We start from the raw sequence: 258,810 nt of genomic DNA, 5'->3' as shown, positions 1-258,810 counted from the left end.
TGGATGAATTTGTGCTTGTGGAGAAATGTTGGTAGGGGGCAGGGTCAGCTGGAAAAAAATGGAACGAGCAAGCAGAAAACTGAGAGAAGCAGAAGCTTAGGAAGATGGGTAATTTCCAAAAGTTTCACAAAAGATCAAATCAAAGAAGCAAGCCCCACCTTAGAAAAAAGTGGAATGTCATGCTAAGTAAGCTAGCCAGCAGAAAAAAAAAAAAAAGAAAGCAGAATTTTCAAGTATTTGGGCTTCTAAGCTAAGTTTGGGGATAGGGTTATTTTAATAGTACAAACTCCTTCAGAAAATAATATCCCCGAAGAAAGCAACAGATCATCTTCGGGAAATTGTTTATCTAAGATGACTGATACACTAGTTCATACAGATAACTAAAGACAAAATAATATTCCTGATTTAACCATTACTTCGGGACACCATTGGCCTGGGAGCTTGAGAGACGCTACTGAGGGTAATGCATATAAGCTAAAACGCGCTCAGTGGGCATGAATAGTGAAGGAAAAATAGACTTTAAGATAAAAGAAATATCATGAGACAATGCTTAAGGCAGAACAAGAATTAAAAAATTAAACACACACACACAACAAGCTAGGAAAGATCAACCAAAGGTTATAGAGAAGCCTGGTATGAGATGAGATGGGGTATATTGAAGATGTCTTTGTACCTCTGTAGTTAAACATTTAAGCCTGTAGTCCACAGCTATTGAATGGCTTCCTTAGTTCAATGAGATAATCTGATTATGCTCAGAAGGACTACCCCAGCTCTAATTTGGGGGAGAAGTTAGAAAAGACAAGAGGAAAGCAGGTAAAAAAAAACAAAAACAAAAAAACAAACAAACAAACAAACAAAAACTAGTCAGAGAATTAACGCAATAACCCCAGCAAACAGACGACAAGACCTTGAATTCTATCAATGGTTTAGAATCGGACAGCCATGGAGATATGGGGGGAGGGGGAGTATGAATAGTTTTGGCCTTTGACCTAACAAGAAAATCCCTTTCTCTACAACATGTTAGAAAATCTCCTTTGTCCTTCAACTATATTGTTCCCCTGATGTCAATAAAACCAATAACATGTGCCCACCCAGTCTGTCTTCCTTCTCTGCTAGACCACAGCTCAGGGACTCTGACTATGGAATTCCCTATCCAAACGACCTTGAGAATCTTCTGGGGCCTGAAAGATCTTCTTAACATCAGTATATCCTATCGCTCAGTGGTTGAAAAGCGTTGGCCAAAGACCAGAGTGATGTAACAAGGTGGGATCTGCACATGCTCAGGTTCAGGCATACTTGAGTCTTCTAAAAGCAGATATATTTTAGATGATTATATATTAAATAGAGGTCTCAGGCAAGGCCTAACCTAGGAGCACCATGCACAATGAAGAAGGTAGAAATTGCCAAGTATGGTGGCATACATCTGTAATTACAGCATCCAGGGTCTAAAGCTGAAGGGTCACAAGTTCTAAGACAACCTAGGCTATACAGTAAGACTATTTTTTTCAAAAATAAAAATTAAATTATCTTGGGGGGGGGGAGAAAGTAAAAGTATCCATGAAGAAGAAAGCCACAATGGAATCTTAAGAAAAATTCAAGATTCAAGAGCAGGTGACCAGAGGCATGGGAGAAAATCAAGACCGTGTTATCACAAGCAACAAACAGGAAGAGACCAGGTAAAGAATGAAGAAAGCTGCTCTGTGCTGCTCCCCTCCCTCCCTAGCCTCTCACTGGACTCATCATAACCCTTGGGTTCCCCTCTGCCAGCTACACCCTCAAACAGCTGTCTCTGACTCCCCACCGGATGTGTTCCAATCCTCCCCTAGGAACCAGCCTCTAATTCCCATGTTCCTTAGCTCTTATATATATGACCATATCAATTTCTGTTTCTTCACTTTCTGGCAAATGCAGTGGTCTGATGACTGCAAACTATACCTAACCTTCCCTAAAATACAGATATATAGAAGGGCAGTTACTCTCTCTCTCTGACCACATAATGAGTGAACTCTGACTCATGATGGAACGTGCCTGAAGCAGTGGTTCCATGGGTCCCCAAATGTCACCACATAGGTCCTGTCCACTAGGACAGAAGGTTAGCTATCCTGTGCAAACACTGGCTAAGGCATGAACTTTGGCCAGTAAACTTTGGAGTCTCTCGTGGGCTGTTCAAAAACTGCTTGTTCTGTCTTTCCTTAAAAACAAAACAAAACAAAACAAAAAAACCACTGAGGTTGTTACATTAATGCTTTTGTGCAATTGTGTGTCCTCCATCTTGCCTATAAGGGGTTTCCCGAAAGAACAAGCCAAGTCTTGAGCTCACTGGACCCCAAAGTCACTCTTACACATGCCTAGGGACATGGAACCATTCAAGGTGCTCATCGATTGCCTGTTTAACTTGACCAATGAAGAAAGAGTTGCAGAGGTGGCAAGCAGCCATGAGCAATTTCACATATGTTCCCTACACACACACACTTTTCTCATTAGAATATAATGAGCACTTGCATGGTTAGAGGGTAGGATAAAGGTAAACAGATTGGCAGAGCTATCTTTCTTCAACACTGACCAACCAAAATGGCTAAAAACATTCTTGTCATTAGGCAAGCTGAGGTCTCTTTAAATAGGCCAGCGACGTGTCCCATTCATCACCCAAATGCTGGTACCTACAATGTGCCTTCTTTGCCTACCCACCCAAATATAAGTCTCAAAGCAATATATTTTACACACACAGTCTCTAGTATTCTTCTTAGGTTCATATGGAAAGGGGACCCTCTAGAAGTTCAAGTAGCAGTATAGTCCCAGTGGTCTTGGCCACCTGCAAATAAAACCATTTGTGGTAGAGAAATACATTTGTGGCCCCTCACCAGATAGGTGCATGCAGTAGCTCCTTCATCAGTCAAATTAAAGGACAGTTATGGTACTCCACACCAGCACAGAGATGACTCTGGCTGGCACTCCACACCAGCACAGAGATGACTCTTTGGTTCACACTCAGTGTCACTTAAAACTGTAATCATGGGAAGCTCACACGTGATACGTGCCTACAAGAAGGGGACTGCCAACAGTTCTTTATTAAACAGGAAAACTCTCTAAGTCATATCTTCACGTGTTTACACATTTTTAAATCACAGTTAACAGATTTCAGAATAGATATTTCTAATGTCCTTTGTTATCCATAAATAAGAAACAGCTATCGAACTTACTCATGTACTGGAGGATGCTCTGCTAATAGCGTTTTGGTTTTTTGAGACAGGGTTTCTCTGTGTAGCCCTGGCTGTCCTGAAACTCACTTTGTAGACCAGGCTGGCCTCGAACTCAGAAATCCTCCTGCCTCTGCCTCCTGAGTTCTGGGATTAAAGGCGTGCGCCACCATGCCTAGCAAACATATTTCTTAATCATGATTCTAAAGTCTCTATCCACCTTGACTTTTTTTCTACAAGATTCTTACCACTGGAAATACTTACAATAGTATAATAACTCTTTCCTCCCTCGCCCTCTCTCTCTTAAATGCCCACTGAGTCCACTTAGTATTTCCTGTATGTTCACGGGTACCTCTTCTGGAGCATCCTAGCCTTTCAGCACCTGCATGTCCAAGTCTCCCTCCCTCAGAAGCTATCAACTGTCACTAGCTCTTCAGGTCAGGGTGGGACTTCCTGGTCCCTCCTGACACATGTTGCTTTGATGCTGCACAAGTCTTTCCATGCAGTCCCAGCTGCTTTGAGGTCATGTGTGCAACTTTATTCAAGTCTAGAAAACACTGTTTTAATGCAGAAGTCTACTCCCTCTGGCTCTTAGCATCTTTCTGGCCCATCTTTCAAAATTATCTATTTGGTTTATGATACCAAAATTCTCCATGTTACCCATCTTTGTAGCTTTGGAGTAACTTAACATAAATATTTTGATCTATCAGATAGTTTTACTTATTAAATGGTTTTGACCCAACCTTGTATTTATCCTTACACTCAGAATATTGGCCCTGCTCTGGTTGAAGATCTCACTTCTACATTCTTCCAATCTGGTCAGAAACAATGCCCACACCTCTAGTCCCTATCTACTATGATAAACCCTAAAATTATATATATATATATATGCTTTGATGACTTCCCATTAGCCTTTAAGCCATCTGGGCTCTTTCCTTGGTGTTCATAATGTCTACAATTTGATTCCACTAGTTTATAAAGTCCCAGAAATCAATCCTCTGACTTTGGTCATTGCTGCAGCAACCCTGGTGGCTAAGCACACAGCTGACACATCAGGCATACTCAAAATGCTTTTGAATTGATGAGCATATGGACAACAAAAGAAATGAAGAAATTATCTCCATGGCATAATCCTCTATTTCTCTTTCACATATAAATTCTGTCATTAACCACGTTGTAACCATTATATTTTTGTAAATCAACAAAATATAAAATACCGTAGTAGGTAAGCAATATATAAAATGCTTGGAGGTCATCTCCACTTTCCCCAGTCGGCATGTTCGTTTCCAGACCACAAGCTATGCTTATAGGACCACCTCCCCCAGCCTATGTAAACCCTCCCATCTCTGAAGCATCATTATTTCTCTCCCCCAGCCCGTGTTGTCACAATTATATAATTACATCTATTACTCTGTTTTCATTTTCAGTTGCAGCTTTTCAATATAAGTGGCTGATTAAATTGTGAGTATTTTATACTTGTAGGTTTTGTACTACTTGTTATTTTAGTTTTGCATTTGGAAGAATGCAAATGTGAACACCTCAAGCACCTTCACATTCCTTTGGATGCTCAATAACCCCACTGAGCATTGGCTATGTATGGAGGGAAGAGATGCCTGGGACTGTGGCAGCATGATAAACAAAAATTAGTAAAATGCCTGAATGTGTCAACTCTTAACAGTACTTATGCACATTAGTGCATTTGTCCCCCTGAAAACCTTATTTCAGAATATCACTACTGTCTTGTTTCATAAAACCAAAGTTGATATAGAATGGTATAGATTAAGGCACGTGTCTAAGTCCAAAACCAAGGAACATATACGATTATAAATTAGGGATCAGGGATGTAGATCAGTGGTAGAACACTTGCCTGGCATGCTTGATGCCCTGCATTCGCTTCCTAAAAATCAACAGTATGGCTGTTTTCCAATAGTCTCTCAAAACTATAGTGTTGGCAAGTTAAGTTCCTGGTAATTGATGGTGAAAATTTCAGAGTGCAGGTGATGTATTTTTTGTTCCCAAGTGGTATGAAGATGAACCTTCTGTCTGGTGGTGTTTATTCTTCGTTCTTAGAGCCTCTGAATGTCATAGATGCTTTGTGGCTTCTCTGTAAAATCCCCAGCAATAAGTCAGGCAGTTGGTAGAAGACACAACACAATCAACAAAAAGAAGAGGAAGAGGAGGAAAAAGAGGAGGAAGAGGGGAGGGGGAAGAGGAAGAGGGGGAAGAGGAAGAGGAGGAGGAGGAAGGGGAAGAGGAAGAGGAGGAAGAAGAGGAGGAAGAGGAGGAAGAAGAGGAGGAAGAGGAAGGGGAGGAGGGAGGAAAGGAAGGAGAGAAAGAGGAGGGAGAAGAGAAGGAGGAGGAGGAGGAGGAGGAAAAGGAGGAGGGAAAACACTGGCTGCAGCCCGGGAAGTGAAGCGCTAGTGTATATATGACTCAGTGGAACATTATTCAACCAAAGAATGAAACCTGTCTTTTGAGACACCTTGGGAGGAACTAGGGGTTATAGTGTTAAGAGAAATAAACCAGGTACAGACAGATACACGTTCCATGACCTGCTTGTGTGTGGATTCTGGAAAAGTTGATCTCATAGAGTAGAATGGTGTTTACAGGAGACAGGAAGAGTTGCAGAAAGGCAAGAATCAGGCGCAATAGGTCAATGGCTGTACGTTAAAATTCCATAGCGGCAAGACATCTGCCGTGCTATCACACAGCACATTGACATTAAAGAACTACACAGATAGACATTTATTGTCAATTAAAATATGATTATAGCATTTTTTTTACTCTCTCTCCTACCCTTCCATGCCCTCCCGACCACTCCAAAGTCACAGTCTCCTCTTCTTTAACTATTGTTATTTATACATATAAAGAAAAATGTATGACTACATCATGCTTTGGAAAAACTTTTAAAAGATAATAGGAAGTGTTTTTTTTAAGTTTTCGCCATAATGAGATGAAAAATGTTTGAAGAGATAGATATATTTTTAACTCAACATAAACATTATGTGTTTATGTACAGTGTGTTGGACTGGAGAGACAGCTCAGCAGTTAAGAGCACAAACAGCTCTTGCTGAGGGACCAATTTTGGTCCCCAGCACCCATATGAGGCAGCTTACATAACTCCATCTCTAACTCGATTCAAACTTTTGGCCTTCATGAGCACCTGTCCTCACAGCACAAACCCATGCATAAAAAATTCAAATAAATAAATGTGATTTTAAAATTATGCAATGTATACTCATATCAAGATATCAGATGTTATCCAATTGTGTTCTACAACTGTACTTTTATTATAATTTTTATGTTTTTGTGTATCAGTCAATGGTGAATTATTTGTTGCCAAAGCTATTTCAAATAGTATGCAGTCTCATTGTAGATCTGAAATGGAATCTACTACTCTATTTTATGCTAGTATTTCCAGAACAGCCATAGAGAAAGTGGGATGGCTCTGTGGGTAAAGGCACTTGCTGCCAAGCCTAAAACCCCAGTTCAATCCTTGAGATCACATAATGGAAGGGGAGAACTGATACCTCAGGTTGTCCTCTGACAGCCCACCATACAAATAAATACATATGTGCACATGAAGTGCTGTTTTGTAGTTTTCAAAAAGAACAGTCGTCAGATACTTTGCTATAAATGTTTAATATATCCCTTTCATTTGTCACATTGCCATTGCTAATAGATACAGAAAGGACATGCTTTCAAAACTCTGACCCCGGATGTCTAGCCCACACAGATTTGCGCCTGTAAGGAGGTTCCATATGAGCTTGTTTTCGCTCTGGTTGTGTTGATGATAACCTTTCAAAGCAAGCAAGTTAAGGGAAACATCTGTGGAATGTTTGAAGATGGGTGGTTGCTCGGATAAAAAACTGCTGTCTAAAGCAAGAGCAGAGGAGTGTCTGGCTGTGAACACAACCTGAGCCCAGGGAGAGGGGAGCCAGGAGCTGGTTTTGGAGAGCTTCCTGTCAGCAGTGATGGACAGACTTCTTGGAGAGGGAGCAGGGCACCCCACAGAGCTGCTGTGCTCTTTCTGTTTTCATTCACCTGGTGATGAGGTACCCACTATAACTCTCAAATATTTCCACTTTCTGTGGTCAACTCTGCCTGAGAACTCTCACTCATTTGTCACACACAGACCTGGGAAAGGACCTCACACTTCAAATGGCAACTCCACCACTCCTTGCTATGTGGAAACCAGTAAAGGTCCCTTATCACCACGCCTTATCTCTCTCCTGATTATTAGGGACAGTATTCGTAGAAGGCCTACAAAGATTCAACGAGTTAATAATGCACATTGAGTGAGAACAACATCAGAGAATATTGACATGAAATGAATTTTAAAAACAAAAAAGAAATCTTGTATATACATGTGTATATGTGTAGTTTAGGTGTGTGGTATATGCACACAGGTGTGTGTAGGTATGTGTATGCGCTGCAGAGACCCAGGAGGATATCAGATGTCCTGCTCTACCATTGTCGGCTTTGTTCCCTTGAGACAGGGACTCTCATTGAAACTGGCTCTTTGTCAGCGCTTGTAAGCCCCAGTGATCACTCTTTCTACCCCATCTCCGGGGCCGGGATTTGAACTCAGGTTTTCCTACATACACAGCAAGTACTGTTACCTATTATGCCATCTCACCAGATCAAACACTTGAACATTTTAACTAACAGCATCATTACTGCCATTTTTAAAAGCAGGCTAGGGCTAGCATAGGATCTTATTTCAAATGTTCCAAGGAAATATCAATTGTATACCTGTGACAAAGCAAAGTGCTATCCAGCTGGGCACGCGGCCACAAGATAAGAGGAAATTCTGTATAGCTAAGTTAAGTGACATGCTTTATTGAGGTCTGAGAAACTGAGCGCCATTCTGACATTGTTATGTTTCTCATTATTCAGAGCAATCCACATTTAAGTGAACAGAATTTTCCATTAGAAAAGTCATTAGAGATGATTGGTTCGAGTCCTATGTTCTTACAAATAAGTTACAAAAAGTCAGCCAAAGTTTCAACAAATATTTGTTGAAGATGAAGACAATAAAAATCAGCTTTTGTGACGTGAAGGACTGCTATTTTGGTTTCAAAGGCTTGTCCGAGAAAGGGACACTTTAGCTGAGATCTGAATGGTGACAAGGCAGGAATAGACAGAGAGTGAGGTGAACGGTTGGGTCGCTCCTCAGAGACACGGTGAGGTTAACAGGAAGTCAAGGCCGGACCCTTACAGGGTAAGAGGAAGTCAGGGCAGCCATAGTGGAGTGGAGTGCACAATGGGAGAACAGGGAGCTGAGGTCCAAAAAGAGGCAGAAGATGAGCTATAAAGGCTGCAGCAAGGAGGCCTAACCTTATCCTGGTGTTTCCGGGACTGAGCTCTAGGAAAGCCACTGTCTGAATGTGGAGGACTGCAGTGGGCTACGTGGAAGCTGGGAAGCTGTGGCCCAGTCCTAGGCAGAAGACAATAATGCATTAGGCTGGGATGCCAGCAAGGGAAAAGGTTTCTCGTGGTCAGGTTCTGACTATACTTAGGGAATAGAGCTGTCATCTATTACTAACAAACTAGATATGAGACATAAGCAAAACTGGACTCAATAGTGATGGCGAGGTACTGACCCATAGAACTAAGTGGGGGGAAGGGTGGATAGGGTGGGGTAGGCGGAAGGATATGACCTATTGAGGGGAGGTAATTAATAATTTGCTTGGCCTTGTTATAAGAATATAACAATCTAGGATTCAGAAATGTTCTCGCTGTGGGTGAATTAGTGTTTAAAGTCATGAACTTAAGTGAGATCACGTGATCACGATGGAACTCAATACTACAAGTTAGAGGAACTGGGGTGGAGGAAAGGTCAGAGGAAGCCAGAGAAAAGAAGCAGCAGTGAGGTGATGAACAGGAAGAGTATGGACTGAAGAGGGCAGGCAGGGAAGATTGGATGCATGTATCATGTGCTTACTGTGCAAAACAGACTAGGGTTCCTCTCATTCTCTTGAGTGAACCTTGAGGACAGTAGAGGTCCTAAAGTCTTAGTTATTTAATTTGTCTATCACAGATAGTACCCACTAGAGGCAACTGTATTGAAACATTGTGAGAACTCACTAAGGTATAGTTGATTGATTAATACCTACTGGCCAAACAATGAAAGCCAAATTAATCCAGACAGGAAAGCTAATGAGCTTCTGTCTTTCTTGTAGGTCTTATAAGCTGCTAGAAGATAAATCTGCATATTATCACTAAATTAACCTAGTTGACAATTACTGGCTAGTCATTTCACACTAACCAATAGCATGATGACGCATAGTATTTTTCATGACATGAAATCTATCTTGGTGACTGTGCCTATATAACTTGATCCTAAAAAGTAAATATCCTGTGCAAAGAATAAGATCAATAGATATAGTTGTTGGAGCTAGGCACAGAGTTAGCCCAAAAAAAAAACTGTTCTCAAGCTTATGTTATATAGAAATAGTTTTAAGCCTTTATGAGACTATGTATATTGGCATTAACCTCTTCAAGGATTTTATAAATTAAAAGAGAAAGGAACACACACACAAACCTTTAATGCAAGACAGGAATACTTAAGTGCCAATTACAAGTAATATGTACCTCCATTTCTTCAAAGTACTTTTTTTTTTGGTATTTTTGAGACAGGGTTTCTCTGTGCAGCCCTGGCTGTCCTGGAACTCACTCTGTAGACCAGGCTGGCCTCAAACTCAGAAATCCACCTGCCTCTACCTCCCTAGTGGTAATAATCTTGATATTATACACAAATAGTCAATACTTTACACATTAGAGTCATCTCTAACAGTTGCAAATGCCTTTTCTTGTACAAGAAGTGTCCAGTAGAAATCACTGGATGAATTAAAGAATGGATTCATTCAGACGTTTTCAACAACAGCTTATCTACCTCCAAAGGCCACTGACCTGTTATTTGCACTGTAATCCTTTACCACAGAAAATTTGCAAAGTCCAAGCAGACAGCAAATACTACCCCCCAACAGTCACGGACAAAGAGCAAACTATGTCCGTTGAAAAGTATACTCTGGGCAAATGAGTTACAGAAAGTCCACACATACAAATGCCTTCCAAGGACTAGCCTGGATTTGGGAGAAAGAGACCTGCTGAGTCCAGCAGTTGTGTATCAGCTAGGAGACTGCACCTCGAGAGGGTCAATAATGACTCCTGTCATTCTATAATGTGGGTGACAGCTTGTAGGTCCAGAGAGCTGCAGTGGCAATTGCAATAAAAGTCACTCACTAAAATGTGACAGTATCTGGAGAATTAAGTCTCACACTTCTGTATTCAGATAGAGAAATGGCCGAGGCTTGGGGTGCTCGGGGGACAGGGGGAGCCTTCCTCAACAATGGATGAGGTTTTGCCATTGAACAAGGTCACTTCTTTGTGCCCAGTCTCCTCAGCTATAAATTGAAGATGTAACTTTGTTTCATTACATTTAAGAGCATTGAAAACATACCAGGCATGTTATAAGATGAAATGTCCCTACTCCAACAGGTTCAGAATAGAAATGAAATTTACATATTAAAAAAAAGAATATTTTCAGAAACTAAGCTGTCCCTTTCATTATTGTACTGGAATTCCAGTTCAATACAATAAGAAAAAGGAAAGTGGCACGCAAATTGCAAAATAAATTATAATATTTATAATTATAGTTTTCTTAGGAAATCCAAAAGAATCAAAAAAAATCTCCCCAGATTATAAGCAATTGCAGAACAGTTTCAGGATGTAAGGTTAATATATAAGAATGCATTACTTTCCTATATACTGACAGTTGGCAATAGAATTTAAAATTAAAAGGATAGACCATTTACATTAGTGTCCACTCCAAAAAAAGATATTTGTAAATACAAATCTGTAATAAGAATTTTTTGTCACTGATCATGGTGGCAAGTCTCTTCAGAGGTAGAGGCAGGCAGCTTTCAGTAACCACTGGCCACCCGTAGCTCTTCATTGAGGTGTGGGACCTTGCAGAATTTCTCGGGCTCATATTGTCAGGTCTACTGGTGTTGTCATCTCATTCAGCAACTGTATTTTTGAGATGCTCTACATGCACACTCCATGTCACCTTATAAGATACTGTCTAGCAACAGGCATCCTGGTCCTCCGGCTCTTACAGTCTTTCCTCTCCCTCTTCTGTGAATTTTTCCTGGGCCTGAAATAAGGATATATTTTAGTTGTGTCAATATAAGAATTTACCAAGAAATTTCCTACAAGACTTGCATAAGGAAAGCTATAAAACTTTTTAAAGGAATCAAAAATCTAAGCAGACATACAGATATTCCATGTCCATCACAGAACTTGGCATTGTCTTGTTTAGATCCCTTCAAGATGGTTCATAGTGTCATAATAGCAATCCTATATATTTTACCAAGACATTTTGCAACAATTGGCAAGCTGACTCTAAAGTTTATATATGAAGAGGCAAGAGATTCACAATAGCCAAACAATGTTGAACAAAGTCAGAGAACTGACAGCACTCAGCTCTAAGGTTGACCAAAAGCTACAGTGACTGGTGCTATAAAGCACTAGCAGAAGAAAAGGCAAGTAGGCAAAAGAAAGAGAACCGAGAGCCAAAAACAGACCCTTAGAAATTCAGTCAATGGGGGGCTGGAGAGATGGCTCAGTGGATAAGAGTACTGACTGCTCTTCCGAAAGTCCTGAGTTCAAATCCCAGCAACCACATGGTGGCTCACAACCATCCATAAAGAGATCTGACACGGAGAGGGATTTAAAAAAAAAAAGAGGGGGGAGAGATTAAAAAACAGAGAGAGAGAGAGAGAGAGAGAGAGAGAGAGAGAGAGAGAGAGAGAGAGAGAGATTTGACACCCTCCTGATGTGTCTGAAGACAGTACAGTGTACTTACATATAACAATAAATAAATCTTATTTAAAAAAAAAGAAATTCAGCCAATGACCTTTGAACAAAAGACTAAAGGCAGCACAATGGAGAAAAGGTAGTATTTTCAACACATTAACAACAGAATAACCACATAAAGAAGAAGAAGAAGAAGAAGAAGAAGAAGAAGAAGAAGAAGAAGAAGAAGAAGAAGAAGAAGAAGAAGAAGAAGAAGAAGAAGATTGAGCCTAGACAAAAGTTACAAATTTGATAAAAAATTAACTTTAAGTGTATCCTAAGCATGAATTGAAACACAAAACCACAAGACTCTTGAGGACAATATAAGAAAAATCATAGAGGTGGCTTGGTTTTGGCAATGACATTTTAGACGTGACACAAATGGCACAATCTATAAATTAAAGAAATTATAATAAAATAAATAATTTCAATAAGATTAACTTATATGACCTTAAACACTTTCAAGGAAATAAACGGCCACACCACAGACTTGAAGAAAAAAAAAAACATAAAGAATTGCTACCAAAACCATGTAATCAGCCAGACATGGTGATGCATGCTTTTCATTTCAGCAGGTATTTCCTGGCTTTAATTTCAGCACTCTGGAAATTAAAGGCAGGTAGATCCCCTTCAGTTTAAGGCCAGCCTGATCTACATACGTCCCTAGATAACCGGGACTACATGGTATAAAATAAGCAAAACAAAAACTATGTAGCTGAATCTTAAGATTTAACAATTAGGAAATACCACCCTTATAAAATACTGGACGCAGATCTTAAGACACCTCGTCAAAAATGCAGTGATGATAACTAAGCAACCAGGAAGGAAGCTCCACATCACAGGTGACCCAGAGCTAAAAGACATTGTCATATGTTCTACCCTTGCTGATTATCCAAAAGAGATGGAAGTTTAGCTGATGCAAAAGCCTTGTACAAATATTATAAAACATTTGGTTCTAAATTTCAAGCCTGGAGACAACTAAAGTTCTGTTTGTTTGTTTGTTTGTTTGTTTGTTTGTTTGTTTGTTTTTATTTATTTATTTATACAGAGTCTTACTTCATAGAGTAAGAGGTTCAAACACATGACAATCTTCCTGGCACTGACTCTCGAGTGCGGAGATTCTATGTGGGAGCCATCATGCCAGCTCCAAGATACCTTTTAATAAGTAGATGGAAAAAGAACCTACAATATATTCATGTCATGAATATATTATTCAGCACTAGAAACAGATGAATTGTCATTCTTTGAAAAGACACAGAGGAAAAATAAATGCATATATTTATTTTTCCTAAGAAAAATATACATCCTAAGAAGCCAATATGAAAAGGTTACATACAGCATAATGTTCAGGAAAGGGCAAATGTTAAAGAGGCAAAAAAGCATCAACATTTACCAAGGCTGAGGGAGAAAAAAGAGAGATAAACAGATAAAACTGAAGATTCTCAGCACAGCATAGTTACTTCATACCTCACTATCATGGGTGCACGTCACAAATCTGCCAAGAGCATAGAATGCACAGTACTGAAGATGAACTCCGCTGGGTGTGGTGTGCAGCCTGTAATTGCAACTACTTGGGAGACTAAGGCAGGAAGATCATGAGGTTCAGGCCTGCCAAGGCTACAGATTTAAAACCCCAACGTAGGAAACTTAGTAAGACCCTTAGTAAGATTCGAACGGTTTTGTGTTTAAATGCAGGTCTTGGTGGGGGGTGCATTTCAGGGAAATTATAATGAATAAAAATGTAAAGGGTGAGACTATCACTAAAGTCCTGAACTGATCCCCAGTACTAAATAAAGGGTAATACATGAGGACAGGCTCGGGAAACAGATGGAATATTGGAATCACTATATCTTTGCCCAATTGTGTGGTGAACTTAAAATTCTCTTGAAAAAAAAAATGTCCATGGCTGGAAAGGTAGCTAAGTAATAAAATTCTCATCCTTCATGCACAAGACCTTAGGATCAATCTGTGATGCTGCCAAATTTATACCACACAAATAGCCAGAAAATAAGACAAAGTCAAGATACTGTATCATATATAATTGGCTAGGACTAATCAAAACGATCTTATTAGATATGGCCTTAAAGATTAATATACACAAAGTGATACACAATGAACCTTTTGAAAGTGGCCTTTGTAACTCTCACAATTTAACTCTATTACAGTATTGAGTTAGTAGTTTAGGCTATGAAAAAAACAGAAGCTCAAAAATCAAAGCTGAGGTATATCAGTGGCTGAAGATAGCTGCTAAATGGCAAGCTCCCGGAGAGCAAAGGCACAGCAAATATTTGATCAGTGAATGAAAGAATGGGGCATAACTCAAATCACATCCCAATATCCTCAAAATGCCTCACAACCCTTATAAATCTGCCTATGCAAAAGATCTTTAGAGCTGCCTGCTATTACTTTGCCTTTACGTGTCTTCGTTTCTAAGGCAGATCTTCATCTGCCACCACAAATATGTCACTAAATAGGACAGTGACTTAAAGTACAATTGTTGTCATAAAATGAATAAGGAACTCAACCACAAGACAACAAAAGCCTAAAAGATAACAAGATCTTTATAGAAGAAAAATTTTGAATATATTTAATAATATTTTCCTTAAAGTAACAATTCTCTTTACAATAGATATGTATATGTATATATACATATACATATACATATACATATACATATTATATATATGTATACATATATATAATATTACTATGTGTCTCCTCTTGAACAGTAAACATGAGGTCAATTTCATCATGGCAAATTCAAATCCAGAGGCTTGAGCTTTGCTTAGGTTTTCTTTGTCATCCCCTTTTGTAGATTGGCTAAGTCAAAATTATTGGATCCCAGCTCATCTCCATAAACCTTGTAGTGAATCCAATGTGGCATTAACAATCAAGAAAGCCCACCACGCAGCCAACAACATTAAGCTAGATTGGACTTACCTGCCTGATACAGGGTTGCTTAAAGTGATATTGGATGAGCATCTCAATTTTTTTTAACAAGCCACCGAGTGATTTGGTTTCTGTACAAAGCATGATAGAGGACTGCTTAGAGGAACACAGAGTGCCCACAAAGGATCTGCATAGCACCCTGTCATTACTGACATCGTGGAAGCTGCATCTTAGAGTCTCGGTTTCAGTTAAGTTTCTACTTACTATGCTTTTGTTAGCACATTAATTAGACATAACAATGGGTTCCATTATGACAATTCCATATGTGATCAAAAACACACACACTAATATATATAATATTAATAATAAGTAATAATATATATAATATATTAGTGTGTGTATGTGTATATATATACACACATATACACACATACATGTATACATATATGTATATGTACACACACATATATATACATATATGTCTACACACACACACACACAGAGATATGGATATATCCATATCTCTGTGTGTGTGTGTGTGTGTGTGTGTGTGTGTGTGTGTGTGTGTGTGTGTGTAACTTTCTGAGGTCTTAATTTTCCCTTGATCAAAGGAGGATCCAGGGTATGATGATTCATCCAGCCTTTTCTCTTCTTTCTATTTCTATAAACTATTCTGAGTATTTTCCCTAGCATCTAAACACTATTCAGTTCCTTAGAAGTGGAACTGAGTCGGATATAGTGAGTAAAAAGACCCATCACTCTCAAAAGAAAAAAAGAGATACCTATATGGAAAATACTGTGACCTTTTCTAAGCACTATATACATAGGCACGCTTGATCCTTACAATCAAAGTAAGCACTATTATTTTGTTATGTACATTTAACCTAGAGGAGCCTCAAGTGCAGGATGAAGTGCTGTAGTTAATTTGAGGGTCATGACTAGCAAGTAGTGGGGTTGGGTATAAACCTTGGCAATGGGGCTTCAAAGTCAGCACTCCACATCATTCCACACTGCTGTGTCACACTCTCCACCCTTATGGCAAACACTGATTGTTTCAGCTTCCCTGCATATTAACCAAGAACTAGGGGTCAGGCTGAACATGGTGTCAGAGGTGCATCAGGAAAGGAGACAAACACTTCACATTCAGTTTCATGTGATTAAAAGTAAACTGTTGTTGGAAAATAGGATAACCAAAAAGGCAGCTGAATGCTAAGATTGTATTGTGTTTAAAAAAAATGAAAATCTCAAAAATACTTAAGATTCTTGGACATTATTATTCCAGTCTAAATGTCTGTCCTGCTTGTCAAAGGTCTTCAATGTGCCTAGTTTCTCACTCTTAATACTCAGGTAGTCCTTGTGCTAGACTGCAGGGTCTTTACTGTAGGGTTAATACTTTCCTCATAGAGATTCTCACTCTGCCCCAGTGAATAGAGCAGCAGGTATTTAATGAGTATTTGTTAAATGAGTGAGAGTATTTGCTAAGTTAATATAATTTTTTAAAAGTACCCCCTAGAAAAACAATAAAATTGCTCCCTTTTCCTCTCCTTGTAACAAAATAAATACATTTAACAGACAACCAGGTTACCTAGAATTTTATGGGTCAGTTTACTCAGTTCAAAGCAAAATGGTGTGTGCTCACCACTTGAATTTTCTGACACACATTGGGTTTTATTTAGTTTTACTCTTCAATACTATTTTTAGTTAAAAGTATGTTTAAGGACGAGATATAACTCAGGGGTAGAGCGCACGCCTAGTATATAGAAGACTTTGAGTTTCATCCCAAACACATGGGGTGGGGGGAGGCTTAGTTAGACATGACCTAATAGGGGCTAGATGGATGGCTTTGTGGTTAAGAGCACTGGCTGGTCTTCTAGAGGTCATGGGTTCGATTCCCAGCACTTATTTGTTGGCTCATAACTGTCATAATTTCAGTCCCAGGGATCTAACACTTACTTCTGGCCCACTGGACAAGCATATGGTGCACAGAGACACATGCAGACAAAACACCACACAGTTAGCTATGACTTAAGGTTATAACTTTAAAGCTTCCCCTTGAAGTTCACAAAGGAAAAAGCAATCATGTTTTAATATGAGAGTTAATTTTTTGTTCAAAATGTGATATTCATAATTGAATTAAATAGGTATTAGCTAATCTTTACTTCAAGATCTTGTTAGGATTATAATGATATCCTATGACAATATCACAAAATGACCTGCTGAACAAAATTCTTTTAACAGCACTGGATGGGAAAAGTTCAAAAGGAAGAAATGTCTCCCAAATTAAAATATTCTTGAGTGGTAGAAGCAGAATGAACGCAAGCTTGCTTATAATTTAGGTCTCATGGCCTCCCACTGACCCGGTGTGCATTTAAAATACAGTAGGAGGGAGAGGAGGCAGCAGAGGCTAGTGGGAGAGAATATGACTAGTGTTCATGATATTGTGAAAATTTTTTTTAAAAACCACTTAGACAGTTCATGGACATTGGTCACATGAAGATCTGTCAACTACTGCCCATATATCCAAAAATGCATAGGCTGAGCAGAGATGCCAAATCAAATTTTATTTTTATGGTATGTAAAAGTGTGAAATCAGAGATGACAATGACTGGGAGTTGGTCGAACGTTATAAAGTGGAGACGCCGCAAATCAGCCTTTCAGAATCCGTAGAAGAAAGGTACAGGCTCATCGCTGGGGGCTGAAGAGGCTTCCTGGGTGTGTTCTTGCCCAGCAGACAGCTGTTGAATGAGCTGCGATAGGGTCAGCCTCAGCTCACTGTCTTCGGAGCTTTCTTAGAAACTAAATCTTCGACAGCTAATTAATAATGAAGCATCTACTTTACACGACAGCACTAAGGTCTTTTTCTAGCCCAGCAACTAAGAAATTAGCCTAGAGGAGGCCTAAGCTCACGTTAAGCAATCAAGGCACAAACCTACACCTGCCGTTCAAAGGACCACTGAGTTCCTAGGCAAATGGATGGACCTGGAGGGCATCATCCTGAGTGAGGTAACACAATCACAAAGGAACTCACAAAATATGTACTCACTGATAAGTGGATATTAGCCCAGAAACTTAGGATACCCAAGATATATAATACAATCTGCTAAGCACATGAAACTCAAGAAGAATGAAGACCAAAGTGGGGTCACTGTACCCCTTCTTAGAATTGGGAGCAAAACATCCATGGAAGGAGTTACAGAAACAAAGATTGGAACTGTGACGAAAGGATGGACCATCTAGAGACTGCCATACCCAGGGATCCATCCCATAATCAGCTTCCAAACGCTGACACCATTGCATACACTAGCAATATTTTGCTGAAAGGACCCTGATATAGCTGTCTCTTGTGAGACTATGCCGGGGCCTAGCAAACACAGAAGTGGATGCTCACAGTCAGCTAGTGGATGGATCACAGGGCTCCTAATGGAGGAGTTGGAGAAAGTACCCAAGGAGCTAAAGGGACCTGCAACCCTATAGGTGGTACAACATTATGAACTAACCAGTACCCCGGAGCTCTTGACTCTAGCTGCATATGTATCAAAAGATGGCCTAGTCAGCCATCACTGGAAAGAGAGGCCCATTGGACTTGCAAACTTTATATGCCCCAGTACAGGGGGAATGCCAGAGCCAAAAAAAAAAAAAATGGGAATGGGTGGGTAGGGAAATGGGGGAGAGGGGGGAGGGTATGGCGGACTTTTGGGATAGCATTGGAAATGTAATTGAGGAAAATACGTAATAAAATATATTAAAAAAAAAAACCACTGAGGATCCCGACCAACTGTTTTAAGCTATGTTACATTGAGTCGAATACATGGAATAAAAGTAGGCTCTAAGAAGAAAAGCATTTTAGTGGAGCATCAAGGAAAGCAGACACAAGACAACACACCCAGCGCCGGGCGGCAGAGGCAGGTGGATTTCTGAGGTCGAGGCCAGCTTGGTCTACAAAGTGAGTTCCAGGACAGCCAGGGCTACACAGAGAAACCCTGTCTCAAAAAAACCAAACAACAAAAACAAAACAAACAAACAAACAAAAAGACAACGCACCCAGCTTTACGAACCAGAGTAACCTGAGGTGGAATTTCATTACCTAAACTTCCAAGTAAGCACTGCTGAGTAAACGTGGAATGTGGGTCTGGGACGGATACATCTGTGCTCCTGCTAAAGGTTATCGGTGCTGCCCTAAGCAAACCCTGAAGCCCACGCATAGTGACACTTTAACAGAGCACCACCGGACCTGGGCTGATTGCTTCAGTTTACATGCCATTGGTCACAGAACTTTGAACCAGCCATTTTTGTTTAGAAACCTTGTAAGATGTTGTTATCTCTTTAAGTTAAACAAACCCTTGGACATACACACCTGCTGTTTAATGGATGGTGTGTTCCGAAATGGAAGATTTCACAAGCGAGGGACTGAGTGGAAGAACCCAGACAGGTGGTAAAAATCTGCTGTCTCCACTCTTCACTGTCACTCCATTTCATACAAAAGACACCTCAACCTTTCTGTTTTAGTCTCCAGGAGAGTGATCCTATATGATCCTGAGTTAGAACTTTTTAAAATTAATGTTAAGACATGAAATTAAATAGCACACATTTCTGTTTCTTTGTTTGACGAGACCCTTATTGAAATCCAGAAATTTTCCTAAACAGTTTTCTCGTGCCATAATTTTGTTCTCTATTGAATTATATTAACATACCAAGGTTTATTTTTATTTTTTAAGATATTACAGGTTTTTTTGTTTCATTGTTTGAGACAGGTCTTCACAGCCAGGAAGCCCAGGCTGGCCTCTAACTCTCTAGGCAGACCAGGTTGACCTCAAACCCTCAGGGGTCTTCCTTCCTTTGCCTTCTATTAAGAAGGATTAAAGGCATGTACTATCCTGTTCAGCAAAAATCAATTTCTTCTTCTTTTTAAATTTTTTTGATTGTTTTTTTTTTTTGTCTTTTGATACATGGTTTCTCTGTGTGGCCTAACTTGCTTGTGTTAGAACTCACTTCATAGACCAGGCTAGCCTTGAACTCACAGCGATCCACTTGCCTCTGCTTCTTGAGTGCTTCAGTTAAAGGCATGTGCCACCACCACCCAGCAAAAATCAACTTATAAGTTAAAGTGACATGATTTTGTAGTAGGGAAAGTTTAACTCACTTAGTTGAATGAATTAAATTTAAAAAAATGTTGGTCTTCAAAATAATAAAACATCACCAGGCTGTGATCACTATTATCTTGGAATAAAGATACTGGACATATCACAGAGGAAACCAGCAGCCATATTAAATTCTAACTGTGTTTAGTGGGTTCTTCCTTTATTGAACATTGAAATGCACCGATTTACTTGTTGTTCTGGGTTATTTTCCTGCTTCAGACTAGGCTACAATTCTCACAAGAGACTTACAATAAAGCAATAGTAACCACGTGAAAATTGCCTTTTTCAAAATACAGGGGGAGCAGTGTAGCCAGTAATAGTGACAATTCCGGTAGATTAATATTGTCATATTTCAGTTTCCTAATCTAACTCAATCACAAACAGATGTGCCATAAAAGATCAGATCTACCCCACCAGAAATAAGAGCTGCTATAAGCCAAACGATCTGATGTAAGACAAGGGGGGAAGGAATTCAGAAGACCCTTCCTGTAACGTCAATACTAAAACACTGCCCAATAGCACATGTAGCCGTGTAAATGTTTTTGAAGAATTTAAATCTGGGGCTGTGCTATGTGACATAAACCCTTAATCCCAGCACCTGAGAAGCAGGGCCAGAGGAGGAGAAATAATGGGAGGGGTAGAGGAGGACGAGGAGGAGGATGAGGATCAAGAGGAAACAGAAGAGTGAGGAATGTTAATCTACCTGCCGGTCAGTGGACCACGCATGCACTGTCCAGGTCACCACAGACCCTCACTTTCTTTCTTTTTTTTTTTTTTTTTTTTGGTTTTTCGAGACAGGGTTTTTCTGTGTAGCCCTGGCTGTCCTGGCACTCACTTTGTAGACCAGGCTGGCCTCGAACTCAGAAATTCGCCTGCCTCTGCCTCCTGAGTGCTGGTATTAAAGGCGTGCGCCACCACGCCCGGCTCCAGACCCTCACTTTCATCCGTCCTGTTGAGTTTCTAACTTCTATATGTTCAACGGCCCTAGAACCTAACAGAGCAATGACAGCCTTAAGGAAATCTTTTTTGTCACATCAACTAAGGGAAAGGTGGAAAATAGGCAGAGCCTTTCAGCAGTGTCATGAATCCCTGCTGTTCTGGTGAGAGATGAGGCGCTGAGGCCTTCATTTCCCTGCAAGACACCAGAGGATCAACTTAGAGCTTGGTTCTGAACAAGACCTTCCAGTTCATCTGTACTGAGTCCCTTCCTAAGCAAACGTCTGTTAGACTCACACGTCGGTGGGCACGGCTTCATTAACGACCCTCAGCTGAGGGGGAGCCCAACCATTGCAGAGGAGCCCCATCACAAGACACGGTGCTCAGGCCCAGCAGGGAAGAATTTGCTGCGTTCTACATGCCTATGAATGGACATGGTCAATGACATGTGGTTAGCGTCTCCTATGTTGATCTCAGTGAAATGACATGATTCGTGTGACTCATGTTGCCCATCTTCTTCATGAATCAGTTGTTCATTTTCTTACTCGCTGGCAACCCATTTAATTGAAAAATAAACCATCATACAATATATTTTGATCATGATTTTTTCCCTATCCCAAGTCCTCCCAGATCGTTTCCTATCTCATTTCCTACCCACCCAACTTTATGGCTTTCTCTATCTCTCTTTAAAACAAAATAACAAAACAAAACCAAGAAACAAACACATGTGCGTGCACACAAACACACACATAAAACCACAAAAAGAGAAATCAAAATAAACAAGCAGAAGAATAAAAACACAAAACTTGCTTAAGGAAAAATAAGACAAAAAGTCTACAGAAATTGAGTTTGCTTTATGTTAACCAACTATTCTCGTCATCAGGCCTGCCCGGAAGTGTGGTTAATTTAGCCAGTGAGATGCCATTGGAGGAATCTGATCCTAATTTTTTCTTTTTTCTTTTCTTTTCTTTTCTTTTCTTTTCTTTTCTTTTCTTTTCTTTTCTTTTCTTTTCTTTTCTTTTCTTTTCTTTCCTTTCCTTTCCTTTTCCTTTCCTTTCCTTTCCTTTTCTTTTTCTTTTTCTTTTTCTTCTTCTTCTCTTCTCTTCTCTTCTCTCCTCTCCTCTCCTCCCTTCTTTTCTTTTCTTTTCTTTTCTTTTCTTTTCTTTTCTTTTATTTTATTTTCTTTTTCCCCCCATGAGTATCAGTTGCGTGCACTTCTTGGTGAGCGGTGTGTCCTCTCTGCTCTAGCTTCTCAGTGCTGGGAACCCATCTGGCCTCAATCCGCGCGAGCTCTCTGTGTGCTGCCACATCATTCTGTTGCTTCCTTGGGCCCCTTCTCCCGCTCTGGCTCTGACAATCTTCCTGCCTTCCTCTTCACGTAGTTCTCTGAGCCTTTAGGAGACAGCGTAGACAACGCATGTAGGATTAAGTGTTCCAAACTCTCTGCACAATCTTTTTTATCTCCTGACCAAGGATTTCCTTGCTCCTTTAAGTCAGCCATTTTAGTTTCAATTATTTCAATCCTTTTGTACATTTTCCCCTCACCCTCTTTTTCTCTCTTTCATTTTGTTATAGTAACATATTAAATACACACACATAGTAACATATTAAATACATCAAATGACAAATACTCTGAATAGTACCCCCAAATTTCTTTCCAGAATACCACATATATTTGTTACTATATATATATTTTTTTATACTCACTAGGTATATTAACCACACTTCAGGAAAGGCCCCATGCCTGGGAGCAGTTGGCCAACACAAAGTAAACTCGGTAGTATTTTTGCTTTTTGTCTCATTTTGCTTTGTTATACTTCTTCCACTCAAAAATATATAATGTCAGAGAAATTGCAAGAAGGCCAAGACCAGGGTCTACAGTATGGTCTACACTGCAGGTTTCGGGCCAATCAGGGTTGCATCTGAAATCCTTTCTCAAATAAATAAATAAATAAATAAAGCACCATTTCCTGTCAAATAAATTTCAAACTCTTATAATATACTAGGCTCTGTATTAAATTCTTAAAAGAAAGTAGGCAAAAAAAAAAGTCCCTAAATCAGATAAGGGACTAATATCCAATATATATAAAGAACTCAAGAAGGTGGACTCCAGAAAGTCAAATAACCCCATTAAAAAATGGGGCTCAGAACTGAACAAAGAATTCTCACCTGAGGAATACCGAATGGCAGAGAAGCACCTGAAAAAATGTTCAACATCCTTAATCATCAGGGAAATGCAAATCAAAACAACCCTGAGATTCCACCTCACACCAGTCAGAATGGCTAAGATCAAAAATTCAGGTGACAGCAGATGCTGGCGAGGATGTGGAGAAAGAGGAACACTCCTCCATTGTTGGTGGGATTGCAAGCTTGTACAACCACTCTGGAAATCAGTCTGGCGGTTCCTCAGAAAATTGGACATAGTACTACCGGAGGATCCAGCAATACCTCTCCTGGGCATATATCCAGAAGATGTCCCAACCGGTAAAAAGGACACATGCTCCACTATGTTCATAGCAGCCCTATTTATAATAGCCAGAAGCTGGAAAGAACCCAGATGTCCCTCAACAGAGGAATGGATACAGAAATTATGGTACATTTACACAATGGAGTACTACTCAGCTATTAAAAAGAATGAATTTATGAAATTCCTAGCCAAATGGATGGAGCTGGAGGGCATCATCTTGAGTGAAGTAACACAATCACAAAAGAACTCACACAATATGTATTCATTGATAAGTGGATATTAGCCCAAAACTTAGGATACCCAAGATATAAGATACAATTTGATAAACGCATGAAACTCAAGAAGAATGAAGACCAAAGTGTGGACACTGTGCACCTTCTTAGAATTGGGAACAAAACACCCAGGGAAGGAGTTACAGAGACAAAGTTCGTAGCTGTGATGAAAGGATGGACCATTTAGAGACTGCTGTATCCAGGGATCCGTCCCATAATCAGCTTCTAAACGCTGACACCATTGCATACACTAGCAAGATTTTGCTGAAAGGACCCAAATATAGCTGTCTCTTGTGAGACGATGCCGGGGCCTAGCAAACACAGGAGTGGATGTTCACAGTCAGCTATTGGATGTATCACAGGGCTCCCAATGGAGAAGCTAGAGAAAGTACCCAAGGAGCTAAAGGGATCTGCAACCCTATTGTTGGAACAACATGATGTACTAACCAGAACCCTGGAGCTCTTGTCTCTAGCTGCATATGTATCGAAAGATGGCCTAGTCGGCCATCAATGGAAAGAGAGGCCCATTGGACTTGCAAACTTTATATGCCCCAATATAGGGGAATGCCAGGGCCAAAAGAATGGGAATGGGTGGGTAGGGAAGTGGGGGGCGCTATGGGGGACTTTTGGGATAGTATTGGAAATGTAATTGAGGAAAATATGTAATAAAAATATATATAAAAAAAAAGTCCTCAAAATGTGAATCATTCACCCAATGTAGGATGACAAATGAGACCTTTTCTAAATCAGTGAAAAGCCAACAAAGTAGGAACACAAAATGTCAAAAGAAGGAAGTTTACATAATTGGTGTTTAATAAGCAGTCATCATGGCCAAGAGAGCCAAGCTTTTGTTAGGGCAAGAACATATACAAAGAAGCAGGAAGAGGAGGGGGGGAAAGAAGGGGAGGAAAAGAAGAAAGAAAGAGAGAGAGAAAGTATGAAAAAGAGAGAAGAAAGAAGAAAGAAAGGAAGAGGAGGGATAAGAAGGAGGAAGAGGAGAAGAAGAAGAATCAGCAGAAAGGGGATTAGGCATGATATGGCATAGAAAGACCATCCATGCATTGGCAAACAAGAGGAATGATTGATTTAGACTGTTCTCGAGCTAAATGAAGGTAAAGATCTAGACAGCAGGAGACCAGTGAGGACAATAGAATGATCTGCAAAGATCGAGCCCTAAAGGCAGGGACAGAGACCAAGGATGTGTGTTTCAGCAGCAGATGTCCCAGGATCCAGCCAATTTACTGAAGACAGGAAGGGGAAGGAAGAGGCAAAATAAAAAGACATAGGCATGAAAATAGACACACATTTATCATCTCTTTATTCAATGCATTAAGGAAATTTTTAATTTTTATAGAAGAAATGCAAAAAGATAGAAATGTTAATATCTACCCATCATCATAGAGTGTCCAAGTGGCACTATCATCTTGGCAGTTTGGGCACAGGAAGACTCTACTGTTTCATTTCATTCACATGCTTACCAAAAGCAGAAGGAAAATGGTCTCACTCTGGACTGGCCTTTTGTTTGTCTTCTTTTCCAAACCTTAGATGTGAGATTCTGACTATAAATAAGGGACATGACATTCTTTTTGAAAATAAAATGGAAAGCATTTTGAGGAGAAGGAGAGGAAGTCATGAGGAATGAGGATAGGATGAGTGCACTCAGACCTAGCAGTCACTAAAGGGAAATCAAGAGGTAGGGATTCAGATAGACTGATGGGAAAGCCAAAAGCAGTTGTCACTGCCTCTCACTAGAAACTCTTGAAAATGGTCCCAAAAAATGGACCCATCTGGGCCAAAATGGCGAGACCCTCTGTAGAGCAGAAAGGACCACAATTACATGGTATTTAGAAAGCTCTTAAACTAGCAATGTCTCACCATCTTAGTCCTTTACCTTCATCTAGCCCATGTACCCTCTAAATCTATCATTCCCTCATGTCCATCCACACTATAGCATTGAATCTTCTGTCTCTCTGTGTAGGGGGGAGGCGTGTTATATGCATGTTTGCTTGTATGTACAGGTACATGTGAGAGAAAAAGAAATAGAGGAAGACAATGCAACATAGAGACAGAGAGAGCTCATGTGGAAGCCAGAAGACAACCTTGAGTCCCATCCCTCTGGTAGCATACACCTCTTCATCTTTACTTTTGAGAGAGTCTCTCACTAGCCTGGAGCTCACCAAGTAGGTAGGCTAGCCGGCAGCTCTGTCTCCCCAATTCTGGGAAAACAACTGTGAGCCACCACACCGTTTTTTTTTGTTGTTGTTGTTGTTGTTGTTGTTGTTGTTGTTGTTTGTTTGTTTGTTTGTTTGTTGACATGAGTTCTAGGGAGTCAAAGTCAGATCCTTGTGTTTGCGAAAAGCAAGTATTTGCTGACCATCTCCCCAGCCCCGAAACTGAATCTTAACAGTTCAATCACATCCTAAACAAACAAATAAGAGGTGTGTACAGTAAGCTCATGGGCCAGCAGATGGGACGGAAGGAAGAGTTTTACAACTTTGGTGGATTTGACTCACTTGCTATGAAATGTGACAACATCCAAATGTGGTCCCTGCAAAGCTTCACCCTGGGCTTAAGTGCAGAAGGCACTACGGCATGGGCAGCTACACAGGAATTCAAGTGTCCTCAAAGGATCATTCACACTCCTAGATCAGATAGCCTGTGATAGGATAGGATCCTGAGGAATACGGAATCACAATAAAATAAAGACTGAAAATAGTCTTGAGCAAAAGAATAGGCCCTTCTGTATTTGGCAGGTTTGGTAAGTTAAATCCTAACCATACTTTGTGTTAGCCCCGAATCAGAAGTGAAGTCCTGGCCACTGCCATCACTCTGCAAAGCATTAAGTCATCATGATAATACTGCCTTGAGATAAGAACATGGTGTTCTGAGCAGATCTCAGGCACAATGGCCCAAACCATGTTAGAAGGTAACAGTCCCTTTGGCAAGAGTTTATCAGAAAGTCCAATGTCACATGGAAAATTCATCTAGAACATTCACAACATGTCTTATCCTGGAGAACCCACCCACGCATGTTTATCTATTCTGTGTTCTTCTACGAACCTCACCAGTTCTCGAAAATTTGTTGACTCTGGCCACAAAAATACTAACCACTTAGAGGTTAGAGGTCACTTAACACCAAATTAAAACTTGCCAACACCACCCCAGGAGAGCAGCAAGGAAGGCACCCTTCTTTCTGCTTTTTGTCCATTCTTGTCAACCTTGTCCATATCGTTTCCCATACAGTTTCGATGTTTCTCTCATTTCAAAAAGACCTCTGGCATTTATCACCAGCACAAGAGTTACTGACCGCTCATCTCTGGTATGACTCTCCTTTCATGGAGAGAATTTCTTAGATCGTTCCTTTCTTCTAGCTTTCCTCTCCAATGGGATTTGGAAATCTCTCGCTTCTCAGGCAGGGAATGTAAGGGGGAAAATAATCAGAAGTATTTGCCATTCCAAAGTTACTCTGACGAATATGCTCCAAACACATGACATCATTACCTGGAGGAAACCGTCCTAGCCTCCCATGTTCCTCAGGATGTCGGCAGAATAGCAGAACACGCTTAGTAAAGCACATTCTTCAACAGAATACCACACTGTGAATGATCCAATCAATTTAAAAATGAGCTTCCACCTGCCTAAATGCTCTCCAGAGTGTGCCAACTCAAGAAAATATTTCTCTCTATATGGAGAAAAATGCCTTGTATGGAGAGGAATGCCTTATGTGTCATATGACCTCAATATACATGAGAGGAGACCACTCTGCCACCATTTTACTAAATTAATGTACTTTCTAATTGTATTCTAAACACTTATCCTTATACCCACAGATAAGTGTAGCTCTTGCCATTATTAACGAAGCTTCGATGTACAGCAGATGAAGGCTGCTCCATCTATGGACTGAGGCTTTTCTATAATGTGTGTAAGAGATGCACATCTAGTCAAAATGCAGAGAGTGCAGACTATGGAGTGCCCAGCCCAACTTCAGCGTGACTCTCACATCTACAGCTCAGGAAACATCCTAGAGAATGGGGACAGAAAGAATATAAGAGCCAGAGGACCAGGATGCCTGCCGTGAGACAGTGACTTCTAGGAATGGTAGGGATGCGTCATTCATAAAATCTTTTTTTAAAAATTATTGCATAAGACTTTGCAACCAGGTCTTCTGAAACATTCTGCCCTGGATTTGGTCCACTCTCTAACCAATCTTGAGTAACACTAGTTATATGGAATGACTGCAATGAGAAGCCTCTTCACCACCCCAAGGAATTGTTCCTATCTTTGAACCTTTGAAATCCAGCATTAAGCTTCAATCTTTCTGCATGACATTTCTCTTTATTACAGGGACTGAAGGATGGTCAACAAAACATTAGCAGAACAAGAGAAACAAAATGGAAATATATTGTTTGCAGAAATAATCATTTTACCAAAGTTATCTACTACCCAGTGAGCTTTATGCTTATGCATTCCATTGAACAATTCCTCTAAGATGCTGTGGCTCTCTAGGGCCTACTTCATCTCCCTAAATCACTGGATCTGGAACAGCATTTCTCAAGTTATATCAATGGAACCCCAGGGTACCCACAAACATTAGCAAATATTTTATTTAATTCTTTTAAATATTCACAGCCTGAGCTCTATGGGTGCTTTATATATGTACATACACACACACACACATATACATATACACACATGCATATATACATATATACACACATACATATACACACATCCACACACACACATACATATACACACATCCACACACACACATACATATACACACATACACACACATACATATACACACATACATATACACACATATATATACATATTCCATTTACACGTATCAGTAACTCTAAAATGTGTACATAGTTAATATAATGTGATGTGCCCAAATAGAAAATTAGAGATATACTAAATAAATTAATTTCTATGGTCAGAATAGTTTATTTTTATACAGAACTAGGAAATTCTTCTTTGTGTAGACATTTGAAGTTCCTAGAAATACCAATACTTAGGAAAATTAACCTTTTTGTATTTGCATCTTTCTAAAATTCAGAACACAGCAACTCTGACTTTGTATAATTCTGTTTAAAAGGCTAGTTCTAATATTCTGTTGTCCCAATTGGGTATGAAACTTCAAAGTAATTGTATCAGCACTGGACATGGTGGCATGTAGCTGTAGTCTAAGCACCTAGGAAGCAAAAGCAAGCAGATTTTGGTTTTGAAGCTGGCCTGATCTTCATAGTGAGTTTTAGGATAGCTTGGGCTACCAGTACTATCGGTCTCAAATAATAAATAAATACATACATACATAAATACATAAATAATAAACTTAAATACTTTTACTTACTTTCCTAATTTCTAATATGCTATGTCATCCTTGCTTCCTCTTGGATCCAGAGTTCCTGATTCAATAGCTACTAAATAAATCTGCAGTCTCCTGCAGAAGTAAGGGAAGGGGAGTTAACTTTGGAGTGTAGAGAGGAAGGAGTATGTGAAGAACTAACGGTGTCTTAACTTCCCTTAATCCTCCAGTTATTCATCTGGTTTTCATCTCTGTCTTCATAGGTACAGATTCCTCTCCTTGATGATGATATCTTAAGTGATAAATGCTATAAAATGCATTTACTGATTGCATTTTTGTTTCTATGCACTGTATTAGTTTGCTAGGTGTGAAACAGAAGAACACTGATAACTGGATCATATAAAATTGACATCTATTCTTTCCGTTTGGAAAAGTCGGACTCTAAAGTCAATGTAGCAGTATGGCCATTCTGTCTCTGGAGGTGTTCAGGAAAGATACGTTCCATTGGCTTCTAGCCACTGGTGACACTGAATGTTTCTGTACCTGTAGATAGATTACTCAGCCTTTCTTCTCACTTCTCATGTGGTATCCTCCCTGTCCCCCAACCAGACATTGGAGCATGTCTATCTCCTATGAAGGTAACAGTAAAAATGGGCTAAGGTCCACCCTAATGACCTTATCCAAATTGGGTTAAACCTGAGAGTACCCTGTTACTAAATTAGGTTATCTTCTGGGATGCTGGGAACTAGACTCTCGGCATATCTTAATGTCTTCTTTGGGAGATTATTTTTATTGTTTGTTTGTTTTTCTTTCCTTTAAAAACAAAGACAAACAAACAAATAAGTGCTCACAAGGTTCCCCAGATTGGCCTCCTCGTGCCTTAGCTTCCCAAGTAGTTGAATTATAGGAGTGTGTGTGTGTGTGTGTGTGTGTGATCTTTTCTTAAGTCTATCCAGTCATGAGCTAAGTAACATTGACATTCTGTCAAAGCTGGGTCCCATCCAGCATCTATAAGTGTGAACAGGGCCAAGTGGATAGTTTCGTGGGGAAAGGAGCTTGCCACCCAGCAATGTGAACCTGATTATCTGAATTCAACTCCTATAACCTATGTAATATCAAGAGAAGAGAAATAAAGGAACAAAGTTGTCCCCTGACCTCCACACAGGTGTCATGTACAACCACACACACACACACATGTGCACGCTTGCTAATAACATAATTTTTAAACTATAGCATATACCTTTGGATCCCAGACACAAAACTGGACAGAGACACTAAACAGCCATGCTTCTTTGTGCATTTGCTGTACTACAGGTTGATCATTAAAAGTCAGGGGGAGTGGCCTTTTTCGTTTTATTAATGAATGCAGAGAAGGAGCTCGTCATCAATCTTACCCAGACCATGATCCAGAAAGTCATTACATGAGGACGTCTAATCCCAGAAAGACTGAAAATGCAATCACTGAGAAGAATAGTAGTCTCTGCGTTGTTACAATGTAACTGAAAAGATGCTGGTTACACAACGGCTTACTGATTTTGGAAACTAATCTGTATTGTTTGTACTAACTGCAGGATACATGCATGGCTGGGGTAACATTAAAAATGTATTCTCACTACACTCAGATACATGGTTAACAAAAAGGTCCTTTCCCACCCAGTTAGTCATGTATCTTCTCCCCAATGAATGGTAAAGAGAGGGATACAAATTAACTTTTGGAATATAACATTTATTTCTCCTACTGTGGAGTGTCTGTTTGAGAACTCCTGTATTTCTGTTTTGTTTTATTTCCTTTGGCGAGCTCCACTCAGTGCTACGGCTGGAACTGCCCACGACGTAGCATGCAGCAGTGTGAGAGGACAGGGTTCATGTGCTCTTGGGGTCTAGGGAAAGTGGGAGGAGGACACAGGTGCCTAGTTTTCAGTGTGCACTGATCCTGAGCTTCAACTGGTAAAGAGCCATGGTCATCAGTTACCAGTTATCCTGAAGGATAAGAGGAAGTACAAATGGCTCAGCCCATTCACATTATGTACCTATTCTGCTACATGCCAGAGCAAGAGCTCTCCATTGAGTGGTTAGTGGAGTTGGATAATACCCTCCACACTGAGGGATGTGCCAACCCACATCTCCCCCGTTCTTCCATTTCTTTCTTCCCAAATGTGTTTACCAGATAGGACCCAAGAGTTCTAGGTCAGAAGATGACTAACTTATTTGGTAAACCATCTTGTTTGATTGGAATGATTACCATATATGCATATTACTTATTGACATAGCATTAAAATATTCATTCTCATGTAGCCATGTCTGCTTACTTCTCCCCTCCAAGACTTTAGCTAGAGGGGGCAGTCATGACAGAGAATAAGTGCCTTCTAGCTCTCTTTTCTTCAGTTTCCTGGAGATACAAGATGTGGATTCAAGCTTTCTTTTTTCTTCAAGTCCAACATATCCTTGAGAAGAGCTGGTAGTGCACTTTAACCACAAAGCTGTAACATTTCAAAGTTAGAAGGAAACTCACTAATCTAAATTTGATACATTTAGGGAAGTTAAATAATTCAGAAAATGTTGTGTGTTGTTGTTGTTTGTTTGTTTGTTTAATTTATCTTTGAAGCTTAGATTTCAAGGTTTTGATAACAAACTTTCATCTGGTGGTACCAGTCTCTTCTTTATTGAAGAATTTCAAGTTTATGCATCGGGGCCGGGCATGGTGGTGCATGCCTTTAATCCCAGCACTCAGGAGGCAGAGGCAGGTGGATTTCTGAGTTCAAGGCTAGCCTGGTCTACAAAGTGAGTTTCAGGACAGCCAGGGCTATGCAGAGAAACCCTGTCTCGGAAAAAAAAAAAAAGTTTACACATCAGTAGAGCAAGAAATAAAATATATGTATCAAATTCAGAATTGTCAACATTTTTGCTATATTGCTTCTTCTATAAACTTCCTCCTGCTTGACCCTCAAAATAAGATTCAGCAATGTGGGATTGTAGCTCTCAGTTAGTAAGCTTATCAAGCACAGAGCCCTAAGAGGAAATCCCAGCACTATAGAAACAGCCTTGTGATACTCCTCCATCCCCCCAGCACACAAGAAGTAGAGTCAAGAGGATCAGCACTTTAGGGTCATCTAAAGCTACATAGGGAGATTGAAGCCAGTCTAGAAGATATGTGATCATGTCTCAAAAATAAATGAATAGAGAAATTTCAAATATTCTATTCTCTCTCTTTATATTTCTGCCTGAGTTCTACATAGAAACTCCTCCAAAAGCAATAGCAGTTGGAAGCCTTAAGCTAAATAGGAAAAAAAAGCCTGAACACAGACCTGCATAAGAAAAAACAACTACATAAGAACTACATAAGAACACCAACGGCTTGTGTTACAAGATCAAGAATCGACAAATGGGACCTCATAAAGTTGCAAAGTTTCTGCAAGGCAAAAGACAAAATGGCAACCAGCAGATTCGGAAAAGATCTTTACCAATCCTAAATCCAATAGGAGGCTAATGTTCAATATAGACAAAGAGCTCAAGAAGTTGGGCTCCAGAAAGTCAAATAACCCCATTAAAAAATGGGGTACAGAGCTAAACAAAGAATTCTCAACTGAGGAATACCGAATGGCTGAGAAGCACCTAAAAAAATGTTCAACATCCTTAATCATCAGGGAAATGCAAATCAAAACAACCCTGAGATTCCACCTCACACCAGTTAGAATGGCTAAGATCAAAAACTCAGGTGACAGCAGATGCTGGCGAGGATGTTGAGAAAGAAGAACACTCCTCCATTGTTGGTGGGATTGCAAGCTTGTACAAACACTCTGGAAATCAGTCTGGTAGTTCCTCAGAAAATTGGACATAGTACTAGTGGAAGATCCAGCAATACCTCTCCTGGGCATATATCCAGAAGATGTTCCAATTTGTAATAATGAAACATGCTCCACAATTCAGATGTCCTTCAACAGAGGAATGGATACAGAAAATGTGGTGCATTTACACAATGGAGTACTACTCAGCGATTGCAAACAATGAATTCATGAAATTATTAGACAAATGGATGGATCTGGAGGATATCATCCTAAGTGAGGTAACCCAAAAAAAAAGAACACACAGGATATGCACTCACTATAAGTAGCCCAGAAGCTCAGAATACCCAAGATACAATTTGCAAAATACATAAAATTCAAGATGAAAGACCAACGTGTGGATACTTCGATCCATCTTTGAAGGGAGAACAAAATACCCATGGAAGGAGTTACAGAGACAAAGTGTGGAGCAGAGACTGAAGGAATGACCATCCAGAGACTGCCCCACCTGGGAATCCATCCCATAAACAACCACTAAACCCAGACACTACTGCAGATGCCAACAAGAGCTTACTGACAGGAGCCTAATATAGCTGTCTCCTGAGAGGCTCTGCCAGTGCCTGACTAATAGAGAAGTGGATGCTCACAGTCATCCATTGGACGGAGCACAGGGTCCCCAATGAAGGAGCTGAAGGGGTTTGCAGCCCCATAGGAGGAAACAACATGAACTAACCAGTACACCCAGAGCTCCCTGGGACTAAACCACCAATCAAAGAAACACATGGAGGGACTCATGGCTCTAGATGCATATATAGCAGAGGATGGCCTAGTTGGTCATCCATGGGAGGAGAGACCCTTGGTCCTGTGAAGGTTCTATGCCCCAGTATAGGGAATGCCAGGGCCAAGAAGCAGGAGTGCGTGGGCTGGTGAGCAGGGGGAGGGATGTGGGGATAGGGGATTTTTGGAGGGGAAACTAGGGAAGGGGATAACATTTGAAATGTAAATAAAGAAAATATTTTTTAAAAAAAGAAAAGAAAAGAAAAAGAAAATATTATCCTGAGTGAGGTATCTCAGACCCAAAAGGACATACAAAAAAGGAAAAAAGAAAAAGAAAGAAAAAAGAAAAAAAGAAAAAGCTTCTCTGTCAAACTGGTATAATGTAAAATTTTTAAAATCCATAATAAATTCTATTTTATGTTTTTTACTTTAATCTGACAATTTACACTTTAAAGTCTTCTGTACATAAAACATTGCCATGACTAAGATTTATTGTTGACTCAAATAAAACATTATTTGAGATATAACTGTTCCCTTTTAATTTTCTTACTTGAAAGTTTATTGCCCCTTTTCTTATTACATACAGTAAATAAAAGAAAGCCAGGATGGAAATTATATATTCACTGTGAATATAATTACATTTCTAAAACATGGATTTGGGAGAGGAAACATAAACCATAGGCCCACACTTGTAAAAAATTTGTAGAATTGGACAAGTTCCACCCCCCACTCCCATTAAGGTTTCTAGTTATTCTGTAACTACTTCACTTCTATGGGGGAGAAATTGCATTTTAAAAAGAGAGAAATTACAAATTCTCAAAATTTTCTTAATGTCATTTTCTGATCTCTTAGGGGGTTTTCTGATCTTTTTTTTTTTATTATTTTTGTTTTGTTTTTTGACCCAATGTTCTTGTGAAACTGCGAAATATTGCCACCATTTATCCAGTTACACAATATATACCAAGACTTCCAGATGGCTTCGTATAACAAGGTTAGAGCAATCTTGTTTCTATTACATCCGCTCCATGAGAAATTTCCAGAGATAAATGATGCAAATACATTATGGCAGGGAGACCAAACACTTGAGAATGCTGAAAGGTCCTCTTTCACTCTGGGGTACATGGAAAGCCACTGTGCTGCTATTTAAATGCTGAGGATTCTGCTGCATGTTCAGAAGACGATGAACACAGAAAAAAGTGAGCCTGAATTCTAATCCCTCTTATGCTCTATTATGCTCTGCTGTTTGGTACCTTCATTTGAGCCTATTATCATATGCAAAACATATCAAGAACAGCTCTCTCTCTCTCCTAGCGCTCTCTCTCTCTCTCTCTCTCTCTCTCTCTCTCTCTCTCTCTCTCTCTCTCTCTCTCTCTCTCTCTCCCTCTCTCTCCTCTCTCTCCTCTCTCTCCCCTTCCTCCCCCCCTCTTTCCCTCCTGCTCCATAGACAGCACAAGTAAGCATAGTCAAAAGAACACATTATGGTTTTGAATCTGTATCTAATGATCCAAAGAGAACTAGACAATGGTTATAGAAAGCATCTTACTCGTGGCAATATTAAAAAGCCTAACTGACTTCCACAAGCTTAATGGGAAAACCGGAGTTTGGAAGAAAAGCATTATGATCAGAAAGAAAGCAACAAAGAGAAGACTGCAGGGTGAAAAAAAAATACCAGAGACTGTGGAAAAGCAAGATTCTGTGTCTCCAAAACCTTAGCTTTAATAAATAAATAAATAAAAACTTGGTAAACTATGTCAATAAATTGTGTGATAAAATAAGCTTGCCTAGATAAACACCCAGTGATTTACAATCTAATTGCTAAAGTTCACGTGTTCAAGAAACTCATATTTTACAGAAATGGTAATAGTAATGCTTCAATTTTTCCTAGAACACCAGGGTGCTATGAAAATTAAAATGCGGTTAAAATTTAACTTGTTGCTTCTATAACCAGATTAGCAACAAGTTGTTTTTGGAGCCTAAACAGGCGTATTTATTATATCATAATTATTTTAATAATGTGGCAGTCCTAATGGTGATTGAAACGAATGTGCTGTGTTATATTTTGAAGTAATACATGAGCATACAATCTCTTTTGTTGATGGAAACCACCCTGTGTGATTGTGGATGCTCGGGTCGTATATAAGGAACTGAATTGAACTAGACAGATTTTTTTTTCTTCCACTGAGCCTTACAGGCTTCCTCAGAGAAAGCTACTCAAGTCTGATAGGGGCCAAGGGCCCCAGAGAAGTCCTGCTGCTTCCTGCAGACGATGGTTGTTTTAAATACCCAGTGCACTTCAGCTAGTCCATAAAGTGTAAGGTGAGAAACGTCCCAGTCAACATACGTATAGAAAGGAAAAATCAAACCACTCGACAAAGGTCCTTTCTCCTCTAGAAATCAACAGTATGTCAGAGTGAGTAGAATGTACATGTACTTTATAAATATCTAATTTTCTTGACCAGTAGATGCCTCGGGGGAACTTGGGGATGAAGACACTGCACATACAAAGAGAGACTTCCTCATTACCTTTGTGCACCATTAAGCAATCCAAATTATTCATGTCAAACTGCCAGTATTGCAGCCAACTCCGACTTTCCTGGTGTTCATCCAACCCTCTGTTTGTCATGTCATGCTCACTCCGTGGCCACATTCAAACATTAAGTTCTTCTTCTACCTTTGGACTTCAGACCAATAATAGATGATAGTCATTTCAATGATGTTTTACTTAAGTGGGGAAATATTCAGTGGGTACAGATAATTATAATCACGTAGCATTTGTCAGCCACTTAGTATGTGCCAAGCAGGGGATCTTACAAGGTTTTTTTTTCTTCCAGGTTAACTCACAGGAAATGAGAAAATTGATTTTCAGAGGTTGGGTAACTTACTCAAGGCCAGAGAGCAAGTTATAAAATAAGCCACAATTCTAACCCAAATTGGACTTAACCACTAGTATTGATTATGTTGTTAATAGAAAAGCAAATCGCTAAACTCTACAGCATCATTTGTTTACAGATGTCCAGTATCTTAGGAACACAAGCCAGGACACAGTGGCCATGCCTACAATCTCAGAACTATGGAGCCTGAGGCAGGAGAATTGCCATGAATTAGAGACCAGCCTTAGCTAAATACTGAGACCCTGTCTCAAAAATAGAGAGGATGAAACCTTATTAACGTTTCTATATATGAAACCACTAGCTTGTTAGCTGTTCTGGAAGCTACAAATTAAGAAGAAGAAAAAATGACAAAAATTTTCTTTTAAGATGTTAGTAAAATTGTTTACTGTCAGTGATGGTCTGCTACACTTGTAGATCAATGCATAATTCAGCCATCAGCAGAGAGGCTTCCTCCTAAAGCAGCTGGGAGCAAAGACAGAGACGCACAGTCAGGCAAAAGTGGGAGACCTGGGAACACTCAGCCCTAAGTGGGATGTTTCCATCAAATCCGTCCTCTGAGGTCTCAGGGAACCCCTCAGAAGAGGAGACAGAAAGCATACAGGAGCCAGAGGGGATGGAGGTCACCAAGAAAACAGGACTCTCTAAATCAGCATAGGCAAAGCTCACATGAACTCACAGAGACTGAGCCGCCTGCATGAGCTCTGCAGGGTCTGCCCCAGGACCTCTGTGTGTATATACTTAGCTGCCAGTTTAGTGTTTGTACGGAATTCCTGAGAGTGGAGAGTGGGCCTTGGATTCTCGTGCCTTCTAGTGGACAACTCTCCTTCTTGTGGTTGGTCTTGTCCAATTTCAGTGTGATCACTTTTGTTTTCTCTGATTTTTCTTTTGCTGTATTTTATTATCATCCCTTAGAAGCCTTTTCTAAGGTGAGACTAAGAGGGAATGGATCCAGACAGAAGGGGAAATGAGGAGGAACTGAGAGGGGCAGACGGAGGGGAAGCTGTAATGAGGAAGTATTGTATGAAAAGGGAATCTGTTTTCAATAAAAGGGAGAATAGATAAAAATAAATTTGAAAAGATTTTCAGCATTCTAAAGTAAATATGCTAAATAAAGCACATACACACAATAAATATTAGTAATTTTTTAAACTTTGGTATGATGGATCAAGAAAAGAGAAAGAAAACACAAAAACTCAAATGGAAAGCCTATGTCGTAGAATTACAACCGAGGGGAGGAAAAATAGCAGGTGTTTCTGCTTTCAAGAATGGGAATTGGTCTGACCTAGATGACCAACCACCACTTCTCGTGTCTGTGGAAAAAAGGACTAAAAACAAAGGAAAAGTGCGGGGGAGGAGGAGGTCAGAGTATATGACTTACAAACTTTTTAAACAAACAAAAAAAAAAATAGAATAAGGCTATGAACTGTGAAGGTAGCCAGGGCCTACATATTGTTTATTCAAAAGGAGGATTCGAAGACAAATCCCCAAATTTCTTTTCAGAAGGCCACAACGGGCTTACAGTCAACTGAGCACAACTGTGCTGTGTCCTGCACAGTGTCTGTTTCTTTCCACCCTCTGTGACACTTACCCAAGAGAGGGCCTGATTTATTCAACAGAGCTCTGATCTATCATCTGGTGTCTTGAATAAATGCTATTGACCGACACAATGATTATACCATCAGAAAGAATGGGGAAATGTCATCTTTATCTGTTCACAAAGGAGAAAATTGTGCTTTGGCCCTATTGACTCAGAAGAGCCAGATTCAGACCGGATCAGTCTATACCCACATGGTGATTCCAATGCTTTTCTTGTGCGAGGACGTTGTTCGCAGTGCCTTGCTGTTTTCAGTAAATGGTCTTAAGCCTAGCCACCACGTCGTGTGCACACATATATTGTTCTGAGTCAGGGTCATGAATGGGTAGCAAAGAAAAATGGGGCACATGGTAGTGCACGGTGGGAACTCGAAAGCACGAGATTAGTAACATTGTTTTTCTTAAAGTTCAGTTAATACTGGATAGATTAAGTACACAGTAGGTAAGCAGAATGGGCACATAGATGATCTCAAAGCACATGGTTATTAACTTGGTTGCAGGTTTGGGTGAAAGTTTCGTTAGTAAAGGTAAACTGTAAGTAGCATTTCTCATAAAATCCACTTCCTCACCACCCAGTCTTCTTGAGTACTTGAACAAGCAGCCACTTTAAAAAAAAAAAAAAAAAGATCGATTGATTGATTATATGTAAGTACACTGTAGCTGTCTTCAGATGCCCCAGAAGAGGGCATCAGATCCCATTACAGATGGTTGTGAGCCACCATGTGGTTGCTGGGATTTGAACTCAGGACCTCTAGAAGAGCAGTCAATGCTCTTAACCACTGAGCCTTCTCTCCAACCCCAAGCAGCCATTTTTATAAAGAATACCTTTAGCCCAGATCCTAGATAGTCCAATTCTAGCAACCCAAAAAAGGCATAATAAGAATTTAAACCATGAAGTTGAAAACACAGAAAAAGAAAATTCAGAGCCATAAAATCGACAACAGATATATGAAGGGTTAAGTTCAAGATGAATCCTTTTGAGAATAAGAAAGAATAGGACTCAACAGGATTGTGCCCCAGAAGGTCTTCCCAGAACATTTCTGAAGCAGGGCTGGTAAAGTAGCTTAGAGGTTATGAGCACTGGCTGATCTTTCAGAGGACCTGAGTTCGACTCCCAACACTCACCTGGCAGCTCACAACCATCCTGTAACTCCAATCCCAGTGGGTCTAATGCTCCCTGCTGGCCTCTATTGACACTGAAGTTAACGTGATAACATGAAATTTTTTATAAAAATTAAAATTTGTTTAAAAGAACCTCTGAAGAATGGAAACCAGTCCATTTCTGAGTCCCCTTGACCTCTGTTCTTCTCATAATTCATCATGATCACAGTACTCCATAATGTTGTAGAGGTTTTGTTCCTCTTACTTCCCATATTTCCATGTGTTGGTGCAGCCTTCAAACAGTGACTCTATGTCCCTAGCATGTACTTAAAGAAGGACTCTGAACTGCCGAGTGAATGAAAGGAGCAAGCAAATAAAAATCTTTTTTCCACATTAAAAAAAAAAAAAAAAGGAACACAGGGCATTGTCCTGTAGGTACCATAAAAATGCATGGGAATGTGTTCATATCCGCTTATCATACAGAAAGAAGAGCTGCTGGGGTTAAGCTGTGGACAAGTTAACGTCCATGCTAAGCTTTCACACATTCGGCAGAGCCACATCATTCATACTTGACCCTAATCTTTGCCACAGGAAGCTGACCTGCGATGCAGACAGGCTCCCAGGCTGAATCCTGTGCTCTCTATATCCTATGTGTTCTATATTCCTGGACTCCTGTGCAGATGGAGTTGTTGGGATAATGAAGTGAAGGTATTGATACTACCTGCTCCTTCCCTGATCAGGCATCTTTCTGTGGGATGTGCCAGATGTGAACAGAGTCATTAAGTATATGCAAAACTAACTCTGTCTTCTGTTTTCTACCCACTCTCCTTCCTTATTTCTTCAAGCCTGAGACTCTTACAGTTTCACCATTATTATGCCCCTTGGGGAGGCTGGTTTTCTATATTTGGCAATACATTTATGAACAATCTTTTTTTTAAAGATTAATTTATTTGTTTCATGTATGTGAGTACACTGTCGTTGTCTTCAGACACACCAGAAGAGGGCATCAGAAAACCCATTACAGATGGTTGTGAGCCACCATGTAGGTGCTGGGAATTGAACTCAGGACCTCTGGAAGAGCAGTCAATGCTCTTAACCTGCTGAGCCATCTCTCCAGCCCCTAGATAAATGATTCTTACAAGGCCATGACTATTTACAATTCTGCATAACAATCTTTAAAAAGGATAAACATTTCCTGGTTAAGATCAGGGTCCTGTACTGGTGTTGCTCTTTAACCCAAATAAATAATAATAAATATTTAAGAAAAAAAGCACTAAGTTTGTGTTAATTAGCAGAGAGGTGCTAAAAGTTTTATTGAGGGTAAGGATTTATAATTATGGAAATTGTTAGTGTAAACTATAGCTAGAGAAACAGCCAACAACACATACCTATTCCATAGCAGAAAACAAGCTATTATCCAGGCAAGTCATTGCTGTGGGTCTCTACAATGCCAATGATGCTTAATTAATTTGTAAATTAATATTGTAAAAGATAATAATGTTGCAAGGTATTTGATCACACAGTAAACACCAAAATTGTGTTGTTTACTGAAAAAAAAAAACTTGCATCTAGTTGTGAGGGTAAAGTTAGTTTGTGAAAGGAAGCACCCATGTTTGAAAGTGATGTCTAATTATGTGGCAGACAAAGTGACAATCAGAGAAAGATTTGACAGAATAGGATACACCAGATTCTCACGAGAAGAGAGAAAAGGAAAGACAGGGGCAGGGGGTAAAAGGCAGCTTTTACTTGGCCAGTGGAACACAGACAGGTTGCAGAGAGAGAACAAGCTAGATGAAAGACAGAATTAGTCATAGAATGGGAAGGAGCCAGAAGGTTAGAACACATTCCCAAAGTCAGTATGAGGCCAAGCAGAGCAATTCAGGAGAGGCTGAGAGAAGCCAGATTGAATCAGACCATGTGGAGAGGAGTTTTCAGCTAAGTTGAACCAGCCAGCTAGAGTTTAGAAAGAACAAGAAAGGATGAGGTTTTTTCAACCATAAGTCTCAGAAGCTGATAACATCCTAGGCCTAGATAAGATTATACTAGAAGCTTCAAGACTATGCCTAGGTTAGCAGATGGAGGCAGTAATGCCATGCAAGGTCAATTCCTGAGTGAGAAACTTCACTGAACTGGAGCTCAGCTGCGCTAATTCTAATCCCCCATTCAGACATCAATGCTGATTTTCCAAAGAGTGAGATCAAAGCCCTGTTACGATTCATCAATCTACCTGACAAGTTGGAGCAACAGGAAACAGAGGTTTACACACCCATTCAATAAAAAAGAAATAAGATTTCCAAGAAACCTACCAGTGTCCTAAGTCCAGATCCATAATGAATGCACAAGTATGGATAACCAAAACGACATGCCCCTGCCAAGAATTAATACTGCCATGTGATTGTTCACTAAGAGAAGTATGTTAGATGGTATACGGAGCAGTGATTTCAAAATTACAATGATAAATGTGCTCAAAGAACTCAGGGCATATGAGTAAATGCTGGAACGGAGTCTGTGGAAATACAAAGTAACCAGTTAAATGAAATAACGAAAATGATTCAAGCTATAAAATAGAATTTAATAAGGAGAATCCATGAAGAGAAATAAAATAAAACCTGAAGTAAAAAATTCAAACAGAAAATTTAGAAGAAAGAGCAGAGGAAAGAATAAAACCTCAACCAGGAGTTGGGTCAAGTGGAGAGAGATTATAAGGTCTTAAAGACAATTTAGAAGAATTGGATCACTCAAAAAATATATCAAATCAAAAAAATCAGTAATGAAACACACGGGAATTCTGGAACACTATTAAAAAAAGACCGTAACTACAAATAATAGGTATAGAACGAAAAGAGTCCTAGGTTAAAGGAACATTAAATGTTTTCAACAGCCCAGCCGGAGGACAGAGACCTGCCCTGCAGAGAGTGCCATCTTGGCTCCGGGACTCCGCCGAACTTAGTCTACAGGTTAGAGTGAGGACCACAGAGGCAGACAGCTTCTGGGACAGGCGGGAGCCACAGAGCCGCTGAGGCAGCACCCTTTTGGGGCCGCAGACATCCGGCACCCTCCCAGTCGGAGGACAGTGACCTGCCCTGCAGGGAGCGCCATCTTGGCTCCGGGACTCCGCCGAGCTTAGTCTCTACAGGTCAGAGTGGGGACCACGGGGGCAGACGGCTTCTGGGACAGGCGGGAGCCACAGAGCCGCTGAGGCAGCACCCTTTTGGGGCCGCAGACTTCCGGCACCCTCCCAGCCGGAGGACAGAGACCTGCCCTGCAGAGAGTGCCATCTTGGCTCCGGGACTCCGCCGAACTTAGTCTGTACAGGTCTGCTGACAGAGGATACTCAGAATCCCCAGAAGAACAACCTCTGAACAGAGACAACTATAACAACTCCAGAGATTACCAGATGGCGAGAGGTAAAGGTAAGAATCTTACTAACAGAAACCAAGACCACTCACCATCATCAGGACCCAGCACTCCCACTTCGCCCAGTCCAGGGCACCCCAACACACCTGAAAAACTAGACCTGGATTTAAAAGCATATCTCATGATGATGGTAGAGGACATCAAGAAGGACTTTAAAGAACTACAGGAGAACATGGCTAAAGAGTTACAAGTCCTTAAAGAAAAACAGGAAAACACAACCAAACTGGTAGAAGTCCTTAAAGAGAAACAGGAAAACACATCCAATCAGATGATGGAAATGAACAAAACCATACTAGACCTAAAAAGGGAAGTAGACACAATAAAGAAAACCCAAAATGAGGCAACACTGGAGATAGAAACCCTAGGAAAGAAATCTGGAACCATAGATGCAAGCATCAGCAACAGAATACAAGAGATGGAAGAGAGAATCTCAGGTGCAGAAGATTCCATAGAGAACATGGGCACAACAATCAAGGAAAATGGAAAATGCAAAAAGATCCTAACTCAAAACATCCAGGAAATACAGGACACAATGAGAAGACCAAACCTACGGATAATAGGAGTGGATGAGAATGAAGATTTTCAACTCAAAGGACCAGCAAACATCTTCAACAAAATTATAGAAGAAAACTTCCCAAATCTAAAGAAAGAGATGCCCATGAACATACAAGAAGCCTACAGAACTCCAAATAGGCTGGACCAGAAAAGAAATACCTCCCGACACATAATAATCAGAACAACAAATGCACTAAATAAAGATAGAATACTAAAAGCAGTAAGAGAAAAAGGCCAAGTAACATATAAAGGCAAGCCTATCAGAATTACACCAGATTTTTCACCAGAGACTATGAAAGCTAGAAGATCCTGGACAGATGTTATACAGACACTAAAAGAACACAAATTCCAGCCCAAGCTACTATACCCAGCCAAACTCTCAATTAACATAGATGGAGAAACCAAAGTATTCCACGACAAAGCCAAATTCACACATTATCTCTCCACGAATCCAGCCCTTCAAAGGATAATAACAGAAAAAAACCAATACAAGGACAGGAACCACGCCCTAGAAACAACAAGAAGGTAATCCCTCAACAAACCTAAAAGAAGACAGCCACAAGAACAGAATGCCAACTTTAACAACAAAAATAACAGGAAACAACAATTACTTTTCCTTAATATCTCTTAATATCAATGGACTCAACTCCCCGATAAAAAGACATAGACTAACAAACTGGCTACACAAACAAGACCCAACATTTTGCTGCTTACAAGAAACTCATCTCAGAGAAAAAGATAGACACTACCTCAGAATGAAAGGCTGGAAAACAATTTTCCAAGCAAATGGTCTGAAGAAACAAGCTGGAGTAGCCATTCTAATATCAGACAAGATTGACTTCCAACCCAAAGTCATCAAAAAAGACAGGGAGGGGCACTTCATACTCATCAAAGGTAAAATCCTCCAAGAGGAACTATCAATCCTGAATATCTATGCTCCAAATACAAAGGCAGCCTCATTCATTAAAGAAACTTTAGTAAATCTCAAAGCACACATTGCACCTCATACAATAATAGTGGGAGACTTCAACACACCACTTTCACCAATGGACAGATCATGGAAACAGAAACTAAACAGGGACACAGTGAAACTAACAGAAGTTATGGATCAAATGGATCTGGCAGATATCTACAGAACATTTTACCCTAAAACAAAAGGATACACCTTCTTCTCAGCACCTCATGGTACCTTCTCCAAAATTGACCACGTAATTGGGCACAAAATAGGACTCAACAGATACAAAAACATTGAAATTGTCCCATGCATCCTATCAGATCACCATGGACTAAGGCTGATCTTCAATAACAAAATAAATAATAGAAAGCCAACCTTCACGTGGAAACTGAACAACACTCTTCTCAATGATACCTTGGTCAAGGAAGGAATAAAGAAAGAAATTAAGGACTTTTTAGAGTTCAATGAAAATGAAGCCACAACATACCCAAACTTATGGGACGCAATGAAAGCATTTCTAAGAGGAAAACTCATAGCTCTGAGTGCCTCCAAAAGGAAACTAGAGAGAGCACACATTAGCAGCTTGACAACACACCTAAAAGCACTAGAACAAAAGGAAGCAAATTCACCCAAGAGGAGTAGACGGCAGGAAATAATCAAACTCAGGGGTGAAATCAACCAAGTGGAAACAAGAAAAACTATTCAAAGAATCAACCAATCAAGGAGCTGGTTCTTTGAGAAAATCAACAAGATAGATAAACCCTTAGCCAGACTCACTAGAGGGCACAGGGAAAGCATCCTAATTAACAAAATCAGAAATGAAAAAGGAGACATAACAACAGATCCTGAAGACATCCAAAACACCATCAGATCCTTCTACCAAAGGCTATACTCAACAAAACTGGAGAACCTGGATGAAATGGAGAAGTTCCTAGACAGATACCAGGTACCAAAGTTGAATCAAGATCAGGTTAATGATCTAAACAGCCCTATATCCCCCAAAGAAATAGAAGCAGTCATTAATAGTCTCCCAACCAAAAAAAGCCCAGGACCAGATGGGTTTAGTGCAGAGTTCTATCAGACCTTCAAAGAAGATCTAATCCCAGTTCTTCACAAACTATTCCACAAAATAGAAACAGAAGGTACTCTACCCAACTCATTCTATGAAGCCACAATTACTCTGATACCTAAACCACAAAAAGACCCAACAAAGATAGAAAACTTCAGACCAATATCCCTTATGAATATTGATGCAAAAATCCTCAATAAAATTCTTGCTAACCGAATCCAAGAACACATCAAAACAATCATCCATCCTGACCAAGTAGGTTTCATCCCAGGGATGCAGGGATGGTTCAATATACGGAAATCCATCAACGTAATCCAGTATATAAACAAACTCAAAGACAAAAACCACATGGTCATCTCGTTAGATGCGGAAAAAGTATTTGACAAGATCCAACACCCATTCATGATAAAAGTCTTGGAAAGATCAGGAATTCAAGGCCCATACCTAAACATGATAAAAGCAATCTACAGCAAACCAGTAGCCAACATCAAAGTAAATGGTGAGAAGCTTGAAGCAATCCCTCTAAAATCAGGGACTAGACAAGGCTGTCCACTTTCTCCATACCTATTCAACATTGTACTTGAAGTCCTAGCCAGAGCAATTCGACAACAAAAGGAGATCAAAGGGATACAAATTGGAAAAGATGAAGTCAAAATATCACTTTTTGCAGATGATATGATAGTATATATAAGTGACCCTAAAAATTCCACCAGAGAACTCCTAAGCCTGATAAACAGCTTCGGTGAAGTAGCTGGATATAAAATTAACTCAAACAAATCAATGGCCTTTCTCTACACAAAGAATAAACAGGCTGAGAAAGAAATTAGGGAAACAACACCCTTCTCAATAGTCACAAATAATATAAAATATCTTGGCGTGACTCTAACTAAGGAAGTGAAAGATCTGTATAATAAAAACTTCAAGTCTCTGAAGAAAGAAATTATAGAAGATCTCAGAAGATGGAAAGATCTCCCATGCTCATGGATTGGCAGGATCAACATTGTAAAAATGGCTATCTTGCCAAAAGCAATCTACAGATTCAATGCAATCCCCATCAAAATTCCAACTCAATTCTTCAACGAATTAGAAAGTGCAATCTGCAAATTCATTTGGAATAACAAAAAACCTAGGATAGCAAAAACTCTTCTCAAGGATAAAAGAACCTCTGGTGGAATCACCATGCCGGACCTAAAGCTCTACTACAGAGCAATTGTGATAAAAACTGCATGGTACTGGTATAGTGACAGACAAATAGACCAATGGAATAGAATTGAAGACCCAGAAATGAACCCACACACCTATGGTCACTTGATCTTCGACAAGGGAGCTAAAAACATCCAGTGGAAGAAAGACAGCATTTTCAACAAATGGTGCTGGCACAACTGGTTGTTAACATGTAGAAGAATGCGAATCGATCCATTCCTATCTCCTTGTACTAAGGTCAAGTCTAAGTGGATCAAGGAACTTCACATAAAACCAGAGACACTGAAACTTATAGAGGAGAAAGTGGGGAAAAGCCTTGAAGATATGGGCACAGGGGAAAAATTCCTGAATAGAACAGTAATGGCTTGTGCTGTAAGATCGAGAATTGACAAGTGGGACCTCATGAAACTACAAAGCTTCTGCAAGGCTAAAGACACCATCAATAAGACAAAAAAACCACCAACAGATTGGGAAAGGATCTTCACCTATCCTAAATCAGATAAGGGACTAATATCCAATATATATAAAGAACTCAAGAAGGTGGACTCCAGAAAGTCAAATAACCCCATTAAAAAATGGGGCTCAGAACTGAACAAAGAATTCTCGCCTGAGGAATACCGAATGGCAGAGAAACACCTGAAAAAATGTTCAACATCCTTAATCATCAGGGAAATGCAAATCAAAACAACCCTGAGATTCCACCTCACACCAGTCAGAATGGCTAAGATCAAAAATTCAGGTGACAGCAGATGCTGGCGAGGATGCGGAGAAAGAGGAACACTCCTCCATTGTTGGTGGGATTGCAAGCTTGTACAACCACTCTGGAAATCAGTCTGGCGGTTCCTCAGAAAATTGGACATAGTAGTACCGGAGGATCCAGCAATACCTCTCCTGGGCATATATCCAGAAGATGTCCCAACCGGTAAAAAGGACACATGTTCCACTATGTTCATAGCAGCCCTATTTATAATAGCCAGAATCTGGAAAGAACCCAGATGTCCCTCAACAGAGGAATGGATACAGAAATTATGGTACATTTACACAATGGAGTACTACTCAGCTATTAAAAAGAATGAATTTATGAAATTCCTAGCCAAATGGATGGACCTGGAGGGCATCATCTTGAGTGAAGTAACACAATCACAAAAGAACTCACACAATATGTATTCACTGATAAGTGGATATTAGCCCAAAACTTAGGATACCCAAGATTTAAGATACAATTTGCTAAACGCATGAAACTCAAGAAGAATGAAGACCAAAGTGTGGACACTGTGCACCTTCTCAGAATTGGGAACAAAACACCCAGGGAAGGAGTTACAGAGACAAAGTTCGTAGCGGTGATGAAAGGATGGACCATTTAGAGACTGCCGTACCCAGGGATCCATCCCATAATCAACTTCTAAACGCTGACACCATTGCATACACTAGCAAGATTTTGCGGAAAGGACCCAAATATAGCTGTCTCTTGTGAGACGATGCTGGGGCCTAGCAAACACAGGAGTGGATGTTCACAGTCAGCTATTGGATGTATCACAGGGTTCCCAATGGAGAAGCTAGAGTAAGTACCCAAGGAGCTAAAGGGATCTGCAACCCTATTGTTGGAACAACATGATGTACTAACTAGAACCCCGGAGCTCTTGTCTCTAGCTGCATATGTATCGAAAGATGGCCTAGTCAGCCATCAATGGAAAGAGAGGCCCATTGGACTTGCAAACTTTATATGCCCCAATATAGGGGAATGCCAGGGCCAAAAGAATGGGAATGGGTGGATAGGGAAGTGGGGGGGCGCTATGGGGGACTTTTGGGATAGCATTGGAAATGTAATTGAGGAAAATATGTAATAAAAATATTAAAAAAAAAATGTTTTCAACAAAGTAATAGAAGAAAACTTTCCTAGCCTAAGAAGAGAAATGCCTATTAAGGCCCAAGAGGCATACAGAACATAAAACACACAGGACCAGAAAAGAAACACCCTATATCCAGCCTATAATAGCAAAAAAAAAAAAAAAAGACAAAAAAAAAAAAAAACCAACCAAACAAAAAAACTTGATATACAAAACAAAGGATACTGGAAAGGGCAAGAGAGAAAGATCAAGTTAAATTCAAAGGCAGACCCATGACAAGAGCAGATTTTTCCATGGAGACTATGAAAGCCAGAAAATGTTGGACCAAGGTTCTGTAAGCCATGAAGGACCACAAAAGGCCAGCCCAGACTACCATAACTATAAAAACTATCAATTAAAATTGAAGGAGAACAAAAAATTCCATAAAAACAAATTTCAGAAATTTGTGACTACCAAATTCCCTGCAGAGGGTAATGGAAGGACTTTAGACTGAAGAGAAGGTAAAAATGCCTTTAAAACCAAAAGGAACAAACATTCCCAGAACACTGAATCAAGCACCATAAAAGCAGCAAAATGTCAGGAGTTGATATGATTTTTTCTTTTCAGTAACAACTCTTATTATCAATGGTCTTAACTCACCAATGAAGAGCCGCAGACTGGCAGATTGGATAATGAAATGGGATTCATTTTCTTCCTGCTTCCAAGAAAAATACCTCACCACCAATGGTAAATGACATCACCTTAGCATAAAGCGATGGAAAAGGTTATTCCAAGGAAATAGAACCAAGAGACAATCAAGGGGTAGCTATTCTAACATTCAACAAAGGAGACTTCAAATCAAAGCTAACCAAAAGAGATAAAGAAGGACTCTCCAAGCTTGTTAAAAGCATCATGCAATGATGGGATGTTACAACCCTAAGTGTATACTCATCAAACACAGGGAACCCAATTTCATAAAAGAGACACCATTTCCAGAGTTGCCTCCAGATGTGTTTTCTTTACTGTTTCTACTTCCACTTTTAGGTCTTGGACTGCTTTATTCAATTCCTTCACCTGTTCAATTGTGTTTTCCTGTATTTCTTTAAGGGATTTATTTGTTTCCTCTTTAAGGGCTTCTACCTGTTTACCTGTGTTTTCCTGTATTTTTTTTTTCAGTGAATTGATTTTAGATCAGCTTCCTGCTTTTCAGGAAGTGTTAGTGTATCCAGGACTTGCTCTGGTGGAAAAACTGGGTTCTGATGATGCCCATGTGTGCTGGCTTCTGTTGCTTATGGTCTTGCACTTGCCTCTCACCATCTGGTTATTCCTGGTGCTTGCTGGTCTGGGTGTCTCTATCTGGAGCCTGCCTTTTATGTTCCTGGGTTGCTTCAGGTCTCCTGGTAGGAGTATACAAAGTTGGGTAGGTAGGGAAGGGGAGTTGGATCTGGAAATATTTGGAGGAGTGAGTATAATCAAAACACATTCTTGAAAAACTAATAAAAATATCAATGGATCAAGTAAAGCAGATTGTTCTCCCTAATAAGAGAGGGCTTCATGTAGGAGAAAATCCCAGATAGGACTAAAGACTGCCCCTCTATTCTATAAGAAGAAATAATGGCTGTGACATCAATTTTATGTTACTTTTGGACTCAAACTGAATGAGCAAATCTCAAATCCGGAGCTCATGCCCTTCAGCCTAGAGTGACATACTTGGCTCTCCTGTGTCTCTAGTTAGCTAGCTACTTACTGATCATGAGTCTTGTCAGCCTCTATAATAACATGATCCAATTACTTATAATTAATCTCTTTTTGTAATTTGTGCATTCTGATGAGTCTGTTCTCTGGCTTCCATTGCCTCACATAGGCATCACCCAACATTTGGGGTGTGGTTTTGTAATGCTAGGTGTGGACTAAGGGTCTACGGTAATCTAGCAGCTCCCAGAAGGCCCTGCTGTTGCTTTCCATCAGCAGAGGAAGCAAAGCTCACAGACCCAAGGCTCTTGCCCAAGGCCTCACAAATGGGAAAAGTATCACTAAAATGTATAGGTTTTCAGTTGAATCAACAATCAGGGTCATACTGGAGAACAGAAACACTGGGGAAGCACTTTTTTTTTCTTTTCTTTTTTTAAACTGGAAACCAAAGACCACCTACCTTAGGGTAGCCCAATAGGTTTTCTTATTCATTTAAAAAGATGAGTAATTGACAAAGCCATTTCTTTGGCAAAGCCAGAGGATATATGCAGCATGTCTGCCTAAATATAGTCAAACAATTTTTAATTTCATGTGAAACTCTTCTTTTGTCCCCACAAGCTGCTCTCTCTCTCTCTCTCTCTCTCTCTCTCTCTCTCTCTCTCTCTCTCTCTCTCTCAGTCTTAACACACATACACACAACACTCATACACTTTATTCTTTCTGCTTATGAAAACATTTTTAATTCATGAAAGGAATTAAAGTTTATTTGTCCATGTCTCTTTAGTGGACTGATTGCAGATCTTGTAGATTGAATGGAACCAAACCAGGGTTAAAAAATTATCTAAGACTGTCTCACAGTTGTAGGGTTATGTGCATTTGAGAGGTGACATGGTGTTAGACTATCTAAGGTCTGGTGCCATGAGATTTAACAAGGGGAGTCAAGTACCTCTGGGCCTACAAGCTATACACAAATGCACTTGTATTTACAGAATTGGAATGCTTACAGACTAAAATTCCTGGACATGTATGGAAACAATAGATACCATTTGTTAGGTGCCCATATAGAGTATTTTAATGTGATACGATCAAACCTTACATATCTGCTTCTAGAAGTTGTCAACATAAGCTTCTAGAAGGTGACATCTTGTTGAGCCAGAGAAGAGGACCAGGAATCATGCATGACTATAAAAGATTATAACATGCCCATCTGCACAATTACAGAATCGAGAGAAAGGAGACAGTTCAGGAATTGTGGACTGAATGGAGGCTGAAAGTTTTCTGAAGAAAAAACAGAATCTTACTGGGGAGACCAAAAAATCACCATTTAGACATAAAATTACCACCATATAATATTGTTTTGAGTATACAAATGACTGAGTTACAAAGGCAAATATGAAGATGACTAATAGTATACAATAAATCATAATTCAGGCACTGGTTTTCGCTGTACCTCACTACTGTGCCACACTGCCTTCTAAGAAAAGCCACCTATGTCTCTGTGCCTTTCTATTGAGGGAGCCTCAGACATGTTCATAGACTACATCTTTGAAACTTCAGGTCCTGTTTTTAATGCTGCACCAGTCTCTACAGTGCTCTCTGGGACAAGACTGCCACCTCGTGTTATCTCCGGCTGTTCACAGTCCTAGCTTGCTCTTGTGCTACAAGCGAACATTTGTTGGAAATGCTTTGCCAGCTGTAACAGAAAAAAATCCCTGGACCTCCTGTCAATGCAGTGTGAGTATTAATTCCTGGGGTGAGCGGGTTTGCTGGGGTGTGCTGGAAGGTATTGGGTCTTCTGAATTCCTGCTACTGTTGTTATGGATAGATGAATGATAGATAGATAGATAGATAGATAGATAGATAGATAGATAGATAGATGATATATAGATAGATGCATACATACATACATACATACATACATACATTACATCAACTAGAATTGCAATCGAGGAGTTGATGTGGTTAAGCATAAACCTCCCCTAATCTTTACTGTATATGTTCGTGTTTAATAGCAAGTTCTTTAAAGGGCTCCCAGATTCTTTTGAAAGTACATTCCTTGATGTCTGCAAAAGAGGCTGCAAGCCTTTGCAGGCATACCAACTATTTAAACTATTTCTGAAGCATGGTGAAGAAAGCAATTTCTTTACATTCCTAGAGAGGGCTATGCTGGGATACTTCCTGCCTCCTGCTTCCCTGAGCCTCTGCAGGCCGTTTTTGTTTTTGTTTTTGTTTCTTTCCACCTTCTTCTGTCTTCATTTTCCCCCATCACATGTGTTAGGCGGAAAACAAAACAAAACAACAACAACAAAAGGCCTCCAAAGACATGACTATTTTCATCAAAATAGAAGACAGTCTGTCAGACTACACATCTAAAAATGCCCCTGGATACTCATAATGAGTTTATAATGCAAACCGACATGTCTGCCCGCCAGCTCCCCTACTCCCAAAGGATACACTTTTTAAACTTTGTGCTAGGTAAAACAGCCATTCACAAAGACCACATGCATGACTCCATTTATCATTTTTAAGAATGGGAAGAAGAGGGGAATCATTTAGCAGCTGAAGAAAATAAGGTGACTAAGAGTTAGACGTGGGGTTCCTGTGGGGATAATAAAATATTCCAAAATTGTAGTGATGAAAGCATATGAATATGTCAAAAAGCTCTTGAATTGGACATTTAAATGGTGAATTATGTGGTGTGTGATTCTAGCTCAGTAAGACCCAGGTTCTGGGCCCAGCACCAAAGTTGTGGCTCACAACCTCAGTGATCCCCATGCCAGGATGTCTGACAGCCACTTCTGGCTTCTATGGGCACCAAGTATGAGGCCCGTGTACGTACATACAGGTAAAACACTCATACATTCTGAGTATAATAAAATAAGTCTTTAAAAGATGTAAAGGGGAAAACTGCAAGTCATGTGTAGATGCCCTTTAGAAATGTACTTAAGGCATTTTTTGTTTCAAAAGAATAAAATAAGAAGGAAAGTCCTATAATGGTCACTTTGAAGATGTTAAAGATGCGGGTTCAGGGGAAAGAGCCACTGTGGCAGACAAGAAGACGTATTGGTACACTTTATCTGATATCCTTGTGCCATAAATAAACTATTGATTCACTTAGACACTGTTCAGCTTCTTTAACCAGCCTTAAAATAACAATGGCCAATAGACCAGAAACCACTTTAATTCTGTACAAACCCTATTCCTGAAGTAATCACTGTAAATCAGAAATTGACAAGAAGCATTGCCACGTAGGATTCACCTGTAATATCTTAACAGTGAAAACATGGGGGAGGGGAGGTCCCAGGTAAGAGGTCAGAGCAGAAGTGGTCTCTGTGAGAGGTGACCAAGAGTCAGAATAAGGAAAGAATAGACTTTATTCCCAAGAAAGAAACAGCAAAAGAGTTCCAGATTTCAGAAATCCGCAAAGGAAGTGAAAACACACACACACAGAGCTATCAAAAAAAGGCTACCCAGAGAGGCAAGCCTAAGGTGGCGTCAGCTGTGTAGCTCGCTGGCAGAAGAAGTAGAGAAAAGCTACTTCCAGTAGGCAAGGCAGACAGCGGCAGGCAGTCCCACCCTGAGGACAAGCCGCCACCCTGACATGGCTCAAATTCGGCTGAGGGTTTTGTTGAGTCTGTGAATCTTCCAGGAAACCGTTCCAAGAAAGGAATTCCAATTTTGGGAGGCTGTATGGTGTGGCTAGATGACAACGCCTGGACGCCATCCTGAAAGAGAAACTATTTTTAGAATTCGAGTACTCCTCCGGCAGTGGCGGGCAGAGAGGGTGGGCGCTGAAATCAGGAAACACATAGGTTGGGGAACTGCAAATTTGTTTTTCCGGTTACAGACAAGGGAACGCCACAGTGATGCAGCTATGGAGAGTAAGAAAGATGAGACTGATAAGCTAAAGCCACCACCTGTCATTTACTGCTTTTGAGTCCAAGGATGATTAAGTTCCAGGAGCATCCCTCTGACAGAGTGACTACAATTGGGAGACTGGGAAAGTATGAAGGCAGGCCTGATGCCTGTACTGATCTCAATGCTGTGGTTGCTTCTCACACAGCCAACACAGTGGGAGACACCCTAGCTAAAAGCATTAGCCACCGCGGGGGTATGTTCTTGGGAAAGCAAGACTTTCCCACAGAATGCAAAGGTAAGCGCGTTCACCAAAGGCTCCCTGTTACATAGAAAGGGAGACTCCGAAAGCCAAAGACTGCCCTGGCTCAGCAATAGCAAAGAGACTGAAAGAGAAGTGTCCGAGTTCACCTGACACCTACCCCATTCCCGTAACGGATAGTCTTCGATTTTTGATGATCCAGAAAGAAACTGTTACATTTCTTTTGCACCGTATAATTCCTTTTATTTTTTCCTTTTCTACAGATTTAGCAACATTTTTACTTCATTGAAATTTTATTATTTACTCTCCTTCACGGTCACCAGATTTTTTTTAAAGATTTATTTATTTTATTTATGAGTACACTGTCGTTGTCTTCAGATACACATACCAGAAGAGGGCACCAGATCTCATTACAGATGGTTGTGAGCCACCATGTGGTTGCTGGGAATTGAACTCAGGACCTCTGGAAGAGCAGTCAGTGCTCTTAACTGCTGAGCCATCTCTCCAGCCCTCTGCCTGATTTTTTTTTAATGCATTCTTTTCTATCTGGACCTGGAGTAACATGTGGTTGTGAGCTGCCGCCACGTGGGTGCTTGGTATCCACACAGGTGCTCTAGCTGCTGAGCCATCTTTCCAGGCCTGGAGCTGAAGTATTTTATTGTTTTGGTTGTTTAGTCAAAGGGTTAGGGAAAAAAACTCAATGAATCAAAACCAAAACAAACAAAAAACAGAAAACAACAACAACAACAAAACCCACACATGGCACTAGAAGGATCTCTAATACTTGACCAAGCAGAGGAAATAACAGTAAAGACTCCACCAAAAAAAAAAAAAAAGAAACCCCTCTTTTTTATTAATCATTTTATTTGTTTACACTTCAAATGATACCTCCCTTTCCAGGTTACCCCTCCACCAAGCACCCTGTCCTATCCCCCTACCCCATCCCCTTTGACTCTATGAGAGTGCTCCTCTACCCATTCACCCACTCCCGCCTCACCCCTCTAGCATCCCCCTATGCTGGGGCATCAAGCCTCCCTCCCTTCCCATTGATGTCAGATAAGGCCATCCTCTGTTATATGTGTATCTGGAGTTCTGGCTTCCTCTATATATACTCTTTGGTTGGTAGTTTAGGCCCTGGGAGCTCTGAGTGGTCCAGTTACTTGGTATTGTTCTTTTTATGGGGTTGCAATCCCCTTCAGCTCCTTCAATCCTTCTTCCCCTTGCTCTTCCATTGCAGTCCCTGGGCTCAGTCCAATGGTTGGCTATAAGTATTGGTCTATCTGTATTGGTCAGACACTGGCTGAGCCTCACAAGGAACAGCCATACCAGGCTTCCATCAGCAAGTGCTTCTTGGCTTCAGCAATAGTGTAGGAATTTGATGTCTACAGATGGAATGGATCCCTAGGTGGGGCGGTCTCTGGATGGCCTTTCCATCAGTCTCTGTTCCAATTTTTTTTTCCTTTGGACAGAAACATTTCTGGCTTTAAAGTTTTGAGATGAGTGGGTGGCCCCATCCCTAACTGGGGGCCGTGCCTATCTACTGGAAGTGGATAGGAATTACAAAGTAATATTTTAACATAAATTTTACAGCTATGTTTTACTTTTAAGGTTGCTTTGTATTCCTTTTTTTTTTTTTTTTTTTTTTTTTTTTGAGACACTATTTCTCTGTATAGCCCTGGCTGTCCTGGAACTCACTCTGTAGACCAGGCTGGCCTCGAACTCAGAAATCCGCCTGCCTCTGCCTCCTGAGTGCTGGGATTAAAGGCTTGTGCCACCACGTCCGGCTTGTATTCCTTTTTATATGTTTGTTATACGGTGTCTTAGAGTTTCTATTACTGCAAGGAAACATTAGGACCAAAGAGCAAGTTGGGGAGGAAAGGGTTTATTTGGTTTAAGCTTGCACATCACTGTTTATCACTGAAGGGAGACAGAACAGGAAGTTAAGCTAGGAATCTGGAGGCAAGAACTGATGCAGAGGCATGAACAGTACTGTTTACTGGCTTGCTCCCCATGGCTTGCTCTACCTGCTTTCAGCCCAGAGATGACACTACCCACAATGGGCTGGGCCTTCCCCCATCAATACTAATTAAGAAAGAGACTTACAGCTGGATCTTATGAAGGCATTTTCTCAACTGAGGCTCCCTCCTTGCAGATAACTCTAGTTTGTGTATCAAGTTAACATAAGATTAGCCAGCACATACAGATTACTTATACTTAATGTTTCATACCCCAAAAAAGTGTCTTTTTTTTTTTTCTGAGACAAGGTTTCTCTTTGTAGCAAGCTGGCTTCAAACTCATTACCCTCCTACACCCAGTTTACACTGACTTTGAATTAGAAGTTATTGTTTTAAATTTTGAAATATAAATTGATATTCAAATATTGATGTATATGTATATATACATATACGTATATATATATAAATTATTTTCCCTAGCTTATGATACAATAATAAAAAGCCTGTTTCCTGTTCTCGCTGGGGGCAGGGAGAAGGTTATAACAGCAAACATGTTACTTTGGGGTGGATACTATGTCTGTGTTTGCTTTTCCATGCAGAAAGAAGCAGTATCTTTGGGGAAACTCTGCTACTGTTGCAGAGTCATAAAGGTAATGGCGCCTGCCTGTCAGTGTTTCCAATAGGAATGAGTCAGCTTACTTCTGCTCACACTCCATTGTCCAAAGCAAATCACCTAGGGACATCACTGAACTTGGAAGCACAGCTGTCCCTGAAAGAAGGGCTTGATGGGTTGCATGGTTTCATGAGCCATATATTCATACTCCATAAGCACGGCATACACATTCTAATTACTTTTCCACTCATTTGTTGATAATTGTCTATTGGAGAGCATCTGGGTTAAAGAAATTTTTAAATTTTGTAGCAAGAAATTCTGGATTTTCCAACATATAATAATTAATAGTTAAAGAGTTAGTGCCTCGATTTGGTTATACACATTATAAATGAGTCTAATTGCTGTAATGCATCCATAATGATGTGCACATTCTGTTGCAATTTGCAAATAAAATCCAAATAAGCTTTAGATTAAATCTAATCGAATGACAAATAATTTAAAAGAATTGATTTTCAGATTTTGCAGGACAGTCAGAAAAGAAAGCATAAAGAGAAGAGAGAGGCCACAGAGAGAGAGGTCTAGGGAGAAGACAAATCTCAGAACCTCTGCATCTCTGACCTAGAAACAAAGTGTGGACTGAGATATTTTGTAAGGTAACTGCAGTGATCACTTAGGTTCATAAAGTCTTTGCTGTTATTTCTATTTTGTAGGGTTTTTCTTTTTCTTAAGCCAAGAATGTTTCCTAGAAATGCAATCATGATGCCAAAGTGAATAGATAGGTTTTAATTTTTTTTGTTGTTGTTTCCAAACGAGAATAAGGCACCTATTACTTTATTTCATAGTGTAGCACATGGAAATAAGATATCACAATATCTAGAGTTTATTGTTTTTAAAAAATTAACTTACAGGAATAATAGAAGTTTTAAACTTCTTAAAATGAGCAATGTGACCCTGAGAGTTTCAACAAGAAAAAAGTAAAGCATTGTATACTAAAGTCTGTGCATAGACTCAGAAGGAATCATCAGGGAAATTAAAAACTACCACTGCATTTAAGGGGCGTTTAAGGAACAAGGGAAAAGATAAGACATGTCAAGTATACCAGTTAAAAAGAGGACAGAGAGCCCAGCTAAGTTACCAGGAAATTGCATCCAGAAAAATAATAACAAGAAAATGATAGCAAATCTGAAAGCTGGTCACTAGAGAAGGTTGATAAGATGATCAAGAGGAGAAAAGAGAAAAAGAAGTCATAAAAACAAGCAATGTTGCTGTGGGCTCTAGCTCTAAATGTGTGTGTATATGCATGTATATATGAATGCTCGTGTGTGTGTGTGTGTGTGTGTGTGTGTGTGTACACATAAATGTGTGTAGGACATGGACACAGCAAGAAAATCTTAGAGGGAGGAAGAACTAGAGGGAGTAATACAGATCAAGAAAGGAGGCAGAAAGGGGTTGGGGGTGGGGTGGCAGAAAAACAAGCAAGAGAGGAATGAAGGAGGATAGTGTAGAGCGAATAATATCAAAATATAATGATGTATTTTGAAAATGTTACAATGAAACCAATTTCTTTATATGCTAACCAAAATTTAATTAAAAGAAAATAATACAGGCAAGCATACCAACACATGCCTTTAAGGCCAGCATTTGGGTAGCAGATGCAGGCAGATCTCTGTAAGTTCCAGGCCAGCCAAGGCTACAGGGTGAGATACTGTCTCAAAACAATGACAAAAACAATAGAAATAATAAATAGCTATGTTAGAACATTGAAAATGAAAAGGGGGAACCAGATATGAATAAAGTGAAAATTCTTTGTTGCTGTTGTTGGGCTTTGGGTTTTGAAAGATGAGGATTCTCTGTGTAGCCCTGGCTATCCTAGAACTTGCTCTGTAGACCAGGCTGCCTTAAAATGGGGATCTGCCTGCCTCCGCCTCCCAAGTGATGAGATTAAAGGTATATGCCACTGCATCTAGTAGAAAACTCTTAAAATAACAAAACAGTAGTTTACTTTCTCCCCACATGGCTACTTATTATTTTCTGGCAGGTTTACCTTTAGCAGATGTGGTAGCTTGAAAGAAAATGGCCCCCGTAGGCTTATAGGGAGGCACAGTGGAGAATTGTTAATGCACTTCGAGCTCCTGTCGTGTGCACCAGACCACACTCATGTTTTTACATATTATAATTTCAAAATTTTAATACGTAGAATATATTTGTGGTTCCAAACTCAAATGCTTCAAGTGTATACTGAAAAAAGTCTCTTCCCACTAAGTCTCAAAATTGCCCAATGTCTCTCCAGCCTTGGTATTTACCTGTGACTATTTCCACAAACATATATTTCCAAGCTAATAAAAACAGGGCTTATCTTACACCTTTTTTCATACATGGGGGAAATTAACTGGTACATTTAAAGAAACCCCCCCCCCAAATTGCAGACATGCTTCATAAAACCTCTGAGAAGCTGTGCTCAATCCAACCATAGAGTACACATGGAAGGACTCGTGGCTCTAGCTGCATATGTAGCTGAGGATGGCCTAGTCGGTCAGCAATGGGGAGGCCCTTGGTCCTGTGAAGGTCCCCAGTGTAGGGGAATGCCAGGGCCAGGAAGCAGGAGGGGCTGGGTTAGTGAGCAGGGGGAGGGAGAGGGAATAGGGGATTTTCAGAAGGGGAACCAGGAAAGGGGATGACATTCGAAATGTAAATACAGAAAATATCTAAAAAAAAAAAAAAAAAAAAAAAAAAAAAAAAAACTCCGAGAAGCATAATTCTCTTTTTTTGTTTGTTCGTTTTTGTTTTGTTTGTTTTTTTGAGACAGGGTTTCTCTCTGTAGCCCTGGCTGTCCTGGAACTCACTCTGTAGTCCAGGTTAGCCTCAAACTCAAAATCCACCTGCCTCTGCCTCCCAAGTGCTGGGATTAAAGGCATGTGTCACCACTGCCCAGCCATAATTCTCTTTTACAGATGCTTTGGTTATAGGAAATGAGGAAGGATTTTCCATAGCTCCCAAAGAAGATGGGCTCATTCAGCACTTGTCCCCCGCGCTGTACAGTGGACGGTCATTTAAAATACTGTACTTCCCAGAATCCTCCAGCTGTCACTTGGGATCTACTGTTTAATGTCACTCCTGAAACTCTGATTTGGAAGCGGACCACAGGAAAGAGGACAAGGGGATGAGCACCACCCTGTTGCAGTTAAGTGTAACAAACTCCTTCATTTCCTGAGCTGGGAGCTGAGGGAAAGTGAGCTGACTGCGGACAGCTTCCCTCCCGAACCTGTCCATCAGTGAAGGCTCCCTATCTGATTGGCTGAGATCATGTGCTGCTATGGCAACTTCCTGGTCATGAAGGAAACACAAGTACCATAATTTTCAAATGTTTCATTGTAGCACCCTCTGTCTCGTCTTTGGTGACCCAGTTCTGCAATACGGATTTGGTCATAGTTCCTGGAAACTTAAGGGGAAAAAAAAATGTCCTTTTTCAGCCCTTAGAATTCTAAGTAAGCCATTTACCAACTGTCGAGAGGAGTTTAGAATGTAACTTCTTCAGAGCCATGCTTAGCATGTGTGAGCCTGGGTTCTATCCCAACACCATGTGCACATAAAAGAATCCTACGGGAAGGGGCGGGGCATAATAAAGCATACTGTAGCCTCAGTACTTGGGATATGGGGGCAGAAAAGCAGGAAATCGGGATATCTATGCTACAGAGCATGTTCACAACCAACCAGGGATATATACACTGTCATGGGGCTTCCATTGCTCTGAAGAGACACAATGACCAAGGTAACTCTTACAAAGGAAAACCACTTAATTGGGGCTGGCTTACAGTTTCAGAGGTTTAGTCCATCATCATTACGGTGGGAAGCATTCAGGCATTCAGGCAGAAAAGATGCTTGAGAAGGAACTGAGAGTTCTCTATCTTGATCTACAGGCAGCAGAAGGTGACTGTGTGTCACACTAGGGCTAGCTTGAGCATAGGAGACCTCAAAGCCTGCCACCACGGTGTGTTACTCCTTATGGACCAAGCATTCAAACACATGAGTCTATGGAGACCAAAGTTATTCAAACAATCACACAGTGATTCCGTTAAAACAAACAAACAAACAAACAAACAAACAAACAAACAAACAAAAACATCAGTGGGTAAAAGACACTTGCTATGCAAAGCTAACCAGCTCAGTTCAATCCATGGAAATCATGTAAAGGTGAAAAGAGAGGATCAACTTCAGACAGTTGTTCTATGACTTCCTTATGTGAGCTCTGGCAAAACTTACAGAGACACAAAATAGTTTTTTTTTTTAAAAAATATGGCTGGCCAGATAGCTCAGAGGTAACTGCACTTGCTGCCATGCCTGAGATCCTGAGTTCAAGTCTCAGAACACTTGAAAGCCAACTCCCACAAGTTGTCCTCCAACCTCTGTAAGTGCCACACAGGCACCTTGCCAATGAGCCCCCACCCCACTTTAATTAATGAATTGAAAATAAATAAAAGAAAAAACAGAATAGAGACAAAGCCGGGAGATGGCCCAGGCAGTAAGAGCGCCTCCTTCTGGAGGATCTGGGTTTTACTCCCAGCACCTACACAGCCCTTTACAACTGTGTGTAACTCCAGTTCCAAGCAATCTAAAGCACGTTGCTGGCTTCCGTGGACACTCTGCATGTGATACACTTACATACATGCAGGCAAAACAACCATTCATATTGAATAATAAAATGTAATGATAATAAAGGCAGGGGCTAGACGGTGACTCACTGGGTAAGAACTTGCTATTCTACCATGCGGTCTGTCCTGCCAGGGTTTGGACCCCAGGAGGCACACGGAGACCAGGGACTGATGTCTGGTACTCACCTTATCTTTTGAGAAACAGTCACTGCCTAAGCTTGGCACTCAGTGATTTCTCATGTTCAAAATGTAAATGCTCAGCTCCCTCTTCCTGCCACCATTCCTGCCACCTGCTGCCATGTGTCCCCACTGTTACGGACTCTAGCTCTTTGGAACTGTAAGCCAACTTTTCTTCTATAAGTTACCTTGGGTGTGGTGTTTTATCACAGCGACAGAAATGTGACTGATACAGGTGTAAATGCAACCAGACCAACAACGTGATAACATGCGATAACAGCGTATGAAACTCTGAGCAAATGTGCAGGGGAAACATGCACAGGCTCCTGATGAATGGAAACTGTAGCCCTACTACACGCAACCTTCACCAAGCAGCAGCTCCTCTGCAAAGGAAGCTGAGAAGAACAAGTGTCTGATGTTTTCACTGTCTTTGGGGGTGGGGGTGGGGGTAGGGGTGGGGTTTGGGGGTCTCTTTTTATATCATCCCTAACCTTCATGGTCTCTAGACCAATAAGATGGGTCAAATCCTTGCTTTGTATGAGGAATGTGAAATGACAGTCTCAGACTCAGGCTGATAAACGCTCACCACATTTACAGTCGTGGGAAGCTCGGAGAACATAGAAAGTCAAACTACTTAATGAGCACCCAAACTTAATGGCGGGTGTCGTCCATGTTTAAAATGTTGTACACCTTGCAATTCACAACTACAATCTTTACATTTTCTAAAGAAACCCTCACACCAGCACGAGACAGAAACGAGGGCCTTTTAAAGCACTGAATGTAACAGCAGATTCATGAAAGGGTGTCAGATGCCTTTGTTAAAGGGTCAGCTAAGTAGGTAGATAATGTAGTTCTCTACAGCCGGGCATTGAGAAACTAGAGCATCAGTCGCCATGGAGAACTGTGAGTACAGAGGGTTATATAGATACCATTTTTTTTTTAAAGACTGCTTTTGAAGCGCCCCCTAAAGAGCAAACTCATATATGCACTTGTGTTACGAGGCACGTTATCATACAGGAAAGGCTCAGCAGGACTGTGTGTGTGGTGTTAAGATGGGGCAGTTCAAATTCTAACTGTCTACAGTAACTGGAGAAGTGCCCTAGAGAAAAAACAAGCCAGAGATAAGTTAGGAGTCATAGTCCACACTGGAGCATACACGGGAAAGGAGTGGAGCATTCCAGGCAGCACGAGATTTATTTGTAATTCCTGAAGCTTGTCATGACACAACATATTTCTGAAAGGAGCTGTTAAAGTGTTTGGCGTGCTTGATATTCACAAACAAGAAGTACTTTGTAGCAGAACTATGGCATGTGGGGAAAACCTCTAAGAAGAAGTTTCATAGAAACTCATCTTCAACCTCAAAGTGAAGTCAGACAGAGAGAAGCTGAGCATTCCAGGCATGGTCCCACTTAAAAGTCTCAGCAACGTGAAAATATTCCTACAAATAACACAGTGTTAATTTAGCCAATGTAAAAAAAAATCCAAATAAATAAATGGCTAATAGAAAACCAATCAATAGAAAAATTTTCGCCTTAGTTTTAAAAAAATGTTGCCATCTAGTGGCTTGCCAAAAAAAAAAAAAAAAAAAAGATAGTGACTCATTCCAACATGCCATAGAAGATGTTCCTTTGGCATTTCTCAGCTATATAAATCTACCCATGCATCTGTTCAAGAGAAAGCAGTGGACTATGGGGTTTTGAAGTTTTGCTTCATCATTGTTTTAGTCAGGGCTTCTATTCCTGCACAAACATCATGACCACAGGAAGCAAGTTGGGGAGGAAAGGGTTTATTCAGCTTATACTTCCCACATTGCTGATCATCACCAAAGGACGTCAGAACTGGAACTCAAGCAGGTCAGGAAGCAGGAGCTGATGTAGAGGCCATGGAGGGATGTTCCTTACTGGTTTGCTACCCCTGGCTTGCTCAGTTTGCTTTCTTATAGAACTCAAGACTACCAGCCCAGAGATGGTCCCACCCACAATAGGCTGGGTCCTCTCCCCTTGAACACTAATTGAGAAAATGCCTTACAGCTGCATCTCATGGAAGCATTTCCTCACCTGAAGCTCCTTTCTCTGTGATAACTCCAGCTTGTGTCAAGTTGACACACAAAACTGGCCAGTACAATCCTGAATGCCAGTAGGTTGATTGGCAGCAGGAAGGTACTACTCTCTTTAATTCACATAATAACCATGCTTACTTCCCAAAGTCGACAGGAAGTACTAAGAACATCCACATGAGGTTGTTTAGAAGAATCTAGCATCACAGTCGATACCTAAAGTGACCAGAATTATATTACTTAATAAGAGGGAGTTGGAAATAACAGGGTTCTCAGTGGCACTGAAGTCTGAGCGTGACATTCCTTGACATGGTGGCAAATGTATAGGCAGCTCCAGTTTGAACACTGTGTCTTTCAGGATTTGTAGTAATATCACAGAGGCACATGGGCACTATGTGGATGGTGGTTGGTAATGGCATTCATTCTCCAATATTGAAAGGACCCTTGACTCAAACTGACGGCGATATACCATAATGATGTGTTGAAAGTCCAGTTCATACCTGATTTTGTCTCTTATTTACTTTCTACAAGGAAATAGGAGACATTCTATGAGAACTTACTGCATTGAAACCATCTGTCATGAAGACATGGTGCACTCTCCTTTTAGAGCATCCTTTAAGATGAAATGTTGCTATTCACATTTTGGTCTCCAAGGTTAGCCTTGGGGCTTGATTTAAATTGATGTCACCCACCCAATGAAGCAAAATGAGATGATTTTTAAGAATCTGTTTGACAAGTGTCTCTCCTAAGATCTGTGAGGATGTGATGATAAGATGTTATACAGATTTATGATGGAGAATTTGCAGTGAGACGAGTAGCTGTGTTCTTAGGATTGGTCGCTAGACTAGAGTCATTTGGGAGAACAAAGAGCGTACTACAGGCAGTCATAACACACAATAGCCTATAACCAAATCCTGCCAAGTCCCACCTGAGAAGCATATCTCCACCAGGGCTTCTCTGTGTAGCCCTGGCTGACCTGGAACGTACTCTGTAGACCAGCTGGCCTCAAACTCAGAAATTCACCTGTCTCTGCCTCCCAAGTGCACCACCACTGCGTGGCATTTTTTTGTTTGTTTGTTTGTTTGTTTTTGAGACAGTATCTTATAGCATTCACTGGCCTGGAACTCACAATGAAAAGCACAGTGGCCTTGAACCTGAGATATTCCCCCTGCCTCAGCCTCCTGAGCTCTGGAACTACTGGTGTTCAACACCATGTTCAGCTTGCACTTTCATTTTGGAAGTGAGATTTCTTAGTTGCCATGTGTAGGTCAGATTGCTGAACCAATTAGAGATGAAATATTTTCAAACACTATCATTTAATATATTATAAAATCTAATCAATAGTAGCATTAGATATGCTTTTTATATTATTTTGTTTTTTTGTTTGTTTGGTTGGTTTGGTTTGGTTTTGGTTTTTCGAGACTGGATTTGTCTGTGTAGCCCTGGCTGCCCTGGAATTTACTCTGTAGACCAGGCTGGCTTCGAACTCAGAAATCTGCCTGCTTCTGCCTCCCGAGTGCTGGGATTAAAGGCGAAAGCCACCACTGCCCGGCTTTATATTATTTTATATTAGTAAATATATATTTAAGATAGTAATCTTCAATATGTTTTTAATGAAATAGTATATAATTCCTCCCTCCCTACCTTTCCTCCCTCAAACCCCTCCCAGGATCCCCACAACTCTCAGTGATAGCTTCATTTTCTTTATTATTATTACATATCCACACTTATATATGTGTATATGTGAATGTTTAATTATGTACAAATACAACCTGCTGAGTTCATTCTTACTGTCTGTGTTAGTTTCAGGGCTGGCTATTCTACATTGGACAAACAAAAGGATTCGTCTCTGTAAGAAGTTAATTCTCCTCCTATCAGAGGCATCACATGCCAATAGTTCTTTGTCTAGAAGTAGGATCCTGTGACATTTTCCCTTTCACATGTTAACATGCCTATTGATGTTGCCATTGTCCTGGTCGTGTGTGTGTGTGTAATTGGTGTGTGTGTGTGTATATATATGTATATATACATATATATGTATATATATAATTTTCCTTAATGTTAATTATGTGTCCGATGATTCTCATATATCCCTTACAAACAGCAGCACAGCAGGTTTTCCCTGAGTTCTTCCACCAAAGTTCATTTAATCATTTTTTTAATCACTAGACATTCATATTTTCCCCTTCACATCCTACAAAATCATAATCCACACCATATTACTTTTTTAGTGTTTTCACAAGAATAGATTCCTATAATTGTTAGATTATCAGAAGAGAGCCTAACAGTGGTGGCACACACCATTAGTCCCAGCACTAGGGAGGCAGAGGCAGGCAGATCTCAGAGTTCAAGGCTAGCCTGGTTCACAGAGTAAGTTCCAGGACAGCCAAGGCTACTCAAAAAAAATGTGTCTCAAAAATCCAAAAACAAAACAAACTAAAACAATACTAAAAGAAAACATAGTATATAACTTTTTATATGTGCTGCCTAATAACATCACAAATAGTTTGAACAATATATTTGTCAACAGCAAATACAATTCCAATGTCATTCCATCACTGGCCACTTTAATTTTAATGCATCTATAATATAATATATTAATATATTTATATAAGAGTAAAATTCTTATTCAATAATATATTTTAATTATTACTGAAACAATATTTTTAATTTTAATATTACATGATTAATTTTTATTAATTGATCATATTACATCATATGTTCAGTTTATTGGAGCAAATATATTAAAGTTATTATTTATATGAACTCTTTTATGACATAGATATTATTTCTGATAGTACTTAGGCTAACATTCCCCAATTCCTTTAATTCAAATATTCAGATGTGCCCTTATATTTTGTAAGCCACTTTAAGCTTGCTTCTTTGGATGTGAATGTTTCTGAAACTTGGTATGTCAAATGTTGAAATATTATGTTCAGCTGGCTTGCAAGTTGCAGCAGTCACTCCTGGCAACGACTTAGTCCTCCTGCCTCACATGTCACAGCCTTTATCCAGGTACTGAGCTGCTCTGAACCAAAGCTTAAAGCCAAATTCTTTCACTGTGAATCTCGGTTCAAGTTCAAGTGCAAAACCCCTGCCCGTTTCCCCTCATCTCAGTAGCTCTAGAAAGCTGTTGTTGTCTTTTTGAAATGTTCTTCACGGGGCTCACTAGAGTGGTTTGTTTTGATTGGAGTCTTCCTGTGCTTCTCTTTTGAAGATATTATATTTTATTTCCAGTCACTTGAGTTCCTTCACGTGTTTATTTGTCTCTTAGTATCTAAGGTTGTTCCCACACTAACACTTAGAGGTACTGAAATATGCTACAAATGATACTAAAAGAATAGGAAATTCTCTGGATTACCAGTATCAGCAGTCAAGCATTTGTCCAAGGAAAGTGGGAGGAGAGGGGGAGGAAGAGAGAGCGAGGCGAGAGAGGACATAACTTTTGTAATTTTTTTTACAACAGATACATGGAACATAAATTGTACGTCTTATGGGGTAATGGCTGTTTTCATTTCCAACGTTCTTGCTGCCATTCTTAATAATGAATTCTATAATGAGTTCAGATCGACCTTAAGCACTCTGTAATTAGAGGTATAAGTTTTGTATCATCGTCCCAATCTGTGTGTGCCTAGATTCTGTGAACAGAAACGTACACAGTCGGAGTTATGTTGCCCAGAGCTACAAAGAGAGCCTTTCAACTATGTGAGAGCAAGCCTTGGCCTGTTAGTTTTGACTTTTCTATGTCACTGAAACGCCTATGCTTGCTGTCTCTCTGTTGCCACAATAAGCAGCAGCAGCAGCAGAGTTCCTGCATACAGAAAATAGGATCCGGGGGATGAGGGGAACCCACGAGGAACAGGAAGATTCTGAAAGAAAACCCTGGCTGGGCACAACTCAAGCTGTAAGCAGGCGTTATTGTTTCAACTTTCTGTTGGCAGAAGGATGAGGAAGAACTGGAGTTGGGAGATAGGAGGGAGAGAAAGTACTGGAAGGTTTTGCATAGCTGCGCTTGGGTGTCATAATGGTCTTGTGACCCCTCTTGTTCACTCAGTATGGTCAAGTCACTCTGGAGGACAGTGAAATTTTTTTCATTTTAAACTTTACCACCTTCAACAAAAAAGCTTGTAGGTCATTTCTCACACTTTACTGACTAATGAGATAGTTTTCTTGTTATAGCAGTGGAACCAATAGGAATTATGCAAAATTATTACCACAATTGCCTTTGTGTTTAATATGAATTCTAAAGATTTTTCAAAGCAGAATCTGTCAAAATATATTGAGAGTTTCAATAACACACAATTTCCTCCTAAATAGTTCATAGACACTGAGAAGTTTTGAAAATACCTTATTTGCCAGTACTTGGGAGGTTAGAGCAAGAGAATCATGAGTTTGTACCCAAACTTGACTATTTAGCGAGATATTGTCTCAAAATCAAACCAAAACAAAAGATCTATTATAGATATAAACACATAAAATCTTAATACTCAGTTCTTTAATTCATCTGAAAATATATATTTTTTAATATATATGTTCTTCCATTTAAAAATCACAAAAAACCATTAAATTTTATGCATTAAGAGATCCTGTCTCAAAAATAAAATAAATGTTATGCATTAAACTATTGAATTTTTTCAAGTACTTAATGAATCATGGCCTTTATTTGGATATAGGGTTTTTTTGTGTGTCCCTCAAAACTTGAATCCAAATTTGATTCCTATTATGAGGGGGTTTGTTTTGGGGTTTTTTGGTTGGTTATTTGATACAGGGTTTCTCTGTATAGCCCTGGTTGTCCTAGAACTCACTCTGTAGACCAGGCTGGCCTTGAACTCACAGATCTGCCTGCCTTTGCCTCCTGAATGAAAAGGACCATGCCTGACCTATTCTCATGTATTAAGGAATAGAAACAAATGAGATAGGGCGAGTTCAGGATGCTATGGCCCTTGGAGTTCTCAGAGTCTGAACCACCAACCAAAGAACACATGCTGGGCAGGACCTAGGCCTCCCTGCTCATAAGTAGCAGATGGGCAGCTTATTCTTCATGTGGGTCCCAAATAACTGGAGCAGGGGCTAATCCCAAAGCTATTGCCTGTACATGGGATATGTTCTTCTAGCTGGGCTGCCTTGTCTGGCCTCCGTGGGAGAGGATGTGCCTAACCTCACAGAGATTTTAAGTGTCAGGATGGAAGGATGGGGGGGCGGGGTCCCAGCTTCTCAGAGAAGAAAGGAAAGGGGTTGGGAGGAGGATAGGGGAAGGGTTTGGCAGGAAGGAGAGCAGCGAGTGGAACACAAAGTGAATAAGTAAAAAATAAAATTAAGTTGAGACAGGGGGGTGAGGGTGGGGGAAGGAAACAATCCAACAATGGTTTCTGGAAGTGACAGGTTTACTTCCCCTATCTGTGTTCAAAGTACCTGAGAGAACAGCTCTTTGGAAAAAAGGTTCATTTTGGATCACTGCTTTAAAGGGTTCCATGCGTGCTCAGCTGGACAGAACCTTACTGTGGCAGAAGGGTATGGCGGAAGAGCTTCTTCACTTTGTGTTGGACACACAGAGAGCGTGAGGGAGATGGCAGAAACAGGAAACTCCCAATGTTGTGTTCTCCAGTGATCTACATCCTAAAGTGTGGGGAGGAGGGCATGTCTCATACAACCCACATCAGGTGGTAAGAACTATGTGAAGTCAGCGTCCTGTGAACCCAAGGTTGGATCCTGTCTATGCCTTGTCTATGCAGAATACCATCTATGCTTTGGTATTCTGTCAACAAGAGTGCCATCAAAATACAAACCCTAAGGCCTCCACTTGCAGACTCATGAGCCAAAATAGACCTGCTTCCTTCACAGTCCTCCCCCCATTCCATGTGGGTTACTGGCATCAGAGGGTGTAATTGCACCTCCATTATGTCATCCCCTTTCTACTGTTCTAACTTCTGATTGAAAGTTGATACTGAAAGCAATGTTTAGACATTCTGCAAACTGTTACGCAGCTAATATTGAACTGATGTTTTCTACATCACCATTTCTCATTGTTTCCAGTTTCTCAAGACCATAGACTCTTCTTCTGTAGAACTTTCCTACTTGATTCTCAACAATCTGCAGTGTTCTCCTAGTCGGCTTGCACTTCAGTCATCCACGTGTTATCTGTTGAATGAAGAGAGGGCACAAGCTCCAGAATCAGACAAACCAGCTTGAAATAGGCACCATTGACCGGGAGGTTCCTTAACTCTCTATTTGCCCTTGTTCCCTTGTCTGTCAAAGGGAGGAAATGTAGTGTCATATGTGTGTTGTAAAGGCTCAAAGAGGCAGCTCCGTGGCAAGAGGGAAGATTAGAGGCCCCATCTGTGAAATTGGAAGGATATGGCAAACTCACAAAAAAAATGTTGTATGTTGCCTCCTACATGCAGAAACTAGAATAAACATATATACACACACACAGTATACGTGTGTGTGTGTGTGTGTGTGTGTGTGTGTGTAACATGAAAGTTAGAAAGAAGAAAGGAATAGAAGAGAGACAGAGAACAGAACAGGATGGTGAGGGTAACTTGTCAAAGTACCTATTGTAGTTGAATGAAAATGTTAATAGGAAATCCATTTCTTCATACAAATGATATAAGCTAATGATATTTTAAGTACCATGGAAGCAAGATGAGCAAGATAACTCAGGTCTGTAATCCCAGCAATCCGAAAGGCTGAGGCCAGGCAATTGATATGAATTTTGGGCTATGCTGGGCTACATAGTAAGAACTTTTCTCAAAACAAAACAAAACAAACAAACAAACAAACAAAAATCACACAAACAAAAAGATCGCCAACATCAAAGTACCACCTAAAAGTGGAAGGAAGTGGTTGGAGAGATGTCTCAGTGATTAAGAGCACTGACTGCTCTTCCAGAGGTCCTGAGTTCAATTTCCAGCAACCACATGGTGGCTCACAACCATTTTTCTTTCTTTCTTTCTTTCTTTCTTTCTTTCTTTCTTTCTTTCTTTCTTTCTTTCTTTCTTTCTTTCTTTCTTTCTCTCTTTCTCTCTTTCTCTCTTTCTCCCTTTCTCCCTTTCTCCCTTTCTCCCTTTCTCCTTCTCCCTTTCTCTCTTTCTCCCTTCTTTCTCCCTTCTTTCTCCCTTCTTTCTCCCTTCTTTCTCCCTTCTTTCTCCCTTTCTCTCTTTCTTTCTTTCTTTCTTTGGTTTTTTTGTTTGTTTGTTTTTGAGACAGGTTTTCTCTACATAGCCCTGGCTGTCCTGGAACTCGCTTTGTAGACCAGGTTGGCCTCAAACTCAGAAATCCGCCTGCCTCTGTCTCCCGAGTGCTGGGATTAAAGGCGTGCGTCACCACGCTCAGCCTTTCTTTCTTTCTTTTATTAGATATTTTCTTTATTTACATTTCAAATGTTATTCCCTTTCCTAGTTTCCCCTCTGAAAATTCCCTATCCTCTCCCCTCTCCCCCTGCTCCCCGACCCACCCACTCCTGCTTCCTGGCCCTGGGGCATAGAACCTTCCCAAAGCCAAGGGCCTCTCCTCCCATTGATGGCCTACTAGGCCATCCTCTGCTACATATGCAACTAGAGACACAAGTTCTGGGGGGTACTGGTTAGTTCATATTGTTGTTCCTCCTATAGAGTTACAGACACCGTTAGCTCCTTGGGTACTTTCTCTAGCTCCTCCATTGGGGATCCTGTGCTCTGTCCAATGGATGATGGTGAGCACCCACTTCTGTATTTGCCAGGCACTGGCAGAGCCTCTCAGGAGACAGCTATATCAGGCTCCTGTCAAAAAAAATCTTGTTGGCATCTGCAATAGTGTCTGGGTTTGGTGGTTGTTTATGGGATGGATCCCCAGGTGGGGCAGTCTCTGGATGGTCATTCCTTCAGTCTCTGCTCCACATTTTATCTCTGTAACTCCTTCCATGGGTATCCTGTTCCCCCTTCTAAGAAGGATCGAGTATCCACACTTTGGTTTTCCTTCTTCTTGAGTTTTATATGTTTTGCAAATTGTATCTTGGGTATTCTGAGCTTCTGGGCTAATATCCACTTATCAGTGAGTGCATATCATGTGTGTTCTTTTGTGGTTTGGTTACCTCACTCAAGATGATATCCTCCAGATCCATCCATTTGCCTAATAATTTCATGAATTCATTGTTTTTAATAGCTGTGTATTACTCCATTGTATAAATGTACCACATTTTCTGTATCCATTCCTCTGTTGAGGAACATCTGTGTTCCTTCCAGCCTCTGGCTATTATAAATAAGGCTGCTATGGACATAGTGGAGCATGTGTCCTTCTTACCAGTTGGAACTTCTTCTGGGTATATGCCCAGGAGTGGTACTGCTGGATCTTCTGGTAGTACTATGTGCAGTTTTCTGAGGAACCACCAGACTGATTTCCAGAGTGGTTGTATAAGCTTGCAATCCCACCAGCAATGGAGGAATCTTCCTCTTTCTCCACATCCTCGCCAGCATCTGCTGTCACCTGAGTTTTTGATCTTAGCCATTCTGACTGGAGTGAGGTGGAATCTCAGGGTTGTCTTGATTTGAATTTCCCTGATGATTAAGGATGTTGAACATGCCGGGCGTGGTGGCACACGCCTTTAATCCCAGCACTCTGGAGGCAGAGGCAGGTGGATTTCTGAGTTCGAGGCCAGCCTGGTCTACAAAGTGAGTGCCAGGACAGCCAGGGCTACACAGAGAAACCCTGTCTCGAAAAACCAAAAAAAAAAAAAAAAAGGATGTTGAACATGTTTTTAGGTGCTTCTCAGCCATTCCTCAGTTGAGAATTCTTTGTTTAGCTCTGTACCCCATTTTTAATGAGGTTATTTGGTTTTCTGGAGGGGTTTATTTTATTGTATTTGGGTTTGTTGTTGTTGCTTGTTTGTTTGTTTGTAGAGACAGGATCTTACTGTGTATCTCTGGCTGTTCTGGAGCTCACTTACATAGACACTCCAACCACTCACTCTAGGCCCTATTCTATTTTTGGGAAAGGGGATTGGATCTTCTATTCTGATCTTTTGCTTGGTATGTTACCTTACGTGTCAGAATCATTCAGTTTTTGTCACTATGGCTCTGTAGAAAACTTTGAGATTGGGTATTGCGATCCAGTGTTGTTTTTTTCTTCTTAGGATTGTGTTAGCTATTTAGAGTTTCTGTGTTTCCACGTGAGTTTTGAAATTTGTTTCTAACTCTGTGAAAAAATAAATGGCATTAGGACTTTGATGGGATTTCACTGAATCTGTAGATGGCTTTTAGCTTATTTCATCATATTAATTCTGCCTATCCATGAACAAAGGAGAGCTTCTTACCTTCTAGTGTATTCATTAATTTTTCTTTCAACATCTTAAAGTTTTCTGTGTAAAGAACTTTCACCTTCTTGGTTAAGTTTATTTCTAGGTATTTTTTTTATAACAAATGTGAGAGAGATTTTCTTCCTTCATTTTCTTAGAAAGAAAATGGTCACAGTTATAGAGTTGATAAGTCATGTGTCTTAGTCATCAATCTTACAGGGAAATTAGCTGTATCGTAAAAGTTTTATGTACCCTTTTTTCAAATCAGAAAATATAGACACAATTCCCATTGGTTTTCTTCATGCATACTACACCACTATCTTTGATACAAGTCAAATCCTGGAGGAGATCCAAAATGACTCAAAGCAAATATGGACATCCCTGGATACAAAGTTTCTACCGTTTGTATAGCTGCCACCACCTGGCACCACACAAGTCTCCAATTTTGATACACAGTGCATAAGTAAGCCTTCTACTAGAAGAGCAGCTGATTTCAGTATCTAGCTACAAGTCCTTAAAATGTTTTTCCTGTACCTTTCACCCGTGTACTTGCCTTGTATGACAAAGTATTTCCCACTCACCACTTCTTATCATTCGCTTGCATTTCCTTTTTGCGGATCAATAGACATGTCCTCTGTCTTCCAGACTTAAGTAAGGAGCTAAGAATGGCAGCCAAGTCTTACAGAGATATCTCCAGTAGGGGGCCACCTTCCCAGGGCCACAGTGGGTAGAGAGTAAAACTACATGCAACAGTCTCCGGATCACCTTTAGAAACATGTCTGAGCTTGTCCTCTGTTCTCTTACTTTAACTGTAAGCACTCTCTCCCTTGAAGACACAACCTCCCCTCAGCCTCTTTTAAGGGCAGAACTGTGGACAGGTAAGAAGGAAGGTTCTCTCTGATGGCTTTCATTTTCTTAGCAAAGCTTGAGAGGTGGCCATTTTTATAAAGTGACTAGTTGAAGCATCCATAATTTGAGAAGTATTATAGTCTACCTATAACCAATCAGTAAGCCTTATTAACTCACTTCTACATTTTACTTGAATTCCACCACTGCTACTGACCTCCCTGCTTAGGTAATGGTCTAAGACAGCATAGTATCTTTCTTGGATCTACCAAATTAGCCTCCAGCTAGTAGACATGTGTCCTTTGTGCTACTTCCACAAAGGCAACTAACATCTTCAAAGCACAGATCATAGCATGCTCTGAAATACATCTCCTTCCCAGTGTACCTTTCTTTGAATAAAGATAGAAATCCTTACAATACCACTCTATGACTGTCCTTTTAATTCATTTTATGGTGTGTATGTGTGTGTGTGTGTATTCTGCATGCATACTTGTGCCCATGGAAATCAGAAGGATAGCAGATCCCTTGGAGTGGTAGTTATAGGGGGTTGTAAGCCACATGACATTAGCCCTGGGATCTGAACTGTGATCTTCTGGCAGCGCAGTAAACACTCCAACTGGTGAGCCATTCTTCTAGGCCCTCTGATTAGCCTTTGCTTGCTTCTTAGACCCACCTGGCAATATGATCTCCATAGTTCTCTGAAGTAGTAAGAATAAAAACCTCTTTTCATTCTTTGACACTGGCATGATTTAAGCTTTAGGCACATCAGGGCCCAGGCCTGATTTTGTTCACTGTTGTATCAAGTTCTAGTCCCATAATCGGTACATACATAGTAGGTTCTCAATAAATGTCTCTTGAATACATGCAAAATTTAGCTTGCTACTCTTGAAGATGAAGATGATGATTCAGACTCCGTGATTCCACTCACAGCAGCTACCCAGTACTCAGGACTGTTCCTTAATCTATACAATAATGAGTTTCTTGATTTGTCAAACAGAAACTCTTCACTTTGAGGATATATATATATATATATCCTAGATTTATTGTAATAGCTCTAGCTCTTCACTCAGAATCCAGTGCCTTTGCAACCTACTCTGAATACTATACTGAAGAGAAGCTAAAAACAAAACAAAACAACCCAAGAATCAATCAATCAAACAAACAAAAACAGTAAGCAGTGATTTGGACTTTGCCATTGCATCTATGAGAATGATATTAATAAAGTAAAACTATATGAATAACTACTGATGTGAATCTTCATGTACGGCCCACTGATTTTGAGAGAGCCGGTGGCTCCTGACCAGAGGTGGGTGCTGGTTCCTTGCAGAATGGTAAAAATGAAGTGCTTTGGAGTGAGAGTGACCATTGGTACATTTTTTTGAGCAAGCCAAGATTCAAAAACAGGAAACCAAATACAGTCAAGTCTAGTGCAAAGGACAAGAGCACAGCTATAGATCAGGAGTGGAGCCAGAGGCAGACTCCAGATGTCTGCAGGCTCAGTGAGTGCGAACATGGAAGGAGGAGGCCCATGAATAGTAATCCTTACGAGAAGACCATAGCAGTCAAGTGCCTGGGCGACGTGCCAGGTCTCGCTAACTTACAGCACACAATTGGAACACAAACTCCCCTTTCTGATTTCCTTTCTCATATATATTTTCTGGATATGAGAAAAATTATATTTGCATTTTTGTTTCCCCATTATACACCCCCAGTTCCTTTAGACCACTCCAACTCCTCTTACATTAATATACATTTCTGTCTAGACTCTGGATATTAGGAGAAAAGTGGGATTTGCCTTTCTGGGTTTGGCTTGTTTTGCCTAGCACAGTTATCTCTAGTTCTAGACATTTTCCTAGAAATGACATCATTCTATCTTTGCTTAGAGCTGAATAAACTTCCACTGTGTATCCATCCATCTCTTGAAAGACATCTAGGCTCATTTCCTACCTTAGCTATTGTGACTAGAGTAAAAATAAATATGTAAGAGTGTAAAAGGAGAGAGGGGGGAATGAGATGAGAGAGAGAATGTGTGTGTGTGTGAGAGAGAGAAAGAATGAGAAAGAGAGAATGAGAGAGAGAGAGAAATTGAGAGGGATTGAGAGAGAGAGTCTTTCCAAAGAGTGTAAGAATGTCCAGGGGAAACCCTGGGAAAATCTAATTATGCTCTCTAACCGGTTCCCTAGAATCAGACCTACATAGTCACTACTGACTTCTGTGTAATATGGAGAGCTTCAGGCTGTCTGGCCCCTCACTTGTAGAGCATTAAGTGCTCTAGATTGATCATGGTCTTTCCTTATTGTCTGCTTGCATGGACTCAGCTCATGACTTGCCATTGTCTCCTGGTCTTTTCTCCAACACTGACTTTTCACATCGACAACATTTCAACCTCTTGACCTCTGTACCTTTTCTTCAGTCAATCACTTGTCCCTAATTTCTGCTTCATTTTTCTTCTAAAAGTTTCAGATTAATCTACCTGATTAATTACATCTGGATCTGTTAAACTTCATTGCCTGGTATGCTGCCTAACTTGTCCCAAACCTCCCGATAGTAGCAAAAATGGGAACTATATTTATTTAAATACACAATAACTTATTTGTGTATTTAATATTTGTGTATTAAACATACAGATTATTTAAATACACTCATTATTATCTGCAAACTTAGCTAACATTTTCTATTTGTCAGCTTGGATTTCACTAAATTCATCTTAAGTTTCTAGGGGAGTGGATTGATTCTATATCCATTCTTTAGTCCTTATGACTATCTATTTTATATAAGTGAATTGTAAATGAAGTATGTATAAATATCAACATTTAATTTCAGATGAAGTCTTCATAGAACGTTACATGCAACTAGATCCCATTCAAATAAATTAACTAAATTCCTATATTGTCTTCACAAACATATTCTTTCAAAATGACATTTTAGGGGTTGTTTTGGTTTGGTTTGGTTTTGGGAATATGTGTTGGATTTTTTATGCACAGAAATTTTATAACTTGCAGGAGCCTCAGAAATTATTCAGTATATTATAGCATCTCAATGTCAGTGTTGATTTTAAAGGTTAAAGGCAAGCATAAAGTCATCATGCTACGCTCTGAATACTGTGTGCTTGTCTAGAGAAGTTTCATGTCTTGAGATGCTCCTTGGCCTTAGTGAAAGAATACTGGGAGGTATGATTTTAAAAGGTGAGACACGATGAGAGATTCGTGGGTTAACTCAAAGTCCTTGGAAACACTTGTGACAGCCCAGAGCTTCCATGGCTTCCAGTTCTGTGATGCGATTTCTTGTTACCATACATGTCCCTAGTACAACCCAATCAGCTGTGATGTGCTATCACCAAGAGGGCTGTCATTATAGGTTAAACTGCCTGGAGCGTGGGGTTGTCTGGTCTCAAAATCTGTGAGCCATAAACCTCTTTCCTTTCAAAAGTTAGCCTCTGCTAGGCTTTTCATTACAGTAAGGAAATCTAACTAATATACACAACTTACTGGGGGAAGCTGAGGATGGCTTCCCTGAAAAATGATACTCAGGCGAACTCTGGAGACCAGAGCTAAGTAACTGTGTGGAAGGGAGGTAGAGATGGAAGTGCCTGTTGAGTCTGGATAAATGGAAGATGGCTGGGTTGCCTGAGGTTAGGAAAAGGTATCTTGAGATAAACAAGAGGTGGCAAGTTTTGATAAATTCCCTAAGAAGTGTGGACTCTAGCCTAAGCACAATGAGAAACATTTTCTGAGAAGCATAATATGGGTTGGAGAGAGGGCTCAGCCATTAAAGGTTAGGCTTGCAACCAGAAATATAAGATGTGTCCACATTAAAAACTCAATTTGGACTTTGATTTCTCGTCAAAGCAAGTGAAGGAGAACTGGAATTGTTGATCCTCCTAAGACAACTAGGGAAAACAGATTCACAGAACAATGGCTTTCAGGACAAGGGGTATCAGACAATGAAGGACAGTGACGTCCACCCGAAGAAAGCCAAACAAATGAGTCACACTGCACCATAATGCTAACAAAGTGTCTAGAAAATTTTCTCTAGATTCTAGGGAATAGAAATTGGGAGTGAGAAGAGGCTGGGACTCTAGGCAAGTTAGGACGGCTAGAATTATTGGGAAAGCACCGTAGAGAAGAGTCTCCAAGATCCCAAGAGAATCTCTTGAATGTTCAGGTAAATACCAGTCATTTGTGTAAGGACAGTACCCGCATGCAGGAGGGAAGGCTCATGACCAGAGCAAACAGCTTTTGTAGGACACGTGAGGGCTGTCTGAATTCCTTCTCTCTGCAGTCAGAGGTGAACGCCTCTTCAGAAGATGACAAGGCAACAGAGACATCTTGCCTCAGTGTTATGCTTCATCCCAGAACAAATATTGGTTTGGTTCTTATAATATTGCTTAACAGCAAAATATCATTGAAAGAGTGATAAGAAGAAAATTGTATGTTAATCAAAGGAAAAAGGTGTTGATATAAAGAAAAAAAAAGATAAGAATCGGTTTCTTATCAGGAGCAATGTGAGCTACAGGACATAATAATTACATACTAAAAGTACTAAAATAATATAATAATAATAATAATAATATAATAATTATATATAATTAATATAATATATATTAATTATATATTATTATATATTAATATATATTAATTATATATTAATTAATATAATATATATAATATAATAATATAATAATAATAATAATATAATATAAAATAATATAATAATAATAACAATGCTAAATGGATTCAAAAATTTATATAAAGAAATGGAAACCAGAATGATATAAAGAAATGTGAGCAGAAATGGCCACCAGAAGGATAAACAAAAAGAGGTCTTTATTCAGCTGTCCTTAAAAAGCAATGATGATAACTAACTTTTTTGAGGCAGTATCTTGGGGGGGAGAAGAGAAGTTAATAAATGTGTGTCTCTCTCTTTGTCTCTGTGTGTGCAAGCGTGTACTTACCATATAGTTCAGTAGGTAAATAGGGTATTTGCACTAAGCCTGAAAACCTGAGTTCAATTCCAAGACTCACACAGTAGATAGAGAGAACTGAATTCTGCAAGTTGTCCTCTGACCTCTACACACAAGCCACAGCACGTACACACACACAAAATAAATAGATAAATAGGTAAATTCAATTTTAAAATATAATGAAATTGTTATTCCAAAAGACAGGACAGAAAGAGAAAGGGGAAAATACATGAAGCAAGCAAACAAGAATGTATCCTAGTATTAAGCCAAATTACTAATGATTGCATTAAATGGCAATAGTGTAATTGCTGTCATTTGAAATCCTAAAAATACAAAAAAAAAAAAAATCAATATCAAAGGCAAAGATTTGGGCTGCAGAGATAGCTCACTGGCTAAGTACATGTTCTAGTCTTCCAGAAGCTGTGAGTTCCCAGCACGTGCATCACGTAGCTCACAACTGCTCCGGGGGATCTGATGTCTCTGGCCTTTGAGCACACCCACGCTCTTGTACTCACACTCACACACTCACTCACACACACACATAGCCACCACTAAGTGTTTAATAAAAACCCATAGAGAGTTAAAAGATACAAATGTTAAAGAAAAAAAAGAGTAATAGTAACCAAAAGAAAGTTGGAATAGTACCTTACAATAAAATAATCCCTCTTTCAAGGCAAATGATAGTACCGGAGATGAGGGACTTCTGCTAGATAAACTCCTTGAAAGACAATAATTATACGATTAGACTACTATAAAAGAAAGAGTAATGGAATAGTTCTTTAGTTATTCAAGAATTTGAACTTATAAAAATTTCCCACAAAAACTATAGGTCCATAAGGATTCACTGATAAATTCAACACAACAATAAAGCAAGAGACAACACCAGTTTTATAGCAGCTTTCTAAAAATAGGTGAGACAGACAGAAGCTTTTTGTCTCCTGTTTTGAGGACAGAATTGATACCCAAATCAACCAATGATCTAAGAAAACTACAGGCCAATAAATCTCATAAACACATCTGCATGGTTTCCTAACAAAATTCTAAATTGTAATGATAATATACAAAATGATGATACACCATGATTAAAAGGTATCTCAGGAGTACACACCTAATATAATACCCAATAATCAATCAATGCAATTTATCAAACTTAGAAAGAAAAGAAAGAAAAATAAGATTATCTCGATAAATACAGAAAGGGTGTTTTAGGATACAAAAGTTGTGTCAGATAGAAGCTCTTGGGAAACCAGGAACAAGAGGTGACATCCTCATTTTTAGGAATATCACCTTCTGCAGCTCACTTTCAGATAGGATTATTCTGAATCTGAAGATGGGAGAGTTGCTTTTAGAATTATTTTAAAAGAAACTCCTTAAATCTCTCTCCATCTGAACAGATTCACAGATTCAATTTAAAATATGGAGTTTGTTGTGATCTTTATTTAAACACTTCCCTCCTTCTTGTTTCCTCCCTCCCTTCCTTCCCCTCCCCACTCTCCCTCCCCTTCTCCTTTCCCCTCTAGTACAGCTAAAAGCATGTAGTTCAGCCCAGAAATCTGCATGCTCCATCTTCACTGTGGCTATGTGTTTTGCCCAAACCCTATACTCAGTCGCCTTCTCTTATCTTGACAGCTACAGTGCTTGCTCTCTTTTATAAAGATTGGTGATCACCCACTGATGTCACAAGGATTTCCATTTCTGGGAATACACTGAGATCAGGTAACCAACCACAACTCCCAGTTTTACTTATATGTATTTGTTCATCACACACGTGTGTGTTTGTGCATTAGGGATAGGCCAGAGCACCACTTTTAGGAATCTGTTCTCTCTGCCCACCCTTTGAGTTGGAGAGTAGGACGATGCCAGGAAATGCAGGTCCTCTCCCAAGCATGTCCTTTAGATATTCTACTTCCATTGCTAGAGAAACAGTCAGAAAACTTCCAGTCAAACCTCATTCTAAGGTCCTCTGCCTTTTACATGCCACGTAATTTTGCTGAAAGGTGAGCACGCTATACTGAGTCAGAGGAACTGTAGACATGCAGAGGGAGGAGATACATTTCTACCGTCTTGTGACCGAGTCCTTGGCTGTTAGTAAGCCTGGAAACTAGACACTGTGAGCTCTCAATGCTTTATCCTAAATAACCCCTGGGCAGATAGTTCTTTCCCTCTGTTTTACTTTGAGGAAATCCCAACAAGTTAGGTCATTTCTCCCGAGGGCAGGTCCTGAAGCCAGAAGGCTCCGACAACATACATCTGTATGCTGCTCCCAATCCCCAACAGGAAGAAGGATTTTCTCGCTATTCAGCACGAGGATTTGCTAGTGTTTAGAGTGTGAAATTTGGACCCTCTCCCCAGACATTGTAAGATCTGAATCCCCCGACTTGCCCATGCTGTGTCTCCAGCAAGCTCACAGGTTGCCGCTGAGATTTTCCTAACTAAGCGCTGCGTCCCACAGATGTCTCCACTTTTAGAGTTCTCTAGGTCTACCAGTCTGTCTCACGGATCTTGGAGCTATAGTTCTCCCTGTGAACTCACACTATCTAAAAATTGTTTTGTTTGGCCAGGCCTTTTCCTTGTTACCAGTGTGGTGTGGCATCTTCTAAACTTCCTGCATGCTACAGAAACCCTGCCTGACTTCTTAAACTACCGTTATGTATGACGATGCAGATACTTGGTTGTATTTCATTTTCTTGGCTAAAATGTATACTGTGAATACTTGCATATGTGGGGTTCCAGGAGATATCGGCCAGTTTCTTGCGTGAATTTCAAAGGATGAACTCTTCCCTTAAGACTCCCTGGATTCTGGGGCCACAGAGATGGTTCATATTCTAATCTGTTCTGAGTCTGCACCCTGAAAACGTTTCTCTTGACAGTCAGTTCAAAAGTTACAAAATTCAGGAACAACACACACATCTCTGGACAGGAGTCTATGCAATACCCACTTTAAGTCTTGCAAAGGAAAGGCATTGCTAAACCAGCATAAAATGGAATATAAATAACTGAAGGTAGCTCGTTTGCACACTGAGCAAGATTTCAACACATATTAATTGGTTGCTCATTACTCTGGGGTATTTTTCTTTTCATTCTGGTTATCCACTAATCTCTAAGTTTTTCCATCCATTTATTCTTCCTTTATCTAACATACGACAGGTAGAAAAGCAATATTGATTATAATTTCGATCTAAATAGAATTTTGTGCAAAAAAAAAAATTGAGCCTAAAACTAATACAGATAATGGATCTGAGGATGGTGATGTGTCCCTAAAATTCCTGCGCTTGGGAAACAGAGGTCAGAGGGCTGAGAGTTTGAGGTCAGCCTGGGCTATGAAACCATACTTACTTGGATAGTTTATGTAGCAATTCTACTATTCAGAAGTGCTCACTAGGTAATGAGTATGGGTTCTTGGACTGTCAGCCCCCAGACCTCAGCTTAATGAGTTTAACTTGGCTGTAGTTCTAGAACTAAGAAAATTATTAATGTTACAAAAGAGACTAGAGGGTAAAGGGGACCATAAAACATGAGTGACAAGAGATTAAGGAAAAGAGGATTGACGTCGTTGATGAATAAATATGAGAGAGAGAGAGAGAGAGAGAGAGAGAGAGAGAGAGAGAGAGCATCTCAACGTCTAAGATCCTTAGCATCTCCCACAAGACTGGTCAAATTTGTCTTCTCCCATCTTTCCAGATTCATCCTTGTAAACACTTTTCACACATTTTCCATGTTTTTGCCTACATTTTTCCCCACGTTTGTAGCTTAGTATCATCTATTTATTTATTAGCTCTGATACTGGAGTTCAATTTCAGTCCTTCTTGAGTCTTGATAAAAACATTACCACGGAGCCATATCCCAGACCAATACCTCTTTTTCTTAGTATGGTTTAAAACTTTTATTTATTTATTTATTTATTGGCAGCTACATACCACAGCACATGGATAATGGCCAGGGACAGCTTGTAGGAGTCAGATCTCTCCTTCTACCTTGACGGTCCTCGAGATCAAACTCAGGTCTTCAGGATTGGTGGTAACCAACTTTACTTTCACTACTTGCCATGCCGCCCCCCTTCAAAGATATTTTTTGTAATGCTCCTTTGTCTAAACATATTCTTTGCCCTCTTCCTCTGCCCTAAGAACTCCCTATGACAGAGCTCTGATTAAAGAAGGGTCTATTGTTGACCTATCTTGCAACCTAGTCAACCATCCAAGTGGGATTGTTTGACCTCTGTCCTACCTCTGGGAAGTCCCATCCCCCAGCAAGCGTTCCCAGGTCAGATGTCCAGCAGTCTTGTACCTGCCTCTCAGTGCACCAGTACTTCTTTCAGAGTGTGAAGACTACATATGGTTTGCTCACCATTTTCACACCTAACACAGTGCCTGCTGCACTAGCGGTTTTCATCCTCATGTTGGAGAAAATGTTAATTTTTATCTTAAATGCCCAAATTTTAAAAGTCCACAAATTTTTTTAAAAATATTAAAAATAGCCAAAACAATTGAAATAAGTGAATAATTGAATATGACTAGATGAATTGTGAGAGCTTATATAAAGCATGCCTGTATAAAACATCTGGCCACCTCAAAAGAGCATTAGGACAGTGTAGCATGGTCATCTGCCAGACCTGGCTATAGAACAAGATTTGTCTGAAATAAATTGACATAACCATCACCTTTCATATATCATAGATGACAGTTCCGTAAAATGACAAAAAGTGAATTCATTGTTGTTTGAAAATACATCAGTGGATTTGTTGTTGTTGTTGTTAAATACTCAAAAAAAAAGATGCAAAGGTCTGTATAAAATGTCAACAGAGGTTACCTCTAGTTGATATTTTTGTGTGTATTTTGTACTTCTTAATATTCTATAATGAATATAGGTTGGTTTTTGTTGTTGTTCAAATTCGAATTACTTTTACAAGGATGAGAAGTCAGATGGCGGTATGGAGGATACAGTGGAGTAGCCTGAGTGATCAGGAACAGGACTGACTACTACAACAGTATAGGTGAAATACGAGGTAGTCAAATCAGCCAGTGACTCGGAGAACAAAAATGTGATTAAATATAGAGAGGAGGTGGGCGGGAGGTGTCTTAGTTAGGATTGCTATTGCCTTGGTAAAACACAGAAATGAGCAAAGAAACTTGGGGGAGGAGAGGGTTTTGGGCGTACACTTCCACAGTCCAGTTCATCACTGAAGGAAGTCAGGACTGGAACTCAGACAGGGCAGGAACCTGGAGGCAGGTACTGATGCAGAAGCCACGGAGGGCTGCTGTTTACTGGTGTGCTTCCACAGATTGTTTAACCTGTTTTCTTCTGGAACCCAGAGCCACCAGATCAGGGGTGGCCCCACAATGGGCCGGGCCCTTCGCCATCAATCTCTAGTTAAGAAAATGCCCTACAGGCCTGCCTATAGCCGGATCCTTTAAGGACATTTTCTCAATTGAGGTTCCCTGCTTTCAGCTGAGTCTAGTTTTTGGTAAGTTGACATAAAACTCGCCAGGGCAATTGACCCCTTGTCAACTTGGCACACAAATATATCATGGTTAGCCATAAACGTTCCTTTCTTGTCTTATCTCCAAGAGTACACATTGGCATTAACATCACAACATATAACATTTTACAAATTTTTAAAGTTCCACAGTTTTTACAAATTTGAACACTTTAAAATTCAGTTTCTTTAAAAACCCAAAGTCTCTTTTAAAACCTAAAAATCTCCTTAAAAATTCAGTCTTTCAAGCTGGGTGTGGTGGCGCACACCTTTAATTCCAGCACTCGGGAGGTAGAGGCAGAGGCAGGCAGATTTCTGAGTTTGAAGCCAACCTGGTCTACAAAGTGAGTTCCAGGACAGCCAGGGCTATACAGAGAAACCCTGTCTCGAAAAAAACCAAACAAACAAAAAATTCAGTCTTTCAACTGTGATGCAGGTAAAATAATAATAATAATACAAATTAAATACTTTCTTACTTCAAGAAGGAAGAACTAGCAAATAGTCACAATCTGAAGGAAGCAAAACCAAATGCCAAAACTCCAATAGTATAAATAACTCAACGACCGACTTCAAGAGACTCACTCAGGATCTTCTGGGCTCCTCCAAAGGCCTTGGGTCACTGCTCTGGCTCTGTCCTCTGCAGCATACACAGCTTATTTTCAAGGCTCCAGCTGGTTCCACACCACTGTTAATGCTGTCCTAGATGGTCATCCCATGGCACTGGCATCTCCAAAACTGCTGGGCTCTCTTGCTGCAACTGGTCTGCACTTTCACCAATAGCCTCTCATAGGCTCTCTTCAATTTCTCTGCATAACCTCTTCAGTCCTGGGCCTTCAACTGCTACCAAGGCAGCACCTTCACTAATGGCCTTTTCAAGCCTGTCACAGTGCCCAGCCTCATCTGCTTTCCATGACCTGTTCATGCCTTCAGAAGGAGTACCACTTGGTTGACTCTTACATTACTGAGTTCAGCTGCCAGCAAGGTACAATGTTGGCTGCCTCTGGAGCACAGCTTGCATGTGCTGACTCGGAGGAAACACCTCAATGATGTTGGTCTCTTCTTCTTAATCACTGCTAATTTCTTCTTTTCTTTTCTTTTCTTTTCTTTTCTTTTCTTTTCTTTTCTTTTCTTTTCTTTTCTTTTCTTTTCAGCTCCAGCTGACCAGGATCTAGTATCCCAGCAAAACAAAGGTTTCACTTTAGTAGTCCTGGTATCTTGTTAATCAGAGCAGATTCTTCAGTCCCAGTGAACCAACACTACAGATTTCTCTTTTCCAATAAAAAGCCTTGTTAGAGTCTTTGCTTCCCTCTGAAAATTGATAGCCAAGGCCTCCATTATCTACACTGTTCTCAATGTTCTTATCTTCCAATGACTTTTCTAGCCCAAAGTTCTAAAGTCCTTCCACAATGCTTCCCCAATATGGTCAAGTCTGTCACAGCAATACTCCATTACTCTGGTACCAACTTCTGTCTTAGTTAAAAGTTTCTAGAACCGTCAGGGATGGAGGGAGAAGGACAGTCCAGAGGGTGGGAGAGATGTTTGGCAACTGGGATGAAGAGATACCTTGCCGCTGCTGGGATTTCCCCCAGCCCCTCCAGTCTGGCAGGAAAGGGGCAGCCTGTAACACCCAAGAGCAGGTCTGGGTCTGCTAGATGCTCCAGGCAGGGGGCTGGAGGTGGCTCACAAAGGCTTGCACTCCAGGGAAATGATGGTTCTGCCACCTAGTTTCGCTGCCAGGGTGCATCGGTCCTTGACCTCCTCGTATCACTTAGATTGTAATTCATGCTTGATTCCTGTCAGCTTCTTCTTGATGGCATCCTTGGAGCTGGCATAGACCATTTTGCTTTTAAGGGGTGCATTCTTGACAGTTCTGGCCTTCCCAAACCGCTTTTGATCTTCTGATTCCTCTTAGGTTGAAGCAGACCAAGTCCCATCCTAGGAACCCAGTTTGGGGGGAGCCTGCATTTTTTCCTTAATGACACCCCTATTCCTCATCCCTCCCCATCCCATGCTGTCAACTTCTAACCACAATAGTGACTCTGTGCTTGTCTATGACCCTCCCTGCACCAGCTGGCTGCCCTCCCCTTCCCCCTTGATTTTGGCCATTCACAGGGGAAGCAGGACCAGTAAGGGACCTTCAGTTAAAACAAAGCAAAACCCCAACAACAAAAAGGCTAATTAACAATGAAAAAAAGGTTTCTATTGCTGTGATGAAGCACTATGGGCAAAGAAACCTGGGAAAGAGAGGATTTATTTAGCTTACACTTCTACAGCACAATTCATCACTGAGAGAAGTCAGGACAGGAACTTAAGCAGGGCAGGAACCTGGAGGAAGGAGCTGATGCAGACGCCATGGAAGGTTGCTGCTTACTGGCTTGCTTCCATGGCTTCCTCAGCCTGCTTTCTTATGGAACCCACAACCACCAGCCCAAGGGCGTCACCACCCACAATGGGCTCAGACCTCACCCATCCATCACTAGTTAAGAAAATGCCTAACAGTCAGATCTTATGCAGACATTTTCTCAGTTGCGGATCCCTCATCTCTGACTCTAGCTTGTGTCAAGCTGACAATAAAACTAGCTAGGACAGGGTGGGTATGACTTAGTAACCTTAAGTATGTTTAGATTGTACTGAAAGCTCAGAAAAATACTGGCTTACACATTCTAGTATCCATTGGTAGTTCTGGACCTTAATGAAGTTAGGAATAAAGGCTGTAGAATCGTTAGCCTTAAGCATGGTTGGTGGAACTGAAAATATAGAAGCAAAATAAAAGTTAGGGAAAAGGTGTGGACTAATGTGGAACTCCTGAAGTGTGAGCCCTGAACCATGCAGAAGAGAGATGTATGAAACACTTAGTAAGAGTGATTAGAGAGATAAATAGCCCAATGTTTATGATGGGAAATGAAAATGGTCAATGATACTGGTGGGAAACCTCGGTGAGATCTTGCTTTCTGTAAAAGAACCATGATTCATTCCTGGTCTTTTTCTACATTTGCAGAGGCAAGTGAGTAGAATTATTACTAAATCTGTGAAGAATGTGTGATTTAAGCTGTTTCAGATCACATAATAAGGCTGTCCAGAGATCAAATTCTTTCATTCCTCCATGCTGTCTTTGTCAAGCATTGCTGGGGACTGGAGATATAAATTTCCCTCATTTTTGGAGGCAACATATTTGAATATATATATGCACATATATATGTATGTATATACATATATACATATACACATATGTATATATACACATACACACATATATACACATACATATATATATTCAGTTTTCATATATATGTAATTATTTGAATGTTTTAAGACTTATTTTTAGTTGTTTCTGCCTTTTTCCAGAGGAGTTTGTAATTACAGGTGGTCATGAGCCACCTACCATGGGCACTGGGAATTGATCTTCAGTTTCTGTACAAGAGCAGGATGTGCTCTTAACTACTGAGCCACCTCTCAGCCCTGCTTTTATATCCTTATTGGTGATGAATATGCTACATCAGGCAATTTCCTCCTATCATTAATATGGTGATATTTTTGGCCTTCATTTGTACTCCCCCCCCCCCCCCCAGCCCAACTACTTGGAAATTAGGCAACAGAAGGGAATTCTTATACTGGGACTTTCTTGGAAATTTTAATAATAGATGTTTAATAACATCAGGTAAAGTTAGGGAGTCAAAATGTAATCTGAAGCTGTGTGTGGTGGTGCATGTCTGCAATCTGAGCACTTGGGACGTTGAGGCAGGATCAGCCTCTCAAACTCTCTCTTCAGATTCTGATACTAGCAACAAATGGTTTCAAGATCCCGTGGTATTTCACGGGTATCGAGAGGGTGGAACATGACTTCAGCAGGACTTCTAGTTGCAGTGTGCAGTTTGGCCTGAAACTGAGCATACTACAACACTCACACTTTATCTCTTAGAATTACTCAATCACATGAAAACACACGAGGTTTACTTTATCAGTGTGCCTACAGCATGTCCAGCCAGTCTTGGCTAAAAGGCTGACCAAGGGAGAAAATATGTAAAAATATACTAAGTAAAAAATATTCAAAAATAGATACAAATCATTCCAGGGGACTTGACTATCCTAATAGTTTGGATTTATCTGAAAACCCCCAAAGATTATCTTTCATTTCTATACAGCAAAGCAAGAACTAACTTTTTCCAAATAACGAAGTTGCATTTCATACATAAAGTACGACTATGAAGGAATGAACCTGAGTAAGTTACAAAAGGGAGCCAAACTTTGTGAAGGACTGAAATCAGAAAAACAAAAGCCAGGCCAAAGAGAAACCAGAATATAGTTGGAGAGTTGACTGACCTTGCATGAGGGCAAGGAGTTCTGTTATTCTCTCCATCCTGAGAAAAGATCAGCCCATCTCTAGCATTTGGAAAATTGAAGGAATTTGCAGTCAGTGGCCTCAGTCTTCTTGTGAAACTTAGTCAGTCGTATAATAAAACGGGGCTGGCATTCAAAGATTGCAAAAGGTATTGAGGTGGAAAGTGAGACAAAGGTGCTGAAGAATACAGAAAATGGACAAGATCCCGCTGAAACCATACAGTCAAAATCCATGGCTATCAGATACACAATAGTGTTCTGTATTATGTTGTATACTGGAACTCAGCTGTAGGCAGATGTTTAGCATGTTGTATATTTACTATTGCATACAGTACACAGAGAAGCCCCTGGAAACACAGACTCTGATTTCAGAGATAACACACAGAGTAGGCACATGAAGTTTTGCCTCAATGAATTGATTTAGTCATCACCAATTCGTCTGTGGTACTCCGTAGTGTACTGGCAACTGCCCACATTTCATATGGTATGCCAGTACTAAAAAGAAAATGCAAAAAAAAAAAAAAATTAAATAAATAAATAAATAAAATAAATCAGGCACTCAGCTAAACTTAGAAGTCTTAAAATGGTAACTCTGTCAGTTGAGGCACTTTTTTTTATCTTGTGCCAGTACATCTGTCTTTGATGTTTGCTTTATTTTCCTTATGTCGCTACTCGTACTAGCCCAGAAATGGCTAATTCTGAGTTCAATAAGCTACATAAACATGACGCGGTGGTGTATAGACCCATATAATCTCAGGAAGATCGCCAGTTCAAGGCTAGCCTGGACTACACTGGAGACGTCTGTTTCAAGAAGCTACATTTCAATCGGTCTGCAAGTTTTCTAAGTACTCAAAATGATCTCAGAATCCAGACCGAGAAATGCTTACGATGATGGCCCAGCTCCCACACCCACCTCTTCGGAAGTGTATAGTCTTTAAAAATCACTAGATTCCGTTCCTGCATATTACAAAGGTGTAAAAAAAAAGTCAGGTTTAGGAAGCCTACGACCCGAGACTCAAACTCGGACAAGAGTTTTCTAAGTGAGGACGTGATCGCTCCAAGGGATGGTGGAGGGGAAACAGTTTTCTTTTGGACCAGACTTGAGTCTCTCTCCTTTCACGAAGTTCTCTCTGAAGATCCAATGCTCTCTGGCTTAGGCAGTGAAGAAAATGGCCAGGCAGGAAAAGTCCATCCAGGAGGTCCGTGGCGAGGCCCCACCTCCCGGATCTGAGGGGCCAGGCCTCGCGCTCGCCCAGTTTCCCCCGCGCTTCTGCGCTCGCCCCCGACTTAGCCCGGGCCCCACTGCTCGCCATCCCACTGCCTCTGCTTCCCTGCGCCCACGCACGCACGCTCGATCGCTCGCTCGCTCGCCGGGGAGCCCACTCCCCGGCCCTGGAGTCTGCACTTGGGAGAGGCAGGCAGCGCTCCGCGCTCGCGCGGCCGCCGCGGCGCCGTCTGATGGCGTCACCTGCGCTTCCGCCTGCGGCTGCGTTCTAATACGAAGCCAGGAAGGAAGGAGGGAGGGCTGCAGGGCTGTGTGTGTGGGGGGAAGTAGCGCGGAGAAGACAAGCCATCCCGGCGCTCGTTCGCCTGCCCGCTTGCTCGCTCGCTCGTTCATTCGCTCGCCCGCCCGCCCGCCCGCCCGCGGTCCTCGCTCAGACTCGGTCCCCCCTGAGGAAGCCACTCCAGGCGCACTCCCCCGGGGGCTCCTTCCGGACGCCTGCTCGGCTTTCCCGGGCACGGCGTTCGCGCTCCGCCTCGCCCCCCCTCCGCCCTCCCGCTCTCCCTCCCTCTCTCCCTCCCTCCCTCCGCCAAGCTCCCCGCCCTTAGTATCGCGAGACGAGGTGAGAGCTGGCGGAGCGGCGGCGGCGGCGGCGGCAGTAGAGGTGACCGAGGCGGTGGCGGCGGCGGCGGCCCGGAGCGCTGTGTCGGCCCCGGCGCGACCGAAGTCGCGGTAGAGCGGAGCCCCCCCCCACGCCCCTCCCCCGTCCGTGTCCCCCACCCCCTCTTCCCGCGGGGATGGAGAAGGCGACGGTTCCGGCGGCGGCTGAGGGAGAAGGGAGCCCCCCGGCGGCGGCGGCAGTGGCGGCCCCCCCCGCGGCGGCGGCGGCGGCGGAGGTCGGCGGCGGGGCTCGCCCGGCCTCGTCTCCTCGTGGGATGGTGCGAGTCTGCGACCTGCTCCTGAAGAAGAAGCCACCGCAGCAGCAGCAGCAGCAGCCGCCGCCGCCGCACCACAAGGCCAAGCGGAACCGGACTTGCCGACCCCCCAGCAGCAGCGAAAGCAGCAGCGACAGCGACAACAGCGGCGGCGGCGGTGGCGGCGGCGGCGGCGGAGGAGGCGGCGGCGGCACCAGCAGCAACAACAGCGAGGAAGAGGAGGACGACGACGACGAGGAAGAGGAGGTTTCTGAGGCAAGGGCCTGGTTTCACCTCGAGGAGGGCGGAAGGGACCGTGGAGGGCCTCAGGTGGGAGGGGACTCGCGGTGGGACCGAGCCCTCGGGGCTTACGATCTGCCCTGGGGGACCGGGCTTTCGGCTGCCCCCTTTCTTTGCTCGGCCTGAGTCGTGAGGTGTGGGGACGTGGGGGAGGGCAGCTGACACGTGGGGGTGGGAGGACCAGAGAGTGCACGGAGTTGCCGAGGAGCTGGCTAGCCGAGGATGCTGCTTCGCAGGGTGAAGGGCGGAGGGATTGATTGGTCGGTTTCCCGGGTGGCACTTTGGGGCCGGAGGGTGGTCTCTCTGGGGCCAGTAAGGCCACCTCATTCCCGGGGCGGGGGCGGAGCTAAAGCGGGAGGGGTAAGATAATAGGTAGGAGAGTCTCGGGGGACCGACTGCGAGCTTGGTAGTTTTCTGTCAGTGGAAGGTGGCCGGGAGCAGTTGTGGAGGGGTGGTAAGATTGTAATGGACTCGGAGCTAAGTATTTGTATCTGGGAGAGACACGTGAGAAGCTGTACTTTTCCATACTGTTTTGCTGCAGGGCTTTTTCTTTTCTTTCTCTCTCTCTCTCTCTCTCTCTCTCTCTCTCTTTAAACTCGTGGCTGCTGAAGTACTTCCTCGATTTGTGAAAGATTTCTGGATGAGGCGATCTTCTATTCCTCCATATGCGTTTACAAGTGACTTAGTACGTAAAAATTTTGTTAGGTGCTCTGCGTGTATATGTAATACTCCATCGGGTTCTCCCTTAATAAGAAATAATCAAACCAGATCCCGCTTTTATTTAATTAACTTTATTTATTTATTGTAAAGTAAGCAGGGATGAAGTGTCTGTTTTGCACCCGGGCTTGGTTGTGATTGGGATAGGGAGGCCTTATGTTCTAGTGATCTGGTTTCATAACTCCTTATAGTTTTTCCTGGGTCTACAGACAGGCGGCGTTGTAGGACCTTATTCCTTTTAACCCAAAAGCTTATTGAACCATACCGATAGCAAACTACGACCTCCAGTTGTTAGTTCTTTTAGAACAAACCCTCTTGTCAATATTAGGAAATGGAAGCTTTAAACACCCAAATATGGAGGAAATAGTAACTCGAGGCAGCAGAGGGAAAGAAGCTGTAAAAGTTGATTCTAAAGAGAAGACTAATTGAATTATCCAGAAATACTGCGTGCCACACTAGAGCCTGGTAAAAGGCTGCTTTTGAGTTAATTTGATTTCTTCTTCTTTCCCATCCAGGTTCTGTTTATGTAGAGACCTTGGAAAGAGACTTGAGGCTCACCTGTTAGCAATAAGACAAACATTTTTTTCCCAACCTTAGATGAAGCTACATCGTAGAAAAAAGTTCTAAGAGTAGGAATATATATACCTCCAAACTTGTCCCTTCTGTTATTTCTATTGGGCCTATTGTGGTAAATGTGTATGGATAGTTTGTACTTGCTTATTGATTGATTCTGGACAGCATGTTGCTCAGGCTTCATTGTAAACAATGTAGACAAGGCTTAGTGTCTAGCAGGCCTAAGGCCCTAGACACCCTTAAATCAAATAAACACAAAAGAGAAAACAAAACTTTAATATTGAAACAATGATGAGAAGGATGTGATGGAATCCTTTTCTGTTTTAGTACTTAGAATTGGCCAGCTTTATGGTTCTCAGAAGTGGGAAAGACTTTTCCTCTGCAGCTCAGCCTCTTTATTTTAAAAATAAGGGCAGCAAGGTTTAAAGGAAACTGGAGGATAGTGTCTGATAGTTGCAAAAGTAGGAATCAAAGTTTTTAGAGACTCAGTGACATCTGTACATTTTGTCTCCCTTATGACCTATTTCAAAAACTGGTGCTGAATTTCAGGTTTAGCAACTGTGAGTAAACCACCAGTAGTAAGATTTTAAGTTTTCTAACATTAAGCTCTGGTTTGGAACAAGGCCATATACTTAATGTAATACTTAAAGAAGTATTCTGCTACAAACTGCACCTCCCTAGGTAGTTTTGTCCATGACCTGATATTTCCCTAAGTTGTAGATGGCTTGAAGCATGTGGGTATGTTACTTTTGTAGGTCTGAGTTTTTCATCTGAGAATAAGTACTGTATATATTGACTTTGACCAGGTAAGACAGTGTTGATCCTTAGTGTGTTTTGCACTGCCATCTGCACAAGTAAAGCAATAGGTTTGTCATTTGTTCGGTGAAATATATGTAATAAGAAAGCTGAGCCATTAAAGAAATGTCTGTAACACATGATGAGAAATGGGCAAGATAGAAAGGAGTAGTTCCCTCCGGACTGGCCCTGCATGCTGTGATTAGAGTGAAGGGATGAAGCTCTGAGCTGTGTGCTGCAACTTGAGTCAGGTGGGCGGGTTGGGTTGTGCAATGTTCTTTTCTCTTTCACTGTCTTTACATGTCTTCAGAAGTTTAATTTTCAGGGCTTGGGAAGTGTACTCCCCCCCCCCCCCCCCCAATTATTTTGGCCTACACAGTTTACAAATGCAGATAATCTGATCCTTGAACTAATTCTCCTGTAAAAATCATCAAAAGGTTAGGAGGGCGTCTGAAAGTGTATACTTCTGCTGTGTCTCACTTGAAGATGTGAAGGATGACAACATGACAAAAAGATAGAAATGTTAGCTGGACATCCTATGTCTGGTGAAAGAGGAAAAATGGGAGAGACATGGATTTAAGTAAGAGCTCTATTTGTAAGTTTTAGTACCTAGTTGCAAGTCCTATTTATCCATTAGAGTAGGTATCTCCAAAGTATCTCCGATTGGACGGAATGGTTTTGATGCTCGTATAGCCTCAGCTGTACCTGGAAAGCGTGCAGAAGATTGAAAACTTCTCCTCTTCCCTTCTTTTGGCACAAGACTTTACCTCTAAGTTGAAAGTCTAATTTGCTCAGCTTTCAATGGGCTACTGACTAGTAAGGAACAAAATATATTTCCCAACATAGAAACACGTTGTACATTGGATTGAATTAAATATTTACAAGAAAAAGGTAGAATTGGAAGAGTTTATACTTCATTTCAGAAATAATAATGCATTCTATTGAACACACTTTGAGATATGAGTGGAAGGCAGCTTTCTCTGAAGCACAATTCAAAGGGAGGAAATGTTAGTGATAGAACTTTTAAGTTCAAGAGCAGTGTTGTTGAAGAGAAAAGAATAAAATATAAGTATGGTGGGAGTCGATCAGAATTCCACCTATATTTGAGGAAAAAGATGTGCTTTTTATTTTAAATAAGAGAGAAACGTAGTGAAGAACTTTAGATAATGGGGGCCAGTGAATTAGTGCTGACGGTACTGAGGATCTGCAAGGCCAGGAGACTTGCATCTGTAAAAGGTTGAGGATGAGGGAGAGAGGGAAACTATCATTAAGACTCTGGACACTAATTTCTTGTTTCATTTCTTTTGTTTTTAATGGAAAGATGCTAGGTGCCACTGTTGTAAATGCATGAGATCAGAGTAGCCCAGAGAACCTTGCCTGTACTGTTTCCCCAGTTCTCTTTCTTCAACTAATGTAGCATTATTTTTTAAAATGGATAACCTTTGAAGAATTTCTCTCTTAATTATTTCCTTATCTTCTATTTGAAGAGGACTTGATCAAAAAGAAAAAGGGGGGGGGGGAGGCAGCATACAGATCTGTTCAGTCAACTAGTATCAGTTTTAGGGAGAATCCAGAATTCATTTAGAGACTCATGAATGGAGTTCCTTCTTCCTTTCTTGTCTTCCTTAGCCTGTAAATACCTGATGTTTGAACACCGTCAACCCCCCACCCCCAACACCACCAGTTTTGTTTTGTTTTGAAGACAAGGTCTCACTGTATAGCTCTTTCTGTCCTACAACTCACACTGTAGACCAGGCTGGCCTTGAACTCACCAAGATTAAAAGATAACACCACTATGCCTAGCAGTGTCTTTTAATTTCTTAATTACTGTGAGTTATGAAACTTGCCTAGAGGCAGAAAACAAGTTAAACTAATCATCATTGGCTATTGAATGTCTAATAGGTGCTTTATGCCTCTAATATTCTAACATACTTAAAAAAATAGTACTTGAGTGCCCGTTGTATATGAAGACTTAGCTAATGGTTCTGAGCATGGACTGTATGTGGAGTTTGTATTCAGTTTTTTGACCCATCACTTACTGGTGATGTGGTCTTGGATCAGTTACTTAACCTCTCTAGCTCATTTTCTTATATATGAATGGGGATAATAGCTCCTACTTTACAGCAGTTAAGAAAGTGAAAGGAGTTCATAGTTTTCATGTTTTCTCATTTTACATCTCCATAACCCTATGAAGTAGGTGTCACCATGTTTATTTCATTATTCAAAAATGAGTTCCCACTGGGTATGTTTTAGTCTGCATTGAGTAAGCAATGATAAACAAGGTTTTTAAAAGACATGTACATCAAAAATGTACCAGTGAGTAAAGAGAGGTTGGTAAAAGTGTAAGAATGAGGTTAAATGGTTATATATTCTGTTTAAGGAATGAGTTTCAGAAGTATAAAACTTTTGCGCCAGGACCAGTTTGCTGTGAAGCCTGATGACTTGAGTTTGATCCCCTTGAACTCACATGATAGAAAGGAGAGACTGAGAGAACTGACTCCCACAAGGAGTCCTCTGACCTCCTCACCCCCAGTCAGCCACTGAGTTTTGAGACATTGATTTTACAGGCAGAGATACTAGTTTAAAAGAGGGTTAAGTGACTTTGTGAAGGATGTATATCAAATGAGTGTCAGAGCAGGATTTAACCTCGGTTTGATTCCAAACATGCTCATTTGTTTATCACTCATTTATTTTTTATCATGCTTAAAGAAAGATATTTCCTTTAAAATAGAGGTTGTTGACCTGGATAAGGTTTATGTAATCATTTATTTTTGTTTGGATTTTTTTTTTTTTAACTTTTCCCACAGACTTGTAGCTTATATCTAGCTTTTTATTAGATACCCAGAATGATCTGTTAATCTGGCATCCCTTTATTTCGGTCTAACTTGTACAAACTGCCTCAGAGGAAGTCAGTGGTAACAGAAGGCCTATCAGGAGAAGTAGTGCCCTTTCTTTTCTTGTGAATCTTTACCTTTAAGTGACCTAGCAGTTTATATCTAGAGTATTAGGACTATTAGGTCTGAAGGCAGAACCTTGGCTTTGCTTTTTTATGTCTTCCACAGTACAGTAGTATGTGTCCTGTAAGTCTTAAGAGTCTTAACCATTTGATTTTCATGAAGCCAAATTTCAAGTATGAATATTACATAAATATTCCTTATTAGCTACTTTTGTTTTTCGATTTATTTATCTTATGTATGAGAACACTTTCGCTATCTTCAGACACACCAGTGGAGGACATCAGATTCCATTACAGATGGTTGTGAGCCACCACCATGTGGTTGCTGGGAATTGAACTCAAGACCTCTGGAAGAGCAGCCAGTGCTCTTAACTGCTGAGCCATCTCTCCAGCCCCATATTAGCTACTTAATCTGGAAAATGTTTGGAACATCATATCTTAAAGAATTTATTTGTACCTATTTATATTGTACCCATACAAACTTTTTTAAATTGGATTCTAATTCTTAGTTTAATTGCCCAAGCTTAATAGTCAGAAGTGCATGAGAAGGCCCCTAGATGGGATTTTCTTTTTTTTCTCTTTTTTTGTGGAGTTGGTGGGTGTCCTAGAACTTGCTCTGTAGGCTAGGCTGGCCTCCAACTCCAGAGATCCCCCTGCCTCTGCCTCCGCAGTGCTGGGATCAAAGGTGTGTGCCACCACTGCCTGGCTAAAAATAGTATTTTTTTTTTTTAAGATTTTTTTATTTATTATATGTAAGTACACTGTAGCTGTCTTCAGACACTCCAGAAGAGGGAGTCAGATCTCCTTATGGATGGTTGTGAGCCACCATGTGGTTGCTAGGATTTGAACTCAGGACCTTCGGAAATGCAGTTGGGTGCTCTTACCCTCTGAGCCATCTCACCAGCCCTGAAAATAGTATTTTTATCTTCATAACTGTCAACATGACTGGTTTTATGTTTTTGCTTAGATTGTTTTTGAGAATTTCATGTTTGATTTCTTATACTGGGCTTTTATCTTGGTGATTTGTTGGTGCTGTTTATAAGTATTCTTTATGTCATTCCATATATTCTCTTTGTTTTCACAGTATGAAAACAGTATTTTGCTTAGTAAAATGTATTATTATTTTATGACTCATAGGACACTCCACACAAGAGACCTTCCTTGACCCCATATGTAAAGATTTTCTAGAGTTTTTCTTTTGGTAGTAAGTATTCTGGTTCCCAGAGAAAACTTGGTACACTTTTTGGATACAGGGTTTGATTATTTTGTAAATTTCTCTCCTACTGTTTTTTTTTATATGAGTTGCCAAGTCTTCAGAGAACTTTGCCCTTTCCTTATTTCTTTCCCTCTGGTTTCTGTATTTACTAGCTAGTCTTTTGTTGGTCTTGCTTCCCCCTACACACCGCACTGCACATCCTTTGATGATTTACTGCTTCTTTTGGGTCTTGTTTTGAATTTGATCTTATGTGATTTTTGTCTCTTCTGTTTTGTTATATTGTCTATAAGCCAGTCAGTCACCTTAAAATTGGTATCTCCAGTCTAAACTTGTTGATTTCAAACTGTGGCCACCCAACATTTGCACACACCTTTCTTTGTACATCTAGTCTTCTGACCCTTCTCCCTTTTTTCCTGACTGCTTGAGGACATTGCAAATAATAGTTTTGAATGATTATCAGTCAGGAATTAATCAGAGAAGCAGATTTATACATGATTGGCAACTACCTGGTTAGCTAGATAGCATTCAGAGATTTATTAAAGGGAATTAATTGTCTTATAAGATGGTAAGGGCTGCCTAAGGAAGCCAGTCTGCAAGGCAGTTAGGAATCGAAGTACTCTCCAGTGACTCCTATATTTCAGACATGGTCAAGAAAAAGTCACCCAAGGACATAAACAACAGTCAAAAGAACACTGCTCCAAAGGGCAAAATGTGTAAGGAACTTGCACAGTGGCCAGCACGTAGCCTTCCACAGCTGCTGCCCCAGAGGGATCTCAGTGACTTCTGGGTACTACCTTTCTCTTCCTCTCTAAAGAAACTTTGAGCAGAGTTCTCCTGTCCTAGTCACCACTGTACAGTGGGTTAGGCGAAAGAGGATTTGCTTTCGTTTTAGCTTGCAGAGTACTGAACTGGTGACTTCTACTTTTGAGTTGTTTGTAGTAGCTGAGTGAGATTTTGAATTGATTTTCTTAAAGGAAGGAAAGATAATTGAGTCTGAGCTCACTTATCAAGGACAAGTTTAGACTGGAGGTACAAATTTTAACGTGACCGACTGGCCTATAGACAATATAACAAAACAGAAGATGAGACAAAAATCATGTAAGATCAGATTCAAAACAAGACCCAAAGGAAGCAGTAAAGTAAATAATCAAAGGTTGTGCAATTAGGTGGGTGGGGGAAACCAGACAAACAACAACCCTAGGACATCATTGCTTTGTAGCCCTGTGTATCATGTAGTTCAGGTTGGCGATTTATGGTGGTATACATGTTGGGGTCAAGGGGCCACTTCTCTCCTGCTCCATGGGTCCTGGGAATACAACTCAGTTTTTCAGGTGTGGCAGCAAGCATCATTACCAGTTGAGTTGTCTCCTGGGTCCCGATCACAACTTTTTGTGATCATTAATGCAGTTTGGTGATAAAACTTTTGTCAGAAATTTGAGAGATTTCAATTTTTATATGACATAAGCAATATAGTAAAAGATCTGTAAAATTTTTTTTAAGATTTACTTTTATTTGTATGAGTACACCTTAGCTGTCTCCAGACACACCAAAAGAGTGCATCAGATCCTATTACACATGGTTATGAGCCACCATGTCGGGCGTGGTTGGGAATTGAACTCAGGACCTCTGCAAGAGCAGTCAGTGTGCTTAACCACTGAGCCATCTCTCCAGCCCCTGTTTTTTGTTTGTTTGTTTTTTTTAAATAAGTAAGGACATTTTTTATTATTATTATTATTTCTGTGGTAAGTCTGACCCTTCTCCCTTATGTTTCCTGGCTACTTGAGGACATTGGAAATAATATTTGAATGATTTTTCAGTCAGGAATTAATCAGAGAAACAGAACAGGTAGGAGATGTATATATGATTGGTAACTACTTGGTTAGCTAGATAGCATTCAGAGATTTGTTAAAGGGAATTAATTGTCTTATAAGATGGTAAGAAGGAAGCCAGTCTGCAAGGCAGTTAGGAATCAAGTTCATGAGCAAGCTGAAACTGATGGCCAAAGGCTGGAGTTCTTCTCCCTAGACACTTAGAAGTGAATCGTGAAGAGAGAAAAATTATCGACTCTGCTTTTGATCAGAGTTTGATTTTTGGTAGCAAGAACAAGGTTTCTTTTAGGAGCTCATTTGAGTAGGTCATGCTCACTAAGAAAAAAATCACCCTTGCTTACACTTAGTTAATTGATTAGGGATTTACATCTTCAAAATCTCAAGGCAGGACTACATTAGTATGTGATTGAAGATACTGTTTGCAAAAGACTGGGTGCTGCCCTCCTTTCTTTTTTTTTTTCCGAGACAGGGTTTCTCTTTATAGTCCTGGCTGTCCTGGAACTCACTTTGTAGACCAGGCTGGCCTCCAACTCAGAAATCCACCTGCCTCTGCCTCCCGAGTGCTGGGATTAAAGGAGTGCACCACCTTGCCCGGCTTCCTCCTTTCTTAATCTAGTTAGAATAGCTAACTAGATTGTCTGTCTCATCAGAAGCCATCACCGGTAGGAAAGTAGCACATCTTAGTCCGATCTTTGCTACTGTTTGGCAGGAGAAAGATTGCTTTAAGTCACAGAACTACTACTGGGTATTAGTACCACAGCATCCTTGTTTAGGCTATATTAGTACCACAGCATCCTTGTTTAGGCTAAGAAGTAGCTGACCACGGGGCCTCATGGTGTTTGGGGCTGGCTCCTCTAGGCTCCCTTAGTCTCCATTTCACAGGCTGTCTTTGCTTGCTCTCTATAGTTAAACTATAGGAATTTGTTGTTGATACATAGCTAGCACCCTTCAATATGTTGTTTTTCTGCTTTCTTGAGAGCTGTGTACTTAATAGATATGTACTGGGCTCTCTTTACTATTGTAGGCAAGGGATTTCCCAGGGTTTCCTAAGTATAACCAGAGGCCATTGCTTTCCATCTTGGAACTTTCCAAGTTCTGTGACTTTGTAGTTTAAATTGATGCCTTTTGATTGCTGTATAGAGGAATTAGATGAGTGATTGATATGAAAACACTCAGACATGTGCTACACACAGGGTATAGTGGGGGTTTTTGTTCTTGTTGTGGAGTATTTTGTTTGTTTTTTGTTTCCTTTCTCTGACACTCCGGGCAGAGAGATCCACGGATCTAAGGTCTAGCTGTCTTAACTACTTACTGGATCACCCGTAAGTTGTGTTGCCTAGTACGGTAGACACTGGTTACTGAGCCCTTGAAATGTGGTTAGTGCTGTCTGAGAGCCTGAGTTTATAATTTTGCTTAAATTTTAAATTTACTTTAAGTAGTCATGTATGGCCACTGGCTACCATATCAAAGAGTGTAGATAGAGAACATTCCCATCAGCACAGAACATTCTGATAGCTCTACCTTGCAATGTTGATTTGATCTAAAAATCTAGTGTAGTATAGCTTACCAACCAAAATGTCTATGTTCCAGATGATCAGGACTGAATCTTGTATCAGGCAATGTCTGTGTTTAGTGATAAAGCCTTTAAAGAGTAATTAAGGTTAAATGAGATCATATGGATAGGTCCTACTCTAGTTTGACTGGTTTCCCTATAAAAGGAAGGTTAGCTACAGAATCAGATATGCACACAGAGAAGGATGTGTGAAGGTGAAGGAAGAACGTGAGCATGATCTGCAAGCAAGGCAAGGGGTCTCACCAGAAACCAAACTGCTGATAGAAAACTGTGAGAAAATCATCTCTGTGGGACCCACCCAGTTTATCTATATAGTATCTTATATGATAGCCTTAGTGAGTTAATATGTGGCCTGCAAAGAATAGGAAACAGAAGGGTGCTCATGGAAAGCCTCCTTTTAAGGATTGGCCACGGAGAGTAAATGTTCCTTCTTGTCTATATCCCCATTGGTCAGAACTAGTTTCATAATTTAGTATTTAGTTGTTGCTATTTGGCTCTGTGCCTAGATAAAACTTATGGGGACCTGGCTTTATACTAAAAGAAGGACTATGTGGACTTTGGGGAATAATTAGTATCTTACAAAGTTCTAGGATCACCTTGTCTTTTTAGCTAACAACACAAGAGGAAATGTCTTTACTGGTTTTCTCAAATAGTCTTGTTGGCCTAGCTGGGCTGTGGCTTCATTCAGGACTAGCTTCTATTCACTATGTAGAAGGTGAACTAGAGGAGTTTATTCCCACCTGAGTCTCATGGAATGGTTTCCATTACTAACATGACTAGATGGGAAATGGAAAGGGAAAGCATAGAACCTCAAAACTATACCTTGAGCCCTTCTATGTCATGCTTTTGTTACTTCCAGCTTGTTATCATACTTAGATTTCATAGAATCCTCCTAATTTTGTCTCTGCCTGAGTCATTAACTTACCCTCATCTTTCTTTTTCCCTTTACTATCTTTTCTCCCAATATCTCATTCAGTTCTCATTTAATAAATGGCTACTCTTTCTGAAATGTAGGTCATTACAGAATAAAACTGAAGCTCCTAACTTGGTCTGCAAGACTTCTAATGGCTGCTTCCATTATCATTTGTACCCTTTTAGCTGGTCCTTATCTTTTTGTCATTCTGAGCTAGAAGGTTCTTACCTTAGAACCTGTGACTTTGTGTGTCTGTATGGTATGTGCTGGGGTCTTTTACCTAGACTGTTCTTCCCTTGGCTTTTGGTTTTTCTGCATTTTTAAAAAAAATTTACTATTATTTTATGCATGAGTGTTTTACCTGTATCTGTGTCAGTGCACTACTTCCATGCCTGTTATTTATGAAAGTCAGAAAAAGGTGTTGGATGCACTGGAACTGAAGTTACAGGTGGTTGTGAGCTGCCATGTGGGTGCTGGGAATTGAATCCATGTCTTCTGGAAGAGAGGCCAGTGCTCTTAACTCCTGAGCCATCTTTCCAGCCCCTCTTGATTGTTCTTATCCTTTAGGTTTCGAAGTAGCTTCTTCAACTCTCTCTAGGTTATTGAGGAGACTGGCCCATCTACACCTTTACATTTTCACCACTAAGTTGACTAGGATGAGAAACAGAAGCCCCATATTGTTCCTTCACTAAACTTTAGCAATAAATATCTGAGTGGGTTTTAAAGCCTGTTGACACTTTTAAAAAAGGTGTGTGTATATTTTCTCATTTGTGTTTATGTTTGCCTATGTGCCTTGTTTGTCGGTACTGATGACATGGATATGTGTTTGTGGAGGTCCAGGATGTATTACTCCTCGATTGCTCTCCACTGGATGAAAGCAGTTCTTACTTGAACCCAGCAGTGTAGTTGGCTGTCTTGTTCCAGGTATCTACCCCGTCTGCCTTTTACACATTGGGATTACCAGATGAGCTGCCTGCCTGCTGGGCTTTAACATGGGTTATAGGGACATAGCTCTGTCTATCATGCTTGCACTGCAAGTCTTCTATCCACAGAGCCATCTCCTCATCCTCCAGAAATTGCTGCTTTTATAAAGTGACAAATCAGAAGTGTCTGTGGTTTCATATGATTAAGTGTAGTATTTTAGGCTGCTTTAATGACTTAGAAGATACTGTTTGTCTGAATTTTTTTCATTAATTTGTTTATTCACTTTACACCCTTATTTATTCACTTTGCATCCCACACCCCCTTTCTCCTCCCACAGCTCCTTTCTCCTTTCTCCCTCCCCTTCTCTGAGTGGGTGGGGCCCCCTGATATCAACCCTATCCTGGCATATCAGGTCTGTGTAGAATTAGGTGCATCCTCTCTCCCTGAGGCCAGACAGGCAGCAGATTCAGGGACAGCTCCTGCACCAGCATGAAGACCAGGCTGCACAGACCAGACTGCTGGGTAGGTCCAGCTCATGCTAGGCTCTTTGGTTGGTGATTCACTCTCTGGGAGCCACCCCCAAGGTTCAGGTTAATTGATGAAATTTGGATTGTAACTTGCCAGAAATCTTTTGCAATGGCAGAAATATTTTTATGTATTTGGTAGGATATGCATTCTGCCATTATGTGTTACACAAACACAACATGCTTTTTTTGTTTTGTTTTGTTTTTTTCTAGACAGGGTTTCTCTATATAGTCCTACCTGTCCTGGAACTCACTTTGTAGACCAGGCTGGCCTTGAACTCAGAAATCTGTCTGCGTCTGCCTCTGCCTCCCGAGTGCTGGGATTAAAGGCGTGAGCCACCACACCTGGTGCACAGAACATGCTTTTAGTTTTCAGGCTCTTCATCTTCTTTACTAAAGAAAGTTACACAGCTTCCTAGGATTGTGTGTGTGTGTGTGTGTTTAATAATTCAATTTTATGTGTATGGGTGTTTCGCCTGCATTGTATGTCTGTGAGGATGTCATATCCCCTGGAACTACTTACAGACAGTTATGGGCTGCCATGTGTGTGCCGGGAATTGAATCCAGGTCCTTTGAAAAAGCAGCCAGTGCTCTTTAACAGCTGAGCCAGTTCCAGTTCCAGGTCTCATTATGTTTCCTTGGCTATCCTGGGATTTCCCTGTGTATTAGACCAGGTTGGGCTTGAACTCAACAGAGTTCTCCTTGCCTCTGTCTCTCCAGTGCTGAGATTAAAGTTCTGCACCATTATGTCTGCCAAGTTAGGCAGTTTTCATATAGCTTTTAAACATTTGTTGTGAATTGTTGTATGGTTCTTATTGCCATCTTGAATTGTATTTTCCTTTATATCTTTTAATTAGTTATTGATGAAGTATGAACACTATTGTTTTTATCTTCTGCATGACAGCTGAACTTTTAGTTTATTCTATTGAGTTTTAAAACTGTCATGTTGAGTCTAGTATATTATTTTTGTCTTCTTAGATTTTTATGCCAAGTGTTTTTCCTGTTCTGTGCCAGTTTTAAAAGTCTAAGTGGCCACTGTCAGGGTTAACACTCTGTCAGACTCTCTCCTTGTCTCCCCTTATTGTATTAAAGCTGTGCCGCCATTAATTATGATACCAATATCTTTTAGCAGTATAGTGTATTGTTTTCTGTAAGCTCATTTCAAATTTTACCAGAAATGATAAGCTTATCAAAAAAGTTTTTATAAGAAAGTTGCATTTGTAGGGCTTGTTTGTTTGAGATAGGGTCTAGTCATACTGTCTGGACTAGCTTCAAACTCGGAATCCTTTTCCCTCGGGTTTCTTAGTGCTGGGAATAAAGGTGTGTGTGTTACCACAGCCAATTGAAATGCTTTTTAACACATTGGGCTTGATCTCAGAAGTATTCTAGCTTACATTTTGTGGAGATTATTTATTTCACTTTGGATTTAGAAGTCTTCTAGGAAAAACTATGTTCTTACATCAGTCTTAAAAAGATTTATCTGTACAGATTTCCTTTTTAAGTAGGTTGTGTTTTCTTCAGAAACATTTTTATATGTATGACAGTTTGCATACATTTATGAACATGTGCTTGCCTTGTGCCCATGGAGTCCAGAAGAGGCCTTGGCTCCCCTAGAATTGGAATTGTGGATGGTTGAGATACCATGTGGGTGCTGGGAACTTTCACGTAGTGTGCTAGAAATGAGTTTGATCAGTGCTTTATATGATGGCTAGTAAGTTTTGAAACCCAATTCATACCTTTATGATGGCTAATTTATTCTTAAGTTATAAGTAATGCTAAGTAAAATCTTGCTGGTTTTAAAGTGTCAATTAAGTAGTGTCAGGAAAATTTACATTGTTGTGCAACAGATCCAGAAGTTCATCTTGGAAAGTCAAAAGTATATCTATTGAAGAACTCTACATTGTGCTTGTTAACCTTTTGTTTCTTAGATATATTATATTTATGTAGCTCAAATAAGTGGAATCAAATAGTGATTATCTTATTTCAGTTGATCAGTTGTTGGGGTTTATCTGTGTTGAGTTGGGACAGTGTTTCCTTTCTTTTTTTTTTTTGGTTTTTTTATTTGGTTTTTTGAGACAGGGTTTCTCTATAGCCCCGGCTGTCCTGGAACTCACTTTGTAGACCAGGCTGGCCTGGAACTCAGAAATCCACCTGCCTCTGCCTCCCGAGTGCAGGGATTAAAGGCGTGCACCACCACACCCCGCCCAGTGTTTCCTTTCTAAGGTTGAGGGCTCTCCATTGTATATGTATGAACCTCATTTTGTCACTATGTTCATCAGTTGCTGGGCATTTGTATTGCTTTTACCTCTTGGCTGTTCTTTGTTTTGTTTTGTTTTAATATTTCACATGTAGGCTCGTGGAGGAAGAGAGGGGCTTAATTTGCTATTTCCGAATAGTTAACATGTTGATTAGATATTTTATACTCTATCCTTTCTCATTGTTTGAAGTGTTGTCTTTCCTTCATGTTTGTACAGTATGATAGATAACACATCAGAATATATCTCCTCTGTGGAGTCATCTTGTTTGTTTTGTTTTTGTTTTTGTTTTTACGGGACAGGGTTTCTCTGTATATCCCTGACTATCCTGGAACTCACTCTGTAGACCAGGCTGGCCTCAAACTCAGAAATTCACCTGCTTCTGCCTCCCACGTGCTGAGGCTAAAGGCGTGTGCCACCAATGCATGGCTTGGATTCATCTTTATATATACCCATTTGTATATGTTAAAGACCCACACACAAAATATTTAGGGGCTAGTAAAAACTGAGTGTGGCATGCCTGTGATCCCAGTGCTGAGGGTACGGAGACTGGAGGATCTCACTCTAGCTGAGCTCCAGGCTAAATGAGAGAGCTGCCTTCAAAGACAAGGAGATGCTTCAAGTTTACCTATGGTCTGCATATTCATTACATCCATAAAAATGTGCGCATATACACAGATACATTCTGTGTATCTTTCTACACAGAAAACTTATGTACACAAATGAGTTTCATATGTTCTTTGATAAATTGATAAACTAATTCTGTCTGGTTTTCATGTATGTCTTGTCTTGTCTGTCTGTCTGTCTGTCTGTGTGTGGTTTGCTGTCCTGGGGATTAAATGCATATTAAGGACCTGAGTTAAATGCCTGGTTTTGTTTGTCTGTTTGTTTTTTGTTTTTTGTCTTGTTTGTTTAGTTTTTTTTTGGGATGGGAAAGGTCTTAATACTAGCCCAGACTGTCAGTTCTGCCTCAGGTTCCAGGATTGATTACAAGTGTGTAAGTAGCATGCCTTTCTCATGGAGTCCCCTTTTGTTATAATATTTTTTTTCTTCCTGTGTAGGCCTGATTTCTTTCCTTCTTCCTCCTTTTTATAGATTTCTAGCAAAACAAACAAAACTTTTATTAAGAAGAGTTGCAGCCACTTGTAGTGTCCTTTTACGTGGTCGTTGGTTTCATCTAGATCAGTGTGGTTTTCAACCTTTCTAACGCCGTGACTACCTTTAAGACAGTTCTTGATGTTGTTTTTAGCCCCGGCTGTCATATTTTTTTAGTCGCTAATTAATAACTGTAATTTTACTACTGTTTTAAATCTTATATAAATACCTGTTATGTGCGATATCTGATATACAACCCCATTGGGCTCACAACCCACAGGATGAGAACAGGATGTAGATTGGCTGTGGACCTACTTAGTGCAGGATAGACAGTAGTTCTATCTATTTTGTAGTTCTCTTGACTGTTGTTGCTCTGTTCTCTTTTAAATTTTTTTTCATCTTTATTTTAAAGTATTCTATTTTTCCCACTGTTAAAATATTGAATTTAAAGCCAATATTCAATTAAATATTGAATTTAAATGCCAGGCAAGCACTCTTAACACTGAAGTCTGCAGCTCTCCTGTATATATTTCAGATAAACTGTAAATGGTTTAAAACTCACACAGTTACTCTTCATGGAATAATGAGACGAGAACTTCTCTAAGATATAAGGTGGATATGCTTCCTTCGGTGGAGGGAATAGGACAACATCCTTCAAAGAAAACCTTTTAAAAGTTTCTAACAGAAATATGAAATTGTTGGTAGCATTCAATTTTATGTGGTTGCAATCGTAAAGATATATTAACTTTCTTTGTTAGGTTGCATAGTAAATGTTGACTGAAAGCTCAAAACAGTAGCGTAAAATAGAGAATAATAATTGAAATTTTTTCATATATATCAGGTATGTTTTAAAGCTTTATTTTCTGCCTTTTCCTCTATATTTTCTTACAGGTGTATAAATAACATTTATAGAATCAAAAGTTTTGTTTTGCATAAATGGAGATGTTTAAAAATAGTTCCTGGTGCTTCTTATTTAGTATCAGATTCTACGTGTGTAAGTGTGTAAAGAGGTCAGGACGTTTTGTGGGGTCTGCTTTCTCAGCCTTTATGTGGGCTCAGCCTTTAGATCATGCTTACATGGCCATCCAGCACCTTCATCTGCTACTGAGCATCTTGTTAGCCTCATGGCTCTGTTTTTAACTCTTACTTTATTATTCTTGGCAACAAATTTTCGAAACTGTAATTTGTTTGGAGAGAATTCCACTGACTGATCACTTCTCTGCATATTTAGTAGTAAGTCAAAAACATAGTTAGTGCTTATTACTAAGTCCTAAGCAGAGTTTTGATTGCTTTATGTATATTCATAATGGTAGGGCTCATCACTCCATTTTATAGTTGAAAAACAAGTTAAGACATGGAAATGATTTTCTTGAGGTTAGAGTAAATGGTAGAATTGGTACAGTATCCACTAAAATTGACTTTCTTAATGCTTTTGCTCTACTGCCTCCTTCCTGTGAATTGCTTAAAAAATGGGTTTTGTATAAATTACAGAATCCAGCAAATGAATCTCTCATCTGGGTCTTTAAGATCCCTAATGATGGCTTTAGCCTACTGTAGGTGTAAGAACTACTCCCTACCAGACTTTTGAGTGTCTTGTTCATTGTGTTCTGTTCTTTCATCCTGTTGATTTCCTAACCTCCATCTTGAGAATATTCATGTAACTGATCTTGATGCTTGAATGTATAGATTGTGAAGGTGATCAGTAAATCAGATTCTTCTCTTTACACTTTTGTTAAACATCGTATAAAAATACAACTGTGTAGATAACTTGGTATTGTACGTTCTCAAAATGTAAATTGGGAAGAATGGCCATTCTGCCAGGTATATATGACATGGTGGCTGAAACTTTCAGACCCTCTAACAAAAGCTTTGTTAAACGTTTTTAAAAGTAATAACTGATTGTAAATGAAACCTTGTGAACTTAGTGTTTCTATAAATTGTTAAAGTTGAAAGGTAAAGAATTTTAGAGAGCCTTGTGAAAAATAGTTATTTAAGGTATTTGACTATTTAAAATGTTTTTATTATGTTTATTTGTGTATGTTTGCCATGGCATGCATATGGAATTTAGGGACAACTTGCAGGACTTGTGGGTCCAGGGAATTGAACTTGGGCCACCAGGCTTAAGTGGCAAGCACTTTTATCCTCTGAGCCATATTATGTGCCTTTGACTAAAATTTTAAAACATTTATTTAGAACTCTCTTTATTTCTCTTTTCCAATTTTATATAATGCCGTTACTTTACTGAATTTATACACTCCCAGTAAAATGTATGTGTACTATTTTAAGTGACTATGATATTACAGGGTAAGGGTATGCATGGGTTCTATAATTAAGAGTCTGCAAAGATATAAACATGGTACTTCCTTTAAAGTTGTTTAAAACTACATTTATGTATGTATTTATTTTTTATGTGCATGGTTGTCTGTGGCCCATGACACTTGTGGGGTTCAATTCTTTCCTCCCACTATGGAGTTCTTGGGAACTAACTCAAGTTGTTAGACCTAGTAATAACTTGTTAGGCTTGGCAGTAAGTGAGGCATATTGCTGACTGTTTTCTCACCCTCAGACCCTTTAACATGGAGTCCTCACTCACTTTGTGGACTCATCTCACTTTCGCTTTTATCTTAGTCAGCCTCCACACAATTACTCTACAGTTTAAGATCTCCTTTACCACTCACTCTGCCTGTCTGTCTCCAGGAGTTCCTGGATTTTCTTAGTAAGATGCTTTAAGTTGTTAATGTGCCTTGGGTATCAGGAAGTTCTTACATACCTTCGCCTTATCCAGGCTCTCTTGTCTTTTATAACAAGACCTACATACAGACTTCGTTTTGTAGTGCTTTTGTATTTGCATGAGAATGTTAGTGTTTTTTATTCCATAGGGCCCAGAATAACAGCCTTGCTTAAGTAAATGGGCAATGTTAAGGTTTGTGTGCCTTAATGAAATACTAGGGTCCTCCAGTCCTCCTGTCCTGTAACAGTTTAGTTGTTAGGCATGAGTTATGTCTGTCTGTCTATCTGTCTGCCTCCCTGCCTATCTATCCTGCTTTGCTTACATGTGTATCTGTGCACCATTAGTGTGCTGGTGTCCATGGAGGCGGGAAGAGGACAGCAGATCCCTTGGAACTGGACCTAGAAAAGCTGTGAGCTGCCATGTGGTTTTAGGGAAGGGATTGGACCTAGATCCTCTGGAAGAAACCAGAGCTCTTAACCACTGAGGCTCCCACAGAAGAAGAGTAGTCCTATTCTAATACCTGTAAAAGCTGAGTGCTTTACAGATACTGTACTTAATGTTGCATCTAATTTTGAAGTAATCTTTGTACTTTGTTTCCTAGCATTATGTCTCCTGGATTTATAATTTGAAATTGAGCTAGCATCTTATTTTAGAGTCCTTCTTTGGTACTTCCTGATTTGAGGCAGATTATTATTTAATCTTGTTTTCTTCATGTTCAATCTAATGAATTTTTTTTTTATTTTTAACAGGGTCTCTTTAAATTGGAGTTTTTTAACTATTCAGCTTAGGATCCTTTTTCTGTTGAAGATTTCCATATCCATCTGCATGCATAGGTATATAAAATAGGTGTACATACAGATAAAACATGTATTGTTCCTTTGCTGAATATGTGCGTGTGTCTATATATATACATATATGTGTATATATACAATTTATCATATTTGTAAATATGAGGCTAATTTAAATACTAGTAGGTGGATCTGCTTATTTATTTTTACAAAAGGGATTGAATCTTGACTGAATATTTGATATTGCAGGACATGGTATTTTCAATATTTTAAAGATTTCACTGATGCATTGATTTTTATAGTCATCAGTGCTGGAAAGCTGCTTTGTATAAATGAAGAACACAGAATAGCAAAAAATGTGTCTAGGGCCACCTCAGAAATCTTTGAAAATTCTGTTCTAATCCAGAGTCAAAATCATTAATGTTTTTATATGATGCCTATAGGCAACTCAGACAGCAATTTAAAAAATCAAATATTGCAGTACTATCTGAAAGATATTAATTCAATATATGATGAAGAGTGATAGTAGGAAAACATTGCAAGTCTTTATTTTCCATATTTAAGTATATTTTTATAAATTCAGAAAACTGTATGTACAGTAAAAACACTTTAATCCAAAATGTATACGATAGTTTTGAATCATTGTTGCTTTAAGTTTTATGTTATATTCAGAATCAAGGGCTGTAGTGAAGTTATATAGGCAACATGGTTGAAAGCTGTCAGAAACACATTAGATTCATTCTGAATTTGCTTTAGAATTTTTGTTGTGCATTTAGAAGCTTGTTCTTTTGAGACAGCATCTTTACCATATAACTGGCTGACTTGGATTTGGCTCTGTAGACCAAATTTAACAAAGCTGTACTGGATTGCCACCTAAGTGGTAGTATTAGCAGTACCACCTTGCCTATTTTTTTCCTTGTTGTTTTCTTTTTCCAGACTTTTGATTATTTCAGAAACTACTTAGTATTGCCTTTCTTCCTTTCTTCCTTTCTTCCTTTCTTTCTTTCTTTCTTTCTTTCTTTCTTTCTTTCTTTCTTTCTTTCTTTCTTTCTTTCTTTCTTCTTTCTTTTTTCTTTCTTTCTTTCTTTCTTTCTTTCTTTCTTTCTTTCTTTCTTTCTTTCTTTCTTTCTTTCTTCTCTTTTTCCTCTCAATTTGGACATTGATTTACATGACCTGGGAGGTTGTGATTCACAGATTCAGAAGGTGGGGCTCTAAAGAATGAAGATACTTTACATAGATGACTTAATATATGGTTTTGTTTTGTTTTGTTTTGTTCTTTTGGTTTTTCGAAACAGGGTTTTTCTGTGTAACCCTGGCTGTCCTGGAACTCACTGTAGATCAGGCTGGCCTTAAACTCAGAAATCCCTGCCTCTGCCTTCTGAGTACTGGGATTAAAGGCGTGCGCCATCACTGTCCAGCCTTAATATATAGTTTTACGTGTTACTTGCTAACTCATTTTCAACTTAATCTGAAGTTTGGGGGGGCTGGCGAGATGGCTCAGTGGGTAAGAGCACCTGACTGCTCTTCCGAAGGTCCAGAGTTCAAATCCCAGCAACCACATGGTGGCTCACAACCATCCGCAACGAGATCTGGCGCCCTCTTATGGAGTGTCTGAAGACAGCTACAGTGTACTTATATATAATAAATAAATAAATCTTTAAAAAAAAAAAAAGAAGTTTGGATTATTCTTTTTTTAGTCAGGAACAATTCGTTTTACCTTTTTAAGGTTGCGGTCAACTATTTCCTTACCTCAGCCCTCAGTAATTATGTCAAGCAATTACAGAAATTTCCATTTGAGAGAAGTTGCCATATAACATTTGAGGTACTATAGTTGATTCAAATGTTTTATTTATTTATGTGTATATGATGTGTGAGTGCATTCCTGCCATGGTATGGGTGTAGATGTTTGAAGATAAGTTTTGAGAAGTTGGTTCTCCCGGTCTGTGAATTACAGGGATAAAGTGCAAGTCTGATGTCTTGCCCAGCAAATCATCTTACCAGAGCCAATGAGTAAATTTTATTTTTACTCTATTTTTTTTAAGTCATATTTTATCTAGGTGTCTGCGTGTTCATGAATACATGCAGCTGTCCACAGAGGAGGCTTGGAGAAGGGTGTCAGGTTCCCTGGAGCTGGAGTTCCAGGGGTTTGCCAAGGACCCAGTGTGGGCCCATGATTAAGCAGTAAACACTTGTAGCCACTAGCCATCTTTCTAGCTCCTAATTAAAAACAAAAACAAAAAAGTCACTATCTACCATTCTTTATTTTTCTTTGATCAGCCAGGAAAGAAAAAGTCCTATGTGAGAATTAGCTTTTCTAACTGCTGTCCTCTCCTTGGATAGATGAAGAGTTACATGGAAAGCTGAGTTATGATTAATAAAGTGCACAGCTATTGCGTCATATTCTTAGCCACCTATGAAGTTATAACTATTTTATGGATAATTGATGAAAATTTTCTTTGAAATTAGTAGACTTACATAAATGATGTAACATTTTTTAAACTTCCTTTCTCACAGTGTTGGTTAATGATATTAGTCTTGGTTATTCTTCTGTTCCTGTGAAGAGATCCCATGATCAAGGCAGCTGTTATAAAAGAACACATTTAATTGTGGGCTTGCTTACAGTTTCAAAGGTTTGGTCCATCATCAGAGCAGGGAGCGTGGCAGCATGCATGCATGGCGTGGAACAATAGTTGAAAGCTCCATCCTCCTAATGGAGACTCTGGCTGCTTCTCCAATAGATCTGGGCTTGTTTCTTAGCATTTACATGGTCTGGTATTCTTGAGCGTGTGTATAGACATACACATGCAGGCAAAAACATCACACACTTAAGAATCATTTTCTTAAAAATATAGACCAGTGGTTTAGAAGACTGATCATTGAGAAGTTGCATACTGATGGGAAACACTAAAGCTGAGTTTTCTCCCTGTGACAGCTCTGTAGTGATCCCTCAAAGCGGTAATGCCTCTTTGTAGTTTCTAGTCTAGTCCTAGAGACAATTTAATGTAATATGTTTCTTAACACATTGTAGTGTGAGTTTGAAAAGAAGAGTATCAAGTCTCGTTATTGAAGTAATTGCTTGCAGGTCAGCCATTCAAAGTTTGTTAAGATAGATTAGGGTAGAATTAGCATAATGATAATGTATCTTGACATCATACTATTGAACAATATCAGGGAACCTAGACCAGCAAAGAATCAGGGGAAGAGAGCTAGTGACAGCTAAAGGAGTCTCTGAGCATCTGGGATTCTTTTATATCTCACTTCTTCATGCCTCTGGCTTTTAAGATTTTTTTCCCTTAGAATTTAAGTGTATATTCCCAGGTCACTTCCAACTTATGTATGTGGGTAAGGAAGTGTGTGTGTATTTGATTTTTCTTTGTTTGTTAGTGGTTGCTTTAGAGAAGGGAGTAGTTAAGTACATTGCTAGCTAGAATAAAAGTACTATACCATCAATTGATTTAGACTTTTAAAAACCCAAAACAGGGGCTGGAAAGATGGTTCAGTGGTTAAGAGCACTGATTTTCCAGAGGTCCTGAGTTCAATTCCTGGCAACCACATGGTGGCTTATAACCATCTGTAATGGGATGCCCTCTTCTGGTGTGTCTGAAGACAGCTACAGAATACTCACAAAGATAAAAAAATAAAAATAAAATAAAATGAAAGATTGAAATAATTTCTCTTGTGCCTGTAATTTTTTATTTGAAAATCTTGCACAGTGCTAATAAATTTGAAAAGTGGATGGAACTTTAAAAAATATTTCTTTTTAGTTTTAAATATATATAGATCCTATTATGTGACTACTAGAAAAATAATGAATTCATGGGAGAGGTAACAAATAGCAAGTGTCACACAGACACAGCTATTACTTCAGATATGCTGGGGGCACCAGCTGAATTACTTGCTTTGCTTACTATGTCGCTTAAGTTTATATAAGACTGCTTGAATCGTGTTCTGTATACAGGATACATCAAGTTTGGAATATATGATGTTTAAATATAATAGTTCTCTTCTGTGTTGTTCTAAGTTGAATTTTATGTTTTATTTATTCGTTAGATTTGGGAAGAATAGAAAAGGACTGTAATGAGAAAAAAATGACTATTTTAGACAGATGGTAAACTTGGCCAGGAATCATGTAGATGGAGTTCATGTAGATTATGAATTTATAAAGTACACTTTTTTTTAAAAAAAATCATTCTTTATCTAGTATGTAGTCTAGACCTTAAAACCTGGTAAGTACTCAATAAGAGTATAAATGAATGCTCAAACTGTTAATGATGATCTTTAAAAAGAAAGTTACTGGCTTTAGGCCAGTAAGGCTTAGATAGTAAAGCCCAGCTTCTAACAAACAAACAAAACAAAAATTACTTTGGTTTTGGGGTTTTTATATAAGCCTGAGAAAAATTTTATGTAGACAATAAAATTAAGTCTTTTAAGATATTTAATATAGAGATACCATAGTGTCGTATTTAGAACATACTGTCAAATATAGGATATATGTTAGAAAACGGGTGGAAGCTACATAGTGCTCCGTGGTCAAGCTCTTTCAGTACTAGGACTAGTAGTGATACCATGCACTCTTGGGGGCTGGGTGTGTGTGTGTGTGTGTGTGTGATAAAAACAGGAGTATCAACAATTTCCCAGCCATTTAACATTTTGTATAACAGCCTGTATGCCAGTGCTGTACAAGACTGTCTCAAAAATACTAAAACAGAAACAGAAGACTCTTTAATGTTGCCCATTCTTCCTCTTAGTATACATGGGAAGATTACATTAAAATTTCTCCTTTGCAAATAGATGATTTGGCAGTGTATGGTGGTAGATGCCAGTAAGCCCAGCAATAATAAGATGAATTCTAGATTGGGCTACTGTTCTCTGTTATCCTGGACTACATAGTGAGGCTCTCTAAAAACAAACAAAAATCTCCACAGTGAATAGAAAGTAAATCACAAGACATAAGTTAATGCATTTAATCATATTTTACTTAATACGAATATACTCAAATGTTCATGAAGGTTCTGGAATTTTAGTATTGAATTCTTTCAAAGATATATCTATTTATTCACAGTCGGTTTCAAGTAAAGAAAGCCCCAGCACCAAACCTTGGATGCAATTTGCATTTTAACAGTAGATTACATTTTTCAGACCAGATTATTTTATCCCATTCTTCTGTTCTCCAAATGCGTACATTTTGATACACTTCGCATTGTAGCACTTTAAACTAATTAATTGGAATTAATATAGCAAGAACAATTTTTTTATGTAAAGGGAAGAAGTTAAACATAAGGTGTAACTTCTGAGCCTTTAGTATAAGCAAAATACTTTCGTGAATAATGCTGATTTCAGATCTAAGATTTGTAATAGATTTGTGTTAGTAATATTTTGTACTTGTAGAGAAACAATATCACTAGTTATAATACAGAAACATTTTTATACATATGTCTCTTTAGAAAGTTACTATATGGTTTATTCTGGCATATACAGAGAATATATACTGAAGGCTGTTAAATATAGTGTTTGAGATGTTATGGATAATATAAATACCTTTTAGTAGTGGACTGAAATATGTTGCAGTGCTGTTTTTATTGGAAATTAGAACAGTTGTCAAAAATAGATTTTACATGTGCAAGTTGGAACATATGTTGTAGACTATTTCTTTTAACCAGGTTGTTCCACATACAGTTTGCATACACAGTCTCCGGTATGGTTTGGAGAACTGGGGCCAAAATACCCTAGTCCCTTATATAAAATGTATATAGGTGTATAACTTTTGTGCAGCTTCCTATACAAGTTTTAAAAGGTTAAGAGCAGTTTCAGTAGGAAAATGAATGTGACTGATTGCTAACTTGAACAATTTAGCTGTAGAAGAAAGATATGAAGGTTCTGTTGATGTCTTTCAAGATTTCAACGCCATTATCTCCATCTTTCTCCAGACCTAGAAATCAGCAAGTGTTGATTCTTCTCCTCTTGATGGTCCCTCAGAGAATTCCTTCCAATCAGATTTAACTCTTTGCCCCTGCCCCACCCCCTCCTGCTTACTTAAGTCATCTTTAGATTACTTAGATACATATAGTATGCATGGTCAGTGTCCTACCATTGAGCTGCATCTTCAGTCTTGTGATATATTCTGTTGTATGTTTGTTAGTGTTTTCCATGCTTATATATGACTTTATATGGAAAGACTATAGCTAGTAGAAGATAAAATAACTTAATGGTAATTAAAAGTATCACTGTGATAAATTAGACATATATCTAGACTCTTGTCATTTTATGACATAACCAGATTAGGACAGATATGGAGTAAAACATGTTTTCTTTCACAAAAATCTGTATTTTGTAAGCATTTTCACTAAATTATTTTTTAAGTCTTTATGGTCTTTCACTTATGCTTGACTAGGCTATTCTCTAGCTGGTATTTTTGTATATGTCTCTAAACTGACATATATAATGTAGTTGATGATGTACAACATTATCTGATAATATAGGGGTAAAATTCAAATACATTTTGAGAAATGAATTTTTTTCTTAGTATGTTTTTCTGTGGATTGTATCTTTACAGAGTACCTGTGTGGATTTTGAAATCTCACCAGGTTTGCTTGCCACCACCAAAAATAAATAAAATTTAGGGAAACACATCAATATTCAAAATGGTGTTCTGGCTAATTAACACATTTGTGTATACTCTCTGCCTTAGCTGCTCTTTTTTATTTTTCTTGTTAAGGAAACCAATTCTGAGCCTAGATGCTAGTAAACTTTTGGCTGTATACTCCTTTTTAATGTGAAACTTTACAGAACATTTGAATTTTATTTTAGTAAATATTTTAAAGATAATAAATAATAAATAATTCTATAAATTATTTTTATGTATTAAAATATAGTTGTTTGTGTTGTCATGTTAATTACTTTAATATCTTTTCCATTAGGGGGGAATGGTCTTTTTTCACTGAAATCTTTCTGAACAAGTGACATAAGATATTTTTCCCCTAAAAACTAAAGTTGAACTGAAGGTAAATGTACTATTAAAAATGATGAATCTTAAGGCTGATGTGTATATGCATATCCTTTCATAGTATTTTGCTTGCTTTAACATTTGAGTTTATATTCGCAAGATGGCTTAGAAAGGAAAGTTAATGGGAAATAAATATTTTGATGTATAACAAAATATTACAGAACACTTGGAATGTGTTCTGTTCATTGTGAATTTTGTACTGTTGGTTTTCTCCCTCTGTCTTTATGTGGTTTCAGACTTAGGTTTGTATAGCTTTTACCCACTGAGTTATCTTGCTAGCCTCAGAGTGAGTATTTGGTTTGAGTTTTGGAGGAACCTATTTGTTTTCAAATAAAACATTTGAGAAGCCTTTAAGAAATGAGAATGAATGTTCTAACCAGTGAGTCCTTGAATTCAAACATATCTGATATTGAAGTTCTGAGGGTGAGAAAGTTTACTCTTTAGTTTGAAGATGAAATTTATTTGAAGCTTAAAGAAAGCTTAAAGTTGACCTTGAAGGTAGGAGGTAATGAAATTCAGATTGCTGGTCTTACTTTGTGCTGTGTTCCAACAGGGAGATGTTTTGGAGAAGCTGCCAAGTAACTTTGCCATACATAAATGCGGACACCATATGTGGGCCAAGGGCAGCAGCATTTATGATACTACTTGTTTGCCACTAGCTTCACTTAGTCCCACAGTTCTAGATTAAATGTGGTTTTGTTTCTTATGTAACTCTGTGCCCAGCCTGGGGCATTGTTTCCTTATTGATAAAATGTAAATAATATTATCTGCAGAAAGGCTTCAGTAGCTGGTTCTGAGAGTAATATCCAGAACCAGCTGCCCTGATTCACCAGTTTTAGTTCCTCAGCCAAGTCAGTTTAGCTAGGAATAATTGGTCAAGCAGCTTGTATTCTATGCCCTGCTTTCCACATCTTTAAAGTGGTATGATAAGAGCACTTTAAGACAGTGGAAATTGTGTGAGTTAATAGACACAAAGACATTTCAGTGGCATATAGTAAACCCACTGTACTTACTAGTATAAGTTACTGTCACATAGTTGGCTTATTATGAGGACAAAATAACATGTTTCTGTTGTTTTTTAAATCACAAGACGAAACTCATGTGTGACCTGCCACAGTAAAGGTGTCTCTTATACAATAGATACTTTACCTCACTTCATCTCTTATAGACTTGTTAGGAAGAAACCCGATATTGGCTACCCCTAACATACTTTCTGATATGCAGTGATTACCCCAGATGCTTTACAATATTTATATTAATAGGGAAACTACATTGTTGTGATTAATGAAGTTAAAGGCATTACCAGAAAAAAGAATATATACTGCAGTATATAGTAGATGTTAATTTTGTACTAACAGGATTTTGCAAACAGATAAGTTTATAGGAAAGCAGTTTACTATTTAAAAAGTCTGCATTAAGATAATTCTTACACTCTTTAAGTCAGGTACGATAATTAGGTATATGGTATATTATATAATCTATTTGCTTGGTGCCCCAAATTCCTAACTTAGCGTTATCATGCCTCCTTTGCATCTTTAATACAGCATTAATCTCAGTGTAAGACTTTACAAAGGATAATTGCTGTGTAACCCACTTGGACCTCTTTTGTTCAATCAGGAAACCAACGTGTTAAGTAGCTTAAAAATAAAAACACATACATATTCTTTTAGGAAAATTGGGATTTTATAATTTGTAATGGTAAAATGTGAGGTTTTTACCTATGAAAATTATTTGACAGAAGTTTGCTTCGGAATAGAGCTTCTGTGTCTTTAAAGACTACGGCCTGAGTCACCCCCTGCTCTTTTGGTAGATGCCTGGCTGGTGAACAGCTATGCTGCTTTAGGCATGGAATAGAACATTCCATTTCCTGTTCCCTTGCTGACACAGAGGAGTGTTCCTGCTGGCAATGATCTAATCATAGTGCAGTAAGAAACATGGCAGTTTGATAAAACATGGTGGAGACAGCGGCTGAAATGGAAGCATATGTGCTAGAAGACATTCTTGAGGTAGGGTTAGGTCTGTAAATGAAATGAAAGTTGAAATTTGAACAAAGAAATCTTATCTGCTAGAATTGTTTCACAGATGAATAGATTAGAGAGCAGAGAGGCAGAGCAGAAAAAGCAAGATCCGGACAGACCTTATTTCCTGTGAGGATGTGTCAATCTGCTTCACATGATTATTAAACTGTCTAAACATCAGGTTTTATAAATTGTAAATGTGTTTGGTAGAAAAAAAGAGAGAGAGGGTTTGGACTTAATTAAAAGCCTTGTGCTGGTGGTGACCTTTAGATTAACTCATTAGAAGGTGGGGTCTGCAAAGCAGCTTGAAGTAGGTTTAGTATCGTAAGTCTTAGGATTCATTTACATATCTAAGCCGAAAGCTGTGCTTGTAGTTCTTATAAAAACTGTTGGTCATTTTAGCCTGGTGATATAATTGCTTAATTTAAGTGGTACACTCTGATCCTACATTTTTCATGTGACTTTATTGTAAAATAAATTAGGAATTTAATTTAAAAACCCTAAAATTTGAGTTCTGATGCTAGAATGCATATTAAAATCTCCTCTGACTTAAGTCCATGAGTATTTCAAATTATACATTTTTTTCTTGTTACATTAGTTTTAAATGACACTATTTGAATAAAAAGCAGTCCAAGGAAATGGGTGCCAAAATGTAACTGTAATTGATTATGGTCTTGGTTGTAGCATGCTAACAAAAACTGTATTTACGTAAACCCCATATCCTTATCTGTGGAGGATGCAGGGTTGTTATTGTGGTGGGCACTGTTTCTTCTTTCTCCTCTTTAAGAAAGGGAATAAAAAGCCTGGCTATTCAGATATTGCGGCTTTATGGTGGTGTAAGAATAATTGTTACCATTTCACTGTCTTCAAAAGAGAGATTTCATTGTGGGGAAAGAGCTTGGGAGCTGCTGCAAAGGGAAACTAGGCGGGGCCAAGAGGAGAAAAAAGCCTATGCGCATTATAAAGTGCTGCATGATCAATGAGCATTTTCTGGAGTCTTTCAGTGCGTGCCTGGAGCTGACATTGCAGCAAGTCTCAGGGTTCTGCAGAGTGAAAACTGATTCCATTGTATTACTACCTCCTTGCAGACACCTGCCAACCCCTCCCCCCCCAACCTTATTGTGTAAGTTGAATTGTGTGGTTAATTTCCATTCTCTCCCCTACTTGGCCCCTAGCTTTGACCCTATTAGTTAGTTTCCTTTAAAATGCTGTGAAATTATTTACTGTGAAACAGTGGTATACAGGTTCAGTAATTACAGGCAGTCACGTGACTTCTTTGGCAATCCAGTTTAAACAGACCTAATTCGATTTTAAAGGGCTGGTGGCGCTTTTTAATTTGTTCTTTAAAAGATTTGCTTGTATTTTATAGAAATGTGATTCATGGAGTTTTGATAAACCTATTTAACAGTTTTCTTAGAACATTTAAATTTAAGGTTATAAAATATTTTAGAAGTCTTCATTTTCTTAAGGAAAAAATATTTGGTAAGACTTTTATACTTTACAGATCCTTTCCTACTGGCATAGCAGTTGCTTATAATAATTTCCATTAAATGCCAGGCTTAGATGCTGCATCATATATTTATTCATTATTACCTGTTATTAAAGTCACTGTAATTTTGTTTATCTTAATTTCCCACCTATTTTAATTTGGTTTCTTTATACCTGTTGCATTAAACTCTACAGAGTAGGTTTCTGCTTAAAATACTACAATTTAATTTAGTTGGAAGAATAGATGTGAAAATTTGAAAGTAACGAGGATTACCTTTTCAAAAGTGAAAGTATTTAGAACGGTACAAGGCCATAATAAATAGGCAAAGAATATATTTTCTAACTCTGAATTGCACCGTTTTCAAAAGTGTCTTAATAGTGTAAGTAAGTATACAGATCTTATATAATGAGCTTTCCAGAGAACTAACCTTTGGCTTCCCTTTTTTTTTTAAGAGCTTACTTACTATAAATGTTCATGATGGATGATGAAACGTATCTGTCTAGCAGTGCCATTCTTATTGTAAATAACATTAAGCCAGTAACTTTAAGTGTGCTATTGTATTTTTTCCTTTATCACTTTAAATTTATTAAAAATATAGATATTTAAATATTTAGATATTTAAATTTATATTAAATATCAACTTTTTCCCTGGTTTGTAACTTGACTCTTTAAATCATATAACTTTTAAAGGTTCTCTTATTAAATCTTAGAAAAAAGAGAACTCAAAACCAGAAATACAGATGTATCCATAGTACTGTGGCTCTGTTTTTAAATTTAATTTTTAAACTTTTTTGTGATTTACTTTTAAACCACACTTTTAACATCTTAAACATTTTAAATACAATCACAAGTATATGTATATATACACATACGTAAACATGAAGAATAGTTGATATTTTAAATCTTTAAGATCTTGAATGAAATAAATTTCTGAAATTTAAAATAAAACTAAAAGGGATTTGTTATAGATTATATGATTGCTTTTTCAACTGTCCAGTTTGGTGAACAAGGATAATCTGGTTAACTAATCGGTATTTATCTTTCCAAACTAAAGTTGTCAAAATGCTTCTGTTCTGCTAAACTTCAGTAAAAGGAACTAATAATGCTCAAGGTAATAGAAAATTATTAGAAATAGAATAGGCTTTCATCCAGTGTATAAATACTTTGGTTAATCTAATGTTTGTTGTTTTGTATAGACGTGGTTCTAATTTCAGAATGCCATGGTTTTCCTGTCAGTTATACGCAGTAGCCTGTCTCAGCATCCTCAGAAGATCTATGGGTAGAAAATACCTCAATGTTATGAGAGGCAGAGTAGCCTGAATTGGAGTGACTGAGAGCTGTGTGTTTGTAGAAACTCGAGGACTATGTATAGGTTTTTGTAAATGACTTGAAATACAGAAAATTATTCATCTTTTAATTAAATTCCAAATCCAAATTAAACTATATTCTTTGGTTTTATTTATAAATAATATTCTTTGTTTTATTTATAAATAAATTTCTGAAAACAAGAATATTGAGTATAATTCTCATGCTCAGTCTTGTATCTCTTTGTCAGTTAAAGCTAGGATTATTGATTCATGTTTGATGTTATAGGTCACAGTATTTACAAGGTAAAAGGCCCGTCTCCATGTTCATAGCTTGAGCAGTTGACTGCACTCCTTTAAGTTGAAGCTGAAATAATAAGTATAATATTGAAATTAAGTAAACACATTTATCATATAACCCCATTGTATTATATAATCTTACTTGATATGCATGGGGTTTTGTTGGTTTGTTTGGTTTTTTTTAAGTAAGATTGAAAAAGCCATAAAGCAGTTAATTATTTTTCCTTTGTCAAGAGGTGGGCAAATGATAAATCATTCTATGTGTAGTTCAAGTAGGGAATCTCTGTGTAAATGACTGTTTTTGGAAGTGTTCTAAGTCTCCCGTGTAAGTAGTCTCTTCTCAGTTACTGGCTATATTTCTTTTTATATTATAAAACATACCAACATATTTAACACATATTCTACTAGGAAGAACTGGATGGAGTAACCCTTAGGTCACAAATATAAGTGCTGTAAATAAGCTTAAGTATGTAAATTGTTTCAGTTGATACGTAATTTTAATTCAGAAAGGTTTCATAATTAAAATGAAACAAGTTGGGTGAGTAAATATCATGCTGATTCATTTCTGATTTTGTAAAGTACATGTAGTGTGAGCAGATGAATACTAGAAATTCGGTAGTTAACCCAGATTATTTTGTTTCACAAGGTTAAAATTTAAGAGTACAGAGGAAGACATTTTTGCCATTAAAGTCTAAAATTGAGAACCTATGTCGATCCATGTTTGTTTACTAACATTTACTAACAATGAAACATTGTTCATTGTTTTCTGTCTAAATAACTTGAGGTCAGTTTTTAGAAGTATCTTTAGAAAGCTGACATTTTTCATTAATTTGATTACTCTCTACCTGTACTTGCTCACAGCTGCCTGGGTAAGAGACATTTGTCTAACTGTGGAAGAGTCTGGGTCGCTTTGAACTCAAGAGTTCTCTCATGCCTCTAGTGTAGCTGCATCTTCTAAACGTACCACCACCATTCTTGCTTAAATTGGTATTCTAAATTTTTTATTGTTTGGATTTCATTGTAACATTTTCATAGGTTGCCTTTTTATGTGTATATGTATTTATGTATATTTGTGAGGGGCTGCCAAGTATCACTTTTAACACTTAAAACTATGTACATATAATACATACATGCTTAAATATAATACATACACATGTTCTTTTGGCTATAATTTTTTATATAAACCAGTTATTAGCCTAGTTTATTTTGGAATAGTAAGCAGAAGTTGCCACATTACTTTCATACCAACTTAGGGAGTGCAAAAAAAAAAAACTCTAAAAGCTGTTTATGGTAGTAATTCCATTATCATTTTAGAAACATTTTAATGGCTTATAGAGGTCCAAACTGTTTACACAAAGGTAGAAATAAATACAATTACTTCCACAGGAGAATATCAGTTTATCAGTTTCAGATGAGACTATGCAGTGAGCTTCTAATCCCACATTGATTGTTGTAATCTAGTGGTCAGTGGATTGTGTGGGTCATGGCGTAGAATGATCTGTGTGATCCAGTATTTGCATTCATGCAACATCCTTGAGATCTTTCTCATTCTGCATTGTTGGGAAATTCACTGAAGAGCTCAGTTTGATAGGAAGTAAACTTGATTGTTAGTTGGTGACCATCAGAGTTCTGCTTTATTAGCTATTTGTTGAATATGTAAGTTATTATCAAAGGGGGAATAATATGCCAAGTACTGCATAAGATGTTTATTGCTCTGGTGAATCTAAACAGTTCTATGAGGGGCCGACTTCATAAAAGGAATAATGAAGTAACCTTTATAAACATTGATCACAGTAACATACACAGTCAACAATTAATTCTTAGACTTGCTTTTAAAGTAGCAGTAACGTTTTGTGTCATGTTTATGCTATGATCCATTTGACAGATGAAAAGTTGATCTTGAGAGCTTATTTAAATACTCTTTATAGCCTTAACATTCAAAGTGCTTAAAAGTTAAGGGCGCAAAAGAGTTTTTTGATTATGAGAGTTATGTCTATCAATAGTTGTAGTATTAGCAATATCAGTATTTCTAATATTGAAAATTAAAATGCCTAAAACTTACACTTACATATTTACTTAAATACTATACCTATTGGCATACCTATTTAAGCTATTTGTCAGAAGAACTAAAAAGTGTTGTTGCTTTATATTTCTGCAGATATTTTTAAGTCTGCCTTAATAGAAGTAACTATCGTCTGCTTGTATATTCACTGTATAATAAGTTGTTTTGGTAAAGTCTCAAGAAATTGAAGTGAGCAGTGATACAGGTTTGGAAAAAGTGTTAACTCAGATAATTGTAGGTATTCTTCTTAATGCCTCCCACAACTAGTACAGGTGAGAGTTTCTTTTTAAATGTGCATGCACTTATGTGTATGTGTTTGTATGTTTGGGCCCTCGAATAAGGAAGAGGAGACTGTAGACAACTTACAAGAAGGAGTCTGCTCTTCCTATATTTGGGTTCTAGGGATAAAAGCTAGGTTGTCAACAAGCACTGGTAGTTTCTTAAACATGGAATCTGATAAATTATTCTTGTATTTTATGTTATCATAAACTTCTGTACTTGAATATGTCAAAAACATTTTTATAACATACTAATTATTTATGGGGTTTTTGTTGGTAGGCTGAGATGTCTCAGCCTTCAAAGGCAAATGAATGACTACCAAACCTGACAATCTGAATTTGATCCCTAGGACCTACTTGGTGGAAAGAGAGAATCGACTCCCACAATTTCATCTCTAATCTCTTCACCAGTATTCCATAGCATGCACTCTAGTATGTGTACACACACAGACGTGTGCATGCACACATACACACACACATGCACACACACACACACACACATACACACATACGTTACGTACCTAACATAGAAGTGTAATTAATTTAAAGAATCATATTGTATAATGTTACCATGACTGTCTAAACATTGAAAACTTGGCCATGTTGTGTTATGGTACAGTATCTGATGTTTTCTGGAATCTGCTTCTTCCAGGAAGCCTGAATTTAACAGTTAACAACATATACTGTGAACAGTCTTTCTTGAAATGACATTCTTGGTTTCATTTTTGAGAGAATGTCTACCAACTGAATCTGAATAAAAATTTCTTTAAAAATGGCATCTCATGTTTTGTTCTGGTCACATCCTCAGGTTTTTCTTGAGGTAACTATCGATAATACACATTTAAGCAGAAATGCCTTCAAATTTACTATATAGATTTTTTTAAAAATGGTATTACTCATGGTTGAAGATTGATAAGTTGCTGGGGCATAATGGCAGAATGCCTACAATCCTTGCTGAAATGTCCAAGGTTCTGTGAGCTCCAGGATAGGATAAGATAGCCACAGGGTTCTGGCCAGCCTGGACTTCCAAGAGAAACCTTGACTTAAGTAAATAGATTGGGGGGGGGGGGGCGGGAGGAAGGAGGGAAACAAAATAGGTGAATGTTTTTTACTGTTTTGCAAAAGAAACCAACATTATGCTTCTTGGCCCTCACATCTACATTGATAGTAGGAAATTACTACTATAGTAGGAAAAATACTACTATCTAGTATAGATTTGTATGTAGAGTGGTCTTCACTTGTAGAATCCAGCAGGTTTATGGTCCATTACTTTTTTAGTGTATGATCTAATGTTGTATGATGAATAAGCAAATAACCACCACTTTAATATTACATATTAACATGCCAGGGTTTATGTTGTGCTTAGAGTCAACTGAGAGCGGCCGGGGGGGGGGGGGGGGTGGGAGATGATTGGTTGGTTGGTTGGTTGGTTGGTTGGTTGGTTGGGTACAGGCTCATATCAGCATGCCAGGGCTTCTGTACTGCTTGGAGTCTGCTGCTGTGCTTTGTGTGGACTGTACAAGAAGACTGCTACCTGAGACCATCTCCTAAAAGTAATTGTGACCTTACAATACTTCTTGAGAGAGTCTTGGGTATCTGAAGAGGTAGATAACCTACTTTACTGAAGTTAGGTTCCAGTGATGACATTTGAATAACTATCAGCTTACCTGAATAGTACCCAAGTTAACTACCCTTAAGAGGAGCAAAAACTATTATTTATATTTTAGACTTAGGTAAGCTTCATTCTAATGTATTTTGTCATTTTATTGAATTTATTAATTCACCACAGTCTAAATTTGAGTCTGTCTTTGTTACTCGGGATTCTTGGAAGTGAGGCATTTGAGGGCTTAAAGTAGTGATTGGTTGCTTTTCTTTTAGGAATTTCTAGATTATTATGTATATTTTTGAGTGCCTGCATGCATATATGTACATGATGTGTGCCTTGTGCCTATGGAGTTTCTGAAGAGGGTGTCAGATCCCCGGGACTAGTAACACATGGTTGTAACTAGCTACCATGAGGCTGTCAGGAACTGAAGCTGATTCTCTAGAATAGAAAGTGCTCAGAACTGCTGGGCTGTCACTCAAGCACCTAGGAACTTATTTTGTTGTAAAACTGTATTAAATATCAGTTATGTCAGAGATATTTAAAAACAGAAATGATTTTATAAATTCTAGCAGATATCATTTTTCTTTAATCTACATAATTAGGGATTACTTGTAAGTTGTCTGATCACATGGTCTGGGAAGTACAAGAGTGCAGTGGTGGCACAAGCCTTTAACCCCCCCAGCATTTAGGAGGCAAGGGAGGTGGATCTCTGGGTTTAGGGAAAACCAGAACTACACAGAGAAACTGTCTTGGAATACCAAAGAGAGAGTCAGAAGACAGAGAAATGAAACATTTATTTCAAGTTTAAACCATTTTCTTTTTCTTTCCTTCTCCCTCTTTTGGGGGGTGTGGGGTGATCCTTTATTAAGCCAGGTAAAGAGAGAAGGTGGCAGAATTTGCATTAAGGCAGAAACAGCTCTGAACAATTTTCACCTTGAAGGCTGTGGATTTCTTTTTGTCTTTGTGTGCTGACATGAAAGCAGCTTTGGTTTTCATTCACTCCCCAGGCTTTTTGGTTTTTTTTTTGGTTCTTTTCTTTTCTTTTCTTTTCTTTTCTTTTCTTTTCTTTTCTTTTCTTTTCTTTTCTTTTCTTTTCTTTTTTTTAACTCAGAGACTACTTTGAAAATGACTGGCAAAATGACTTTGTGGGTAAATTGCCACAAAGTCTAAGTACCAGGATTCAGTTCCCAGAACCACATGGTGAAAAAGAAAGAACCAGTTCCTGCACCTCCATATTTATATCGTGGTAATGAGTGTGTGTGTGCGCTTGCATGTGTGTGTGTGTTAGGAAAGACGTGCCAAAAAAACATTTCTATATAATATGTGTTCTTTCTTCATTAAAACACTAAGCCAGGGCAGAAAGTGCTTGTTACACAAGCCTGAGTGCCTGAGTTTGGATCTGTAGCACCTAAGGGAAATCTGTGGGCAAAGTGGATTCCAGCAATAGAAGGCAGAAACAACAGGATCCTTGGGGCTCTTTGCTAACTAGCCAGGGCAGCAGGTGAAGAGGACCATTTTCTCACACACAGGACAGTGTATGTGTGTTGTTGTAGTAGTAGTAGTTGTTGTCGTTGTTGGGGGGGTTGGGGGGACAGCAAAGCTTCAAACTCAGTTTGGCTCAATAAGCACAGTATGGTATTTGATAAATCTAACTTGTCTTTACAGTTTTTGGTCTGTCACCTCACCAATGTCGTCAACGTGCTACTGATGGACACGTCAAAGTCCTACCTTAAGCTTACCTTCCCCTTGGATTTTTCTGTCTAACCTCCTTTCGTTCATTTCCTTCTCCTACCTTTTTTATTCTGAAAAAGTAATGAAACACTTTACATTTAAGATACTTTATAGGTTGTGTTACATCTCTGATTAAATGGTAATAGACATGGGGATGTTGATGCCTAGATTTAAAAAGTAGCTTGCATATGTTTTACACGTATATATGTAGAGTATTATTATACTTATATGATATAATTAGACAAAAGTAATTTAAAGTAATTTATAGAGCATATACTCCATAAAAACTAAAAATAAAACCAGTATGAATAAGATAAGATTAGGGCTAAGGGCACAGCTCAGAAGTGTATATGCAATAAGCGTTTTTCATGTTAACTGACAACCAGTTCTAAATGTGGAATTAGATGAATTTTGATATGTGCATAGTTGATAGCTTCTTGGTACATAAGACAATCCGGTGAACTCATATTTCTCCCAAACTTAGATCTGAGGAAACATTTTATCCTTTGACCTCAATAATGGAAATATACAGCACCAAGCTTCATTTTTTCTATAGAGTATTATCCAAAGATTTATTAACAAAATGAATTTGTCAAAAAATAACGAAGCACTCAGTTATCATATGTTCTGATTTGTTTCAGGCTAGTATTTAGAACTTCTGGAGTAGAGGTTGCAAACTGGTACATTTGTGGTATGCTTTTGACCCTTTAGGTGAACATAGTGCACACACTGCATTTTCTTGAACTTCTCTCTGCATTGGTGTGCAGTCTTCACAGTTAACACTTTACCTTGCAAATAGTTTGGTGAATTTGTTTTACAAGTATATTATCTGTTTAATGTTGTAGATGCTAACTCTTATTTAAAAATTAAATTTGTGTGTTCATTTTATTATGTGTGTGGGGTGTGGCAGCTCACATGTGCCATTGTGCACATGCAGAGGTCAGAGGACAGCTCTTGGGAGTTGGTTCTGTTCTGTCAAGTTATGACGCAGATCTTTAGGTTTGGTGCAGGTGTCTTTGTCTGCTAAGCTATTCTGCTGACTTAATAATTGTTATTTTCTAATTGTTTGCTGCTGCTTCGTGTATAAGAACACAGTACATATTCACCTTGTAACTTGTAAGGTAGCTAAACATCTCTCTATATATAGATATATATTTGGAATTTCTATATTATTTTTGGTGTTCTTTCATCTTATAAGAAATAGTATGTTTAGTCTTAAATAGTTGAGTTGACAGTTGCTAGGGGTGGTGGTCGTGTTTGTGTTCGTCTTTGTTTGCTTCCCTGACAGTAGGCTAACACATGCATCTGCTGTCGAGCTTTATTTTCTATAGGGGTTGTGTTGGTGGTTGAGCTTAGGGCCTCATGATTGACTAGCTTTCTAACTTCCCCACACCCACCCTTGCACTTCCAGTACTGGCCGTTTGTTCTCTTGCTTCCTTTGCACCAACATTGGTTCACATTTCATCTTACTGATATTGTTTCATCTTGTATTTTATAGATTTTTGCCAATCATTTTCTGTGTTTTCCTCATGTTATATTTAATTTAGTTTTGTTTCCTAGTTTATGGCGAAACCTTTCTGTTTTCTTTTTATTAGCCTTCATGAGCTATACGTTTTCTTCTATGGACTGCTTTATGTATATATCACATCTTTTGATACATTTTTGGGTAAATTTTCAGGTTTCAGTGTTTTTAGCTTTCTCTTATAACTCTTCATTTTTGATTCATTTTGTCTTGTTTGGTTGATTTCATTGTACAATTAAGCTTTTCTGCCTAACATTTGGGCATTTGTTCCTATATAATGTCCTGTTTATATGCTGCTTGGAGGAAGAGTTTGAGAATATAATTATATAGATCATTTTTGGTCATATGGTCAAATTGGAAAACTTACTTGGAAAAGTTGTGTGAGCTATTTAAAGTTGATTGTTACATTTCTGAATATGTTACAATATTATGGGTTTCCAATTTAATTATATGTAATCAAAAATACACTTAGAGTTCGTTTTATTTAAATCTGTTGAAATTTGTATGAACCATTTTGGTGAATGTTTGACAGATACTTTAAAGAATGTATTAATTGTTAATGTGTACCATAAATGTGAGGCAGATTATGTTAACTAATGATGCGTAGATCTTTTACATCCTTATGGATTTTCTGTCTACTTGTTCTGTCGCTGAAAGACATGCTAGAATTACAATTCAATTATAATAATAGAGGGGTTCATTCTTTTTCTGTCAGCTTTTACTTTGTGTATTTTGGAGCTTCACCCTGACATATTTGCAAATTTGAGACCATTTTGTCTTCTTGTCAAAATGATCCTTTTAATGTTACTATAGCTTTCTCTTTAGTTTTTGTTAATATTGTCTTGAAGTATACTGTTAATTAATTTTTCCATGAGAGATGCTCATGTGTAATATCTTTTTTATGTAAAGGGTATTTCCTTGGAGTGGTCTGCCATGTAGATAATTCTTGCTTTTTTCTTTTTAAATCAGTCTGTATCTTTTAGCTGGTATTTAATTCATCTCTCTTTTATGTAATTATAACTTTTGTTTTCTTATTTTTTGTCTCATTTGTCATTACTCCTTTGTTTCATGCCCTTTTTTGTGTGTAATTTTATGCATTCAAATTTTAATTGACAAGTCAAATGCATATTTATGTTTTAGAATATGCTTTAAAATAATCAATTTAATATTAAAATATTATGTTAATATTTTAATGTTAAATATTATGTTTGTGTTTTCATGTTCTCATGATAGTTTCTGTATTTTTAAAGGCTAAGTAGAGTCTATCCATTTTCTTTATCCATTCGTCCCCCTGTGGATGCTTTGTTTGAAGAGTACAATCTCTTTGAAATAAAGAAAATACAGATTTATTTCTCTAGAGTGGGGTTGGTGAATCATGGTAATTCTGTTTTTTAGTATTTTGAGGAATTTCAATACTATTTATATTAATGGCTTTAATATATATTTCTTATAGTATCATATCAGTATTCTTTATTCTACACATTCTTGCAAACCTTTATTGCCATTTGTCTTAATTTTTTGGTTTTGAGATACCAGTTTGCTAATGTAGTCCTTCCTGGCTTCAGATTCACAGTGCTCCTGCCTCCCAGGTTCTGTAATTACAGCATGCATTACCTTGCTTGACTCGGTTGTTTTAATGATTGTCATTGAAGCAAGTATAAGGCATATTTCATGATGATTTCCAGTAACTTCTTAGAGGTGTATTGACTTCCCTCTGTGTATTTGTTGGCTGTCAGTTTTCTTAAAAAAAAAAAAAAAAAAGTCTGGCAGAATGTCTAAATGCTTTTTGTTCAAGATACTATTTTAATCTTTATATAATAAACTTCACGGTTTAATTATTATCCTTTATCTGTCCATCATTGATTTTTTTCTTAACCTTACATTATTATTCTGTTCTTATGTTGAAAGCATGTCCCAAGATGATTAAATTGGAATCTCTTGAGGGGGTGGAGAAGAAGAAAAGCAGATCTCAGTGTCGCTCACCTCTGGTATTGTGAGACTGTGGACAAAGATGATTTTAAGCTATTTTCTCCCAAATCTCCAAAAGAATAAAAAGTTGCTTCTTCTTAAATGATTAGAAGTAGAAATTGTACATAGACAGTGCCATGTCAACAGTTTCCTGAAGGAATATTTCATGGTCTGTCACAGTAGGCATCTTCAGTATTTAAAGAATTCAGACAAAGGTATTCTTCACTAAGTCTTTTCAGTAATCATCTCTGTAAAATACAGTTGTCATGAAATGTGTTTACTAATAATACAAGCATATCACTGTTACAAGAACAATTAATAATTTATATTTTCTAGTTTTGTAAAAGACAGTAAATTCATAGACATTTTATCGCAACACTGAGACACTACACAAAGAAACTGAATCTGTTCTTAGAAACTTTTTAGTGCATTACAAACAAACAAACATGGAAATGGTTTAGCATCTCCAACCAAAGGCCTTGGCAAAGTTAAGTAAGTGTCCTTAGTGAAGTTAGGTACATTAAACAAACTGCCTTCCAGGTTTCCTGTGCTGGTTTTGGCTTGAACTACAGCCAGAAATCAGATGAAGTTCCTACATTCATGAGGTTTATGAGGTTTATATTTTATTTGGCAAGACTTACAATATGCAGCTAGATAAGTGAATGCCCTTTTACATATGAATAATATTAACTAGAATTATTATAAATCTAAAGCTTGAGCAGACTGTGACAAGAGGGTTTGTTCATAGGGACTTAGTGACAAATTGAGCAGATACTTGAATGTTGAGTTCCAGATAAAGGAAACTGTAGGTATAATGTTTCTGAGGAAAGCCTCCATGATTGGTAATTTGAAGGGGAAGAGATTGAGAGACAGTAGAGAGAATGGTAATTTCTATAAAGAAATAGGTGAGACTTTTTCCCCCTCAATTGCATAGAAGATTGCTGTGAGGTTTGTGAAGGGAAATGGAGTGTGACTTGTTAACCTTTCTGGAGTTTTCTCCCCTTCTTTCTTCATTTCTGTACACACAGTGCACTTGGCATGTGCACATATGGAACCAAGCTAGTCTATGTCATTTGGGGGAACCTGTGGAGCCTCTGACCAATAATGTGTAGTTATCTCACGTCTGACACTAAGATTGTCATTCAATAACACCTGTCTTTTGGGAATAGCATTGTTTGTTCACTTACGCAGGATAGTTCCGTTCAAATATTTTGTGGTTTTAAATTACATTTTTAATTAACTTACAAACAAGAGTGTTTCCATAAGACTTTTCCGAACATCTTTGTTTTAGTTAGCTTACTTCTTTTCCTGTCTCCACATCCAAATCTCAGCGCCTTAATTTCTATAATGTAAACAGTACTCAACCATATCAATAGGAATATAAACTGTGATGTGATACCATTATAATTTGATTTCCTATTTTCTATCACAGGACCTCTCCTTTTAGAAGCTGAGAACTATGCCCACCCAAGATATCTAGTTAATTTGTAGTTTAGTTGGTAGGAATTAGCTTGACTACTTAATACATACTTGTTTCTGAATAGATAGCCACAGACAAATAGAACATTGGTCGAATGGGAAATGGTATATATCTCTTAAAATTGAATGTATTAATTTTTTTTTATATATTTTAAATGTAAAAAATAAATTCTAGTACTTTAAGTTGAGTTTTACATATAATACTGTGAAACTTTGATGTAGACATTCGGTGGCTCCAACCTAGTTTGCCTGCTACTACTTGTCTGTCAAGATACCATAATAATGTCACTGAAAAACTATGCAGCACCTCTTGGATTGATGGATTTTCTTTTTAGTTTAATTTTATCTTTCTAGAAAAAATATTATAAAGAATTACTCTGCTGGCAAGATGGTAAAGCCTGTAGATATATGTTTGATAGCTGGAACTGACATAAATGTGGAAAGAACGAACCAACTCTGCAGAATTTTCACCTAAACTCTGCACATATATACCTATCGTCTGCATTCTCATATACACATACATATACACATGCATACAATACTATTTTTTCAAAGTACAGGAAAATCCAGTGAGTTACTGTGCACTTTTCAAAGCCCAACATGGCGGTACATGCCTCTAGTCCCAGCTCTTGGAAGCAGAGGCAGGCAGATCTCTGAGTTTGAAGCCAACTTGATCTTTGTAGGGATCTCTTTGGTCAGATTGGTCTTTGTAGGCTTCTTAAGGCTACATGGTGAAATCAGTTTTATAACTGTACCATTCTCCTGAATTACAATTTCCAGGGCTTATGTTACTTCCCCAGGATGAATAGCAAAAACCTTTTAGTTACAGAAAGCTAGAAATACTTCAGACATGTGAAATGGTTCTTTGAGAGAGTACTAAACATGGAAGCCACAATCCATATTCATTATTTAAATGTGTATTTTAGAACATAAAAGAACTACTTAAGTGTTGGATTTAAAATTAAGGAATGTTGTCTATGTTTTATGAAACAATTCTATTCAAAATCTATAGTTGTTACTACTTTTAATATTAATTGCTGTTTTGATTTATTTTCATTTTATGTGTTTGAGTGTTTTGCCTCCTTTGTAAGTGTAGTGTCCACAGAGACCAGAAAGAGGACATTGGATCCCCTGTAATTGGAGTTCCAGAATGTTGTGAGCTGCCATGTGGGTTTTGGGGACTGAACCTGTCCTCTTCCAGTACATCAAGTGCTTGTAACAGCCCCTAAAATTATTCTTTTAGGTTATTGGGCACACTTTCCAGGGCTTATGTAACTACTATTTAGGATTTTCCAGGAAAACCACTTTCATAATAAGTATAATGCTGCGTTTCAATTTGCAAATTCTACAATTTTATAACTCTAAGGTATTTGGGGCTTTCCATTTTCCTCTATCCTTTCTTGACCACTACAGTGAAGTCACCGTATAGTTGAAATATAATACTTAAAAGGTTTCTGTAATAATAATAGAATTGATAGTGAACCTAGTTCCAAAATTTTTTTTTTTTTTTTTTTTTTTGGTTATTTTGAGATAGTGTCTTACTATGTAGTTCTGGCTGACCTGAAACTCCCCGTGTAGACCTGGGTGGCCTTGAATTCACAGATCTGCCCTCCTCTGTCTCTGCAGGCTCAGATGAATGGCAAGTGTAGCCAAACCTATATCAAGAATAAATTTTTAATAATCTTGTTTAGTTTAGTTCCTTAATTTTTTTTCCTGCTTTTTGACCTTTTCCTAAGCCATGCATATTATTTTGGACTTATCTTCTCTAAACAGAGGAAGCAAAGGTGGGTAGTTGTCATATCTTGTGATGTGAAGGAGAGGAAGGAACACTGCTTTCTATCTGGGTGTTATGAAACTTAGCATCTGTATTCCCACAATTAAGGATGGTTGGTTCCATTGATGAGAGAAACATAATGAATTAGTTTGGAATTTTGGAGAAGATCCATAATACACATGATAACTTAGTTTTTGTCAGAGGTGCCAAAGTGATTTAATAAAGAAAATAGTTTTCTTAATGGTACCAAAATGTTCAAGTATCATTTTTATAGGAAGAAAGGTAAGCTCAAAACTCATATATGCAAAAACTCACTACTGAATTATGGATGTAGTTGTATAAGACAGGACATTACACATTTTAGAAAAAAAGCATAGGAGAAAATCTTTATAACCTTTGGATATTTTAGATAGGATACAGAACAAACTTTTGCTGAAACCACATTCCAGAAAAATGCACGGTCATTTTTGTTAGTTTTAAAAAATGGTTTTTTTATTGTTGTTTCATGCGCAGTAGTGTTTTGCTTGCATGTATGTAAGTACGTTGCATGCATGTATTGTTCAGGAGGGCCAGAATAGCGCTTTAGGTACCTTGGAACTGGAATTATGTTTGTGATGTTTGTGAGTGGCCATAGGAATTATGTTTGTGAGTGGCCATAGGGGTGCTGGGGACTGAACCTGGGGCCTTGGAAAGAACAGTGACTGCTCTTAACTGCTAGCCCCTAATTTATAAGTTAAGGAATACGGAAGAGTATAGATAACTAAGAGACAAGATTCCCTCGTGGATTTAATTTTTTTTGTTATCTCTGTTAATAACCTTGGTTTATCAGTCTTGACTGTGTATACTTTACTTTAGATAAGATACACACATTTTCTGCAGTGTAGTTTTACTATCTAATATTAACTAGATATTTAATAGTATAGAAATTTTTGTAATTCAATATTCATATATTCATCTGATATATATTTTTATCTATTATGCTTAGTGTTAAAACTCTATTCTAGTGCAAAAAATAGGGCTTCTGTTAGATTCAAGTGAGAGGAGGATAACATACTTGATGGAGCCAGCAGTAGTATTTAGTGTGAAGTTTTGCAGGCTAAAGTGGTGAAGGGTGACAGGCACACTGAATGGTTTTTGAGGAGGGGAGGGGAGCCATGGTTATGCTAGGTAAGTACTATGCCTCTGAGACACACTCACAAGCACCTATTGTTTCATTTTCGATCTATTTACCCACTGTTGTATTGATGTATATGAAGGTAATGTATAGCCTTTTTTTCTGGTAAGATCAGTATTGTAATGAACAACCATGTACATATATATCTTTGTTTAAATGTGCAAATATTTTTGTAGATATAATTTCTGGAAAGAAAAATTTAATTGTTGAAATTTTATATTCTACCATCCATCTCAACTTTTAGACATTTTATGCCAGTGGGTATAAAATTATATCTTATTTCATTTTGTTTTGATCTTATTTTTCAATAAAGTTGAGTATATTTATGAGAATTTTGTTTCAATTAAAAAGTATTCATAAACTTTGTACATTTTACCCTTAGTAAAAATTTAAAATTTCTTTGATACTCTTATTAACATAATATGCTATAGTTTGTGATATTTTAAACTACCCTATGAAGTTTCTTATTTTGTGGCATTTTTAGATTTATTTTTATGCTGTCAAAACTTTACCAGTCTTCTCATGTGTCTTTCCCAAAGAGTTTTTATCAACAGTATCAGAGCACTTTAGTTTCTTACATTTTCTTGTTCAATAGTTTTATTTATGTTCCTAGTGGATTTAAATTTATCTGATTTTTTTTTTTAATATTCATGGTAGTGGCCTAGTTAATTTTTCACGCTTCATAATCATTTCTCCCACTAACATGGAAATCACCTTGATCATATTTTAAATCCCAGATCATGTGCTCTGGATTCAATATTCTACTGTTTTGATTATTTTCATTTCATATTTAACAGCTGGTAGGTCACCCCTCCCCACTGTCTTTTTCCAAAAATTTTTTGGGCAATTTTTGTGTATTTTCTCTTCCAGATGAACTTTAGAGTCAACATGTCAAGTTCCATTAAAAATCCCTTTGGGATTTTGATTGGAAGTGCATTGAATTTACAGATTAATTTGGGGAGAATTGACATCTTTACACTATTGAGTCTTCCCATCCAGGACCATGGTATGCCTCTCCATTTCTTTAGGTGTTCTTTTATGTTCTACAGTACAAATTTTATACAATTTTTAAAAATTTTATTTTCATAGATTTTACACACTTTTTTAAAGGTATTTTCCTGAATATCTTTAGCTTTTGTTATTATTGTGAGTAATATCTTTAAAAAATATTTTCTAGTGAGCTGTTGCTGTTATGTAGGAAGTCTATTTTTTTATTATTATTATTATTTTGGTCTTAGTTTAGTTTTGCTGATTTCTATTTAAATTCTGGAAAGATAATTATGTTTTCTGTAAATGTTGTTATTTCTTTTTCAGTATCTATGCTTAGCAGTATTTTGGTTTTTTTTTAATATACATTTTTATTTTTTATTTATTTATTTATTTTTATTTTGGTAGGTTTTCAGAACAGCTGCTGTTCTTTCTGATTTGAATGTCCTATTCTTGATTTAAATTAAATGCTTTTCATTTTAAAGCTAATGAACACTCAAATTTTTAATACAGAATAGAGCGATTTTTTTTCCTCATTCAACAGGCACTTTTATGGTCGTTTGACACTTTTTAAAAAAAAGATACATTTATTTTATGTATATGAGTACACGATGCTATCTTCAGACACACCAGAAAGAGAGGATCAGATTCTATTACAGGTAGTTGTGAGCCACCATGTGGTTGCTGGGAATTGAACTCAGGACCTCTGGAAGAGCAGCCAGTGCCTTTAACCGCTGAGCCATCTCTCTAGCTCAGTATTTTACGAGGAAGTTTTAATCATGTAATATCGGGTGACTTTGAACTCAGAGACCTTCCAGTCTCTGCCTTCTGAGTGCTGGGATTAAAGGTCTATGCTACCATGCCAGGCAGTAGATGTTTACTTCAACCATACAGTTTTGTTGAGATGACCCATGTTCTTTTTTACTTATAATATTTAATGTAATGACTTACATGTTTATAATTGTTGATCATAATTTTGTTTATTTTAAATATTCCTTCAAGGATATATTTAGATAATGTCAGAAACTGCCTCAAGTTAATGGCAGGATAGTTGCCACCACAATGACAAGTATTTGTATGGCTCTAAAACCGATCGCAAGTAGGTGAGAAGGTGGTATTTTAAGGCTGGGGTGGTATTAGGTAGGAAGTGAGAGAATGGGTGTTGTGTAGAGTGCAGAGGACAGTACCAGACAGAGCCCATTAGTGTGACTTGACGTGTAATGCCAGCTAGGAAGGTAAGAGGGCACGGATAGGTTGGGGAAAGCAGTCCACAGAGGGAGAAAAAGAGTCCGTGCTTTGGAATTTGTATCTTCTTTCTTATGGATACCCTTTCTTTTTATAGTACTGATTATCATTTGCTAGTATATTTATTTTATTTAAAAAAGGATTAGGTGTGTTACATTTACTTATGTGTGTAGGAGGCTTCTTCATAGGGCTGTGTATGATGCGCTTGGTCGTTTTCCTATGTATTTTCTGGCTTTTGTAAGTAAGATACCCTATTTGTTGACTATTATGATACTGCAGTTTTAATAACAACCTTTTGTAGGATACTGTCCATCTCTCTTACGCTTGTTTCTGCACTTGTTGGAGCATGCTTCTCCTCATGCATGTTCTTTGAAACTTCATCCATGACAATTGACAGAGCTTCACTTGCTTTTGCTGGACTCGTCCTACAAGTTGTCTTAGCTTTATTCATCCTGATTTGTAATTTTAAGATCTTAGATTTAAAGCTCTAATTTTTTTCTTAAAGGAAAAAGGTTTTGATCAAATCTTTCAGAAAATAATTTCTTTTTAGATTTTTATTTTCTCTTATTAATGGATATTTTCTTTTTTAAAAAGTTCAAATAGAATGTCATACTGTTAATATTTAATATTCTGTTTCTTTATTTTCTGGACCAAGAACTTAACCTCATACATAAATTGCAAGGTCATCTCTTTCAAATCTTTTGAGTTTTTCTTCTTTTCCTAGCATACGCATAGCATCAGATATCATAATGTGCATATTCATCATTTTCTTAGCGAGGTATATGCAAAATTTGCCACATTGGTATTTTGTTTTGTTTAGCTGCATATAGTGGTAGTAGGTTGTTGTATGTTCATACACCCTGGATATGCTCACTGTTAGCTAGCATTATAGGATAGATACTCTTCCTGTGTAAGTTGTTTTGCATTATTTTGTAACTGATACTACTATCCTTTGATTGTGATTGCTGTTTCATCTATTTTCAACCCTTTTTCTTTAAAAGTTTTTATTCTGTGTGTGTGTGTTAAATGGTAAGAGTGTTATAGAAAAATCTACTTGAAATTTTAGATCATATAACTGTTTTATTTTAAACATGATTAGTCTACTTTGTAAAGTTTATAATTTTTAAAAACTTAATGCTAGATGACATTAGTGGTTTTGACTGACATGTGGACAGATAAGTACCTCGAAGCTTACAAATAGAAGTCATGTTTTGTGTCACTTCTATCAAGAAGGCTATGTTACTAATCACTAATACATTCGTACATAATAGATCTTAGTGAAAGTATAATATTTGTGATATAGATAGTTCCAAATATAAAAATACAGGAAAAGACCTGTAATGATTTGTTATTTAGTCATGATCACTTTCATTTTGCTAACTTCTATCTCAAAACCATGAGTCTTGCTATTCATTAACTTATAAATTATTTTAAAAATTTTTGAACTCTCCCACCCCTCTTTAAACAAACAAACAAACAAACATGTACATGTGTTCATGTCTGGTGTGAATGCCTGCAGAGACCAAAGGCATTCTGGATCCTCTGGGAGTGAAGTTGTTAAGTGGTTATGAACTGCTGATGTAAGGTGTAGGGAGCTGGTTTATCCTGGGTCCTCTGGAATAGCAATACATGCTTTTAATTGTTCAGCCATATCTGTAGTGCCAATGTGTTCCTTTCTCTGGTTCTCGAGATTTATTTGTTTGTTTTGTTCTGGCTTTTTAAGAGATACAATCGGGTTGAGATAACAGTGTTATCTGTTCTTTGAATATCAAGACTCAGACTTGATATGCAGTGACTTATGAATCCACTTCTGCATTCTGGAATCCAATCCACTCGAAGTAAACACACATCCTGAAGTATTTTGGATGTGAGGGTGGTCTGTGTCTTGTTAATCAGCTGACCCATCACCAAAGAACCTACATACTCAGACTGCGTAGAAAATACTAGCATTTAAACACCCTTTGTGGCTTCAAGCCACCAGCACATAGGCACCTCTCAACATCCTTAATCTTCTCCTCAGCTTTTCTCTGAAGAATTTGGCCTTCGCCATGACATGCTGTATAAGGAGCCTGCCTTTCCCCAGATGTGCCTGCTTGCATATCAGAGATGGCAACAGCTTCAGCCTTTGTAGAATGAGCCTGTTTCCTGATTAGTGTTCACAATTTGGATAGGTTGGCAGTTGGGTAAAAACCCTGGTTCTTCTTTAAGTGGTGATTCCTCACACCAACTTTCCCAAAAGTCGCCCAGATAATGTTTGTTAAAGTTGATTTTGCTATGCACGCCACCAGCAACCCCCATCTTTCTAGGTGCTTGTGGCATTTACTGATTGCTCTGACAGCCATGGCTCAAGAGGTCCTGAAATGTCCGGGTCTTCACTAGTCTCCATGGCATGGTGGGAGCTGAAAGGAAAGAAAGTCCCTCTTTTAACAAAAAAAAAAAAAAAAAAAAAAAAGAAGAATTTTAAATATTTGTGTGTGTTTGTGTTTGCATGAGTGTGGTGTGTGTGGGTGCACCATTGTTCCGTCATGTATGTGGAAGTCAGAGGACAACTTGGTGGAGTTGTTTTTCTCCTACCTTTCTGTGGATTCTGGGAGCAAGCTGAGCCACCTCCTAACCCCATTGACTTTATAAGATTTCAAGTGTTTTAAAAATATTTTACTGCTGAAAATCTTTGGAATTATATTAGTTTAAAAATGATTAACTCAATTAACAATTGTAATATTTTACTGAAGTCTCACTCTTACAGTACTGGGCCCTGTGTAAAAGAATATTGTAATGACTAATTATAAATACTTACATTTACAGTGAGTCGTCACTGTATCCAGGTAACTGGGAAGTGCAAATAATTTTTTTTTTCTGGCTTTGAAAGACAGAAGTTAGGATCAAACAAGGTTTTCCTTGGAAATTTGTGGGCTAGGTCAGTGGCACACCACTTTACTGCCTAGCCTGTTTAAGGCAGGTTATTTCTAGCAATCAGCCACTTTGATAACATTATAGATTCAGATTTGTCCCTTAAATTTGTTTTGTGTTTGTTTTTTGAGACAGGTTTCTATGTGTAAAATCCCTGGAACTTACTTTGTTAGATCAGGCTGACCTTGAACTCACAGAGATCTGCCTGTCTCTGCCTCCTGAGTGCTAGAACTAAAGGTTAATATATTAAAACCATGCTGGCCTTCATTCCTTAAAGTTTTATATCTGCCATTTTGTGCTGCTTTTTAGTATCTTTTATATGCAAAAGATATTTTCTTAATGATTAATTCTATCAGTATTCAGAAACGTGTTAAATTATGTTTATTTAACCTGTTATACTGAATATTACTAAATAGAGAATCTTGAGTTTAGGGTTTAGTTCATGATCACAGCTTCAATTAGCTAATGCTTTTATGTTTTATTATATAAGTATTATAGTTGTTAGAGGTTCTATATGTGTAAATACTCCATTTTTTCATTGAAATTATCAAATTGATTATAAGAATCACATATAGATACTAAAAGTAGATTCATAAAAAAATTCATCAGAGACAAATAACTTTTAATTGTAGACACCTTGTTATGGAGCAAATGCCAAATCATTTGTTGTTGTATAGGACATTTGTAGCTGGTAATGGTGGCAGCAGAACATACCTGTAGTGTCAGCACAGAGGAGGTGGAAGCAGGAGGACTATTCTTAGCCAGATGGAGTTCTAGACTAACCTGGGTTACATAGGACCCTCAAAACCAAACCAAAGAAAGGGACTTTTTCCCTAATGTTTATTTATTGATGGGCTGATTGAGTGTACAGATGCACAAGAGAGTGATTTGGGGAGTCAGGTCTCTCCTTCCAACCATGAGGGTCCTGGGGATTAAACTCGGGTCGTCAGCTTTGGAGACAAGTACTTTAACCCACTGAGGCATCTTTGCTAGCCTGGAAAGTTTTAATGAGACTTTTAGTCAAAATATGAGGTTCTTTTCTTGAAGCCTACATTTTCAAAGTGTAAACTTTTGCCAGAAGAGAACAAAATTGGTAATAATGGTGACTAGTACTGCCAAAAGAAATGCAGAATGTTGGAATTCACATAGTCCCAATTTGAATACAGTTATGTTCATAGCCAAAGCTTCTCTACTATCGTAACTCACATTTTATATTTAATGTATTAAAACATTCTTAATAGGTTTCATCTTTGAAGTCACATTTATCTAAAACAACTGCTTTCATGGTATTTTAATTATGTGCCTGAAATTTTTTGCCTAAATGAAGTCTTTCGGTAGGTTTTATAAACTGAATGTTTCAGCACTGTATAAAGGTGCCCTATTCCTTAACCAGTGCTGTAGAGAATTGTTTTCTTCCTATCTATTTAATGTTCTTTTTTAAAAAGTCTATTTCATACTCCTTTGCACTTACCATGTTTTTCTGTATTGCATATTCATGGAAGACAATGATTATAATAAAAGTACTCCTGTGTTACTAATAGCTAGCTTATTGCTTTGAATACAAGGAATAATTGGTGGCCAATGTTTGCTGAGTGGAGTTGGTATATGTGAATGCCCATTAATTAAAGTATACTACTTTCTTATTCTTTGGATTTAGCTACAAGGTTAATAGAGTATATTTTGAGAAAAGAATTAGCTTAAATTACTGATGTTCACAGTTGGTCCAGATTGTTTTGCTACTTCAAATTACCATATGACATGTCTTTTTGTTTTGAGTATAAAACTTAACTACTAGTGTTAACCTCTATTTGGATTTTACCATTGTTAAAATATCTTGGGTTTTTTTTTTGTTGTTGTTGTTTGTTTGTTTGTTTTGGTTTTTTTGGTTTTTGGTTTTTTAGAGACAGGGTTTCTCTGTATAGCCCTGGCTGTCCTGGAACTCACTCTGTAAACCAGGCTGGCCTTGAACTTGGGAGATTCACCTGCCTCTGTGTACCAATGAAGGGAGTAAAGGTGTGCAACACCACTGCTCAGTTTCAGTAGTAATAATAGTAGTCTATTACATTTTCCCCAATGAAAAACCAATGTAACCAAAATAGTTAAATAAAAACCAAAGCCGGACGTGGTGGCACATGCCTTTAATCCCAGCACTCAGGAAGCAGAGGCAGGCAGATTTCTGAGTTCGAGGCCAGTCTGGTCTACAGAGTGAATTCCAGGATCATTAGAGCTACTCTGAGAAACCCTGTCTTGAAAATAAAAATTTTAAAATTAAAAAAAAAAGGATATAAACATACTTCCAAGTATATACAAATTATTAGTACCTAATAGAAATAATACTTGCTTTTAAAAACAAATTAAACTGAAGCAGTCTTTGCAGTAAAGTCACTACAAAGTAAGACTTTAACAAACACAAAATGAGACCAGTCCAAAATGCCTTTATTATACATATATGTAGCTCTAATTGAACGTTCAGAATTTTCTAGAGCTGAAGAAGAAGCTTATTTGGTGGTGTGCTTCCTAACATGCATAAAGCTTAAATATAGATAAATATATTAATTATATTTATATACATTTGTAAAGTTTAAATATAAATAAAGCATTGATGCATAAAGCATTACTACCTAGTTGGATCCTTGGTATTGTATAAAACTGGACATGGTGGTATACATCTGTAATTTTAGCAAGTTATCCAAGTTCAGGATCATCTTGGCTGAATAAGTGAGTTTGAGGCCATTAGGAGATACATGAGACTATCTCGGCAAAACAAAGTAAGTTTTAAAAAAAAAAATCCTATTCCTTCTCATATCTCAAATGCCCTCTTTCTCTATTTGGCTGGTTCAAGCCAGGTTTCAGATAGGATCTGTATTATGATTTATTGTTGCTGCTTAAGTCTTGTTAACTTAGAACAATTCTTTAATCTTTGCTCCCATTCTGCTTAGTAGGAGAAAATGGTTTTACTCTGTTGTACATTTTTGATTTATGTTTGCTTCTGTCTTTTTCAGAGGTTCACTACCTCCTCAGGCCTGTGTGTTTGTTTTTGTGGGGGAAGGAAGTAGTTGAGAAGGTAGTTTTTCTTTTCCAAGGAGACATTTGGGTGTTTCTGGGTTCGGTTGTTAATTTACTACTGGCATCTGGTGAGTAAAGACATTTTATCCAGAATAGTTGTAGTGCTTAGGTTGAGAAAAAAAGGTTCATCTCCTGGTGTGCCTTATGAGGATTTTCAAAACTGAGTTATTTCTAAAAGCCCTACTAAATGATTATTTATTGGGAAAGGAGTGATGTCAAGGCAACCTCATAGGGAAGGGATGGCTCAGTGGGTTAAAGGCATTTGCTGCCAAGCTTGATAACCTGAGTTTGATCCCAGGAACCCACATAATACAAGAAGACAATTGACACTTGCAAGTTTTCATCTGACCTCTATACATGCACTGTCGGATATGTCTCCAAATAGAAATGAATAGAATTTATTAAAAGAGAGATGCTTCACATTGTATGGTGCATCAGGGCCTACAATGTTTGATTGTGCTACTTTTACTTTTAGTCATTAGCGATGAGGTCATTTAGGAACCTTGATGTTTAAATAAAACATTTAAAGTTAGAATTTTTAGTGCTTTATAAACATACAGCTTCTTCTTATAGCATAGGTTTTTGTTGTTGTTTTGGGTTGTTTTGTTTTTGTTTTTTGGGTAGAAAGAGTATTGAATGAGTTGGGTCTAGGTTTTAACTGGTCTTCTCTACTACGTTGAATTTTTTTTTTCCCCTTTTCTGTTACACTGAATTAGACCTGTGATTTATTTCTAAGATTTTTAATTTTCTTTTCCAGCTTTCTGTCTTTAAATTTGTCAATGATTTCGTATTTCCAGCTAACCAGTGTGAATTATCCCAGTAGTCCCTTCTATTCTGGACTCTAAAACCACATGGCCGAAGGTGCCAAGTTCTGCTGCTTGCTGGGGCTTGAACCTGGCCGGCCTCTTTGTTCTTTTATGTTATCACCAGCTTTCTTTTTTCCAACTGCCTTAGCTTGGCTGTCCTGGATCTTGCCTTGTAGGTTGACATTGATTTGCATGGTTCTGTCTTCTATGATTAAAGGTGTGTACCACCATACGTGGATCTAAGCTTAGCTGGATATGATCTTGCCCCAAAGTCACATTCCCTTAATTCAGTTTAATATCCTTGAACACAGGAGTCAGCTTCATTTCACTTCCTCGTGCCCCTTTAATACTCAAACTGTATATTTTATATTTTTCCTTACTAAGTTTGCTATACTTATTCAAAAAGCTCTTCATGAGACTCAGCCAGAACAAAGTCTATGTTGGGTGTTTCTGAGAGTTCCTTTTTCAGTGCAATTAATCTGAGTCTCTTTATCTTTACCTCAGGCAGACTCTTCAGACAAGGGCCAAAAAAAAAAAAAAAAAAAAAAAAAAATACATTCTTTACCAAAATACTACAAAACAGTCTGTAGACTACGTATTGAAATTCTCCACTGAAACCTCTTGGACCGGGTCCGCACAGTTCAAATCACTCCCAGCAACAGTCTTCTATAGTCCTAACTAGTTCCAAATACAAAGTCTCAAAATCCCCATTCTTCCAAACAAAAGCATGGTCAGGCCTGTCACTCCAGTCCCTCATACTAACTTCTGACTTAGTTAGGATTTTACTGCTGTGAATGGACACCATGACCAAGGCAGCTCTTACAAGGACAACATTTAGTTGGGGCTGAATTACAGTTTCAGAGGTTCACTCAAGGCAGCATCTAGGTAGTCAGAGCTGAGAGTTCTACATCTTCATCTTAAGGCTGCTAGCAGAATACTGATTTACAGGCAGCTAGGGTGAGAGTCTTAAGCCCACACCCACAGTGACACACCTACTCCAAGGCCACATCTACTCCAATAGTGCCATTCCCAATCTTTCTATTTTGAAAAGGAATATATTTCTTACTAATACTCTGGGGATTGAACTCAGGACTTGGTGCTTGCAGAATATGAACAAGATCTATACTTACAGCCTCCATATGGAGGAAAGGGTAAACAGGGTTACAGGAGCAGTTTTTTGATTTTTCTCTAGTTGTCTGTAGTCTTTTACCACCCTACACATGCTGTATTATATTCCTTTTCTAGTATTATTGACTATTTGTAAGTGTTCATTTAAAAATAAATAAGTTCCTAGCTAGTAAATTTGTTTTTATACATAGCTGTGTAAATGCAGTAGTAAACACTTGAATATAGGATGTCAATGGTATGTGTCTAATCAATGAAGGGACTTTTGTTCCCTTTATATATAAGATTTTATAATTAACTTTTCTTTCAATATACCCTAAGCTTTTCAAAAAGGGAAGAATGTCAGAGTCATCCGGTCATTTTAAAATCTTTTTTAAAAACTTCAATGTGTGTGTGTGTGTAGCAGAATGGAGGATCTCACAATGGTCCTCTGGAGATCAGGACAACTGTGTGGATCCCAGGGATTGAACTCAAGCTGCTGTTCTAGCTTGGCAATTTTCAATTTTTTTTCTGTTTTAACTACTACAGTTTCATGATTAAAGTTGATTATTATACTTGTTGGTTGTACATGTAAATTAACATTTGTTTTCACAGAGCATAAAACCATGTAGACACAAACACATATGCGGAATAAATTATTAAGGAGCAGGTCATGATGAACATGTGGCAGTTAGAGGGCAGCTTGTGAGAAATGATTCTCTCCTCCCAACACATGGGCTCTGGTCATAGCCCTCCAGTCTTGGCTGCAAATGCCTTTACTTAGCCAACTCATAGGCTTTGCACATCTACTCCTTTCCCCGCTGTGTGTATTCTCCTATGATATAGATAGGACATTGTTGTTCTATACTCCTGTATCTTTTAGCCATGTTTGTAACAAGGAAGTTAGATAATGAGAAAGAAAATCCCTCATTTTGAGTAAAATACAATTGTCTTGATAAGTTTTCATTAGGCTTAGCTATGACACATTATAATGTAGGGGACTTCATAAGCCACCTCCCTGCAACCTATAACCTTAATTCTCCTGCTGTGAATTCTACATTGTTACATCAGACTGAAATTGCATGTGTGTCTGCTAGTGTTACATTCTATTTTCCTCTCATCTATACAGATTGATTATTTTGGCTGTGTGCATTGTTTCTTTTGTCTTTTTAGATAGTAGGCCTGAGCACACACTTGTGGGTGAGTGTGTGTGTGTGTTCTTAATTTACATTTTATGTGTATCAGCCAATATGCATGTCTGTGCACTTGAATGCCTGCTGCCTATAGAGGCCAGAGGAAGGTCTCAGATCCCCAGAAACTGTAATTGTGAGCCACTTAGCAGGATCCTCTGACGAGTATCTAGTGTACGTTACTGAGCCATCTCTCTAGGCCCCCAGTCTGCGTAGGTTCCCACTGCTTCTCAGTATGGTTTCTTGAGTTCAACATTTTCTTGTGGATTTGATAGCATAGCCAGCCAAACTATCAAAACCAAACAACCAACCAACCTTACAAACAAACCAAAAAAAGCTTGGTGTGGTGGGTGGAGTTTTACTACCTCAAATTTCTTTCAATTTGCTCTGGTTTCTTTCTTGCGAATATATCTAAAACAGGTGGGCTATACTTCTCAGGCTCTAAAAGATCATGTAAGGCGATCAGGAGATCAAAATTGTTATCCTTAGAATACTAAGATGCTATTAGTTGGTTTTAACACGTTGGTTTGTACTGATACAATAAAAGCAGCAATAAATACGTTTTGTTTCCCTATGGTTATAGCACCAAAGTAAACAAACATTTTTCATTGCTGTACACTTGGAGTTAAATAAAGAAAATACTTCAGACTTCTCTGTTTTTTAAATGGTTATATGTCTACATATGTGGATATGTCCATAGGAGTATAGGTTGTAAGTTTATGTAAACTCCCCAAAGTAGATGCTGTGAATTGAACTTGGGTTCTTGACAAGAGCAATCTTTATGTACTTTTAACTGCTAGGTCATCTCTACAGTCCTCTTTTCATTAATTTTTTGAAATCGAAGAAAATATTTTCCGCAACATGGTTACTTGTTGCTGAACAGTACAACTGGCAAACTGTCACTATTAATTTGGATTTTTAACATTCTCAAAGGTGACTCTAATGAACCTGCCATTTAAATCGGTATTTGTTATAATGAAAAAAAGTTAAACTTTGATGTATAAATTGTTATAAGTTTAAAATTCTTTTTTTTTTTTTTTTTTTTTGTTTTTCAAGACAGGGTTTCTCTGTGTAGCCCTGGCTGTCCTTGAACTCACTCTGTAGACCAGGCTGGCCTCAAACTTATAGAGATCTGCCTGCCTTTGCCTTCTGAGTGCTGGGATTAAATGTGTATACCACCACCGCCCTTCAAATAATGAGCTCTTTAAATTGTCAACATTGATTTTTCTTTTTATTTAAACAATGGGCTTTGGCTGTTTGAATTTATTTAGTATTGCTACTATACTTATCATTGGTAATTAATATATTTTTCTACCTCTGTTCTTGTTTTTGTTCCCCTCTCTGATTTCCTGTCCTTTCTTTTTCTTTTTTTCTGTTTTCTATATTTGTTTTTTTAGGTGGAGTCTTTCATTTTGGACCAGGATGATTTGGAGAATCCAATGCTGGAAACAGCTTCCAAGTTGCTTCTATCAGGCACTGCTGACGGTGCTGACCTCAGGACAGTAGATCCAGAGACACAGGCTCGACTGGAAGCTTTACTAGAAGCTGCAGGTATGCTGTGTATTCTTCTTCATAGTTAGGTCTCCTCTGTAGGTCCCTAGCTACATGTCTTGCTACTTAACTGTAAGTATGCTACTGTATGTTTTGTGTAATGACCATTCATAAATATTAATTACATTTCAATGGAAGTGTCATGACTGAAAACATTGTCATGATAAAATTCACTATGGATTAACATTAGTAAATTTAAATAAAGTTTTAATTGAATTGAAATCGATGTAAAATTTACATCCCACTTTTTAGCTTTACTAAAAAGGACTTTTTATATACATGATTCTCAGTACTTAATAGATACAGTATTGGAATTTGCGTACCCCCTAAATACTCTGATTAGAACTCAGAATTATCATGTCCAGAGCTTTGGAAACTAGCAATTCCCCTATTTATATTCACAGCTAAAGTGCTGCTTTCTGTCTTCTGCTTGTGCCATACCTGAGCAGGTCTGCTTAAACACTCTGTTCTTCACATTATACTTTTTCCCTGAAGATGTCATTGTTCAGAATGGCCTTGTAGCCATGTGTGGTGACTAATAATCTAAGTGAAGTATTTGGGAAGCTGAGGCAAAAGACTTGTTACAAGTTTATTTCAGTCCAGGCCAGCCTAGCCTAGCACACCAAAGAAGCCTCTAGACATGCTATGTAGTGTTCTTTAATCTAAGAAAATTGTAATGTGCTTTATTTGGAAAATATATTAGGTAAGATTCAGTGAAGCCTAGCTTATTTACAGTGCTGTTGACTGAGTTATTATTAATGAATAAACTGTATATTAATATCTTTAACACAGAGCACACATGAAACTAGGTTATAGTTTGGAGAAACTTTTACCTTATGCTGGCACAGCCTTACCCCATGTATAGTGCAGGCTGTATTCTTAAACTGTGTTATTTCCATAGAGTGAATTTTATTTTCTCCTTAAGAACATTATTTTAATTAGAGAATTATGTATATTATTTCTTCTTCCTCCTCATTCTGATTTTTACTTCTCCATTCATTTCTTTTCCTTTTTCAAAAAATAATTTAATTTCATTCTTTATGTGCATTGCTGTGAGGCTGTCATCCCCTGGAACTGGATTTACAGACAGCCGGGAGCTGTCATTGTCATGCAGGTACTGGGAATTGAACCAAGGTCCTTTGGAAGACCAGCCAGTTCTCTTAATCGCTGAGCCATCTCTCCAGTCCCCTTCTTTTCCTTTTTAATGGAAAATTTCACACAGAAACTTAGAATAGCATAGCAGACCCTCTGATTGTGATGTTCAAGTTCAGTAAGCATAAGTACTTGGGTAGTCTTGTTTTATCTTACTCATTACACTTTGTTGATATTCTCATTTTTTTTTTTAATTTGAAAGTTAATTCTTCCTTCAGTTTTTTGCTGTTCGGATTTATTGATTGATTGATTGTGTATGAGTACACTGTAGCTGTCTTCAGACACATCATCTGAGGATATCATCATCATTACAGAAGAGGATATCATCTCATTACAGTTGGTTGTAAGCCACCATGTGGATGCTGGGAATTGAACTCAGAACTTCTGGAAGAGCAGCCAGTGTTCTTAACCATTGAACCGTCTTTCCAGCCCCTCCTCATGTCTTTGAATATAGGTCTAACTTTTATGTGATTTCATTTATAAATTCTTCCATATGTATCTAAGGAGTTCCTTAAAAAGACAGCCATAAAGACAGTCAAGGGGAAAAATAGTAGAAATTTACTATTAATATTTCGAAATATCCTGTCATTGTTTAGAATTGATGAGTTATTTTATATTGTCTAGGTTTTTTGTTTGTTTGATTTTAGAATGAGTTTCTGGTACTCTTTTAATTATTGAGTCATTTCTACAGCTCCAGAACACTTTTCTCCAGAAGGATGTGTGAAATGTGCAGATTTTTTTGTTGGTTTTGATGTAGTTGTAGTTGGTGGTGGTCTCTGTTTTATTCCCTTATTTTTCCTGTTAGGGGCTAAATTTTCTGAGATCTTGTGAAAATGTCTTGCTGTCCTCATGCATAGTAGTTTATGAGTTGAAGTTTAGTTTAAAAAAATCATTACCACTTATTTTTAAACTCATTGCTCTTTAGTGTTCCAGTTGAAGTTTGATGGTTTTCCTCATTTTTACACTTGTTTTCAGGCTTTCTCAGAATTTGTTTCCATTCAAAAATTGGTTGCATTGCGTTGTCTTTTCAAATCATAAAACTTTCTTTGACCCTGAGTTCTGTTATAACCAATAGCAATGACATTAAAAAAAAAAAAAAACAGATTTCAAAAGATACATATTTCTTTTGTCAAGTGATGCTTTACATCATGAAATATTCACTGATTTCCGATTGCATTATTATAATTTATTTTTATGCAGCTATGGGAAGCAATATTCATTTGCTTTGTAATTTCTGTGTATCAGATATTAGGACATAATGTGTCTGAATTCTCTTGTCTTAAGATCTTGTAGACTGAAGCCACCTGTGCTAAGTTTTTACCTATCTACTGTGGGGGAAAGCTTATTTCTAATCTCATTGTGACTGAGAGAAATCAGTTCCTGGCTGTGGTAGTTCTGAGAGCATCCTTCTGTCCCACAGACACTCAATTGGATCTCCCCTTGCTTTCTTAAGGGTATGCACATTGCTTCATCCACAGATCCTCTCCATCTTAAAGACTTATTTTTTTAATTCCCTGCCTTTGTTATCTCCAGGCAAAGAATTCTTTCTACTGTCCATGAGTTTCTGATTGGTTTGGACTCACTAGGATAATCTGTTTGATATAGTGTAACTTTATGTTGGGAGTAAACTTTACTACATGTGTAGTTTTGGGAGGTAGACTGTAGAAATTGATTCAATGGTTTGTAGCACTTACTGTTCTTGAAAAGGACCAGGGTTTATTTCCCAGAACTTAAGTGGTGGCTCACAACCACTGTAACTCCAGTTCCAGGGGAGTTGATCCATATTGTGACCTTTCTCATCATCATGCATGCACACAATACACATACATTGCATACAGAAAAACACTTAACAACGTGTAAAAAATAAATAAACCCAAGGGAAATAAACAAAAGAATAGTATATAGGATATGTGTAACAGTGTTATTAATCTTGGTGTAACATTTTGGTTTTCCTAGCTGTGATTACACATAGAAGCTTTTATTTCTTTGGGATCACTAATGTATTAGTATGTAAGTCTTTCCTCTAAGTCTGTTGGACTTTTTTGAGAGACATGCTTGCAAGTTTTATAGTCTTTGCATAATAAGCTTGACTGCCAACATTGTGGTCCTGGGAGAATAGAAAGGAGGCTGAGGGCAGAGTAGGGGTACTCAGCATGTAGGAGGTACTCTGTGCTCCTCCTTACCTTCTCCCTGTTCCTCCTTACCCAGTCGAGGTCCTATCCCATTTGATGTTTCTCAAGTCGTTTGTTCACCTTGTGTATCAACTTAATCTATTGTAGTTACCTTCCCAGTAGTAACTTAGGTTTAATGGTGTATCTTAGTTTTATCAAGGATGGAATTCCTTTTGCATTCTATTTATTTAAAGTCTATGAGGAAAGGGAGAAAACAATTATTCTCTCTTATTCTTAAATCAAACCTAGAAATTGTGATGTATTATCTGTGCTAATTTTTGTACTCCTATGGTTCTGCTGATTAAATGTTTGAAGTTAGGAAGAATGAACTGGTTGTATACTATTTCTTTCTATTTGTGGTTATTGCTCATTGTCATAGTGTTTCTGTTGTTGTGAACAGATGTCATGACCTCTGCAACTCTTAGAAGGAAAACATTTCTTTGGGCTGGCTTAGTTTCAGAAGTATCATCATCATGGTGGCAAGGATGGCAGCTTGTGGGTAGGCATGGTCCTGGAGAAGGAGCTGAGAGTTGTGCATCTTGATCCCCAGGCAACAAGAAAGAGACAGTGCACCACACAGGGCCTATGTAAAAACCTCAAAGCCCACCTCACAGTGACACTCCAAAAGCCACACCTCCTAGTACTGGTACTCCTTATGAGAAAAGTATTCAAACATATGAGTCTAAAGTCCTATTCAGACCATCACATTGCTTAACATAAGATCACCATAATTTACCATGGGTTAATTAATTTCTTGGTTTTTTTGTTTTGTTTTGTTTTTGTTTTTGTTTTTGGAGACAGGGTTTTTCTGTATAGCCCTGGCTGTCCTGGAACTCACTTTGTAGACCAGGCTGGCCTCGAACTCAGAAATCTGCCTGCCTCTGCCTCCCAAGTGCTGGGATTAAAGGCGTGCGCCACCACTGCCCAGCTAGGTTAATTAATTTTTATTAATATTTTTGTTGCCTCCTGATTATCCACTAAAATGACCTTTATGGACATGCACGGTGGTGGATCTGTGCAGTCCACCTTTCGCCAGCAATAGGAGGGTGGGGCTGAGCACAAAGACCATGGTGTGAGAAGCAGAAGAATTTATTAGGAGTTTACACATTAAAATTAACATTTTTTATTCCTTTCATGTAAGTGATCATTTTCTGCTAGTCTTTTGTCCCTGCTTATTCCTGCTGTTTCTGAGTAGAAGTTATTATAGAGTTGATGATAGCCCAGGAAACTGGAGGTAATTCTCAACTTTGAAGTCCATGAAGTTGATCTCAGTGGTGCCATAATAGACTTGGGATTACAGTATGACCTTTAACATTAGGTTATACTGTAAGGTTCCAGTCCTACTAGACCAGGACAGTCTTTATTTCTTGGACATTTTCATGAGCAGAAATGAAGTTTGACTACTGAAAATATCTTGGTACTGGTACTTCTCAGATTTATCTTTGGTTTTATAAGTTACAATATTTGATATATAATTTTTATAGACAGAAAAGCAAACAGGTATAAACTCATAAACCCAACATAAAATTAGTGAATATTGTGCCTTTTCTATTTTTATAAAATACTGTTATTTTGCAGACCTGCTTATTGTTACTAACTTCATGGACTTTCTGTTTTAAGGCTTATAATTGTGTTTCCTAAATGCTAATGCCTGTATATGTTACCTGCATGGTATGTCCAGAAACTAGACTTTAGATGAGCACATCTTTTTTCTTGCGATACTACACATTTGTGTATTTGTACATAAGTGCAAGTACCTGTGAGGATGAGCTCCCCTAGAGCTGGGCGTACAGGGTCTGTGAGGGCTTGATGAGGGCACTGGTAAACAAGCATGTCCCCTGCAAGAGTACCAGTGCCCTTAACCAGAGGGAATGCACAAGGAGAACCTGGAATGAAATAAGAATGATCTTAGCTTGCTTTATTAGGGCTATCTGGAAAAGTAACAGCTATGTTCATTCAAATGTTTGCTATTTCTACTTTGTGTTATTTCTTTTGCTATTCTAAATAATCTTAGATTTTGAATATATATGATAAATACATGTACTGTTTTGTTTAAAATATTTATTTTATGTATGTTAGTACACTGTCATTCTCCTCTGGTGAGAGGAGGGCATTGGATCCCATTACAGATGGTTGTGAGCCACCATGTGGTTACTGGGAATTGAACTCAGGACCTCTAGAACAGCAGCTTATGCTCTTAAACGCTGAGCCATCTCTCTAGTCCATATGTACTAAGCTTTTTAAGAGATGGTTATATAGATTTTCTTTTTAATGTATTCTTTTAGACCATTGTCTTAAAGCAAAAGTAGACATTTCCAAAAAGTAGAATGTGTTGGCTATTGTGGAATCAACAAGCCAAAAATTTTTCTTGAACTCTTTCTTTTTTCTCTGTTCTCTTCTATATTGACTTTATTCTCTGCATGTGGTGATAAAAGTGAGTAGGTAGTTCATGATTCAGTACCTACAGCTTTTAACAAACTCTGAATATAAGTTTTTCTCCCAAAGACATGCAGATATTTCCATGAAGATACCTATATGTCTGAGCATGAGCTAAAGACCCACAGCTGATACAGCATGCCTTAGATCATACATCCAAGAACACATGGCATGGGTAAAACTTCTAGGTTCGAGGAGAGTTATTTACCTAAAGATTGGAGACAGTTATATCCAGTATAGTATACGAAGGTTACTTGTTAACATACAGGTTTTAGTAACCTAAGTTTTGCTTTGTTTCTGTTTGGGTATTTCCATATTGCTGTGAAAATACTGTAACAGGAATAGGCAAGTTATCGACGGCGGACGGTAAAGCCTTTGCAGACCCTGAAGTGCTCCGTAGGTTAACATCGTCTGTCAGTTGTGCGTTGGATGAAGCTGCTGCTGCACTTACCCGGATGAGAGCTGAGAGCACAGCAAATGCAGGGCAGTCGGACAAGTGAGTGCTTTGTGTAGTGTTCCATACAAACGTGATTTTCATAGGAATGAAAATAACTAATATTTGTTAAACTTTTTTTTCTTTTGCCTGATACTGTGTCTACTTAGCATGATACCTTTTTTTCTGTATATGCCCCAAAAAACCCATACCTGTCAACTTCTTAACATCAGTTCTATAAGTAAGCTGAGAGAGAGATCTTCAAGTAGGTGGAGTGTGCACAAGTCTATAAGTAGTGCTGGCAGCAGTTAGGGTCTGGCTGGTGGCTTTGTTAAGAGACTTTGCTGCTTTCCTCGGAAACACTGAGTTTAGTACCTGGCACTCGCATTGGGTGCTGACATCTCTCACCAGTGGCGTGTACACACAGAAACATACACATAAAATTTAAAAATCAAAAAAAAAGACTTTATTTACTTAGGTTGCTTTTTATGTATTAGTGACAAGGAAGTAACTGCTATTCTATCAATTGTATGTGTTACTTTTTTTCAGTTTATCTGTATAATTTAGATCATTTTAAAGGATGAGGTTTAGTATTTGCTTTCTATTGTTTTAAGAGTCATAAATCTTGTTTCTCATAATCTGAATGTCAGGCCAGAAGACCTTAACTTGGCTCTCATTCCTTGTATCTGTGGTTTTAGTCTTATTAAGGATTCAGTGTGAGTAATATTTTAAGGTTTTTCTAGTACTTTATAATGAAAATCATATTTCATATGTAAAATATGGATGTGTTGGATGTATTGTGGAGCATGAACGAAGCATCTGAAGAAGTAGCCTCGTCCAATTGAACATAAAGCTATATGGGGAGATAGCACAGTGGGTAAAGTTATTGCTGAGCAAGAGTGAGGACATGTGTGTGACTACCCAAGCACAAGGAAAACCAGGCACAGGAAGTGGAAATGAAAGAATTCCCAGAAGGTTGAGGGCCTGCTAGCCTGTCCCGTCTCAATAAGATAGAAGAGCACTGACTATGAGGCAATTATAGAAGTAAATACTTCCCCACTTATTCATTTATTAACATTACTTGCTCCCATCTTGTGATGCTCTTTTTATGGATGAAAGAACTCCGGTAGGTTTTTATAATTAGTAGATGTCTTACATATTTTATGAATTTTAAAATTTCCTGTAAAATTCCTAGCAAGTGAACAAAAGTTTAATGTATATTTTTGTTTCAACATTACATTGTACATAACTGAAAACATTTTAGAGTAGTGATAATTTTAACTAGATGACCTGGAAACCACTACTGGTATGATGCAGGTTTTCTGTCATCCCGAGGTGATCCTGTTCGTCTCTATTCCCATTGTAGCCGCAGTCTGGCAGAAGCTTGTTCAGAAGGAGATGTAAATGCTGTGCGGAAACTACTCATTGAAGGTCGGAGTGTGAACGAGCACACCGAGGAAGGGGAGAGCCTCCTTTGTCTGGCTTGTTCTGCTGGGTACTATGAGCTCGCACAGGTTTGTGTCCGGAAAATAAACCTTGAAAAGAAATCTCTCAGCCGGGCGTGGTGGCATAAGCCTTTAATCCCAGCACTTGGGAGGCAGAGGCAGGTGGATTTCTGAGTTCGAGGCCAGCCAGGGCTACACAGAGAAACCCTGTCTCGAAAAAAAAAAAACAAAAAAAAAAAACAAAGGAATCTCTCATTTACTAAGAAAAGAATGAATTTTTGTCCATTAAGCTAATTTTAGTACATTGTTACATATAGCTTGTATATTTTTAACTCTGAGGAATTTTACAAGTTTATGTAGGTGTTATATAAATAAGTATATTGAAAACTTTCAGATTTTATTAATAATCTTTAGATTTTATTTATTTATTTTTTTTTGTCAAGGTTTTATTGGCAATGCACGCAAATGTGGAAGACAGGGGAATCAAAGGTGACATCACACCTTTAATGGCTGCTGCTAATGGAGGACATGTCAAAATCGTGAAGTTGCTGCTAGCTCATAAAGCTGATGTCAATGCACAGTCTTCAACAGGTCATGCATGCTTCTGTTCCAGCTCCATTTGCTTGTAGCTTCCCTTTTAATAATAGTTTTCTGTGTGATTATTCCCTTTTAAAGACTTAACAGTTTCTTAGAAGTGCTACATATTTGAATAATTTCTATAAGGGTTAACTATACACATTTAATATGATTTATATTAATATATAATTATATATTATACAATTAATATACAACTTATAATAATATAAAGAAACATCTCCTGTTTTGTTTATGAGAAACTCTTAGGTTCTTTTAAACTATATTAATTGCCAGGCAGTGGTGGCGCACACCTTTAATCCCAGCATTTGGGAGGCAGAGGCAGGTGGATTTCTGAGTTCGAAGCCAGCCTGGTCTACAGAGTGAGTTCCAGGACAGCCAGGGCTACACAGAGAAACCCTGTCTCGAAAAACAAAAAACAAAAACAATATATATATATATATATATTAATTTTTTAAGCACTCAGTTTGAAAGACTGCTCTGTAGTTGTAGAAATGTATGATTTATACGTCTCAAAACCTGGCTTCCTTTTTATTACTAGTACAAGATAGGGAGAATAGGAAGAACAGCAAGGACTTTACCATGTTCTCCTAATTTTGCTAAATTGTGGCCAATGAAAAAATTATAAAAACAGGTCCAATGGCCCCCAATTTTAGCCTTAAAGATTTCTAGTTTCTCTGGCTCTAACAGTTATGTAAAATTGTATTTTGTGAGTTTTCTTGAGATTAAAAAAAATCAAATTTAGTTGTGTTTTAAATAAAAGTCTACATAATTTTTTGTTTTAAACTTTTTTACTTACCAAGTTGGGGTCTCTTAACTTGGGGAGTTTTTAATCACTAAGCAGGGAATCTTTTGCTCATTGTTTTGTCTCATGCCTGTTCTAGGACATGGGAGGCTGAGTCAGGAAGGTTCTGTGCGTTTAGACTAGCCTGAACTGCACAACATGTTCCAAAAATAAAAATATGAAATCATTTAACATTGATCAGTTATCATGTGGGTTATATATGAGAGGTTTGGGGTATAATACCATTTATTAAAAATAATGCTTTATCAAACATTTTTCTGATTAAAGTTAACTATAATCTCATTTGGGAAGGAAAAGGTTAATTTCAGGAAAGAAAGTCACAGTTCACTTATAATTCTGAAAGTTTTTTTTTTTCTTTTAATTTCAAATTAAAATATAAGTACATTACTTCTGCATTCGCTGTCCTCCCTCCCTTACTTTGCATTTCCCTTCTAAACCCTCCTATGTCCCTCCCTCCATCGCCCCCTCCAACATTCCTTTTTTGCCACTCACTTTCAAACTGACAGTCTCTTTTATTATTACTATTATTACTATTAATGTTACCAATATATGTATGATACAGAAATATGGCTTACTGAGTTGGTTTAGTGTGGGCTGTGTGTATATTATTTTAGTGGTGCACTTGTTATTAGATCACCAGTTAGAGGGCTCATCTTTGGAAAAGGCTGACTCTGTCAGTAGTCATTAGTTGCCTATAGTTCTTTGTCTAGGGCTGGGATCCTTTTAGATTTCTTATTTCAGTGTTAGTATGTCTATTAGAATTATTGTTCAGGTCTTGTTTAGGTAGCTGGTTTGTTGCGTTATCATGGGTTTGGCTTCCCTGTCATCTGTCAGTTCTCCAATCTTGATAAGTTTATTTGATTTTTCTGTAATTTGACATATATTTTGTTTCTGTTGTTTGGTGCTACAAGGAATTGAGTTCAGAATCTTGCACCTGTTAGGCAAGCATTGACCAAATAAGCTAAGTCCGAGGCCTTTTACTTCATATTGTAAGCCAGGCACTAACCAAGCTTTCTAGGCTCTCTTAGAGTCAGAGTGTGACTAGGACTGGCCTTAGATTTTCCATCCTTTTGTTTTAGCCTTCTGATAGTTGGGATCAAAACCCATCCCACCAGGCACAGCTTGATACTGTGTTTAAATAGAAAGGGAGGATAGGAAGTTGATTTCAGAAAAAGAAAGTACAGCCAAGTAATGAAATTATATGTATCTATTTAGCATTTATTATGGATACAGTTTTCCACATTAGCTTTTGTAATATAAATTTGTTTCATGTAAAAAAGCTTTACATTTATTTTTATTTATGTGTGTGCATGCATGTGTGTGCCATGGTGCATGTTGGGAAATCAAAGGACAACATCCAGGATTAGGTCTTTCCTCCTCCTCCTCCATGTGGGTCCCCAGGATCAAACTCGGGCCATCCAACTTGGTGGTATGTCCATTTACATGCAGAAGCATCTTACTGGGTCAAGGTGCACATACATGCTTGTGTTTGTGTGTCTGTGAGTGATATTAACATCTTTTCATTGTTTTCTTACCTAAACAGGCAACACAGCTCTTACCTATGCTTGTGCTGGAGGCTACGTAGATGTTGTAAAGGTGCTCTTGGAATCCGGTGCTAGTATTGAGGACCATAATGAGAATGGTCATACACCTCTTATGGAAGCTGGAAGTGCTGGTCATGTGGAAGTAGCCAGATTGCTGCTAGAAAATGGAGCTGGCATCAATACGCATTCCAATGAATTTAAAGAGAGTGCCCTTACATTAGCTTGTTATAAAGGTATCATATAAATCTTTTTGTGAAATGAAATAATGAAATCAAAATCGGTTTCTAAATTAACAGGAAAATGTAGTATATAGTGTTATTAGACATGAGTAAGTTTTTTAAAGTGTTTTATAACTTATATTTAATATTGTATCGTCTCAGCATTGTAATTTTGTCAATGAAAGTGACAATCCAACTCTTTTATCAGTAAGCTGATGATTTTAAGTGATTACACTTTTTGATGGTTTTCCATTTTGGAAACATTTTACCTTTTGCAAGAGGTACATGGTAATTAAATATCAACCAATGTGAAAATATTACTAGTACGGAATATAGATTCTTAGGTGGGCCAAATATGTCCACCTACAAGAAATCAACATTAGAGATTTCCTTTTTTTTTTTTTTTTTTTTTTTTTTCCTGATTTTTCAAGACAGGGTTTCTCTGTGCAGACCTGGCTGTCCTGTAATTCACTTTGTAGACCAGGCTGGCCTTGAACTCAGAAATCCGCCTGCCTCTGCCTCCTAAGTGCTAGGATTAAAGGCGTGCACCACCACGCCTGGCCTAGAGATTTCTTAAAAGAGCCAAAGAGTCACAGTTTTCATACTCTACTGGTATAACAAATATGTGACTATAAAATGAGTGTTTCTTTTTTCCATTTTTTTTTTTTTAAGATTTATTATTATATCTAAGTACACTCTAGCTGTCTTCAGACACAGCAGAAGAGGGCATCAGATCTCATTACAGATGGTTGTAAACCACCATGAGGTTGCTGGGATTTCAACTCAGGATCTTGGGAGGAGCAGTCAGTGCTCCTAACCACTGAGCCATCTCTCCAGCCCCCTTTTTTTTCTTTAAAGAACTTAAAAATGAGCCATGCAACTTTGTGCCTGTATCTATCCCATGGCACATTTAGGTCATAAAACACCATTTCGTCTTTATCTGAAGTATTAAGACAAAGGTTTTGCAAGTGCAGATAAAAAATGTAAGGACCCTTCAGGTCTGTAAGCTTGTCACTGAGGACCCTTTCATGCTGATCACATACTCAGCCTATTGTATACTGAGATGTGTAAATAGCTAAGATTTGCATTGTTTAATTATGAGTGTGTGATGTTAGCAGATTTTCATGTGGCCAGCACAATTGAAGTCACTTACTTTCCTCTCCTAGGCACAAGGGCTGCTCTTCTTTAAAGGAGTTAAAATTTGGGAACGTTGATTGGATAACTTTATACAAACACTTTTGAACCCAGTACTGGTTCCATTGCATTACTTATTCCCAGCTGGCTAGAACACTTTGTGACAACTCTTGTCTCTTACCTTTCTTTTGTAGCCTACTCTACTTTCTAGAGAGCACCTAAGGTTGAGTGCAAACTTTAATTTGAAGCTAGTTAGAAAATTAAGCTAGTGGAATGCACCTGGAATACTGACAGGGATCAGTGAACTCTGTTAGTTTCTTTTGTTTCTATTGGTATTACTTGAGAGTTTGACAAGATAGGAAAGATAATAGACACAGACAGACTTGAGTATTGATATATTGATGAGATAGTCAGCCTAATCACCAGGTATTAGATAGTGTGCTTACTGTCTTGTTTTAGTGTGTCTAGGGCTGTTTTATTTTTTCCTTTCTGGTCTAATTCTAGTTGATTATAAATTGATTATAACTCATTTTATATTACTCTCTTACATAGTATCCAAAGTACTATTTATATATATATAATTGGTCTACTTTTTAGTCACTTTTTGCAGTTTCTTTGAAAGTGTGCATTTCTATCATATATATTAGTAATAAAAGAATGCATATAATTCAATGATGTTTTAACAACATTTTCATAAACGGGGTTTACAAATTACAAATAAGAGTCCCCTGAACAGTTTGTTAGTTGTAATTTTAAGCACTTGGTCTCATAAGGTAATAGCTTCAATGATTTTCATCCCAGGCTACTTCTCTTGACAAATACATAAAATATAGCACAGGAGCCGAAGAGATGGCTCTGCAACTAGAGTGATGGCTGTTGTTACAGAGGACCGATTTCAGTGTGGACGCACCTGCCTGGCAGCTCACAACTCCCAACTGCAGGAGATGTGATAGCTTCTGCTGCTCTCTATGGGCACTGCAATCAGAGAGCAGGCACATAATTGAAAATGGCAGAAATCTAAAAATACGTAAAGTGTGGTAGGGAATTTGTTACAGAAAGATCATTTGAGATGTTGGGATGTGGCATCTTTGTTTATCCGCACCAAAAATGATATATTACTTTTATTTTAAGAATAGTTTTTGAGGGCTGGTAAGATGGCTCAGTGGTTAAGAGCACCAACTGCTCTTCTGAAGGTCCTGAGTTCAAATCCCAGCAACCACATAGTGGCTCACAACCATCCGTAACGAGATCTGACACCCTCTTCTGGAGTGTCTGAAGACAGCTACAGTGTACTCACATAAAATAAAATAAATAAATCTAAAAAATAAAAAAAGATAAAAAATTTTAAAAAAAAGAATAGTTTTTGAAAATAAGTAAGTAATCCAACATAATTTTGATTTAGGACATCTAGAGATGGTGCGATTTCTTTTGGAAGCAGGCGCTGATCAAGAACATAAGACAGATGAAATGCACACTGCTTTAATGGAGGCTTGCATGGTAAGATGGATAAAATGCACATAGATTTTTGTACTATTGGGAATGGGAGAGCTACTGGGAAGTAAATAGCCTTTCTTGTTTTGCAAAAGCTCTATTTTGTCTTACTTTATTGTGGAGCAGAATCTCAGCTGAACTATTATTTTTAAGCTGTACTTGGTGATTACATGTAATTCAAGCATTTAGGAAGTTGATACAAGAAGATTGCTGTTATTTTGAGGCAAGATTAGACTATATAGTGAGTACCAGCTCAACCATGGTTACATCACAACATTCTGTCAAACTATAAAGAACTGCCAGACAAGATTTCTGCCTTCAATCCCAGCAGTAAGAAGTCAGAAACCAGTGGGTCTATATCAGTTTCAGGACAGCCTCGTCTCCATAGTGCGTTTCAGGACAGCCAGAACTATGTAAAGAGGGCCAAAAAAGCAAGTGTGTGTATATACATGCACACATACACACACATGCATGCATGCATGCTTGCACACATCTTTGATATAGAGTTTGTCTTTGAAATTTAAATTATGTTAATACTCTTAAAAATGTTTGCATCTTATATTTTCTTTACAAAAGAGATGTATCTAAAAAAACTATAGGAAGATTTATGAGAAATGTTATACAGTTGTTATTTAGTACTTGAATTATATATTGCTTTTTTATTTTCAGCCCTGTATTTACTTTAATGAATTTCTGTTTTGTGCATGTATAAATTTCTTTGGAGCTTTTGAGTTCCTTGTCTGGTGTTCTTAGGATCATAAGCGACCAACACACAGCAACAATATTGATGTTTCCAGTAATCTCTCTGATAAGGAAATTCAGTCACTGTTACTACCTTATACCACAAAAATACATGGTATTTAGACAGAGGAATTTTTCTGTAAATACATATACTAAAAAAAAAAATCACAAATAAATGCAAATATTTGGGCATGGATCTCTGATACTCAGTCTTAATAAATAATATAGATAGGTAGGTAGCAAGCATAGATAGATAGATAGATAGATAGATAGATAGATAGATAGATAGATAGATAGATAGATAGACAGACAGACAGACTTGTAATCCCAGTTATTAGTCACAATAAATAATAATGGGTGGGAGTTCGGGCTGATGGATGTGATCAAAAGGTGCATGAATCGAAGCCAGGCATTGGGAGGTCTCGCTAAAAACTTGAAGCTCTGAATTTATGGAAAGCATTTCAAAACTGCTAAAATAGTAATGTTACTTGGAAATAAGACATTAGAGGTGTCAGATATGTCTTGTCTTAGTTAGGCCAGGGTGGATATGACTTAGAGCAAGGTTTGAGGAAGTATATGAAGGATTAAAAGAAACTAGTTATTGAAAGGAAAGCAGAGTGGAAAGGAAATTCTTATGTAGTTGCCAGTAATAAGCTACCTTCTTTTTCTTTTCACTTGTGTTTAAATAATGAACACGGAAGAAAACCTCATGTGCATATAGCATTTGCTCATTTAACACACTGTACGGTGTATTCTACAATGTTTGAGATGCTGTTTTCTACCTGCCTAATCAAGTTTGCTCACTCTTAAGAGGTTATGAAAAATTTGCTTTTCTGTATCTGAGCTTTGTTTTTTTTTGTTGTTGTTGTTGTTGTTATTTGTTACTTTTTTTGTTATTTATCAGTTAATTGTCCACTGTGCTCTGCAGGCTCTCTGTGGCCTTAGATTTGTCTTAATTCATGTACTTGCCATTGCTTACTTGATGGCTGATAAGCACTTCTTGATTACAGGCATCCTTCTTCTCTAATTTGCTTTAAATCCCCAAGCTCCTAATTTTTAGTCTTGTACAATAAAAGTGTACTGGCAACACAGCATATAATTACTGAAGTGTCAGATGTAGATTATTCTTGTGTGAGCGAACATCAACAAACTTTAGTGTATGGTAATTGAGAAATTTTTAAATTTGAAGGGTTTTTTTTTTTATGGTGCTAACTTAATTTCATTCTTAATTGCTTATAAATAGGATGGCCATGTTGAAGTAGCTAGGTTGCTTCTGGACAGTGGTGCTCAAGTGAACATGCCAGCTGATTCATTTGAGTCACCATTGACTTTGGCTGCATGTGGAGGACATGTGGAACTTGCAGCCTTACTTATTGAAAGAGGAGCTAGCCTGGAAGAGGTCAATGATGAAGGTTATACTCCTTTGATGGAGGCAGCTCGTGAAGGACATGAAGAAATGGTGGCATTACTTCTTGGCCAAGGTAAGCACATCTAGCAAATACTAAATAACAAATCTATAGAACACAAGTCTGTTCAACACAAGTTGAATTTCTGCACTGAGCTGTTGCTCCCAAAGTTCTGCTTTGTCTGCTGTAAAATGACTCACATACCCTGTTTAAACAAATGATGTAGAACTTTCTTCAATGTAGAACTTTCAATATTGTGCGCTATGAGAAAATAAAAGAACAAACAAAAATCAAGTTCAGATGGACAATTTTCTTAAGGTAATATGAGGTACAGTTCTTGAAGCCTAATGTAATGAGGGAAATCTTTAGAGGTAGAACAGTTCCCCATAAGTAAGTGTGTGATAGAACCAGTGCCTGATGGAGGAGCATGGGAAACACTGCTGTGAAGTTTTAAGCCATGAAATGTACAGCAGGCCAGATGAGGATTACACACTGTAATCCCAGTGATAGGTGGCTGAGGCCAACCAGGGCTTACATGGTGACACTCTCTAGGAAAAACAAGACAGCACAGAAAACCAACAGTTACATCGGAAACTGTTTCTCATAAGGATCATCAGGATCTTCTAGAAAAAGAAAGGTGGTCTAATAGTTTAAATATCTTACATTTAGATGATAATTTCCTATTGGATTTATTTTTTATCCAATAGTATTTTTTTTACCTTGTAAAATCTGATCCATTTAATATAAGGGGACACATTTTTTGTTTTTATGTATAGGTTCTTTTGACTAGAACTCTAAGGTACAGATTTTTGAAAAGTGGGTTCTTTTTAAAAGTGAGTCATTTACACTGTGTGGTAATTTTGTTACTTTAGTCAGTTTTGTTTCTGTGGGGGTGGCTCAGGAAGTTCCTACAACAGTGCTTATCATATGGTGCTAATTAAAATCAACTCTGGTGTGGTGAGCATAATGATGGTAATGGTGTTGCCTATGGTAATTCAATTAAGAGAATTAGCTTGTGCTGTATGTAAAATGATGCTGAAAATAAAACCAACATAAGGCCTTAGGGATATGTTGCTCAGGGGTGTAGTACTTACTCAGTGTTCTCAAGCAAGGACTTGTTCCCCCTGCCCCCCAACAGCTCACACTTGCCTAATATGGCAGGCCATGGGTTCATTCTCCAACACGCCCCTCCTCTAAGTTCAAATTATGTATATAAATGTACCTTCACAGTCTGTACTTTGAATATTGTCCAGGAAATAGTAATGGCTTAATAAATGTTAGCTACTGTAACTGATTGACATTGTATCAATTGATACTGTAATTGGTAAAGTATCTTTATCACCTACCCTCTTAATGGGAGGGAATTTGGGTAATGTTATGACTCCTTTTAGTTATTACTGGTACCTTTTAAAACAGATATAACAACTGAATTTATCAAACACAGACTCAGTGAATGTACATTGTTTTTATTTTTTTATTTCCAAGAGAAGGGAAGAGATCCCTCTATTCTATTAGATATATTTCATTAGAAAACAGTTATGTTTTGTTTGTATCTGATTAAATGCATGAACTTCCTTTAAGCAGAATCTTTATTTTAGGAGCAAATATCAATGCACAGACAGAAGAAACTCAAGAAACTGCCTTGACCCTGGCTTGCTGTGGAGGCTTTCTGGAAGTGGCAGACTTTCTGATTAAGGCTGGGGCTGATATAGAACTAGGGTGTTCTACTCCTTTGATGGAAGCTGCTCAAGAAGGTCACTTGGAGTTAGTGAAATACTTACTAGCTGCAGGTATGCTTTTTGTTTTTAATTTGGGAATATATTGTATGATGTAAATAAGTATCACAGCATCCAAATATGTTTAGGTTGTTATGGTACATAAAATATATTTTGAAAAGTTAGGATATGCTTCGTGTATGTTCTGAATAATTTACCTATCATAGGAAATACTTGCAATTTTAACCTCTTTTTAAGTATAATTTTAAAGTATTTTTTTAACTTTTTTTTTTTTTCAAAAAAAAATTTGTTTGTGGTAGACATGCCACTCACTGTGCATATGTTAAGAGGTACAGGACACACCTTGTGGGAGTTAGCTTTCTTTCCTTCATGTAGGCTTGGGGACCAAATTTGGATGGTCAGGCTTTGGCAGCAAGTGGTGTTACCAGCTGAGCCATTTCTTGCAGATTTCCTTCACACCCTCTATTAAAGAGGCTGTCAGTGTGCTCATTCTAAACATGGATATGGATATACTGTCTGGTTCAGGAGATGGGGACTATCATGAAGGAATAGGTTTATGTTCATTTTTAAAAAGGTTGTAAGTAATCATATGTAACTATTACAGGAGCTAATGTTCATGCAACGACAGCAACAGGAGACACAGCTTTAACATATGCCTGTGAAAATGGCCATACGGATGTAGCAGACGTCTTACTCCAGGCAGGTGCAGATCTGGTAAGCTTTGTCCCTTAAATCTTCATCTGTAAAATAAGAAAAGAGTTAAGGCATTGTAGCACATTCCTATGTAGTCGGAGGCTAAAGCGGGAAGATGCATAAAAGTTTAAGGGCAGCCAAGGTTGCCTGAGTTCAAGGTTTCCCTGCAGTACATGGTAAGACCCTGCCTAATCAAACAAAGCCAAGAAATCAATTCAAAGGCATATTTCTCCTACCTTTGTTAGCTTTTTTCCTTATTATTTAAATTTACACAGTCAGGTTTTTTTGGTTTTTGTTTGTTTTTACACATTCTTTAGTCTTTGTTCTTGTTCTTATTTTTGTAGTATTAATCAGTTCACTAATCTTATTCCTGTTTATGCAGACATTTTTTCTGCTAGAGATATTTCTACAAATTAATTTTCCTTAGTTGTTTATTTAAGGCACATGTGACTTATAAGCATTTTTTTGTAGGTTGGGGAAAAAACTGCCTGTATAAAAAGCATCATAAAATGTTGAAAAAGAAGCATTAGTATTTATATACATAAATTACTTAGAAAGGTAAAATATATTGTAAGATCACTCAATGCTGGTTATTAAGAAATGTCATAGGGAATGCACAGAAAGTAAGAAAGGTCAGAAGGTGTAGCTAGTTATTTGATGTAGTTACTGGCTAGATGGGGTTTGGAAAGGGAGGCCTGGAAATGGTGTGACAAAAGAGATGCATAATTGGAAAAAAAAATTGTCAGAGGAAGTCTTAGAGATTAGAAGTTGTCAAGTTCCTTTGTATAAAGGAAGAGCTATTCTCACTGGAGCACTTAGGAATTCAAATGGAACCTCAATTCTATAGGGAGTTTAAGACTAGACTTCACTACATGAGACTCTCTTTTTAAAAGTAATATGTGTTTGAGGAGATTATAATCTGAGCTAAAGTAGGAGTTTCATATCCAGTGCATACCTGAGATATGGAAGTAGCTTGACCATCTACTTCCTGGAATCTAGGATTACAGGTGTGTGTAATCACCAACTTTAGTCTTCAAATTATTACAATGGCACACATCTATTTTAATTGAAAGCATATTCTTTTTAGTTTGCTCATTACATGATATATTTATATATGTGTGTGCATATATGTATGTGGGATATGCTCAAAAGTAAGCCCACTTTTCCTTTTCATTTGCATGAAAAGAGTAGTTGACTTTTCGCTTTAGTTATCAACTGTGGTTTGGTTTGGTTTTTATGCTTTTGTTTTAAAACAGGAACATGAGTCAGAAGGTGGAAGAACTCCTTTAATGAAAGCTGCAAGAGCGGGTCATGTTTGCACAGTCCAGTTCTTAATTAGCAAAGGTAAGCTAATGTAGAGGGATTCTGTGTGAAGTATCTTCCTATATGTATGCTCAGGCAGATTGACATTGGAAGGCTAAAGAACATCTTGTGGTTGTTACATCTCAATGGAGAAGGATGCTCTTCACATTAGTAATAAACTTCTCATCATATATAATAGTTGTGAACTACTATAATACCAAATAGCCCCTCTTTTTGGAGAAAGGGTTTTGGAAGCACATGTAGCTTTTGCTGTCCTTGAACTCACTCTCTATAGACTAGCCCTTGAACTCTCTGAGGAAAAAGCTTACCTGCTCTTTCCTCTTAATACAGAAAGATGAGAGAAAAGCATTGCTTGGTCTTTTTATTCCTTGTGAGTTTTTTAATGTATTTAGACCATAGAATACTGTGTTTGTCTTTTTTTTTTTTTTTTTTTTTTGGTTTTTCGAGACAGAGTTTCTCTGTATAGCCCTGGCTGTCCTCACTTTGTAGACCAGGCTGGCCTCGAACTCATAGTCCTCAGACTGTAAAATAAGTCAGTGGATATCAGCAAGGAAAGGTATTTCTGCTTAGTCAGATGACCTGAGTTTGATGCTTGGAACCCACAAGCAAGAAAGAGAAAATCAACTTCTATGAGCTGTCCTGCTTCCACACGCATACCGTGCCACATATACACCCCGATATATTTGCTTGCAAGCATAAACACTAAGTAATCTAACATCTTACCATTGGTGCTGAATGATCGCATCAGTGGTTAAGAGCACTTGTAGCTCAGTTTCCAGCACCCACATGAAGTAGCTCACAACTTCCTGTAACTATAGCTCCAGTGGGTACCAATGTCCCCTGGAAGCACATGGGGGAGGCACATAATCACACCTAGGCACACGCATATACATGTAATTCTACTAATGTGTTCTCCCCTACTCTGCCCCCGTTTTTTTTTTTAGGAGCAAATGTGAATCGAACCACAGCTAATAATGATCATACTGTACTGTCCCTGGCTTGTGCAGGAGGTCATTTGGCAGTGGTAGAACTACTTTTGGCTCATGGAGCAGACCCTACTCACCGTTTAAAAGTAGGTAACTCAAGTACTTAAGGCAGCATCATGAATACTTCTTCATCTTGAACATCATAAAATGATCATATATAAATACATACCTGTAATGACATTCTGAGTATTAAGTTACCTGATGTTAATACAAAAAGAAGTGTTGTGTCTTAGCTATTTAAGTTAAGTGTATCTGAGACCTAACTGCTTTCTTGTGTGCTTATTTCACTTCTATATTCATTCTTCTAGGATGGCTCAACCATGTTGATAGAAGCAGCAAAGGGTGGCCATACGAGTGTTGTTTGCTATCTTTTAGACTATCCCAATAATCTACTTGCAGCCCCTCCACCAGACGTCACTCAGCTAACTCCCCCATCCCACGATTTAAATAGGGTAAGATTCAAAACTAAAGGACCGCACATTTCCTTTAGCATTTAAATAATTTTCATTTAAACTTTTATTTTTTGTAATGTCATTTGTATAATTATGTCAAGGCGAATGTACATCTAGTAGAACAATTTTTTTTTGGATTGGTAGAATTATGTTTTCCTTTTTAAATTATGATCGGGAATAACAGTTCAATTCATAGTCACTTTTTAAAAATCAAAGAATAAGGAAAGTAATTTGTAAATATGTCTGAAATGGATATTACATATTCTTAACAGTTCTGCAGTTTATTAGTATGAGAATAGACTGAACACTAAAGAGGGACTATCACCCTTTTTCCTTAGGCACCTCGAGTACCAGTTCAAGCACTGCCCATGGTTGTCCCACCTCAGGAGCCTGACAAACCACCTGCCAACGTTGCTGCTACTCTTCCCGTTAGGAGTAAAGGTCAGTTATACTTCTAAAGATTGTTTCCTACATGTTCAGGTGAAAATAAAAGAATAACCAGCCCTTACTCTTCAAGAGCAATGCAGTTACTAAGTTGGAATCAGTAATGTTTTTCAGGTGAAAGTAAGAAAACAAAAACTAGCCCTTAAAAATTATTTTCACCAACGAGGAAGTTTCTTAAGTTGGTATCATTAATGTCTTTTTGTTTGTTGTTTGTTTTAAACCAATGAGAAAAAACAAGTTTCTGGGAGGGAAAATAGGTGCTAAGAGAAACTCAGAAGAGATTCAGTTGGCTCTTTTTGATGGAATTCTGACTACTAACTAAACCTAACTCTTTATAGTGGCATGAGGCAATAAAGACTAAGAAGTTGGATCAAATATTAAAATTCAATGTAAAAACTGGTTTAACATAGATTTATATCTTAGATACTTTTTCCTCAGCCTAATATTCAAAGATATGTAAGATGTAATACATTCATTATATCTTAAAATACCAAGGTCCATTTTTTTTGACTTGTATATGTCATACCATGCCTGTTCTTAAGTATATCCCCAATTACCAGTTTAAGTCAGTTTTTCCTTTGAAAAGTTTTACATGAAGAAATTGTGATTTTTTTTTTTAATTTTAATTTTTATTTTTTTATTTTTTTGCATCTTGGTTTTGGCTACCTGTGTTCTTTTACCAACAAGTATGCTATGTATTTCCAGCAGCTCTTTTCGGTCACTACAAGCAGCCTATTGTCTTGGCATTCTTTTCGGTTGGTTCTAAACCTGTTAGCCAGACCAGTCTGTTTTCCTGGCTGTCAGACTGTAACAGAGGATGGTGTAGTCTAGTATCTTTTCTTCCAGGGACACTAAATCCCAGTTCTCTATTGGCTAGGCAGCTGTGTGAATATGCGAGTTTCTATCTCTTTCCTTTGTTAGTCTTATAGATAGTAGGTCCCAATGAAGACATATATTTTAGTTGGATTTTAATTTCTTGGTACATCTCAGTGGTTTGGGTTCTCTCTGTGTGTATGTGTGTGTGTTTATAAAAGGCACAGATGTTTATTAAGTGTGGAAAATCATTTTTCTGATCTTATGATGAGTTTTTACATTCTGACCATATGAAATACTACACGTAGCCTTAGACTTGACGTAAACTGCACCACTTAGGTGTCACAGCTTACATCCCTCTAGTGTCTTAATTTTAGCCTTGTGGTATTTATAAAATTCTGAACTTTACTTCCAGATGTTACTCTATGCACATAAAATACATACATTCTATATTTATGATAGAGAAGGTGGACTTGTGTTTAACTACTTAAAAGTACATTTCACCTTCATGGATATGATAGCTTGGTGCATAACTGTTGGCACTAACCCTCCCAACAGTAACTCTGTAATGAGGATGCCATTCACGTGCACTTCTGAGGGGGTTTCTTTTTCACACAGCTGCTTCTAAACAAAAGTCCAACAGCCATTTGCCAGCAAACAGCCAGGATGTACAGGGTTACATCACCAATCAGTCTCCAGAGAGCATTGTAGAAGAGGCTCAGGGAAAGTTAACAGAACTGGAACAGAGGATAAAAGAAGCCATAGAAAAAAATGCACAGCTGCAGTCCTTGGAGCTGGCTCATGCTGACCAACTCACCAAGGAGAAGATCGAGGAGCTGAACAAAACGAGGGAGGAACAGATTCAGAAGAAACAAAAGATTCTGGAGGAACTGCAGAAAGTAGAGCGAGAGCTACAACTGAAAACCCAGCAGCAGCTTAAAAAACAGTATCTAGAAGTTAAAGCTCAACGAATTCAGCTTCAGCAGCAGCAGCAGCAGTCTTGCCAGCATCTGGGACTACTTACTTCTGTTGGGGTTGGAGAGCAGCTTTCCGAGGGAGACTATGCACGGTTACAGCAAGTGGATCCTGTTTTGCTTAAAGATGAACCCCAGCAGACTGCTGCTCAGATGGGTTTTGCACCAATCCAGCCTCTGGCGATGCCTCAAGCTTTGCCTCTGGCAACGGGTCCCTTGCCTCCAGGGTCCATCGCAAATCTTACAGAACTTCAAGGAGTGATAGTTGGACAGCCAGTACTGGGCCAAGCACAGTTGGCAGGGCTGGGGCAAGGAATTCTCACTGAAACACAACAAGGGTTAATGGTAGCCAGCCCTGCTCAGACCCTCAATGACACGCTGGATGACATCATGGCAGGTGGGTTTATATTGTTATGAGCAGGTATCAAATATGATTTGCTTAAGGCGAGTAAGAGTGTGCCAGCATTTTTTTTTCTTTTTCTTTTTTTCGTTTTTTTCCCCCCCTTTTTTTTTAAAAAAACAAAAAACAAAAAAATTGCTCAATACTCAACTTGAGAAGTATTTTTTGGACTCTTGACTCATTATGTCTTTAGAAAAACTACATTAAATAGTTCTCAGATGGCTACAGGTCAAATTAAAGATTAGCTTATACACTGTAAATGAATGAATCTGTCGTGGCTGGGAATCTGTTTTTCAGTAGTGGGTTGAATCTTGGTTTTTACTTTTGGTTTTGTTTTTCCACTTTAAGTTCAGAACATGGGTTGGGTTTTGGCATTTTTGCTTCTGTATTCATACCAATAAAAGGGAAATTGATAAAAATCGAGGTACACAGGTAGTAGGGCATATTAGGAAGTCTACTTGTGATTGAACAAAAACCCAAAACTTTTATACTAATGTACCAAGCTTCATGGTGGCTATTTAAAGACAAGCAAACAACAATCAAAACAGACACTTTGACAACATAAATAAAGTATCAACCAAGTAGAGTCTGATTTTACTGTATGTCAGTAATTTTTATCCCCTGTGAATGTTAATGTATAGTCTGTTTCTGACTGTATTATGGGAAGGTATTTTCCCCATGGTAAATGACATGTTTTTAAATGTGTAGCCAGTAAGATTTTATTCTATTTTAACAAGGACTGCAATTTAAGAAGAGTGTTAATATTGCTTATTTTGGACTAATTTTGTAAATTGTTTAACAGAGTAGAATAAGATTTCATAAGGTTATAGGTTATAAGCATGCTAATTGAAATAATTTTTCTTTAGGAAGAAAACTTGATAAGGAAGGGAGGAATAAATAGTAAATAGTTGTTGAATTTTGATATGTTTCTTCTGCTATCTTCCCATTTTTAACATTTATTTGTTTTTACTTGGGTTGTTTAGTATTTCTACTTTGAAAACTCTGAGAAACATTTATTATGATGGAGTCATTATTGTAAGGTTCCTTTCTTGAAAGAAAATATGCTGTGGAGTGTTTAGATGTTTAGATTGAGATAACATTAAGAAACTGAGAAAAACAAGTAATGAAGGTTATACATTTCAAAAACTGTTATAGTTTCCCAATCCTTTTATTTTTAATTTTCTTAGCAATATGTAATATGAAAATCTCTGTTAGAGGCTGGAGAGATGGCTCAGTGTTTAAGAGCACTGACTGCTCTTCCAGAGGTCCTGAGTTCAAATCCATATGATAGCTCACAACCATTCGTAATGAAATCTGACGCCCTCTTCTGGTGTGTCTGAAGACAGCTACAGCGTACTTAGATACTATAATAAATTTTAAAAAAAAAGAAAAAAAGAAAACCTGTTAATCTTAAGAGTAAAACTACACCAGTAAGATTGCTAGTAGTGACTTATAATAAGAATTGTAACAATCTTCATATTCATCAGTATAAGATTTTCCAAAACTTAAAGCCCTGTTAATAATCTCTAACTAGTTATGATTAGATATCTAATAAACTTTAAAGACATTGAATGACAGTGCATAGTAGCATAAATCTAAAATTAATACTATGTCCATTAAGTTAGATTGTAATTTCTTATTATCTCAGGTTACCAAAGGGTTTTAGAGTTAAGTGTTATTTATTGATGAAATGAAGACTTGGTCGTTCTGTACCAATGACTGTTGGAAATTTGTTTTTAATGTGCTATCAGAGTTTACCTGATGTACATGGGCTGATGTAAAAATTTTTAATTCTGATAGTCATCAGATGTTTGTAAAGCAGCATTTTCTATTGATTCATTTATTCCCAAAATTTCTGTCTGTGTGTTCAAGATTTTTCCTTTATAAAAGTTGTTTTTGGTTTCGTTTTGTTTTTTTTTTTTTACTTGAATGAAAATTAGATTTTAGGGTTATGACAAATTTGCTATTTTCTAAAAAGGTTACTGTTGTATTATGCTCTTCTGTGTGGGTAAAGAGAAGTGCCTAGCAGAGAAAGAACAGAATTAATCTTACTGTCTGCCTGCAGATCATTCCTACCTAGTATCTCATTCATATTCACATGCTGTGCACATACATGTGTGCACTCTTACACACCCCTTTTCTGTATTCTGATTGTTTGAACAACTTCTGATCATATTTGTCCTTTGAGTTGACTAAGGATCCTTTTCACCTCTTATGTTGGGCTTCGTGTGTAATGCAGCCTCAATTGAGCTTCTTCCCTCAGCACTGTCCCCTAATTCCTTAGGTCTCAATTTTTAGGTTTCTCCTAGGACTCTCTCCTTTCTTCCCGGAACTTAGCTGGCTAAGTCTTTAACCTGCCTTATTTCCCATACTCACCAAAGCAGAACTGGGTACTTGTTTAACTTCCCCTAAAACATGCTTTTGTTTTGTCTATATACTTTTCCAATCCCGCTTTTAACTTTTCAAGCATGTGGTTTTTGTTCTCTAATTTGAATTTTAAAATGTAAAGAAAAAAAATGGGGAAAAAAAAACAACTTAATACTAGAATTCCTTTAGCTCTGTAGATGTGTAAAACTTTTTCTTTTTATCTATGTAGTAGTACATGGTGGAATGGTGAGCACGTACTTACTCACTCTTGATAAAGCAGTTTGAGAGGTACTCCAAAGGAAATGAGGGGTTTTTTCTTCAAAACTTCAGATGAGATGAAAAGAATTAATTTGAAACATTAAAAGTAGTTTTTTAATGTTCTTTAAAATACATTATTCCAGTTGGAATGTGGATTAATTTGCTAATTTTTTGATCCATTTAAAGATCATAGAATGAAAAGTTTGTGAGGGCTAAGGATATAGCTCGGTTGGTAGAGAGCTTGTATAGCATCCATATATACCCTGGGTTTGATCCCCAGGACTCAGTAACACCAGCTGTAGTGGAACAGTTTTACAATCCTGGTACAGAGGAGGTGGAGACATTCAGGGTCATTTTTAGCCATTTCTTTTTTTGAAAACCTGTCCAAAAGAAAAATGTAATCTCTCTTAAGAGCTGTAGATTTTATATGATTTTGAAATTCATATATAGGATAAAAAATTTCAATGAAATTATTTGATCCTTAAGTCTGTGTGGTGGCTTATGCCTGTAATACCAGCAATCTTGAGGTAGATTTAGGTCAGAATTGCAAGAGTGACAATAAATAATAAATAAGCCAATACTGAACAGTTTCAGAGTCGTTAGATAATCAGTAGTACATGCCCCTTTCTCTTGGTCTGCTTCCTTAATGATTAAAGTGTTATGTTTGGTTTTTTGTTCTTTGTTTTTCTTTGACCTTTAAGTGGACTAAAAATGTACAGTCATAGAGTGTGTGTTACTATAATGTACGGTGTATGTTTGTGCCTGACCTAAGGATTTTGTGTAAAGTAGATTTCTTAATGGATAGTCATGTTTATAACTGTTGGAAGATCAATTTCAGTATTATTCGTGGCAATATAAGTTCTTTTTGCCTGGTTTCAGATTCAGCTGTGAAACAGCTGAATTGTTTTCTGTCTGTAGCTGACAATACTTGGGAAACATACATCTACACTCTATTCAGAGATTACTGTCCAAACTTAATACTAATGCAGCAGCATTCTTACTGTGGGTGAAGAGAAGATGTTCTCACATTGACTTCAGAATTGAGTTATCTGGAGAATAAAATCCCTTAGTCCAACTTCCAGTCTATCCTATGCTTCTTTAGCATTTTCCACCTCAAGTACAGACCTAACTAGCCATTATTTGAATCATATAGTGGGTGAAATAAGATCATACCAGATTTCCTACATAGAAACATCAGGGTCCATACTGGGAGGATGATTGTGTAAAATATATTTATTTCTAGCCTAATCTTAATTTTGTTCTGTCAGTGTGATTGTCCGATTGAATGTAAGACACTTTATTCCTCTCAGAATAATTCTTAATGTAAGAAAATCTATATCTGTGTGAGAATCAAACTTTTTATAGTTGAGAAAACTGTCACACCAGGGTTTCAAAGTTACTATTGCCCTGTAGTAGTTAGTATATTTTGTGTTTCGGGTAGTTTAACTTTGAGGATCTTCCATCCCAAAAATGGAAGATCCTCAAAGTTATTTGCTTTTATTTGCTCCAAAATATAAGGTGTGAAGTTGGCACTTTAAAAAAAAAAAAAAAAAAAAAAAAACCACCCTTCCCCTTTCATTCTATCATTTATTCCTTATGTAATTTTAGTACATAAAGCTTTTGTTTTCAGGATTATTTTGATTGGAATATTTTTTTGGTTACTTTCATTAAAAGAGAATTTGTCTTTCAGGTGGATTTTATGGGAAATGTATTAATCAATATACATTCTAATTTGGGGCTCTCCTCCAATCAAAAATCATCAGAGAATTAGTTATTAATATTATAATAGCATTTTAGAGACATTTTGTTGCAAACACTCTTTAATACTTTAAAATATCTCTTGCTAACAGTGTTTCCTCCTTATTAAGTGCAGTTATTTTGTTCAACAGCAGTCAGTGGAAGAGCATCTGCAATGTCAAACACTCCTACCCACAGTATCGCTGCTTCTGTTTCCCAGCCTCAGACTCCAACTCCAAGCCCCATCATCTCTCCTTCAGCCATGCTACCTATCTACCCTGCCATTGATATTGATGCACAGGTAAGCTCTGCATTTAGGAAAGATGGTTTTCCTGGAATCACACTGCTTTTAGTGATGTTACACATCTAAGATTGTGTTGTCAGAGACTCTAGATAAAATTAAAAATTAAAACCTACCTTTTAAACCTATCAAGCCAGACAGGCATAGTGGCTCACACCTAATTTTGCATTTAGAAGGATAAATTAGTATTACATGAGTGCCATGTTCTAGCTGAGTTAAAACTTTAGGATTGTTTGTTTGTTTTTCTTTTCTTTTCTTTTTTTTGAGACAGGGTTTCTCTGTGTAGCCCTGGCTGTCCTGGAACTCAACTCTGTAGACCAGGCTGGCCTCGAACTCAGAAATCCACCTGCCTCTGCCTCCCAAGTGCTGGGATTAAAGATGTGCGCCACCACTGCCCAGCTAAAACTTTAGTTTTTAAAAGACTAGAATATAAAAGGAGTATAAAAGCAAGATTAAAGTGAAACCAGAGCTGTGACCCCAGCCTTTGGGGAGTTGGGTAGAGAGGATCAGTAGTTCAAGGTCATCCTTAGTTGTGTAATGGTTGAAGCTGGTCTGGGTTGCATCATCACACCCTGTCTCAATAGAGCAAACGTTAGGATTGTTGTATGTCTCCTTAAATAGGCAATGGGTTGTTTATAAAAGAAAAGCCTGGGGCGGAGACTCTATCCGTGGAGGAGCACTGAAAGGCCTGGGTTTAGTTTCTAGCTTCAACCAAAGGCGATTCTGTAACTTAATCAACTTCATGTTTTTGTACTTAATATAGTCTTAGTAACTTTTTCCCCTTGAGACGGGGTATCTGTATAGCCTAGGCTGGGCTCCCAGCAATCTTCTTTAAGCCTCCTGAGTGTTAGGATTAGGCATGAATAACCACACCTGGCTTTATATTGTATTTTAAAATTATTATGGAATTACATATTGTTTATGAGGAAGTATATAGTAAATTTATGCAATTTAAACTAATAGCAAATTCTATTGAGGGAATAGAAACACTTTCTTTGGATTAAGAATATGTATGAAGTGGAAAAAAAAGATACTGTTACAGTTTAGAAAGGGTGAGCTCTATTAAATAAGCTGTTGCATTAAAAAAAATTAGTTGCTTCCCAGCATTAAGGAGATGGAGGCGTGGTTTTCTAGATGAGTTTGTGGCCAGTTAGGGCTGCATAATAAGACCCTGTAAGAATAAAGATAAATAAGATTAGTTGACTGTCGATGGCAAGACTTCTTAGTGGTTAAAGATGCTTTTCATCAAGTCTAATAGCCTCTGTTTGATTACTATAAAGTGTAGGAGAATAAACCCACCTACCACTTTTCTTGTGATCTACATTTGTACTATGCCATGTGTTCTCACACACGCACACACATACACACATAGGTAGGTAGTTAGATAAGTAGATAGACACATACATACATACAAGATAAGTAGATAGACACATACATACATACATACTTTACATTACATTACATTATATATTTGTAAGTTCAGCATGATGTCTCGGGGCAAGATGGGATTGACAAATTTGCTTGTTTATATCTTGACAAGGGTCAAAAGATGGCAGGTATGGTGCTACAAGCCTATAATCTCAGTGCTTGAGAGATAGAGGCAGGAAGAACAAAGAGTTCCTTTTCAGCTACAGAGTAATTCTAAGGATGTCCTGGACTACAGAAGACCTTTGTCTCACAACAAATCAATGAAGTAAAATTAAATTAAAACTTAGAAAGAAAAGATGAAAAGATTAAGAAGTGTGTTAGGAGAGACTATTAAAAAAGGTAAAGTTATGGGGCTGGAGAGATGGCTCATTGGTCAAAATCACTGACTGCTCTTCCAGAGGACTCCAGTTCAATTCTCAGCACATGCATGGCAGCTCACAACTGTCTGTAACTCCAGTTTCAGAGAACCTGGTACCCTCACACACATGCAGGCCACAAAAAACAAAAAACAACCAAAAAAAAAAAAAAAGAAAGAAAAAAGGTAAAATGATAATAAGGAAATGTTGGATTTTGGTGAATATCTGGGGTGAAGAAGTATATGCTGACTTAAACCAGCTTTTAATAAATTTGAATTTCGAGGAATGTGTGTGGCATATCCATTAAAACCATGTATTTCAGAGCTATAGCAGTTCCTTTTTATGTATGGGTTTGTTTGTTTATTCTTAGACAGGATCTTACTGTATAGACCAGGCTAGCCTGAAACTCAGAAACGCCTGTCTTTGCCCTCCTAAGTGCTAGGATTAAAGGTGTATATTACTACCAGGCTCACACCTGCTGTGTTTTAATTTTCTGTTTATTTTGTTCGATGTGTGGGTATTTGAGCAGCATGTTCTTGTCTTCCACAAGCATGCTCTGTCTCTATGGAAGCCACAAGAGTCTGTGTCAGAGTTTTCTGACACAGCTAGCCATGAGCTGCCTGTGGGTGCTGGGAAATGAGTGTAGGTCTCGGCAAGAGCACCAGGTACACTGGCTCACTGATCCCGCTCTCTAGGCTGTAATGTTGCAGGAGGATAAAGAAATCCTGCACTCCTCAGACCACACCACTTACTTTACTATCTGGAATAGAAGCTAAGCATTTGGGTTGGTCATTTTGGCAAAGGAGGAAAAAGCTAGGAGCCTGACTTTAAAACTACAAAAACAATGTGCATTTATATTTATTATTGATCAAATAGTAGAATTCAGTAAAACTTGGAATTGAATATGCATTATTTCCCTTGTCCTTTTGATTTTGAGACTATTGCATTTGACACAGAAGTGTACTGATTTTTAGGGGACCAGGAAACTGTCTAGGAGCCCTTAGTACAAAGTTAAGTTCTTGTTTTCCAAACATTTAAAAATGAAATGAGCCTAAAACTGTGTGCCCAAGCACAATGTGACTTTCCTGAGTGTTAAGTTATTAATGATAAAAGCAACAGCTATGTAAATTAATGGAGGATTTACATAAATTAAAATGTACTTTTGTGGGTCTGGTGAGATGGCTCAGTGGGTAAGAGCACCCAACTGCTCTTCCGAAGGTCCAGAGTTCAAATCCCAGCAACCACATGGTGGCTCACAACCATCCACAACGAGATCTGGCGCCCTCTTCTGGAGTGTCTGAAGACAGCTACAGTGTACTTATATATAATAAATAAATCTTTAAAAAAAATGTACTTTTGTTTATATATAAAGATTTGACTGACAGTTGCAAGGCAGTGGCACACACCTTTAGTCCAAGCACTCACAGATCTCTTGAGTCCAAGGTCAACTAGATTCCAGGACAGCCAAGGCTAAAACAAAAAACCCTCTCTCGAAAACAAAAAGTGATCTGACAATGGATCCTTAAAATACTCATGTTTGGGAACTTGAGCTCATCAGTTAGGATTGCCTGTTGCTCTTAAGTGTTTGTTTTCCAGCATCTACATGGCAGTTCACACCCATCCTTATCTCAAGTTCCTGGTTCTCCAGTGCGTTCTTCAGGCCTCTGAAGGCACCAGGCAGTCATGTGGCACACATAGATGTAGGCGAAACACACATAGAATATGTGAATCTGAAATAAATGAGTAAATAAATAAATAGTTTTGTAAATCCCTGTCTGGTTTCTACATTGAGCCTTTTAAAAACGTGTTGCATTTTTGCCTAACATGACTTAAGTTTGCTATTTGTGCTTATCTAGATATAGAAAAATCTTTGCACATTAGAAAACAGAACAGGGGGCTGGAGAGATGGCTCAGCGGTTAAGAGCACTGACTGCTCTTCCAGAGGTCCTGAGTTCAATTCCCAGCAACTACGTGGTGGCTCACAACCATCTGTAATGGATCTGATGCCCATCTTCTGGTACTCACATATATAAATAAAATAAATACATCTTAAAAAGAAAGAAAACAGAACAGATAAAATGATAATCATTACACTTCTTCCTGATTTAGTTACTGAAATTGATTTAGAAATTTTGCTTCTGTGTCAAGGAGGTACATCAATATAAAAGTTAAATTTATTTTTTAAAAAAATATAATCTCTAAAAATACTTAGTACTAGAATAAAAATCCCATCAACTCTAATGTTAATAGTTAATTTGTATGACCAAAATGTGCTGGAACACACAAATGATGTACTGAGAGTAGACTACCAGACTGAAGAGCTACTGTGAGAGATTAAACACTCTCAAATGGGATAGAATGTCCAGGTTTCTTTTAACTAGTGTTCTTCAGAGGTAGTCAGAGGTAGAGTTCCTGACCTTGATTTCTAGCACAAACTGGGCAAAAGGCTTTATGAAGCTGTAAATAAAATTTGGAGATTAAACTGCAGTACTCCCGAATTATTTCTTGTTTCTATGAAATCTGATTGACTCTTGTAGACATGGATTTAAAAGAAAGGACTAGCAGTTTTGCTCACGGTTTGTGAACGCTTCTATTAGCCTCTTTGTTGTCTGTCATTTGTACATTATGTATGTCTGAATATCTTGCCTTTATTTTTAAACTGCTATGGACTTTTCTCAAGTTAGAAGTAATATGAGAAGAAATAATTTTAAAAATGTATCCGTTATTTCCATCTATTTACTATCTCTTCAAAGGTGTAGGTGTGGGCTAGGACTATGGCCTAGGTGGTAGAGTACTGCCTAGCACGCAAAGAATCCTGGGTTTCACACCCTAGCACCATATTAATAAACCTGTTATGATGATCTATACCTCAAATTCCAGCACACAGGTTGAATCAGGAAAATCAAAAGTTCAGTGTCATCCATTAGTACAGAGCATGTTTGAGGTTACATCAACTATGAAGTTTAACTTGGCTTAACATCAAGACTTAAATTATAGCTGGATGTAAATTATAGTGGGGCACAACAGCACATGCCTGTGATCCTTAGACTTTGAAGGTTGGGGATTATCTCAAGTTGTAGGCAAGTCTAGAGTTCAGAATGTTATGGACACAGTGTTCCTCCCCCAATTCCTAAAGAGATAAAACACGGCTGTAAAGTGTATGGCATTGTCTTTTACTTCAGTTGGCTACGTCTTAGGTAGATTGTTTTTGTTCTGTTACTCTGCATTTTGTAATCTAAAGAAGAGTTTCACTAGAGTGATCGCAATACCTGAGGAGGCAAGGGGGACGTTTACTGTGCATTAAAGTCTTCTACTGTGTTCCGGGAAGTCTGAGGCAGAGGGATTGGGAGTTGGAGGCTAACTATCCTGGTATGTATTAACAAGACTCTGTCTCAACAACAATAACAACAAAAAAAAGTTTAATTTAAAATTGTGGCTTGTATTAGTTGGAGAGACTCTGGGCTTCGCACTTGGTGTTTTTGCAGAATATCACCCATGTGGCAGCTCATACCTGCCTCTAACTCAGGTTCTGGGAGAACTCATACCCTTTCTTAGCCTCTTCAGCACACAAGGCAGAGAGGTCCTGAGGGCAGCCTACATTCATTCTGTTCCTGCTTCATAAGAATTGTGCTTAGAAAAGCAGTTCATTAAAATTAGGTTTAAATTTGGTGATTTTTCTCATCTATTTGGTACCTTAAAATGTTAGTTTAGTTAAACTTGCACATGAGTTAGCTGTATCAGAAGATGAAATATTTGAAATTGTGAAGGTTTTCTTTTTTCAGGTATTTAAAAGTACTTAGGTCTTTTGGTCCTTCCTGGTTTTAAATGTAATTATTTAGAAATAATAGGTTTGCTTCCTATACTAGATTTTTTAAAAAATTTGTATAATAATTAGCTTATTGAAGGTTTTGATTTTCCTACAATACTCTCATGTTTTGTACTCCTTTGAATTAAGTCATATGTATGGTTGTATCACCTAGTCATGAAAACAGTGAAGGTGCTTGTCTGTTTTATTCATTGTTTTTGAGAGTTTCTCACTGTATATCATTGGCTGTCCTAGAACTCATTATATAGATCAGGCTGGCCTCCAACTCAAACATTCACCAACCAATGCCCATCCCAAATCTCTGAGAGCTGCTACCATGCCTGGTTTTTAATACATGCACACACATACAAACACACAACGTTATTTTTCTTTCCTTTCCTTTTTCTTTCTTTCTTCATTTTTTTTTTTTTCTTTTCCCTATGTTTGAGATTTTACCTTAGGTACTTGAAATAATGCAGTACCTGTTTGGCCAGTGTATAGTTTGAAGTCCGTAAGGGATCCTGACCTCTCAGGCACGCTTTCTTTCTTTCTTTGCACTGTAAATCATTGTTAATATTCCAGTTTGTATTAATGGATTATAAAAGCAAGATGATATCAATTTGAAATTGTACAGTTTGTGGGATAGAAGCAGTCTTCAGAACTTTACAGTTCTTGTGTCATCTTCAAATCTTAGTTCCTTTAAGTTATTAATGAAAGAAATAAAATGGAGTGGGCCTCCTTCTCCTTTTAACTAACTTCAATTCCCTAAAAAATTTGACAACTCTCCTTAATCAGCTTTAAATTTTTATTTTTTTTATTTTTCAAAATAAATAGTTCTAGGTGGCTTTTTTTTTTAAATAGCTTTTACTTAAATTACTCTGTATAGTCATTGACAAGATCCTGGGGAATCCTCTACTTAATCAACCTAACATGGAACAGAGCACTTGGGGAAAATGATGCTTAAAATTAATATTAGTTAAATATATGTTTTATGATGAGGGAAATATGTTTTGTTGATCACCTATTTTTTATATATATTTTACATTTTTTCAAATTATATATTTTTATATATTTTTGTGCATTTAAGTGGGACATTGCTATTATAAATTACTCTCCAGAAGAATTTTTACACCTCATAACCTAAACCTATCTGTAGATTGCATATAATTAATAGAGACTGTGGGTAGGTTAGGACAGGTATTTTTAACAGTCTCAGAATAATTGTAGATTTTCTTTGTGATATGGTTTGATATATAGAGTGTCCTATCTTTAGTAGAAAGTTTAATGTGGCCATCAAAATCTGAGTTTCTGTTTCCTTTTTTCTGAAATAAGACACAGTTTCTTTTCTTTCCATTTTTTTTTTAATGTAAAACATGAAATGAAGAGCGTGTACTGAAACAGAACTGTCACTCATTGAAGTTTCATGTCCTTCTCCATTGTTGTAGTTGGTGCATCTCTCCCTTGTGGCCATCCCTGATCTCTGCAGTCAGTGGCTGTGTCTCTGCCAGCTCTTCTGCAGAGCATCTATTGCGGCTCCCTCTCCATCACTAACTAGTAGGCTTTTTCTCATTTCTTGACTCTTGATCAGTTACACTTTTTGCCTTGCTTTTAGTTTTTTTGTAATGGAATTTGGCATTTATAGTTACTAGGAGGCTTTTATTGTGTAAATATTAGTGTAGAAGAACATAAATATTTTATATAAATCTGTATTAGTAAGTCTTTGGTTATGTGACTTTTTTACAGCTATTGTCATTCATTGAACATTCCATTGATGTTTCTTGAACAAAAAAGAGAATAAAAACAGCTTAAGTTCCTTAGCTTTTTAAGAGTTCCATGGGCACCAAGTCTTTAATCCCAGTGTTTAGTAGGCATGCACAGGTAGATCTCTGAATTCAAAGCTAGCCTGGACTATATATAGTGAGAGCCTCTCAAAAACAAACAAAACAGAGACAATTTTTTAAATTATCTGTGGATAGATAAACAGTATGGTAATAGAATATAAACATATCTTTTAAGATGAAATGGAGCTAGCCTGATACAGTTGCATATGACAGTGATTCTACTCTTACTGAGTTCAGGTGGGATTGTGAGTTCCCAGGCCAGCTTTAGCTACATAGTGAGACAAATGTCAGAACAAAGAAACCACAAAGGAAAGTAGAGACACATAATTTAGAACATTTTTAATCACCGTGTTAAAAAAACAAGAAGAGGCCGGGCGTGGTGGCGCACGCCTTTAATCCTAGCACTCGGGAGGCAGAGGCAGGTGAATTTCTGAGTTCAAGGCCAGCCAGGGCTACACAGAGAAACCCTGACTCGAAAAACCAAAAAAAAAAAAAAAAAAACAAGAAGAGCCGTGCATGATGACACACAGGTTTAATCTCAGTACTCAGGAAGCAAGTGGTGTCTGTCTTCAGAGTGAGGCCAGTCCCCCAAAGAAAACCCACCATAATACATTGAAGGCAGAGGCAGGCAGGTCTCTGTTGTAAGTTCAAGACTCTCTACATAGAGAGTTCCAAGAGAGGACTACATAGACCCTGTCTCAAAGCATGACTTAAAGGATTGCAAAGCACATGGTCAGTTTATCACCTGAGAATGGTTTTCGTATTGAAAGACCCATTACAGAGGCTCCTCTTACCCAGTTTGTGAGCCTGTCAGACTTCTCAATTTTATACATGGATTTCTTTTGTACTTTTATTTATATTTAAATCCAACTACATAGTGGAAAAAGTACATTCACATCTTCATTTTTCCAGACTACCTAAAACATTTTCCAATGTTTTATTTTAGTCAGATTTGCTTTGCAAATCGAGGCAAGCAGCTTTCTGAGTTTGAGGCCAACCTGGGTCACAAAGAGTATTCCAGGCCAGCCAGAGCTATAGTAAGACCCTATCTCAAAAGCCAGATACCAGCCGGGCGTGGTGGCGCACACCTTTAATCCCAGCACTTGGGAGGCAGAGGCAGGAGGATTTGTGAGTTCGAGGCCAGCCTGGTCTACAGAGTGAGTTCCAGAACAGCCAGGGCTACACAGAGAAACCCTGTCTCGAAAAACCAAAAAAAAAAAAAAAAAAAAAAAAAAGCCAGGTATGGCGGCATTCAGCTGTATTCACAGCATTCATAAGTGAGTAAGATCCTGTCTCAAAAAGAAACAAAAGGGTTGTGAATCTGTTAGTATTCACACATTACTCCAGAAGTTAATAGCATGATTAGTCTTCAGTTTTCAAAATACAGTGTGTTTCACGTGTTTTATCTCTTAAAGAATTTAGGGCCTTTATTTACAGTTAGGTTACTTGAAAACAATTTTTTTTTTTTTTCAAAGCAGAGTTTCTTTGTGGAACTGGCTCTGCCTCTGCCTCCCAAGCACTAAGCACTGGGATTAAAAGCATGTGAAACCATGCCTGCTACATTCTTTAAATTTTAAGGCTTGGAGTGGGTTTTGGGGGGGAAGGGGATGTCAGAACAACTAACTTGGTCTCTGTATGGAGGATTCTACATCTTGTATGTTGTAAATTTTTCTGCTCTAACTAGTAGGCCTCTATTCCTAACCTTTTGTTCCCATTCTCAATGTTATACCTGATCTTTTCTGCTGGTTTTTCTTTCCCGCTGATTATTTCCTCATGTACACAGGCTTGTGAAAATCGCCTGAAGCCATCAGAATTCTCTGCTGATCTTCAGAGCACTCTCTCTGTAGTCCTTTCCTCTTCAGACTCTCTTTTTAGCTAGGCTCTGGCCACCTGCCATTCCTACATTTGCATTTCTCCGTATTTTTCCTTTGGAACCACCTATCTACCCATATGTCAACTAGTGTGTATGTGAAGGTGTATGCACGTCTATATATGTAAACATATGTATATTATATATATATATATATATATATATAACATGTGTATATATAGCATATATAAATTGTAGACCAGGTATGGTGACACCGGTCTATAAATTCTAACAGTAAACAGGCAGAGGATGAAGGAAGGAATGATAAAAGTTCAAAACCAACGTAGTGTACAGTGGTTCCATCTCAAAAATTTAAACAATGTTATTTAAAAATAGTAAATATAAAGTTTTAGTAGCCTTTGTACTAGATAAGTCACTGAAGCTAGCATATGGAAAAGGCTTTTAATTTCAGCACTCCAGTGGTGATGATGGCAGTGAAAAAGAGTTCAAGGTCATCCTGAACTAAGGCAAATCTGAGCTATGAAGTTTCAGAATCACCACCCTCCAATAAAAGAAAAACAAACCATAGTTTTGCTAGTCATTGATAGAAGAGTTGGTGGTAAACCACATAGCATCCTAGTACTTGAGGAGGCCTGAGGCAGGATAATGTACATTCCAACCTAGCATGGACCACAGATTTTGATGTCCTGACATAATAGAGTGGTGCATATGTATCTTTGTGCTTCTCATTAACACTGAAAAGTTATTCAGATAAACTAAACTGATCTCTCTCTCTTTTTTTTTTAAACAGACTGAGAGTAATCATGATACTGCACTAACACTTGCCTGTGCTGGTGGCCATGAGGAACTGGTACAAACACTACTAGAGAGAGGAGCTAGTATTGAACATCGAGACAAGAAAGGTAGCCCTTATTTTTGTCAGTTTTACTTTATGGAATGTTTATAGAAACTATATATTTATCAACAGCTTATAGCTAAGTATTGGTGCTTAGGTGTATTGGAAAAGAGTTGATACTGTTTCTTTGCTTAACATATAGTAAGATGATCTTTTTCTTTCCCCAGGTTTTACTCCACTCATCTTGGCTGCTACAGCTGGTCATGTTGGTGTTGTAGAGATATTGCTAGACAATGGTGCAGACATTGAAGCCCAGTCAGAAAGAACCAAGGACACACCGCTGTCCTTGGCTTGTTCTGGGGGCAGGCAGGAGGTAACTTTTCCCTTTAGTGTAACTTTTCTCCTTAGCAAACATGTACTCATATATTTGTTTTCCATATAGGAAAATATTTGCCTGGTTTATTGAAATTATTGTATATTAACAGGAATATGGTTAATACTATGTTCCGAGAAAAGTCATATATTGTGTAGGGGAAACAGGTTAAATACGCCAATTATACTATCTTTTTGGATTCACAACTTTGCAGTTTTAGATCTAGAAATTGCCCTGTCATCCATGTAGTTTCCTGTTCAGTGTAAAAGGCTTGTTGAACACGCCTGAGGACTACAGATCTCTAGGTGAAAGGGGAGAGAGGCTTTCTGAAGTTTTCCTTTGACCTCCCCCATGCTTGCTGTTGCACATGTTCACACACAACACAAATTCTATCCAATGTTAAATCTAAACGGTGTTATAATTTCTATCCAAAAGAGTAGGAAATACAGCAGAAATGGCACAAATGTATGTAGAAGGTGAAGAAAACTGAAAAATCAGGAGAGTGTGATAGCTTGTATCTTTAATGTTAGTACTCTGTAAATAGAGGAAGGCAAATCTCAGACTTGTAGATCAACTTGGTCTTCGTAGAGAGCTGTAGTCCACCCATGGAGACAGTGCACATAACAAAACCAACAAAACCAAAAACCACAAACTTTTGTCTTAGTGTACTAATGCTGTGAAGAGACTACAGCTCTTATAAAAGAAAACATTTCAGTTGTGGGCTACCTTAACAGTTTCAGAGGTTTAGTCCATTATGGTCATGGCAGAGAACATGGCAGCATTCGAAGCTGTAGGAGCTCATTTCTGCAGCTCCAGTCCAGGCAGCAGGAAGAGAGACTCTGGGTTTGGTGTGGGCTTCTGAAACTTCAAAGCCTACCCCTGAGTGACATACTTCATCCTGCAAAGGCCACAACACCTGATCCCTCTCAAGAAGCACTGCTCCCTTATGACCAAGCATTCAGTATAGGAGCCTATGGGGGCCATTGCTATTCACACCTCCACAGTAGCTTCCTGTCAATTCCATATAGAAATGTAATAGCAGACATTTTTGCCCTTAAATACTTTTAAAATTCCTAATCATGATTTAGCTTGAAATATCCATTCCAGATAGAAGTTCAGTGGCAGAAAATTTTGCAGTTAAGTCTTCTATAAGTCCTAATCATGAGTTAGCTTTAAATACTACTTTCACAAATTAACAGATATTTTAGTTTTAAACCAGAGGAATGTAAATTAATTTCCTTGATTTTAAAAACAACAAGACATACTTTTATGGGTTATTTATAACAAAAAAAAAACAGGTGGGCTAGAGGTAAACTTATTAGTAAATATGATTGATTAGCATGTTTAAGGCATTGGGTTTCATCAAAGCATAACCAAGATACTTCTGATGGAAAACTCTTGCCTATAAACACATTGCTCTTATTTCGTATCATTAAAACAGGTATTTTGAAATAATTAGTATGATCTGGAAAATCAATATAAAATTACAAGAACATTGCCTTTACATAATGAGATTTAGAATTTGCACACATTTGTCTTTATTAGGTGATAGGTACTGTAGAACACTCAAAATATTTAAAACAGATATGCTTTGTGCTTGTTATTGGCTTATGCTTGTAATCCCTGGACTTGGGAGGAAAAGTAGAAGAATTAATGTAAGCTTAGCCTATATAGTCCCAGGTCATGGCTATACAATAAAACACTGCCATTAAAGTAATGCAGAGTAGGCTGACATTTAGGCCAGCATACCAAGCGACTTGCCACAGCCTGACAATCTGACTTATGATTTCCCACACACATGCTGATTAACAAATGTTATAAGAAAAAGAAAGAAACAAAACAGAAAAATAGCTCATTGTGTCAAAGTGCACAAGAGACTCTGCCTCAGTGAGATGGAAACTGAGAACCAACTAATGAAAGTTGTCTTCTGCTCTCTGCCACCTTCCATATGAGGCTGGATATGTACAACCATAAACAAAAAATAAAATGAAAGCCTCTTACTCTTGCTGGCTTTAATGAAAGTAATCTATATCTTTATCTAAATAAATGGGCTTTAACAGACACGTCTCCGAATGGCCAAAAAGCTCTTAATACTCAACATTTGGCTCTCAGACAAAAGTGCACTTGGGCCGGGTGTGGTGGCTCACGCCTTTAATCCCAGCACTCGGGAGGCAGAGGCAGGTGGATTTCTGAGTTCGAGGCCAGCCTGGTCTACAAAGTGAGTGCCAGGACAGCCAGGGCTACACAGAGAAACCCTGTCTTGAAAAACCAAAAAAAAAAAAAAGAAAAGAAAAGAAAAGTGCACTTGAGTCCCAGCAGTAGTGTCAGCCTTAACTCCTGCATTGTTGATGGAGTTATTTCTAACTGCTCTTGGAATAATTCCAACTGCATCTTACAGAATTATACATCCAAGACAACTATTAGTAGTTAAAATTTAGTGCTGTGCTCACAGGCACAGACTAATATATTAAGGTTATTTAGGTCACCAATATATGGAAAACAATTTTCAACTCTTCTGTTTGCTTAACAACAACAACGACAACAAAAACCACCATACAGATTGCCATTAATCCCAGTGCTCAGACCTGAGAGGCAGTCACATCTTAGTCCATTATCACCCTGGTTTGCATGGTAATAACCCATATCCAAAAAAAAGAGTAGTGGTTGAAATGATTCATGTGTGTATATAAAATGAATCTTGTATAATTTTTTTGTAACTATAGAAATAACAAAAATACTCATTTCTGAATGGTCTCCCAAACTTTTGGGGTTTGAATCTTCTGTGAGCTTGCATTTCTTTTTTTTTTTTTTTTTTTTTTTTTTTTTTTTTTTTTTTTTTTTAAACCTAAGAGCTCTTTATAAGGCTGTTGTCATCTGAGGCTGCAAGAATGAAAGAACTTTCTTATTTCCTTATATAACAAAAACATCGGAAAGATACATCTAAAATTATCATCATCATTATTATTATTATTATATCTTTAGAAAACATAGTTCTTACCTTTTTTTCCCTCCTTTAGGTGGTGGAGTTGTTGTTAGCTCGCGGTGCAAATAAAGAACACAGGAATGTTTCTGATTATACACCTCTAAGCCTGGCTGCTTCTGGTGGCTATGTGAACATCATTAAAATACTGCTAAATGCAGGAGCTGAGATCAATTCAAGGCAAGCTTTACTTGTCTATAGAAATTTCATTACGAATATTGTGCTATAAATATTTGGAGAATGCTGTTTTAGTGGTTTAAACATTTTTTTTATAATTTGAAATAAAAATTTAACTGAAAAATACAAACTGCTGTTTCTTAGGGTACTAAAGGCATTATTCTGAAACAGGTAAATATTTGGTTCATCATCATGGAGAATTTATTCCCTAGCTAGTTATTATATACCATCTACTAAGAGTTCTCTGAGGAAGTTTTAATAGTATCTCAAAAGATGCAAGGGCTCATAAAAGTAGTTAAAAATTTAAATAACCCTATAGAATCAAGAGTTTAGCAGACTGGGTGGGTGATCCATTCCTGTCATCAAAGCATTTTGGGAGGTTGAATCAAGAAAATCAGGAATTCAGGGTCATTTTGAGCTACCATAGCTAGTTAGTCTGCCTCAAAAGAATGCAAGAGAATTTTATATTCAGGTTTTTTAATCTTTGCTATATCTCTGCTGTGACACAAAGTTGTTTCATTTTGTTCTCTCATACTTTTTAATCCTAGAACTGGCAGCAAATTGGGCATTTCTCCACTGATGTTGGCAGCTATGAATGGGCATACAGCTGCAGTTAAGCTCCTTTTGGACATGGGCTCTGACATAAATGCTCAGATAGAAACCAATCGGAACACTGCCCTTACATTAGCCTGCTTCCAGGGAAGAACGGAAGTGGTTAGCCTTCTGCTTGACCGCAAAGCCAATGTTGAACATCGGGCGAAGGTAAGGAAAGTGCTGAAATTCACAGGTGCTCACTCTTAGTTACTGTGATAAAACAGCTAAGAAAATCATTTTAAAGAAGGAAATAGGTTTATTTTAGAGGTTATCATTTCATTACTTTCTAGCCTCATGCAAATGTGTGCGCATACATTTTTTAAAGGTATTAATGATAAGTTATTAGCTGAAAATAATGTGGTTTTCTAAAGGTCAGGATCAACGGACTTGTATCTTGTTCAGATTCTATTCCACTGATTTTAGGTAGAATTAAAATTTTAATTAGCTGTAACTCAAACAAGTATCAGTACAGAAATTTATGGATATGTGGAAACTATACCATATTGTTCCCTCAGATTGTTAACATTTTGGCTGTTTCTGGTCTCTTCCATAGTTTGGTTTTTTTTTATTGTTTTTTTTTTTTTTATTTATTTATTTTCCATTAAACCTAGACTGGCCTCACACCATTAATGGAAGCAGCGTCTGGTGGTTATGCAGAGGTGGGACGAGTTCTTTTGGATAAAGGTGCTGATGTGAATGCCCCTCCAGTGCCCTCCTCCAGAGACACAGCTTTAACCATAGCCGCAGATAAAGGGCATTATAAATTTTGTGAACTTCTTATTGGCAAGTATGTCATGAGCATATTCTTTGTGTTATAAATGTGTGTTAACATTCTGAGGGCAATGTCACTGTGTAAAAAGTCAAATGCAATCTACACTTTCCTCTTTCTTTGGGCTTCAGGTTGACAGTAACTGTTCTGTGTCAGGCAGTTGCAATTTTAGTTACATGATAGCTACCTGTCAGTTTTCCAGAAAAAATGCTTGTGCGTTTTGGCTTTTGAACTTTAAAGATTTTAAAAGACTATCTGTGTATAGTGGCACATGACTTTAATCCCAGCTCTTGAGAGACAGACGCAGGTGGATCTCTGTGACATAGAGACTGGACTGGTCTATGTAATGACTTTCAGGATAGCCGAGGCTATGGAGACAGAGAGAGAGAGAGACAGAGACAGAGAGAGAGAGAGAGAGAGACCCTTTTTTTTTGTTTTTGGTTTTTGTTTGTTTGTTTGTTTTTTCGAGACAGGGTTTCTCTGTGTAGCCCTGGCCGTCCTGGAATTCACTCTGTAGACCAGGCTGGCCTTGAACTCAGAAATCTGCCTGCCTCTGCCTCCCAAATGCTGGGATTAAAGGCATGTGCCACCACGCTCGGCTGAGAGACCCTTTCTTAAAAAAAATCTTTGCACCTTTGCATGACATCGTACATGGTGTTTGGTTTTCTCTTAAATTGTTATTAACGTTATCTTCTTACCATGAGTTACCTGGACACTAAAGCTCTATTCTTTTCTCTATGTAGTGTAAATACAAATACTTTGAGATAGATATTCCCTCACAGGATGCTGTTTGTCTCCTTGACACTAGTTATTTAAGGTGCTGAATGAGTGTTATTTGCGGAGTTCAGAGTTATGCAGTAACTTTTAAAAAGGAAAGCACATTGAATATATAAATGTTTAATTTGACAGAAGTTCTCTGTAATACAATTTGTCCTGAATTTTTTTCCCTCTTTAAATTTTCATGGCAGTTTATTTTTACTGCTGCCCCATCATTCCATCTCATTCCATCTCCCTGTCTTCCATTTCCAGGGGAGCTCATATTGATGTTCGAAACAAGAAGGGGAACACTCCGTTATGGCTAGCAGCAAATGGTGGACACCTAGATGTGGTTCAGCTACTGGTGCAAGCAACTGCAGATGTAGATGCAGCAGATAACCGCAAGATAACTCCACTCATGGCTGCATTTAGAAAGGTAGTTCTTCCTATCCTCACTCACTGGCAGCACTGCACATGGCCAGTTGTGCTAGGGAGAACATGGCTTATTATTCTGAACTTATTTCTGTGATGTAATAACTTTGATGAAACCAGTGCAAAGGAAATGCTCTACTTGCAAACCAAATATTTCAAAAATCCTGCAAATGTGATTAATATTGGATATTAAAGCTAAGGATACTTGCAAAGATATTCTAGGGTGACTAGCTGGATGACTCCGTGGGTAAAGGTGCCTGTCATGAAAGCCTGACACCTCAGAGTTGTCCTCTGACCGCTACTACATGTATGCCTTGGCATAGCCGCCCCACTCTGCACCCCAATCATGGGTATCTACACATGGAATAATAAAGTAAAATGAGGCAGGTACTCTAAGGTGTACATTTGAAATCTAGTTACAATTTCATCTCACAGAATAACATTTGGATGATTTCTTACATAACCATTAAACAGTAAGTTTTATTGTTGGTTTTATTCATTCACCTGGGTTTTCTGTTATTGGCTTGGTTTGGGCCTTGTCTTGTTTTTTTTAGTTTGGCTTTGATATGGGTTCTCACTAAGTTGCTTTGGCTGCCTTTGAACTTTGCTGCAATTTACAGATTATACTTTTTCCTCTGTATAAGAGTGCTGGGATTAAAGATCTACACAAGTGAGACTGGCCTTGTTGTCAGTGAAAAGCCTATCAACAGTTTAATGAAAAGTTAGTGAACTATATTTAGAACTAGGATTAAAATTTTTAGATGGAGCAGATACAACTTTTTGTTTCTCTAGTCCAATTGCACAGGACTAGAAATTTGGCCCAGGCTGTCTTGAAACACTCTCTACAAGATGACTTTTAAACTATAGATACTTGTGGGTCAGCCCTTCTGAAGGGCTATTTAATTTACATATAAATTGCATTTTTTATTGTATCAAAGCATTTTAAATTTTATTACCTTAAAAATCCATCATTAGCGCTGGTGAGATGGCTCAGTGGGTAAGAGCACCCGACTGCTCTTCCAAAGGTCCAGAGTTCAAATCCCAGCAACCACATGGTGGCTCACAACCATCCGTAATGAGATCTGGCGCCCTCTTCTGGAGTGTCTGAAGACAGCTACAGTGTACTTACATATAATAAATAAATAAATCTTAAAAAAAAAAAATTTAAAAAAAAAATCCATCATTAGGGTTACAGCTTAAAGAGAGAGTAGTTGTCTAATGTCCATGAAGGTCTGAGCTTCACCCCTTCCCCCTACTACTACAAAAACTTTCCATTCATAAAGCTATCTTATGGATAGTACAACATGTAGTATTTTTAGGATATAAGTTACATGATATCATTTTTCTTTCCTTTGGGTGTATTTTTATTTTTCTACCCTTAGAGATAAGGTCTTGGCAAACTTACGAAGATCTGCCTGCCTCTGCCTCCCCTGCTGTAGTTAAAGGTGAACACCGCCACTCCCAGTTACGTATTCTTGTTTTTTATTCCTCCTTGCCTCTGGTTCGTGTAAACTACACAGACACTTGCTCCCTTTTTAGCATTTAAGTCTACTCTTGGCTCAGTGGCATCTTTTCATATTAGAATCCTCTTAATTCGATTGCTATTGAAGTCAGCACAGTTTAGTGTCCTTAAATCTCAGCTTCCATTATGAATTCCTAATGAAAGAGAGTCGTGCTGTTGTTTGATCTTTTTCTTACCTCCTGTCTGGTTACCTTTAACTGGAATGCCTATGGCCTTCCCCATTGTTTTTCTAGTTATTCATTCTTTGGGGAGTTTAAATTTCCCCTTCACAAACTGCTCCTGTCTTGTTGGAGTTCATATAAACGTTGTAGAAGTTCTATAATGATTTTGCAACCCTTTGTTATGTTATTAATTAACATTATTAACCCTATGTTATTTATTAATTGTTTTCTACAAGTACTGGGATTACAAAAATAGACGGCCAAGTCCAGCAACTTGCCCACCTAATTCTGTCCCTCCTTCCCTCTTATAAATGAATATTAACAGGAAAGGTATTAGTGGTAGTATAGAAGCATTTTAAGGACTATAAAAAGCCAAGGATAAAACACATAAATGCAAGTTAAAGGAAGAGAGAGCCTAACTTCTCTCAGTACTTTGGAAGCTAGGTTAGGACAGTCTGCCTTACATAACAGGTTCGAGACCAGCTTCAGCATGGGGAGCTCATCCTTAAAAGGGGGAGGGCCATACACCTTTATTTTCAGCACTCAGGAGACAGAATCAGGCAGAGATGAGCTAGAAGCCACCCTGGTCTAGCGACATAGTGACCCAGGACAGTCAGGGCTACATAATGATCTTCTGTATCAAAAAAGAAAGAGATAGGCAAATAACTTAAAGCATGACAGAGGAGGCAAAATGGCTTAGCGGGTAAAGGTACTTTCCATGCGCACCTGCCCATGTAGAGGTGCAAGAGGGGAATTGAATCCATACATGACAAACACGTGAACATGTATATAGGAGAAAGTTTTTCCGTGTACATATGCATGCAATACTAACTACTGTCTGCCCATATTACCTAAATTGTAGGTATTATCTCAAAAATTAGTAAATACTGAAGAAAAAGGACAGTAGGCTCATAACCAGAAGATGTGTGGGTATAGAGTTTCTTTCTTTGAGACTATTGTGGGATACTTGGTCCTCACACTTAGCCTCCCTCACTTAATGATTGTGATTAAGGAATGGGCAACCAGACCTCTCTGGTAGCAAATTGTTACCTTTTTATTGAAGCAGGATCATACTATGGTCCTGCCTGTCCAAGGCTTGCTATGTAAACCAGATTGGCCTTGATCTCTCAAAAGTCTTCCTGCCTCGGTCCTGGAATTGAAGGTGTGTACTTAGAATTTAAAAATTAAAATATGAATGATAGCAGGAAAAAAGGATATTGACATTTATAGAATATTTTCTTATTGAATGTTTCTGTCACTTCATGCTGATATCCATTCTTTTATTCAGAGTGCTTTAGAATGTTAGTCCACATTGAATGAAAAATGGAGTTATAACTCACTGGGATAAAAGACTGTTCTTTCCATTTATAATATAAATACAAAGGTCTTCACTTTGCACCATTAACATTAATGTCAATGTTAGTTCAGACAGTAGATTTACTGAACTCTGTTAGCATCTGCTTTTGATCTAACAATAATATCTGTTTTTAGGGTCATGTGAAGGTGGTGCGCTACTTAGTCAAAGAGGTCAATCAGTTTCCATCAGATTCAGAATGCATGAGGTATATAGCAACCATCACTGATAAGGTAATGTGGGGTTTAGATTCACTGTATACACAAACTGGGGATTAGTTTTGGTTAATACTGCTTTTGTGCCAATAGAACTTGGTGGGAGTAAAAAAAATTTTTTTTAAAGATGTAGCTAGATTTGTAATGTATTCTGAGAAGAGCCTTATTCTCTAGCAAGAAAACTTGATTCCTTAAACATCACAGAAATTGGTGTGGCTATAAATTTGAGGAGGATTCATGGCTGGAGATTAATTAAGTTCAGTGTTAGAGCAGTGGGTCCTGCATTCTTTTCTGCCCCAATAGGATTCTGTTTTGCCCAGCACTTGTGGCATGAATTTTGGCAGGTGTAGGAAAATATAAATCCTACCAGAGAACTAATTGATAGCTTCCACTATCGTTTTTGACGTACCCCTCTGTGTGTGTGTGTGTGTGTGTAATCTTGACGAAGGCCAACAAATCCATAGCTTATTTTGTTGCGTCATAATGAGCAGCTCTCCATTCATTTCAGTGTTGTTTACATCAACTTTTTCATTGTCCTGCCTAACTCAGAATTGAATATGGTTTTTATGAGGAATTGGAGGTAGGGTTGGTTGTTTTTTTTTTTTTTTTTTTTATTCCACTTCCACTCCCCAGAGACAGGGGAACTCTTATCTCCATAACCCTTGGTGCCCTGTGACTCACTCTGTTGAACAGATTGGTCTAAAATTCAGAAATCTATCTGCCCCTGACTCCTGGGAGCAAAGGTCCCAAAGCACCCCCTCCCCAGGCTTAAATAGTTATTTTAGTATTTTTTTGCTTGTTTTGGTTTTTCTTTTTTTTTTTTTTTTTTTTTTTTTTTATATTTTTATTACATAATTTCCTCAATTACATTTCCAATACTATCCCAAAAGTCCCCCATAGCGCCCCCCACTTCCCTACCCACCCATTCCCATTCTTTTGGCCCTGGCATTCCCCTATATTGGGGCATATAAAGTTTGCAAGTCCAATGGGCCTCTCTTTCCAGTGATGGCCGACTAGGCCATCTTTCGATACATATGCAGCTAGAGACAAGAGCTCCAGGGTTCCGGTTAGTACATCATGTTGTTCCAACAATAGGGTTGCAGATCCCTTTAGCTCCTTGGGTACTTTCTCTAGCTTCTCCATTGGGAGCCCTGTGATACATCCAATAGCTGACTGTGAACATCCACTCCTGTGTTTGCTAGGCCCCGGCATCGTCTCACAAGAGACAGCTATATTTGGGTCCTTTCAGCAAAATCTTGCTAGTGTATGCAATGGTGTCAGCGTTTAGAAGCTGATTATGGGACGGATCCCTGGATACAGCAGTCTCTAAATGGTCCATCCTTTCATCACAGCTACGAACTTTGTCTCTGTAGCTCCTTCCCTGGGTGTTTTGTTCCCAATTCTAAGAAGGTGCACAGTGTCCACACTTTGGTCTTCATTCTTCTTGAGTTTCATGCGTTTAGCAAATTGTATCTTATATCTTGGGTATCCTAAGTTTTGGGCTAATATCCACTTATCAATGAATACATATTGTGTGAGTTCTTTTGTGATTGTGTTACTTCACTCAAGATGATGCCCTCCAGGTCCATCCATTTGGCTAGGAATTTCATAAATTCATTCTTTTTAATAGCTGAGTAGTACTCCATTGTGTGAATGTACCATAATTTCTGTATCCATTCCTCTGTTGAGGGACATCTGGGTTCTTTCCAGCTTCTGGCTATTATAAATAGGGCTGCTATGAACATAGTGGAGCATGTGTCCTTTTTACCGGTTGGGACATCTTCTGGATATATGCCCAGGAGAGGTATTGCTGGATCCTCCGGTAGTACTATGTCCAATTTTCTGAGGAACCGCCAGACTGATTTCCAGAGTGGTTGTACAAGCTTGCAATCCCACCAACAATGGAGGAGTGTTCCTCTTTCTCCACATCCTCGCCAGCATCTGCTGTCACCTGAATTTTTGATCTTAGCCATTCTGACTGGTGTGAGGTGGAATCTCAGGGTTGTTTTGATTTGCATTTCCCTGATGATTAAGGATGTTGAACATTTTTTCAGGTGCTTCTCTGCCATTCGGTATTCCTCAGGTGAGAATTCTTTGTTCAGTTCTGAGCCCCATTTTTTAATGGGGTTATTTGACTTTCTGGAGTCCACCTTCTTGAGTTCTTTATATATATTGGATATTAGTCCCTTATCTGATTTAGGATAGGTGAAGATCCTTTCCCAATCTGTTGGTGGATTTTTTGTCTTATTGATGGTGTCTTTAGCCTTGCAGAAGCTTTGTAGTTTCATGAGGTCCCACTTGTCAATTCTCGATCTTACAGCACAAGCCATTACTGTTCTATTCAGGAATTTTTCCCCTGTGCCCATATCTTCAAGGCTTTTCCCCACTTTCTCCTCTATAAGTTTCAGTGTCTCTGGTTTTATGTGAAGTTCCTTGATCCACTTAGACTTGACCTTAGTACAAGGAGATAGGAATGGATCGATTCGCATTCTTCTACATGTTAACAACCAGTTGTGCCAGCACCATTTGTTGAAAATGCTGTCTTTCTTCCACTGGATGTTTTTAGCTCCCTTGTCGAAGATCAAGTGACCATAGGTGTGTGGGTTCATTTCTGGGTCTTCAATTCTATTCCATTGGTCTATTTGTCTGTCACTATACCAGTACCATGCAGTTTTTATCACAATTGCTCTGTAGTAGAGCTTTAGGTCCGGCATGGTGATTCCACCAGAGGTTCTTTTATCCTTGAGAAGAGTTTTTGCTATCCTAGGTTTTTTGTTATTCCAGATGAATTTGCAGATTGCACTTTCTAATTCGTTGAAGAATTGATTTGGAATTTTGATGGGGATTGCATTGAATCTGTAGATTGCTTTTGGCAAGATAGCCATTTTTACAATGTTGATCCTGCCAATCCATGAGCATGGGAGATCTTTCCATCTTCTGAGATCTTCTATAATTTCTTTCTTCAGAGACTTGAAGTTTTTATTATACAGATCTTTCACTTCCTTAGTTAGAGTCACGCCAAGATATTTTATATTATTTGTGACTATTGAGAAGGGTGTTGTTTCTCTAATTTCTTTCTCAGCCTGTTTATTCTTTGTGTAGAGAAAGGCCATTGATTTGTTTGAGTTAATTTTATATCCAGCTACTTCACCGAAGCTGTTTATCAGGCTTAGGAGTTCTCTGGTGGAATTTTTAGGGTCACTTATATATACTATCATATCATCTGCAAAAAGTGATATTTTGACTTCATCTTTTCCAATTTGTATCCCTTTGATCTCCTTTTGTTGTCGAATTGCTCTGGCTAGGACTTCAAGTACAATGTTGAATAGGTATGGAGAAAGTGGACAGCCTTGTCTAGTCCCTGATTTTAGAGGGATTGCTTCAAGCTTCTCACCATTTACTTTGATGTTGGCTACTGGTTTGCTGTAGATTGCTTTTATCATGTTTAGGTATGGGCCTTGAATTCCTGATCTTTCCAAGACTTTTATCATGAATGGGTGTTGGATCTTGTCAAATGCTTTTTCCGCATCTAAGGAGATGACCATGTGGTTTTTGTCTTTGAGTTTGTTTATATATTGGATTACGTTGATGGATTTCCGTATATTGAACCATCCCTGCATCCCTGGGATGAAACCTACTTGGTCAGGATGGATGATTGTTTTGATGTGTTCTTGGATTCGGTTAGCAAGAACTTTATTGAGGATTTTTGCATCAATATTCATAAGGGATATTGGTCTGAAGTTTTCTATCTTTGTTGGGTCTTTTTGTGGTTTAGGTATCAGAGTAATTGTGGCTTCATAGAATGAGTTGGGTAGAGTACCTTCTGTTTCTATTTTGTGGAATAGTTTGTGAAGAACTGGGATTAGATCTTCTTTGAAGGTCTGATAGAACTCTGCACTAAACCCATCTGGTCCTGGGCTTTTTTTAGTTGGGAGACTATTAATGACTGCTTCTATTTCTTTGGGGGATATAGGGCTGTTTAGATCATTAACCTGATCTTGATTCAACTTTGGTACCTGGTATCTGTCTAGGAACTTCTCCATTTCATCCAGGTTCTCCAGTTTTGTTGAGTATAGCCTTTGGTAGAAGGATCTGATGGTGTTTTGGATGTCTTCAGGATCTGTTGTTATGTCTCCTTTTTCATTTCTGATTTTGTTAATTAGGATGCTTTCTCTGTGCCCTCTAGTGAGTCTGGCTAAGGGTTTATCTATCTTGTTGATTTTCTCAAAGAACCAGCTCCTTGATTGGTTGATTCTTTGAATAGTTTTTCTTGTTTCCACTTGGTTGATTTCACCCCTGAGTTTAATTATTTCCTGCCGTCTACTCCTCTTGGGTGAATTTGCTTCCTTTTGTTCTAGTGCTTTTAGGTGTGTTGTCAAGCTGCTAATGTGTGCTCTCTCTAGTTTCCTTTTGGAGGCACTCAGAGCTATGAGTTTTCCTCTTAAAAATGCTTTCATTGCGTCCCATAAGTTTGGGTATGTTGTGGCTTCATTTTCATTGAACTCTAAAAAGTCCTTAATTTCTTTCTTTATTCCTTCCTTGACCAAGGTATCATTGAGAAGAGTGTTGTTCAGTTTCCACGTGAAGGTTGGCTTTCTATTATTTATTTTGTTATTGAAGATCAGCCTTAGTCCATGGTGATCTGATAGGATGCATGGGACAATTTCAATATTTTTATATCTGTGGAGGCCTGCTTTGTGACCAATTATGTGGTCAATTTTGGAGAAGGTACCATGAGGTGCTGAGAAGAAGGTATATCCTTTTGTTTTAGGATAGAATGTTCTGTAGATATCTGCCAGATCCATTTGATTCATAATTTCTCTTAGTTTCACTGTGTCCTTGTTTAGTTTCTGTTTCCATGATCTGTCCATTGGTGAAAGTGGTGTGTTGAAGTCTCCCACTATTATTGTATGAGGTGCAATGTGTGCTTTGAGATTTACTAAAGTTTCTTTAATGAATGTGGCTGCCTTTGTATTTGGAGCATAGATATTCAGGATTGATAGTTCCTCTTGGAGGATTTTACCTTTGATGAGTATGAAGTGTCCCTCCCTGTCTTTTTTAATGACTTTGGGTTGGAAGTCAATCTTATCAGATATTAGAATGGCTACTCCAGCTTGTTTCTTCATGCCATTTGCTTGGAGAATTGTTTTCCAGCCTTTCATTCTGAGGTAGTGTCTATCCTTTTCTCTGAGATGAGTTTCCTGTAAGCAGCAAAATGTTGGGTCTTGTTTGTGTAGCCAGTTTGTTAGTCTATGTCTTTTTATCGGGGAGTTGAGTCCATTGATATTAAGAGATATTAAGGAAAAGACATTGGTGTTTCCTGTTATTTTTGATGTTAAAGTTGGCATTTTGTTCTTGTGGCTGTCTTCTTTTAGGTTTGTTGAGGGATTACCTTCTTGTTGTTTCTAGGGCGTGGTTCCTGTCCTTGTATTGGTTTTTTTCTGTTATTATCCTTTGAAGGGCTGGATTCGTGGAGAGATAATGTGTGAATTTGGTTTTGTCGTGGAATACTTTGGTTTCTCCATCTATGTTAATTGAGAGTTTGGCTGGGTATAGTAGCCTGGGCTGGAATTTGTGTTCTTTTAGTGTCTGTATAACATCTGTCCAGGATCTTCTGGCTTTCATAGTCTCTGGTGAAAAGTCTGGTGTAATTCTGATAGGCTTGCCTTTATATGTTACTTGGCCTTTTTCTCTTACTGCTTTTAGTATTCTATCTTTATTTAGAGCATTTGTTGCTCTGATTATTATGTGTCGGGAGGTATTTCTTTTCTGATCCAGTCTATTTGGAGTTCTGTAGGCTTCTTGTATGTTCATGGGCATCTCTTTCTTTAGATTTGGGAAGTTTTCTTCTATAATTTTGTTGAAGATGTTTGCTGGTCCTTTGAGTTGAAAATCTTCATTCTCATCCACTCCTATTATCCGTAGGTTTGGTCTTCTCATTATGTCCTGTATTTCTTGGATGTTTTGAGTTAGGATCTTTTTGCATTTTCCATTTTCCTTGATTGTTGTGCCGATGTTCTCTATGGAATCTTCTGCACCTGAGATTCTCTCTTCCATCTCTTGTATTCTGTTGCTGATGCTCGTATCTATGGTTCCAGATTTCTTTCCTAGGGTTTCTATCTCCAGTGTTGCCTCATTTTGGGTTTTCTTTATTGTGTCTACTTCCCTTTTTAGATCTAGTATGGTTTTGTTCATTTCCATCATCTGTTTGGATGTGTTTTCCTGTTTTTCTGTAAGGACTTCTACCTGTTTGATTATGTTATCATGTTTTTCTTTAAGGATTTGTAACTCTTTAGCAGTGTTCTCCTGCAATTCTTTAAGGGATTTTTGTGCTTCCTCTTTATTGTCTTCTTCCTTTTTAGCAGTGTTCTCCTGCATTTCTTTAAGTGTGTTATTAACGTCCTTCTTGAAGTCCTCTATCATCATCAGGAGATATGCTTTTAAATCCGTGTCTAGCTTTTCCGGTGTGTTGGGGTGCCCTGGACTGGGTGAAGTGGGGGTGCTGGGTTCTGATGATGGTGAGTGGTCTTGGTTTCTGTTAGTAAGATTATTACGTTTACCTTTCGCCATCTGGTAATCTCTGGGGTTAGTTTTTATCGTTGTCACTATTTAAAGATTGGAGCAGAAGCTGTGTTCCACTCACCAGCAGTCTCTAAATCCTGCGGCGGGGGTCGTGGGTAGCTGATGGTACCCTGGTGCTGGTCCAGCCGGAAGAGGCCTGTGGTCCTACTCAGGCCGTTTTTCTGCTTCCCTAACTAATGCAGTCTCTGGTCCCGCGTGCAATTGGATTGGAGCAGAAGCTGTGTTCCACTCTCCAGAAGTCTTAAGATCCTGTGGTGGGTGTTGTGGGTAGCTGGTGAGTGTCAGCCGACCCTGCGCCCCAGCTGCCCTGGTGCTTTTCTGACCGGAAGAGGGTTGTGGCCCTATGTAGGCCGGATTTCTCTCTCCCCAACCAGAGCAGTCTCAGTTCCCGCGCAATTGGACTGGAGCAGAAGCTGTGTTCCACTCACCAGCAGTCCCAAAATCCTGCGGCGGGGGTTGTGGGTAGCTGGCGGGTATCAGGCAACCCTGCGCTCCCGCTACCCTGGCGCTGATCCGGCCGGGTGAGGCCTGTGGCCCTACTCAGGCCAGTTTCTGCTTCCCTAACTAATGCAGTCTCCTGTTTTGGTTTTTCAAGACAGGGTTTTTCTATTTGTTCCTGGCTGTCCTGGAACTATGTAGCTTCTGCCTACCAGGTTCTGGGATTAAAGTTGTGTGCCCAGGCAAATTTTTTACTACTAGGTAATGAAATATTCCTTTGGTTTTTTTTTTTTTTTTTTTTGGTTTTTCGAGACAGGGTTTCTCTGTATAGCCCTGGCTGTCCTGGAACTCACTTTGTAGACCAGGCTGGGCTTGAACTCAGAAATCCGCCTGCCTCTGCCTCCCTAGTGCTGGGCTTAAAGGCGTGCGCCACCACGCCCGGCTTTTTTTAAAGTGTGTTTTGAGAATGAAATCACTAAATGACCCTGTATATGTCTTTACATCTGTTTTTTTTGCTGACATTGATCCCATTTCTTTTCTCGTTTGTTTGTTTTGGTTTTTCGAGACAGGGTTTTTCTGTGTAGCCCTGGCTGTCCTGGAACTCACTCTATAGACCAGGGGGCCCTCAAACTCAGAAATCTGCCTGCCTCTGCCTCCAAGTGTTGGGATTAAAGGCAAGCACCACCACTGCCTGGCTATCCCATTTCTTTTTAGCAAGTTAACCAGTGGGCAAAAATTATAGCTGTGGTATGTATTTGTTTTTGTTATTAGATTTATTTATGTGTTTGAGTTATTTGCTTGCATGTGTGTATGTACACTATGTGAGTATGCATTGTCATAGACCTAAGATAATGTGTATTAGCTCTTTCATAGATGTTTTTAGGTTACTCCGCCTGCCCCCAGCTCGTTTTTAAGGACCTTAATGAACATCATGTTTGTAAGACTCTGACTAAGTGTGAGTTACAGTTTGAGGCTGGAAATATTTCCAATTTTTCATTGTAGGAGATGCTGAAGAAGTGTCATCTTTGTATGGAGTCAATAGTACAAGCCAAAGACAGGCAGGCTGCTGAAGCAAATAAGAATGCCAGCATACTACTGGAGGAGCTAGACCTGGAAAAGGTAACAGATGTCTGTGATACCTTCGTCTTCTATAGTTTATCCATGGTGTTCAATTCTGTTTTCTTTCTCTTCAATTTGTCTCAAATTGTTGCAGTTGCTAAAACTGTTTAAATGTTTACTTGGACTGTGTATCATAGCACTGGAGCAATATTGATTCCCCCCCCCCCCTCCAAGGGAAAAGTAATTTTTTTAAAATCTTCTAGATACATTCTATCTAGATTTTAGTCTTAACTACATTTCTCTTGATTCTCAGCCACAACCATAGACTATATTTTATGTATATATTCAAGGGCTTGGGTCACTTTCCAGTTCTGCACAGTGTAGCACACATCTTGTCTTCTAGGCTCCAGATGCCTGTAATCTACAGCTGCTGGTGTTCTTGGTGGTCATTTATGGTACTGGTATCCAAAATACTGCTGTCTTCCACTCTAACTAGGACCAGTAGCCTCTCATAGGCTCTCTTCATGGTGCCAAACCTCAGCTCCTTTACATGACCCCTTCAAGTCCTGAGTTTTTGCAGCCTTTCTTGGCCTCTCACAGTACAGAGCCTCAGCTGCTCTTCAGGACCCCTTCATGCCTTCAAAACCAGTACCACCTGAGTAACTTTTACACATTACTAAGTCCAGCCACAGCACAAGGCTATCTCTGGATACCTTGGCTATCTCTGGAACACAGCCTCTGTGCTCTCAGGAAACACTTCCCAGAAGATGTCACCTCAATAATGCTCTTCTTAATCACCTCTAATTTCTTAGCTCCAGCTAACCAGCATCAATAGTCCCAGTAATGCAAAGGTTTCACTTTAGTAGTTCTGGTATCTTATTAATCACAGCTGATTCTTTAGCCCCAGCTAGCCAAAACTACAGAATCTTCACAATCAAAATAGCAATGGCCCTGATAAGAGTCTTTAATCTTCTCTATGAAATTTTACAAGCCAGACCCTCAATCTTCTGCATTTTTCTCAACATTATCTTCCAAGCTTCTACACAACATATTACAGAGTTCTTAACACGAATGGATCTCTAGACCAGAGTTCCAAAGTAATTCCTCAGTCCTCCCCAAAACATGGAATTGTCACTATGCTGGTCTTAGTCATGGTATCTATTCCTGCACAAATAATCATGACCAAGAAGCAAGTTGGAGAGAGGAAAGGGTTTATTCAGCTTACACTTCCACATTGCTGTTGGAAGGAAGTCAGGACTGTAAGTAAAGTAAGCAAGTCAGAAGTAGGAGCTGATGCAGAGGCCAGGGAGGGATGTTGCTTACCTTTTTATACCTTTAAAAAGATTTCATCCTACATTAGTATGGGAATATCCAAAGAACAGTCCCACATATCTTCCCCACTATTCTATTCTCCCAGTAATACTAACCTCTCTTGCCAGGAACTAGATAAACCTTTAACAGCACACCCCCACATTGTGCACTAACTACCTGTGGTATACTATTCCTTGTTGACAGAGTCCTCATTTTTGATCCATTATTTCCCTGGATCATCATACAGTTTTGTTGTTTATTTTGGTTTGAGACAAGGCCACAAGTCTATCCTGACTCTCTGGATTCTACCTTCCACTGCTGGGATAACCGGGACAGAGGTCTTGCTCTCCAGTGACTTTCAGTTACCTAAAACCATAAGCTACATGTTTATCCTGTTATTTCTTTTGTTTGTGAATGTATACACGGGTGCTTACAAAGCCAAGAAGAGGGTGTCTGGTCCTCAGGAGCTGGAGCTACTGGTGTCTGAGATGCCTGAGTTGGATGCTAAGAACCAAACTCAAGTCTTCTGGAATAGCATCAAATATGAAACTGCTGAGTTGTGTCCTTTTTCATGATGCTGACTCCATTTGCATATCTGGGAGAATACATAGTAAACATGATCTTTAACCATGTGGGGAGGTGGGAGAAGGAGAAGGGAGCCAGGTACAGTAGTTAAGGGTACAAAAGGAACAGATAACCAAGATGGTTGGATTATATAGGAAAGAACAGCTCAGCCCCCTGGGCTGAAGAGTTCAGGGTAGAGACAGAGTGAGAATACAAACCAGGAGGACCATATAACAGGTAGGGACTAAGCAGTGTTGAGAGAAGCTGGTGGCCAGGTTGGCTTTGATAAGGTAAGGTAAAGGGCCTTTTTTCCTGCTTTTGAAACTTAACATTAATATCTGGCTGACAATATGCCAACTGAAGTTAGATCTTCCCTTTAAACAAAGTTAATAGTTTTAGGATTTTTTGAAAATACTTAGTAAGAATACAGTTCTATCTAAGGTTGTCTAAGGCCTTGACATTTACTTTTTTTACAAAATAGAAATAATTTTTATATTAGTATGTGTCTGTAGTTGTTATTCAGACATATCAAAGAGGTTTTCCTCAGACACTGGGACAGTGTACTCATGGTGCCAGGCACCATTCTCAAAATGCAGTCTCAAATTCCATTAGTCAGGGCTTTATAAAGGCAAAACTCACAAAGCTATGTATTTCATAATGCCTTTGTGCCGCCAGGTGCAAGAATGTACACTGAAGCACTTTCCACCTACAGGAGTCAAGCACACGTTGCCTACATGCCGTCCGGGGCAAGCAAGCTTGTTCACAGAAGTGAGAATGCTGGGCTAGTGCAAGATTAGGCAGTTACAAGAACATTCCCCAGCATTCTAGGGCAAGTAGGGCTTTTTTTGCTTAAAACATAATAGTCACCACCATAATATCATCTATGGTAGTAATTTTCACAGAAAATGTCAATCATGGGGCTGGGTAAGAGAACTGACTGTTCTTCTGAGTTCAAATCCCAGCAACCACATGGTAGCTCACAACCATCTGTAATGAGATCTGATGCCCTCTTCTTGTGTGTTTGAAGACAGCTATAGCGTATTTATGTATAATAATAAATCTGTGGGCCAGAGTGAGCAGGGACTGAGCGAGTAGGGCAGATCAGAGTGAGCGGAGCAAGCAGAGATCCTAAATACAATTCCCAACAACCACATGAAGGTTCACAACCATCTGTACAGCTACAGTGTACTTATATACATTCTCAGCTCATAACCCAACTCAGTTAGGGCCTCATCTTCCTCCCCCTGCCTTTAAAATCCTCCGTTCCTGGTTGCTTTAGTTTCATTAGTAAGATACTACCCGCCACTCCTGTGTAAAATGACAGAACTTGAATGTTTAAAGTCAGGAAACAAGAAAGTGACTTTTTCCTGCCAGTAAATCCCAGCTTGGAACATGAGGAAGGAGGGTCGCCATGAGTTGGAATACAGCCTGTTCTGCTCTGTGTAGTTAGTTTGGGGGTGAGAGAGTATGTTGAACATTATGACAGTCTGTATCACCCTCCCTCCCTGCCTGGCCTGGCTTCATTCTAGGTGTCATTAGGTAAGCAGTCTGTCACTGTTCTGTATCTTCAGTTTGTATAACATCATTTTTTGCCAACTGTTTGTTAAAAATTTGCCTTTACCACTTCTTCATTATTCTGTGTGTATGTTGGGGGGTACAAAGGGGGAGCAATGATTTGGTGCGTGAGGATGCTGAAGGCGTTGGATCCTGCTGGAGCTCAAGTTAGAAATGATTGAACCATCAAACAAGGCTGCTTAGAGCCAAACTGTCTTTTGCCATAGTAGTATAACTTCTCACTCCTGAACTCTCTTCAACCTTAAAAAAATTCCTATAATCATTAAAAAAAATTTTTTTGAAGTGATAATTGCTGAGCTATATCCCAGACTTCTCTTCTGAGACAGGGACTGAGGTGTAGCTTATATTGGCCTCATACCCTTACTTTGGCGAGCCTTGCTTAAAGACAGTAAGTTAGATACCTTTAATTCCAATGCTCAGGAAGCAAAGGCAGGTGGATCTCTCTGAGCTTAGCCAGTCTATTCTACATTGTGAGTTCAAGGCCAGCCAAAGCTACATAGTACCTCCAAAAAAAGGAGAGTATAGTATAGTATAAAAATGATCGCTATGCAATTTTATACTCCTAATCTGTGTGCATTACTGCCTGCCTCTTCTTTCTTCCCCCAATCCTTCTACTTTTATAAGTCTGTAAGAAAGCCTTGCTTGGAGCTTATTCTTCTGCCCAGAGTAGAGATACTGCCCTACCTGTGTCTCCCTCTCTACAGTTACTGTATGCTAAGTGTGCTTTGTGTCATCTCTCGCCAGCAGCAAGTTCCGTTCAGTGAAGTTTAATGTTTTTAAATTGCCTTCTAAGAAATGTTACATGTCTACTTTTATTCAAAGTAAGTTTTATTTTTATTTTTCTAATAGTTAAGGGAAGAAAGTCGAAGGCTGGCTTTGGCTGCCAAAAGAGAAAAGCGAAAAGAGAAAAGAAGGAAAAAAAAGGAAGAACAAAGAAGGAAATTAGAGGAAATTGAAGCCAAAAATAAGGAGAACTTTGAACTCCAAGCTGCTCAAGAAAAAGAAAAACATAAAGTTGAAGGTATTCTTTTCCAGCTGACCATGCACTCAAAATCAGTAGGGCACCTAGTAGCCCTAATTCCAGTTATATGGTAGGCTGAGGTAAAAGGATCATGTTCAAGTCCTGTTTGGTGTGCAGAGTGAGTGGCCCAGTGCACAACTTGGTTAGATTGTCTCAGAATGCCAGGCAAGAAGTGCTGGATCTGTCTCTGGTCTGCTCAGTTGTTTTTACTTAAGTATTTGATGACCACAGGTTATAAATGTAGTTGTTTCATTTCATTTATTCACTTATTCCCCGACTTTATATTATATTAACTTACATTCTAAAAACTGATTTTTGTTGGTGTTGGTGTTTTTTTGTTTTGCTTTGAGACAGGGTTTCTCTGTATAGTCCTGGCTGTCCTGGAACTCACTCTGTAGACCAGGCTGGCCTCGAACTCAGAAATCCGCCTGCCTCTGCCTCCCGAGTGCTGGGATTAAAGGCGTACGCCACCACCATCTTGCTTCTAAAAACCCCTTAACCCAATCTTTCAAGTAGATAATGGACATTTTCTTCCATTCTTGATTTGTAAAACCTTTGGGTTCATGTCTTTCTCCCCCTTTTTTGAACTGTTTACATTTATATAACCACATATAATTGACCACTTGAGTATTTTCCCATAAATGATTTATTCCCAACTGTTTCCAAATATTCTCTCTTGCTGTCTGTCATATCAGTCTCATCAGTGAATGACTAACTCACTATTGCTGCTTTTACAGAAGAACCTGAAGTCTTGACAGAGCCTCCAAGTGCCACTACCACCACTACCATAGGAATATCTGCTACATGGACTACTTTGGCAGGTTCCCATGGTAAAAGAAATAATACCATAACTACAACCAGCTCAAAGAGGAAAAACAGGAAAAATAAAATTACTCCAGAAAATGTTCAAATTATATTTGATGATCCACTACCAATCTCGTACAGTCAGCCAGAGAAGGTGAATGGAGAGTCCAAGAGCAGCAGCACCAGCGAGAGTGGGGACAGTGACAACATGAGGATTTCCAGCTGCAGTGACGAGAGCAGCAACAGCAACAGCAGCAGAAAGAGTGACAATCATGCGTCGGCTGTGGTCACGACCACGATGGCCAGCAAGAAGCAGCCGTCTGTTCTTGTTACATTTCCAAAAGAGGAGAGAAAATCCGTTTCGGGCAAGGCTTCTATAAAGTTAGTTCCAAGTTCTGCTTTTACTGGTGCCGTGTTAGACACCTTGTGAGACAAGTAAATTACCAAATACTTTTGTATGGTAAAGAATACTAAGATGTTGTTTAGATTTTATGCTGAGAAAATAAATAATTTTCACTATGTAATTTTTTGTGATTGTTAAACTTAGCTTATGAAAAACATGGATAGTGAAGTTGGGCATGGGTCATGCCTTTAGTCTCAGCGTTTGGGAGGCTGAAGCAAGAGTTCAAAGGTTCAAAGCCAGTTTGGGCTACATGTTGACTTCAACATTCTTTTAGTGTCTCAACTTAAATACCAATTGATGTTAAAGAAATTAGAAGAAAGTCGTTAACAAAATAAGACATATTAGCATTCATATTACTCATTTCTGCAACTGGTTTCATGGCCTTAATTGGTATTTATAACTACTTTCTTCTACTACCCAATCATTATTAATGTACTTTCCCTCCTTTGTTAAAGATTGTCAGAGACTGTCAATGAAGGGACCAGTAATTCTCTGTCAACTTGTACAAAATCTGGTCCGTCTCCTCTTTCCTCTCCAAATGGGAAGTTAACAGTAGCAAGTCCTAAGCGTGGGCCAAAGAGGGAAGAAGGATGGAAGGAGGTCGTAAGGCGGTGAGTGACTTTTGGCTTATTAGTTAGACTCCTCGAACCGTTCCGAAGGTTACAGACACAATCAGATCCCAAACCTCGATCTGGTCAATAGACAGCCTTTTGCAAAGCTTTGAATCCTGTCTTTCAAACATGAATAAACTCTGGGAAAAGCTGTGCTTCTCAAGAGACTCCTTTTTGTTCGGATTGAACCCAGGACCTCTGCCATGCTAGGTGAACACTTCATGAATATATCTGCAGTCCAGTTTTTGTGTTTTTATTTGAGATGAGGTTTTAAGTTTGGACTAACTTCTGATCTTTCTGTCCTCACCTCGGTGCTTTTCTAGGATAACCACATAGGGCTGTTGAGGCAGGATTTAGCCTCCTAAGTGCTCAAAATAAAAATGACACATTATTGCTTATTCTCTCAAACTCCACCTCCCCACCCCCCACACACATACTTTTTTATTTTTTAATTCAAGGTCTGATTGTGTAGCTCTGGGTAGCTTGGAGCTCTCCTTAGATCGCTCTGTGTCTTAGGGATTTGTTGCTGTGAAGAGACACCATAGCAAGGCAACTCTTACAAAAGCAAACATTTCAATTGGGGCTGGCCATTATCATTGTGGCAATTTTGCAGACAGATATGGTGCTGGAGGAGCCAAGAGTTCTACATCTTGATCCAAAGGCAACCAAGAGGAGACTTTTCTTCTTCATTGAGCAGAGCTTGAACCATGCACAAAGTGTCACTCCATAATTATGGCCAAGCATTCAGCACACGAATCAGTGGGGGCCAAAGCTATCAAAATCACCTCATTCTACCTCCTGAGTTGTGAGATTACTACCATGTTCAGCTAGACTATGACTTTATGAAGTGTTCTTTAAGCTACTGTTAGGAACTTACGTAGGCCTTTTTATTTTTCAGCAATGGTGAGAAAAAAAAAAACCAAGGGCCTCCCGGTGCTAGGGAAGTGCTCTACCACTGAACAATCTCCCCAGCTTATATATCAGTTTGAAGATAAATGTGCCAAGCCAGGTAGCACTTGGGAAATGGAAGCACTGGAGGATCAGTAGTTTAATGTTATCCTCAGCTACATAGTGAGTTTGAGTGTTGTTCACAACATACAAGTAAAATTGTAATTTTATGGGTACCTGCTTTCAATTGCTAACACCCATATGGGACAGCTCACAATTGCCTGTGTAACCATAGCTTAAGGACATTAGACATCCTTTTCTGGCCTCTACAAGCACCTGCCCATACATGATATGCAGTCAGTCATATAGACACACATAAAGTGAACCATTTCTTCCAAGTTGTCCTGTGAGTTTCATAGGACACATGGTTGTCCTGCAATACAATGTAAAAAAAAGTCATTGTAATTTTGCAAAGCCATGCATGATAATCTATGCCGATAGTCTAAGAACTGGAGAGTTGGAGACGAGCTTGTTTGACTTGGAAGCCAAGCTAGGCTACAGTCTTTCTTACACAGCCCACACAGGTGGTACCCACTGATTAACACTGCTCTTCCTGCTACCAACTTCCAGCTTTTGGAGGATTAATTTAGGTGGGTTTTTTTCGTTTAATTTCTAGTAGGCTTTTTGTCCCCCTCATGTGAGTTCAATGAATTATATATCAGATAAAACACCAGAAATAATTAAGTCAAACATAGAAGTGCCTACAAAATGCCTTTCTTGGACTTTAGGCTAAACTAGATCCTTTAACCATCCCTATTGATTTGTATCACAAGAATTTGCAGTACATAGCTACCTAGTATATGCTTCAGGGATGTAATAGGATGATAGTTAAGAAAGCAGCAAGGCCGGGCGTGGTGGCGCACGCCTTTAGTCCCAGCACTCGGGAGGCAGAGGCAGGCGGATTTCTGAGTTCGAGGCCAGCCTGGTCTACAAAGTGAGTGCCAGGACAGCCAGGGCTACACAGAGAAACCCTGTCTCGAAAAACCAAAAAAAAAAAAAAAAAAGAAAGCAGCAAGATGTGAAATGCTAGGCTAAGACAGGGTCTCACTGTGTAGACCAGGCTAGCCTAGAAATCAAAGACCCATCTGCCTCTGCCTCCAGATTATTGGGATTAAAGGAACCTTTTAATTAATCCCAATATCTAGCCACAGCATAATAAAAAAGTACATTTAGTCTAACTTCCAAAGTCACCATAGTCTATAGCAGTCTCAACAAAAGGTTTGTTTATCTGGATTAAGAATAAATAAAAAGCTGGTGTGTGGTGGCTTACACCTTTAATCCTAACATTGGAGGCAGGCCAGTATCTACTTTTCTATCCACCCAAAGATACATACTGAGATCCTGTATTTACCCAGTATTTAAAATCAAAAGAATAAATACAAGCTTATTTAGCAGGTCAATTCTCCATGTATAGTAATAATTAACAAAAAAAAAAAAAACCCTTAATAGTAAAACTTTATTATTTTCATTATAACCACTAATGTTTTATACTAATTTACTAATTTATTGTTGATTGAACTTTTAAACAGGTCAAAAAAAGTATCTGTTCCATCAACGGTGATATCCAGAGTTATTGGACGAGGTGGCTGTAATATCAATGCTATCCGGGAATGTACTGGTGCACACATAGATATTGACAAGCAAAAAGACAAGACTGGAGACCGGATAATAACTATAAGGTAACGCTTTGGTTTTGTGTTTTCTTTGTGTTTCATTGTACTGTAACTCAACAGAATAAGAACCATTTGAGTAGGGGAGTGCGTGTGTATCTGTGTGTGTGTGTTGCACAAGTCATTGTATGTACACTCACACTGCCAGAGAAGAATTCCCCCTCTTGTGGTATCTCACTGTCTTGCTCCCTTGAAATAATATCCCCTCAGTGAACCTGAAGCTTGATGTTGACGCAATACTGACTGGCCGGAGTTGCCAGGATCTTCATCCATGAAGATCCATCCGCATTAGTTATAGTCATTTTCACGTGGGCTATATACACTCAGCTCTTAGATGGGTGTTGAGGATTTGAACTCATGTCCTTATACTTTGTGCAGGAAGCACTCTTATCCACTAAGACACTTAGTTAGGGTTTTCCTATGTGAACAGACACCATGACAAGGCAACTCTTATAAAGACAACATCTAATTGGGGCTGACTTACAGATTTAGAGGTTCAGTCCATTATCAACAAGGTGGGAGCATGGTAGCATCCAGGAACGTATGGTGCAGGCAGAGCTGAGTTCTGCATCTTCATCTGAAGGCTGGTAGCAGAATGCTGGCTTCAAGGCAGCTAGGATGAGGGTATTAAAGCCCACTCCCACAGGAACACACCAATTTATTTTTTTTTCTTTTTTTTTTTTTTTTGATATTTCAAGACAGGGTTTCTTTGTACGTATAACCCTGGCTGTCCTGAAACTCACTCTGTAGACCAGGCTGGCCTCGAACTCAGAAATCTGCCTGCTTCTGCCTCCTGAGTGCTGGGATTAAAGGTGTGTGCCACCACGCGCGGCGGAACACACCAATTTCAACAAGGCCATACCTCCAAATAATGCCATTCCCTGGGCCAAGCACATACAAACTATCACATTCCATTCCCTGGTCCCCATAGACTTATTCAGACACATGAATCTATGGGGGGCTATACCTAGCCACAGCATAATAAGAAATTACAAAAGTCTCTTCTGAGATCCATCCAATTGCTTAACTGTAATACACAAATCAAGACAGGAAAACAGCTGGGCATACTCCAGACGCTCTGCATCTCTATGTCTGATGTCAAAGTGGTCTTCAGATCTCCAGCTCCTTTCTCTTTTCCTGGACTGGTTCCACACCCTGTTAGAAGCATGTCTTGAGAGATATCTTATGGCTCTGACATCTCAAACATTTTGGGATCTCCAAGTATCACAGCTTCTTGTTTCAATATCTGGGATCCACACATGATCTTCTGGGCTCCTCCAAAGGGCTGGCATCTCTTTCTCTTTCTCTGTAGCACTCCAACCTCCAGCTGATCCACTCCACTGTTGCTGCTGTTCTTGATGATCATCCTGTGGTATTGGCATCTCCAATAAGCTGGGGTCTCCCACTACAACTAGGCTTCACCAGAAGCCTCTCACAGGCTCTCCTTTTAGTGTCTAACCTCAACTCTTTTGCATGACCCCTTCAGTCCTGGGCCAAACTGCATTTAGGGCTGCACCTTCACCAATGGCCTTCCATGGACTCTCTCAGTGCCAGGCCTCAGCTGCTCATCATGACCCCTTCATGCCTTCAAAACCAGTACCACCTGGGTGACTCTTACACATTACCAAAAGACAGCTGCAGCAGGGGAAAGTACCTCGACAATCTCTGGAACGCAACTTCTTTGTGCTCTCAGAAAACACTTCCCAGAAGATTTCACTTTAGTGGTGCTGGTCTCTTAATCACCACTATTCTATTGTTTGTTTGTTTATTGGTTTTTCCAGGGTTTCTCTGTGTAGCCCTTATTGTCCTGGAACTCACTCTGTAGACCAGGCTGGCTTTGAACTCAGAAATCTGCCTGCCTCTGCCTCCCAAGTGCTGGGATTAAAGGTGTGTGCCACCCAGCTAATTTATTTTTTTTTTAAAGATTTATTTATTTATTATATGTAAGTACACTGTAGCTGTCTTCAGACACTCCAGAAGAGGGCGCCAGATCTCGTTACGGATGGTTGTGAGCCACCATGTGGTTGTGGGATTTGAACTCTGAACCTTCGGAAGAGCAGTCGGGTGCTCTTACTCACTGAGCCATCTCACCAGCCCCTAATTTATTTTTTTTAATTCAAGTTTTTTAAGATTTATTTGTTATAAATACACCATGCTGCCTGCATGTATATCTGCAGTACAAAAGAGGGCACCAGGTCTTATTACAGATAGTTTTGAACCACCATGTGGTTGCTGGGAATTGAACTCAGAGCCTCTGGAAGAGAAGCCAGTGCTCTTAACCTCTGAGCCATCTCTCCAGCCCTCTCACCACTAATTTCTTATCTCCAACTAACCAGCATCATTTAACCCAGTAATCCCTTCTATTCTGGACTCTTAAAGCCAGAGCCAAATAACCAAAGTTGCTGAGTTCCGCTTTTTGCTGGGGCTGGAACATGGCCCACTCTTGTTCTATTACATTTTCACCAGCTTTCTGTTTCCCAACTCCTTCATTGCCTAAGCTTGGCAGTCCTGGAACTTGCTCTGTAGACTGACTTTGAACTCAGAGAACTGACTTTGAACTCATAGATCTGTATGCCTCTCTCCTAAAACACTGGGATTAAAGGTGTGGCCCACCAAGCCAGGATTTAAATTTTTGTTCACCTAGAACTTGCTCTGTTTTAGGTGGACCTTGAACTCCGATCTCCTTGTCTTCCTCTTCTGGCAGTAAAGGTGTGTACTACCACGCCTGGACCTAAACTTAGCTGGGTGGATTTTGCTCCAAGGTCACTCACTACTCCCTTAATTCATTTACTATCTGTGAACACAGGATTCAGCTCCATTTTACTTCTGGGTGCCCCTTTAATATTCCAACCATAATTTTATATTTGTCCTTTCTCAGCTTGTTCTTTTAATTGAAATGTTTTTTATAAGAGTGAACTTTAGTAACCACACAACAGAAATTACCCCGGGCTGTTTTGAGACTTCCTTTTTCAAAGGAATCTAAATCTCTTTACCTTGGCCTCAGGCAGACTCCTAGGACAATGCAAAAAGAGCAGTCACATTCACCAAAATACCACAAAACAGTCTCTAGGCCACATAGGAAAGTCTCCACTAAAACCTCTCGGGTCAGATGAACACAGTTCAAACCACTCTCAGCAACAAAATCTTCCAAGACCCACTTAAAGCATTCCAGTGCTTTCCAAATCCAAAGTCCCAAAATCCACATTCTTCCAAACAAAAAGATGGTCAGGCCAATCACAGCAATACCCCAGTCCCTGGTACCAACTTCTGTCTTCGTGTTTTACTGCTGTGAGCAGACACCATTACCAAGGCAACTCTTATAAGAACAACATCTAACTGGCTTACAGGTTCAGAGATCCATTCAGTCCATTATCATCATGGCGGGAACATGGTGGCATCCAGGGAGGCATTTGCAGGCATTGCTGAGAGTCCCGTTTCTTTATCTGAAGGCTGCTAGCAGAATACTGGCTTCTAGGCAGCTAGGTGAGGGTCATAGCCTACACCCACAGTGACACACCTACTCCAATCAGGCCACACCTCCAAATAAAGCCACTCCCTGGGCCAAGCATAGACACACTGGCATCTCCTCAGCCTTTATGTATTTAAAAGATTATAATTTTAGAAGAGTTGTAATACAGGTATTTAATCTCAGCAGAGGCAGGCTGACAGACCTCTGAGTTTAAGACTAGCCTGGTCTTTATAATGATTTCCAGGACAGCCAGAGCTCTGTAGGGAGATCCCCCACATACACATCCCATCCCCCAAAGTATGAGTCTTTGGGAATATTATTCTCAGGATTTTTTCTAATGAATACATTCTTATGATGTGTTTTAAGTAATGTTATAAAAATTTGAGATAATTAAAAGTTTGTCTAGATTCTTGTAATAAATTTCTTACACATTTTAAAGCAGGGAGTTATTTTCTCTCAATTACTTTATAGATTTTGTTGTAAAATGATATCCTTAGAATTTGAACTTACTAATGTAACGTAATCAGTAGTGGCAGTGTAAATATTTAACCTGAAAACTCAACAAGTGTGTCTGCTGAAATACTCTCTAAGAATAAAGATGACAGCTTATGACATTATAAGGGTGCAAAGGCTGTACTTAAAATAGCTATAGTATAAGTACATTTTGAAAAGCGGGTTCTCAGGGTAGAGTAGGTGGAGAGATGGCCCAGTAGCTAAAAACACTGCTCTTCCAGAAAACTAGGGTTCGATTCCCCGCACCCACATGGCAGCTCACAACTGTCTATAACTCCAGTTCCAGGGTATCCAGACATGCAGGCAAAACACCAATGCCCATAAAATAAAAAGTAATAAATTATTAAAAAGAGAGAGAGAGGGCTGGTGAGATGGCTCAGTGGGTAAGAGCACCCGACTGCTCTTCCGAAGGTCCAGAGTTCGAATCCCAGCAACCACATGGTGGCTCACAACCATCCGTAACGAGATCTGGCGCCCTCTTCTGGAGTGTCTGAAGACAGCTACAGTGTACTTACATATAATAAATAAATAAATCTTAAAAAAAAAAAAATTCAGTTCTCTTTAAAAAAAAAAAAAAAAAAGAGAGAGAGAAAGCCTGTAATACCAGCACTCGGGAGGCAGAGGCAGGCGGATTTCTGAGTTCGAGGCCAGCCTGGTCTACAAAGTGAGTTCCAGGATAGCCAGGGCTATACAGAGAAACCCTGTCTCGAAAAACAAAAAACAAAACCAAAAATTAAAAAAAAAAAAAAAAAGAGAGAGAGAGAAAGAAAAGAAAAGAGGGAAAAGTGGGTTCTCAACTGAGGTGTATACTAGGACTTCCAGGGTTTTTTTCTTTCAAGTAAGGAGACATTTAATCCATTTCATTTTCACCTTTTCCTCTGCTAGAATAACTTGCAGAATCCAGAGGAAAGGCAAGTAAATATCCTTTCTGGGCCATTTGTTCTTGAGGTTTCCATATGCAAGCTTAAATCAGGCATTTTCTAAAGAGCCAACATTCTAGTTTGCTGGCATTGTTAGAATTCCTCACTTGTTTTGAGAGCTTGTCCTCCAAGGGATTGTGATGCTGTTCATAGAGAAGCCATTTAGGCAGTAAACTTATCTCAGATACTAAAATTAAAGATCAAATCCTCTTCCCTTGCTTAGTTGTAAACTTTCCATGTTCACTTGAACATTGGTGTTTTGTTTTTTTGATTTTACAGTGTTAAAAATTGAATGTAAATTCTCACCAATGAGCTACAATTCCAACTTTTTTTTTTTTTTTTTGGTTTTTCGAGACCGGGTTTCTCTGTGTAGCCCTGGTTGTCCTGGAACTCACTCTGTAGACCAGGCTGACCTCGAACTCAGAAATCCGCCTGCCTCTGCCTCCAGAGTGCTGGGATTAAAGTGTGCACCACCACTGCCCAGCCAATTCCAACTTTTTAATAAGATTGTTTTAGCCAGGACTGCACAGAGAAACCCGGTCTCGAAAAACCAAAAAAAAAAAAAAAAGATTGTTTTAAATATTCATCACCCTTTTTGAGCAGGCTTTCTATATAACTCTATACTAGGCTATGTCCTAAGTGTTAAGATAAAAGTCTTGCACTAACACTCTAGGCTTACCTTCTTTTCCCCTTTTTCTTTTAAGGCCTGCTCTCAGTAAGTAACTCAGGCTGGCCTGGAACTCACAGATCATTCTTCTGCTGGTACTATTGGCATTGAGTACCAGTTCTAGTTATTGACCACATATTTAACTTCAAAATATTATATATTATTTTAGGCCACACAAGCTTTTATGTATAATCTGTTTCCTAATGATAAATCATGTTGCAATAGGAGAAACAACATTTCAGTCTAAGGAAACAATGGGAAGATGTTTTTTTCTTTAAAAATAAAATAGAGTCTGGGACAGTGGCTTAGGAGTTAAGAGCACTTACTGCTCTTATAGAAGGCGTGGTTTCCAACAGTTACTTGGTGGCTTACAACTATCTAAACAGTTATACATGTGGACATAATCTTTTTTTTTAAGTCACTTAAGATGTGTGTGTGTGTGTGTGTGTGTTTGTTTGGTTTACATGTTTAATGTGTGTTTACACATGCATCCATGTAAATGTCTACATGAGAATGATAGACTCTATTACTAGAAAGTAGTGAAATTAAGGCTAATTTGGGGGCCATTTTTTTTATCTGTTGATCAACATGCAGGGGTGGCACTGAATCAACAAGACAAGCAACTCAGTTGATCAATGCTTTGATCAAGGATCCAGACAAAGAAATTGATGAACTTATTCCAAAGAATCGTTTGAAAAGCTCCACAGCAAATTCCAAAATCGGGTCCTCAGCACCTACCACCACTGCTGCTAACAGTTCCTTAATGGGGATCAAAATGACAACTGTAGCTCTGTCGTCGACATCTCAGACTGCCACTGCACTCACCGTTCCTGCCATCTCTTCTGCATCCACTCACAAAACCATTAAGAACCCTGTGAATAATGTGAGGCCTGGGTTTCCAGTTTCTCTTCCATTAGCATATCCTCCTCCACAGTTTGCACATGCTTTGCTTGCTGCTCAGACTTTCCAGCAGATCCGTCCACCACGGTTGCCCATGACCCACTTTGGAGGTACTTTCCCACCAGCTCAATCCACTTGGGGTCCTTTTCCTGTCAGGCCTTTGAGCCCTGCCAGAGCTACTAACTCGCCTAAGCCTCACATGGTGCCTCGCCATAGCAATCAGAATAGCAGTGGTTCTCAGGTGAATTCAGCAGGTTCTTTAACTTCAAGTCCAACAACTACAACCAGTTCATCAGCTTCAGCGGTGCCTGGTACAACTTCAAATGGCAGTCCAGGTTCTCCTTCAGTCAGAAGGCAGCTTTTTGTCACAGTTGTGAAGACATCCAATGCCACAACCACAACAGTCACAACTACAGCAAGCAACAACAGCACCGCACCCACAAACGCCACATATCCTATGCCTACTGCCAAAGAACACTATCCAGTATCATCCCCATCTTCCCCATCACCACCAGCCCAGTCAGGAGGGGTTTCTAGAAACAGCCCTTTGGATTGTGGATCAGCATCCCCAAATAAAGGGGCATCTGCTTCCGAACAGGAAGCAAGCAGTCCACCAGTAGTAGAACCTGCAAACAGCAGACCCCCACACAGCAGCAGTTCTTCTGGGAGCTCATCAGGTCATTCCACTCAGCAGCAGCCTCCGGGATCTGTTCCTCAGGAGCCAAGACCCCCTCTTCAGCAGTCTCAGGTTCCTTCCCCGGATGTGAGAATGACTGTTCCTCCTACAGCAACAAGTTCTGCTCCAGTGGCGGTGCCTTCTACTGCGCCTGTGACGTACCCTATGCCTCAGACACAAATGGGATGCTCCCAGCCTCCTAAAATGGAAGCCCCTGCTATTAGACCACCCTCTCATGCCACAGCTGCCCCTCACAAGACTCCAGCTCCAGTGCAGAGTTCATCTGCTTCAGTCCTCAATGTCAATCACATTAAAAGACCTCATAGTGTCCCCTCCTCTGTCCAGCTACCTTCGACCTTAAGTACACAAAGTGCTTGTCAGAATTCAGTACATCCAGCAAATAAGCCTGTTGCTCCCAACTTCAGTGCCCCATTACCATTTGGGCCCTTTAGCACATTGTTTGAAAACAACCCTACTAATGCTCATGCCTTCTGGGGAGGACCTGTTGTTTCATCTCAGTCAACACCAGAATCTATGCTGTCAGGAAAATCCTCGTATTTGCCAAATTCAGATCCTTTACATCAGTCTGATACTTCCAAAGCACCAGGTTTTAGGCCACCATTACAGAGACCTGCTCCAAGTCCCTCAGGTAAGTGTGTATTTATTTGTTTGACATTATGTGGTTACTACTTGACATAGATGATACAGAAATTTTGGGCTACTTTATGATGTCCTTGCTCTGTGTGTAGGCTACCTGTATAGAGAAGAGTTTTTGTTGTGCACTGCTGTTGTTTCTGAGACAGGGTCTCACTATGTGTAGCCCTGGCTGGCCTGGAAATCACAACTGTAGAGGAGCCTGGCCTTGACTTCAAGGTGTTTGCTGTGGTGCCCAGCCTTAGAGAGTTTTGTTGTATTTTTGTGGTGATAGAGGTTGAACCCATTTGGTTTATGCATGCTGGATGAGCACTTTATTTTATAATCAGTGAGGTAGACCCCAAGTGTGAGAGGGTTGTAGTCCCTTAATACACTGTTGTATCATGTGCATTTGTTTAGTGTAGTGCTTTTACTTTAAAGTCTTTTCAAAGCTAATAGTAACTTTTATCTCGAATTTACCTTATAAAGTTAATAGGTCTCATTTCTTCTCATCCTACCCCTGCTTTGAAAAAGAAGTTTGTATTTGTGGGGAGGGGTGTGGTTAAGGGATGTTTTGAGGAATGGAACCAAGATGAGAGGCTAAAGAAGAGTAGCCCTTTAGCACAATGTTTGAAAACCCTACTAATATTCATACCTCTGTTGGTTCATCTCAGTCAACACCAGAATCTATGCTGTCAGGAAAATCCTCATATTTGCCAAATTCAGATCCTTTCCATCAGTCTGATAACTTCCAAAGCACCAGGTTTTAGGCCACCATTACAGAGGCCCACACCAAGTCCAAGTTATAAACTATAACTTGGAAAAAGCAAGGGAAGGCCATGGTGATGCATGCCTGCAGTCCCAACATGTGGAAAGGAGTTGGTAGGACGACCAGAAGTGTTAACATACCGATTGTGATTAGGGCTACAGGAGATCCTGTCTCAGAAGGAAGGAAAACAAAGGTTTTACATTAATAAAGAGATGCTGGCAATTTTATTAAATTGGAGTTCATTTCCATTTGTCTTTGTTTTAATATGAGAAAGATGTCCAGCTACACCTTCTAATGTGCTAGCCATTTGCTACTTCTTTCATTTCTATTTAACAATGAAAATTGACCAGGTACAGCAGTGAATACCTTTAATCCCAGCCTTGGAAGGCAGAGGAAGGCAGAGTTCCAGGCCAGCCAGGACTGCATAGTAGGTATTACCCTGTCTAAAAATAACACTTTCATCTTCTTAGTCAAGTTGTAAGTACTGTGGACTATACTGGCTGCCATTTGGATAGAAAAATTATGGAGCATTACTATTTTAAGGGAAGTTCTTTTTGACAGCACTAGTATTTACAGAGGATCTAAAGAGTTTTTAATTCTATTATGCTTTTTTAAGTTCACTTTTTTAGATTCATAAAGGGGAAATTGTAGTTTCTCGTGTAAATATCTTAGATGACTATGGGATGTATACTCAAGAAATAATTAGTATTTGGCAATTGGGTTTTTTGTTGTTGTAGTTGTTGTTTTGTGTTTTTTGTTTTGTTCGTTTGTTTTTTTCCTGAGACAGGGTTTCTCCGTGTAGTCCTGGCTGTCCTGGAACTTACTCTGTAGACCAGGCTGGCCTTGAACTCAGAAATCCACCTGTCTCTGCCTCCAAGTGCTGGGATTATAGGCATGCGCCACCACCGCCTGGCTTCAGATTTTACAGTATTTAGATAGCTGCTTTTCTTGTTTTAGGATCCAGTATAGGGTGCCAGGTTACATTTAGAACTATTGTGCTTTTGAAAGAGCGTATTAGTGCATACTTTTGTATTTCTAGTGTTTTGGGTTCAGTGTATTTCTTGACTATATGTTGAAATCATTTCTTTCCTGAGAGACTCTGTTGTTGGTTTTTTGAGACAGGGTTTCTCTGCATAGCAATGTCTCTGCTGGAACTCAGTATGTAGGTGGGGCTGGCCTTGATTTAAGAGATCTAACTGCCTCTACCTCGAGTGCTGGGATTAAAAGTCTGTACACAACCACCTGGCAGAGATCCTGTCCCTTTTTGGTTTTTGTTTGTTTGTTTGGTTGGTTGGTTCGGGTTTTTTTGTTGTTGTTTGTTTGTTTCGGTTTTTTGTTTGTTTTTTCAGTTTTTATTAGATATTTTCTTCATTTACATTTCAAATGCTATCCCGAAAGTCCCCTATACTCTCCCCGCCCCTTCCCCAAGCCCTGCTCCCCTCTCCACCCACTCTCACTTCTTGTTCTTGTTTTTGTTTTTGTTTTTTAACTAGTGAAAAACTATTGTGGTCAAATAATGGAGAAAATCTACGTGAGAGATGGACATACTATATAGTCTGTGGTTTACATGATCTGATTCTATTTGTATTCTAAGGAATATTTTGTTTTATTTTGGGGGTTGGATTTTGTTTTCTGAGAGTGCTGGGATTAAAGCCATGTTCCTCCATTACCAGCAGAGTTCTTGATGTGTGTTTCTCAGCCTTCCATGTTCTAGAGTTACAGGTTTTACTGTAGTCACATAGGCTGGGGTAGAGTGATGGGGGATTCCTGTTGTTTTTTATTTGAGGAAGGGCTTTGCTGTGTACCCTGGCTGGCCTGTTGCTAGCTAGTCCAGGCTGACTCTGAAATCTGATGAGTCTTTCCACCCTCTGCCTCTTCAGTGGAAGGATTAAGTGCTTTTACAATGTACAATGTACCCTGACAACTACTGATTTTCCTTCCCTTCTTGTTTCTTTGTTCTTAAGATGGGCTTTTCCTGGTCCACCTGACAAGGGTCTAGCACAGGCAGGTCTTGAACCTGGCTCTACCTTACCAGAGCTGATATTATAGGCCTGTGTCACCACACCATGGGCTCTCTAAGTAAAGTGTTAACATAGCTATCTTTGTTCATTCTCATACTATTTATAGCTTATTTTATACTTAATACATGGACAAAGACTGTGTGACATGCAAATATTCATGAACATACAATTAAAAAAGAATTGTACTGTAAATAAATGTAGTGCATTGCTGCACACAGGTAAGAGCATTGTGAACTTGAGGTCTGCCTAGACTACACATTTTTTATTTTTATTTATTGTGAGACAGATTCTCACTGTGTAGCTTTTGCCACCCAGGAATTCACTATATAGACTAGGCTGGACTCAAAGTCACATCTGCCAGCCTATATCTTTTTCATCACTAGTATGAATGATGCTGTTTCCGGTGTGTGTTGGTTGCATGAATATATGTACACAAATGTTTGCCTGTTGCTCGGGGAAGTTAGAAGACAATTGGATTCCCTGGAGCTGAGGTAGTTGAGCCATCCTGTGGATGCTGGGATCCAATCTCAGGTCCTCTGCAAGAAGAGCAAGTGTTCCTCACTGCTAAGCTGGCTCCAACTCCAGCTCCAAGCCTGTGGCTCTTCTTACATAAACAGATTTTTTAAAGAACAGAATGCAGACTAGTAAATATTGTTCCCTCATTCATATTATCCTTTTGTTCATCTCTTTTCATGAGGGAATGCTTTTGAAAGGGATCTTTCTTTATAGATGTCAAACTTGAATTGTGGCCATTCTCCACCCCATTGGGATTATAGATGTGTATGACTGTGTGAGATTCCGGGTATGTGAGTGTGCCCATGTTTGAGATAGAGTCTCCCTTACATCAAGTCTGGCCTTGAATTTATTATGTAGCCAAAGATCATCTTAATCTGACCCTCTTGACTATCTCCCACATGCGGGCATTACAGGTATTTGCCACCACACCCAGCTAAGAAGTTCTCTTTTTTTTTTCTCTCTTCTCTTTCTCTCCCTTCCTCCTTCCCTCCCTCTCTCCCTCCCTCTCTGTCTTTAAATTAATGCACCTTCCAGCCCTCTCTTGGGGGTAATTGCTGTAAGTAATGATGGTCTTCTACATTACAGGTATTGTCAACATGGACACACCATATGGTTCTGTAACACCTTCTTCTACACATTTGGGAAACTTTGCCTCAAGTCTTTCAGGAGGTCAGATGTATGGGCCTGGAGCACCCCTTGGAGGAGCACCCCTTGGAGGAGCACCTACTGCTGCTAACTTTAACAGACAGCATTTTTCCCCACTTAGTTTGTTGACTCCATGTTCATCAGCATCAAATGGTAAGTGTCTGTATCCCAGATCCTTAGAAGCAAAGAGGTTTGAGATCTGTAAATATAGGATATTTGCTTTTGAGACAGGCTCTCCTGTGTACCGGGCTAGCCCCAGCTTTGCTGCTTCCAGTTCCCACAGATAGGAAATACGTTCTTGTGCTACTTCGAGCAACTCACTCCAAATTTGATATTTTAACCCCACCATAATTTTAATGCTGAAAGGGACGTCATTTCTAACTCTTTAACAGTCTGTGTAAAATTTATAGTTTTTAAACCATTTATTGAGACTAGAGAAATGGCTCAGTACTTAAGATCACTTGCTACTCTTGGAGAACCCACTTTTGATCCCAGCACTTATTTGATGGCTTATGGTCGTCTTTAACTCCCGTTCCAAGCATCTGATCCCCTTTTCTGACCTTTGTGAGCACCAGGCCTATATGTGATGCACATACATAAATGAAGGCAAAATCTTCCAAAAATCCTTTTAAAACCTACTTTTTGAATGGTGGTGAAACCAGAGTGTCTTTCCTGCAGTGAGGCACCTACTTAATCTCAATTTCCATTTATTCTTCAGATCGACTAGTGATGGGAATGATTTCTAGCTTTATAAAACATGTGACTAGAAAGTCTAGCATTATGGAGCATAGTTACAATTCTAGCTACTTTAGAGACCAAGGTAGGAGAATTTGTATTTCAGACAGCCTCAGTAAATTGCCAAGCACTTAGGCAATAATGTAAAAAAACGGTCTCTAATGCAAATAGAAACACTTGTCTGTATAGACAACACAAACTTTTCCACACCTTTTAAATTTTATCTGTGTAGTGCTGACTGTCCAGGAGCTCAGCTGGAGTCCCGGCTGGTTTCAAATTCAGATCCTACCTCCTGGGATTAAAAGCATGTGCCACCATCCCCTGGCTTTTTGTTGGTTTTGGTGTTTTGTGACAAGGCTTCTCTGTTTATACCTAGCTATGCTAGAACTCACTCTATGAACCAGGTTAGCCAGTGCTTGGATTAAAGGATTGCACTGCCACCACCACCCTGCTTTTATTTTTTATTAGTAATATATTTAAAAACTTCACTATCTAATGGGCATACACAAAGTATCCCAGCTTGTGTTAATAGTGTGTTCTAGGCTTGCAAGGCTAAGACAGAGGGAGGGTAAGTTGAAGACTTGCCAGCACCTATATCAAGAAACAAACAAACAAAACCTACTGTGTTTGGCTGTGAGACAACTCTCCAGTATACCTCACCCCCATTATTTTAAGACAATTAGATGGTCATTACCAAAACTGCATCTCGTGTAGTGACAACAATCCTGTTGATAGAGAGATGATGAGGAATTGCTTCCAATTCGTATTTTATAGGCATGTGTAAAGTACTGTGTGTAGCAGCCTGGTGCTAACTGATTTTTCTCCTCCTAAGCTAGACTTCACTGACTTAGATACTGCTTTTGCATCGGAACAACTGTCCCAAGTTACTTTTCTGTTGCTGTGAAGGCAACATGACCAAGTCAACTTACAAAAGAAAGAGTCTCTAGGGAACCTACAGTTGAGGAGGTTAGAGTTCATGATCACTGGTGAGGAGCATGGCTGCAGGTGGGCTAGCACACAGTGGAGTGTGAGGTGACAGCTCACACTGTATCTACAAGCATGAGAGAAAGATGTGGTGGGCGTTCACCAAGATGGGGATGATGTGGGCCTCTGAAACTTCTGTCCATCACCAGTGTCACACCTCTTTCAAAAAAGCCACACTTCTAGTTCTTCTCAAACAGTTCTACCAACTAGAGACACATAAGAGTCTGTGGGAGCCATTCTCACACAACCACATTTTTCTCCCTGGCCCCCATAGACTTGTGGCCATAGCATAATACAAAAATACTCTTTAATACAACTTCAGAATTCCCCAGTTTCAGTCTTAAAACTATTTAAATGTCCAAGGTCTCTTCTGAGACTCAAGGCAATCATAACCCCCTATAAAATCAAAAATGAAATTACATAACTCCAATATGATGTCAAAGCACTTAAATCAGTCTGCCCTCCCAGCCTTGCTGACTGTTACAGACTTCTTCTCTCTTTTGGTCTGGCTACACTCCCTGTCCACACACCTGGAGGAAGAGTTCGAAAGCCGGAACCACATTTGCCCTAAGCTACCAAATCCTACTGCCTGTTTAGGGTAGAACCTGGCCCTGCCCTTCAGTTACATTTGCATTAATCTGGTGCTCTGCTTTCCTTGTGCATTTTCTCTGTACAAGCAGGAAAGTTACAGGTGGGGGCTGGCCCTGAGGCACCACTCCTTCTATTCCATTATCTATAAAACCTCTCCTAATCTCTTTCAGCCTTGGTCCATCATTAAATTCCCTGGTTCTCCTTTTCTTTTCAAGCTGAAATTTTTCATTTATTTTCCCCCAGCCTTCTCATTTTCATTTTAGAGCAGAATGAGAGCAAGTCCTATTAACCGAGTGAAAAGTCAGAATTAGGCTGTCGGCCAGTGAAATTTGTCCAAAACTTCTCAGGCAGATTCTTTTGACAAGTACAAAACAACAACAACAAAACAAAACAACAACAACAAAACAACCAAATTTCATTCTTTTGTGAGAATATCGTATGGAGGATGTCTACTCAACAGTGCTAATGTTCTTCCCCTCCGAAACCCCTTGGGCCAGGCCTCCACAGTCAGTATAGCTCTCAACTGGACTGTTTTCTATACCCCTGCTATGGTGGCCCATTTAGCATCTCCCAGAGTGCTCATCCACTTTTCTAGTCCAGAGTCCAATGAAAATCTTTTACATTCTTCCCAAAAGAAGCATGAGCAGGCCTCTTGCAACAATTTAGCCCATTCCCAAATACCTACTTCTTTCTGTTTTCTGTGAAGAGACACCATGACCAGTGGAGCTTAAAGAAGAAACAAACAGTTTATAGAGGGTGAGCATGCATAAGCATCCTGGCGGGGAGCATGGCAGCAACCAGGAGGCATGGTGCTAGAACAGTAGCCAAGAGTGCAGAACTCCTTCACAGGGGAGGGCAGAGAGACAAACTAACCTGGAATGGCTTATTGGTTTTTTGGTATTTTAATTTTTTGTTTATATTTTTTGTTTTTGTTTTTGAGACGGTATCTATAAAACTCTGCCTACCCTGAATCACGCTATAGACCATCCTGGCCTGGAATTTCCAGAGATAGGCCTGTTTCTGCCTCCAGAGTGCTGGGATTATATGGTTGGGCCTTTGAAACCTCAAAGCAAGCTCGTCCCCAGTGACACACCTTCAATAAGACCATACCTTCTAATCTTATCTAAATCTCGTTCTGAGACTAAGTATTTGGTCTTAAGATCTTGTCTCTGGAGAATCATTCTCACTCAGAGTACCTCACCATGAAACACAGTTGTTTGCGAAGAGCAGTTTGAGGGAACTGCAGTTAATAAAGTACTTGGCTAGCATACACAGCATTTTGGATGTGATCCCTAGCACTGCAGAAGCCAGGCACCTAGTACTCAGGAAGAGTCTGCAGCTCAGCGGCAGAGGCTAGGAACTGGCACGCTGACAAAACCCTGAAGACCTGAGTGCAGCTGCCTGTAAGCTGGAGCTGTGAAAGATGGGCCAAGAAAAGGAATTCCCTAGGGCTTGCTTCTGTTAACCTAGCTCCAGTTTCAGTGAGAAACCCTGTCTCAGGGGCAGAGGAATTGAGCAGGATGGCTAGATACCTAACGTCCTCCTATGGCATGCACACCTGCACAGACTTGTGCATGTATCATCACACTTAGACACACAAATACTCATTATTAGCTGTACAGAGATCAATGCCAGCCTGGGGGTAGTAGGCATGCACTTAATTTAAACATTGTTCTTTTAAATGTTTTGATTTTAAGCCAGGCGTGGTGGTACACGCCTTTAATCCCATCACTTGGGAGGCAGAGGCAGGCGGATTTCTGTGTTCAAGGCCAGCCTGGTCTACAGAGTGAGTTCCAGGACAGCCAGGGCTACACAGAGAAATCCTGTCTCAAAAAAAAAAAAAAAAAAAAAAAGTTTTGATTTTATATTAGCAGCAAATATTGGCTTAATTAAATAATAAGATGGTGATTTATTAAATGAGTAGCTCTCCACTTTGTAGCATTGAGATCATTATAGTCTAACATTAAATCCTTGGGCTTTTTATAAAACTTGGGGGGGGTATTAAGAGTTGAGCTCAGAGAGGGCCTCATGAATGCCAAGTAAGCACTATATTATTGAACTAAATTGTTATTGTTAGTCAGTTCTTAATTTCCACATATGTTGCTTTTAAAGACAGAGTCTTTTATTTTGTAGCCTAGCCTGGCCTTGAACTTGTAGTCTTCCTGTATTTTGTTTTGTTTGAGACAGGGTTTCATTATATAGCCTTGGCTGTCCTGAAACTTGCTATATAGAGATTCTGCTCTTGAACTCACAGATATCCTCCTGTCTCTGTCTCCAGAAGGCTGGGATTATGCGCCACCATGCCTGGCTGTAGTCATCTTGATTAAACCTCTGTAGCTCTGATTGCAAAGATGCACCATCCTGCTCAGCTCAAACATTCTTCTTAAAACAGAAGAGAAAATTGTTTCAAAGCAAGAAAGAGGCTGTTGAGGAAGGAGGAGAAGGATAAGACAGTAATGGGAGTAAGGGAGGTAAAAATAAAGAATATGGTGTATATATACGAACTGGACTCTTTGTATGGAATTCAAAAGTAATATTAAATGTCAGCTATCCTCAGAAAAACTAAAATTTGGTTTTGCAAAATTAAATATTTTACAGAGTACCTGTATAATATTTCAAAATATCCTTTTTCAGAGTCTCCAGCACAGTCTGTATCCTCTGGAGTTCGTGCACCGTCTCCTGCCCCATCCTCAGTACCTTTAGGGTCTGAAAAGCCCAGCAGTGTCTCTCAGGACAGGAAAGTACCAGTCCCAATTGGGACTGAGCGTTCTGCACGGATCAGGCAAACTGGAACTTCAGCTCCATCTGTTATTGGGAGTAATTTGTCTACATCAGTTGGACATAGTGGCATCTGGTCCTTTGAAGGGATTGGTGGCAATCAAGGTATGATATGCTGTATATTACTGGAAATGAAGTTTATTTATTTAGCTAAATATTTTAATCAGTTTCACATTCATTTAATTTTTTGAGATTTTACTTTTTTGGTTTTTCGAGACAGGGTTTCTCTGTATAGCCCTGGCTGTCCTGGAACTCACTCTGTAGACCAGGCTGGCCTCGAACTCAGAAATCCGCCTGCCTCTGCCTCCCAAGTGCTGGGATTAAAGGCGTGCACCACCACGCCCAGTGAGATTTTACTTTTATGTGTGGTGTTTTTCCTGCATATGTGTCTATGCAACACTCATATGCCTGATGTCTGAGGAGGCTAGATGAGAGCATTGAATCCCCTGAAACTGAAGATGCAGCCAGTTGTTAGCTGCCATCTGAGTGCTGGGAATGGAACCATATGTCTAGCCCTCATCATTCCTTTAAAGGATCTCTATTCCTGTCTCTTCAGTTAGACTAATCTTCTCTTAGTTCTGGTTTCATGTGCTCTTTCCCTCTGCACTTACTCATCTCTGAAAATAATCTAATGACGTAAACAATATTGATTTATTAAGAGTCTCCTGTAGACTGTTCTATCCTTGAACTAACTATGTTGATGGATGAGGCTAGCCTTGACCCTGGTCCTTTGCCTTCACATCCCAGTACTTGATTGCAGGTGTTTGCTATCTTGCCCTACAGAAGTCTCCTTGTATTTTCATTTTGCCATATTAAGATGTTGGTGTTTCCTTTGAGACGTTTTGGCTTCTTCATAGCTTTGATTTTCTTTTGTAGTTTGGTTGTCATTGTTGCTGCTATTGCTATTTAAGTGAATTAATGTTTATTTAAGGGATTTCTCATGTGAATCCTCCACTGTCCATAAACGTTACTCATGGTCAAGATTTCTCAAGATTGCCCTCTCAAATAACTGATGTATTCCAGTTGCATTGTTAGAATACTCACACAATTCTTTTGTGTGTTATTTTATCTTTTTATGAATTAGTGACATTTGTGACAACTTCAGAATTCTTCATATGAAATTGTTAGCATCTTATTTCTTCAGACATTTTACTTTAGGAATCGTATTAGAGTAGATTCACTTACTGCCCTTCTCCCTCTCTCTCCACTTACTAAGGATGAGTTTATATCATACTCATTTCTAAGAGAACAAGTGCATTAATGCCATGAATCCGTAGGATACACCAGTGCCTAAAATCAAAAGACAGTCACTGTTTCCTAATTGTCTTGTAGTTTCTTCCCACAGACTTAGAGTGAGAAAAGCAATGCTATATATAATTTACTATACCAGGCATTTCTAATGATGTGTAATTTTTTGTTATATGATACTGTTCACTAAGCAACATGAAAATACTGCTGTAAACATAGCAAAAATAGATTATTTTGAAAGAATTCACAATTTGGTATAAGTTAAAATAGGAATTAAAAAGCCCTTTTTTTAAAGCTGTGTCTTGATTTTGAATGTTACCAACTTTTGTTTCTGACTTTCTTTTCTCTCAGACAAAGTGGACTGGTGTAACCCTGGGATGGGAAATCCCATGATTCACAGGCCAATGTCTGACCCAGGAGTGTTTTCACAGCATCAAGCAATGGAGCGAGATAGTACAGGGATTGTAACCCCTTCTGGTACATTCCATCAGCATGTTCCTGCAGGATACATGGACTTTCCTAAAGTTGGGGTAATTTAAATACATATTTTCATTATTACAAAAGATCTTGTTATTTGTCTGTTTGTTTGTGCTTGTTTATCCCTAGTCATCTTTCATTTTCAAGTGCATAAGCTGTGAAGTCTAGAGCTTGGCAGGTCAGACTGGCTAGGATAGTCTTTCTAACCATTTAGGGGACTATTTCAGCAGTTGTTTGTGGGTTTATGTTGTTTATTTAGGGTTTTTTTAGATTTTTATTTTTACTTATTTGTACATGTGAATATGTATGTGCACATGAATGCAGATGCCCACTGAGGCCAAAGAGGGCATTTGATCAGTTGGAACTGGAATTACAGGAAGCCATGAGCCATCAAAGATAGAAGCCAAGAACTGAACTCAGGTACTCTTCAAGAGCAGCAGACACTTTTAACTGTTAAGCCATTTCTCCAGCCCACGTAGAACCCTTTGTGGGGCTAGGGTTACTTTCTGCTTGTTTTTTATTTGGCTTGGATATTTTTGTTTATGAGGCAGAGTCTCAACAGGTAGCTCTGGCTGGTCTGGAACTCTGTGTAGACCAAACTGTCCTCCAACTTACAGATATCACCTGCTTCTGCCTCCTGGATATTGGGGTGAAAGGCCTTGGCCATAGTGTCTAGCTAAATAAGTGCATACCAGAGAATACTTTCTAGGTTCTGTGAATAACCTAGGAGTTCATAAAGTCAATTGAGACTTTAAAATCAATTTTAGGGCTCTTGGCTCTTTTGTTTTTCATTTCTGTTTGTTGTTGTTGTTGTTGTTATTTGGTTTTGTTTTTTGTTTTTTCATGGAGTATGTATTTATCCCTGGCTAACCTGAAACTCACTCCATAAACTGACTGCCTTTGCCTCTCAAATACCTCTTTTTGTTTTCTGTGACAAAGTTCTCTCCACATAGTCCTTATAAGATTTTTATTATCAGAGGTAGGACGCTAAGAAGAAAATAGTGACTTGGATATTAATCTCTCTTTCTCTTTTTGTCCTCTTTCTTTAAGAGTATGCCTTTTTCTGTATATGGGAATGCAATGCTTCCTCCTGTAGCACCTATCGCTGATGGTGCTGGAGGACCCATATTTAATGGCCCTCATTCTGCAGAACCTTCTTGGAATTCACTGATAAAGATGGTTTCAAGTTCCACAGAAAACAATGGTCCTCAAACGGTAAGGCTGATTATTCAGCAAGCAGTCACTTATATGTTTACAAAATATGAAGCAAATAGAATTCAGGTAAACCATGGTAGCTTTAGAGCACAGAGAGTGCATCCAGAAGAGGACATTGGCTATGTAGATGAAGTACATCAGCAATCTTTGTAAAATGGTACTCAGTTTTTAAGTTAATTATGGGAAGGTATTTTATATTTTATTCTGTAGCAGATGATATGTAGGAGAATTTAATTATATAGCTGGCCATGGTAGTGCACACCTTTAATCTCAACACTCAGCACGTGGATCTTCAAAAGTTATGGGTTAGCCTGGTTTACATGGAGAGTTCCAGGCCATCTAGGGCTACCTAGTCAGGCCCTGTTTTCAAAAACAAACTAAAAAGTAAGATGCAAAGTGACCTTCATGTAAAATAATTAAATTAACATTACTATTTCCTGCTTTGTTAAGAGTTTTACAGTATATGAAAACCTAGAGTAATAATTATACACTTGGTTTTGGGCAGAATGTATCTGTACATTTTTTGTCTTGTCTGACACTCACTAAATACCCCAGGCTGATCACAAACTTAAGGTACAACTGCTTCAGCCTCCCCGGTCCTTGGATAGTAAGAATAAGGAACTGTACTTGTCAAACTGAAGTTGCCATGGTGTCTGTTCAGGGTCTCTGGATAATCGCCCTTTCACAGCAGTCTCCATGCTGTTAAGTAGCTTTAGAGTTTGAGCACCACCTCCTGTTAGGATTTCAAAAAGAAAAGGGAAGCAAGGAGAGCAGATTTGTAACTAGACGGTGTAGTTTAGTGACAGGACACATGCTTAGCATCTTAAAGTTCCCAGACTACTCATTCCCAGTCAGGGGTGCAACATACATTATTGTTTTTTTCTCTAGTATTTCCTCATGTGCTGCTGTTTTTTATTTTTATCCCTCCCACCTCCCACTCCCTGGGTATTGCATGTTTTATTTATCCAGTGTTCAGAAATTGTAGTTTTGTAAGTGATTTTTTTTTTTCCAGTTTGTGAGTATGTGTCTGTGTGTGCCTGTGTTTATGTCTGTATCACATGCATGTTTTGTGCTTTTGGAGCCCAGAAGATGATCTTGGAACTAGAATTATAGCCCCTTATAAGGTACCATGTAACCCTAGGGACAAAGCCTAAGTCTGCTACAAGAGCATCCCATGCTCTTAGCAATTGAGCCATCTCTGCAGACTCAGCCTTTTGTTCTTCTCTTTCAGTTCTTTGACAAGAGGTCTCAAGTAACCCAAGCTGAACTTGACCTTGAACTCCAGAGTATTTCCTTTTCTTTATTAGGACTAAATGTGTTGCCAAATCCAGCTATATGTTGAAGATTGAATGAGATTACGTTGTCTTAGTCCATAAATGTTTCATTGTTTGTCCTAGTACTCTAAGTGTCTGCCTGACTTGTATTTGGTGACACAAATGCTCTGTTTGTAGGTATGGACTGGACCCTGGGCACCTCACATGAACAGTGTACACATGAACCAGCTTGGCTGATGAGGAGAAGCCTGGTAGCCTGCAGATTCCTTTCATTCAGAGGAAATCACAAGTGGCCGAGAAACATTTTTATGCTCCCAAATCATTCTACTGATGTGCTTGACTGAAGTGTGTAGGCTTTTTGCAGAAGAACTTACTAACTGACCTATTTTCTGTGAACATTTGTGACAGCCAATTCTCCATCATCATCCGTTTTTACCTTAGTTAGCATTTTTTTCTTATCATTTTTCTTCTTTCTTTCCCTCTTCTCCTTTGGACATAACTTTCTGTTGACGCTGTTCTTTGGCTGGTTGGTTTTAGTACTGTAAACTGCTTCTGAGCAAACACGGAAATTTAGCAAAATTATGTAAACTTGATCCTGAAGTTTTAGAATGGCAAATAAATGTACAATTGTTTACATAACAGAAAAGGCTAAGCAGAAAGTAAATTTCAGTGTGTCAGTCTAGAGGCTCTACTTTATGTAGACTTAAATTCATGTGAGATATGTACCTTCATATTCAGAAATCTGGATGTCTCCTTCATACATTAAACTATTAATAAGCACCACTTTTCTACTTGTATATTTTAAGCATAGAGTAAAATGATGGGCATTATCAACGGGTGTTCCCTGTGTTAGCTCTGAAACACCCATCTTACTCCCTGTTGGGTTTGATTGTAGCAAGGCAGATAGAAGAAATTTCTGATTTTTCCATGTCTTTATTAATTGTCACACTTTTCAAACTCATGCACACACATCTCTTCAGTTTGGACTCTCTCTTTGCCACTATTGCTACTTAGTAAGATTCTCTTGCTCAATAGTGAGAACCTTCCTGTAAAGTTTTTTCCCATAGTGGCTGTGACACAGATGTGGACCATCTACAGTGGCACCAGTGTTTTTTTTCTAACCAGAAAGCTTGAGACTTTTGAGCAACTTAAAAGCCACCACAGCTCTCAGTCAGCATATATTGTTTATTTTTAAAGATTTCAGGATATTTTATATTGGATGATATTGATTCTTAACATTGGCCCTTCCTGGTCAGCAAGAGTCAACATGCAGTTTTCCCTTTTCAAGCATCTATGTCTTAGTTTGAAAGGCTCCTCTCTCTGCAGTTGTTGGTAGAAATGAAAAGGATGAAAAGCTAACTTGGGCCAACTCAAAAAGGAGTGTTTGGGTTTCTTTTTAAAATGAATACACGGATTATAAATTAAAGTCTCCATTTAACTTGTTTATATGTGATTCAGGGCCACACTAAACTACTCAGTGGGAATTATATATTCCATCCACTTGAAACAATAAACAATAATGTATACAAGAAGAATATGTGTCCTGCCCTGTCTCCTCTGGAAAAGTAACTCACATGTTTGAAATATAAAACAGTTTATACATGAGAAATACTGTCATAATACATGTCAAATACTATCAATTTGGTTTTTAATTAGAGATTACTTAACACTGTAAAATATGAACTAAAGCTTACACATGCCACCTAAGGTTGATAATAACATTCATTGGTTGTCATAGTATGTGATATGATTTTATGCCTGTAGTGACCTGAGTGAAGAGGATAAGGTAGTTTCTCAAACCCACCCAGCACTCTGGATGCTAAGTATATACATTCAGTTCCACCTTTGCTTAATACACACAAAATAGGAGGAAAATAGCCTACAAATACAGCCATGAATTTAAAAGAAATTTAAAAAGCACTTTACTTACACAAAGCAACACAACTGCATGATGTTGACATTTTGTATTGAATTTTGCCACGGTTCTGCCTTCTTTGCTCCCAGAAGACTTTTCTGAAATACCTAGAGTTGTTCTCTGCCTAAAAGAATGGAGTTGGAGAACAGACACTGTTCGGGAGGTGCTGCCACACACAACCTCCTAATGAGTGTCTTACTGAAAAAGGAAGAAGGGTGGGAAAGTGAGTATTTTCTTGGTTTTAAAATGTGGAGCATGGAAATAGATTTGAGCCCTGTCTCTCTACGCTGAGAGAGCAGGATGGCGCCATGGTTCTAGAAGTTTGTACCAGGAACATTTTTCAAATACATTTTTATACTTCAGATGTAATATAGAACATTTTATTTATTTAAACAATAAAAAAAAAGTTCTTGAGACAGTGCAGGTCTTTTTTTTTCCCCCCTTTTTGAAGTATGTGATCATCTCTGCACACTACATAGTTTTCTTCTTTTTAAGAAGTGACTTAACAGATAGCTGTGGTGGTGCACACCTTGAAATCCCAGCAGTCAGGAGGCAGAGCCTGCTGAATCTCCAAGTTCAACCCACCTGGTCTACTTAGTCATTTCTAGGATAGCCAGGGCTAGAAGAGAAACCCTGCCTCAAAAAAGAAGAAAAGGGGGGAAAGTGTGGCAGATATGGTGGAGCCTGGCAGAAGGATCTCTTGAATTCAAGACCAGCCAGGTCTATAATGTTCCAGGCCCAACAGGGCTACATAGTGAGACCCTGTCTCAACTTCCCCCCCACCAAAGCAAAAATACACCTGAGTCTGACTTGGAGTTATTTTTTTATAATTTCTCATAAGAATTTGCCTCATAACATATTTTCTTAAATTTTCCTAAAGAAGTTTAGAAATTTTATTTGGACTATGAGCCCTCTAAAATGACAATATAACCTATATTAAAATTTTGAGTAGTGTGCTAATATTCTATAATAATAATGTTGAGGTTTAGGATTTGAAGGTTAGTAAAATACTTGTCTAGTATATGTCAAGCTGGTTAATCCTAGCACTGAAAAAATTCAATCGCAGGTGGTGGCACATGCCTGGTGCTTGTGATCCCAGCACTTTGTAGCTGAAGTTGGCATGGAACACTGGATCTTCCTGCCTCTGCCTGCTAAGCGCTGGCTTTCTGCTGAGCAGGTGCTGCTTGCCTTCATCCCATCGTAAGGTAGAAAAATGGTGTGGAGGGGGAGGCCGGAGATTGTTATGCAGTCCTTGAGTTTGCTATGTAGTTTAGGCACTGACCTCAGCTTGTGGCAATCCTCCAACCCTTGCTTTCTGTGTGCGGATACAGATGTGTGCTCCCACCCCACCCCCACCCTCCAGGATTAGACTGGAACTCAATGGGTAACCCAGGCTGGCCTCAAGCATACCTTGCTGCCGCTTAAAATGTGTGTGTGTGTGTGTGTGTGTGTGTGTGTGTGAGAGAGAGAGAGAGAGAGAGAGAGAGAGAGAGAGAGAGAGAGAGAGAGAGACTATGCAGGTGTCTGAGACCAGAAGAGAAAAGAGGGGTGTTGCTGGGGTGGCAGATAGTTGTTTGTGAATGGCTTGAGGTCAGAGCTAGAAGGTGAACTTGAGTTCTCTGAAGGAGTAGCAGGCCATCTCTCCAGCCCCCTTAGATGCTTCTCTTCAAAGAAGTCAAAAGTTAAGAAGAAAAATGAGTTGTATGACACAAGTAAAGTTGAAAAAATTTATGGCAAGTACTGAGAAGTGTGTGTGTGTATTTATACACATTTATATACAGAAACATTTAGATATTTTATATATATTTCAGGGAGTTATTGCAAGCAGTGGCCCCTTAATTTTTAGGTGTTTAGAGAAGGATCTTGGGAGAGACCCAGACTTGAATTCTTAACCTCCCTTTGCCTCCCTCCGGCACGAGTGCATGAGGGTTTCTCAAGAGTACAGAGTCAGCCTGTATTATACAGTGAGTCCTTGAATAGCCTGTGCTACAGTGAGAACATATCATATATCTCAAGGGTACAAAGTCAGCCTGTATTATACAGTGAGTCCTTGAATAGCCTGTGCTACAGTGAGAACATATCATATATCTCAAGGGTACAAAGTCAGCCTGTATTATATAGTGAGTCCTTGAATAGCCTGTGCTACAGTGAGAACATATCATATATCTCAAGAGTACAAAGTCAGCCTGTGTTATACAGTGAGTCCTTGAATAGCCTGTGCTACAGTGAGAACATATCATATATCTCAAGGGTACAGAGTCAGCCTGTATTATATAGTGAGTCCTTGAATAGCCTGTGCTACAGTGAGAACATATCATATATCTCAAGAGTACAGAGTCAGCCTGTATTATATAGTGAGTCCTTGAATAGCCTGTGCTACAGTGAGAACATATCATATATCTCAAGGGTACAGAGTCAGCCTGTATTATACAGTGAGTCCTTGAATAGCCTGTGCTACAGTGAGAACATATATATCTCAAGAGTACAGAGTCAGCCTGTGTTATATAGTGAGTCCTTGAATAGCCTGTGCTACAGTGAGAACATATCATATATCTCAAGAGTACAGAGTCAGCCTGTATTATACAGTGAGTCCTTGAATAGCCTGTGCTACAGTGAGAACATATCATATATCTCAAGAGTACAGAGTCAGCCTGTGTTATATAGTGAGTCCTTGAATAGCCTGTGCTACAGTGAGAACATATCATATATCTCAAGAGTACAGAGTCAACCTGTATTATATAGTGAGTCCTTGAATAGCCTGTGCTACAGTGAGAACATATCATATATCTCAAGGGCGTATGGGGGAGGCATAAAGCTATGCCTGAGAACCTTAGTCCAATCCTTAGAATTCTCAAGTGGTCTCTGATACCACATGAGTTTCTTCCTCAGGGTTAGAGTTAGATTTACAGACACGTCATATGCACATTATTAAGAAGACAAAAAGTTAAATATGCTCATATATGCAACATCACAAAATATTAAGTTTAGTTCACATAACAATATATGGGTTTAGTTTTTAAATTTATTTCCATTACTTTGACATGAATGCAGGTGTGCAGTTTTATCAGAAGAGGTTGTCAGTTACCTGTAGCTGTAGAAAAAAATTGTTAAAGACTTTAATAACTGCTTGAAATTTTTGGTTTAGGGTTTGTGAACAATAGATCTATAAATAACAGGCTTATTTATTATACATAACGAATTTACCTACTTTCCCAGTGTTGAGAATTCTAGGTTCTCATGTATGGTAAGTTGGGACTTGGGGCAGTTGTTTTTAAGTAACTTCTCTGGCTTAAGGCCATTTTGGAAGGGCCTACTGGATATTAACAGTTTTATGGAAGTACGGTGGTTTCTTAAACTAGCAAGAGATAAGTGAGCTGTTTTTAAAAGGGATTATGCTATGGGAGCTAAAGGCAGGTTACCCAAGTTTCAGAAAATACGCTGGTAGCTTTGGTAGGTGTTCAATAAAGTAGAGGACAGTGTCCACAGTTTGGCTTTACCAAACATGGGAGAGGTTTCTAAAAACTCAATTCACTTTGGCCTACCCTAGGGGTGGGCACTTCGTTGTTCCATTTATTTTCTGTTGACAGGAACACGAATGTGAAAAACTCAACAGTTGTTAAAAAGCCCTGTGCATTCCATTTAACAAGAAGACAGTGCTCCCGTTGAAGCAAAATTGTGCTGTTGATGGAATTCATTTTGTAAAATGAAAAATAGTATTTTTCCCTGCTCCTTGTTACGATGGTGATTCTTCTTTCTTTCTTTATTTATTTCGGTTTTTCGAGACAGGGTTTCTCTCTATAGTCCTGGCTGTCCTGGAACTCACTCAGTAGACCAGGCTGGCCTCGAACTCAGAAATTCGCCTGCCTCTACCTCCCAAGTGCTGGGATTAAAGGCGTGCGCCACCACGCCCTGCGATGGTGATTCTTCTTTTCAGAGGCTAGCCTGCAATACACAATAGATCCGCCTACCTCTGCCTCTTGACTGCTGGGATTAAAGGCGTGCGCTACCACTCTGGGATTCTGCATTCTGTTTATAAAGGAATACAAAATGCTAACCCGAACAGATAAAGACATTTAGGTCTTATAAAGTAGAGCTGCCTAGGGGGATAAAGGACGCAGACTTAACTCTGACCGAGCCAGAAACACTATTCCCAAAGTAGGTGTTTCAGCAGCGCGTGGAGAAAACGGAGATAGATGCTGCGCGCCTTGGGCGGAAGCAGCCGAGTCACAAAAAGTACTCAAACCACAATTTCCTTGAGTGGAAACTGAAACTCAACAGCAAGGCAGTTTGCTCGCCCCGCCTACCCCTGCAGTTCCGGTTCCCGCTCTGAGCTCCACCCCAGCTCGGTGCCGCGTGGGAAAGGCGGAGTCTTACGTCATCTCTAGCGCGACACTGGACAGGGCTTTCGGCTGGGAGGGTCAGGCGTGACCTCGGGCTCGCGCGTGCGCATAGCCTCCTGATGCTAGTGCTCGAGTTGGCGGCCGTCCGCTCTGTGTAACCATGCTGTGCCGGTCGTGTGCCGGGTGGCTCCGGTCGCTGCCCACCCTGCGGCTCCGGGCACCGGGATCACCGCCCGCCTGGAGCAGCGCGCGGCTCCCAGCCCTTCCGGTATGGGCGGCCGCGTCGGTGTCTGCGGCCTCTCCAGGCGGCTGGTATGAGGCCCTGGCAGCGTCGGCGCCGGTGCGCACGGCGGAGGAAGTGCTGCTGGGCGCGCAGGAGGCCACTGGCCTCCCCTGGTGGGGCAGCATCATACTCAGCACCGTTGCCCTGCGCGGTGCTGTCACTCTGCCCCTGGCCGCCTATCAGCACTACATCCTGGCTAAGGTGAGGGGCGTCGGTCCCGGTGCTGCCTGCCTGCTAGTGTTAACATCGAGGCTAAAATAATTTAGTTAGCATTGCATGTTAAATGATGGGTGGTGACTCGAATACCTTCCAGTTCACCCGACCTACCAAGTATTTATTCGAAATACAAGTGCCTCCCAAATTTTCGGTTGAGACCAATATTGAAGAAATGGCACGGAGGAACCTGTAACATTAGGGTCATAAACATTTTAACAGAGTCTGCAGCATCATTTGTCACTATTGATACTGCTCTTTATTACTAGAAAGGTATCACTAAGCAGTTTCCAGACATATTCTTCCTCTGGGCCTACCACCTACTACCCTGTATCTGATGGATTGAAACTTCGAGTTGGCCTTTTAGGAACTCTGTTCAGTGGAATTGGTATAACATCACCTTTCCATGGCTGTGCCTGGGGGTGGGGTAAGTCAAGATTTTAAGTACTTTGAGTCACAGAGGATTGCCAGGGAGGGAACAGCAGCATTGAGCCAGGAAGTATTCACAGTGAGGTGTTAACACTGGAATGCTGTTTTCTCTCTCCTGGGAAATGTAGGGATGGAACAGTAAGATCCCGGATGCAGTTTTCATTTACTCGAAGTCCTATGGAGGAGGTGCTGTTAGATAAGCTACATACTGGGAATCAGGATTTCAGGTTATGCACAGCCAGAAACATAAAACATCAGGTACCCATAACCAAGAAGTTGCAGTTGGTTTAACTCAGTGTGGTTGCCAAGATCACGCAGATAGATGTAAGGCAGGAATTTAAATTTGGGGCCAAAGATACTTTAAGCAAACTAATATCTAATAGAGTTTTCTTAAATGTTTTCGATTACAAGTGTGATAGTAAACATTTGTATATGGTCTAGGGAACAGAGACTAGAACTGTGAGTTTGGTTGTCCTGACCAAATGCTGAGTGGGGTTAGAAAGGGATTATGTGGTTTGTAGGTTATATAGTCTATCCTGGAGGCATTACAGAGCAGGGACAGCAGCAGAGTCCTTGGAGGAACACTGCTTACTGGCTTTTTATACAGCTCACGCTCGCATGCCTGGGGCTGGTGGCACACAGTGTCCTGTGTTCTTCCATGTCAATTAGTGATTAAAAAATGCCCCATAGGCTAATCTGATGGGTGAAATGTCTTAGTTGGAGGCCCTTTCTCCTGGGTGTGCCAAGTGGACAGCTGAAGCTAACTATGCAGTGGTTATCAGTAAAGATCCTTTATGAACTCATCAGACAACTTTTTTCTTTAGTTAGGTGGAAAACTTGCAACCAGAAATAAAAGACATCGCCAAGCGCCTTAACCAAGAAGTTGCAGTCTGTGCCCGTCAGTTTGGATGGTCCAAGAGAGTGGCTAGGTATGCAGCTTTGTGTCTGCAGTCATGAAAATGTGTGTGTGGTGTGTGCGTGTATACACGGTTAGGTATTCTTTTGATTGGTGTATTCATATTAGTCACTGTGCTGCATGGTGGTTTTATGTATTGGAATGGAATCAAAGAAAGGAAGAAATAGGCGTTATCCCAACTTCTGTGAAGCTGAATGGTCCTCCCATCTCAGCCTCTCTCTCAGCTCTGAGATTACAGGTGCAGACCATTGTATCTGGCTCTGTATGTCGGAATATGACAGGGTTTCATGTGTACCGGGGATGCCCAGTAGTTAACTGTACCCAGGAATGACCTTGAACTTCTAATCCTCCAACCCCGACCTCCCAAGTGCTTAGATTACACATTTGTGATACCACACCTGGCCTCTGTTCTTGGGAGCCACTGAAAAGATAGAGTCAGTGAATTAAATACTGTATTAAGATTTGATGTAAGTCAGTGGAGCTGGGCAAGTAATGTGCCACCATGCTTGGCAAATTCTATTTAATGTGAGCTTTGTCATCTTTATTTGATGCTAATACAAACTTGACATTGCACTGAAGAGCTGAATCAGCAATTAAGAGCACTTGCTTTCATTTGTTTATTTGTTCATTGATGTTTTAATCTGAGACAGGGTTTCTCTGTGTAGCCCTGGCTGTCCTGGAATTCACTTTGTAGATCAGGCTGGCCTTGAACTCAGAGATTCGCCTGCCTTTGCCTTCTGAGTGCTGGGATTAAAAGCACTGGTCTCTGTATCTTGCCTAAAGAACACTTATTGCTCTTTTGGAGGGCCTAGGTTTGATTCTCAATACTCACATGGTGGCTTATGGCTGGCTGTGGCTTCAGTCCTCGAAGTATCCAGTACCCACTTCTGACCTCTGAGGGCATCAGGCATTCATGTGGTGCAATTAAATACATGTAAGCAAACCACTTATACACATAAAATAATAAAATAAATCTTTTTTTTTTTTTTTGGTTTTTCGAGACAGGGTTTCTCTTTATAGCTCTGGCTGTCCTGGAGCTCACTTTGTAGACCAGGCTGGCCTCGAACTCAGAAATCCGCCTGCCTCTGCCTCCCGAGTGCTGGGATTAAAGGCGTGCGCCACCACGCCCGGCTAATAAAATAAATCTTAAACAAGAACAGCAAAGAAAACTTGACATGTAGGGAAACATTGTAGCTAAACAGTTGAGGCAAGACATTAATCTCAGTACTGTGGAGGAAGACTCTCTTAAGTTCCCCCAGCCTGTTTTACCTAATGAGTTCCAGGCCGTCCAGGCTACAGACTGAGACCTTGTCTCTGAAAGAGAAGAAACTAGAAAGTGTATGTATTAATGCATGAAACATAAAGCCTTATTTGTTACATATAAGCTTAAGTAAGCATGGTGTTTTGATATTTTTATGAAGAGAAATCTGAGAGCTACAGCAGTGGACCAGGACCAGGTGAATAGTTAGCTGTCCATTTGGGTTGTAGACGGCTTGATGAAGTGACATTTATGATGCCTTCCTTTCCTGTACTACACTGGTCCATTTTGTTGGATGACCTAAAAATTTTAAGGACCCAGATGTGCAAGTGTACATAGAGAAAGAAAGTATAGATAAAAGTAGAAGGGCCTAGAACATATGTCTTAGTACTGTCTAAGTACTGTCTTAGTTCAGCATATTACAAATTGATTAAACTGAATACACCAACTAAAGGCTTATCTTGTACTAAATGTGTATGATATGAGATTGAATATGAGGAAGAAACTGGGCAAGGTCAGCAGTGGGCACACAGGAGGCTACCCTGGGCTAGTGCTACCCTCCCTGCCTCAAAAAAAAAACCAAAAACAAACAAACAAACAAAAAAATCCTCCAATAATCCTCCCTCAAGACCTTGACCTAGAAAGTAAGACTTAACAGTCAAAAGCAACAGTTTAGTGTGGCTGCACGCAATCCCGAGATCCTGGCACTTTGGAGGTGGGGATGGGAAGGGTAAGGTAGCCTTGACTACCAAATTCAAGGTCATCCTGGGCTGTCTGAGGCCACATCTCAGAAAACCACTAACATAATTGAGCTGGTTGTAGTGCTGCATATTTTAATCTCTGCATTTAGGCAGCAGAGGCAGGTGAATCTCTAAATTCAGGGCCAGCTTGGTACTGACTGAGTGCCACCAGCCAGGGCTCACAATGAGACTCTGCCTTTCAAAAGCAAAAGAATCTGATTTGGTGAACAGATTAACATAACCCTTGTTGGGAAGTTGATTGAAAACACTGGAGGCCATTTTGGCAGTCTCAGAATATACACTGTTGGAACCCCCAGAACAGAGGAGCTATTTTAGGAGGTCAAGTAATAGTGTTTGCCTGAACTACAGAGTTAAGTAAAATATGCTTTCAGCTGTAATGTCTGTAGTTAAAAATGTGTTAAACTTTGTTGGTCTTGAAACCCCAGTACATTTTCTTTTTTCTTGATTTTGAGACAGGAGTTCACAGATAGCCCAGGTTTGCCTTATTAAACTGGCTATGTAGCTGGAGCCTGGCCTCAAGCAGTTAGAGACTGTGGTAAATAAAATTATTTTTTAAAACCTTATTGGCTAGAGGTCATTAGAGACTAAAGCTGTAGTCTGACAGTATCAGTAGAAGGCTGTGTGCCTTCTGCTTAGTGGCTGTCTCCTACTGGTTACCACGGCTTAAACCCTTTTCAACCCTTCGGCCATCGCCACAGACTGCTGTAGGGTGTCATTCCCTCTCCACCTTCCCCGTAGACTCACCTACCTGAAGAACATGCGGAGACTTGTCTCGGAGCTGTATGTCCGTGACAACTGCCATCCTTTCAAAGCCACGGTGCTGGTCTGGGTCCAGCTTCCAATGTGGGTCTTCATCTCTGTCGCCCTCCGGAACCTCAGCACTGGGGCCACACGTTCAGACGGTAACTATTGCAGAAACCCTCATCTCTCAAAATCTTCAGGGTTGCATCCCAGTAGAAAAACAATCTTAGTTTTTATAATTACCATTTATTGTCTTCCTTACATACAGAATTCAGAGTCATAAGTGTAAACACACAATCTGTGTTGAGAACAAAAACTTGAGAAAATGAAACACAAAAAAATATTGACTATAAATAGCTTGAATAAAAAGGATGCAGATGTTTGAGTGAGGCACTCTGGGAGTGTTGGGCTGCTCCTCTGTGTATGTTCCTGACAGTTCTCAGCTGTTCTGAGCATTCCTGTTTTGTGTATCAACTGTTTCAGCAGGCATTTCTGTTCAGGAACAGTTAGCTGCTGGTGGGACGCTGTGGTTTCCTGACCTCACCGCAATGGATTCCACCTGGATTCTACCTGTCTCTGTTGGTGTTGTCAACCTACTGATAGTGGAGGTCGGTGCCTCACATTGGGGTTGCTGACCACTTCAGGCACTGGGATTGCCTGCTCTGGGGGCAGGAACTGTGTCATGCCTTCCCTTCCAAATAGCCATGCACGGCTGCAGCACCCAAGGATATATGAATCCCTGTTGAAGAAAGAAAAGATGGCGCTAGAGAAGTAGCTTGGTAGTGAACACTGGCTGCTCTTGAACAGGTCCTGGGCTCAATTCCCTGCACCCACATGGCTGCTCACAACAGACTTTACCTTCTGTTGCTGGGATAAAGTATAGAAACACATACACGAAAGTACTGGGTTTGTCAGTCACTCTTCAGTTACCCACAGTAACTGCTGCTGAACTCCATGGCACCAGGCACACGTATGGTACATAGAAAACTGAAGTCATCGGTGAACTTTTGTTGGGGAAAGACGTCATGTGTAGTATAAATGTTCTTCCTTAAGAACACTCAGTGTAAGCCGGGCGTGGTGGCGCAGGCCTTTAATCCCAGCACTCGGGAGGCAGAGGCAGGCGGATTTCTGAGTTCGAGGCCAGCCTGGTCTACAAAGTGAGTGCCAGGACAGCCAGGGCTACACAGAGAAACCCTGTCTCGAAAACCCCCCCCAAAAAAAAAAAAAAAAAAACACTCAGTGTGGCTCTGGTTTGTGTTTAGTGACTGTCTGGTAGTAAGAAGGCAGTGATGGACGGAGGCTGAAACGAATTACTGTCAGTGCTAACAAAGAGCTCTAACTCAACACTGCTGTGTGCCAGCGACTGAACATTTGACATGCATTACCTAGTTCCAACCAACCCTGTGAGAATTACACGGTGGTTACTTCACTTTTAGGGAGGGATAGCAGTGCACAGAGTTAAAGCTTGTGTGAGATGATAGTCTCTGGGATACAGGGCTGCCGGATGTGGGGACACCTGTCTGTAATCTCATCACCTGCTAAGTGAGCCACTCCTGAAGTCAGCAGCAGCAGCAGGAGGAGGCTTGCCTCTGCATCAGAGCCCTGCTTCACAGGCATGGAGGCTTAACTGGTGTTCCCAGCCTTGGAGATAGACAGTTAGTTATGTAAGTTCATTGATGTTGAAGTTGTTGTGTTCAAGTGCTGGGTATGGAGGCCACGGCCTTGTACACACTAGGCCAAGTGCTATGCCATTGAACCACAGTGCCAGCCCTTAAAGGTACTGATAGAGGCTAGTCTCAAATCAGCTTTTAACAGACCATGGCGGTCCACGCCTGTGATCCCAGCTTAGACAGTGTTTGAGGCTACCCTAATCTATTGAGTGAGTTCCAGGCCAGACAGGGCTGTGCATAGTGGAACCCTATCAGAGGACACCAGCTGGTCACAGATCCATAAGCTAGAAATGACTTGGAGTTGCTGATCCAGTTTATCAATGCAGGGATTATAGCAGCGCCTTAAAGCCTAGGCGTCAGCTGGTGTTTTATTTATCTGATTTAATGTGTGCTTTAGTAATCGTGGTGTGTTCTACTTCAGATTTTTGCTCTACAAAAAATTGGGACGTCTCGTTTTCAAATGTATGTTACAAATTTTGTCCGAGCTGTATCCGTGTTGATGATTCCAGTTGCTGCAACGGTACCCTCGGTGAGTAACAGCATTGCCTAGGACCATGAGGCGCTTCCATGCCTGCCGTCCTGCCTTGGGGATTCCTTTTACCCACGGGACCCTTGCTGTTGAAAAGGATTGCATAACTGTCGTCTGTATCACTGGCTGACACTGAGCACTGCCTATAGACTGAGTCACCTTTCACGTGGATGTGTCCAGCTGTCCTGTCACTCCCTGCTCCCCGTCCTCTATTTTAATCTGACAACACCTCCATAGTCAGGTCGCTACCTACTCGACTAGCTAAGACATTGAACAACTTCCATATAGACTGCATCATGGACTAAAGTACGTAAAAGAGGAAAAGTCCATATGGATTCCTGAGGACATCTTAATCTTATGTGTTACTGTGGCCTTGTTCACTTGTCTCTGTTGAGACCTAAGCAAGGTTTTGAAAGAAATGGAAGAACAATTGATTGTTCAGTCTTTTCCATGGTTTCCACAGATACTTTAGAAGTTGTCAGAAGTGCCGGGCATGGTGGCGCATGCCTTTAACCCCAGCACTCGGGAGGCAGAAGCAGGCGGATTTCTGAGTTCGAGGCCAGCCTGGTTTACAGAGTGAGTTCCAGGACAGCCAGGGCTATACAGAGAAACCCTTGTCTCGAAAAGCCAAAAAAACAAACAAACAAACAAACAAACAAAAAAAAAGTTGTCAAAAGCCATGTCAGGCTGATTTTCATCTTTACTCCATGCCAACATGAAGCCAGTAATTGGCATTCAGTGGCTGGCATTAAGGTTAGATGAGCAGGTAGGAACTTCCCACTGTCCTTGGGGATCCACAGTGATGTGATATTGGTGTGAAAGTGTATTTTTAAGTTGGTCCTTGGGTGAATATCTGTCACCTGTGCAAAATAAGCTTCCATGTATCTGAAGCCCACCTGAAATGGTGGCTATTACAGTGCTTTCCCCTGGGGGAGCATTGCTGTAAGATTTTGTGTAACCCCAGCACAGCGGCTGAAGAAACCCCTGATGAAGCTGGTGTGCCAAGGATCGAGCTCAGAGTTTATAACAGATGTGAAACGGTGTCTTAACTCTGACCCGAGTCCAGAGTGGTCCAGATAAGAGATGAACTCCACAGGGGCATCCAGAGGCCTGCGGCTGCTTCCTGCTCTGTCACACACTGCCTCTGATACGTGTCCTCGTGGCCACAGTGTTCATGGTGCCTGATGGAGCAGGTTAGGTTGCAGACAGCAGAGGGTGCCTCAGGTACACATCCTTCTGAGAAGCATTACTAGGTGTCCCACGGAAGAAGTGTCCTTATGTCACATTTAATCACATCTAATTTAAGAGCCTAGAAAGTATGTATAGTGGCTTTTTAGATATCATATAGCCAGCAAAGTTAGGGTTTTGTTTCTTAGCAACAAAAGGAATTATGTAGATGGCAGCTTATGGTTCCATCTGGTTGCCCTGAAAAGTGTGGTGAGCTAAAGGCTTGGCAGTGCTTGTGTGAGCTGAAGGTGGTGTCCAGCCACTGTCCCAGCTACTCAGAATGTGACACGGTGCATGTGTGGTTGTCACAGACAGCTTCCTAGAGTTGGTTCTCCCCTCCCCCATGTGAGTTCCAGGAGTTACACTTGTGTCATCTGGGTTGGGGCCGAACACCTCTGCCAGCTGGTGCACCGTGCCGTTTGTAGGCATGCTTATTAATGCACCTAGTATGTCACCTCGAGTCTCCCAGTGGAACCGTGAGGCAGGCCCTCCACAGTCTCCCTGAGTGATGAGCCTGAGCATGGGAGGGAACTTGAAGCTGACTCTGCTCCTCGGGCTGCCAGGCGCCTCAGGTACTGACTGTGCCGATCTGCCTTTGGTGTGTCCCTTGCGGTCTCTCTGTGGGTGCTGTGTTGTGCTTATCATTCTGTACAAATGCTCTCAGAACAGCACTCTGAGGTGGGAACAGTTGCTGTCCCGTTTATAGGTAGGAAACAAGCAAGAACAATGACCAATACAAAGCCGGAGGATAGAGAACAGGACTCAGACTTAGCTTCGTCCATTCGTGGCTCACCAGCCACATAGTTTTACTTCCGAGACCTGACTGCCTTCTGATGCTCAAGCAAAGCATGAGACACATGTATGTTTACAAAATCCATGTATGTGTAGGAAACACATGTGTATAGGAAGGCTTCAGGGCTTAGTCTGAAGTGCCACCCTGGGTTGTATCACAAAAGAAAGTTGATAATTCTGTCTTGAAGAACTAAAGAGAAGTCCGTCCTGCCGACAGAGGAACTAGTTCACGCTGTCTGTCTGGTAGCTCTCTCAGAATGCCAGTGCTCTTTACTGACCGCCAAGCTTGGCCATGCAGGCCAGCTGCTGACCCATGTGCTCTCTCTAGGCGCTTGTTCTCTACTGGCTGTGCTCCAGCCTCATGGGCCTCACACAGAACCTGCTGCTGCGCTCCCCTGGATTCCGCCAGCTCTGCCGGATACCACCAAGCAAGTCCGACTCAGAGACCCCGTACCGAGACCTCGCTGCTGCCTTTTGCGCCAAGTTCCTTTCAAGAAAACGATGAGAGTCCACTCCCAACACCCTGGAAATAATTACAAATGTCACCGTCAGTTTCATGCATTGAATTTAGAAGTCTATATTTAAATATCATGAAGCACTGTGGGAAATTCAGATGTATTTGACGTTTAGTAATTAAAAACTAAATATTCAATTGTAAGAGTGTAAAAATAACATAGGATGCCTGACCTTGTTCATAAAAATCATAGTTTTGCTGAGAACAGGATTAGGTCCTGTATGATCTCTACCCAACTGTCCACAAATAAAGTTTTGTAAGTTAAAGGCTCTGGTGAGATAATTTCTTTCTTTCTTTTTTTAAGGATTTTGTTTTATATAAATTATGAATGTTGTTCTGGGGCTATGTGCATCTGTGTATAAGTGTGCTGGAAACCAGACTCTGGAAAAGCAGTATATACTCACCGCTGAGTGTCTCACAAGCCCTCCAGTGAGGTAACTCAACCACTGAGCCGTTTAGCCACCTCTCCAGCCCGTGAGATCATTCTTTTTTTTTTTTTTTTTTTCGATTTATTTATTTATTACATTTAAGTACATTGTAGCTGTCTTCAGACACTCCAGAAGAGGGAATCAGATCTTGGTTGTAAGCCACCATGTGATTGCTGGGATTTGAACTCAGGAACTTCAGAAGAGCAGTCGGTACTCCTAACCACTGAGCCATCTCTCCAGTCCCCTTCCCCCCTTGTGAGATCTCGGGTAAGTTCACGGGTCATAGAAATCGTAGCTTCAGCTCTTGTGGCATTCAGGAAGCTGACAGTTGTGGGTGATGGATTTAAGAATAAGTTCCACAGGAATTCTTCGTATGTTAGCGTAGTAGCTGATTCTGAAATCCCTGGGGCTCAGAGGCCACCACACAGCTGCAGCTGGGTATGTTCCCTGGTGTTCCCAGCGCTGTTCTGCAGCTGCCAGGTCACAGGGAGAAGAGATTGCTGGGTACAGTCGACCTTGATTTTTGGTAGATTTTTGTACTTAACAAATCTGCCTTCATGATAAAATGTATTCACATCTGCAGATCAACATTTCTAGTACTTTTAAGGTCATTGGTGAAGAAATTGAAACACTTGATGAGTCAGCAGAATTCAAACTGGCTGATGCTGGACAGGGTTCTGAGCTTGCTGCCTTCATGGTTCTGAAGCCGAGCTTTTCTCAGTCCTTTGCCTCCTCTTCCCTTTTTCTTCAGTTACATTTTTTAAAACTTTGTGTGCCTGCATGTGTGTGCACAGATGTGACACATGTGTCGTAATGAGCGGTCAGATGAAGTCGTCGTTTCTCATCTTCCCTCCTGTGGGTTCCCTGGAATCTAACTCAGGCTGGAAGACTTGGCAGCCAGTGTCTTTACCCACTGAGCCATTTCACTAGCCTTTTCTATCTAACAGGCCACTAAGTGTCCTGCGGAAGTGTCCATCCAATGCTTGGAGGTATAAGGAACGTGATGTGCCCTGGGGTGGCGGGGGAGGGGGGTATGTACATAGATTACAGCAGTATTGGCAGAGGGCTCCATGTTCCCGAGCCATCAGTGTGTTTGTCTGTGAACAGAGATGCCAACAACTTGCAGGAATCTAACCCTGTATGTTCCCTAGGAGCTGTGACTCTAATTCATGGCTCAGTTCCTGAATCTGGACCATGGCCGTGGCGTATGCACAGTAAACCATCCCTGTCTGACTGAGATCCGTGTTCACTAACTGTTGAGTTGAACGAAGAGAGTTCACTAGTTGGCTACCCAGATGAATCTTCATTCATGATGATGGTGCATCTCAATAAATCCATTGTAAATTGAAAGTCGAGTTGTCTTAGGGCTTTACTGCTGTGAACAGACACCATGACCAAGGCAACTCTTACGAGGACATTTAATTGGGGCTGGCTTACAGGTTCAGAACGTCAGTCCATTATCATCAAGGCAGGAACATGGCAACTTCCAGGCAGGGGTGTTCAGGAGGAGCCAGGAGTTCAACATCTTCATCCAAAGGCTGCTAGCAGACAGTCTCCAACGTGGGTAGGAGGAGGGTCCCATTGACCACCCCTACAGTGGCACATGTCCTCCAATAACGTCATACCTCCTAATAGTGCCACTTCCTAGGCCAAGCATATTCAAACCACAAGTCAAACAAATACATACATACCAGTATCCTAGCCCCCAGAAGGCCAAGGCAGGTTGCACAATTGCTAGACAAACCTAGCCTAGATACTGTATGGAAAAAGTGTTAAAACAAACAACAAAAACCCATGGCACTGTGGCTTCCTGTCATAGTACAGGTTTTGTTGGGGTCCAGGAATCACCTCACAAACCACATGAACACCGATCTCAGTCAGACAGGGATGGTTTACTGCGCATACACCACAGGACCAGTCGCCCAGGGCCATGGTCCGGATTCGGGAACTGAGCCATGATATTGAATTAAGATTCTACAGAGTTTTTAAGCCCCAAATCTACAAGTGTCTGTGCCAAGTTATTTCACCACCAGGATTTAGGGATGGGGAATTTCCTTAGGAACATGTCTTTCTCTTTGTTGCATAATTACAATATCCTGCTCCCATGGGTTGTGGGTAACTGACAGGGGACTTGCCTTGTCTAATATTCATGTTCTACCTTGTCTACAAGGATGGGACTTGTCTAACATTCATGTCTTTTTTTTTTTCTTTTTTTTTTTTTGTCGGGGGGAGGGGCAGTGGGTTCGAGACAGCTTTTCTCTGTGTAGCCCTGGCTGTCCTGGAACTCACTCTAGACCAGGCTGGCCTCAAACTCAGAAATCTGCCTGCCTCTGTCTCCCAAGTGCTGGGATTAAAGGCGTGAGCCACCACGCTTGGCTTAACATTCATGTCTTAACTTGCCCATGAGGATGTGAGTTGCTGATGTAAATCTTTCTTCCTGCTAAGTAGGATGTCAGTCCCCAGGGAGGGCTTGAGAACTTAAACTTTACTAGACCACTACTCAAAATAGATGTCTTATTTCAAGTAGTTGTTTCTATTGGTACATGTATCTCTCATGCTGGGCTTCATCCTAGGGGTAGCTTATAAAGGCACATACCATAAAAGCTTATATATAGGTGCAGGGAATGCTGTTGGGTGGTGGATTCGGGTCCAAACTTATTGTGGGTAACTATACAAAACAGTTATATGGACTTCTATCATGATCAGTTTCTAAGGGCACAGACCATAACAGAATATGGCATTAGACAGTTTCCTAGTAACAGCAGGAACATATAAGAAAGTTTCCTTATGATGGCAGGCTAGCCAGGTAACAGTTACCTAGGCCTTAACATTCTACATAAGTCATTCGGTTTTGCTTAGTAAAATTGAAAAATCAGATGCTGGGTCATTGTAAACCAGCAACTGCCTATGTTGGCACACAATCAAAGAAACAGAAATACGTTCCATCAATATGTAGTAAAGAGACACGGGAATTCAAACTGCTCTCGGGTGGTGCAAGAGTCTCAGTAATACGCTGGCCCTTGCTGTGACATCACTGGGCACCGCTCTGACATTGCCATCTGGTTGAGGGAAATCTCCCCTTTCTCTACCACTTGTAACTCAAAGATGTAAAAACTGAAGGAGTACTGAACTCGATACTGCCAGAAATGTACCTGGACTTTCCTTTCCCAATACAGACCTAGCAAGCCTTTGCAATCCATAGGGTCTTAGCAATAAAACTGTTTTTTACACATGAGTGTAGGTGCCTTCAGAGGCCAGAGACATTGGATGGACTGGAACTGAAGTTATGAGTTCTGAGCCACCGTGTGGGTGCTGGGGACGGAATTCAGGACCTCTGCAAGAGCAAGTGCATCTTTTTTGACCCTAAAACAATTAAAATGACCTTAAAAAAATTAAATGCTGCCAGGCATGGTGGCGCATTCCTTTAATCCTAGCACTCGGAAGGCAAAGGCAGGCGGATTTCTGAGTTCGAGGCCAGCCTGGTGAGTTCCAGGACAGCCAGAGCTACACAGAGAAACCCTGTCTCCAAAAACAAAACAAAACAAAGAAAAAAAAAATTAAATGCTGCCAGAGAGTGGTGGCACATGCCACGTGTTCAAGGCCAGCCTGGTCTACAGAGTTAGTTCCAGGGCAGTGAAGGATACACAAAGAAACCCTGTCTCAAAAAAAAAAAAAAAAATCATTAAATATAAAAGTGACAGCAGTTTTAAAGTGTGTGGACAGGAGCTGTCTGTCTCGTGAAGTCCCAGCTGGCCTTGAAACCACTGTGTGGCTGAGGGTGACCTCGAGCTCCTGATCCCCTATCTCTACCTTCTACCTTACTGCTGGCTAACAGCAATTTCTTTTTATTGTTCTCAGCCAGGGCTACATAGTGAGACATTGCCTCAAAACAAACACACAAACAAGCAAACACAAAACAAAGTAAAATACTTCATGGGTCAACATAAGCTAGCCAAATGCCAATAAGAGATTGAAAGAATCCTTTTGAAGATGTCAGAAGAGTGAGTGTCCACAGACAGTTGCTTTTGTTTACAAATATAATTGAGATTTTAGAAGCCCTAAGCCGGGCAATGGTGGTATATGCCTTTAATCCCAGCACTTGGGAGGCAGAGGCAGGCAGATTTCTGAGTTTGAGGCCAGCCTGGTCTACAGAGTTGAGTTCCAGGACAGCCAGGACTACACAGAGAAACCCTGTCTTGAAAAAACAAAAAACAACAAAAAAAATATGTTTAGAAGCCCTTGTCTGTTAGCCATATTGGGCTTAAAGGCTGGAGCTGAGTTAGTGTCTCAGTGATACAGGGCTTGTCCTGCATGTACAGACCTCGGTTCAGTCACCGAACTGCATACAAATAAAAACTTCTCCTAGAATTAAGGACTGGAGTTCTTATTATCTACAGACGAGAGTTAATCATGACAGGTTTGAGGGAGCATGCTATAATTTGGAATTTCTGGGCTTCTGCGTAAGATCACTGAGTTCTAGGCCAGCCTGGGCTATTTAGTAATCTCATGTCTTAATAAAATAAAATAAAATAAATTGGGCTGGAAAGATGATTCAGTGGTTAAGACTGCTCTTCCAAAGGTCCTGAGTTCAGCTCCTAGCAACAACATGGTGGCTCACAAACCATCTGTAATGGGATGTGATGCCCTTTTCTGGAGTGTCTGAAGACAGCCACAGTATATTCACATACAATAAATAGATAAATCTTTAAAAAATATTTTTTAAAAATCATGAAAACCCATTTTAATAATTCTAAATGTGTTATCTAGAAGCCCAAGAAAAATCCATAGAAAAAAAAAATCAGTGACAGATAAAAATAAAGCCCTACCTATGATTATGTTATTTCTTTCTTAATCTTTAACATGAAAATTTGGTGGGTGGAATGCTCAGAAACATGGTATGTGTTATTCCAAATTTCAACTCAAGTAGAAAGTTTGATAATATTACAAAGTTAAAGAATGAATAGAGAATTAGCTTCAAAAGGTTTTGCTCTTATTTTTAAAATTAACTGTAAATGTGTATATAGGGAGCCGACTGCCTGTAAGAGTCTGTGTCTTCAGAGGCCAACGGAGGCTGTCAGATCCCCTGGAGTTAGAATGACAAGATCATGAGCTGTTCTGCAAGAATTAACATGGTCTTAACCACTGGGCCATTGTTCTGGCCCCCTCATCAGCTTCTCAGAGAGAGAAAGGAAAGACAGATCTTGATCCATATCTTGGATTTATAGTTACATTACATATCCCAGCACTATAGATGGATGGTAGTTCACTTGGCCTCAAAATAACAAGGTTCAGTGTTTTACCACTGAGCTGAGGGTGTTCCTATCATCTCCGAGTGGAGGACAGTTTTTTTTCTTCTCTCCATGAGCATCTGAAAGATGTAGCATCCCAAGAGTCTAGAGTCATCAGTTAGCCAAAAGCCAGCTAACAGTGAATTCAAGCAAGACAAGAGGACTTTGTAACAGGACAGTAGGAAGCCCTGGGGCCCAGCGACCTTGACTGAAGGTCACTGGAGGAATTCATTCCAAAGGAGAAGGAATTAGAAACTTTAGAACTTCCATAACTAAATTGCTCTTACTGCATCATTTTTGAGCATTTTTGTCGTGGGGTTAATAGTTATATGAGTTGTTTGTGTGGCCATCACAAATTTCTTAATGTAAACCACCACGAAGATCATATTGAAAATATTATAAAAAACATCTGTTTCACAGTTGTCTAGATGTTGTAGACAAAAGACTGAAAACTTTGCCGGGTGTGGTGGTGCATGCCTTTAATCCCAGCACTTGGGAGGCAGAGGCAGAGGCAGGCGGATTTCTGAGTTCCAGGCCAGTCTGGTCTACAGAGTGTCCTGGTCTAGGACAGACAGGGCTACACAGAGAAACCCTGTCTTGAAAAACCAAAAAAAAAAAAAAAAAAAAAAAAAAGACTGAAGACCTCTAGTTTTTTGTCCTGCCTGTTTTCTAGCTGTGGTCTATAACTCCAGGCTCAGAAAGCCTACTGTTGCATGCGGCTTTCTTCCTTTCTTTCTTCCTTCCTTCCTTCCTTCCTTCCTTCCTTCCTTCCTTTCTTTCATGTTTTCTCTGTATAGCCCTGGCTGTCCTGGAACTTACTTTGTAGACCAGGTTGGCCTCGATCTCAGAAATCCCCCTGCCTCTGCCTCCTGAGTGCTGGGATTAAAGGCATGTGCCACCATGCCCGGCCTCTGTGAGCCTTCTTGACAGTGCTGCTGAGGCGAGTTCTTCAAGCTTACCTTGCCCTTACGACTCATCCCTATGGTATTGGTCTTGTTTTAGAGAAGCAGGACTTCTGGGTGCTTGGGAACAAAACCATTGGTGGAAAAATAAAATAGAAGGAAAGTGTTCCAAGAAATCAACCAACTCCTTTTGTTTTATTGAAAGGGGGGCAGGGACCCAAAGAGGTTTGTGTCTTTGCTGGATTTCAAAGGTCCAAAAATACTCTTTTAAACAGGTTACTATGGGAAACTGTTTAATTTCGGTGTTTTCCCAGTCAGAGATTTCAAAGGCAGGCTTTGCTCTGACTCTTGCTAAGGCAATTGTTTTTGCCTCAGACAGAAACTGGGAAGGCAATCTTGATTTTTTTTTATTTGGCTTTAGTTTTCTCTTCTACACAAACTATATAATCTTAAAAACGTAACAGGAAGCGTATCTAAGCGTACTTCTCCTGTCACCTCCGTGTCCCTGCGTGTTCTGACTTTTGTACAAATGAAAACTTTAAGACATTTATTCTCATGATAGCCTCAGGCTTTTTTTGTTTGTTTTTGAATGTCTGTGAATAATGGATGCTTCTGAGCATGCGGAATATTAAAAACAGAATCTGCGTAAAGTAGAATTTGTAGCTGTTTAAAATCTACTCTGTGGCCTGGTGAGATGGCTCAGCAGGTAAAGGTTTGTCACCACGGCTGACCACTTACGGTCCTCCTCTAGAACCCATACAGCCAGGGAAAGCTCCACCTCCACATTGTGAGGAGCCGCCCTCACATTTGCCATTACAAGATGGCGCTGACATCCTGTGTTCTAAGTAGTAAACAAATAATCTGCGCATGTGCCGGGGTAGCTTTCCACTCCATGTGCTCTGCCTTCCCCGTGACGACAACTCCGGTCGATGGGCTGCAGCCAATCAGGGAGCGACACGTCCGAGGCGGAGGACAATCCTCCATAAAAGGGACGGGGTTTTGCCATTCGCTCTCTCTTCTCCTCTGCCTCCTGAAGAAGTAAGCAATAAACCTTTTGCTGCAGAAGATTCCGGTTGTCCTGAGTGTGTTCTTGCCGGTGGGGACAAAAGCTCGGGATAAGTGGTGCTGAAATTCGGGAACTACCATCACACCAGCGCAAGGAAGATCCCTCGTTCGCGGGGCGGAACCAGAACTTCGGGACACATTACAGCTTTATGAGGTATGTCTGGCCTTGAACTTTCTCTAGTGTTAGAAGCCCTTTTGTTCCTTTTCACATGTCAACAAGTGGTTAAGGCAGGGCAGAGAATTCTGGACGAAATTCAAGGCAGTCTATCAGAAGTAAAGCGGGGAGAGAGAGTAGGAGCAAAGAGGAAACATGGTGCACCAAATAAGTATACAGGCCTTTCCACGGGTCTTGAACCCGAGGAAAAGTTAATGTCAGGGAAGAATACCTGGGGAGAGATTGGAAGGAAAGAGGAGAAAAAACAAAAGAAAAAAGATCAATCAGCAGAGGTTTCTAGGAGAAGGAGCCTATACCCATCACTAGATGAGTTTAAGGAGCCAGCTCTTAGTAGCTGTGAATCAGATGAAGAAATTAGCCCCTCTGAGGAAACAGACTTGGAGGAGGAAGCAGCTCGTTATGAGAGAGAAGAATACCAGCCAGATACAATGCGAGCTTATAGGTCAAGAAAAAAGCCAAAAGCGGCTGGCAAAGGCCAGCTTGCTGCTTGGCCTCCGGGCAGTCGGCTTCAAGGTCATAGTGCACTTCCGCCCTATGCGGAGCCCCTGCCCTGCGTAGTGCGTCAGCCCTGCGCAGAGAGGCAATGGGCAGAGAGGCAATGCGCAGACTCCTTCATTCCAAAGGAAGAACAAAGGAAAATACAACAGGCATTTCCGGTTTTTGAAGGAGCTGAGGGAGGGCGTGTTCACGCTCCGGTAGAGTATATACAGATTAAAGAGCTTGCCGAGTCGGTCCGTAACTATGGAGTCAGTGCTAATTTCACTATAGCTCAAGTCAAAAGGCTTGCGAATCACGCTATGACTCCTGGTGATTGGCAGACTGTAGTAAAAGCTGTAGCCCCCAGTATGGGAATGTATCTTGAGTGGAAAGCCTTGTGGCAGGACTCCTGCCAGACACAGGCAAGGGCCAATGCCACCATGGAAGGGGATCAAAGAACGTGGACTTTTGAATTACTTACAGGTCAGGGACAACACGCTGCTAACCAGACAAATTATCATTGGGGAGCATATGCTCAGATCTCAGCTGCCGCTGTTAAGGCGTGGAAAGCACTACCTAAGCAGGGAGAGGCAAGTGGGCATTTGACCAAGATTACTCAAGGTGCACAGGAGTCCTTCTCAGATTTTGTGGCCAGAATGACAGAGGCAGCAGAGCGTATTTTTGGAGATTCGGAGCAAGCCGCACCTCTGATAGAACAGCTCATTTATGAGCAAGCCACACAGGAGTGTCGAGCGGCCATAGCCCCAAGAAAGAATAAAGGCTTACAGGATTGGCTTAGGGTTTGTCGGGAGCTTGGGGGACCTCTCACCAATGCAGGCTTAGCGGCCGCCATCCTCCAATCCCAAAAACGCTCCATAGGCAGAAACGATCGGAGGACATGTTTTAACTGTGGGAAGCCTGGGCATCTTAAGAAAGATTGCAGAGCTCCAGACAAAAGGGGGGGGGACCCTCACTCTTTGCTCTAAGTGTGGCAAGGGCTATCATAGAGCCGACCAGTGCCACTCTGTGAGGGATATAAAGGGCAGACTCCTTCCCCCACCTGATAACCAATCAGCTGATGTGTCAAAAAACGGACCATCGGGC

At 39.3% G+C, this 258,810-nt stretch overlaps 2 protein-coding genes across 6 annotated transcripts; both read left to right on the top strand.

Annotated features, from left to right (window-relative positions):
- The first annotated feature begins 90,366 nt into the window (after positions 1 to 90,366).
- On the top strand, positions 90,367 to 234,563 carry Ankrd17 (ankyrin repeat domain 17). Of its 4 annotated transcripts, none has more exons than XM_085836844.1 (34): positions 90,367 to 90,803; positions 148,130 to 148,283; positions 154,382 to 154,538; positions 155,842 to 155,989; positions 156,364 to 156,511; positions 158,863 to 159,096; positions 161,618 to 161,712; positions 163,691 to 163,928; positions 165,452 to 165,643; positions 166,194 to 166,303; positions 167,539 to 167,626; positions 168,550 to 168,677; positions 168,900 to 169,043; positions 169,382 to 169,484; positions 170,919 to 171,671; positions 176,192 to 176,337; positions 186,389 to 186,500; positions 186,661 to 186,806; positions 189,824 to 189,966; positions 190,512 to 190,725; positions 191,169 to 191,344; positions 192,356 to 192,518; positions 195,689 to 195,784; positions 203,789 to 203,905; positions 208,145 to 208,316; positions 209,054 to 209,501; positions 209,979 to 210,134; positions 212,612 to 212,761; positions 218,916 to 220,546; positions 224,422 to 224,634; positions 229,426 to 229,674; positions 231,169 to 231,347; positions 232,345 to 232,509; positions 233,961 to 234,563. In XM_085836844.1, the coding sequence occupies exons 1-34, from the start codon at positions 90,411 to 90,413 to the stop codon at positions 234,018 to 234,020; spliced, it is 7,821 nt and encodes a 2,606-aa protein (XP_085692970.1). In that variant the 5' UTR covers positions 90,367 to 90,410; the 3' UTR covers positions 234,021 to 234,563. The 4 variants fall into 4 exon arrangements, with proteins under 4 accessions (XP_085692970.1, XP_085692969.1, XP_085692972.1 ...); XM_085836843.1 differs by having other exon boundaries at positions 176,189 to 176,337; XM_085836846.1 differs by lacking the exon at positions 170,919 to 171,671.
- A 5,550-nt stretch (positions 234,564 to 240,113) lies between these two features.
- On the top strand, positions 240,114 to 249,637 carry Cox18 (cytochrome c oxidase assembly factor COX18). Of its 2 annotated transcripts, none has more exons than XM_021162860.3 (6): positions 240,114 to 240,522; positions 241,792 to 241,892; positions 244,637 to 244,800; positions 245,126 to 245,247; positions 246,731 to 246,838; positions 249,186 to 249,637. In XM_021162860.3, exons 1-6 carry the CDS (start codon positions 240,199 to 240,201, stop codon positions 249,360 to 249,362), a joined length of 996 nt encoding a protein of 331 aa, XP_021018519.1. In that variant the 5' UTR covers positions 240,114 to 240,198; the 3' UTR covers positions 249,363 to 249,637. The 2 variants fall into 2 exon arrangements, with proteins under 2 accessions (XP_021018519.1, XP_021018517.1); XM_021162858.3 differs by having other exon boundaries at positions 245,123 to 245,247.
- The last annotated feature ends 9,173 nt before the right edge of the window (positions 249,638 to 258,810 follow it).

Source organism: Mus caroli, unplaced genomic scaffold (genome assembly GCF_978045245.1).
Source record: "Mus caroli unplaced genomic scaffold, Mus_caroli_1 scaffold_4, whole genome shotgun sequence".
NCBI lineage: Eukaryota > Metazoa > Chordata > Mammalia > Rodentia > Muridae > Mus > Mus caroli.
Note: the sequence above shows the minus strand (reverse complement) of the source record. Positions and strands in the feature narration are given on the sequence as shown.

Bases quoted from the DNA above. Each gene is read 5' to 3' on its own strand.
- Ankrd17 (XM_085836843.1), top strand. From the start codon at position 90,411: ATGGAGAAGGCGACGGTTCCGGCGGCGGCTGAGGGAGAAGGGAGCCCC. The intron at 189,967-190,511 runs GCAAGCTTTACT...TTTTAATCCTAG, and splicing joins GGAGCTGAGATCAATTCAAG to AACTGGCAGCAAATTGGGCA. The intron at 191,345-192,355 runs GTATGTCATGAG...TTCCATTTCCAG, and splicing joins TGTGAACTTCTTATTGGCAA to GGGAGCTCATATTGATGTTC.
- Cox18 (XM_021162858.3), top strand. From the start codon at position 240,199: ATGCTGTGCCGGTCGTGTGCCGGGTGGCTCCGGTCGCTGCCCACCCTG. The intron at 241,893-244,636 runs GTATGCAGCTTT...CCTTCCCCGTAG, and splicing joins TGGTCCAAGAGAGTGGCTAG to ACTCACCTACCTGAAGAACA. The intron at 245,248-246,730 runs GTCGGTGCCTCA...GTTCTACTTCAG, and splicing joins TCAACCTACTGATAGTGGAG to ATTTTTGCTCTACAAAAAAT.